Source organism: Sapajus apella, unplaced genomic scaffold, assembly GCF_009761245.1.
Source record: "Sapajus apella isolate SASKATOON/1434 unplaced genomic scaffold, GSC_monkey_1.0 scaffold7, whole genome shotgun sequence".
Lineage (NCBI taxonomy): Eukaryota > Metazoa > Chordata > Mammalia > Primates > Cebidae > Sapajus > Sapajus apella.
In genome coordinates this window covers 4,701,765-4,977,716 of record NW_022436947.1, presented here as the reverse complement: position 1 = coordinate 4,977,716, position 275,952 = coordinate 4,701,765, and the positions used below count along the sequence as shown (strand labels likewise).

The 275,952-nt window shown below is 36.0% G+C and overlaps 1 protein-coding gene, 1 long non-coding RNA gene and 1 other non-coding gene across 11 annotated transcripts; 2 read left to right on the top strand and 1 right to left on the bottom strand.

The window, feature by feature from the left end:
• Nucleotides 1-108: 108 nt before the first annotated feature.
• Nucleotides 109-211, bottom strand: LOC116550487. The gene has a single exon (XR_004268447.1). It is a non-coding gene; the product is annotated as a small nucleolar RNA U13 (small nucleolar RNA).
• A 33,447-nt stretch (nt 212-33,658) lies between these two features.
• Nucleotides 33,659-205,780, top strand: CHRM2 (cholinergic receptor muscarinic 2). Of its 9 annotated transcripts, XR_004268227.1 has the most exons (9): nt 33,957-34,049; nt 34,311-34,468; nt 50,367-50,437; nt 153,734-153,811; nt 176,557-180,063; nt 190,936-190,940; nt 193,588-193,591; nt 196,745-196,750; nt 205,771-205,780. XR_004268227.1 is itself a non-coding variant. In XM_032275897.1 (5 exons), the coding sequence occupies exon 5, from the start codon at nt 176,603-176,605 to the stop codon at nt 178,001-178,003; it is 1,401 nt and encodes a 466-aa protein (XP_032131788.1). In that variant the 5' UTR covers nt 33,957-34,049; nt 34,311-34,468; nt 50,367-50,437; nt 153,734-153,811; nt 176,557-176,602; the 3' UTR covers nt 178,004-182,164. The 9 variants fall into 9 exon arrangements, 2 of the variants coding, with proteins under 2 accessions (XP_032131788.1, XP_032131789.1); XR_004268225.1 differs by lacking the exon at nt 153,734-153,811; XR_004268226.1 differs by lacking the exons at nt 33,957-34,049; nt 153,734-153,811 and adding an exon at nt 34,147-34,232.
• LOC116550115 lies at nt 53,063-55,776 on the top strand. The gene is made up of 2 exons (XR_004268232.1): nt 53,063-53,788; nt 54,122-55,776. It is a non-coding gene; the product is annotated as an uncharacterized LOC116550115 (long non-coding RNA).
• Nucleotides 205,781-275,952: the final 70,172 nt, after the last annotated feature.

Here is a 275,952-nt window from a genome sequence, read left to right as displayed (position 1 = left end):
GCACAACAAATAGGAAGAGAGAGAAATCTACTGTGATTTGTAAAAATCTGTTTTTTTTCTTTTTTTCTTTTCTCTTTAATTTTTAAAATTTTTTTTTAATTTTTTTCACATCAAATGGGTAATATGCTAATGTCATCATAGGATTTAAGAAAGGCACATCTCACACATGAGTTAAAAAACCCAGTCATCACATGTATAAACTGCAAAGTATTCTGTAAGATTCTTATGCTACATGCAAAATCATACAATATTCAAAGATATATTCTAATAAATTAAAGTTGCATATTGTAAACCTTAGGGTAAAAATTAAATTTTTAAAGAGGTATTAATAATAACCTAGAAATGAAGATTAAATAAACTCTTATGATATAAAATTAATCCAAATGCTATCAGAAAGAAAGAAAAATAAAGCAACAAGAAACAGAGCATATAGTATGTTTAGGGGAATCAAAGGTTGGTTCAACATTTGAAAATTATTCAATGTATGTTACCGTATTAACATTAATAGAAAAAAAAGTTTGATCACCTCAACAGATGGAAGAAAAACATTTAACTTTCAACATTCATCAAGGTTAAAATGCCAGCAAAGTTGGAAGAGAACTTTCTCAACTTGTGAAACACATATGCAAAAACAAAAACAAAATAATGCAAGTAAAATTACATAAACCATGAAAGACTGAATATATTTCCCCTAAAATCAAGAACAAAGCATGAATGTTTGCTCTCACCACTTTTACTCGCTATCTTACTAAAAACTCTAGCCAATGCAATCAAAGCTGAGAAAGAAATTAAAACTTGCAGATTTGAAATGAAAAACTAAACATTCATTTGAAGATCAATGATTGTTCATGTAGAAAATCTCTAATATTCTACATTAAAACACTACTAGAATTAGTGAGTTCAAGACCATGGGATATAAGATATCAAGTATACAAAATAATCTGTTTTATTTATGTGTACTATTATTAGAAATTAAAATTGAAATAAAACATTTTTAAATATTATTAAAAAAGAAACAGTTACAAATCTAAAAAAAATTGTATGATCTATATATAGTAAGCTAGATATTACTAATTAAAAACTCAAACGAGACTTAAATAAAAGGTGAATGAAAGAAGTCAAACCAAAGTATTTGTCCATAATTCCACATTTTTTAAATTCTAGAGAGTGAAACTATTTTTTAGTGACAGAAAGCAAATCAATGGTTGCCTAGAGATAGATTAGAGAGGGCAGAAGGAAACTTTAGGAAGGAATGATAACATTATTTTGATTGTGATGGTGGTGTCCCAAGTGTATACAGATGTCAAAATTAAATAAATTGTTTACTTTGACTATATACAATATAGTTCATTATATATCAATTATCCTTCCATAACTTTATAAAACAAGAAAAGCTTTGTTTCTATACAGGTCAACTTGTAAATAAAAACTATATTGGTTGCTTCTTAGCCAGAAAATCTTATAAATGTTACATTTGTTAATGAACTTTGAAATTCAGAATTAAGAGAACAAAAATCCAGCCCAAACATTCAAATTTATATAAAAAAAATTGATCCTACTGTATGCAAAATTCAAGTTCAAATACCTATGAACGTAAGATGTAATTAAATGAAAAAAATTGATTTGAGAAAAGGTCAATCCATGGGACATTATTTTGCTGATGTAAAGATGCTATAAGAATAATTAGTCTTCTAGTTTATGCTCATAAGCTAACTTTGCCAGAAACCTAACACTCAGTTGTAGCTTGTTTAGAAATATAGAAAGGCAACTTCTCTATGGTTTTCTTTCTTTCATCGTGTAGGCCCCTCTGCCTGGAGCAATAGTGCTTAGCCCTGACTATACATCAGCACAGAAATGACACTTCTAAAAATAAAAATTTCAAATGTGCACCCACAGAGGTCCTGAACTAGTGGGACTGGCATCCAGCTCAGATATCTGGATGTTTAAAATACTCCTTTGGAGGTGATAATGCCCCATCATGGTTGATAACCATTCTTCTTGAAAGAGCAAGGATCCAAAGTCAGGTTAGCACGTGATTGTCATGCAAAGATAGCCATCCATGTTGGAATCTCCAAGGCACTCTAAAGTTTTGGCTCTACCTGAAGGGATAGGAGCTACTCATGTCTAAATGCAGAACTTGGGATATAAAAATAATAGCTAACATTTAAAGACTGGGAAGACATTTAAAGACTGGGAAATACGTATGTGTTTCAATTTTTATGTAATTATTTCATCACAATTTTTATGCTTTGATGTTGATTAAAGAGATTTTTGGAATAATAACCTAGAATGACCTCTAACTCTTTCTGACCTCCTCTCTTTCTTCACTTCTTTACCCCATTCTCCACACTCCTGTTTCTCACTCTGAGAACAGGAAGTGTGGTCACATGATCCATGAGGCTAATACAAAAGCATCAGAGTTTAGCTGCTGATATTGAATAAGTGATTTCAGCCAGGTGAATAAGAGGAGACAGTGCTCTCCTTTTGAAAGTAGTTTTATTTATTATTATGAATAAAAATATATATTCACTGGAATAAATATAGTAAATAATTATTGACTTCTTATTTCTGTATAGTTTCATTATTATACTTTCCTGAAAGTATGTATAATAAAAAAAGAAATAATCCCCCACCCTGCCGCTACAAAATGATAGTCACAGTCATCATTTTTGTAACTATATTTTTTCAGACATTTTTCCATGTAATTTTGAAAACATGTATGAAGCAGATTAAAAAAATAAAGCCAAGCCAAGTATACCTATTATTTATTTTTCTTTTTGTGTAGTAATATTTATTTTTAAATATTTTTACTTTTAATATGTTTATTTTTACTGTTTCCCTTGTTTATCCTTGGTCAATTATTATTTTTCACTTACTTTATGATTATGAGGATACTTCTATTGTATAGAGCAAGAACATTAAAAATGGCCTATTCCTGATGTTAAACATCAAGTACATTAAAAGTGGCCTATTCCTGATGTTAAACATGCCACTAATACACAATGTGTTCTCATTCGTCTGGCCACTTTTTCTCAAAATTGTATTCACAATATCCGGTAATGCTGCTGTTGTATGTGCCATTTCATTTTATTGTTAAGTAGGAGTTCATCGTTGAATCAACCACATTTTAATTCTACATTTAATATTTCGATAAATATTTCTGAAGGATGAAGAGGAAGTGGGGAAGAACAGTCTTTATTACTTATTGGGCACTTGTTTGCCAAGCATTGAGCTTGGCAGTTTATATGCATTATTCGGTTCTCCCCACAAGGAACCTATGGAAGAGAACCTATTGTTAGCCCATATTTTAAAATGAAATAACTGAGGCACAGAACACATAAAAGACTCGTTTAACATCATATTGCTAAAAGTGACTTATCCTGGATATAAACATAATACTACATTAATTCAGTGCCCCAAAGATGACAACCATAAAATATTCCCTTTTTAGTCATCTTCAGAGGTGCGTGAAATTGTTTGCTTCTACACTGACCACCACTGCAGTGATAAATGATAAAATTTCCAACCGCTAGGTTTGTAAATTCAAACCTTACATTGACGGCATTGATAATTCCAATCTGTACAGTGAAGCCACATTTTGAGCATATAATTCCTATAGTACATTATTCTTTTTCCTTTATCCTGTTTTTATTTTTTAAATGGTATTAAACAATTTCTACAAATTTAGTCTTCTTTAAAATTCCAAAGGCAGAGGACTCCACAGTTAGTTCAATACTGATATCTAAACTAGGGTTGCCAGATTTAGTAAATAAAAATAGAAGGCTGTCCAGTTAAATTTGAATTTTAGATAAACGACAAAGAATCTTTTAGGATATGTATTCCTCATGAAATAGTTGGGACGACAAATACTAAAATCCTAAAAGTATTATTTGCTTTCTATCTTAAATTCAAATTTAATTGGGTATCCTGTATTTTATCTGGCAAGCCTAATCTAAACCAAAACAACATAGTTTTAGAGACTCTCCTGCTGATGAGAGATAATCTTGTGTGTCCCAGGCAAATAAAAATGTAAGAGATTATCTCAAATGTTTCTTACTGAGTTTGTATAAAGAGAACACATGGACACAGGGAGGGGAGCACTACACACTGGGGTCAGTTGGGGGGAGATAGGGGATGGACGGTGGGGGGTGGGGAGCTGGGGAGAGATAGCAAGGGGAGAAATGCCAGATGTAGGTGATGGGGAGGAAGGCAGCAAATCACACTGCCACGTGTGTACCTATGCAACAATTTTGCATGTTCTTCATATGTACCCCAAAACCTAAAATGCAATAAAATAAATAAATGGGAAAAAAAAGAACATCTAAAATGTACAATTAAAAATGCTTGCTTCCACCCTCCAAAAATCCTTCTTATTAATCCCCCTTCCAAATACTTTGAGAAAACAGACAAACCAAACCAAACAAAAAGGCACCAATCATAGAATGCATAAGGTACCAAGTAAACAAGGGTTGTATTTCCTACAAGAAAGAGTGCCTTTATGGAAGTAAGGGCTCTATAAAATGGGACAAAGTTAGAATTAGTTAAGGAGAATCCCTCTTCTCCCACCTCTGTCACACTTGCCTTTTCTCAACATATTTGAATCTTGAAATAAATCTGGAGACAGCAGCCATGTAAAGCCGATAGAATTATTTGCAAGCAGCTATCATGAACTACCCAGAATAAGGAGTTCCTTCCTTAGGTAAGCATAAAACTAGTAAAGATATTAAGAGAAAGCAATTTGAGACTTTCTCCCCCTTCAGCTAAAAGTTAGGTAAGGACATGGAGAGTGGTTAACTCCCTTCTGATACTAAGACCGAAGCCCTGTCCTTCAGAACGATGATAATGCTCTCCTGGATGGCACAGTTATTCAAAGTTGGCATGCCACTCAATGCAGTCTATTTAAAACGTTTTTAGGAGCTTGGATTTTCCCTTCCCTATAATTTAGAAGGCAGAACAGAGAGGCAGTTTGCTCTTAAAAACAATGCAATTGTGAGCTCCTGAACCATTGTCAGACTGACTTGTTTTCCATGGAAAGTAACTCCCTTGATGTATGCCAGAGATCTGTACCCCCAGATTAATGAGAGAGGGTTCACATAATTTGTGCTTAGTTCTGGAACTTTAAAAAGAGTGAAGTGATTGTAATGGAGAGAATAAAGGAAGGGACTTTAGTGGCAGCAGGAGACTTGGGTCTGGTTTCCTTTTTTCGATCTTGCCACACACTAGGGTATGGCCTTTGGTAAATTACTTATCATCTTGGAACCACAGTGTCCTCTTCCATAAAGTACTGAGGTTTGACTAGATTATTGTAAAGATCCTTTTGAAACTAGAAGTCTATTCCATTTTACATTAGCTTTTGGGTTCCTTTGGGAGTATTATGTTTCGTTCAATTCTTCCAGCTCTGCCACTGCTTGAGCAATCATCATAAATCACAGGGCTCACTGGCTCTCTAACAACACAGAAATCTTTATGAAATAAGCCAGCCTAAGAAATATCAAGGACTGCTGCCTTCAAGGGCTTCTGGGAAGTAAGGTATGCATGTATAATTTTTAAAGGACAAAAATACAAATAAACCACCAAGGTACTGAAGAATAAGGGAAAAAAGGAAGAAAGAGGAAACATATCAGATATTTAGATAATTTTTTAAAGGGATGAGCCTGAGGAAAATATAGAGGAGCATTATATTAGGACAGGGTCAGAACAAGATGCTGTTTTCAAAGAAGGGTAAGGATGCTACAGGAAAAGAATGGAAGAGACTGTACTCACAGAAAGAAATAAGTTCAGGCATTCATTCTTCTGGTGGGCAGAAGGGCTATGTACTTTCTCTAAATATTCTTGAGAGATAAGTAAAGCATGTATAGTTACATACATAACTACAAATCTTCCTGGGAAGATTGAGAAATGGCAGCCTACTCAGAAACTCTTGACAGTGTTGGAAAGAGCTCAAGATGTTGAACACCTGAAACAAGGAAAACTTTCTGAGTTATTTTCATACTTTCCATTGATGGAAAAGAAAGAATATCCAATTTGAAAGACACTTGGGTTAGATTTTATAGATTTCTTTTTTTTATCAGACAGCTAACAGGTAGCTGCTTCCTCAAGCTGTGTAGAGGAATAGTTTTAGTCTGAGTTGCAGAGACAGCTAACACCATGATAGGAAGTCCTTCCTTGAGAGAGATGCAAACTTCGTCTGGTCATAAGAAGGATAGAGATTATGTTTTCCTCTCCTCTTTCTACCCAGTAAGTCTATTTCTTTCATATTTTTATTCTCATGAGAGTAAGAAAACATGATATGAATTTAAAATATATGTGGACACAAAATAGGAGCCTAAGAAAGTATATGATTAAGGAGTGGTGAGTAATACAGGCAGTGGAATAAAATAATGAAGAAGGTCATTGTTTTCTAAGCAGTTATGTCTTAGAGGTCAGTATAGGTGATGAATGCTCCTAATTCCATAAGCTTTTTACAGCTGACCTCCTTCCAAAGCCCACCGTGTGAACAGACAGAGTGTCCTGTCAAAAGACTCTGCACTCCTGCCTTGACAAACACCATGTCAGACTGGAGAAAGACTGTCCCAAAACCACGCCAGTCCTCTCAACCCCGTGATTCAAATGTGTCTGCGCTTATAATTATCCCTCAAATCTGTTTAACTTAACTTTCAGAATTGACAGCCAGACAGTCTCACAGAAAGCCAAGCTACCTGCTTACTAAATTCCTACTTTCTGCAAGATCTGGGTAAAAACTTTCTGAGAAAAGGAAGTGGAAAACCTTGGCCCTAATCTCTCAGTCTAGGTTTAAATAAGGGCAAACATCTACCAAAGCTAATTCATAGCGAAATATGTAAAGAACACTCAAAAAGAGAATCAAAGAAGTTTTTAAAAAAGGAAAATGTACGAACTAGAAACAGCCACGAGATAAATAAAAAAAAAATGCAACTTCTGTACACATACAAGCATACATTATAATAATTTAGTGTTTGTATCTATCATATAGTTAAAAATTGAAAACATCTAAATTGGTGAGGATAAGGCAAGATAAATCCTTTATGTACTGTTGGCTTTGAATGTCAGGCTTCATCTGATGGGCAATCACTGACAACTTCAGGATAGTAGGCTTACATTGCCTAACTGTTGCTTTAAAAACTATAATATGGAAGTGATATGAATGAAGAGGGGACTAAAAGAACAGAGGGTCTATTTGGAGGTCTTGTCAATAGATAAAGGTGAGATAAAAATAACTTTCATTGGCTATTGGCCATGAATTTAGAGAAAAAGAGAAATCTAGGACTTGGTATTAGAATAGAAAATGGATGCCTGGAATTGAATGACGTAATTTTGTTGCTGATATTTGAGTTTGGGGAGTAAAAGATGTCCAACGGAAATGTGACTATTACTCCAGAACCCTGTTGTGGAAAAAAAGGGAGTTTAAATTTAAGTTCTGGGGATTGTTTAATTGTGTCTTGGTCACTGATTTTTAGACTAGAAACACATTTGAAAATCAATATTCTTGCGTATGCATTGAAATAGGGTGATCTGCCCAACATTCACCAACACAAATACACTTCAGGAAGATGAGAATCACAAAGTATGCATGTACCATAAGGGAAGAATTAAAAGGAAGCTCCCTCTATTCTCCATGTTTACATTGTACAAGTTTGGTTCTAACAAGTAAAACAATACTGGAAGTTTAAATGTTGCTTATTTAATGAGGTAGACTCCCTTTGTTAGAAAAAAAAAAAAAACAGCTTTCTTCTTGTATATGCTTTCTAATTTACAAAATTGTTCTAAGCACATTAATCCCTTGAATCTACTCAACCTTTAAGCTAGGAATGCTGAGTATCACAATAGTGTTTCCCATGAAGGGAGTTTAACTGAGAGAGACTATACTGTGTTTACCCAAAGCCATGTGGCTGGCTGGTGGTGAGCTGAATTAAGTACCCAGGTCTCTTTCCATGTACTTACACTGATAACAATAGGCCCTGAAATGCAGTAATTACCAAAGAGTAGTCCCTCATAGATCCTCTCCTAAACATCAAGATAAAAGTAAATGTTTTCTAGAAAAAATGTATTTATTTATTGTTGTATTATAAGGCCTATAATGTAATTAGCTATGCATCAGTAGCATAGCTGTTGCATATGTCCATCTCTGCGGATTCAGATGATCAGCCAGAAGATATATTTTTCTGTCTAGTATGCCCAGCAAAGACGGAATCTAGTAGTTATGACTGCTCTCCTAGTCTGTAATAGTGGACACAAGCCTCATCATTCTCCTGTATCTTCTTTCATTTATCTACAGCTCAGTATCACTTTTTTTCCTCCAAGAAAGAGTATGACTATTCTCTATTTGGATGTATATTATGCAACAATATCTGGAAATCTCAGCCATGGCTGTATTTCCTGTTATAACTATCTCAAAAATTATACATGAAGAATTGCCACATTAGGAGCATTCTCTGTTCACATTCTAAGGTTGAATGTAGCCTATATGACAGTTGTGATTCCACTGGAGGAATCTCTGGAAATTTCTTGAATGCTTCAAGAGGACTAGTTACTTTGAAAATGGTATTGAATCTTGTGTTTGAGTACAGGCAGTGGTGAGGTGTAGGTGGAATATCCTGCAATACGTATAGTCTTAATCATTTGCATTAGTTTGGATCTTCTGAAAAGGAAACGCTGATGTAGGTTTAAATGGCCATGCTAGATTTATCAGAGGAATGAGGAGAAGGCAAGAAATCCTTTATACAGGCATGTGGATGTAACATCTTTGAAAGCTAAAAAGCAAGGAAAGAGGATTGGGTTAAAAAAAAATCTTGGCTATATCACAATTCCAAGAAAGGTTTTGCCAGGTTAGTACAGAGTCTTTTAGCCAATGCCACTAGCTGGAGTGGTCCCACATCTCACTAGCATGGGCCTATCTTGATATCCCTGCCATTCATCAGGGAAGGGGTCTTATGGGAAGCATAGACGTTGTGGAAGCAGAGGATAGCAGCCAGAGTCACCAATCAAGTGTGTGCCCCATAGAAAGAAACCTGAGAAGTGCATTTTTATGGCTACCAAAAATTGGTGTTATTCATGCTCCTGAAAATTATTGTTCTAAAAATATTTGGTGTCTTAATATCATTAGTTGTTCTCAGTCTGACAGGCCATGAGATTGAAGTGAATCAAGCACTCCCTTTTCTGTGCTTTATTGTTAACAATTAACTAGAATTATTGTGCATGTCTTGGTTAAATTTACTTTTTGTTTTGTGTGTTTGTACATGTATACATAAAGATGGATCTTTAAATAATTATAAAACATATCTTTAGTATTTAAATATTTAGTGCATATGCTCTATTAAAATTCAGACTTTGTATAAGAACATTCTACTAACAGGACATATTGACATCTCTATAGAAGCAGGACTAATTGGTGGCTCCTAGAGGGAAGACTTCCTAAGATCAATAGCATAATGATTACTATTTCCTGTAGTGTTTGTTAAGAATTTTACCAATGAATTTAAAACCAATCGATTATTTTTATTTAATTTTCTCCTTGTTTCAAAATGACAGAGAAATTTCTGAGTCATACTAAAAAGGGATGCCTGGTCACTTACAGAAGCAAATCAAGTTTTAAGTAAAGTTTGAGCAAGTGTGTATATGTGTAAATATTTAAGTGTGTCTCTGTAAATATTTATGCTTATATTAAAATAATATTTAGTCATTAGTAGCTAGGTTCGTTCTTAATAAAAGAATGCAAATGAACATGGCATAGAATGAAGAAGACCTGAATTTGATAGTTCTGTCATGTTCTAATAACAAGTACCTTTAGGTATGTCATTTTAACCTTTCATATCTTCAATTTCTTCATTTAGAAAATGGACATAATTGAGGATCCCAGATGGCTGAATAGGAACAGCTCCAGAGTGCAGTTCCCAGAAAGAACAATGCAGAGGGTGAGTGTTCACTGCATTTCCAAACGAGTTTTCACTGCCCACAGACCAGGGGATTCCCTGGCCGAAAAGCTCCATGAGTTTCCAGCATGGTTGCTTCAGCCAGTGCCACAGGTTGGCACACAGAAACTCACACAAACCTGGGTGGCCATTTTGACTGGCACCTGGAACGCCTGAGAGACAGAGCCATCCATTGAACTGAAAGGGAGGGGGCTGAGACAGGGAGCCAGGTGATATGGCTTAGCAGGCACCACCCCTACAAAACAAGCAATCTGAAAAGCTCTGGATTGAGAGTTTTGCAGCAACCACAGCTGGACCCAGGACAGTTGAGCTCGGTGAGGGGAAGGGTGTCTGCCACTACTAAGGCAGTCTGCCAATACCAAGGCAGTTGTAACTGCCTCATGGAAGTTCACACAGCAGCTGAGCAGAGCCTGCAGCAGCTCAGCAATGTCTCTGCTGGCAGACTGTGAATGGACTATCTCTAGGCGGGGCAGGGCATCCATGAAAAAACACAGCAGCACATCAGGAATTTATAAATAAAGCCCTACCTTCCTAGGACAGAGCACCTGGGAAAAGAGTCGGTTATGAATTCTGCTGCAGCAGACTTAAATGTACCTGCCCAGCAGCTCTGCACGTAACAACAGAGCTCCAAGCACAGCACTTGAGCTCCTATAAGGGAAAGACGGTCTCCTCAAGCAGCTATATGACCCCTGTATATCCAGAGACACCTCATAAAGGAGAGCTCAGGCTAATATCTGGCAGGTACCCTTCTAGAATGAACATAACAGAAGAAGAAACCTGCAGCAACCCTTACTGTTCTGCAGCCACCACAGGTGATCCCCAGGCAAGCAGGGTCTAGAGTAGACCTCCAGCAGTCCTGCAGCAGAGGGCCCTGACTGTTAGGAGGAAAACTAAGAAACAGAAAGAAATAGCTTCAACATCAACAAAAAGGATGTCCACTCAGAGACCCCATCCAAAAGTCAGCAATTCCAAAGACCACAGGTAGATAAAGGCAGGAAGATGAAGATTGGAAGAAACCAGTGCAAAAAGGATGAAAACACCTAAAACCAGAATGCCTCTCCTCCTCCAAGGTATAACAACTCCTCACCAGCTAGGGGAAAAAGCTGGATGGAGAATGAATCTAATGAATTGACAGAAACAGGCTTCAGAAGGTGAGTAATAAGAAACTTCTCAGAGCTAACAGAACACATGCTAACCTAATGCAAAGAAACTAAGAACCTTGAAAAAAGGTTAGATGAAATGCTAACTAAAATAAACAGCTTATAGAAGAATATAAATGACTTGACAGAGATGAAAAACAAAGCACAAGAACTTCACGAAGCATACACAAGTTTCATTAGCTGAATCGACCAAGCAGAAGAAAGGATATCAGAGATTGAAGATCAACTCAATGAAATAAAATGAGAAGGCAAGATGAGAGAAAAAAGAGTGAAAAGAAATGAACAAAGCCTACAAGAAATATGGGATTGTGTGAAAAGACCTAATCTACATTTGATAGGCGTATATGAATGTGATGGAGAAAATGGATCCAAGCTGGAAAACACTCTTCAGGACATTATCCAGGAGAACTTCCCCAACCTAGCAAGGCAGGCCAACATTCAAGTCCAGGAAATACAGAGAACACCACAAAGATATTCCTCAAGAAGAGCAACCCCAAGGCACATAAACATCAGATTCACCAGGGTTGAAATGAAGGGAAAAAATCCTAAGGGCAACCAGAGAGAAAGGTTGAGTTACCCACAAAAGGAAGTCCATCAGACTCACAATGGATCTCTTGGCAGAAACCCTACAAGCCAGAAGAGAGTGGAGACCTATATTCAACTTCCTTAAAGAAAAGAACTTTAAATTTAGAATTTCATATCCAGCCAAACTAAGCTTCATAAGTGAAGGAAAAATAAAATCCTTTATGGACAAGCAATTGCTGAGAGATTTCATCATCACCAGGTCTGCCTTACAAGAGCTCCTGAAAGAAGCACTAAACAAGGAAAGGAACAACCAGTACCAGCCACTCCAAAAATGTACCAAATGGTAAAGACCATCAACACAATGAAAAAAAAGCATCAACTAATGGGCAATCATCCAGCTAGCATCAAAATGGCAGGATCAAATTCACACATAATAATATTAACCCTAAATGTAAATGGGCTAAATGCCCCACTCCAAAGACACAGACTGGCAAATTGGATAAAAAGTCAAGACCCATCGGTGTGCTGTATTCAGGAAACCCATCTCACATACAAGGACACAAATAGGCTAAAAATAAAGGGATGGAGGAAGATTTATCAAGCAAATGGAGAGCAAAAAAAGCAGGAGTTGTAATCCTAGTCTCTGATAAAATGGACTTTGAACCAACAAAGATCAAAAGAGACAAAGAATGGCATTACTTAATGGTAAAAGGATCAATGGAACAAGAAGAGCTAATGATCCTAAATATATTCCCACCTGATACAGGAGCACCCAGATACATAAAGCAAGTTCTTAATGACCTACAAAGAGACTTAGACTCCCACACAATAATAGTGGGAGACTTTAACACTCCACTGTCAATATTAGACAGATCAACGAGACAGAAAATTAACAAGAAAATCCAGGACTTGAACTCAGATCTGGACCAAGCAGACCTAATAGACATTTACAGAAATCTCCACCCCAAATCCACAAAATACACATTCTTCTCAGCAACACATTGCACCTACAAAGTTGACCACATAATTGGAAGTAAATCACTCCTCACCAAATGCAAAAAATGGAAATCATAACAGTCTTTCAGACCACGTGGCAAACAAATTAGAACTCAGGATTAAGAAACTAACTCAGAACGGCACAACTTCATGGAAACTGAACAACTGGCTCCTGAATGTCAACTGGATAGACAATGAAATGAAGGCAGAAATAAAGATGTTCTTCAAAACCAACGAGAATGAGGACACAACGTACCAGAATCCCTGGGACACATTTAAAGCAGTGTCTAGAGGAAATTTGATAGCAATAAATGCCTACATGAGAAGGGAGGAAAGATCTAAAATCAACACCCTATCATCAAAATTGAAACAGCTAGAGGAGCAAGATCAAAACAACAACAACAACAACAACTCAAAAGCTAGCAGAAGACAAGAGATAACTAAGATCAGAGCAGAACTGAAGGAGATAGAGACACACACAAAAAAAAAACCCTTCAAAAAATCAATAAATCCAGGATCTGGTTTTATGAAAAGATCAACAAAATAGACAGACCACTAGCCAGATTAATAAAAAAGAGAGAAGAATCAAATAGATGCAATAAAAAACAATAAAGGGGACATCACGACTGATTCCACAGAAATACAAACTATCATCAGAGATTACTACAAACAACTCTATGCACATAAACCAGTAAACCTGGAAGAAATGAATAAATTCATTGACACTTGCAGCCTCCCAAGCCTAAACCAGAAAGAAGCTGAAATCTTGAACAAACCAATAACAAGGGCTAAAGTTGAGGCAGCAATTAATAGACTACCAACCAAAAAATGTCTGGGTCCAGACAGGTTCACAACCGAATTCTACCAGACATACAAAGAGGAGCTGGTACCATCCCTTCTGTAACTATTCCAAATAATCCAAAAAGAGGGAATCCTTTCCAAATCATTTTATGAGGCCAACATCATGTTGATACCAACACCCAGCAAAGATTCAACCAAAAAAGAAAACTCAGTCCAATATCCATGATGAACATAGATGCAAAAATCTTCAATAAAATATTGGCAAACCGATTACAACAACACATCAAAAAGCTTATCCATCACGATCAAGTAGGCTTCATCCCACGGATGCAAGGCTGCTTCAGCATACACAAGTCTATAAACATAATCCACCACATAAACAGAACCAAAGACAAAAACCACATGATTATCTCAATAGATGCAGAAAAGCACTTTGACAAAATACAACAGCCCTTTATGCTAAAAACTTTCAATAAAATAGTTATCGAAGGAACAAATCTCAAAATAATAAAAGCTATTTATGACAGACTTACAGCCAATATCATACTGAATGGGCAAAAACTGGAAGCATTCCCTTAGAAATCTGGCACTAGGCAAGGATGCCCTCTTCCACCACTCCTATTCAATATAGTATTGGAAGCTCTAGCCAGAGCAATTAGGCAAGAAAAAAAAGGGTATTCAATTAGGAAAGGAGGAAGTCAAATTGACTCTATTTGCAGATGACATGATTGTATATTTAGAAGACCCTATCATCTCAGCACAAAATCTCCTTAAACAAATAAGCAACTTCAGGAAAGTCTCAGGATACAAAAATCAACGTGCAGAAATCATAAGCATTCCTATACACTGATAACAGACTAACAGAAAGACAAATCATGAGTGAAGCCCCATTCACAATTGCTGCAAAGAGAATAGAATACCTAGGAATACAGCTAACAAAGGATGTAAAGGACCTCTTCAAGGAGAACTACAAACCACTGCTCAAGGAAATAAGAGAGGACACAAACAGATGGAGAAACATTCCATGCTCATGGTTAGGAAGAATCAATATCGTGAAAATGGCCATACTGCCCAAAGTAATTTATAGATTCAATGCTATCCCCATCAAGCTACCAATGACCTTCTTCACAGAACTGGAAAAAAACATCTTAAACTTCATGTGGAACCAAAAGAGAGCCTGCATAGCCAAAACAATCCTAAACAAAAATAACAAAGCTGGAGGCATCACGCAACCTGATTTCAAACTATACTACAAATCTAAGTAATCAAAACAGCATGGTATTGATACCAAAACAGAGATACAGACCAATGGAACAGAACAGAGGCCTCAGAGGCAATGCCACACATCTACAATCATCTGATCTTTGACAAATAGGACAAAAACAAGCAATGGGGAAAGGATTCCCTATTTAATAAATGGTGTTGGGAAAACTGGCTAACCATGTGCAGAAAGCAGAAACTGGACTCCTTCCTGACACCTTACTAAAATTAACTTAACTCCAGATGGATTAAAGACTTAAACATAAGACCTAACACCATAAAAACCCTAAAAGAAAGCCTAGGCAAAACCATTCAGGACACAGGCATAGTCAAGGACTTCATGACTAAAACACCAAAAGCATTGGCAACAAAAGCCAAAATAGACAAATGGGACCTAATTAAACTCCAGAGCTTCTATACAGTAAAAGAAACAAACATTAGAGTGAACTGGCAACCAAAAGAATGGAAAAAAAATTTTTGCAATCTACCCATCTGACAAAGGGCTAATATACAGAATCTATAAAGAACGAAAACAGATTTACAAGAAAAAAACAAAACCATCCAAAAGTGGGTGAAGTATATGAACAGACACTTTTCAAAAGAAGACATTTATGAGGCCAAAAAACATAGGAAGAAATGCTCATCATCACTGGTTATTAGAGAAATGCAAATCAAAACCACACTGAGATACCATCTCATGCCAGTTAGAATGGCAATCCTTAAAAAATCTGGAGACAACAGATGCTGGAGAGATTGTGGAGAAATAGGAACACTTTTACACTGTTGGTGGGAGTGTAAATTAGTTCAGCCATTGTGGAAGACAGTGTGGCTATTCCTCAAGGACATAGAAATACAAATTCCATTTGACCCAGCAATCCCATTGCTGGGTATATATCCAAAGGATTATAAATCGTTCTATTATAAAGACACATGCACATGTATGTTTATTGCAGCACTGTTTACGATAGCAAAGACCTGGAACCAACACAAATGCCCATCGATGATAGACTGGACAAGGAAAATGTGGCACATCTACACCATGGAATACTATGCAGCCATAAAAAACGATGAGTTTGTGTCCTTTGTAGGAATATGAATGAATCTGGAAACCATCATTCTCAGAAAACTGACACAAGAACAGAAAATCTAACACCACATGTACTCACTCATAGGCAGATGTTGAACAATGAGAACACATAGACAGGGAGGGGAGCATCACACACTAGGGTTTGTTGGGGGGGCACGGGAGGCACAGTGGGGGGATGCGGAGGTTGGGGAGGGATAACATGGGGAGAAATGCCAGATACAGGTGATGGGGGGAGGGAGGCAACAAACCACATTGCCATGTATGTACCTATGCAACAATCCTGCATGATCTGCATATGTACCCTACAACCTAAAGTACAATAAAAATAAATAAATAAAATGGAGATAATTGCTCACATATCTTCTTTACATAGTTTCCAGAAGAGCCAAATGAGCTGTGAGATCAAATTGGAGTGACTCTGGATGTCTATGTGAAAACACTACAAACTGAAAATTATGCTATGCAAGATAAATTATTCATACAGATTATTTATGGTGTGGCAGTACTCTTTCTTGAGAGCAGTTCAACAAATTCCCTGAAAGCTGTTCTTTGTTGTCTTCCAGTAAAAACATACAGAATTCATCCATGTCCATACTTTCACCTCTGGGAGAAGAGATGCCTGACTTCTTATTCAATTATTTGTTCAACAAATATTAACTAAGCATCTCTTAGACACTGGGGGATGCAACAGTGAATGAGTCTGGATCAATTAGATGAGGTTTACATTCTAAACTCCCTGTTCTCATGAAGTTAACATTCCATGTAAGTCTTAGCTCATGTCTTAGATTGTATTCCCAGGAAAATACACTCTGAGATGAATATTTGTGTACAGAAAGATTTATTAATAATCAATACATGGGAGGGAGGGAGAGAACAAGGGAAGCAAGTTTGGTCAGAGGAAAAGATTAAGCTGAGATTCAGCTGCAACGAGGGTCTCAACAAGCCCCAGAGGAAGCACTGGAGCCAGGACAGGCCTCCGCTCTGACCTGATGCTCAATGTGGGCTGCAGCTTCCATCAGCCAAGGGCTATTTCAAGTGGGGTATGTTTATAAGATGTGATCTGTGAGCAGGAATGCTCTCACAGCTCAGAGAATGAGTGTCTCACTCATGAAGGGCTATCTGTGTGGGGCATAATGGCACCTAGTATGACAAATAAACATATGCTGTGCCAGATGGTGACTGGTGCTATGGAGAACCATACTGAGCAGATACCTGAGAGAATTGAAATAGTAAAGCACACAGAGGGAGGTGGGAAGGATCCATGAAGGCTCTGAGGCAGAACATGGTTCCTTTTGAACAACAGCATGGGACCAACAAGACTTCAGTGGTATAGAGGAAAGATTTCTAAGAGGTGAGGTCAGAGAGCTGGTATGGAGGGAGGAGGATGTCATGTAGAGGCATATACTCATGAAATATTAACCAAATTCCTAGTATGGCCAAGTCCTGAAGAACAAAATGTTGGTAAGCCAGAGTGACCAGACTCCTGATCTGAAGTTTAATTCTAGTAGGGATGGGGGCATGAGGCAGCTGATAGTAAACAAAAATGTGAAAGACTGTTTTAAATGGTGGTCCACATTAAAAAGGACATTTATTTTAAAATGTGTTAGAAATGAATGAGGTAGAGAGGTATCTTTAGGTTGAATGCTCCAGAAGGTATCTTTGGAAAGGCAATATTAGAACTGATAATTGAGTCCCATAAAGATGACATCAGAGTCTATATGTAAATTAGTGAACAATTTAGAAACAATATACAATTTACATGTATTTACTTTTTTCTCCCATTTCAGTTAACAGCATGTGGCCTTTTCAAAAATTCAATCTGGGATAATGAACTTTAATTGTGCCAACCTCATTAGCTGGATACAAGATGCTACTGGACTGACAAAGAGAGCTGGACAACAAATTACTTGGGTTCACTTTTGACCAGAGTCCACGTCTATCCCAGCTCCTTAAAATTACTCCAGGAATGCAGGGCCAGTGAATGTGCACAGAACAAGATAGATGAAATGACTCTAATTGAGCCACCATTTGTCAATTTTTCATTAGTTCATTTAATTAGAACTTGGCGAATGAGACTAAAGCAATCTCCTATGTGAGTCAATTAACTTCACACAGCTCCATAGTCACTGAGCAAATTTATAATCTCAACTAACATTTCAATTATATTCACCTCAAAAAACACTTATTAATGACTGATCATGTACAAAGTACAGTGCTATGCAACAGGTTTGCTAAGATGATCAATATATGGTTTATGTCTCCAAGAACATTACAAGAGAATTAGAGGAGGTGATGTTTTAGAAAGAATAGAGCATGAGGCTGACTTTGATAAATATTATGGAAGCACAGTGGCTAATCATTGATTATTAAATATTATAGAAGCACGGTGACTAATCATTGATATTAAATCATTGATTATTATGCCTTTGATTACAAAAAAGATAAGGCAAATGAATTTAAGGCAACCCATCAGCAATAGTAAAGTAAACTTTAAAGAGCATGCCTTGAACCAACATTAACTGCAGGTATAAAATATAACATTAATTTATTTACTTTGTATTTTTTTGCATAGATACCAAGTGTTATTGGTTAGATTTTGTCTCCCCACTAAATTTACATGTTGAAGTCTGAACCCCTATTGCATCAGAGTCTGACCTTTTCTAGAGATAGGATCTTTACCAAGTTAAAATGAGGTCATTGGGATGGGACCTAATCCAATATGCCCGGCGTCCTTATGTAAAGGGCAAATTTGGAGACAGACTCTCATACAGGAAGAACACCATGTGAACATCAACACAGCTATCTATAAGCCAAAGAGAGAAACCCGGAACAGATCCTTCTCTCATAGCTCTCAGAAGGAGCTAATCCTGGCAACACCTTGATTCTGGGCTTCTGGCCTTCAGAGCTGTGAGATCACATTTTTCTGTTGTTTAAGCCACCCAGTTTGTGATTCTCTGTTCCTGCAGCTCTAGCAAACATACACAGATATGCTCCCAGCTAATATCTAAAGGCAGGAAGAACTATTAGCTAATGCAATGATTAATCCATGCTTATGTATCTATCTAGCTCACATGGAAATGAGAGATTCAAAAAGGTTAATTTTAAAAGATGACTGAAGTTTATCTTTTCATGTGCTGTCCTTTTCTTAACTAAAGATATTAATATTAAATGTCTATGAGCTTTTTTGCCCTCTTAAAGAGTGTACTTAGCATAATCAGCCTTGGGATTATCAGGATGACTCAAAGTATTTTGCCAACTTGTAATATATATGAATGATTAAAAGGCCACCAGGGCAAGAATGATTGTGTGCTCTGGCTATGGCCCCCGGGAGCTCTGCTTCCTGAGTTGTTGGGATGACTTTTTGCTATTGATATATTTTTTTCTTTTTTTGAAAAACTCTTTTCAGAACTCTAGTTGTCCATTCTCTTTATTGTCTGTATGTCTGCTTCCAACAGTTCCTTACTCCTTATAATTGGATGCAGTCTATTGGTTAAGAAATCAGATAGTAGAATCTGTGGGAGTTCTATATAAAATAAGAAAAAAAATTGGCTGTGTATAAGTGTCTGAGGAATTCCCTCACAAAACATATTTTATGGTATTTTTTTAAACATCTATTTTTAAAGCTCAGGAGATGTCTGTTTGCTTGTTTTTCTGGGTTTATAGATATGTTCTGACTGTTGCATTTGCTGGAAGTTTGTCTTCTAAGCGGGATATTGCTTTATTTCAGTACTGAAACGTAAGATCAGCTGGTCTCCTGTTCCCACAAGTATGCTAGGCATCAGGCTGCATGTGTCTAAGTGCACTGCAGATTTGGGATGGTCTTGTTCGTAGAATAAAACTCTGACTTATAATCACTCAACTTTGGGACAAATTGTTGGGAAAAGAACAGTAGCCAAATTTGAAGAGAGCCATCCTTTATTCTCTAATCAGATCATTTGAAAGATTTACTGTTGTAAATTCTCTCATGAAGAACTTTTGTCCTGTGGTACAAATTCTTTAAAAACCTTATCCTGAGACAATGGTGAGCAGAACCCTGATTTTCTGACATTTGTCTGGATCCAGCTGTAGTTCCACCCATGCACCTGCTGCCCCTTTCCTGTTTGCCCTGCTGATCTTCCTTTTGTCTCTCTGGCTTCCTGCTCCTTCTATGATCTCCCCCCTAGGATGTATCAGCCTTGCCCACAACTTCAATTACCACCTAGGAGCAAATGACTCACAAAGTTATAGATCTAGCTTAGACTTCTATTTTGAGTTCCAGCTCTGTATTTTCAGCTCTATAGCTGACACTCCTTAATTTTCGATATGTCCAACATAAAACCCCTCTGAAAACCTGGTTCTCTTCCAGTGTTCTTAGCGAATGGTATGGCCACCTCATATTGCAGGGTGTTATCCTCAAAATCTCTTCCCACAACCTGACAAATCTATACCAGATTTAATAAAATTCAGGTCATAAAATACTTTGGAAGTCACCCCTTTATTCCTGCCATTATGCCACCAAAGTTGTCATCGTCTGTCAATTGAACTTACACTATGGCCATGTGGATCTATATTTTTTTTGACTTTAAGTTCCAGCATGCAAGTGCAGAACGTACAGGTTTGAGGTATACCTGTGCCATGGTAATTTGCTGCACCTATCAACCTGTCATCTTGGTTTTAAACCCTAAATACATTAGCGATTTGCCCTAATGCTCTACCTCTTCTCACCCCACCCCGCAACAGGCACCAGTTTATGTTGTTCTCCTCCTTGTGTCCATATATTCTCATTGCTCAACTTCCACTTGTGGGTGAGAATATGCGCTGTTTGTTTTTCTGCTCCTGTGTTAGTTTGATACAGTTCCTTTTTATAACTGCATAGTATTCCATGGTATATATGTACCACATTTTCTTTATCCAGTCTACATCATGTTGATCTATTCATATTTGCTCTTGCATTCCTCCAAACCATTTTCCCATCTGTAGTCAGAACATTTTTTATTTTTAAAAATTTTTATTTATTTTTTTAAATTATACTTTAAGTCTGGAGTACATGTGCAGATCGTGCAGGCTTGTTACACATGCCTTGGTGGTTTGCTGCATCCAACACCCTGTCATCTACATTAGGTATTTCCCCTAATGTTATCTCTCCCCTATCACCCCAACCCCTGCTATTCCTCCCCTAACCCCCAACCCTTGACAGTCCCTGGTGTGTGATGTTCCCCTCCCTGTGTTCATGTATTCTCATTGTTCAACACCCACTTATGAGTGAGAACATGCTGTCAGAACATATTTTTGAAACTCATTTGATTGTAGTTATACTTTTGTATGCTCTTGTAAACTTTCCAATAGGTTTCTACCAATTTCAACAAAAAGATAGTTTTCCTAAACATGGCTAGAGAGGCTTGCATGGCCTCCCTCTTCCACACCTGTCTGACTCATTCCTTTTCATGAAAAACATCCCACAAATCTTCTTCCTTCCTCCTTCTGGATCCTTCATAGTTTTTTTCTACTTCTCATCCTCCTACTTCCACAGAACATTTGACCTGCTGTTCCCTTTTTGTGGCAAACATTTCTTTCCAGTCTTTACCCGATTAATTCCCTCTCATCTTTGAGATGTTAATTTAGGCTTCACTTCCCCAGGCAAGCCTTTTTTATAGAGGAGACTCAAATCTCCCTACTGTGTACTCAATACAATATGACTTCAATTCCATTATATTTTTATATCTGTAATTTTTCTTTGGATTTGTGTGATTATTGACTGAATATTTGTCTCTTCCACTATACAGTAACTTCTATCTATCTTTACTATTTTATCCCAAGTGTTTTGTTCAAAATCAAGGATATTGTAGTTGTTAAATGAATAAATGAAAATACAGAGGTTGCAGTGATTGAGAGACTACCTGGGCTCCTAACTATTATCCCCAGGGTTACAAAGAAAATTATGAGAATAATTTTGGTTAGGGCGTAAGGAGAGTGGCAAAAAAGTGACTGCAACTTAATGGAGTAATTTTATACGTAAGAAATAAGTTAGATCCTTAGCTGGAAGTCTTGAGTTGGCTTTATAAGAATTTTGTCATGGTTCCAACGTCTACCATGTTTTTCAAAATAAATATAAACATGAAGAAATGGAAATGAATAGACAAAAAATAGGGCCAGGAAAGCCCTGATACTTTTTGGAGCTAGGATCTATGTCCACACTTGGTTCATGGTGGCACATCACCTTCTTAGGACCTGTATGATACGTATGGACATTTTTTTAAACTATCTCTTTTCTTCTGCCTGAAATATTTTCCTCCAGGAATTTAGCATCACTCAGTTATTACCATCATTCAAATCTCTGCTACAATTTCAGATCCTGGTATCATACCTTGCTTGACTATCTTTATAAGTCAGAACAGAATACATTATTCTGTGATGGGAGAAGCAAATACCTGTGTCAGAAAACAAGGTTTTTTGTTGTTGTTTTGTTTTGTTTGTTTTTTTCACATTTCCACTACATTTTCATGGTGGTTGCAGGAATAATTCAAGGATTCAAACTACAATCTTAAATACTGCTGTTGCTGTACTGAAGGGAGAGGAGAGCTTGGGAAGCTTTCAAGCAGGTAATTAGATGCTCAACTTAGAGTCACATCAGCGCTACTCAGACCTCATAGGGAAAACTATTCACAGGGCCCTTTCTCACCACAACTGCAACCTGCAATTTTACCTTATACCTGCAAGGAGGGAGAATTATGAATATTTGGAAAAAAGCATAATATGTAACTTAGAATAGTCCTTTTCTTTTGATTTGTTTTACATTTTGTAGTAAAATTATTGTTTGACATTATTACATTGTATTGCATTATATATTTTTGATGTTATTTACCTCCTGCCTCTGTCCATAAGAGACCCATGACAGCAAGACTATGTCTTAGTCAGCCTTTATCTCTAGCATGTAGAATCACACATGGTATCTGGTTGGCACTAAATAAATATTGTTTACTAAATGAGTGAGTGAATAAATCATGGTGGCTTATTTTGGCTCATACCTGCATCTATCCAAACCTTCTAGTAGTGAGCTCAGTTTGCTTTATTCTAACCCAAGATCTTGCTGACCTCTAAAGATAGATCATAAGCAAAGCCAGGGACTGAGACCAGTACATGGGGAGACACAGAAAAGGCAATTCCAACTTGGAAAGTTCACAGAAGCTACATGTGAAATGCACCATTGGGACAAAAATCGTCTAACATTTTGGCTCCAACTGGCTTTGGCAAAGCTCAGATGAAGGGACTTGATTTTGAGGCAAGAACTACTTTAAAGTGGAGGTAACTTTATATTTTTTTTCTCAGGTTACAATCAGCATAATCACTCCCCACATCTCAACGGCCTTGGCAGAGGTTAAGTCCACAGAATAACGGACTATCTGGGCCTATTCTGATCATGAAAGAATGTGTCCTGTCCACTCTCCAAGGTACTGATTCAAACTGAAATATTGGCTGAACTGTCCCAAGTGCTGAATTTTTAGTATCGATAAACCACTTCCTCAAAACTTTTGCATTCCTTCTGCCCCTAAGTATATTGTGACCACTATACTTGACTGAGACATTTGGGCAAAATAATTGGCACAATTATATTATCACTAACATAAGGCACCCACGTGGAAATTCAGATAAACTTGTCTAGCATACAGTACCTAAATTATTTTCTATGACCATGGGAGAAACTTAATATCTTAGTTTCCTGTGGCTGTAGCAACCATAATGCTCTTTGCTTAAAAATTCACATTTATTATCTTATATTTCAGAAGCTTTGCACAGGTCTCACTGGGCCAAAATCTGTGTCAGTAGACCTCCGTTCATTCTGGAGGCTCTAAAGGAAAATCAACTTTCTTATGTTTTCCAGCTTTCAGAAGCTGCTTGCATCCTTTCACTCATCTTGGCTCCTTCAATCTGCAAAGCCAGCAATGGCCGATCAAATTATTCTCATATCACCTCACTTTGATACTGAGTCTTCTGCCTTGGTCACTCACTTTTATGGTTATTTCTGATTACATTGGGCCTACCTGAATAAGACAAGATAATCTGCCTATCTTAAGGTCAGCTGATTTGCAGACTTATGTCTATTTTCATGAAAATTCTTTTTTTTCCCATTTATAGTAACACATTTACAGTTTCTAAAGATTTAAATGTGGACATCTTGGGGAGGGGAACATTATCTGCCTACTAAACTCTGTAGATATAAACATTTCAGATTACAAGAGTTATCATAAAATTAATGAAAACCTGATGAACAACTGGTTTACATATATATGTAAAGATATATATGTTTATATATATATAAACTTATATATAATCATAATAAATCTTGTGGTATTAAATATTTTTAAATTATCTTGGAATCAGTGTAACTGCATTATCCTTTTACAGATAAATTAAGTGAGGCATGGATGGGTTAAATTACTTAGTTAAGGTCATATAATATACAATAATTGACATGAGGATACAGGGCACTCTCTACTTGACTTCACTGTTGCATTCCATTTAGGAAGATGGGCCATTTTGTAATACAATTAGAAAAATGTATCATGTGATTAACTTTTTTTTAATTGACAAAGCTTGAGGTGATAAATTTAGATTACTAGGGATATTTGAAAATATGGAATAAGTTTATTGCTTAATGTTGGCCAAATGAACATTCCTATAAGTATGTGATGCAAGGGGTACTTTGATGCTCCAGGTGATCTAATTTAAGAAGTTGATGTTTTCAGATGTGACTCAGTTCTTTGCATTGTAACAGGGCAATGCTGTGTAATGTGTACAAAGTACATTCTTTTTGTGAGAAGCTGAATTTCACCATTTGCTGATCTCACTACACAGAATTGCACACATAAATAAACAAATATTTGGGGAGTTATTTTTAAATGAGTCAAGATGATGCAATACTGAGGAAAAATATCAATATTTGTGATGATAGTATAGACTTATGAGAAGGTGAATAGAGACTTAAGATTTGCCCCTAAATAACCATTCACCTTCAAATCTATGTTGTTTGACATTGTATTTTGAGGAATTACCTGTGCTAGAGAGTAGCTTTTATTCTTCAGCGATAACTGAAAGCTAAACAAACACTCTGCATGTTTAAACACAGTCACATAGAAATGCTTTAAAAATGCTGTCCCCCTTGCACTTCTGTGCTTTGTAAAACAGGCACAGACGGTGCTATTTATATTTGTGATAAAGCATTTAGATTAATTTTTCTGGTTCACCAAAGATTCATTCTGAGAAACACTGTGGCAGGCAGGTTTTGGGTATTAGACTGACCCTTATCCTTAGCAACTAGACTGCTATACATTTCAATTCCCTCCACTCCATCACAACACCCCCAGACTATTTTGAGTAAATTCTTTTTGTCTGTGCCATCAGGTTTCTAAAGAGGCTCACAGAGAGAACTGTCACCACTTAAGGGAGAAAGCAAGAAAAAGAAAGAAATAGAAACCTTTTCAGAACTATTTTTGTTTTCAATACTTAGTTTCTTTAAAAGCTAAATGGATAGGTTTATAAGCTGCATATGAGAAGATGAGAACTTTCAGCTTAGTATGAAAGCCATACTGTAGTTTCTAGCAGTTTAGTAAAGGAGCTACAAAACAACAGTGGCTCATTTCCTTTTCCTGACAGCTCTTATCTTGGTTTCCCATGCTTCCATGAATGTACTTTGGGGTGAGCACAGGAATCTCATTCTTAGTCTTTTTTTTGAGATCATGAGTATTGGCTCCATTAGGACTTCTAATTTCACTAAGTAAGTGCATTTTTTTACCATTTCTTCCTACATTTCCTCTGTACTTTAATCTCTTTTCATATGATGTAATCATTTTTAGAATTTACTTTTATTTTGCTGTCTTTATTAGTGTTTTAATTTAACGCTTTATGCTTTGTTTCTAAGTTACTTTCAGGAAAGATAGGTCCAGATTAGAAACAAAAATAATGATCAGAAATTCTGTACAGAAGAGAGAATACAAGAAGAAAATTTACCAACTCTCACATTCCAGGAAAAGTTATCATCACTAAGCAGTCGTAATACAAAATGCTTTTAATGTTATAAGATTAGTTTTAATTATATGTAAATATTGTATTTCTGTTAACATGTATGTTAGTGTTATGGCCAAAAATAATAAGCCCAATGACAAAGACAACTCATTATTTAAGTTTGAAAAGTCTTCCAAGAGAATCATCATCATATTCACATAGTGATATACTAAGAAATGTTCCTTGTAACTGTTATAGCAAGTTGTAAGCAATTAACCACATCAAACTAGAGCTGAAGTTGAATATACTTAAAACTGACTTGGCCATCGGAGGCAGGGTCTACTATGCTTGCAGCCCTGCTGCAATGGTCACACCCCAATTTATAAGAAGTATTATTAGGCTTAAAAACAAAGGGATCACAGTGCAGATCAGAATTATTATTTTTAATGTAAGAAGGAGGAGTCTAGTTCTAAACTTACACAGAAACACTAGTATATAGAGTCGAGGTCAAGATTATTTGGTAAATCTCCAGCCAGTAGTTGGGATCCATAGGAACAGAGTAGCAATTGGGCCAAAAAGAATATTTAAAGACAAAAAGGCTTAGAATGGGTCGGGCATGGTGGCTCATGCTTGTAATCCCAGCACTTTGGGAGGCCGAGACGGGTGGATTATCTGAGGTCGGGAGTTTGAGACCAGCGTGACTAACATGGTGAAACCCCGTCTCTAAAATATATAATAATAATAAAAAGACTTAGAATGAGAAAATGGTTCTGAATTAGGTGGTCAAGAAGCAAAATCAAAGTTTCTTCTATAAATGCATAGACTTATAGGGAGTCAGCCTATCTCACCTTATTGTCAGAACACACTCATGGTCTTGCGCTCAATAAACTGGTTTTTATAGTTACAGATACCACTGCTCTTGGCTTTGGAAGCCAGAATTAAACAACTGCTGGAGTTCTGCAATTGACTTCAGGTAGGACAGGAATCTTTGTTTTAGAGTAAAATTTTCATCTTTCTTGATTGAGAGTTGTATAAGGATGGACAAAATGTACCTGGATGTGATATTTCATACCAGGAGCTGATGAGAGAATCTACTTAGAACAATATAAGCCAATATGTATCTGGTACATACATACAAGTTTCAGGCAAGAGTTAATCTTGTTGCCTCAAATGACACCAGAAAATAATATAGGTATATTCTTACCACACAGATGAAGGAATCACTTTTGTTTTGTTTCCTTTACTTTGATAGAGGATCCCATCTAAGTTTTGTCCCTAGAAGCAATTCTGTTATTTATACCTTACCGTTTGTCCATCTTATTCACCTCTCCTAGTATTTCATAGGTGACCCTACTTTAGAGATAATAGCATAGAGGCTTTCTATGCAGCACAGCCCTTCTTAGAAACTGGGTGTCTTATTTTTCTACTTTCACCTTGAAAGTTTGCATACCTGTCTGTTTCCCATTCTCTCAGTGATCACTGTGAACCAGCTCTGAGGTAGGGTGCAAAGAAACCTGAGAGAACATTCCCAGAGATAAGCCTAGTGTTATTCTGCAAGCTGAAGGTATATACTGCAGCTCAAAATGGGTTTTTATTCCTTTAAAGGCAATTCTGTGAACAGCAACTGCATCCCAGTTCTTAGTTACATTATCCCCATCCCAATGCCATTATGTAATTAGAATAAGCTGTAACAGCCATAGCCAAGAGTTTGCTTCTCGAGAAATTACAGAAATGTCCATGTGCCAGAGACACACCTTGCTAAGTAAGTTCTCAGTCAGCTTAATTGCTTCCAAAACACAAAAGCAAAAAAGAAACAATAAACAAATAAATAAAATAGCTACAGAGAAATTGGAAGATTGGAAGTACATCCTAGAACATAGCATCCTGGACAAAGAATGTGTGAGAGTGTTCTTGTTTCTCCTAGACTTCTCCATTAATAATCTTTGGAAATTAGACATAATAGTCAATAGTTTTTGGTTACTTTTTCCCCACCCTGGATACTATAAAGCATGGGCCCAAAGTTTTGCTAGTTGGTCATTAATAGATGTCTTCAGTTTTAGCAGTAATTTCCTGGTGATTGCCTTAAATATTGTACACATTGCTTCATCATCCAGAGTATTTTACCCACAAGATTTAACTTGGCATAGCTTCCAAATTCCAGGTAGAGTGTAACTCACCTATAACCCACTTCTGGAATTAGTTCCCTGATCAAGAGTCAAGGCTCTTTCCCGAATCCCCCATGGGTTATGACAGCAAAGATTTTATTGAAGGTGCCTAAGAATATTTTTTTTATGTTTGTTCTAACTGCATGTTCAGCTTCCAGAGGGCAGGAGATCTTATTGTTTTTGTAGATCTAATCCTGATATCTAAGAGAATATTGATTGATATATAAATATTTGTTGAATTAATCTTGATGCTTCAAGTCTGGGCTGTAGTAGGCTGCTGAGAAGCATAATTCTTACAGATGTACTCTGGCATTCTCAGGATGATCACCTGAAACTTACAACACAGTAGAAGGAAAGCGAAGCACAAGCAGCTTGTTTATGTGAGACTTAAGAAAGAAATTTGTCCAGCATTTGCTATCAAGTGAGAGAAGTTGTCTACTCGGTATTCTGGCATAATAAAAGGGGAGTGCCTTCTGTCTGTCACCTCTGGACCTTTCAAAGTGGATTTAGAGTGGTTGTTATTGGAGACATTCAATGATTGCCAATAATACAAGCTTATTGGGCATCCTTTCGAAACCAACTCAATTTCTACAAAAACATTTGCCAAGGAAAGCCTTGTAGAAATGGGATACATACAATAACTTTGCCCAGGGCCTTGCCTCATTCCTTTCTGCAAGGATTTATGAAATATTGCCCATGAGATTTTGTAAATGAGATCCTTAAGCCTAACACCCCATCACTTTGCTGGTTACATAATGAGAAAAGACAAAATGTCCAGGATTTTAGGCATAGTAAATCATAGAATGGTTTGGAGTATGCTTCCTTGGACACGCTGCTAGGGGAGTCTGTTTTTAAAGTGAAAAGATCTATATGAAGTGATATTACAGTATCAGACACACTCAGTTAAGTCTTACTTAGCAACATGCTCCTTTTACATCACAATTATTCCAGTCACTCTCAAGAAATAGAGGTAGATCAAATTTTATCAGGAAGTTGTCCAATGTGTGATGGCACCCCGGATTTATTTCTTTAGACTGTTAGCGTTTCCAGATTTTCCCTTTAGTTAGCTTAAGAAGCTGGTATGTTATACGATCTGAGAAATTATGTGAACTCCCATGAGTAAGTGCAGGTTTCTCTGCAGACTGAAAAGATTTTAAGTATTTCTAGATGACTCTTTCCTGCACAAAGAGTTACTGATTCAAATAATCTGAGACCTCATGCATATAGAAGAGTATCATAAGACTTTCACTTTGATTTTGCTAATCTTATCTTCATCTGAGATTCCAGCATTTAACTTTGCCTGTAAAAAGGGGAAATTTAGGCTGTTTGTTAAAATATACTCTGAGGTAGTTGTTGTTGAAACTTTTAAGTTCACCCTGTCTTAGAGGTTCATTTCTGAAGCAGCGTTCAGCTTACCTCCTGGTAGGAGGAACACACATACACTAAATGCTTCTCTAAAGAAACAAGCATCCCATGTGACCTTTTCCTTCCTTATTCTTAACACTGAATTATCACCATTGCAGCTGTTTAACATTTTGCAGGGTAGTGCACGGCACCCCCTCATCTCTGCTTTTTCTCCCTTCTTCATAGTCCTTGTTTGCAAAAGAGCTCTGTATTTTAAATATTTTCTACTCAGCAGCAGTACATGTTTTCAGGCATTGGGTAACACTATCACTGCTATGAGAGAAAAGAGTAGAAAACATCTGTGATGCCAAACTTCATGAAAAAAAAAATAGCAAGCATTGTTTTTCACAGTCACTAAACATTATCCCTCAGAATCAGTCCTATTTGTATATGAAAACTTCGATTGCAGGGTCTGAGAATGAAAAACTTAAGATTTTCTAGAATAAAAAGAGATCATCTTTTTTAGCTAAAGAATAGAAGCTTTTAAATTACTCTCTGATAAGGTCTCTAGGAAAAAGAAATACTTTTAGGAAGAATAGTGTGTCTGTTACAAAACTAAGATTTCAAAACAGTAAGGGTCAACTGCAGGACACATTTTAAGTAGTGATTGTCATCTAGTGGAGATCCACTTTTAACCCAGGATTGTTATTTTTCAAACGGAGATCAAGAAAAAGAAAGGTTCCTTTGGCATCCATCAGATAAATCAGCCCTGTTTTTCCAAAGCACCTGCTGATAAATGCTGTGCTTCCCTGGTTCAAGTCTTAAACAGTCAGTGTGAGTAGAAGATGAAGGACAAAGCAAGATCTGCCCTTGGCTCATTTTCCCAATATAGGCAAAGCCCTCATCTTCATTTTCTTGGTTCCTTGAAAATAGAAATGAAAAAAAAAAAATGTTATGACCGCCATACCTGGTGGGAAATCACTGGAGTTGAACTTGTCAGCCTCTTAATCCACTTACGATGATAGAGTGCTGATTTGTGCATCTAATTACTGAAGCCTAATTATTGCTGCAGTGAAATCAATGTGGCATGATAAATATGCTCCACATTCCCAGGAATGAGATCTGTGGTTCCCCTTCTTCTCATGTTAGTGGTGACCTTATTTGTAATCATATTGAACACAAGTTTTGTCAAAGATTCAAAGTCACCCTTTACAGGCATTGAGAGCTCTTCAATGTGCATCTAAAACTAGCATCATGAGGTGGTAGGTAATGAAGTTTGGCTTCGTAAGTAGAAATTGTTAATTTATTAGAGTTCTTTGAGGTGGAAAATAGGAATGTAGATTTTAAAAATCCCATAGATGCATTTTACAAAGTATTAAAAAGCAGTTTTGAAAATGTTCTATACTGCCCTGACACAGTGGCCCATGCCTGTAATCCCAGCACTTCAGGAGGCTGAGGTGGGACAATCACTTGAGGTCAGGAGTTCGAGACGAGCCTGGCCAACATGGTGAAATAACATCGCTATAAAAAATACAAAATTTAGCCAGGCCTAGTGGTAGGCGCCAGTAATCCCAGCTACTTGGGAGGCTGAGGTAGAAAAATAGCTTGAACCAGGGTGGAGGAGGTTGCAGTGAGCCTGAAATTGTGCCACTTCACTCCGGGCTGGGTGACAGAGTGAGACTCCATCTCACAAAAAACAAACAAACAGACAAATGAAAAATTTCCACACCAACAATTACTAATACATGCAAATGCTATATTCCTAGGGTGGGGGAGTATTTTTTTTTTTCCTCAGAAAATAAACTGGTTTAAGAGATGAAAATAAAACAGAACACACATGATCATTTCTTGTATCAAAACAGAAGCTAGAAGAAGAAAAAAATTGAGTTTCCCTGAAGTCATAGTACTGATGGATTATGTTCCTCATGCTCATTACAGGATGTTAATGAGCATTATGGTTTGCATTCTCAAGAATCACTCAATACTCTGTTTCATTAGGTCACAGGTGTGACCCAAGAACCTGTAATTTTCTATCTTGACCAACAGTAGTATATTTATAGCTAATTTGCTACATGCCACATCCTCTTTTAAGAATTTCACATGAATTAATTCTATTATTTCTTCTACCAACCCCAGCAGATAGAACTATACCCATTTTATGGTTTAAGAAGCTGAGGCAAAGAGAAGTTAAACAATTTCTCCAAAATCACAGTGAGTGGCAGAGTTACAGTATATATAAAAATGTGTTCTAAGTGATGACCTAGAAAAAGAAAATGGACATAATTGATGACTCTTTGGTAAAAATGATATTTCCATGTGCAGCTCCTCTCCAAAAGGCCCTAAGTATACTGACTTCTATTAAACATAGCACCTAGTCACTCACAGACTCTCTTTTATTGAGGTTTAAGAAAAATATTTGTTTGCTTTCATTGGTTATAAATTTTGTTGCTTATTTTGGAATGCATAGCTTCATTAGCAAAAGGGGGCTTGGTGTTCTTAATGATGTAAAGGAACAAAAGAATAACATATCACTGGGTTTTCTTGTCTATTGCTGGCCAAAGATCTATTTTTCCTCACTTTTTTGCTTTAATGGGTGTGTGTCTGTGTGTGTTCAAAAAGACTCAAGCAGCTTCATGGGTTTATGGAGCCTCAGTAGACAGAAATAATGGAGTTAAAAAAAGGAAAATGTGGCCGGGCGTGGTGACTTACACCTGTAATCCCAGCACTTTGGGAGGCCGAGGTGGGTGGATCACAAGGTCAAGAGATCGAGACCATCCTGGTCAACATGGTGAAACCCCGTTTCTACTAAAAATACAAAAATTCAGCTGGGCATGGTGGCACGTGCCTGTATTCCCCAGCTACTCAGGAGGCTGAGGCAGGAGAATTGCCTGAACCCAGGAGGCGGAGGTTGTGGTGAGCCGAGATCGCGGCATTGCACTCCAGCCTGGGTAACAGGAGCAAAACTCCGTCTCAAAAAAAAAAAAAAAAAAAGGAAAATGTGAATTCATTCTGAAAAGAGTATTTAAGAGAGGAGAGATGACAAAATCAGATATTTAATGTAATGGAGCAAATGCTGGGAGAGGCTGAGAACAAGACTTAGCAGAGCAGTTTTGATTTTCTTAAAGGTATCTTATAATCACCCAGTGATGGTGGCATGTGAGTATGGAGATTGAAGGCAGAGACACAGTATTGCAATGCTGTGCTTCAGGACGACTTCAATCAAGCAAAATCAAGTTCATGTCAGGTCCTGGTTGGTGGTAGCTATGAGTTAACAAAAAGAGCAGAAACTTTCAGTGACAACATTTCCATTTATCAATAAATTTACATTGCTATAAAAGTAATCATTTGATTGTCAACTGTTATATAGATGTTTCATATAAGTGTCTTTTCTTGTCAATAGGAAGAGAAGCTTAAATAAACACAGGGACAGTGGTTTCTGCTCTTCTGAATGCCGTTTAATACCAAGCAAAGCCCCGGACATCAAGAACTGAACGGAATTTAATTGACTATATTATATTACATCAATGTAGCTTTAACTTGCTCTTTGCCTGTCCCTGTGACCCAAAAAGTGGTGTGTCCAATTCCAGGTTAGTAAATTTAAGGTTCCCACTCTTTCTTTTTATTTGATTGAAGTTGGATGAGAGAAAATGAAGCCTATGTAATATACAACATATTAATGTTATGTTCACACACACGTATGCTTTTACAAAAGCAAGTTTTGGCCTCAGCTACACTTTAAAATCCTATCATTGTACTTTTATCAAATGAGATTAGTATCTAAAAATAATGGATGTCATTATTAGAAGAAATTTTGCATTAAAATAAAAAAATAAACGTCTAAAGGCAGGTCTGAGCACAGAAAGTTTGCACCCCACTATTTGTTTCATGGAGTTCACAAATTTTCTGAAGCACCAAATATATATATATATATTCTGTAGTCTATTGCCGATTAGATGAAGAAAACATGGTCACTGACGCATACTTAATATAAGAGGAAAAAAATTACTTCTCTTTCTAATGCATTTGTCAATGCTCCAAAGAAATAAACAATATGTGAAGAGTTCAGCACCATTCTATATTTACAAAGCATAGTGGATTTAGTCTAACATTTTCCCACCTGGAAAAACGGGGCTTAAGTATCTCCGACAATCAAAAAGCAATACTGCATTCTTCCCGATATGCCATGTCACCTTTGTAGCACTCACACACTTGCAGGGAAGGGACTCGGGGTTGGGGGTGGTTCTGATGTAGAAATTGCAGATGGAGAGCTGGGCTCTGGGGATGGAAATGGAGAGGAGCGAAAAGGAGCCTGGAGAAAAGGCTGTCATATTCGCTAGAAGAACCGCCAAATCAGAGAGCAGAGAAGATTTCATTGGAGGAGCGCCTTTAACAGCAACTAATCCTGTCATATTGAAAGAAAATTGTAAATGTTCTCTCCAGAAATTGTCCGCCCATTGCAGCTAATCGAACACACACGCACGAATACAGACACGCTCTCCTGCTGTACAAAAGGCACCCGGGCGCAAAGACCCAGGGAGCGCGCGCGGGCACACACACACACACACACACACACACACACACTCACACACTCCAGGCTGCGGGTTGGCCAGAGTCTAGAAATCGCAGATTTCACCAGGAAATCGCCGAGGTACCGGAATAGGTATCGCCCCCCAAAACTAATTCCTACTTCCCCAAGCACTTTGGTGAAGAAATGAATCCAGCCCAGCTCGCCGAGGCATCCAGGTCTCCATTCTATTTTGGTCTCCAGGCTCTTCATGAAAGCCAGGTTTGAAAGTCTTGTTTGCTTGTCCTTTGGTGGTTCGGCGTGGAGGGCGGGGGCAGCGTCAATGTAACTCCAGTCTAAACCACGAACAGGTCACAGACTAGCCAAGTGGCTGGGACGAGAGTCGGGTGCGTGACTCTGCCTGCGCGCGCGCGCCAGCTCCGCAGTTCTCGCCAGAGCCTTTGGGTCGGTTCTCTCCCGCCTCTCCCGCCCCACCCCTCCAGTGTCTCGGCACCAACTAATCTTTTCCTTTTCTTTTGCAAGATCAAGGGAGAAAGAGAACCGGCAGCTGGCCTCGGACTCTAAACCGTGCGCAGCTGGAGCCGGGGCGGATCGGCCCTGAACCGACAAAAGGGCTCCTCGCGCCTTAAAGCCTCCACCACCTCGCAGCCGGGGAGGCAACTGGAGCGAACCAGCGACAGGTAAGGGCACCGCGCTGTGCAGCTCTCCACTTGCCCACTCCAAGGGCCCTGGCACCAGGGGGTCTCTCCCTTCGTATCCCCCAAAACCGGACTCTCAAGGGTCAGGGCTTGGGGGGGAATTGGAGGGAGGTCCTACCCACGTGCAGATTGTCAGACGGAAACTTTGGATCCTGGGGCTTGGAGGACTGGGGGCAGTGATGGCGGGTCTGGAAGGAAGGGGCAAATAAGGCACAGCGCGGGATGGGGTACCCCTACCATTCCGAGGGTCACTGTGTCTAGCCGAATGTGGCGAAAGCAGCCTGGGAGCCGCGCTGTCCCGGCATCGCTCCCTCTTCCAGCCCCCAGTTCCCTCTACTGTTGCCGACCCTCCTCCCGCCACCCACTCTAGATGCGGCCATGGACAAGACAAGGAGAGCTTCGTCCCTCCCGCCCCTCACGCTACTTCCTGCTGGGGTCTGACCGCGTCTTTCAGTGCATGTGGGATGGAGGCCCGGCTCGCCCGGGCTCCAAGCTATCCCCGGCTCCGCTTTAGGAGCCACCCTCCGGCCCTGGAGAGGTTTCCCATTGCAGTCTCCGGATCATGGCCATGAAGCAGAAGCAATAAGAATGGGGGAGAGGGTCCCAAGACAAAAGAGAGGAAAGCCTTCTGGAATGCCATGCTATTTTAGCCCCGCGCAGGAGCGCGCAAATCCGCGGTGGCTGGGGAACAAGGTCCCAACTCGAAGCCCATGAGACACGGGACTGTGCCTGGGCTTCGCCACCTAACTCACAATGGGTCCTGAACCGACCCGGCAGGCCCCGGGGTCGTAGATTGGGGACCGTTGTACCCACCCAATGTCTCTTGCGGTCCGCACCTGAGGTCCCGGGCAATCACCGCTAACTTGTAGCTCTCGGACCCGGACAGGTGCGGTCCATGACTGGTGCCGGTTAGACGCGCGGAAATTCCACCTGTGCGCGCTGCCGGGCGCCCAGGGGGCCGCTCGCGGGGTAAGTGGAGACTCGTCTGGGAGAGGTGAAAATTCCCCAGAATTATTGACACACAGGAAGGCACACCCTTAGCCTCCGTCCGCCTTCAGCACCCCCCTTCCTTTCTCCATCTTTCTGCCCAACGCCGTCCTCGAGGCTGCCCTGAGATGCAGAATTGTCCCAGGGAGGGTCCACCGGCCCACTGGTCCCTGGCGATGATGCCAAGACTCTTGCATGTACAGAAATACCAGCAGGGAGGGTCGCCAGGGGCAGAGAGGAGAACAGAGAAATGGAGGTAAACGCGTAAAGCCAGCAGAGCTGTCGGCGGACATCTCACCCAGGCCGCCCTCCCGCGTCCTTAGGTCAGTTCACCGCCACAGCACGTCTGTGGCTGCGGCCACCCAGGGCTCCAAGTCTGCCAGCCCAGGAGCCGCGAGCCAAGAAGAGCGCAGCGCCTCCCACTCCTCAAGCTCCGGAATCCCCCACAGTGACTTTCTATTTCCCTTTCTTCTTTGCTTTTTTGTTTTGCTTTTCCTGCTCTTTTCTTAGCGCTGGGTGGCAATGGGTATGTGGCAGTCGTGTGATTTGCCCATCCCCTAGGACACGCAGCCAGCGACACAAGCACACAACGACCAGTCTCCACGCTCCGCCACACACTCTTCAGCGCTCCGGCGCGCAGCCCCCGCTCCACAGCCAGGAGCTCCCGCAGCCACCGCCATGGTCAGGGCCACGGCCCGCACAGGGCTCTGCGGGTCGGGTGGGGAGTCAGCCTAGATTCCAGAGACAAACCCCGGGGCCACCCGAAAGGCCTGAGGAAAACTGGAATTGGGGTTAGGCTTGAGGGGAGGGAGGCTCTGGGGAAAACCGGCCGGGCTGTGCGAAGCACCAAGGGTTCCTGTGGCTGCAGCGCTGCAGGCCTCCGGGTCCCGCCCCGCCCCGCCCCGCCCCGCCGCCGGGCGTCCCCCCAGGAACCCACCCGCGGGCAGCAGCTTTTCTCCATCCTGCCCAGGGAAGTTCGATGCCCGGGTGCTGGGACGCGCCGGCGATTCTCTTCTTTCCTGACAATTCTGGCGTCTCCGATTGAGAGGGCTCTCAAAATGAAGCTTTTAATAAACTCCAGAGTAAGGAACTCGCAATTGTGCGGCAAAGGTAGCGCATTGCACTTTGTGGGCAATCGGTAAATATGTACCACCATATGATAGGAATATATGCATTTTCATTGATAAGATAATAATAGAGACGATGATATCTTTATACAGAAGCCCAAAACAGGCGTACCTGTGCCATGGCTGGGGAGGTAGTAATAATGACACTGACGATCACAGAGGTAAAACCAGTTGACTTGGCCAAGAGGCAATTTTAAGCTGGGAACTGTATTCTGCTGCAGTTCAGAAAGTGGACTTTTGAGACTTGTCAAACGGATGGAAGAATTTTGTGCCAACAATATCCCAGCTTTGCAGGCTTGGCAGCTGAGGACTCAGAAGTAATAAATCAATGCCAGGTGAATTATTGTTATTGCTATTATCAATAAAGTGATCTAGTTGTAGCAATACAACAAATAAGCAATTTCCTATTGACTCGATTTGCTTTCCTGGGCTAGACAATAATGCCAATTAAAACTTTAAAAATGTAACCTGACCCTAAAAAGAGGTGAGAACTATAGCCAAATCTGTTTACCATTTTAAAATAAAGCTCTGTGAATGAGATGGGGTGAAAATGAGGGAAAGTCTCCAGATCCCAAATTCCCAGGGCTAAACTGCCTGACAGATGCTTCATTTTCCTATAAAACAAAGAGGCATGTTTGTTTGTTAAGGGTGCTTGAGGGTGCCTGGAGGCGAATTGGAGTGAGCAAATAGGCGGATTTGAATACTTCTGTCACAGTTTGAGTGAAAGAGAACCCAAAGAGCATGTTTTCATCTCTCAACTAACTTCAGAGACAGATTGGGAAATAGCAGGTCAAATACCAGTAAAAGTCCCTTTGGCTTAGTTCCCAGAGTCCCTCAATATTGGGAGGCCGAGACTATTGTCTTCATGTTACAAAACAAACAAAACAACATATATTGCTCTAAATTTGACCGATCCCCTTTATTGCCCAGATAATCCACATAGCCAGGCATCCAGATGTGTCTTCACTGGACAATTTTCCAATTCCAATTCCAGAGCAGCCATTCCCTAGGGCCAAGAGAAATAGGTGATTTCAGAGGTCCAAAGAAAACAGTCCCAGCCTGCTGGCAGGTAGGGAAGGCACAAAAAGTATGAATGACGCTGTCTTGAATGGAAGGTAGGCTGACTAATTAGGAGTCACAAATCTCTTGGACCCACAGCAATGAGTAAAGTTACAGCAAGTACAAAAGAGGGAGAAGAGGAGAAATTAGAATAACAGGGAAATGAAGAGGGAATTGGGAGAGAGAAAAATGAGGGCAAGAATCTGTGCATATGTCAATAATCATGCTGGGTTCAACCTCCATCACTAATGTCAGCCTTTGTTTAGGATATGCATGTGGGCAAACCCCTGCTGTTGTCTTCATCTGACCACTCAGACACCATTCTCAATCCTGTCTTAGACTTTTCTCACTTTACTCAGTAGGATAGAGACTGACAGAAACATTTTGCCACATGGTTCTCTTGAAGAATTGGTTTTCTTCATTTAAACTTATATTAGACCTGCTTGAGATTTTATGACGTGGACTGTCTGTGGCATAGTTCTCAATGGAGTCCTATGTATCAAATGCTGCCAATGTCTGCCTTGTGATTACTAACAACTGGCTTTTGTTTCCTATCACCTTTGGTTCATTGAGCAGGTGTTGAGACTTCTCTCACTTAAGATAAATGGTGTAAGTTAGTGACTGCATATTCCACAGCTCACCTGGCCTATGTGGGGGAGGTGATATGCGGGGAAAGAGATGAAAGTCACCTTTTCTTAGACAGATATTTTTGCTGAGTGTGTTCTAAGTTCCTGGCACTATTCTAAGCATTTCCCCGTATGATATTTTCTGTTTTATCAGTTGCTTTAGCCTTACTCTTTAAAATACAGCCAAGCACACCTAAGACACATATTTAATCTTTGTTGAATGAGTTAATAATCAATTTTTTCATTTTCTCATTGCAACAATCCTATGTAGTAGATATTATTTTCCTGCTGTTACAGAGGAAGAAACCAGCATTCAGAGGGGTCTAATAATGACCCAAGATAATACAGCTAGTAAGTTGCAGGCCCTGGATTCAAACACGAGCCTGTTGAATTCCACAGTCTTAGTTCTTGTATTGTGTTGACTGGCTCTTTATAAATAGTTGTGGCACTTGTTTTCCCTGTGTTTGGGGAAAACAAAACTGTGGGATTTAGAAATTCAATGATGTTCTCTCCATCTGTTAATTCAACTTTTCGTGTTGTTGTTGGATCCCCTAAACCTTTAGCAAAGAAGATGCAGTGCTGAGTAGATTCTTAGTTGGCACAACATGCTTGTTTTGTTTAGTCAGTGATTGCCTCTGGCAGAGGTAAACAAGGGCATCAAAATGTTGGCAGATCCCATTTCACCTCTCAGCTATACTAGTAAATTACAAAATAGAAGTTCTTTTGTCTGATGCAAAGTAATAAAAGTTAATTTTGGTATCATTCAGTTTAGCTCACGATAGGAAGCGGATGAAGAGACTTTTTCAAGGTGACACAGCTAACCAAGAACTGCATAAGAACACAGGTATCCCAATTCCAGTCAAATTGTCTCTTCATTTTTCCATGCTAAATGAGTTATCTTTCTGAATAAGACTGTTGGCACTTAGGATTCTGAATTTCAATGATTCCATTTAATTTTAATTAGTATTTATTATCCACATTTGCTTTGAAAGTATAGTGTTACTTTGAAAACTGCCATTAGCAAAGAAAGAGGTAGGTTCCAGTTGGTTTTCCTCTTTCCATTCTTTATATATCTTTGCCTTACTTTATTTATTTCTCTCTCTCTCTCTCTTTTTTTTTTCACATGTTCTAGCTCCTTCTTTTATACTATGACCTAAATATACAATCATCTTAACTGGTGCTGTTACCATGGTAATGTTTCATGGTAGATAAGGGTACACACTAAAAACTGTTTTCTCTGTTTCTTTCATTAGTAATGGAATTCCTTCTCTCTCTTTTTTTCTCCTCTATCTATCTACCCCCATACCCCTTCCTCTCTCTTGCTCCCTTGTATGTCCCCCCTTCTCTCTCCCGCTTCGCTCCTGCTCCCAAATCCAAGCTTTCACTGAATGATGCCCTCTGGTGTTCAATAACTGGAAGCACATTGATTTCCATAGGACAAGAACAACCTTTTTAAAACTTAGGGAGAATTTGAATTTCAATCACAAATTCAAGTGGACCTAAGCAAGAAGCACTTTGAATTAATGTGTTTTTGAGCAAAGAGATTAGTAGAATACATTTGTTGTGTGGGTATGTTAAATGTTTACTATGTAAACAGTTATGGCAAAGGGGTGGGAAGGATAGTAATACCCTTACATGTCTAACATTGTTATGAAAATGTTCTTATGCAAGACAAAGAGATACCACTGAGGTATCCCTGGGAGGATAATCTAAATAGAATATTCTGTACATTTAAGTTTTTAAGACTTCTCAATGGAAGCCTTCTATGTTTAGAATGGAAACATTTTTCTTGAAGGATATATGTGTGTGTGTGTGTGTGTGTATAAATATATATATATATATATATATATATATATAAAATGTATGCCTGTGAATGTGTGTGTGTGTGTGTGTGTGTATACATACACACATACACATGTGAGCAAGAAAGACAAAGGGGAGATATTTGTTAGGTGGGAAATAGAGAAGTTTTACTTACATGATTGTGTGAATAATAATATCAAGCTGCACATTTTTATTAATCACTAAATACATGAGAAACTAGAAGTGAGGTTGACATGCTATAAGGATATCTTCTTTCTTTCTCACTCCAAATTTCACTGCTGCCCTCTAATCAGTCTCCAGGTTAAATCTGTTCCCTGGGAGGCTTCCCCAGAATCCACACCCCTCTTTCCACCCAGGCATCTTCTCAGACCTTTCGCACCTCTCGCGTGAACTATCACCAGAGCCATATGCTTCTAAGCAGTCTCCCACTCTCCAGTCTTTCTCTAGTACAAACTACTCCTCACACTGCCAGAGTGACCTTTCTAAAATGCAAATCTGAACATGTCATTCTCCTGTTAAAAATTCTTCAGTGTTTCTCAATGTCTAGGATAAACCCTGAAATCAAACCCACATGGGAGCTTCCATAGCTGATCAGGGCTGTTTTGCCAGCCATCTTTCTCAAGGGCATTTCTTCATCCTCCTACTGCACAAGGAGATAATGCATATAAACAGCTTAGTATAATGACTGGTACAGCATACATGCTAAATAAATACCAGCCAATCTATTTCTTTCCCTTTTATTTTCTTCCTCCTTTTCTTCCTTATCATAGATTGTATTATTATTATTATAACAACAGGCAATGATAAGCATCATACTTATGCTCTAGCCATTACTCAAAGTAATAATAATACCCATGAAAAGGTATGATATAATATGATGAATTTAATAAATAGTTTGCATTCTCTATCTCATTTAACCTCTCACAGCCAGGCGCATCATCTGATACCTACCAGGTGCTCAGTACCTGCCTGTTATTTTTATGTGCCTAATCCATACGATAACAATGACATTTTTGGCCCTTATTATTTGTAGCCACATGTTTTGGAAGGTGAAGCCATGGATATTTTTATTTTAAAAACCAAATTATTTACAAAGGAGTTAACTTATGAAAATGCTAAGCAACTTGGATGGTTTTATTTGGTGTTGGTAGGAGAGTAACAGCTAGAGCTTGTTAGGGATACAGATGTGGTGAGAATAGACGCCATATTTTATAAATGATGGCAATATACACTTAAATTTACATTTTTATCTTCTCTTTAAAATGAAACCAAATGCCCTGATGTTTCCAAAGAACACAATTAAATAGAATTTTTTAAATCACTTCCTATTTATCAAAATAATTTTACCATTTTATTGCATCATAGGCAACCCCATGAATATGCATAGTACCCCCTCCATTTTATTTTAGCAAAGAAGCTGTAGGCAACTTCATAGGCTAGTTTAAATTCAAATTTCCAGCACACGGACAATGAGTAACAGCAACAATAAAAGCTGATGATCTACATTTTTCAGATTAGTGCAAATACATAACAAAAACTGTGGTAGCCAGGCAGTCTTTTGAAGCTATGTGGATTTACTGGGCTCAGAAAAGCAGAACCTCTCTTTTCTGAGGCTGAGAATGCTAAATACTCTTGAATGTTGACCTCTTGGCAGAAGTGGGCCCATTTTTTCAAAAGTTAATGTTCATAGTCACCTGCTATAGTGCTTTAAATGATGAGTCTGAATTATTTAAATAACTACTATCTTCTAAGAAGTCATTTAAAAGAGATTAATTCACAGGTTGAGTATCTGAGATACTTTACTCCCCTTGTAAAGATGTCGAGTCAGGCTGGGATTCAGGCCTAGGAATCTAGATTTTTAGCAAGCCCCTTCCTTGATACTGAGGTGGGTAATCACAGGACTACATTTTAAATAACAGACTGATGAATTAGAATGTAAAAGGCATCAAGGAGGAAAGAAAATGGGATATACAACTCAAATGTCACTGCCAATATTACCGTAGGTATTTTCCATTCATATGTGGGCCATCAAGGCCCCAACGGAGAGCTTTGTTGTAGATGGAGACTTTTTGATTTGTTAGGCAAATTCTGGTGTGAACAATGAACAACAATTCAGGAGGACAGCTATAGATTAAGAAGCATATATTTCAATGTACAGGAAATCTAGATACCTATTTGTTTGGATGGGGCACAGTCCCATCTGCATACAATATGTCCTTGGATTTAAATCAGTCTCCGCTATTTAAAAAATAAGTACTTGATTTCTTTTCTATTTCTTGTTTTATTTTTTTCCTCCTTAAATTCCTCTCATTAGCTTAATATCTTCACAGATCATATATATCTTCATGATTCCAGAGCTCCTCTCTTCCTTTCTATAAAAGATAAGCACAGAGTAATTTGATTGGTAGAGGAAAAATAATATATTTCACACCCAGTTTTATATTGTTGAACACGATGAAGATTTTGTAATACTCTGCCTTCCTCGGCACTGTTACAAAGGGTAGGGCTTCCACCATAACCAGCATGAATATAGAAAGTGATAAGAAAATTCTGCATTCTTCTATCTGGTGTTCTGTCTAGATTCTCATTACTAATATAGCTGGATCAGGCACCTGGACTTCTTCCTCTTGTTCTCTCCCAACTCTAGTGGAGAAGTTAGAGAAAGTGAGAGAATTGTCTTAAATGTTAATGCTGATACATTTCACTGTCATTGTTGCAAAACGTTGCACTCGGATGATCCCAAGTAACAGGCGGGTATAATACTTCCTCTAGGGGTAAGAAAGTTATAATGACTTTTCTTGACTTTACTGTGCATCCTTAGTCATGCTGATGATTATTCTTCTTTAATAAAGCAAATAAGTCCTTCCTCCCCTCCTCATTCATGCCAAGCCAATAAACAAGACAGAATGATGTTGGAAGACAAGCCTCTTATTTCTTATTTAATTAAATACAAAGGAGCTCTTTAGGAGGAATGTGATTGTGAGCTAAATAATTACCTGAAGCCTAATTTTTCTTCTTTTCCATAAAAGATAAGCACAGAATAATTTGATAGGTAGAGGAAAAATATATTTCACACACAGTTTTATATTGTTGAACACAAGGAAGATTTTCTAATACTCTGCCTTCCTTGGCACTATTACAAAGGGAAGCGCTTCTACCATAACCAGCATGAAAATAGAAAATGATAAGAAAATTCTATTTAATTGTGTTCTTTGGAGAGCATCAGGGCATTTGGTTTCATTTTAGGGGGGAGATAAAGAGCAGCTCCAGGGCCAAAGCATGTTTCCCAGATATGCCCACTGTTCTCTTGCTTTATCCTCAAAATTACTTTTTTTTTTTTATCAGATTTTATCAGTAGAGTGGGCAGTTATGTCTTCACATGTAAGCCTAAATAATAAAGACTTTATTTTTCTTTGTGCTGTGCTGGATGGAGGTACTGAAGTCAGAAGGAGGGGTAGATGATATAGGTTTAATTTCTGTTGTCTCTGGCAACTGGGTATCATTAAACAGTAAACAAGCAATCTCAATTTTGCTTTAGTTTAAAATAAGCCTGACTGGATATTTTGCATGACTAGTTATTTCCATATTAGGGGAAACTTCAGAATTTTGGGTAAGATACTCTTCTGTGACGATAATAATGGCAGCAAAAACCATGAAATGACAGCTGCTGTTTTTTGAGTTTTTAATCAGATTTTAGAACCTATGCCATTTCTTTACATATATTGTTTCTATACCTCATACTCACCTTATGTGGTACATTTATTCCTTTTTCTTTCTAAGTCTTGAAACCATGGCTTGTTGACACTAAATAACTTATTCTAGGTCTAAGAGTGAGTTTGTGGCTCTGGGCATTATTTCCACATCTAAGGTTAATGATCAGTTTTGAATGTGCTTTTGTTTTGTTATTCTATACCACAAGCAGTTCTTTCAGAGGATATCTCATTATATTATTTGGCATCTAATTCTGATAAGGCTAAGGAAAAAGAGAAAGAGATGAAAAAGAAATAGAAGCAAGTCTCACTTGCAGTCAGCGTTCAGAAAACGAAATCATGAGAACAGACCTCATGGTAAAGGAATCAGCCTTAGGTGAAGTTTAGAATCTGTGTCCTGGCCACTAGCTCCTGGCTTAGTATAATTTATAGGGTTTGAGTTTAAAAGTGCTTGAGCCTTCATAGTCCCCTGGGAGCTCTTTCTAGGCACAGAGGTGGAAAAAGTCTCAGCAAGGCTTCCAGGTATAAAATTTCCAAGGCATACAATATTTATTGATATTTATAAAGCATATGTATGTTGCAACATTTCTGCTGATTAGGAAAACATTAAGTATTGGTAAAATGTTATCATTTAATCTCCTTCCATTTCATACTGTTATATCTATTCCCTTCCTTTGCAAAACAATTATCATTACTTAACCTAAACTTCTGCATTGCAGGTACACAAACAAAAGGCCAAAGAGGCTAGTTGTCCTGAGGGATAAACCACCTCGGAATAATTCTATTCCTGTTTACACTTATTGTTAACACTTATTTGTGTGCCCCCACATGTTCTGAGAATCATGACTGTATATTGGTAAATGATAATATCAGCTAATTTCCTTTTCACAATTAATTGAAATTTTACATTCTTACATTTCAATATCAGTCAATATTTTTACATACTGACAGTTTTAATCAAGGATTATCTTTCACAAGGGAGCTGTAACAGAGCCCTAATTAATTAAAGTGATAATCACTCCTCTCCCTCAGAGTTTGTTAGTTACATAACACATTCTTCAGGAAATTCACATCTTTAGCATTCATCTTTAAATTTCTCTCATTTAAAAGGAGATACCCTGGCTTCTATCTCTATAAGAATTTGCTGAAAATTCACATTATTTTTATCTTACAGCATTAGGAAAGAAAGGAGGCCATGTCTATTTTCTAGAAAGTTTTCATATTCAAACCAAATAAAATGAGATGTTCCGATCTTTGAAATGTTCACTTTGAATCCTAGGGGTCTTTTTCATGGAAAAAAACAAGGCTGTCAAATGACTCCCATTTGCTATTCACCAGCTTATTATAGCTTCTTCATCACAATGCCAGTGCCCACGGTCCATTCCTGTTGGGTCTTTTTTCACTTCCATTCTTCGGCTACAATTGCTCTTGCCTCTCTGTAGTTTTTCTTTGTTCGTAAGGTTTGTTACATTTTCTGGTCCAGTTTAATTTGGTTATTTTAGGAGATATTGAATCTAGAGTACTGGCAATAATTGGCAGCCCTATTCTCTCCTCCTTTAATAGCTATTGCCCCTGTTTCTGTACTTTGGCATCTCTTGGTGTCTGAGATGTACTTTCAGAAATAATTGATGGTGACTCTCAATTCATTCAGTTTATTCCCTAAGACTTGGGAATCTAGATCATTGAAATTCCTGCACCAAATATTGGTCAGATTTGCTAAAGGTCATTCCTATTTGGCTTGCATATTTTAATTAAATTAAGGTGACTTACTCATTCCACTTGCAGCAAACATTTGACTACATTTTAAAATTATAATTTCTCCCAAACTCCCGAGTGCTCTGACTATATTTTTTTATATATGTGGGAAAAAAAAACTTGATACCAAGAGGTCAATTATCTAAAATTCCAATGAGCTTTTTTTCTGTCACTATATGTAATTATTGAAAGACCTTTTTTCTTGCTGCAATAGTTTTTTTTAATAGCCTTTATTTTTTGAATCAGTTTTAATTTCACCACAAAATTGAGCAGAAGAGTTTCCACATACTTTCTGCCCTTGTACACACCTACTTCCTTCCACTATCAACATCTCCCATCTGAGTGGGACATTTGTTTCAACTGGTGAACTACATTGACACATCAGTGTCGCCAGAGCCCATAGTTTACAATAGGGTTCCTGCTTGGTATTGAGGATTCACTGAATTTGGACAAGTATATAATAGTATGTAGATGCTACTGTACGCATGTAACATCATACAAAGTATTTCCACTGCCCTAAAAAAATCCTCTGTGCTCCTTCCATTTACTCCCCTCTTTACCTTAACTCTGGACAACCACTGGTTCTTTGATTGTCACTATAGTTGGCCTTTTCTGATTGTCATGTAGTTGGACTCATACAGTGTGCAGTCTTTTAGACTGACCTCTTTCAGTTAGTAATAACTTTCTTTCACTTAGTGTGTAAATTCAAGTCATTTAAGGTTCCTCCATGTCTTTTCATGGTTTGATAGTTCCTTTCTTTTCAGCACTGAATGATATTCCATTGCATTTATTTTTCTTTGGGGTTTTCATTAAATCAGTAAATATTTTGCCATGCTTCTTGAAGATAAATTTTAGCCAGGCAATAGATAAATATTTTTTTTCTTTTGGTCATTGTATTATTTTATTCTTCTTTTGCATTTTCTTTAATCTTACATTTCCATATTCTTGAGCTCTAGAACTTTCTAATAATGGTCACAGAATTCATGTTCTGAATATTTTAATTCTCTTTTTTTGTCTTCCATTAACCCACTATATCCCTATTTCAGTACTTAGAAACGCGTAGTTTCTTGGCGTCTTGTAGATTTTATTTAACTGTCTTTATTTTCCCATGATTATATATTTTACGGGAAGTTTTAAAAATTCAGACAACAAACACCTTTCACTTCTCTCTTTTGAAGGATTTGAGTGGTTTGTTTACCAAGTTTGGACAACCCTTCCACTTCTCTAAGTGTGTAAATTCAAGAAGAGGAGAGGAAAAATTATCCCAGGGCTGTTTACTTCCCTCTTCTCTTTCTCACAGCATCTTCCAAGTTTCAGCAGCCATGGACATGACGAAGCTAAGTTAAAAAACTGCAAACCTAGTTGAAAGACCACTTTATGCAAGACCGTATGACTCCTAAATATCATTTAAATGAAACACCATAAATCATTTTTTGTTTTTCCAATAGCAGACAGAGTATTCTTGTTCCTATCTGAGAAGCAAAGAGGTTGTATAGGAACACCTCCTCTGAGGTGTTTCCGTTGCTCTATCCTCTGCCTTTAGGAAAATTGATACTGTCTGAATATGGCCCTAGTCCTTCCAGCTATTTGGACATGGGCTTTACACATGAAAGCTAATGGTACCCACTTAGGTAACTTGACAATTAACCTCTTCATATGGACCTACTCTTTATCTTACACTAATATCTTATATTCAACACCTTTATATGATAAAATTCTTTTGATTTTCTCTGGTTTCATTTAATAAAAAAAAAAAAACTGCTCAGTAAGGACTGAGCCTGTAGTCCCTCCTTTCCTTCTCCTCCCCTTTTTTCTCCCCCTTCTCTTCCTCCCTCATCTCCCTCCGCTTCCTCACCCTCCTCCTCCTTTCTCCCCCTCCTCCTGCTCCTTCTTCTCAGCATTGAATTTGATGCCTGCCTCTATTCTTGGCACATAGCAGAGCTCAATAAATATTTATTTAATGATATTTTATGCTAGTAGTCTGCTAAGAGTTCCAAGTTTCCTACTACCCCAATCTGCTTCTTCTGTTGATTTCATAGTACCAAATTATTCTTTTCTGAAATAGCTCAAAGAAACTCTTTCTAGGTGAATTTTTTTTTTGAAAATAAAACTTCCTTTCTGATAAATGTTTCCACTTTCAAAACCAATATTTTATCTAAGCCTGAGCAAAATTTCCTCTAGGCCATGCTTATAGGTATACGTTAATATTATTTTATTTAAGCTGAATCTAATTAATCTCAAACACATAAACTTTTAAGGGAACCAAGCTTTTTTGTTTTTGCATATCGTGTATGTTAAAAGAAACTTTAGCCAACAAAACATTGCATATGATTTAAACAGACTTTTTTTCCATATTAGTGATGGATTTAATACAATTTTCTCTTTTTACTTGACCCTATATAAAAGATATATGAACAAAGATGATGATCAATGTACCTCATGAAACAAAGTAACATCCTGGATAATTTGCCATGTGATAGGCTTAGCCTTCTCAAAAGGAGAAGAACTACACTTAGGTGTCCACTTTCATCTGCTCTCTTACAGAGGACTTAACATTCCCTCCTAACAGCACTACTCAGCCTTAGTAGTTACAGTGGACCTAAGATCCTTAGCACGGAAGGTCTTCCACTTGCCTTCACCAGCTTCTAGGGAGCTTAGAAAGAGAAGGTTTTGGCATCTTTCCCCGTCTTGAGCCTCTGGTGTCTTTCAAAGGATATTACAGTTTGAGGCAGTACAAAGTAGTGGATAAGTATATTCAGTTTGGGGACAATTGTGTCATTGTCAGGTTACATTTAATATCTTCACCTTAGTGGATTTAAAGATTTAATGGAATGTCCAACATCATCTCATCAGATGCCTTTGTTTTATAGTAAGGAGACTTAATAAGGGTGAAAACAGTCATAGCTTGTTATGTGGATAACAGCAATCCGAGGTGATAGAAACAGGATTTTGAGTCTGAACATCTCGACAGCCCATTGTCAATTTCATCACCCTACAATGATTACTCCTATGGAAGGTTCCACATGATTATTTTCAATCTTAGAGTTTTATTTCTTCTAAGAAAGACATGAGGCTATAAAAACCTTTTGTTATTCTTTCTGGTTTGTGTGGGACTTTTGATTCTGTTTTTCACCTTTCTTCTTTGGTTTCCCTGATGTTTTACAAAGGGATCTTACAATTTAGTGGTAAGATTTTATTGGAAAGGCTGGATTCAAACATGAGTGATTGTCAAAATTTTAATGACAGATATAAAATGATACCAACCTGTCAGAACAAGTGTTGGCCATTGTATTGTTCTCTGGGTTCCCGCTGAGAACCTGGTTCAATGAACTACTCTAATCTTGAGAGCATCTACTTTCTTGCTTTCCAGATGTTTTGGAAATATAATCTAGGCATTTTTCCTACTGAATTATCTGTAAATGATTAGGGTTCTCATTAATCATTGCAGTATCTACTTGGGATAATGTATTTAAAAAAATAATGTTGATGCTCATAAAAATAAATCAACTTAATCTTGCAATTACATAATCGAGAATAATCGAAAACGAATTACACAATGAGCTTGTTCCCTGGAGATGTATGACAACTTCAAAAGCTGAAGAAAGTATGGTGGATGAACTCTTTTATAAAACAACATAAAATCTGCTTGTTTCTTTTGTTTCCCCCATTCATAAGGTCCTTAGGAAACTCTGTTATCACGTCTACTGCCAAATTTACAAAAATTGTCTGTGCAGTGTCTTTAGAGTAAGAAAAAAAAAGACAAATTACAAAGCTGTATTTTGATGTCATCTCTCCTAATTTTGTCAAAGTGTTTTTCTTCCAAATAGCAGATTACTTCATCCCAAAGTCTTGATAACCATAAATGTAATCAGCTTTGCCACAAATGTTGTCAAAATGAAATGCCGTTTTTTGGGGGGTTGTCTTTTTTGCTTTGTTTTATATCAGGGTAAAGTGAAAGGAGAAGCAATTGGTGGTGTGTTGAGGAAGCCGTGTTGTCTGAGACATTGAGCATTTCATGATCCAGAGAAATTCACAATTAGGTGATAGAATGTGCTCCTGGACCCCTGTCACTTACACTAGGAACATGATATCCTCCTGGGGAATGTTGGGAAGGCACTTGCAAAGCTATTTTAAGAGGCGTTTGGAACTGTGAGAGGACAGGGACGTATAGGAGAACATGCCAGAAGCCTTGTTTGTAAATACTATATTCTCTTTAGGGGCTACTCAGTGGCAAAATCAAAAAGATATTTTGCCAGGCAATAAAGCTGCTTATCTTTACTTGCTAGCAGAGAATTCCACACTCCGTGAAGATCAAAAGTTAAAATGAAAACATTTTAATGAATCACAGAAAATCAGTTTTTCTGTTTGTTTGGTTGTTGGTTTTGTGTCTTTCCTGTGTGAGCTCCTCAAGCTTATAGATGAGCCAATGCTATCAGTTGGTACCAGTAATCCATCGGAAGAGAGATGGAACTTTGTCAGATAAACTGTATTTGAAGAGGCTGAAAGCTAATTTGCCTCAATCTTTTTAGAAAATGTTTTATTCATCCTCATAGAGCCCCAAAGGAAATAGGATTTGGGTAGAGACAGCAATTCTATGACAGTTTATCATGCCTCCTTAACAGTGGACCAAAGAGAGAAATAAATAGGACCTCAAAGATTTCCTCCCTTCCTAGTCTGTGACAACCCCAAAGATTCCAAAGAGAGTTGGAGAATGGTTTGCTTGCAAAAGTGAGCAGGTCTCACATACTCCCTTCACTTCCATCTCCTAAAAATAAAATAATTTAAATTTCAGGGGAATCATCTGTGTAGCCACATAAAGAGGACATTGTTCATATTTAAAACTGAGAAGGATCCATCATTCATGTGAGTAACATTTTCATCTTATTATTCTGAACTATAAACTTAATTCTGTCCCCCTGCAGTTATTATATATAAAGAAATGATTAGTGCTTTATAAGTGACAGATATTGATGCACTAGAAATGGTTATTCATTTATTATTCAACATTTATTTCTGCAGACTTAGTTATATACACATGCTACACTAGACACCTAGGATACGAAGATGATTCATCCCAATTCTAGCCTTTACAGTCTGTCCTGAGCGATTTGATGAGGAAAACACAATGATACACAATATACAGGTGATAAACCAAAGGCACTGAGACTGGTAGAATCACAAGGAAAAATGGGACTAACCCAGCTGGGTCTTGGTTTAATAAAGCACTAGACAGTTAGTAGGGTCTTATTAGATTGACGCTGGCGGTGGGGAAGAGAAAGGACTTAGCAAAAGAGGGTAGAGAATGTACCATTACATAAGAACGGAGCATTCAGAGTCCTGTACATTATCCTTAGTAGTTATAGCCTTGGGTGGTTTTGGGAAAATGGACAGGAAGGCTGAAAGATAGACTGGGCCAAACTATGAAAGAGTCAATATGGCCGGGCGTGGTGGCTCATGCCTGTAATCCCAGCACTTTGGGAGGCCGAGGCGGGTGGTTCACGAGGTCATGAGATCAAGACCATCCTGGTCAACATGGTGAAACCCCGTCTCTACTAAAAATACAAAACATTAGCTGGGCATGGTGGTGCGTGCCTGTAATCCCAGCTACTCAGGAGGTTGAGGCAGGAGAATTGCCTGAACCCAGGAGGCGGAGGTTGCGGTGAGCCGAGATCGCGCCATTGCACTCCAGCCTGGGTAACAAGAGCGAAACTCTGCCTCAAAAGAAAAAAAAAAAAAAAAAAAAGAGTCAATATGGCATCCAAAGGTCTAGACATCCTGTTGGTTACCATGAGCAAAGTCTCTCATCCAAGGGAAACATTTTATGTAATGCATATGCCCTACACCATCCTATTTCATTTGACATTTACCTAAACAGATAATTAAAAATCTGGTTAGAATCGTTGATAGATTAGTTAGATTGGTCAAATGGCAACATCTAGCTTAAGATGTCTGCCAAAATCATAGTACCCTGACTTAAGGAAATGGGTCCATGACAACACAGAGTGATAGTTCTCTAGTTTTATGTGACTTCTTCCCATTCATAACCTCAGATGATCTGGGCTTTGGATAAACAGTAGGCTCATTTGTATGTGTACAGTAAAGGAAGTACTCAGAGCACTGAAAGAAGCCAAAAATGTATCCCATTGCTTTCTGACTCCTCTTTGAGAAGAAAACTCACAGATTCTTGCCACTAGTGTACTGCAAAATGTAATTTCTTGTAGAACTAAGGCAAAGTGTGTGAAGAACAATGCCCAGACATCACCTGGTATGGATTTAGGAAACTTGATTTTAGGTAGTAGTTCTAATTGAAAAATTCTCAGCTAGGCATGGTGACTCATATCTTTAATCCCAGCACTTTGGGAGGCCAAGGCAGGTGGATTATTTGAACCCAGGAATTCGAGACCAGTCTGGGCAACATAGGAAAACCCTTCTCTACAAAAAAATACACACACATAAAAAAATCTAGCCAGGTGTGTTGTTCACACCTGTAGTCCTAGCTACCTGGGAGGCTGAAGTGAAAGGATCATTTGAGCCCCCGGGAGGTCAAGGCTGCAGTGAGCTATGATTGCACCACTGCACACCAGTCTGGGCAACAGAGTGAGACTCTGTCTAAAAGAAAAAGAAAGAAAGAAAAGAAAAATTCTATATCCCATCATACCTCAAATATACCTAGTGGATTAGGTGTCTTAGTTGGGGTTTCAGAACATATGTCCATCACTTCATCTTTCTGTAAGATGTAGGTCAAAGCATACAAAGTAGCAAATAATGTAGTTGAACAAGTCAAAAGAGCTAATGTACAGCATGAGGACTACAGTTTTTAACAGTGTATTGTATTCAGGGTTTTTGCTAGATGAGTATTTTATAGCTGCTCTTGCCATAGGGGCAGTGAGACTGCATATCTCTGTGAGATGATGGATATTTTAATTTATTCCACTATACTAACCATTTTATTATATGTATATATCTTATGACATCATGTTGTGTATCTTAAATACACACAATAAAATGTATTTTAAAAAATACTTTGCTTTAAAAATCTTTACAATTTGCTGAGAATGATGGTTTCTAGCTTCATCCATGTCCCTGCAAAGGACATGAACTCATCTGTTTTTTATGGCTGCATAGTATTCCATGGTGTATATGTGCCACATTTTCTTTATCCAGTCTATCATTGATGGGCATTTTGGTTGGTTCCAAGCCTTTGCTATTGTAAACAGTGCCACAATGAACATACGTGTGCATGTGTCTTTGACACAAGAACAGAAAACCAAACACCGCATGTTCTCACTCATAGTGGGTGTTGAACAATGAGAACACATGAACACAGGGAGAGGAACATCACACACCAAAGCCTGTTGGGGGCTGGGCGGCTCAGGGAGGGATAGCAGGGGGTGGGGAGATTGGGGAGGTATAATATTAGGAAAAATGCCTAATGTAGGTGACGGGAGGATGGATGCAGCAAACCACCACAGCATGTGTATACCTATGTAACAACCCTGCACGATCTTCACATGTACCCCAGAACCTAAAGTATATAAAAAAAATATTTACAATTTGCAGTGGAGTAATATATCCATTGCCTTATTCACTTTTCACAAAAAAATCCCACAGGATAGTAACAACACATTGAGAAAATTTAGAATTATCAATTTCCGGTGACTTGTCTAAGGCAACACAGGTTGAATGAGAATCCACATTTCCCAACTGCCATGCTGTTGGGTTTTTCATCCTTCCTCACAGTGAGAAGGATGGAATCTCACTGTGACATTGCCAGAAATACCCTGAGTGTGTGACAAAATTTAACTGGCACCTCACCCATAATTAATTCTCTAAAGAAGTAAGTTAAGAGTGATGTGTCCAAACTTGTCTCTTGAATCAGCTCACTCTCAAGGAACAGACAATTCATTGTGAAACTCATAACTTCACTGACCATGCCTCAGAAGAATTATACCATCTCCCTCCTAAAGAAACCAAATGTCCTCCAGAAAAGGAGATAAAGAAATCTCTGCTGCAGGATCTCTGTAAAGCAGCTCCCCTTTTGGGAAACGTAGAATTTTATGTTTTTTTATTTTTTATTGTATTTTATTTTTTCCCTTTTAAACTTTTATTTTAGCTTAAGGGGTACAGGTGCAGGTTTGTTACATAGATAAACTGTGTCATAACAGTTTGTACACATTATTTTGCCACTGAGATAATAATCATAGTATAAGACAGGTTGTTTTTTTTTTGTTTGTTTGTTTTTTTAATTTGTTCACATTTATTGGAATTATTGATATATTTAAACTTATCCCTCCCATCTTTTGTTATTCTTTATCATGCTTTTTAAATTTTTTTTTATCACTACAGCCAATTGTTAGCATCTCTTTTGTTTTTTTTTTTTGTTTTTTTTTTCCCCATTTATTTATTTTATTGCATTTTAGGTTTTGGGGTACATGTGAAGAACATGCAAAATTGTTGCATAGGAACACACGTGGCAGTGTGATTTGCTGCCTTCCTCCCCATCACCTACATCTGGCATTTCTCCCCTTGCTATCTCTCCCCAGCTAGGTTGTTTTTAATCCTCACCCAACTCCTTCCCTACACCTCAAGTAGGTATTAGTGTCTGTTGTTCCCTGCTTTGTGTCCATATGTATTCAACGTTCAGCTCCCAGTTATAAGTGAGAACATGTGGTATTTGATTTTCTGTTTATGTGCTCGTTCACTTAGGATAATGAACTCGAGCTTCATCCACACATCTGCAAGACACAATCTCATTCATTTTAACACTGTCGAGTATTCCATGGTGTACATGTAGTACATTTTCATTATCCAATCCACCATTCATGGGCATTTAGGCTGATTCCATGTTTTATATGTTTTTTAAATTTTACTTGAGGATGTCTTGTGATCAAATGTGTCCCCATGTAACATTTGAAGAAACTGACGTGAAGAGGAGAAGTTCTCTCTCCTGGGAGACACTTTGATGGCTACCTTTGATTATTGAGAAAATCTCAGCTCAGGAATCTTTGGGAAGGCAGAGTTGGAGGAAAACTCTCTTTAGGATTTTCGAATCCTCAAGGTTGATTATCAGTTTTCTCCTGAGAGCCCTGAGGGTAGCTCTCTGGGCCCTCCTGACAGACTCCACTTTCCTCAGGGCTGAATTAACAATTCCCATTCTTTTTTCTTCCTTCCTCTGTCTCTGTTAGATGTGTTGCTTTTCCCTGCTTTATTTAAACAGAAGAATTTTACCTGGGAAGTGCCATGCCCATCAAGTCATAGCTTAGTCCATGGGCCCCAACATGAAACCTAAGAAAGGCCTTATTGTCTTAAAATAGACAGGAGCCAAATTCCCCTCTTCCCCATGATGTCTGCCACATGTACATGTCTCTGCCCATTGCTGCACTGAGGAAGGGAGAGATACCACACTTCTGAGCACCTGTCTGATTTAATCCTTGCTTCAGCTTATGGGAAGCAGTTGACCTGTTGTTGGAAGTTGTGGGAATTCAGTGAGAAATATTTTAGCAGATTTTCAGAAAGGAATTACATATGTGAATAGGAATAACATTTTTCAAGTCACACCAATCATTGGCACTTACCCTGTTGGACTAAAGGTGTCTGTGGTGGGGAATGAGTTTAAGAAATGAGGGATTAGCATTTTCCACTCACGTTGTGTGTTGATAAGCTCCATGCCTCACAGTTTAATTTAACATGGTTGATGATCTATTTTATGTCTTTCAGTGAGAAATCCTAAGAAGAGTTATTCTTGTTAATGAGTCAGGAACTGCACACAAAAATATTGGTGTGCTTGTTTCAATTAAAAGTAATTACTGATTCAAGAAAGAACTTTTTATCATATAGCGCAATTTGTACTGTCCCTATTTCCTCCAGAATTATTGTTCTTGAGTGTTGGTACAGTATTCAATATTGGTGGATAGGTGATCTGTGAGGGAAGGGCTGGGATTGTGAGTGGCTTGCTCAGCCTTCACCGGATTGTTGGTCCTTAATGACTGACTCTCAGAGCACTGGGGGAACCACTTCTTTGGTAAGGGTCGTTTGACTTTGAGCTCCTCTTGAGCTTAGGAAGAGAATAATCCTTTTACACTGGTTAACATTTATGGCTTTCACTTTTTTTTTGGCATCTGTTGATCCCTTTACAATCTGGTGAGGTGGGCATTATTACTGATAACCAAATGAGGAATAAAAGTATTTAAGGGTTTCCCAAACTTAACTGCAAGTATAAGACAGAACCAGGACATAAATCAACTTTTCCAACTCTAATGTGCCACACCTTTCCACAAAGGGTGATTCTCGGGACATAACCCAATCCTGAGGTGTCTTCATTTCTAATATGTGTAGTACCCATGCTTGCACTTACGTGGAAAAATTACTCAAGGATAACAAGAAATAAATTTGGAAACATTTTTTTTTTTTTTTTTGAGACGGAGTTTCACTCTTGTTACCCAGGCTGGAGTGCAATGGCGCGATCTCGGCTCACCGCAACCTCCGCCTCCTGAGTTCAGGCAATTCTCCTGCCTCAGCCTCCTGAGTAGCTGGGATTACAGGCACGTGCCACCATGCCCAGCTGATTTTTTGTAGTTTTAGTAGAGACGGGGTTTCACCATGTTGACCAGGATGGTCTCGATTTCTTGACCTCGTGATCCACCCGCCTCGGCCTCCCAAAGTGCTGGGATTACAGGCTTCAGCCACCGCGCCCGGCCTGGAAACATTTTGTAAATATATACATACTTTACATATGAGGTATACTAAAATTATAATAACTATTTGCAATGATTTATATTTAGATAGAACTTCCAGCTCTATTTATTTGGTTTGTTTAGCTATTGGAGACTGTTGCAGAAACGTTACCTTTTTCTCTATGTTGAGTATATTTTGAAATTATGTTTAAAGTTGTTAGACTTAGTTATTTCTGTTGAACTCAGAGACATTTCACAAATACAAAGCACAGACAGGAGACCTTGTCTACCTTCTCTGTTGACTAGGATTCCCCAGGAAGGAACAGATTTCTCCCTGCTATAGCACACCTTACCACATTCAGCTGTTATTATTTTCTACCAATCTCCAGCATGAACCTTACAATTAATTATCGTATATATATTTTTTCTAACCTGGGGTCCTATGTCAAGGTTATTGCCAAATTATCAAGGAAACTCCTTAAAAACTGAGATAATACACTTCTAATCTTAGGATGAGTTAAGAAACGTCTAGTAGTTTGCACTTAAATATGATTTCTGACAGCTGGACATGTATTCTGCTGAGATGGATTGGGAGGGTAACTAAAATGTAATCTAAGGCAAGGTGTGGGTACATGGAATCCAAACCATAATGCTACCATAACACTTTTTCATGTCAGTAACACCAGGCATTGCACCACTGTGTGTGTACCACTAAGAATAACTGATGAATTGATCATATTTTCTGAGGGAAAACTATCTGAACAGAGGGTGTTCTGTGACCATTGGCTACCTTTCAAATTAAGTAGTTTCCCTTTGCAGAATGTCAAAAGAATGTTTGGTGCTTAAAAGAAAATTGCCATGTTCTGCAGTAGTGAAACTTGTGACTCAGAGGCAGAAGTATGAGCAGAAACAGTCTCTCAGAAGTACTCTAGGGAGAAGCCACAAAAGACTGCCTTTATCCTGACAGCCAGAAACCACCAGTTGAGCTCCAGTGAGTACTAGAACCCTATTGTGGAGGCTTCTAGCCTGAAGAGGATTCAGTGTGGTTTGCCCAAGTGAAGGAGGCTACAATGGATGGTTCTATCCAAAGACGTTATTGCTAGTGATGAAAACTGACTTTATGAAATACATATTAAAGTCCAACTGTGTGTGTGTGTATGTATGAGCATGTATGTGCATGCGTAAGCATGGCTAGTATCTTATTATTTTTCAGTCTGATTATCTGCCACTTCTCAGAAGTCACTTCCCTGTGAATCCAGTCTGAAATAATGGCTTTGATTTAGGAACCATCTCAGCACCTTGTCTGTTTCCTTGCTAGAATTAATGCAGTAATTTATCTAACTTTCACATTATGTTTTTGGTATCTCAGGAGAAGGCAGAAACAACAGCTGTCTAATTTTAGCCCTGAGGCCTAAAATGGTATCTGTTACGTAGTAGATATTAACATTGGGTGGACCAATCAGTGTCTCAGATAAAAAGCAAGCTCAAATTTGAAAGACAAAGAAAGAGGTGCTTGCACTGGATATTTCTGATGATAATTTCTATTTAGGGAAATCCTTTTTTTTTTTTGATAAAATTATTGACAGTTGGTGAATTTTGCTTTCTTTATATCAGTAATTTTTCTTGCTTCGGTTGATACATGAATTGATAATATATTTAAGAAGATAGAAAGAACAAGATTTATTTTCTGGGCCTAAAACATTCATCTCCACAAATAATCCTCATATTTTATTTTGCCCTCCTTTCTGTGTGTTCAATTTCTTTTTCTAGCTTTATGCTTCCTCTTCTCTTGGCTTTTGGTCAAAATGTTATACATGTTTTCTCACCCTAAAATCCTAGTGTTAGTCACCAAAATCCTTCTTGATTCTTCTTAATTCTATCATCATCAAACTATCCTCAGCTTGGAGGTGACACCCCTTCATATTAATCATCATATAAAATCATAGGATCATTCTAAAAGTATTTTAGAATGATAAAAACAAAAGCGTTTGATCTCCAAATGTCCTCTGAAACCACTCTATACATAGAATGTTACAAATGAAAAATCATCATTATCATAATGGATATTTTATTCATGTCACATGAATAAAACCAATTCCAAGTTGTGTATAGAAAACCTAATCTTGGTTAGATTTGTGATCTTGGCTACACCAAGATCACACCACTGCACCTAGGCTGGAGTGCAGTGATGTGATCTTGGCTTACTGCAACCTAGCCTCCCAGGTTCAGGCAATTCTCTTGCCTCAGCCTCCTGAGTATCTGAGATTACAGGCATATGCCACCATGCCTGAATAATTTTTGTATTTTTAGTAGAGACGGGGTTTCACCATGTTGATCAGGCTGGTCTCGAACTCCTGACCTCAGGTGATCCACCCTCCTTGGCCTCCCAAAGTGCTAGGATTACAGCTGTGAGCCACCACGTCCAGCCTCTATTTTTAATGTTTTAAAAACATATGTACATTTATTTTTTAATCAGAAAAAATAATGTTCTCAATGCTTTTAAAAATATAAACAATAGGTATACTATTAAATTTGATAAGTGTCCAACACTTAGGTATGGCGATTCGTCAATCCCCAGGAATTCCCAGAAAATAGTATTTCTTCAAGAGGTTCTGATTGCATTGTTGTCAGGTAGGAATGTAAAATTAACAAACCGAGGCTATCACTGAATGGGCCTTGAGGTTGCACTGCAGCTTGCTTAAGAGGTTTTGGTCTGTTTGTTGTTTCTTTCTCCCGAGTCAGTATTCTACAACCCAGAGTACTTTGGAGTACCTATGTATCCCCTGGCATGCCGGAGTTAGAAAAATTTTCAAGGGTCAGCAAAGAAAGTGTGGCAGAATATTTTAACTGTATGAACTCAAATATTCTTTAAGTTAATAAAATATTTTATAATGATTTATAGTTACACAAAATATTTTCATAATATGAGTCTCTAATCTATGTAGAAATACAAAACTGTGTGCTTCAAATGAGTCTCATTTACAATCTGATAACATTTATATGTGTCCTATAATGTATAATTTGAGCATGTAAAATGTAATTTGAAATCCTCAGGTTTTAGCAATTCAGTTACCCAATGTTTCTTCTCAAAATGTGCTTGGGGTTATAGCATTTTCCCATCATTTCATTCTCATCTCTCCATTAGCTCAGAAGTTATATTTAATAGGTAGGATTGATAGGCAAGTTCTATGAACCTTTTTTGACATTTCTGCTCTTTTGGTCATGCTATTTCTATGACTCAGCTTACATTTCTTAGGATGATTTATCTGAAATTAAATGTATTAACTCATTAAATAAACAATTGGGACTTTACTCTTAGCTTGCTCATGCTCCTCTGTCTTCTTTGGTTGCAATGGCAAGATTTACTGCATTTAAACTTTCTTGCTACTATGCCCTCCTCACTCTACTCCTTGCTTCTAAAATGATATTCTCTTGGCCAATCACTTTGTTGTCATTATAGTTATCATCATAGAAAATATGGATCTGATTCCAGTAAGTTTAGAAATATAAAGCTCTGCTTCTAGGCATGTAAAGTTTGATGCTTCAGATCATCAGTGAGATCAATATATTTTATACATTGATCAACTCCTCTTCCAGGGGCCTTGGGATATATGTGGTATGTGCTGGATTTGGGAGATCTTTTAAACACATTTCTGTGTTCATATTCTTGAACATATTATTTATGTTAAACATGTTATGCTTCTTATAGTCAAGGGCTTCAATAGTGTTATATAGACTGGTTTTTAAATTTTATTTGCATATGATGAAAAAAGGACATGAAAGCATTTGATCAATGTGAAAAATTGTCTTTACTTTTTTTCTAAAAGAAAACAACAGTAATAGACTTGTTCAGAGAGATCATCGCATTCATCTGGGCTTCAGCCTCCTCATCTGAAAACGAGGGGGTAGGAGTAGATACCTTTGAAAATCTGTGGGATGAAATTCATTGTAGGTGTTTGGAAAGTCAGTATCTGTTTTCTATTACAAAGAAAAGCCCTGTCCCACAAATTTCTGATTTCTCAATTGACTGTAAAAGGTTAGAGTAAATATTGTTTTCCTGTATTCCAGGGGTCTAGAACAGTATTAAATGAAATCTTCCAGTGTATTTAGGGGCAACGTTGTTTTCCTCACTCTGAAGGATTTTTTCCTAGGTGTAATATAGTGGTCTTCAGCTGGATGATCATTGACTAAATTGTAAGCCCATTCGATCTGGAGAGAAATAAGCCTCCAGTGCTTTTGGATATAGTAATTCTACCTTGCATTGTGTGTGTATGTGTGTGTGTGTGTGTGTGTTTTCACATGTGCACTCATATTTGTGTATTCAGAGTGAATCTAACTAAAAATGAAACATCTTTGATGTTCTTAAAGAACATCATTAGAGTCATGCAATCTCAGATGAGGCTAAAGAATCACAAGAGGGGATAATATGATGTGTTTGCTGAATTGAAGTAATTGATCATGACTCAACTAAAGAAAGATGGGGGAAGGGTGGTGGAGATGCTGTTGCCTACATTGGCAGTGACAGATTCTTGAGAGCCTTGGGTACTACTTTAACAAAGTCCAGGTTGAGGAAATGAAACATCATTAAAGAGTTCACCAAGACAGAAATATGATTGATTTGTTTTTCTCTAAAATGACACTGCTTGAGGAATGCAAAATTCTTTGGAAAGAGGAAAGACTGAAAAGAAGAAGTCACAATAAGTAACTGAGGTACAACAAGGCGATGGCTTCCAAACAAAGTTAATGTGAAAGTAGTAAGCAAGGAGGAGATGGAGTAGATAAATATTAAAGAGCCGTATAGGTTGGTCTGGTTAAGTATGTGTGATGGTGGAAGTAGGTTGGCCAAAAAAAAAAAAAGGAGAAGGCATGGAGAGAAGTTAGATTTCCAGGGTAGGCAATTAGGCAGCTAGAAATAGTACAGGTGTCATGAGAGGGATGATTAGTTTTATTGTGAACATTTGTGTTTGAGGAAGCCAATGCATATCTAAGAGGAGAATTAGAGTAAGCTATTGGAGATGCAAGTCTTATTAGAGACATCTGCACTAAAACTATACATTTAGAAGTTATCGATATGTTAATAACATCCTGCCATTGCATATGTACATATCATATAAACAGTTTATTTTCAAGTCATACTTGTTCTCATCTCAATAGTTCTCATGCAGGATCCTTTTGGAAAGTAAAGGTTCCTAGTGACAGACAAAGGCAGATTTGCAATACATGAGCTCCTGAAAGCAGCATTAATCATTTTTCTTAATTGGAAACACTTTATCTTTTATTAATTTTCCCACTTCTTGTTTTCTGTCTTTGCTTTTTGAATACCATAAGTGTAACTCAGAGTATAATTAAGGGGTGGTGGATTGCACCATTATTCAAGCCATTTTTAGCAAGCATTAATAAAAGCCATGGGAAAAAAAGAAAAAAAAAAACCGACATGGATTTTGTGGTATTTCACAGGGAGAGCTCATGTTTGCATATCTGTATATCTTCATTTTTGCTTTTGTGTAAGACTAATCATTATTTCTTTTCACTTTTTGCTCCAATTTATGTCTCTCAATGTGATTTTTAGTAGTTTCTTTAAAAAACAAAAATGGTCAGTTGGGGGGAAATAGGGGAGGGAGGGTGGGGGGTGGGAAGCTGGGGAGAGATAGCAAGGGGAGAAATGCCAGATGTAGGTGATGGGGAGGAAGGCAGCAAATCACACTGCCACGTGTGTTCCTATGCAACAATTTTGCATGTTCTTCACATGTACCCCAAAATGTAAAATGCAATAAAATAAATAAATGGGAAAAAAAAAATGCTGACTGAAAGAATGTAAAATTCTAAATTTCATCTCTATTCCAATCAACATCTAATGCTTATGTCCATTTCTGTAGTATAATCACAAAGACGGGCTTACATTCCTCTCTAAAACACTTTGAGATTGCTCCCAATATCAGTAATGGCCACACAGTACATCCAAAGTAATCTTACTTCTACTTATTAGAAACTTTGTGTACATCCAAAGCAATCTTACTTCTAGTTATTAGAAACTTTAGCTGAAAAGTTGAAAATGAATTTAACAGAAAAACAGAGGGTTAACTTATGATTAACATTGGAAATTATAACATAGTTTTATGTATTTCTCACAGTCCATATAAATGGTTTTTGAAGTGCTTATCTGATAAGCTTATGTGATCCTTATGTACTTTTGGAATTAAAAACAAAAACATATCAGTTGTTAAACAATCTTATTGTAGGGTTAAATCTAAAAAATACTCAATCTAATCATGTGCTATGCCCGATGACAAGCACTAAATACAACTAGTAGAAGAAATTGTTTAGGCTGTAGCTGTAACCCACTTTTTGGTACATGGAATTTATCACTCGAACAATTACTGCACGTTGTTAAGTGTCTAAGAGTGTGAATTGACTATTCAATTGCATGCCTGTGTGTATGTGCATTTGCGTGTGTGTGTGTGTGTTTAATTATACAGAGATTATCCAGAGACCTTATTTGAATCTGAGAGTGAATGACACTAACAGTTCTAGCGATAAATTCACTCTCAAGGTTATAGAAAGAAGTTGCTAAACAGAAAGGACAAGCCATATCCTGGTATAGAGTTACCAGAAAGTGGAGTAAAAGATTTGCTCGATGTACACTGAATGAAGTTGATCATGAAAGTAAACAAACGATGCTATAATGGCGAAAGCAGTAAAATCAAAAGAGTGAAATAAACACTATTTTTTATTTGCTGAAGAAACCTAACACTATCAAGATAAATGAATTAGTAAGAGATTTCAAGGAGATTTAAATGTGGTTTCTACCATAAGAACATACATACAACACTGACAGAAGAATAGAATATGCTAAAGAATTAGTCTCTTAAGTTACACAGGGAGCAAATTTTAGGTGCTATAAATTGAGTTGGCTGATTTATGGTTTATGGTGACTTTGTAGTGGTAGACAAATTCAAAGCATTACAGTTATTTTTAGGAAACTTACGCCCAAAAATATTACATAATTTTAAATTTCAAAATATTGATTATATTCCCAGTAATCTCCCATACTTTACAATCTGTGTAATTTCAATACTAGGCTAGTGGGAAAGTCCTTTGCTCTAAAACAGTGAACACTTTTATTTTAGAAGTGTTCTTGTACGTATGTTGCAGCAATTTATTATTCAAAAAAGACTCTTTCTGTCTGGAAATTTCATCATTTGGCAAACTAAAAGTGATCCCACATTGGGCACCCTGAGAGATCTTCCTGTTATAGCACTGACCACAAGTGAATGCTCATCCAAGTAAAAATGTGAATAACTGGTTTTTCTCCCAAGAAGAATCTGCGTTTTTACACAGGAGGTATCAGAGAATTCTTACTAGTTTGCTTGATCTCCATCTATTAGCCAAATGATATAAACAATATGAAAATTTTTCTAAGGCATGTCACATCTTTGTACATCTGTTGGTTAAGAAGTATGATGTTTAAGTGTAATCCATGTCACGGAGAGTCAGAAAATATGTCAGTCAATCAAAATTAAGAAAGGAAGGAGGCATTGATATAAGAGACAGGAGGAATATTCCACTACTCTCTTTAGGAACAGTTTAGCAGAAATGTACAGAGAACATTAAATCCTGCATACTCCTTCCTGATGTGTTTATATGTATTATAAAATATAGAATGTAGTAATCTGTCTCTTGCTTTACAGTGTTCCTTGGACTCAATGACTTGTTTTTAAGAAAATTAGGATCTTCTTCAGAGCTAATATTTGGGAGGAAAGATAAAAAACAGGAGTTATGAGTTATGGTGACAACCATGAATGGGGTACAATTCGTACTTTTAAAAACTTGTTTTATGCAAATATCTATAGCAAGTTCCTCGGGAAAAAAAAAATCAAGACTGAAAATTATCTGATCTAGAAGAATAATCTCTAAACAAGAGTTCTTATTTTTTTATCATTGCCAATATTTTTCTTTGTAATTTTCCGGGAGGCACTGAAGACTGTTTAAATACATAAAAACAAACACAGACAGCTAGTGAGCCATGATTTTGTTTGTATGAATTAAAAGAAGAAACGTAATTCCATCAGAACAAAAGACAGGCTTATTTCTGATATTGTCATCATCATCAACAGGGAGTGATATGAGAGCGGCCCAATGTGGAGATTGAAGATACCAGTGAAATGAAACAAAGACCCTTAAACAGGTCCTAGAACTAACCTAAATGTTTTGCAGCCAAGTTAACTTATTTATTTATGTTTTAATATTATCCCACATTACTAGACTTAGCCATAGGGAAAAGTAAAGCCAGACTGATTTTGCTTTGTCAATAATTTTGAAGAGGAGGCTGCGTTGAAAACTAACAGAATGGAGCTTTAGTTTGGAGCAGTAGCATCTGATGGATTTGATCACAGGCTTACTTTAGTTTAGGTTCTCGAAGAAATAAGGCTCTCTTCTACTTGGGAAGTACAAGGAGACATCTAGGGAGGAGGGGATGTGAAAAGGGAAGAAGATGCAGGTAGTAAAAAGGTTTCCATTAAGCTGGGAACCTCAGAGCAGACTGGATCTTAAACACAGGAAGCATTCTAAGAAATGGTACCAAATTGCTAGTCTCATAATTATCTTGCCAACTGCTAAATGATCATTTTTTGAAAGAATTCTTATTTAAGGGCTGCTTCTAAGGGCTGTAAATACTTGAGGCATTTTTACTTTTCCATATGTGCCAGGTGAGCAGAGTGGCCTTCCAAGGTTTCTGAAAAAGCCCCCCAGACACAGAAAAGCAGATAGTGGCATATAGACATGAACAGGGGCACACTGGAAGACCTGAATGATATGGGTGAGGTACCAGGAATGTGAGCTACACACTTCTATTCATAACAGAATTATGAGCCCCAATCAATGCATGGATATGTATTTATTTATAAATTACATAGAGAATTTTTTGTGATGATGTATATTGTAGTACATACACAAAAAATTCTTTTAGAGAATGATATAAAAGTAATTGAGAACAAAATTTCTAATACTTTCTTCATGCAAGCAAGTAGATTGTCCTGTACAGCCCCCGAGAGTGGGCACCCACAATATGGAAACGAATGCCCTGGGAAAGGAAAAAGTTTATTTCCAAGATCCAAGCATGTAAGAATTACATGAAATTAAATATGTAGACTTGGGACCTTTGGTTCTTGGAAAAGAAGAAAGGTACAGTGAGTTCGTTGCAGTTCTAGCTGCATCAAGCTAGAAACGGATTGAGGCAGCTCAGATTCACAGGCACTTGTGGGCAGGTTTTCAGTGTCACTGTGGCTTTACCATGCAGGCAAATTTGAAAACAGACAGACTAAATATTGACTGCGAGAAAAGAAAAATGTGTTTTTATTCATCCAACACATATTTATTTAACATCTATAATGTGCTATGCCCTGAACTATAGTCATCCAAACAGACTAACAGATCTCACCCGATCCTGTAGTGCAGTGATTTGAATAGGAATGATCTTTGGATCCTAAGCAATCCAGTTTGACCATTCTCTGCTGTAATTTTTTCCCCTTTCCATTATTATTTTTTGAGAACATAGAGATGCTTTTTGACCCATTTGTTGTAAGAACCTCACTTGTTAGCTTCTTGATCAGTTGCATTTACTAAAATAATCATATTGATAATTTCATAAATGTGTAACATTTACATCTTGCAAAAAACTTTTACACTCATCTCATGCATAACTCACAAAACCTCTTAATTATTTCCCAGTACTACAGGAGAATCATGGACTCAGGGCCTAATCTCCAAAGATGCTGTTGGTGGTAAATTGTTACAGCCCTGAGATATGACTTAAATTTAGGTTTTCTGATACAGGTGTGTGCTTGTCTCTATGCTAATCCATTACACAACCAGACAGGAAGAATTTTCAATAGATTCTGATCAATTTCTCTTTCTATAATAAAATGATAAACTTATTTAAACTGGATTAGATGAGTGAAGGGTTGTTTATAACACTTCAGCCTTCCCTTAGCTTCTTCTATGGCTTCCATTAGGCTCCATCAAAGCCTACTGTCAAAACAGAATATAAACATAATTGTTAACTACTAACATTGATTCTGTGATCTTCCTTTAAAATTATCATCTGTCTATCCATCCATCCATCCATCCATCCATCCATCCACCTACCTAGCTATCCTTTTATTTTTGTAATCAGTTGCCCGTAATTAACATGATCAGAATTGCTTTCAGAACTAATAATTGTTATAAACTTCAGAAGAGTTTGGATTTAGGTGGCAAATTCATAATAAGTGAGAAAGTAAGCTATACCATCCTCTGAGAATGTGTGGAGTTTATCTTTTAATTTATCTCTTTCTAACTGAAAAGTAACACATATAGCCCCAATTAAATGCATCTAAAAATTGGAAGCAGGTGGGATAGGGTATTAAACACAATCCTTGCTGGTTCTTATGAACTCATACCGTAAGCAGACACTTGCTTTCTCGAGCAAACTACAGTGCGAATGAAACATCTTAGATTGAGAAGGGATTGAATGGAATGGGAATCATAAACAGCTGGACCATTAGAAGTTGGTTGCAGTCCCAAACCCAGGTCAGTTTTTAAACATGACTATTAGCCAGGTATCCTTTCTCCACCATGCAAGAATAGATAATAAGATGTGTAGACATTAAACTTTGAAATTCCACAGTAAGATGTAAATATTTGCTCAATCAAGCACAATTTAATATGTTTGTTATACAGCAACTGCAGGGCAAAGAATTTTGTACTTTTGGACGTTTATGATAAGGTGCACATTATTTTCAACTTTTTGCTTGTTTCCTTGTTCACTTTTTCTTTATCAAAGAAACAAAGCTTCTCAGCCTAGGAATAACCTGGAGTCTGGAAAGTATACATTATGGCCAGCAACTTTAAACAATAGGCCAGAAATGGGAAATGAATGAGAGAACTTCTGACAGAGAAGACAAAGAACAGAAACTCATATGGGCTAGTGTAGGTGTAGGTTCTTTATTCTTCAGCCAACGATGGTGAAGAGGATCTCCCTTCACTTTACGGAGGCCTTGCTGGTTTGGAAAGTTCATTGTTCGACACCATGGATCTCCAGGTGGGTCAAGTTTAGAGATGCACCAACCTGGAGGACTCCATGCTGTTGAGCTGTTCACATGCAGCGGATACTTCCAACTCCATCTTCCCAAGAACTAAATGGGTGTCTTCTATAGCGTATGTGCAAATCTCCTTCAAAAGGAAATCTTACTCTTCCTGCTTTCAAAAAAGGGAACAACTTCACACCTCTGCACCCAAATATTTGTTATTTTTGTGGAGTTCATTAGAGCTGATGTCACAATGTAATCTATTAGGATACAAATAAATATTAAAGGATTTCTCTCTTAACAAGCTGATTAGAAATGATAGAGGTATAAGTAAAATATTTGTGAATTTTAATTATGTACAGAATGAATTTTAGTAATATTCTAAATATTCTTAATATAATTATGTACAGAATGAATTTTAGTAAATATTAGTATTCTAAATATCTAGAATATTACTAAAATTCATTCTGTACATATTATATGCTATATGCTTATAATTGGATTTAGGTGGCAAATTCATATGCTAGAGTCTAGCATATAAGACTTCATTTTTTTTTACAAAATTTAAATTTATTGGATTTCTAAAGTTGGTATATCAGCTTATTATTCTTAAATAATAAGTCTTTTGTTTTGCAATATTTCTCATTTTTGTTTACATCCTAAGTGTTTTATAATGTTAAATAATAATGTGGAAACAGTTAATCTTGTGATGTTTTAATAACTCTACTAGTTTTTTAACAGTAATATGGCCTTGGGGTTTGGTTTAAGGTAGGTGTTGTACATGATATTAAAGAATTGACCTTTATCAAGTGTTTTATTTTTAATGTATTGGAATTATCATACATACATATATATATATATATTCTTATTCGGACTATGTGAAATGTCATATTGTTTTTCTGATACAAATACATTTCTAATCCAATAGCTTTAATTGTCATGATATGTTTCTCTTTTAATGTATTATTGAATTACATTTGCTACCATTTTACTAAAGCATTTTGCATCTACATTCACAAGTGAAATTGAGTTAAAAGATTTTTTAAATTTTCGAGTCATATTTGACTGAAATTTATTTAATAATCATATTGATTATGTAAAATCAGTTGGTAACTTCCCCTTTATCCTTATGCTGTTGAAAATTTTACAAAGAACAATGATCAATTCTCTAAATGCTTGAATGGCCCTTCCTGTAAAACTTCTGGTAAAAATCTCAAATCATTTTTTGCAAAAGTTTAAAAAATTAATTATAACATTTTTCTAAGTCATTTGCCTATTCACATTTTATATATTGCTACTCATTAATATTGTTAAATTATAGATGGCTATCATAATCTAAGAAAAATGCTTGTAATATTTATCAAATAATTGTGCATATGATTCTGTTAAAACAATTATTCTCCAAATTTATCTTTCTTTTCTTTTTCCCAATATTAAATGTTTTTCTCATGCCTTTTGCCAGAGTTTTGTGACTTTAATTTTTTAATTCTATTTTTGATTTTTATAGAGATTTTTGTTTCTTTTTTAAAAATAATTTCTTGAGTTGAAAGCTTAGCTGCTTCTTCTATGTTATAAAATTTTGATCCTTCTTCTTTAATATTGGGAACATTTTGTAGCTATGAATTTGTTTCTGACAACTGCTTTAGTCTGCTTTAAATGTTTAAAATATAGTCTGGTTAACATTAAGGGAGCACAGTCTTATTGCTTTTCAGTCTTTTGGCTAAGACCAGCTGAAAAAGAGCATGGGTTTAGAATCAAGGATCTTAGGTTTGAATTCTGACGGTGGCACACACGTTGTGAGAGGGACTTTTTAACTCACCACATTTCTGTATTTGTAATTTAGAATAAGTATAGTTATGTTATAGTGCTTTGTACGATTAAATGAGATAACATGTTTGTAAGTGCGTAGTACCATTATAGCAAAATCCAATGTTCAACACAAATAATAATGTTGGTTGAAAATTATAGTTTGGAATTTTCTTTTATGTATAATCATTTCAATTTTTAAAGAAGTGCTAGATGTGCGTTGCTTTTGTTGTTAATTCAAATTGTCTTACAAATTTCTAATTTTATTGCATTTTGCCAAAGAATATGGTCTTAGAATGTTTATATTTTTGGAATTTTCCCAGCTTTTCAGTTTTTCAGTTGTTTGGATAGCTGAAGATCATTTTATTTGTTGAAAAGGGCCAAGATATACATACACAATGCACTCGTGTTTTATTTGTATTTATTTCCCATATTTGTTATATTATTCATTTATTTTTGTTCTTACTTTTTAAAAGAAATCTGCCAATTTGTAGCTGTATTTGCATTTTTGCACCTATTGCGTTTGAATCAAATTCTGTTGTTTTTTTAACATGTTTTAAATTTTATACGTAACTAATTATATGTTTTTTCTCTGTTCTGTTCCACACGCTTTGCTTGTAATTCTAGTTTATCTGAAACCAATATTGCCGCTTCTTATTTCTTCCATTTTAGTTTGCCTAAAAAACATTTATCATCATTTTATTTTCAAACAATCTGTGCCATTTTATTCATATCAATCCCTTTTAAGAAGTTTGTAATTAAAATTTATTTGTTTTGATCGTCTGGTCTTTGTTTTTAAATTGGTAGTTTAAGTCTCTCACATTTTCTCTTCCCTTTTTTTCTGGTTTCATTATTTTTACTTCCCTTATGTTTCAATATTTTCTCCATAATATTTTTCAACTTTCTTTCTCAAAATATTCATTGGGAGAGTATCTCTATATGTATATTTTTAAATTTAATTGTGTCTTATGTTTACTTTGAAAAATTATATTTTATTATTTCTTATTTTTTCTGGCAATTATCAAAGCCAAGACCAAAATGTTATTTTATTTTTCAATTTAGCATTTGTTTATTTCACACTCAGTTTCAGATCTTTGGTTATATTATGTAGAGATTTAATGTCAAATTACTACTATAGAAAAAATTTTGTTATGTATAAATTTTTTTATATATGTAACAAAATTTACAATATGTATGTATGTGTATATATATACATATATACACACAAACCATATGTATGTATGTATATATACACACACATATATACACATTGTAAATTTTGTTACATATATGAAAAAAATTATACACACATATATGCACATACATACATATGGTTTTTGGGTATATATGTGTTTATATATGTACACACACATGCAGTTTGTGTTTATATGTGTGTGTATATAAATATATATATACACACGGTTTTTTTTGTATATATACACTATACATATATAATATGTGTATGTGTGATTAAATTAAAAATATTAAAATAACCAAATGTGTGTGTATGTGTGTGTGTATACACACATACATATGGTTTGTATATATGTGTATATTATACACATGTATTATGTAATATATGTGTATATATACACACACACACACACAGAGACACATTTAGGTTCTATTCCAATATTTTAAACATTTGCCTTATACTGTAGAACCATTATTTTGCTGCCTTTTGTTTCAGTGGTTTATATAAGTCTTTATATAGCAGGATATATTTCTAATTTTTTTTCTAATTCAGTTTCTTAAGCAAGTATTTAATGCTTAGTTTTGTTTTAAGGAACTTAATATTTTTTGAGCCAAAGCATATCTATGTATATATTTCTATTACCTTCACATATGAATACTTGAAGGTCAGCAGTCCCCAACCTTTTTAGCACCAGGGACCAGTTTCCTGGACAACAATTTTTCCAGAAACCGGGGTTGGAGATGAATGGTTTTGGGAAGATTCAAGGGCATTACATTTATTGTGCTCTTTATTTCTATTATTACATTGTAATCTATAATGAATTAATTATACAACTCACCATAATGTAGAGTCAGTGGGAACCCTGAGCTGTTTTCCTGCAACTAGATGGCCTGGCCCCATCTGGGTGTGATGGGAGACAGTGACAGATCAGCAGGCATTAGATTCTCATAAGGAGCACACAACCTAGATCTCTTACATGTGCAGTTCACAATAGGGTTTGTGCTTCTACGATAATCTAATGCCGAGGCTGATCTAACGGGAGGTGGAGCTCAGGCAGTAATGTGAGTGATGGGCAGTGGCTGTAAATACAGATGAAGCTTTTCTTGCTGTCACTCACCTCCTGCTCTGTGGCCTGGTTCTTAACAGGCCATAAACTAGTATTGGTCTGTGGCCTGGTGTTGGAGACCCCTGCTTTAGATGACTATAAAAATCTTGAATTCAAAACTTTCTATGCTTCAAGACTGTTAAGTGTGTCTTAGCCAGTTCATAAAAGTGATGGCAGGAACAGTTACTTGACCTTCTCTGTGACCATGTACTAGGAGAGTTTGTCTTGATGGAACCTGAGAACTCATCACTCCCCTGAGTGCATGTTTGTGAGAAATAGTCTAAGCTCTTGACTTTGTCACTCAGATTATCAAAAAGCACCAAATCAGGAATGTTCTAGTTCATTCAAGTGATGTTTTTTTTATTTCTACATTTCACATTGAATCTCCAAATTTTTCATATATAGGAATCATGAAGTTAAAAGTGCCCCACTGTGCCTCACTCTTGAGCCTAGGGCCAGCTTGTATAATATGCTTCTGTTTTGTACACTGTTTCAGCCAAACATACTTACAAAATAGGCATTACCGGGTCAAAGAATAAAAAAGAAGCTCCAACAACAATAAAAAAATACCTCATTCCTGTATTTTCCCAAGTTTTGCAAAACTTTCTTTGCAACCCAGAAATTCCATCTCCCCAGACTATGAAGATGCCAACAGAGATTCAAGAAAGGGGGAGCAGAACTCACTACTCTCTCTGATCCAGGGCAGGGGATATTCCATCTCCTGCATTGCTTTTCTCATTTCTATGACCAGTATCATTCTGCCTTTCTATAGCAATGCTTCTCCATTACCCTCTAAGGAATATTGGCTTAACTTCTTTGGAGATGTCATGAAGAATTTGCAAAGGAATAAGTTGAGTTTATGCTTGAAGTATGAATGTCAATTTATTGATGGGAAGTGGAAAAAGAGACTTCTAAGCATAAAGAATAGTAAAAATCATACACATTTCATGTTTAAGGACTTAGCATGCCTGAAACTCTGAGCCCTTTTTAGTTGCTCTCTTATTTAAACCTCAAAAGAGCTGTGTAAGATTACAGTTTTAGACCATCCTTCTATCTTGTACATCCTGCAGAACAGTTTTGCATCACCCTTCTTAAGCAAATTGAGTCTTAAGTAATTTGTTCAAGGTCAAACACCTAAGAAATGAAAAGAATCGTGACGAGGTGCTTATTTTTAAGTACTGTGTAATGCCACCTCAATACTTTAGCATTAGCATTTTTGGACAAAAGACTGAGTAAGACAGGGTATAAGTAATTGTGTTTACTCATAAACAAATTTATAGTTAGATTATATTATGCAATACCTGTGTTAATTGGATTTTAAAATAGACTGTGATGAAGATTTTATAAGCCTGTAAGGTAGAAAACTGAAGCAGCTGGGTGACGAAGGTGAGGCCACTTTTTTTATGCATTAGGTAGAGTCAAGCATTCTCACACCTACTGAATAATTTTATCTGTTCTCTTCCCTCTGACCATATGTTCACAGCCAATGACTAAGTTTTGAATGATCAGGTATTATTCCTCATTCAAAATGAACAAGCCCATTTCAATTTTCAAAGCCAAATTTCTGACAGAATTAATTTATCTGTAAATTTTACTTATTTTATTGATGAATATCCTGCAAAAGCAAAAAAATCTATTTTAACAATCTATGAGTTCCCCCACGTCAGTGAAAGGAAGAGATGAAATACGTATTAAAGCATAGACTCGTAGAGTCAAAGCTAAATCTACGTCTCTAAAATATAGGTGATATTGCCTTAATATGCACAGAATTTGAAGTGCCTAGTTAATCCCTAATATTGGCATTGAATATCAGGGAGATTTTTAAATTCTGTTGAATTATGAATTTTTTTGTTTTGTTTTCCCAAGAAGTTGACAAGTCTTTGCTGTGATTTTATGCTTTCTTTTTTGTGTGCTAATTATGTGATAACATGTTTAATATGCTGATCAGTCGGGGACATATATGAATCCCAGTGAAATTTCATCTCATTGACATGGGGATTATTCTGGGCTCAGTAATTGCTTCCAACTCTTCTTCTTATTTTATTCTCATGATGGATATTTGTGACAAATATTTGTGATAAAAAGGTGAAGACAATACATGTACTTACAATCTTGTACTCACAATCTTATTCTCTGACATATACATGGCACATACAGTTATATTTATCAAAGCATGTGCTCTTGCATTTTTTGGAGAGATGATAACAGACGATAGTATTTACTGATTACTACAGGCCAGGTCTAAGCGTTTTAAAGGGTTACTTTATTTAACCTTCATTACAACTTCATGAGTTAGGTAATAATTTTATGTTCACTTTGTAGATGAGGACTCTAAGGCAAAAAGAACTCGGATAACTGTCTCAGGTTCTCACAGTATATGAATGTTGGTCCTAGGATTTTAATGCAGAAAATTCAGCTGCATATGAGGGGTTTATAATTATGCCAAACTATATCCCAAGAAGATGTGCTGCATGCATATTTGTACATGCATACATATACACATATATGCATACATTTATAGAATAAACACATTCGTAAAACTCTCATGTTCTTCAAACATGTTTATATAGAGTCTTATATGCAAGCCTACCTAACCGTACACCTTTAGATGAACTTTCTTCTTCAATTTACACGAACATTATTTCTCATGTACTTATTTCTCATGTAACTAACACAAATTAATATAAATATGCATAAAAAAGTACGTTTGTAGCCGACCATTATTTTGTTGGAGAAGGATTGACTTTAAGATACTAAAATCATCTTGTACTAGGCCATTTGCAGAGTATAACCAACAATGGGTGAAAAAAGTGTTATTGGTTGGATAAATTTTTCCTGTGATAAAATGGCACACACACACACAAAGCTGTTTATATTTAGTAATTAAGTGAGTAGTAGCAAATGTAATTTTTAGCCAAGGTGAGGGATTGGGCTGGAGATAGGGCCAAGGAGGCAGGTAATTAGGGAAAAGAGTAAAGACATCTTATTCAGATAATTTAGGCCATTCAAGCAGACAAAAAGATGCTCGTGTTATCACTTCATCTTCAATATTTAATGCATTGCTAAGTTCCTGATATACAAAGTGTTATTACTCGATAAACTCTCAGCTGATATTAATTACCTCTTATTTGATTAGCATAGTAAACATGCAATACACATATTGATTCTTCTAGTAATATTCTATGTCTACATGACCCTAGAGTTTCCTTATTTTCAGGGAGTTTGAATGGAAGCCAAGTCATTATTGTTACAATAAGATGGGTTCTCTAACAGGATTTTGAATCGTCTTTCAGAAATTTAAGGCCCTTATATGAAAGCAGCAAATGCTTTATTGGCTCAGCTACTACACCTGTCACCTTTGTAAGATGTGAAGATTGCAGATCTCTTTTCATCACTGAGATTCACAGAAGAGAGCCTTCCATATTTATTAAGGGAGGACATAAAAAGGAAAATGACTGGCGGTGTGCACACACTTGTGCACAGCTGAACCTGCCATCATTCTTTTCACCTTTCAACAGCATGTTGTCTTTGAAAACTGAAGTCTGGTGTTTTAAAATCATTGTTGCTATTTTTCTGTTTTGTTAGTGATGACTGGTTTCTAACTCCTGACTTTATCATTCTTGGAGTTTGATGTCGTTAATTAAAATTAAGTGTGTGTGTGTGTGTGTGTGTGTGTGTGTGTGTGTGAGAGAGAGAGAGAGAGAGAGAGAGAGAGAGAGAGAGAGATTGAGAGAGAGAGAGTGACTTGGTGCCAAATGAAATCATTCAAATTAGAGCCACTCATTTGTCATTCCAAATGGTGTATTTTAAATTTCCTTGCTGCTTCATATTTTGTATGTCCCAATATACAAATTCTATTTCTAAGAAGTAGAGCTGACATTTCATGGTTTTTGTCACTTACAGAGAAAACTAGCTATTTCTGATCCCTTCCACTCAAATCGGCTTAGTTTAAGAGAAGAAATAGAACCAACAGCCTTACTGTATAATGATACTAAGTTATTCATTTGGGGAGTAATTCTTTTTTAATTCAGCAAACTAAGAGTTGGGTTTCAGCAATGATATGGATAAAAAATAATGTATCACTTCATACAAATAATACAGTAACTGAACATATATTAACATCTAGTAATATATCTAGTATAATATTACTTTAGATTGATGACACCTTTATCATAGCCGCAAAAAGAACAAGAAAAATGCAAAGATAACATTTATATAGTGTTTGCTGTGTATTAAGTACTTGGCTAAGTATCTGACAAATCTAATTACTCTGTAAATTAAATGTCATTACATTTCCCAATGTACATTTGAGGAAGCTAAGGATCAGAATATATATTTAGTAACTTGCCCAATATCATAAAACTAGTTTATGTAAGGGCTGGGATTTGAAGCCATGCTTCTCACCAGCATGCTGTGCTGACTCTAATGTATTTGGAACCTTGGGCTGTACCTTCACATACATGGTGGGTTGGAAGAAGAATCCGCTAAGAGGCAATGGCTCCTCTTGGTGACAAGAGGTCTTAGCAACTAGTCACAGCCTAGGTCATTAAAATGTCCTTTAAATGTCTCCATTTAATCAATTTTTCCTTTTTCAAACCTATTCACATATTGAATTTTCTTGTCTCTTTTATGTAGTACTTATAATTCAGGTAAATCTGAGTTTTTTATTGCTTTTCTCCTTCATACAGACTATGATATTTTTAAAATGTGGATTAGAACAAGCCCTAAAGCAGCTTATTAGATATTGTGTGCAAAGGAGAATCTGCTTTTTCCATCAATTCCCTTGAATTCTCAAGCGATCATCCATAAAATTCTTCCTTTTTTTGTTTTTTGCATATTACAACCATATTTAAAAAGTTACTTCCATGGATAATGCTTTCAAAAAATAAATTAAGAACAATGGGCTAATGGTGATTTCTCATTTTCTTTATAACAATTTTTATTACAATTTTGTGTTTGCCATGAAAAGGTGATTAAAACACAGATCTTAATTTTTCTATCTTCATATGGTCATCTTTTTATAGGAATTTTTTTTAATATCCTAAATATATTTCAAAGGTTCTAACCCCTTCTCTTTCAACAGCATTGTGGCTCTTTTTGAGCAAGATATGCTTAAATATTTACTTTTAAATGTTTGGTGTTGTCAAAGAAAAAACAATCACTGGAATTTGACTTTTTTCAGCCTGCTATAAATAGTCAAAATTTAACAAATATTTATTGAGTAGCTCTCATGAGTTATCTCAAATTATTTGCTGTGTTTCCAAGAAAATGCCCAAGAGGATGTCTCCTTGCCAATCCATGTATATCACAGCAGAAACAAAAATTTTTCTTTGAGAGAGAGAAATATTAACCCCACTTCCTGTCTTGAGAAAACTCGGACCCCATGCCCTCTTTCTGTACTTTCACTGTAGTTTCTTCATCACACTTAAAAGTACCGTCTGTCTGTCTGGTGGGAACAAATCTTCAGGACATGTAAAAGGCCTCCTCTTTCCCAGCTTATCAATGGGTAGCAGAGAGAGCCACCATTTTAACCCAGAACTTCCGGCTCATGATATCGCTTCTTAGGTAGTAAAAACCTTACCACCCGAAGTACTATTATTTTTATTAATACTATTTTTTTTTTGAGACAGAGTCTCACTCTGTCACCAGGCGCCAGGCTGGAGTGCAGTGGCGCGACCTCAGTTCACTGCAACCTCCGCCTCCTGGGTTCAGGCAATTCTCCTGCCTCAGCCTCCCAAGTAGCTGGGACTACAGGCATGCGCCACCATGCCCAGCTAATTTTTTTTGTATTTTTAGTAGAGACGGGGTTTCACCATGTTGGCCAGGATGGTCTCGATTTCTTGACCTCGTGATCCGCCCGCCTCAGCCTCCCAAAATGCTGGGATTACAGGCGTGAGCCACCGCGCCCAGCCAAGTACTATTATTTTTGATGAACAATAAGACTAGAGCCTAAGTCACCCTATAAACATTAATTATAAAAAGATAATTAAAACAGATACTTGTTTACCCTTCATAACATAAAGTTGCTAATTGATTTTAAATAAACGAATACCAACATACACGGCACGAATTTATCTAAGCCTTAGTTTCATCCTCTGAAATGTAGTGATAATGATACACATCAAACAGGGCTGTTATAACAGCTAAGTGAGATAATCTGGTGAAGAGTTGACTATGATGCTTGACAAATAACCCTCAATAAGTGTTATTATGCTAGCATAATTGTTGTTTTGTTTAGCTCATCACTATTACGTAGAAAAGACAGAAAGAAAACCTAGAATACAAGTGGAAAACTGATTTTTATATGTTATTTCATAGTAAATACATTTATAACTACTGCATTTATAATACATTAAACTCCTGACAAACGGTCTAACAATGAGTGTTAAATATCTATCCAAATGCTTTCATAATATAAAACAGATTATTCCATTAATTTACATGATAAATGCCTTTGAGTATCTTCTTTGTGGCTGGCATTATTCTGATTGAAAGATTTGGAATAAAAATAAAATAAATAATGGATTAGCCTATCTATTATTCAAGGTGGCAAAATACCAGCTTTCTATTTCCACAGGAAGGAGTTATTATTTAAAAGAATCCATTTTCAGAAGCAAAAGTTCCTTGGAAATCTAACAGAAGTAATCTGTCAGTTTCTAGAGATCTCTACAGCACATTTGTCTAGTTTTGAGGAGATATTTCTTCTCAGCTTATGTCCACAGCAAATATATCTGAACCGTATCTCTTCTCCAAGATTGTAGACATGTAACAATGTAACTTTGCCAATACCTTGACCTAACAACCAGCACTTGATAACCAAAATAACCAACGTCTAATAACTTAACTACCGTTTCTGAGTGCCTAATAACTGCTTATCACTTCAATGGCATTTGCTGTTTGAAATAATGCTGTGAAGTGGGTATTATTTTTCAAAATTATAAAGCTGAAGCCAAGAGAAATGATCAAAGGGGTAGATGAACATAGCTAGGATTCTGACTATAACCATCATTCTTCTTCCATTAGAGTTTACTTCCCCCACTTCTGGCTTATTTCTCAAAACTCATTTTCAAATGCGGGCACTGTATCTGTTGGGATGGATAGTACATTGTGCCAAGAACAGGACATTACCCATTTGGTTATTAAATATCATTTTAATGTATCAGATGAAAAATCTTGATCTTTTTTCAAAAGATTCATAAACACTACACGTGAAACCCTACTTTAACTTCTTTTCTCTCCTGCCTAATTCAATCTCTTATCTTGCATCAGGATTCCAAAAATACACATGCAATTGCTTGCCTCCGCTTCCTTTTATTTCATTTTATTATTGTTTCAATTGTTAGTCTCCTTCCTCAGTCCGAGCAATTTTTCTCAATTGATTATGCAATCACTGAAGTGGCAACCTCAAACTTCCCTAGTCTCCAGCTGATTGTAAAGGGTTCATAAAAAAGGCATCAAAAGAAAGATTATCTTTGAGAGAAAAACAATTACAATTTCATTCTTTATTGTATATGATAGCGGTTAGTAAAATAAGAACTGTCAGCCTACGTATATCAGAAAAGCAGAGCAGAGTTCTTTGGTAAGTACTACAAGGCATTCACATTGTGTGCCCACCTGGGAATGCTTCACTATTCTCAATTCTGAGTAGAATGATGCAGGAGCATCATGACCTGCACCTGGAACAGCCCATGAATGGAATCAGAATGTGTCCCTTTAAAATATACAAAGAAAATAAGGCAGTAATATATACGAGAAAAAACATGTTTTCTGATTCAAGTGCTACCTTGATGATATTTTGGATAGTTCTAAAAAGCAACACAATTTTTTGAGCCTCAACTTCCTCATTTATAAAATAGAAATATTCATCAAACCTACGTTATCTCTCATATTGAACCATTCAAGGGGAACAGAGGAGATAATCCAAATGACAGGTTTCGGTAAATTGTAAATTACATACAAATGTTTGTTACTATGATAAAATAGACTCGCTGAGTGAATGGCAAATTAACTCCTGAATACGTTTGGTTTGATAAGAAGGACATTGGTTCTTTTAGATTATTGCTGATTTCTAACAAATGAATTGTGATCCTACAGCACTAGTGAACTAGAGAGAGGCAATAATGTGCTCACCAAAGTGTCAGCCCTACCTGAAGAGTACAACGTATAGACCTTTTAGGAGTTAGCGTCATTAACAAATTACAGGCTCCTACTGTAATGCTGACATCATTCTGGTTAAGAAATGTACTTCAGGATTAAGGGGATATATTTAAGAAGACAAATGGGTAGCTATGGGAAGTCTCAGTTTGATAGTTAACAGAAAGCCAACCATTAGGAGAAATGATTTAGTGAAGTTAAATAATTTTCTTAAAGTTACAAAGTACAGTCATACATTATCAATCTTGGGTTCAACTGAATTAATCAATTCAGGCTGTGCATGTACACCATCAGATTAAGTTACTGAATAATTTACACACTGAGAAAAGTCTATTTAATTTTCAATTCCTGAGACTATAATGAATCATTGATGTGACTAATTTACCTTCCCTGAATTGACTGATAGGTTTTAAATTGAAGTGATCAGTAATGTGGGCATATTGATCCCCTTTTATGTTATATATATATTATTAAGAAATCAAGATTTTTGAAGTATTGGAACATGTTCTACTTTATAGGGATACCGAAGAATCTTATAGCCTCTCAACTAGAATTTCTTCTCTAGACTTACATATATCAACTAGTTCCAATGCCTAGTCACAATTACTAAATCAAGAGAGAAGGTTAAGTTGGTAGCAATACACAAAATTCTCAAGAACCGAGAAAGGAAGACCGACAGAAAAATGTCTACTATTATTCTTTGTGACAGAACTCTTGTCCACACTGCCAATATGCTAACCTCAGTGAGTTCAATACATAATGACTCCAAACAATAAAAAACATGGCAAGCACAAGTTATGTTTTCCAAATCAGAAAGCATTTTGAAAAGAAACATTTTTTGGTTCTTTCAGATATTCAAAATGTATATTGGAGAATCTCACTTTCTTACATAAATTAGGAGCTTATATTATCCTATTCATCTTTGTATAAATTCTATTAATTTCCAAGCCTGCCCCATTGTGGGTACTTATACATATTGCTATTGAATTCATAGAGAAAAGAATAATCTAACCCTATAGTGCCGGCCCTATTCACAGGAACCATAACTATAAAATTCCCAATATGTCAGCTGGACTATGCACTGTTTATAGAGAGAATATTGTTCTAACTTTCCTTTATACCATCATTACTATTGCCATTTTGGTTTTCATATGAGAACTCATATTATTGGAAGTGATGTAAGTGTATCATTTAAATATGATCTCATTTCTTTAGTATCTCAGTTTGGGATATAGGAGCAGAGAACAGCAGCATAACTAAAATCAAATTTTGTTTTAGAAATAAGAATAATTAAAGATAAGGATGACTACATTTAATCCTCATTTGAAATAATATACTATTCTCTACAAAGAAAAAAACATTTATTATAGAATAACAGGTCTGCCTTGGATTTTACTGGAAAGGTTATTTTATTTTTCTTACATATTTAAAGAATTTCATTTTATCTATAAGATGCCCTAATAATATGAATTCTGAGGACCACATTTCTTAATTTAATTCAAAATTTGTTTCATGCTTACTCTGTTTCTGTTCTCACAAGAGTTTTTTCTATATTCTAATTTTTCCTCTATATCCACATTCCACTTCAAAGTTTATCTCATTCTCACATCCTCCCTTTTATTTGCTTATCTCTTATCCTTGTGTTCATTTTTTAACATTTCCTCATTTTTAATATTATATATATTTATACTAATATTAATATATCTATGTTTTTATAAACAGCCACTGAAAATGCTATGTACTATGCTATATTAGGTTCTTCATATAAAAATACGGAAGCTAAATTCCAATTCCAATTTAGTACTGGGGACATTGACCATTTATTACATCATTCTCTCTTTCGCTGTCACTATGTGTGTGTGAATGAATAGATGTATACTTTCTTTTTTCTTATTTATTTATTTATTTTTTTGAGACAGAGTTTCGCTCTTGTTACCCAGGCTGGAGTGCAATGGCACGATCTCGGCTTACTGCAACTTCTGCCTCTTGAGTTCCAGCAATTCTCCTGCCTCAGCCTCCTGAGTAGCTGGGGAATACAGGGGCACGCCACCATGCTCGGCTAATTTTTTGTACGTTTAGTAGAGACGGGATTTCACCATGTTGACCAGGGTGGTTTCGATCTCTTGACCTTGTGATCCACCCACCTCAGCCTCCCAAAGTGCTGGGATTACAGGCATGAGCCACCGCGCCCGGCCTGATGTATATTTTCTTTAGTTATCAAGAAGCTCAGCCTCAGAGATCAGTGTTTTAATTCAGTTTCAGAAGAATTTTGTGTATATATTTCTTACTTATTTCTTCTTTCCTATTTTTCACTGACTCTTGCTCTCCTCACCCTTATATCAATGGTTCTAGTATATGTCTTTATTTTAAAGCTTCACCAACTTCTTTTTGCAAATAAGCATGTTATGAATTTAAAATGAAAACATGATCATTTTTACATACAACTCAGTGACATTCACTATTTTTAGCTTTTCTCACTTTTTTGTTTGCTTGTTTTGCTTGCTTTTATTTTCAGGCTGGTCCACTTACTATTAATACCTGCTTGCTTCCTCTTTCCTTACGTCCCCTTTCTCCTCTCTTTTTTCCTTAGATGTTCAAATCTTTTCTCGTTCAGCATTAGTTACCATATTCCTAATGTTCTTGTCCTTTCCTGTGGTTTCATGTGGGGAAGTGACGTGTGGATAATAAACTACATGCATCTCTCTGCCCCCTGTCGGTTCACATTAGTGTGAGAATGTATTACTGCTTGATCCATTGAAAGGAGAGGATGGTTGCTGGCTTGTCCACAGGGCCAGAATCATAAATGATTCCTGAGAGATCAGCTGGCTGTGTCTCCCAGGGTTCCACTCTGTATTACTGAACCATTAGAACTATATTGCACACATTTACTTCTTTTTGCAAGGACAGAATGAAGTAAACAAAGATGGATGCTGGACTGCTGCCAGCTTTCACCAGAGCTAATGTACAGTCTTAAGCATTTAAACCTAATGGTGAATCAATATCACCATCTCCCCAGAAAATATAGGACCAGACTAGGAAAAACTGTGATTCAGGATTAAAAAAAAAAATTCCGTCACATCGTCCCATTGAGAAAATTTCTCCCTTCGTAACTGAGTCGGCCAATAAGATGAGGTTTATTCAGGTAAAGGAGTAGGTGGAATCTAGCCTAAAAAGGCAAGTACAGTCAGATAGGATATGAATATTTTGTTTTGGTTTCCTGAGGTCTTACCCATGTGCATAATTTACCCAATGGACAATCCATCATGGAGCAGACGTGATCAACTTGAAAACTCACTGAAAGTAGATACACGGCACAAAGACCTTTGTTTTAGCAGATAACTGTGATTTCTACTGAGAAAGAGAGAAAGCTTTTAAGGAATGGGGAAAATGAATGAAGGAATTGAAAGCAGAAAGAACCACCATGTCCATGTGGAATATAATGCCTTGTCTTCCCAACCAGAGTACAAACCACTGAAACTCAGTGCTGTTCATTTTAAAGTGTTAGGTGTCTTGGAAGGGTTTGTCAAGCTAATGAATTACCTAATGAGTCTTTATGTCTCATTATTTAAAAGAGAAAGTTGAAATGCACTACTTCAGCTCATACATAAGGTCCTCTACTTATACGGATATTTGATACAATTTTGACTTAAAATTACTAGTTACTAACTAGTATTTTGTTTCATCTTTTCATAGTTAAAAAGCAGTAAAAAGTTAGGTTATTGAATTTTACCTTAAGACTACACTTAAATTCTAAGATATATAGTTCTTTATAATTTATATTCCTGTGTTCACCTATCTCACTGTTGTTACCCTCAGAATTTTATGCTCATAAAGTGATTCATAACCATTTGCTGAAAATATTTCCCTGAAGTAACAGTTTAAAAAAAAAGCTTACTTTTTATTTTATTAGGGACAGTGTCCCTGTGTTGCTCAGGTTGGTCTCAAACTCCTGGGCTCAAGTGATCCTCACCCCTTAGGCTCCTGAGTCATGGGAATACAGGTGAATGCCACCATGCCAGGCTTGAAATAACAGATTTGATACTGTCAGTAAGACTGTTGATTCTCCAGGCTGGTGTTACAGAGAAATTTCCAGCAGCCACTGATCTATCCTAATAGAGATGGGGTTTCATCTGTTCTCTCCTTGGGGAGAATCACAAACTGAGGTCCTTTGACGCCACTGCATAAGAAAGTATAAAGATGAGAAAATCCTGCTGAAAGATTTCTTAACAAGGTGGAAATTTTAGTGTACTGGATAAATAGCTGTCATTAATGGCATAATACTTTGTCCAGGCAATGAACATTTGGAAAAAAGTCTGCCTTCTCTGATGGTACTTTTTGCCCCCAAATTGATAATTGATACTATAAAAATGTATCATTCATGCAATTTTTTTTTTTTTTGAGACAGAGCCTTGCTCTGACACTCAGGCTGAAGTGCAGTGGCATGATTTCTGTTCACTGCAACCTTCGCCTCCCTGGTTCAAGTGCCTCAGCCTCGCAAGTAGCTAGGATTACAGGTGCACATGCCTGGATAATATTTGTATTTCTAGTAGAGACAAGATTTGGCCATGTTGGTCAGGCTCATCTCAAACTCCAGACCTCAAGTGATCTGCCTGCCTCAGCCTCCCAAAGTGCTGGGATTACAGGCATGAGCCACTAGGCCCAGCCCATTCATGCAAATTAAAACAACTGCAAAGTCATGCTCTCTAGCCTCAACTGACCCATGGGGGATGCTCAGGAGTCATTGACATCTATTCTCTCCCAAAGCTCATTTGCTCAAGCAGCAACTTTGGTGCCATCCTTGACTCTTTGATTTCTTTCACGCAACACATCTCCTCTATCAAAAATCCTGTCAATTTTACTGCACAGGCATTTCCCAAATCCCTTTGCTTCTGTTCTGCCACTACCTTAGTTTGGTCCAACATCATATTTTCTCTAGATTCATGTAATAACATTTTTTTTAACTAGGCTACCTCTCTGGCCTTGCTCTTCTTTACATAATAACTAGTGTTATCGCTTGGAAATGCAAATCTGTTCACTGGCTTAAAGCTTCTTGTACTTCTTAGTAAAAAAGCAAAAGCTCCTTTATATAACATTCAACATCCTCTGGGATCTTCCGCCATAGCTTACTATTCGTTTATATCTTTCCACACTCTATGTCTGCATACATTTATCTACAGTTCCCTCATCTCCCTGCCCTTTCTGAGCTCTACCTTACATCACATTCTGGCTTTCCTCTGCATCTTGGCGCCTCCCTGTAACTCTCTCAAATTGGTCTAGATAATGGCAATTTATCTTTTAATTGATGAGTTGGATGCTATTATTCTGAGAAGCATTCCTGGACTCTTTCCTGAGCAACTGGGAGCAATTAGAAAGTTTTACTGATGCTCTGATCTTATTAACAAAGGCTCTGCATGTTGCATTGTTTTTTCTTCTTTCCTTGCATTTTTATGCTGACATAGCCTGAGAGAGACCATTTTGGGTTTTATAAAAGGAAAATACACTTTACAAAGGGATGGTAGTAGGTGATTCTCTCATATGCTTGCAGAATTCTCTGAGTCTCAATGTGCTTATCCACTGAATGGGGATTATAATAGGAATGATGTAAAGGCGTGCTGTTATGATTAAATAAACTATCACACGTTAAATGTTTAGCAAATTCAAACCTTAAATCAACCTTAATTACAATGCCATTTGTTAGATTTAATAGGACAGAGCATTATTAGATCATTATCATAAAACTCATGCCAGATTTTATGGAAGATGTTTTCTTTAAGTCATTTAACCACACATCCGGCAGCCACAGGGAGAGTACTATTGCATCTTATAAAAGCCGAGGTTATAAATGATTAAAAAAATAAATACAACTGATACTTCAACAAGATAGCTTTGTTTTTCTGCTGTGGTCAGTAAAGATGTGAAGTTCCCAAGCCAGATTTTGTGTTCTGGTGACCACAATAATCATGTCATGAACTATGTACATTCCTCACATCGTCTCAGGAATGTGCTACTTGCTCTGTCTACACAAACTGATCAGAAGATTCAAGTATGCTGGTTAGCCAAGAAACTGATGAGTTGTTTTAATCCACTCTTTTTTTTTTTTTTTTTTACCGTAATTCAGCCAATGCTAGGCACAAAGAGATGGGTAGTTTCTTAGAAAGAATTGGTCACTTGACTCAAAGAGACTTACTGCATTAAAGAACTCCCAAAGCTACGGAGTAGAATCCATACACTAACATCTCCATGTGCATGTGCATATACTATGTATCCTAATGGTATTTTCATTAGTGTTACAAGTGGATTTTTTATGTTTTTATTTTAAAAAGACTTTCATAATTTGAAAAACAAAAATGATGTCTTACGCCTGTAATCCCAGCAAATTGGGAGGCCTAGGTAGGAGGATTGTTTGGAGTCAATAGTTCAAATCCAGCCTGGGCAACCAGGTAAGAGCCCTCTCTCTGCAAATATATATATATATTTTAATTAGCTAGGTGTGGTGGTATGTGCCCATAGTCCTATCTACTCCAGGAGGCTTAGGTTCCAGGACCATTTGAGTTCAGGAGTTTGAGACTGCAGTGACTTATGATCATGCCACTGTTCTTTAGCCTGGGTGAGAGAGTGAGACTCTTTCTCTAAAAATAACGATAAATAAATAAATAATATTTTTAAATGAGATAAATTGCACTTTTACATTCTCATCTCCTGGGAATAAGTATGTTAAAAATAACTTCCTGTCTGTTCAAATGCATATGTTTCCTAAGAAACAGCATGTGTGTGCAAGTGTTGTATGTACACATATTATTTCTAATATTTCTATTAAACCCCTCCCTACTGGTACTTTGCCCAAAGGTTGTAGCTTTATAGTCACTTTCATATGTTGTGATCAATACATGTAAAATCACAGATTTGTCAATGGAAGTGATTCAAAGTTACATGGGCAGTCTCTCCATACAACATGAAACAGTTACACAGGCAGTCTCCCCATAAAACACAGGGGTCCCCTCTGCTGCCAGTGGTCATTGACACTGCTTAACACCACCAGCACAGTTTCACCCTTGCAGACACTCTGCTCCAGGCAGCCTTAATTGTTGTGAAGCTCCTTCTTATGGTGAGCCACCTTCTGTTTTTCCTAACTTCCATCCAATTTTCATGGTGCTATCTTCTGGGCATAACACAGAATATTTTTTTTAAAAAGGATAAATATTTCACTTATTCTTTAAACTCAGCTCTTATGCTCATATCTACTCTGCCATAGTCTTATAATCATTTGTTGACTCATCCATTCAGAAAGCACTTACCAAATTTTTACTGAATGCAAGGTATTGTGTGGTGCTATGGAAGATAAAATAATATAAGCTATGATCCTTCCCTTTAATTAGCTAATATGGAGTAATCTGTTAATGTCTCACTTAAAATGTGACATAATAACTGGAAATAACCCTCCAGATGTGCTCTGAGCAGTGCTGACTGTAAAATGACTGCTACTTCTCATGAACTAAACTCCCCATTTCTATTAATGAAGGCTATGTTTATGTTAGCCTTATCATAGCTGTACCAGATATCCAGTTGCTGCCCAAGTCAAAATTTATATCTTTTTTTACCTCATCTAGTTAAACTAGGTACTGTTCAAATTTATGTCTAGTCATTTGGGTGTTAGCCCCATGTTACTCTGAGAAATTTGGGGCTCAGTCAAGTTGTATAACATAAACTCAATACTACAGAACAATTAAGTGGTAAGTAAAAGGAGATCTAGCTTCGCAAAGGGTATGTTAATTGATTCTTTTATTTTGTCCAAAAACAAAGAACAATGTAAAACTATAACCAGCTTTACATTTTTTTCTGAATGGGAAGTCTACAATAGAAAATAGGGGTGTTTTGAGATAGCTATTCATGACCCTCCGACATCAGGTAAGTAAGACAGGTTCCCACCCCATTGACTGGGTAATGCGAAACTAATCATTGGCACCTCCTGTCTCTGCAGAAATATTCAGGGCTTTTTAGCTAAAACAGCTCTTGACTAACTTTCAAGTCTCCTTATCTTTGGCTCATTGCATCTCTTTTTGCCCTGCTGATTTCACGCCTGACACTTAATATTTCCTGGCATTGACTTCAAGCTTTTACTGAGCACTTGCCAGATGTAAATACACCTTCTATTTGCCTCCTGGGAGAAAAGTGCCTACAATTATTAGATCCTGGTTTCAGGCTTTAATCTGGTTTCCCTAACCCCTACTTAAAATCTAGCTAGCCAGGCATGGTGGCTCACATATGTAGACCTAGCACTTTGGGAGGCCAATGTGGGCAGATTGAGTCCAGGAGTTTGAGACCAGCCTGGCCAACATGGTGAAACACCATGGCTACGAAAAATACAAAAAATTAGCCAGGAATGGTGGTGCATGCCTATAGTCCCAGCTATGTGGGGGCTGAGGCAGGAGATTGCTTGAAACTGAGAGGTCGAGGCTGTGAGCCCTGATCATACCACTGCACTCCAGCCTGTGCATAAGACAGAGTAAGACCCTGTCTCAAATAAAATAAATCAATAAAAATTAAAAATAAATAAAAATTTAAAATTTAAACATAAAATAAATCTAACTCAGGTTAATTTAGTTGACACATATTTTTGAGCACCTGCAATTGTCAGGCAGGAATAGACTGTTGGCTATAGTCAGGTAAAATCATAAACATTTTGGTGTCACTGTCTGGGTTGGATAACTGACCAATCTCTGTCCCAGGGTGGAAATCCATGCATTCTATTCCATCAGGTAAATCTATGTTTATAACTGCTCTCAGATCTTGGACTTTGCACATTTAACTCTTTCTAACTAGATATTCAAGTAAATAAGTTAAATAAAGAGGAAGAAACATTGCAAAGAAGGTGGTAGGAATGAATTATAGGGAAGAAATTAGATACTTGTGGAAGAGAATTGAGACCCAGGAGTCTGTTGTATCTGCCTCAATTTCTCTGCCTGCTACATACTCTGCTGTGAGCATCCAGGAAACGGTAGTCATTGTGCTTGCAATGCCTCCTGACGGTGCTCCTGCTGCAGCTGTCAGATGTATAGAGACATAATTGATGAAATTCTATTTATACCCAAAGATAAACTTAGAAAACCAAGCCATGCTGCCGAAACTAGCATATTCAGTGGATCCCCTTGTTGCAGTCTCTACCATCCAAGTGACAACATCTACAGTACACATTTTCTATTTGCCTTAATGTCACCGACTGCTTCACACCTTGGAATATGCTAATAGTGTAACAGTTAGGATGTCAGCTTTTGATATAAGATGACCTGGGTTTACATTTTTACTCTTTCCAGGAATATGATCCTGAGTAAATTTATCAACTACTTCATAAGCTATATTATGCAAAGCTCTTAAAACAGCACCTACATACATAGTAAGCACTCAATAAGTACTTGTTATTTTTATGCTCATTATTATTAGTTTATCTGTAGTTCAGAGGAATGAGCGGTGCACCAGAAGGCCCTTGGGCCCAGAAATCTAAATACCTGGATTACAGTCTCTGGTGTGATAGGAGCAAACCAAGTGACTATGTGACCTTAGATAAATTGTTGAGCTTCTCTCAACCTCACTTCTTGTGTGTAAGTAAAATGGTGTGTGTGTGTGTGTGTGTGTGTGTGTGTGTATGTTACAAGGTTTTAAATGCTAACATTCGTTTTGACACCAAAAGTAATCATCATCGCTATTAGTTGACCAGACCCTAGATATTGCAACTAAAAAAAAAAAAAGAGAGAGAGAATTAGTATTAAGTAAATTATACTCTTAAAGATATTTCAAGGAAGCATTAAGGTCTGTGGGGCATATTTATTCTAGGATAGACAAATTATAAAATGAATAACCTTATAACATGGCACTTACGGCCAACGTTTTCAAAATAATGGTTTTACTCAAATGACAAGTTGTTTGAGATCAGTGTGGAAACAGGATCAATAGAATTTTATTTCTTAGAAAAATCAGGTATACCTTCATTATTTTAATCACCAGGGAAAAAATTTAAATATACGTATTGAAGGGAATTATAAAATTCTGTGCAGAAAATGTCACCATGTCATATGGATATTTAATTACTCCTAGGAAGCAGACCCATGATATGGGCCCTGAAAACAGAATTATGAAATTTGGGATTTTTTTTATATGCTATAATGTCTGTGATAAACAAGTTCTTATTAATCTGAATCAAGATTTGTCTTTACTTTTCATATATCATCTCTTTTCCCAGAAACAGAATTGTTTCTTGTTCTAGGCATTACTGGAGAGAACTTTGCACAGAGTGGATTGGGAAAGGGAAAAGTAAATGTATAAGAACATGAAAATATGAGCAAGAAAAAGAAGCAGAGGAAGGAGGGAGGGGTGTTGGTGGAGAAACTTAAGAGCAAGAACGAGAAGGAAGGAAAAGTTGCTGTAAATCACTCTAACGGTTAACCTGGTATAAAATCCAAAAATTCTGGCCGGGTGCGGTGGCTCAAGCCTGTAATCCCAGCACTTTGGGAGGCCGAGGTGGGTGGATCACGAGGTCAAGAGATCGAGACCATCCTGGTCAACATGGTGAAACCCCGTCTCTACTAAAAATACAAAAACATTAGCTGGGCATGGTGGCACGTGCCTGTAATCCCAGCTACTGAGGAGGTTGAGGCAGGAGAATTGCCCGAAGCCAGGAGGCGGCAGAGGTTGCGGTGAGCCGAGATCGCGCCATTGCACTCCAGCCTGGGTAACAAGAGTGAGACTCCGTCTCAAAAAAAAAAAAAAAAATCCAAAAATTCCGCCTGTTTGACTGCACAATTTACTTAACTTCTCTGAGACTCATGATTCCCCTAAGTGGGTTGAGATAATAAAAATTTCTTATTGGTTTTAAAGCACATCCAATATGTAAAATATCTAGCATAGAGACTGGAAAGTCATAGATGTTCAATAATTCATAGTGATTATTTTCTGAATGTTAAGGGTGGAGGTTTGCATGTTGTATACTATGTTGATCCTGGAACATGGTCACAAGCTTCATGATTCTTCAAAACATCAGAGGAAACAATGTTTTTAATACTCATCTACTTTACTTGTATTCATTGTAAATAATGAAACTGATTGAGTTAGCAGTGTGACTATTCCGGCTGCTACGTCTTTCTAAATGAGATTATTTAGTAAATATTCTTCAGAGAAGAATTCGCTCATGATTTCAAGACTGTAGTGCAAAGAAGCTGCAGCTAAACCATTCCTGGCAGTGCTGCATACTGGAAAGAGCCCATGATTTGGAATCAAATACCTCATTTGAATACCAATGGAACCACTTACTGGCTTCCGTTTCAGGGGTAAAGTAGTAGGTTGGTACAAAAGTAATTGTGGTTTTGGCCACTATTTAACCTCTGAGAATAAGATTATGTAACTTGACATGGAAATGGCAACAAAAATAGCAGCTATCTCGCAGGATTGCTGTGAGGATGAAATAAGAGGCTATATATGATGCATTTGATGAGGGTGCAAAGCGCTGTAAATGTTGATGTTGATTATTGCTGCTGATCCAGGATCACAGGAAAAGGGGCTTCCATTCCTCTCCTCTTAGATTCTATTGTGTGCAGGCAATATGGGATCAGGTGAAGGATTCTCCAGGATCAATAGACAGATTTCTAGAATTTTTGGTCATTTTTTTTTTATCCTATTGGCTTATCTTCTGGAAGCACCTTCAAATTTACTAACTGAATTAGCCAAACATCTTAACTTTGGATCAAATTCAAGCCCTTGGAACTTTCTCCTTGCTCCTAAAAGCACAATATTTTTTTAACAAACAGAGCAAATAAGTGTATGTCTTGCTCCCTTACATTTCGAGGACCCAGCTATTTATCTGAGAAATATATATGTTCTGACTCTTGACCCACCCAAATTTTCACTGCCAATTCAGGAGAGCTGAAGGAGATAAAAATACACACAGCTGCCTCCTACTTCTACCAGGTTCCAGGGATACCTCCTTAGGGAGGTTCAGGGCCTAGGAAAAAGGGAGAGTTCTCCTTTTTACCACTCCTTCTTTTACCGCTCCCTTTATTTTCTCCCTCCTTGCTGCTCTGAGACTTATCACCACATAAGAGCTGTCAATCAGATGTCAGCATAGAGTAGAAGGACCCAGTGGATGGGAGTCAATAACCTGGTGGTTAAATGAATAAGGAAACCTTGAATCATACAGAAAAAAAAAATACAAAAAACTTGAACAATTGTGGAACTGAGGAACACAGCAAATTAGAGGAGGAGTGGAATATTTGGCATTTTGCTTTCAAATAATAGAGAAACATGTACCTATTTATCCAAGTGGAATAAAGGTTACTAGTTAGAGAGAGGTAATGAAACTCCAAGTTAACAAAGAGAAAAATATAATAATTAAAATCTTGACTCAATCACTGCACATAGGAAACAGTTAAAGAAGAAACCACACTAAATAATAAATGATAAATCAAATCAAATGATTAATATCAAGTCTGTTAGTCATTACGCTAAGTATGAATGTGTTGATTCACTTAATGCAATCTAACAATCTCTGCTAATTAATAAAACATAAAGAAGAAAGAAGGAGCTCAATAAATGCAAGTATGAAAAGCAATCAAAACAAAGAAAGAGGCTGAGCATGGTGGCTCATGCCTGTAATGCCAGTACTTTGGGAGGGCGGATCACCTGAGGTCAGGAGTTAGAGACCAGCCTGGCCAATATGGTGAAACTCCACCTCTACTAAAAATACAAAAAAACAAAAACAAAAACAAAAAAAAAAAAACAAAATAAAACTGAGCAGGGTGTCATGGCACATGCCTGTAATACCAGCTACTCAGGAGGCTGAGGCAGAAGAATAGCTGGAACCCAAGAAGCGGAAGTTGCAGTGAGCTGAGATTGTGCCACTTCACTCTAGCCTGGGTGACAGAGCAAGACTCCATCTCAAAAACGAACAAATAACAACAACAAACAAAAAAACAAAAACCAAAGAAAGAAAGCTTTGTAATAAAGAATGAGCACCCACAACAGTGATAACCTAGCTGAATTTAAACTTCGTGAAAATTAATTCTGTTCATATAACATAGATTGAAAGGATTACAGCCCTAGACTATCTGGTCTATAGATTTCCTAAACTATATGTTTTATATTTGTATTGATTCATTTATCATTTTATTGAACAAATATATAGTGACTTCCACCATCCAGTGACAAAGCTGCATATTATCAGAGATATTTGTGAGTGACTTTGACTCTCAAATCACTGTGTCTTTCATCTTTTTCTATTGCACTTGCTGACAGGTGGAGTCACAATTATTAATTTAAGTTGATGTAATTTTTTACATGGCATTCCTGTTGTATATTCTTTTTTGTAGCAGTCATACATCAAAATCTTATGTTAAGTATATATATTAACCTGAAATACATTTTGAATGGGAAGGGGTGTCATTAATTCAGTAATTAAAATTCCATATTGTTTGCTAGTTGTTTTCATTTTGTTACCTGTGCCATTAGGGTTGTAATTTCCTTTCGAGATTTGAAAAGAGAAAAGTTGCTATTGTGCTTTGCTGAATTGCCATTTGGGTATGCCAATAATAAAGGTTTGAGAAAAGATCTTACATGTCTTAACTTCATCTGGGATCTAGGAGAAAATGCAGATGCTCAGGTCCCAGACTTTCTGAATCATAATCTTCAGTGTAATAAATCTTCAGCTGATTTGTTTGCATAATCATTAAATTAAAATCTAAGTTTAAAATTAAATTAAAATTTGAGAAACCTTTCTCTAGGACATTTTTATTTTGGCTGATATATTAATTCTGCAGCTAAAATCATCAGTGCTTACACAATTGAAAAAAAAAATGGACAGGAAGGTCCTTACCTCACATTACTTCCTTGCTTTATCTGTAATAATCTTGGGGTTTAAGAGGGTGTCAGTCACAGGAACAGGAAATATTCTGTCCTAAGTTTTCTGGTACAATTGTCTCCTTATTACTAGGATTATTTTGATTCATTCTAGTTTTCAATGGCTTAGATATGTGCATAATGTTTATAAACATCTTCAGAACCTTTTTGGAAGTGAGTGAAAATAAGAAATAGAAACATGTTCAATATGTGCCTTTTTTTGATAAGATAATTTAGGTATGTTGGGGAAATAACACTCTAGTGTTCTATTTGGTTAAACTACTTTGATCACAAAGACAGAGAGAGATTTTTGTTCCAGCAAACGCACAGCAGGAACAGCTGAAGCCCAGGGAGAGATAATGCCCTAAGTATAGCAGTTAAGTGATAAAGATTTTGATTCCTAAAGTGGCGAGCCCCAAGTCTCAAAGTGACAGAAGCAGCTTAAGGCAGCACATAGAATGAGAAGAGCCTCCTGGAGCTATGGAGATACCTTTGGGTACTCAGGAAGCCAGGCAATGCACATTCCAAAGGACAGATAATTATGATTGGTGACAGTTGTCTGTAGATCACACAAAATACCATAATATACTGAAACAGTTATCAGCACCTCCCCCATCATGAAATCCAAAGATCCTTTCAAAATAGTTAGCTGTTACTCTATGATGTTGTCCACTCCTGGAAACTCCTGTATATTATTCTCCTTTGGCTTTGCTGACCTGCCATACACTGTCCAGACTTGCCTCCAGGATCTGTTCCTTTGAAGACTACATTTCTCTTCTTAACGCCTTAAATGTATTCCTTCAATTTTTACTTCTAGGCTGAAAAACACACTGAATCCAAATATTCAGTTTCCCAAACAAGAACATCCAGAATACATCTAAACTTCACTAGATTGATGAGAGATAAACAAATGTAAATGCTTTGTGCAACACAAGCAACTTGCAGTTATGTTCTGTGTAGTCGTGGGTTTTAATTAAGGTTGCCTTAGAAACCAGCACAGAGAACAAGGGGGGCCAAACCCCTGAGATTTGTGGAAGACTCTCTCTGTACCTATTTTACTTACTAGTGATCTGTGTAGGTTGTATTTGGTGGGATAATGATAACAATAAAAACAAAAATAATAATCTGACTCAAAATTTACGTTGTGGATGTTACAGAAATAAAAAGGACTATACTGTTTGTCAACCAGTTTACATAAATAAAATGGACAAAATCTTAGAAACACACAAACTAATGAAACTAACTAAGGAGGAGACAAAATGGAAATACAAATAGGAAAGGGAGTGAATTGGTAATTTAAAAATTTCCCTCATAAAGCTTGAAAGAGGATCAAAATGGCCTCACAGGTGAATTCTACTAAATGCTTAAAAAAAGAATTTATACCAGTTCTGTACCAAATCTTTGACAAAACAGAAGTGGAGAGTACCCTACCCAACCCTTTCTAGGCAGACAGAATAAAACCTGACATTTATGGTTAAGTGATTTTGAAAAAGATGTCAGCATAATTCACTGGGGAAAGAATAATCTTCTCAGCAAATGTGCCACAAGAGCTGGATAGTCACATGCAAAATAATAAATTCATACAACTACCTTACACTGTACATTAAAACAAACTACAGTGGATCATAAATATAAATATGAGAGTTAAAATTTTATTTAAAATGGGGAAAACAGGGTAGTTCATTTTCTGACATTGAGTTAGTCTACGATTTATTGGATATGGCATTTAAAAAGATTTTTAGGGTGGATGCAGAGCCACCCATAATCCCAGGACTTTGGGAAGCTGAGACGAGTGGATCACTTGAGTTCAGGAGTTTGAGACCAGCCTGGCCAACATGGCAAAACCCCATCTCTACTAAAAATAGCAAAATTAGCTGGGTGTGGTGGTATGTGCCTATAGTCTCAGCTACTCGGGAGGCTGAGGCAGGAGAATCACTTGAACTAAGAGGCAGAGGCTGTAGTGAGCCCAGATTGCAACACTGCACTCTAGCCTGGGCAACAGGGTAAGACCCTGTCTCAAAAATAAATAAATACATGCATTAAAAAAATTTAAAAATAGATAAATTGATCTCCTACAAAATTCAAAACATTTTTACTTCAAAATAAATTGAAAAGTCACTGAATGGACAAAAATATTTGCAAGTCATGTATCTGTTAAGGAAACTGTATCTACACTATATAAACAACTCTTACAATTTACCAAAGGAAAGTAATCCAATTAAAAAATGGGCAAATGATCTGAACAGACATTTCTCCAAAGAAGATATACAAATGGTCATTAAACATTTAATTCTAAGCAACAATGATGATCAGTATCATTTGCCCTTAGGGAAATGTAAATGAAAATCACAGAAAGATATTATTTCATACACACCAGGAGAGCTATAATAGAAAAGATAATATCAAGTGTTGTCAAGGATGTGGGGAAAATTGAACCATTATACATTGTTGATAAGAATGAATAAAGTTGCAGCCACTTTGGTAAACATTTTGGCATTTCTTCAAAAATTTAAATATAGAGTCACCAATATGACTCAACAATTCCCCTTCTAGTAAAATGAAAATATACATCTATAAAAAAGTTTGTACATGAATGTTTATAGTAATATTGTCTATAATAGTCAAAAAGTAGAAATAACCCAGAGTTTTATTAACTGATGGATAAACAAAATATGATATTTTCAAAAATGGAATATTATTCACCAATAAAAAGGAATACAGTGCTAATATATGAGATAATTCTTGACAACAGTATGCTGGATGAAAGAAGCCAGTCACAAAGGATAATACACTATATCATTCTATTTACATTGAATTCCAGAATAGGCAAATCTACAGAGATAGAAAGTAGGGTAGTGGATGATTAGGGCTTATGAATTTGAGAAAATTGCAAGTAACTGCTAATGAGTATGAAATTTTTGTTCTGTTTTGTTTGTGTTTGTTTTTGTTTTTTCAGAGGATGGTAAAAATGCTCTGACATCGATTATAGAGACAATTGTTTGACTTTGTGACTATACTAAGAAATCAATGAGTTGTCGATACCTAAGCAAGTGAATAGGATTGTTTGTGATAGTTTATGAATAGAATGATCTTAATTTTTAAAAATCGCCAATAAGTCAGGAAACCAAAGCCCTAAGCAATTTATCCTATGTCTTTTTATATTTCTCTGTCAGTACCAATATTTTTCTAGTCACCAAATCTTAAATTTGGAGTCCTTTTAGATTCCTCCCTCTCTTTTTCTTCCTTCTCTTGAACACTGTGGTAAGTCCGTCTCTTCCTGGATAGTACCTAACATCTATTTTCTATTTTTTATTCTTAAGTCCACAGAAATACTTCATGCCATGCCGTTAACACTTATTACTCTGATAACTAAAGTTATTTTCTAGCCAGTCACTGTAGTCTTTCTTTAATTAGCCCTGTACTCCAAATAACTCTTCCAACATCTAATTGTCTTTCAAACCTCTGTAGCTCTTCCTTATTGGAATAAAGTCCAAATTCACATATTTTCCTTTTAAAAATTCCTCTTGGACATTTTGACAGCTATTTTAATTGATATTCCTTTCTGGCCAAATAGGTCTAAATATTTCCTACTCAAAAAGTCTAATTCTACCATTTTCCCAAAACCCCCCCAAAAGATATTGGAGGGATAGGGTTTGGAAAGGAATAAGTAAAACTGTCATTATTGATAAATAATGCAATTTTTAACATGGAAAATCAAATATAATCTCCAGACAAAAATGTTAAAAATAATAGAAGAGTTCTGTAGTCTGGCTAAGCAAAAGAGTAATATGCAAAAAGAAAATTACCATTCTGTGCCCTACAAATAACCAAAAAATATAATTGCAGAAAGGGCATTATTTGTTATCTTATCAAAGATTGTCAATAAACTATAAATAAATAGTAATTATATAGGACATAAATAGTAGCAATTATAAAACTGGAAGATGCATTAATGAAGACCTAATAAAGGGAAATTAGATTTTATTCAAGGCTAAGGAAACAGTATTTTAAAGTTATCAATTGTCCCTTAGTTGTACTTTAAATTTAGTGCAATTCTGATTAAAATAAAACAAAGTCTAAAATTTAAATGTAAGAATAAAGGGCCAGGAAATTTTCAGGTTTTTGCACTACCATGTATTAAGACTCATCATGAAGTTACATTAATCAATGCACTTTACTCTTGTACTGGGGTAAACACATTGGTGAAAAGAATAAAACAGAAGCCTCAGAAACAGACCTGTACGTATACAGAAAGTTATTTTCTTATATAAAGCATGCAGCATCAATTACGAAAGAACTCAGGTAAGACAGGGGTCAGATAAGGTACCAGAATTTGGGTGAGCACATAGCACCCTGAGACAAAAAAGTAGATTAGATGCCCATTTGAAATCAAGTTGGATTTCATTAAATAGTAGGTACGACTAGACAACTGAAAATCTAATGATGAAGTTTAAACAAGAATAAAGAGGAAACATTCAACAGCAGGAACTGAGATTTATAAATTGTCTTGAACTCAAAATTGTCCTCTCTGGGAGCAGCTGTTTCCACTGGGAGCTGTTTCGAAACATGCTGTTTGATTAAGTGGCCCCACTCTGCAATTCTCTCTCATTTGTACTGAGTTAAATTACGCTGGAGGCAGGGAGACTTCTTTAAATTCATAACATCTATTGTTATTTTTGTTTAAAAGGATCGTTACTTCATTAGGATTGGTACAGGTATTCAGAAGTGTTCCTATCCTCTGAGAATATGAGAGACTTGTCTAGATTAGAACAGGGAACAACTCATTTCCTTTTCACCTAAACCTTAGTCCTCTGGAAACCTTTTCTTTCCTGAGAAAACACAAAGGACTTAAACCGAAGTCAGAGCCTCCACCATTAACTCTCAGTGATACTTACATTAAATATACTCTACAGTTGCTCTCATTGTCACTGCCTTACCAATGATACAACCCTTCCTCTACCTTTGGGAAGGTGATGTTTAATTTAAATGTGTATTGCAACCTCACAGTGATTATCTCATTTGGAAGTCTTGACAAAATTTATTTTTAAGATTCAAGTTTATGTTTAGGGAGGGTGGGAGCTTTCCATCATCACTCTAGCACAAAATATAAAATACTTGTCCAAAATACCAACATACATGCAATAATGTAGTTTTCCAACGCCATATTCTCTACTAACATCAAGCCAGTGGTTAACTACTAACATTAGTGGTCTGGGTAAAGCCTTTGCTTCTGATATACTTTAGATTAAAATATATGCATACTCAAAGCAAGACATACGGAGCAAAAGGAATGTTTAAAATGCCCCTTGACTGCTGAATTTCCCATACTCAAGAACAATGGGTAAAATCTATAACAGTCACAACATATTGCACTGTAGCTGGATAGAATAGATGACTAAGAGACACCTAATTGGTCTGTTAAATAACTGACATAAAAACTGTCTTAAAATGAATGACATAATTCGAAGTATAAATCCATCACCATCAGATTACAAATCTGTCATAGATAAATTATTTAAGACCTAACTCCATGTGTGAGTCTGTGACTGAGTTTTGTGTATGTTTAGAAATAAAGAACTAAGTAATAGAAATAAATGAACTTAAGTACAAGTATCATTTTCTTAGTTTTGCTCCTCCCAATTTTCTACAATTACCTTGTGCTACTTTGTAATCAGAAACAAAATCAATTGTAATTTTCAAATATCTTCAACATTTTAATAGGTTCTAATAATACATTTAGAATTTTCTTCCATATCACCCTTTTATGTTTCTGCTTGTTTTCTTTATAAGTTGAAAAGACTGTAAATTAAGGCGTCTGGATATAGCTGGAGACTTTGTGTTACTGTTCTCCTGTAATCTGCTCTATTTCAGACATACCAAGGTCATCCTAGCCTTCCAGTCTTAAGATCAAACCATTTTTATCAAGCTAGTCAACATGAATAGAGATTCTTATAAGCAAAGTGATTTAAACCAGGGGTATGTTTTACTTCATTACACTCTGAATACTAATGTATCTGAGTGTCTCTAGGCCCAAAAGACAGAGACTTTGACTGAAATGAAAATAGGTAGCTTTGAATATTTTTTTCTAATTTACTCAGGTATCTACAGAAAGAATGACATAGCTTTCAATAGCCACACAAATGAAGTTATCCTCCCTGGTGACTTAAATACACAGGTTCAGGACAGTTAGAATAACTTCCACAGTTAGAGAGAATTTGGGCTGAGACAAAAATTCCTTTTTTCTCCCTCTAATTCTTACATTTAAACAAGAAGTAAATGTAAGAATTAATTTCAGAATTTAATGATTCTAATATGCAAGTTATTTTTTCTCAATAATTTTTTGAATATTAATTATTTTTCTCAGATCTATATTGGATGCAGATTCAGTATATGATAGCACATTCAACGTTTGATTGCCCTTTTTATTTAATAAACTAAAAATAAGAGATTAAGCAATGACGGTGATCATATTAGAATCCAGCTCCCAGGGTGGAGTCAGGGCAATTTGAATAGACATTTGTGTCATTGTAAAAAACCAACTGCTTGTCACCTCCACTGGTGTTAAACACAACATCTGGCTTAGTATAATTAGGTTTTCAAGTAAGTTGATGAGAAAATAAGCCTTATGCACTTATCTAACTGCAAAAATATAAAAAATTTTCTTGTGATTGACATAAAAATATGAGATAGATTTGAAAAAATAGAGAATCAAGTCTTGAGATTTGCACACTTTGACACTGAACGTGATCAAAACAAATCACTTAGAAAAGGGAAGTAGAACTCAAGTTTTCCTTCACCACCGAACACACAGTCCATGATGACATTTTTTGCATGAAGTTAGTGGGAGACTATCTCCTGTGGTTGGTCCTAATTGAGGGTTTGTATCAGAAAAAAAAAGAGTAATGGAGCCCGATGACTTACTGATAGCCAGCGGAACCACATTGACACAGACAGGACTCTGAGAGTACTGTAACTGAATCACTGGACTTAACGGTGTGTGAGAGAGGGCAGGCATTTCTGGAGTTGGGAATTAGTCAGCTAGGTGGGATGGAGTTACATGACATGGTACTTGTCTCCTCTTCTTGCCAGGATCTGAATACTATCTCTGCTAACTATTCTAGAAGAGTCCATTGCATAGCAGGTTATTTTTCATTCAGGGTAGCTGTGTTATTGAATCTTTAGCTAATGGCTTCAGAAACTTTTAAGAGTGCTTGTGCAGCTGTTGAACATTTATATAATGCCAACTCTAACAGGCAGGATAACTAGAGACTGCTTTAGTGTGGGAAAACTTTGCTAGTCTCCTTTCACTACTTCATTCGGAGTTATCTGCTAATTTCACTGGGCAATGCAGACATCAACCTACTTGTCCCCAAGAGGAAGCAGGAGCAGAATGAAATCTGCCACAGATGCTCCTTCCAAGAACAATCACTTCTTTTCCCTCTAAGAGAAGTAGTTTTGTTTTATTTTAGAAATAATTACTATTTTATGTCTCTTTTCCTAGGCTGGCACAGGTGTGGGGCTATTTACCTTGAAATTTCATTCAGGTCTTTACTGGTTTTAGCAACAGTAATATGTACTTGAGATAAACATACTTGAGCTCAAGTTCCAGTTCTGGTGTCCCCTGTCACATTCTATGGATTTAGAAAATTAACCTCTTAGGCTTCAGTGTTCTTTTTTCTGTGAAGTAAGGATAATAGTATTTTCTCTGCCCAACCAATGGGTTGCTGCAAAGAGTAAAAAAATTTTAAAAATACACAAAAGGACTTTTTATGTGTTAGCATTCTATGCAATGTTATTACACTTTCCTGTTTAAAATAACATTCTGGGTTGGAATATCAAGTTAATAATTTTAGATGTTCTTTAATTCAGCTATAACAAAAAATAACTAAAATAAGTATAGCAGGAATTACTCTGTTTCTCAAGTGAAGACGCTGAGCTTTATGAGAATTAAGTGAATTAAGGAAAGGTCACATAACTAATAGAGTGGGAAGAATAAAGCACAAATTTTAGTATACAAAAATGGACATGTGATGAAGCTTCACAGGAGAAAGTAGGCTTGTAGTGAAAATTAAATATTGTGAAATGCAAGAGGAATTATTTAAATGAATTCACTGGCAGTTAAACAATTATATCCAGTGAATATTGATTATGTAACAATTTTAGTTTAGGAACAGCTTACCAGTTATGATTTTATTCTGCACTGGGTTCTTTAGCTTTGTAATACATTTCCTTATGGTTCTGATGAAATCCTGATAAAAAGCAATATACTTGTGGATAAGCAGAGCTGAACAGGATAGTTTTAAAATTTAGAATCATAAATGTAAGCAACATCAGTAGGTTTAAATGGGGAGCAAAAACTGGTATTTAAATTAATAAGTATGTTATCTGTTAAGTTTCAAACAATAAACTCAACAAGAAAAGAATAAAGCAGTTTGTATGAAAGAATTAGTGCATGCAGCAGCAAAACTGATATGTCAGTGGTATAATTCAGATGCTATGAAGCCATGGACACAATCTTTGACAGCTGCCTGTACTTGAAGCAGTACAGTACACTCTCGTTGGCAGATCAGAGAGGAAGCCTTCTGTAGTGGTTAAAAACATAGACTCTGGAATTTGCTTGCCTGTTAAATACTGGCTTTGTGATTGTCTCCTAGTTGTGTGACTTTGGAAAGTTACTCAATCATCTTGTTCCTTAGGTCTTCAACTGTAGAATGGAGTTAACAGTAGTACATAACTTACTGAGTTATTATGAGACTTAAGAGCATAGCCAGATGGTCAAAAGGAGCCTAGCCCAAAGTCAGTTTCCAGTACAATTGTCACTATTAATTCTGAATCACAAACTAAGGAAAGCACTTTCATCCTGAAATATTAGCAGACAAGGTAAGTAGGATGCATAATAATAAGAATATATTGCTATTTATTGTACATTGATTAAGCTACAAACCATGAACTATAGCATTTATATTTAATCCTTTCAAAACTTCTGGAGGTTAGGTAGTACAATTTTTCCTTTTTCCTATGAAGAAACTGTGAATTAGATAGGTTATATAACACAACCAATTAAGTATAGGTGTTTTCTTGGCTTTGAAATACCTTTACCCATTAAGTAATGCTTATTTAAGGATTATCTGTCACAACTGAGGACGTTTATCTTGGAAGAACAGTGACCAAGTAAAAGCATACTGTCTCCTGACATTTGAAGGACTGTCAAGTACAACAGGGATTTGACCTTGCCCAGCTAATAATATAGTCCTACGTAAAGATTCTAGAACAGGGCCCTAGTTCGTCCCCTTATCTGCTAAGGCCTGGGTTTACTGCATTAATCTCTTATCTAAACTTCATACCACTAAGCTTTTCTTAGTACAATTCATCCTGTATCTAGTTATGAGATTAATTTTCCAAAAATACTACCGTTGTTATATCAGCCTCTAGCTTAAAACTCTTCAATGCTTCCTCCATGGTATGCAGGACAAAGTCCAGATACCTTAACTTGGCATGCAAAATATTTCATGATCTGGTTGCAACCTAAATCCAGAATCATTACTTTTAGAAACAAAAGGTACCTCAGACATAATATGGTCCTATCCCATCATTATCAAGTGAGAAAATAAAGTTCCAAAACGTGACATGATTTTTCAAGACCTACAGCTAGTTAAGAGAAGAATATGGGTGAATAACTAGATCTCTATACTATTATTACAAACAAGACATTCAAATCAACAATAACTGAAGTGAAGCAAACTGTGTTGTCCTGCACAGTATGCTGTTCTTCCTACGTGGATTTCTTTCATGCAGTCCAGGAAGAGGTTTGTCTTTTCCCAACCTGTTAGTGTGTGTGTTTAACTGCAGGCAATGTCTAGTGTCAGTGTCACTGAGCTTGTTGTGCTTGTTGCTTTTGTTTTATTATTTATCATTGTTAACTTTGAGAATTGTAAGGGAGAAGAGGTATCCTTCTAGTCGTGGATGTTTCTGCTTAATTGACAGAATATTTTCATGGTTCATAGGTTGGAAGGACAGTGGTGTCGTCTGGAGTCAGACAGTTCAGTTTCAACACCTTGGCTCTGTCCACTTCTAGCTATATGACCTGGGGCTAGGAAGTACACCTCTCTGAGTCTCTGTTTCCTAGGCTTCAATAGGAACTTTCTATCTTTTAGATGCTTGTGAGATTTTATGAAAATAATGAACTGAAAAAACCTGCTCAGCTTTTAGAGTTACAGCCATACCTCAAGAGGAAGTGGGGTACAAGGAGTCCAGCGATTTTTGTAGCAGTCTTACTGTGGAACACCCAGTGTAGGCCTTTGCACATTAACAGAGTAGGATAAAGACATGAAAAATGCAATATTTGAATTCTGTTATTTTTCTTTCATTGAGAATCACTGTCATTTCTCTGAAGGTCCCCTTTGCAGCAGCTTTGAAGCTCTAAGGAAAGTCCCCAGTCAAGCAAACCACAGAAAGTGTTTTCTTAACTTCTTTATGTACTGGAGAAAGCAAAATTTTGTATGCTGGCAGCTTCCAGAAGCTCACCCTCCTCCTTCCCTTAGGAAGTGCTTCTGGCCACCTGTTCCCAAGGACCAGTGTTCATTCTATTACCAAAACCCAGTAACAAGCAGGGCACCCCGGCAGGACTCAATTTTTAGAGTGCCTATTTTGAAAGATAAAACACATTTTTGTTAGGAGGCCCAGAGTGCTGTTCTCTCATTCTTTCAGAGCTCGCATCCTTCCTCTGTGATGTCTGGCATTTGTAGTGCTTCTCTTGTCCCTTTACCCTTTCATTTAACCCATCGCTCCTTGACAGAGGCTCACCTTCACTGTCGGGGAAGAATAACCCCAGGGCAGGCCCGCTCTCTCATCATCATCTGCGGGGAAGAGGAATGCAGAGAAATAATTTAGTTTTCCCAAATCTCTTTATCCTCTTTGATTTTTCCCATGCTTTGCTGGTTTCTAGACACTCACTGGGGTGGCCGCAGACAATGCACAAGAGAAATTTTTAAAAATTATTTCTTTTCTTCTCTCTTTTTTTCCCTTCAAAATGCGTCTTTGCCCTTCATATTATGTTCTAACCTCTTACTGTCAGAGTCTTCATTCTGTGCTAGGAATTGCGTACGGAGTCACATTTCCATTTTAATCATAGCTGCCGAGGGTTGGAAGGCAACTTAGAGGTCAACAAGCCCAACTCACACTGGGGCTCCGTCTTCAGCTCAAATAACAGTCAGCCATTTAGCCTTTCTTTGGATACCTTCAGTGTCAGGAAGTTCCCTGTTTGGCAGAGCAGCCCATCTCATTATGGGAGCACAACCATCATCAGAATTCTTGCTCATTTTTAGCTGTCATCTGCCTCCTGGTGACATCCAATCATTACTGAGGTTGCCTCAGTAATGTCTCTGTAGCTGTACTGAATAAATCTATATTATCTCTTCTCATGCATTCTTTTTGTTCTGTGCCTTTAACTATTTCCAATGTTGTATGGCTTCCTGCTTTGTCTTTAAGCTCTGGTGGAAGCAACTTAGCTTACAACTGTTGTTTTCCTCAAAACATTGAAAACAAACAGAATAATAGGAGCATAACTTTCTGTCACTGGAATAGCATTTTTGTTTCTTTTGCTAGTGCAGCCTAAGACCCTTTGCATTATAATATGAGTTATACAATTATGTTAATTTATGCATCTATGATACATAGTGTTCCTATTATGCTTGCAACTGTCACCAAGCTAATATTTCATTGATGAAAAGTCTGTTCCAAAATCAGTGATTCTGTAACTTGATGTAATATTCTGGGAACAGTTTAGGAAAAGAGTAAAAGAGCTTCTTCCGAAGACCAGAAAATGGGAACGGGAACTCACAAGTTTTTCAAGGTAGGATCTTGTTTCAAATTGATAGAGTATCAATGATTATCTCATAAAAATTCAACAGGAGAATAGAACAGAGATTAAAATGGTCCATAGCTCAATTATGGAGAACACAATAGCTCACTTATGGAGAACACAAAGAATCTCAAAATCAATACCTCAAAAGAAAGGAATGTCCATATTTATAAATATAAGCAAAACACTGGCTAATAGACTTATTCTTTCAGAGAGCTTAATACATATAGATACCTCTTGCCCATGTATACAACAGGATATATCTGGACACATTAAGACACTAATGCAGAAACAAATTGAAAGATTGTTCTCAACTCTGTGGTAGATAGGATCCTCCACTATGTGAATGTAAACTTATTGACCACAGCTGCACTAATAGGACCAAAATGACCTTTTGAGTTGGCTTTCTTTTTTTTTTTCTTTTTTTAAATTTCAATAGGTTTTTGGAGAATAGGTCATTTGGGGAACATGTTTGGTTACATGAGTAAGTTCTTTAGTGGTGATTTCTGAGATTTTGGTGCAACTATCACCCAAGCAGGGTACACTGTACCCAATGTGTAGGCTTTCATCCGTCACCCCTTCCCACCCTTCCCCCAATCCCCAAAGTCCATTGTATTCTTATGCCTTTGAATCCTCATAGTTTAACTCCCACTTATTAGTGAGAACATACAAAGTTTTTTTTTTTTTTTTTTTTCCTATTCTTGAGTTACATCTCTTAGAATAATGGCCTCCAATTCTATCAGGTTGCTGCAAATGCCATTATTTTGTTCCTTTTGATGGCAGAGTCATATTCCATTTTATATTTCTCATAGTTTCTTTATCCACTGGTTGATTGATGGGCATTTGGGCTGGTTCCATATTTTTGCAATTGCAAATTGTGCTGCTATAATCATTTCATGTGCAAGCATCTTTTTGATATAGCGATTTTTTTCCCTGTGGGTTGATACCCAGAAGTGAGATTACTGGATCAAATAGTAGATCTACTTTTAGTTCTTTAAGGAATCTCTACATTGTTTTGTATAGAGGTTGTATTATTAGGTTGGTGCAAAAGCAATTGTGGTTTTTGCCATCACTTTTAATGGCAAAAATCACAATTGCTTTTATATCATCCTGATAGTTTACATTCCAACCAGCAGTGTAAAAGTTTTCTTTTCATCACATCCATACCAACATCTATATATACATAATTTTTTTTTTACTATGGCCATTCTTCTAGGAGTAAGGTGGTATCGCATTATGATTTTGATTTGCATTTCTCTGATAATTAGCATTTCTTCATATGTTTGTTGGCTATTTGTATATCTTGTCCTTAGCCCATTTTTTGATGGGATTGTTTATTTCTTGATGACTTGAGTTATTTATAGATTCTGGATATTAGTCATTCTTCGGATGCATAGATTTCAAAGATTCCCCCACCCCTGTGGTTTGTCTGTTTACTCTGCTGATTATTTCTATTGTTTTGCAGAAGCTTTTTAGTTTAATTAAGTCCTATCTATTTATCTTTGTTTTTGTTACATTTGCTTTTGGGTTCTTGGTCATGAAGTCTTTACCTAAGCCAAAGTCTAGAAGGGCTTTTCCAATGTTATCTTCTATAATTTTTATGATTTCCTATCTTAGATTTAAGTCTTTGATCCATCTTGAGCTGAGTTTTGTGTAAGGTGAGAGATGAGGATCCAGTTTCATTCTTCCACATGTGACTTGCCATTTATCCCAGCACCATTTATTGAATAGGGTGTCCTTTTCCCAGTTTATGTTTTTGTTGCTTTATTGAAGATCAGTTGACTGTAAATATTTGCCTTTAATTCTGAGTTCTCTATTCTGTCCCATTGGCTTGTTTTTATACCAGTCCCATGCTGTTTTTGTAACTATAACCTTGTAGTATAGTTTAAAGTTGGATAATGTAATGTCTCCAGATTTGTTCTTTTGCTTAGTCTTGCTTTGGCTATGCTAGCTCTTCTTTCATTCAGTCATAAATAGCATGAAAAATCTTCCTGGAGACATTTTCACCTCAATTTTTAAGTCATATTTCTTTATTTGTACTAATATTAACATATTACATTTCAGCAATTATTTATTGGGCACTTACTGTGTGCCTGGACAAACACTAAGCACTTCTATCTTAATTTCAGTTAATCTACACAACTTGATAAGGTAGACACTCTTGTTCTTTGTTAGTGAAGAGGCAAATTCTATACAATATCTTTGTGTTATATAGATTGAAAGATAGCAGTATGTTGAAATGGAAAGAGAACCAGACTAGGAACTGCCTGGAAGAGATTCTTGACCCATCTTTGCTCCTAGCTAAATATCACATCATGCAAATCATTCAACTCTTCTTAGATTTAATTGCTGCAGCTGGCAAAAGGGAATAACAATCTATCTCAGAATTAGCCTATAAATTAAGTTATATAATGTATGTAAAAATATTCTGAAAATTAAAAGTATTGTATGAGGCCAAAGATTTGAATATATTATCAGAAATTCTAACTTGAAGATGTTTGCTGTTGGAAACAGTATCAAAATAGGTTATATGAGCTGGTAAAATTATATTAAATTATGTGTGAATTAATTTTCAAAGCATTTATTGAATATCTACTAATTAGGCACTCTGCCAAATAGTATGAGATACAAGGATACATGAAACATGACAGGGCTTTTCCCTCAACATTTTTACAATCTAAAAAGATTTTGCTGCTGCTATTGCTATATTTCAGAAAACGTAATTTTATTTCCAGCATATGTTCATTTATGTCTCAATAAACTATAATCCTTTTCTTAGATTTCTGGTGATTGAAAGTTCAGTGGGAAAAATTCAGATTTTTGTTTTTGTGGGTTTTTTGATTCTGTTTTTAATACATTTCTAATGCAAAATGTGTATTTTAGCTTAGTACCTGTATTTTCTGTGCTTATTTATATTCAAACTTCCTACGAGTAGAATAATGCTACTCATTTGTAAATACATTTGTAAGTCATTTGAATCTATGAGGCATCATAATTTAAACATATTCACACAGTGGCCTGTGTCCAAATTAAAGACAGAGAGGTTTGGAAATACTTATGATGGAAGCATTTTCCTCCAAGAAAGAAGAAAAGGATCTGAAAGGCCAGGCATCTTGACTCTGCAGGGTCCTTCTGGGTTACTGTCAGCTTCTAGGTCTTCAGTTACAGACCTGGAGAATGGCAATCAAAAGAATTATTGCAGTTACTTTGCTAGGTAGGTGGAACACCAAGGGGAGCAAAAGGTTGAATCATTAGATTCATTCTATCAAAATATCTGCCCAAATAAAATCCTCCATTTTATGTTAGCCAAATAGTTTTCGCGTCTCGTCTTCAATGACAGCATCAACCAAACCTTCGCTGTCTCAGTAGATTAAGGAAAGATTTGGCAGGTCGTATGTCCAAGGCCAGCAAGTAGTTTGGAACACTGTGAGAGCTGCCATGGTTTTTTGTTTGTTTGTTTTTCTTTTTTCTTTTTCTTTTACATGGGAAGATGGCAGAGGAAGGAAAAAAAATTAAAAGACAGATATTTGATCTAGAAAAAAATATGTGTTCCTTTTAAAATTTTTCTCATTTTCTTAATATCTAGGAATGGAGGCTACTGGGATAGAAACAATGTTACAAATAAAATGTTAAATTGAAGAAAAACAATACAGTAGTGGATAATCGAGGTAGTTAGGTTTTTCTCCTTTGATGACAAAGGTTAATGTAAACATGTAGTAAAGTAATTATTCTGGGTTTTTATCAGTCTAACAGCACAATCTTTCCTTGGAAAGCTTATTAGAGCTCTTTCAACATTGTAGGTTTGGCCATCTGCCCAGGAGGCCTTTTATGCTGTGTACCAATTAACCTGATAGAAATTTTTCCTATCTGGGATTTTGGCTAGGAAACCTGCTTCTTTAAAGAGAATGATTACTCCTATTATTATTATTATTATTGTTTATAATTTAAACATCAAGAAACAGCAATTAATGACCTTGAGAAGGCTAGTGTTGATGGCACCTTGTGGTGGTATTCAGTGCAGCTAAAAGAGGCTGGCTTCCATAGAGTCAGGAGAAAATCTGGGGTACAATTTGAGAGAAGTCAATAGGTGGCAAGGATGGGTAACTAGGCCTTTCTCTCTTAATGGCCTCAGTTCCTAATCACGTAGGAGGCAAGAGACAACATCAAGAATTAGGGAAATTTGAGAAACAGTGAAGGTTTGAAATGACTATTAAGGGAATTTGGATGGAGAGATAACTTCTGGTGGGGCCGGGATCTTCTCTTCATCATGGTTCCGTTCCTCATGGCTGGGGATTTTTCTGCCGCACTAGGCAATAGTTAACTCTGCTGCTGGAGTGTCTAGAATGGTTCTGTTCACAGGACAGATTCTAGACAACAGCAAAGAGCCAGTGGCCCGAATCTATTAATGCATAAGGTAACGGACTATGGAGTAAAGGTCATCTAGCTAGACATGAAAATGAGAAAATAAGGTTATGAGAAGCATTATTAACTGGAAGACAAATAAAGGACCTAGTATGGGTTTTTTTCTACAATGGTTGATATATTGGAAGAAAGAAAGGTAGTGAGCTGGAAAACTAAATTGGAGTCATGGAGTAGAATATTAAAGTTTAAGATTTAAAAGATAGAATAATTCTAATTTACAAGTAGGCCAAACTTGTGCCAATAGGAGGGGATCACTGAAAATGAGTGGAAGTGAGGGTAAATGAAGTTGAAGAGGTCAAGAAAATCTTAGTTTAGGATACTTCATGGGTCAGCTGAGTGGACATTTAAGTCAACCAAGCACTTAGTGGAATCAGAAGTGTGGAAGATTATCATGAGTCCAGAGTCAAATGTTGTAAAAGTGACTGGGTGACCACGCATTTGGCTATGTGGCAGCGGAGGCAGGATTAAATAGTCAAGAATGCCAAGTTGTTTTTCTTTGGTTAAGAGGAAATAGCTTGAACATTAAAAACAAAGTGAGACCTTTCTTCCAATACTGCTCCTCTGATGCACAGGGAGTGAGGGAATAAGCAGTCTCCCATTGATCATCTGAGAGGGCAGCATCCTTGGGAAAGGGAAGTAGCATCAAGTCAGTTCACGGTGGATCCACAGACGTTTCATAACAGAAGGGAAGGGAATGCAGCTATGGAAAGCAATCAAGGTGGAATGAAAGGGGCATGATTGAAGGACATCAAGAACAAACTGTAAGATGTTATTACCTGTCCAGAGCAGCAATCCAAAGATGTGTCTGTGCTAATCCCACAATGACGCTAGGCAGTGTCCTTGGATAGATGGCCCTTTTTCTTGGTGGCTCATTACAAAGAAGCCTGTAATATAGAAGGAAAAGGAATCAGAAACTAATATTTAATACACTGTAGATAAATTATTTAATCTTCATTAATAACTCCAGAATGTAGAGATAATTAGCTTCATTTTTTTAAAAGATGAAGACGTGGAAACTCAGAGAGGCAAAATATTTCTTCCATCATTATTAATGCCAGCAAATGCTTAATATAAATCTCCAGCTGGGCACCATGGCGCATACCTGTAATATCAGTGCTTTGGGAAGCCGAGGTGAAAGGATCACTTGAGGCAAGGAGTTCAAGACCAGACTGGCAACATAACAAGACCCAGTCACTACAAAAAAAAAAAAAAAAAAATAGTCAAGCATTGTGTTTGCACTTGTAGTTCTAGCTACTTTCGAGGCTAAGGTGGGAGGATTGCTGGAGCCAAGGAGTTCAAGGATGAAATAAGTTACGATCGTGCCACTGCACTCTAGCCTGGGTGACAGAACAAGATCCTGTTTTTAAAAAAACAAAATCCAAACCGAGGTTTGTCTGTCTGAATATCCTTTCTTTATATCAATTGAAAAGAATTCCCTTCTAGCTCTGGATGTATATTTTCTCTATATGATTCAAATAATTTCTATTTCTTTTCTCACAAAAGTAGCCATAACATCAACTTTTTAAAACACTATTTTCCTACACTTGATCTTAGCCAAAAGGATTGGGAAAAAATTTTTGCAGTTTACCCATCTGACAAAGGGCTGATATCCAGAATTTACAAAGAACTAAAACAGATTTACAAGAAAAAAACTAACAAGCCCATTCAAAAGTGGGCAAAGGATATGAACAGACACTTTACAAAAGAAGACATACATCATGCCAACAATCATATGAAAAAATGCTCATCATCACTGGTCATCAGAGAAATGCAAATCAAAACAACATTGAGATACCATCTCACGCCAGTTAGAATGGCGATCATTAAAAAATCTGGAGACAACAGATGCTGGAGAAGATGTGGAGAAATAGGAACACTTTTACACTGTTGGTGGGAGTGTAAATTAGTTCAACCATTGTGGAAGACAGTGTGGCAATTCCTCAAGGACCTAGAAATAGAAATTCCATTTGACCCAGTAATCCCATTACTGGGTATATATCCAAAGGATTACAAATCGTTCTACTATAAGGACACGTGCACACGAATGTTCATTGCAGCACTGTTTACAATAGCAAAGACCTGGAACCAACCCAAATGACCATTGACGATAGACTGGATAGGGAAATGTGGCACATATACACCATGGAATATCATGCAGCCATCAAAAACGATGAGTTTGTGTCCTTTGTAGGGACCTGGATGAACCTGGAAACCATCATTCTCGGCAAACTGACAGAAGAGCAGAAGATCAAACACCGCAGGTTCTCACTCATAGGCAGGTGTTGAACAATGAGAACACATGGACACGGAGGGGAGCACTACACACTGGGGCCAGTTGGGGGGAAATAGGGGAGGGACGGTGGGGGGTGGGAAGTTGGGGAGAGATAGCAAGGGGAGAAATGCCAGATGTAGGTGATGGGGAGGAAGGCTGCAAATCACACTGCCACGTGTGTTCCTATGCAACAATGTTGCATGTTCTTCACATGTACCCCAAAACCTAAAATGCAATAAAATAAATAAATGGGAAAAAAAATAAAACACTATTTGACTTTTAAAATGATCAAGTGAGATGTTTGTAAAAAGATTCTGAAATGAAAATATGAAATTCCACATGAATACAATAACCCCTTCATTCATGAGTACTCTTTCTGTACCCTTAAATTTGTAAAGATATAGGTAAATACATTTATTTATTTGATTCAAACATCATGATTTTTCTATAGCATAAACCTGTGCTCTAAGGAATTTGTAGGTACAGAATTAGAATTATTCACATTCATGAGATGAGACCAAACTGTTTTCCATAGGGGACAATTTCTCCAGCAATGTAGAAGGGATCATCCTTATTCACATTCTTTTCATCACCCAGTATTATAATATTTTGTTGTTATTGCCTCTCTAGTGGGAGTTCAGTGATATCTCATAGTGGTCTTCACTTGCATTTTTCTGATTAATAATCTGATTACTAAGTAGACAAAACATCTATTTTTTTTAATGATCATAAAAGGTTTCTCTCCTGTTCATGTTTTTTTTTTTTTTTTTTTTGCTAATTTTTCTATTGGGGTGATTTTTTTTTTATGAAGATCATCTCACTTTGTAAATGTAGAATTTACATCAAGAAGTGGAAGTACCCTCACTCCTCATCAGGACAAGTGTGGGTTCTGGGAATCAAAAGGTCCCTGTAGGACAATAGAGATGCAAATCACAAGGCAGGTGAAGCCCCCTCCAAGATGCTCCTGTCCCTGTGGGAGTGAACAGGGTAGTTGAGGCTCTTGCCTCAACAGGCTTCCATGGAACCTGCCACGATAACCACCTTCACTTCAAAGGAGTGGAAGTTACTTGCCAGGAAATGGATGGTGCCCGAGCCTTTTCCACATCTGTGAAGGAATCCAGCATTCTATGGAAGGTCCCCGATCTCAAAACCATCCACTGTAGGAATTGAAAATTGCAACACAAATTCCAGTGAACAATGTAAAGGAATAAATAAAGCTGAATTTCAGTCCTCAACTAAAAACAACAACAGAAAAAGAAAAAGAAAAAAAAAAGTGAAGAAGTTGCAAAAGTCACACAGTAAATTGGTGGGAGAGCCTGAACCAGGATTGAACAAGTCCAGAGCTTTTACAGAACAGCATGACCCCCCAACCTTTTTCTTTTTTCTTTTTTCTTTTTTTTTGAGAGACAGAATCTCGCTCTGTGTCTCAGGCTGCAGTATAGTGGCAAAAACATGGCTCACTGCAGCCTTGGTTCAAGTGACCCTCCTGCCTCAGCCTCTGGAGTATCTAGGACTACAGGCACACACCACCATGTCTGGCTAATTTAAAAAATTGTTTTCATAGTGCCTTTGTTGCCCAGGCTGATCTTACACTCTTGGCCTCAAGTGATCCTCCCGCCTCAGTTCTTAAAAGCACTGGGATTACATATGTGAGCCAGCCCGGCATGGCCTCCATTCCATGAGACTCCTCATTCTCAAACAGAGGGGGCCCCTCCGTGAAGCTATTTGCATAAGATCATGTGGAATATCCAGCTAGAATGGCTCTTGTTACTTCAGCTTCATTCTTCTAATAGAAATGAGGCAAAAGGTGCGCAGCACATCGATGACAAGGAAACCCTGTCAATTTTGATGATACACAGAATTTGTTGTAAAGCAACCACCAGTATAGCACTCCCAGTCTGGAGAAAGGTGAGGGTGAATGTAGATTTAATGTGAAAGCTTATGTAAGATATAAAATAGGCACTAGAGAAATGATGCTGCAGAAGAAAATAATAAAATATGACTTGCTACAGAGGCTGGCTTAGCTGACCAGCTGTAGGTTCTATAACTGCAGCTTACTTCCCCTTTGTTTCACAGTATTTATGACGCACTTGACAGAACTGCATTCTTCCCTCTCTGATTGCTTAGGAGAAAAGAGGGAGTGAGAGACTGCCATATGAGAAGAGGACAGGGGGGATGATTTGCTATCCTTTCCTAATGATATCCTGAAAGAATAACTTGGGATCTGCGATAGAAGAACCTTACACAAATCAATATTTCAGTGAATGTATTCATTCTTTCATTGACTCCTTCCCACCCTCCACAATCATTATAGAAAGCCCTATATCACTTTCCTTGTATGCTATGGTGAATTGACTAGTGAGAAAAGATCTATTTTTCTACTGAAATGGCAACCTTTGATCTACATGCATTCTTTGTCTTTCCTCCTGCTATAGGTTTTCCAGATGCTGCCACCCATATTTTCTTCCTGCTCTTTTCTTTCTCTTCTTCCTTCAGTTGTTTTCAGATTGAGGAGAAAATAGCATCTTTGGAGCATCTCTTATATGCGTGCAGGTTTAGGCTACTTCTCTGTCATACGCACAGGATCTGTCACTCAAGACCCTTAAATGCTAAACCGAAACTCCAGTTTTAGGGTGGGTGAAAGCAGAACACAGCTTATTGGTCCCATTTGGACGAGATTCGAGGACTTGTGAGGTTGTGGAGAGAGAAAAGAGCAGCCAACCTATGAGTGAAACTTTGAAGATATCCACGATACTTTTCCAACATTTGGAACAGGACAAATAATTACTTGTTTCTAATATGATGATATAAAATATATTTATAACTCTGCTATATTCTGTCACTACGGAGTGCAAAACATTCTGTTAAAAGCAGTATTTTAATTTCCCTCTTCCTCATTTCTTCTCCTTCCTTCTTCTACTATTATTTTCCTAGTTACTTTATTGATTTATAAACTTAATTAAAGCAGTATGGAAGATCTTATAATCCAGGCCTGTCATTTCATAAAAGAGAAATTGAGAACCAGTGGCATTGTTCAAACTGCTTATGTTCTTCAATCATGAAATTCTAGTTGTCTGACTTCTACACTGTTCTCTACCCATGATGATCGAGTTTCTACTCTAGGAAACTGCCTCCCACACACCTTTTTTAAAACTCTTTTTTATTTTTTAGAGACAGATTTTTGCTCTTGTAGCCCAGGCTGCAGTGCAATGGCGTGATCTCGGCTCACCACAACCTCCACCTCCCAGGTTCAAGTGATTCTCCTGCCTCAGCCTCCCGAGTTTCTGAGATTACAGGCATGTGCCACTACACCTGGCTAATTTTGTGTTTTTTGTAGACACAGGGTTTCTACATGTTCATCAGGCTAGTCTCAAACTCCTGATCTCAGGTGATCTGCCCACCTCGACTTCCCAAAGTGCTGGGATTACAGGTGTGAGCCACCAGGCCTGGACTAAAACTTTTTTAAGTTCAGGGCTACAAATGCAGAGTTTTTGCATAGATAAACTTGTGTCATAGGGGTTCTTTGTACAGATTATTTCATCACCCAGGTATTAAGCCTAGTACCCATCAGTTATTTTTCCTGATCCTCTTCTTCCTCTGACCCAGAACCCCCCAATAGGCCCCAGTGTATGTTGTTCCCTCTATGTGTTCGTGTGTTCTCATCATTTAGCTCCCACTTGTGAGAACATATGGTATTTGGTTTTCTGTGTGTGTGTTAGTTTGCTAAGGATAATGGCCTCCAGTTTCATGTTGGATTCATGTTCCTGCAAAGGACATAATCTTGTTCCTTTTTTATGGCTGCATAGTATTCTATGGTTTATATATACCCTGTTTTCTTTATTCAGTCTATCATTATGGGCATTTAGGTTGAGTCCATGTCTTTACTATTGTGAATAGTCCCATAATGAGCATACATGTGCATGTGTCTTTATAATAGAACTGTTTGTATTCCTTTGGGTATACACCTAGTAAGGTATCCTTGGGTTGAATCGTATTTCTGTCTTTGGGTCTTTGAAGAATCGCCACACTGTCAGACATCTTTTTACAGACTTGTAGACTGATTCCGTTTTTGTTTTGCTTTGTATTGCTTCACTTCATTAAAACTAAGATATAGTCTGACTGTTTAGAGACTGAGCGTCTAAGTGCCCCACTACTCCTGTGTTAGCTGTGAATGTTAATATCACTGAATTTCTGGTAGTGACAAATGGATCCTTCAGAGACCTCAATAGAGTTCTGATCCTCTATAAATTATCAAAATGCTGTTAAATCCATAGATAGATTTTCTGTTCTGTGTTTTCTATGATTTTCTAAAATCACAAATATCTTAGTTATATGAGTGCTTTAATTTATTTTGTGTATCCTTAGAAACCCATAGTTAGTAACATTTCACATTCATAAGACATTAAGTTATGCCACACACCCAATTATTCATTCAACAAACATTCACTAAATGCCTGGCACATGCATTCTACCGACAGGCAGTGAAAATGAAAAGGATGGATATGACTTTTTCCTCAGAAAGCTCATAGACAGTGGCTGAAACAGACATGCAAACCCAAAATTTCTTATGCAGAGCAGGCATCCTATGCCTTAAAATTTAAAGAAAAATATATATATATATATATGCAGCAGACAAAGTAAAACAGGAGAAGGCAATGCAGCATCAGAAAGGCAGTATCTGTTGGCACCTAGTGGTACCCCACTTGTCCTCAGAGGAGGTCCATCAACACTGAGCATGGAGGCAAGAAGACTAATCCAAGTAGCACGACACTACTCCTGACAGGCACATGCATTGGGACATTTTCCTATCCATCCTCTCACCATCATGGTGAGGGGAGAGCTTGGGCCAGAGCTGGACTGGTGGACTATGAATCTAGATAGACAAATGACTTTTTTTTATTCTGAGAAGAGCCTCCAGGGCTCAGATGCTTATATCAGTCAAGAATTTTTTGTTCCTTCTTTGAGGTAACAGACAGTGAGTTGACACCTCGGTGAGCTATCAAAAGGGAAGAGAAAATGACCCAAGGCCGTCTAGATTCTTTTCTCCTCTTCTTTCTACACATACATAAATATCATATACATATGCATATACCTACACATATACATTTTTATCTGTGTGTATTTTTCCCTTCCACAATGCCATTATTAAAAAAAAGTTGGTGGTCTGCTGTCTGAGCAAATAAACTAGGTACATACGTGTGTTTAGCTTTGTGTGAAATTTCAAACTCTCACCATTCTCTTTTACATGTTATTCTCATCTCATTTTTAGAGTCAAAGAATATTATTTCACGATTCTGTTGATTTCTTCCTCCATATTCCCTTTCTCTAAGATCTCACTAAACTGTAGATTATCTTCCAAACCTAATAGCGTGGCTTATTTTATTTCTGTTGAGACACGCTTGCATGTCTCCTCTTCATATTCAATGAATTCTCTACCTGAACTCCCTTTCTGTTTATTTCTCCCCCGTGAACCTCGAGTTCATGAAACTATAAACAATGTAGAAAGATCAGAATACAGAAAAATATAAAAGATTTTGAAAAGGTAGGTGCACTGGATGTGTTTTATTCTCCACTCTTTCACCATGAAGCTGACTGATCTTGACTACATCCACGGATTCTTCCATTCTGTAGCTGTCGGTTGGGTTCAACCAATGGGAAGCATCAGAAAATGATAGAGACAAGAGGAGAGGTGGCTTAAGGTATTGATGACCTCACTACTCCTTCTGGGAGATCGCTGCAGATTGTTACCTTCCTCTGCTAACGACCACAGCTCTTGGCAGATATCCCTCATCACAGACCTATATTCCTGGTTCCAGGAATCCTCTCTTCTTCTCACTTCAGGTCTAATGGTATTAATACCCCTACTAGTACTATACTCTAAGTTCCGCACTTTCCTTTCTTGGTTTCTTAAGGACATTCTCATAGAGCTATGTTGTAGATGGTAGGATACATGAGCCTGAGGCTTAGAATAGAAGTTCTAGAATAAAAGTATAGATTGGTTAGTTAAAGTGTGCAGAACAAAAAAAGAAAAAAGAGACTAAAGAGAGAAGCCTAGGGGGTATTAATAGGATATTCCAAGGAATCTTTCTCTTGCTTTCTTTGCCATATTATCCTCTTCTCTTCCCCTTATGAATATCCTTCATTCAGGAATACATAATGATTACATAATAGTCATGGAAAAGGGGACTGATTAATTGATGTAAATTTCTTTTTGTAAGTTTTTGTATATAACAAAAAGTTATGGCATATTTGAATTTGTATAATAGCAAGATTTATTATAAATTCTTTAAATTGTGCTGCTATGTATGTGCTCTGTAGAAAGGAATGCAGACAGAAACACTTCAGCTAGACTCCCTTTTCACTAATAACATTTTTCAATGGCTGCTTCAGTTGTTTTTCTCCCCTTGATGAGTCATTAATTTAAACGGATTTATCTTGATCTCTATAGTAATTTTCATTTAGTTGGATGTTAATATTTTCACAGATAGAGGAACTCCAGAATAAACCATTTTTCATAGTCTTCCTTATTGCTCTTGGAAGTTCCAATTTTTTCCATTTAGCCATAAAAGAGTTTTAAAAGCCTGTGTTTTCTTTTACATTGGGCAACTCCTTTCAAGTAAAATGTTCACCTTTCATCCTTATTTCTCATGATTCTGAAATTTATCCTGACTGCTTCCTTTACTAGCCAAGATATTTTATAGCCCTTTCATATTAGTGCATTAATTAACTCAGTTCTTATGAAGTATGCTGCTGATCTGAATAATAATAATATGAGTGAAAATGGCACCTTTAGCAACTATTGTTTTGGGGTTTCAACTTTGTGTTTTTTTGTTTTGTTTTGTTTTGTTTTTTAATTTATATATATTTTTTATTGCACTTTAGGTTCTAGGGTACATATGGAGAACATGCAGGATTGTTGCATAGGTATATACATGGCAATGTGGTTTGCTGCCTCCATCCCACCGCCTATGTGTGGCATTTCTCCCCATATTATCCCTCCCCAACTCTCTACCCCATGCTGTCCATCCTCTAGTCCCCCCAGCAGACCCCAGTGTGTAATGCTCTCCTCCCTGTGTCCATGTGTTCTCACTGTTCAACACCCACCTATAAGTGAGAACATGCGGTGTTTGATTTTCAGTTCTTGTGTCAGTTTGCTGAGAATGATGGTTTACTCCCTTGGAATACTCCTATCCTCGGGTTTTCACATTCTACCTGGCTTTTCGTTATTTCCAAATGGTAAAGTGTCAATTCTAGTGGTAGAATAGGATGGGATATACTCAACTTTATGCGCTGTCACCATATTATTCATCAAATTCCAGCCACGAGTTGGATGAGCTCTGTATCCATGGCCATGACAAAACATGGTTCAGCTTGACCATTCATTTCAACAGGAATGTCCTGGGCTTTGTCTCTCTTTGCTGAAGGAGGCACCCTTTGCCTTTCCAAGCAGTCGGAGTATACTAGGTAGCATGGTCGTTGGTCTGGGCAGTTGGTTTTGCAGAATTTTGGAATAACTATCTTCACACATTGAGGTATGGGGAATTCTCTATGCCCTTTCGTACTAATTTTTGAAAAATATTATCATTAAATGAAGTTGATAAAAAGTAATAAAGATCTGTTCTCTTGATACCTGAATTTCAGCTTGGCACTTTAAACATACATTATTAAGGTGAAGTGTTATAAATCACCATATGCTCATTAACTACTTGTCTGCACATATGATGAGTGTTTTTTAATTCCTTTTTTATATATTTTATTCTACTTGAATAAATGGTGGTAATGTTTTCACTGATATTTAATGAGTAACTTCCCTTTTCCTTATACCGCTCCCGGAGTTAGAAGTAATTCAGAAGGAAAAATACTAGATTCCAGTCCATCCTGACATATATTTTTAATGGGGAAAAGAGAGATACTATAATTGTATCATGTTACAACATAGAGAATAAAATTTTAAAATAATTTTGAACAAAACAAAGAAGGTGATCTCATAGAAGGATCAAGTTATTTCAAGACTCTGGAATGGCATGGATTATAAAATATGGACTTTATGAGAGAACAAGAAAGAATTATTAGTCAGCGGTCTTTTTGTTTTGATTCCTCCTCGGATTTTATACATTCTTTTTAATGTACTATTTATTTTCTGTTTGAACTGTTTTCTAGATGAGCCTTAATATAAATGTACTGTTTAAGGGGAAATGCCAACTCTTAGTTATCTAGAAAAAATGCTTTGCTCTGACCTAAGATTAATGGGTATAGATAGCAACAGGAAGCCCAGATTGAAAATAGACCTGGTTTCTGAATCCTCCATTAGTGAACATCAATATGTAAAACAGATATAAATGGTGCATCAGTTGCAAAAGATGACGGGAAGCCTTCACCCATATTTCCACTCTTCCTCTACCCAGAGGACTTGAAAATTACTGGCATACTTTTTTACTGTTAGAGCATCCTAATGTTATTCTTCATTAGTAAATAAATAAATGGTGGGCCGGACGTGGTGGCTCACGCCTGTCATCCCAGCACTTTGGGAGGCTGAGGCGGGCGGATCACGAGGTCAAGAGATCGAGACCATCTTGGTCAACATGATCAAATCCCGTCTCTACTAAAAATACAAAAAATCAGCTGGGCATGGTGGCGCATGCCTGTAATCCTAGCTACTCAGGAGGCTGAGGCAGGAGAATTGCATGAACCCGGGAGGCGGAGGTTGCAGTGAGCCGAGATCGCGCCATTGCACTCCAGCCTGGGTAACAAGAGTGAAACTCCATCTCAAAAATCAATAAATAAATAAATAAATAAATAAATGGTGAGTGCTGACACATTAGCCTCAACTCAAATCCCTTTGTCTGCAGCTATAGAGTCAGTTGCCAAGAAGATTGCTTAGTGTCAACTAAAGCAACACATTGATGCAAACAGGGAACAGGGAGAGGGAGTGAGATCATATGAAAATTCTTTTTTTTCCCTCTCTCTCTTATTATTATACCCACTTTACCAAAGTGTAAAGCAGTAGAGTGAGGACCTCTCTTCCCACTGACTCCCTAGCAAACACACTTGAAGCCTATATGTGAGATTAGCCTTGGGATTCACTGTTCAAGAAAGCAGGGGAGACTCCCCCTACTCCAGGCCCCTCAGAGATGCCTGATAGAAGAAGTAGGGGTTTGGGCCTGTGGACTGACAATTCTCTTGGATGACTCTACAGACCAAGTGTCAAAACCCCACTTCACTTTGTGCTGGAGAGGCAGCACAGTCAGCAACTCACCTGGGGGAGGTCAACGATTTGAATGGCAATTTTTGTGCTTTCTTCAGTATATGTTTTGGGGGCAGCCCACTCCTGTCAACACAACAGCTGTCACAATGGTATGCATGAGTGTTTGTGTGTTTCTGTGTTTTCTAGAATAGCTCCATTAATGAAGGAACTAGGAACCAACTAAGTAACTATTTATTGGCAAAGTATTCAGTGTGTTCTGATTTTCAAGTTGTTGACTTATTGGTTTGAAGCTTATGCAAATAAGCTGGAAATATTAAACAAGCTGACAAACACATAAACCCATTACAGATCATGACAGTGTATTTATTTGCTGTGCAATGACATCCATAAGATTATTAAAATATGGGCTTATTCTTTTTAACTATTTCTTGGTGATATCCGAGAAATGAGTTGGGATCTCTGACAAATAGAGTACTCATGGGATGACATGTATCTGAGAAAGCCATGAGGTACATACCAGCACTGTGCTTCTCTATAGTGTCAACATATCTAGTGTCTATTCACCTCTCAGTTTAAAAGTTGTTATTTTTCTTGAACATGTTAAATGTTCTGTAGAGTTCTGTTAACAACTTTAAATATGACATTTCAGTAACTGCTGCATAGAAAATCTTCATATCTAGAATAAAAGATAAAGATTTTTATTGAAGCCATATCTCTAATTAGTCAAAACATCTTATTAATTCAAAAGTTTTTTAATCAATTCACTAAGAAATTCAAACTGAAATTTTTTATAAATTAAGCTAGGAGTTTAAAAACTAAATATTTACCATTTGATTATCTGATTTTGAAAAATAATGACTCATTGTTGCCACTTTTATGGAGTCTATTCCATTTGGAAACATAGTTTGAAACTGATTACACAGGTGCCATTTTTCAAGTTTTTATTTTTCTAATGAGAATTTGGCAAATTATTACCAGCATATTTGCATGCTAATGGAAAAGAGCCAGTTGAGAGGGAAGAGAACAGCTGGTGGAATAGATAAGAGGGCAACATCTTAGAGTTGGTAAAAGAAGAAGGAATACAGTGAACAAGAACAGAGATTGTCTGTAGCTTAGACACCATGACTTCATCCACGTTAGCAGCGGGGAAGGCAGTGTTTGGGCTCTGGTGCTTGCAGCTTTTTGAATGCCACAATGGGAGGCTGTGGACATTTTCTTTTATTCACTTGTATTTTCTATTGTATTTCTTACATCTACTGTAAAATGAAGAAGCCGTGTCATCCTTTTTTTTTTTTTTCTTTTTTTGAGACAGAGTTTCACTCTGTTGTCCAGGCTGGAGTGCAGTGGGGCAATTATGGCTCACTGCCACCTCTGCCTCCTGGGCCTAAAGCCACCCTCTCACCTCAGCCCTGCCGGAAAACTGGGACTAGAGGTGTGTGCCACCATGCCCAGCTAATTTTTGTATATTTTGTAGAGGTGGAGTTTCTCCATGTTTCCCAGGCTAGTCTTGAACCCCTAAGCTAAAGCCATCCACCCTCCTTAGCCTCCCACAGTGCTGGGATTACAGATGTGAGCCCCCATGCCTGGCCAGCATCATCTGTTGAGGGTGAGAATGGATAAGGAAGTGCTAGAGATTGGAAGATACTTCAAATTATACAACACAGTTTTTAAAAGGAGGTAGGAAGTAAATGGGTCACCAGCTCTGTCCACAACACAATGGATTACCTCTTCAGTTGACAGTAATATTACTATTCTGAGTTTTATTTTTATTTATTTTTATTTTTTAATTTTTTTTGAGATGGAATCTCACTCTGTCGCCAGGCTGCAGTGCAGTGGCGCGATCTCGGCTCACTGAAGCCCTACCTCACGGGTTCAAGTGATTCTCCTGCTTCAACCTCTCGAGAAGCTGGGGTTACAGGCAGGCACGGACCACCACGTCCAGCTAATTTTTCTATTTTTAGTAGAGATGGGGTTTCACCATATTGTCCAGGATGGTGATCTACCTACCTTGGCCTCCCAAAGTGCTGGGATTACAGGTGTGAGCCACTGCATGGCCTATCCTGAAGTTTTAAAATTTTGAGCATATGCCCTTCAGTATGGTCTCTCTGACACCCACCAGTGGGTCTCTTTCTTAGCTTTGAGAGATGTCTGAAAAGATGGCTGAGAGGCTATTTTTTATGTTTATGCTCTGGAAACTCTGAACCTCTTCTGAGATAGGCACCAATGTTATGTGAACAATGGTGACCCAACTCATCTTCACCTTTCTCTTAAATCCTTCCTCTCCCTAGCTTCTATCCCCTAATAGTGCTCTCTATCTACATCCTTCAGTTAAAAATAGTTTGAAAATTTTCCCACCAATAAATCTATATACTTAGAAATGAATGTGCCGGGCGCGGTGGCTCACACCTGTAATCCCAGCACTTTGGGAGGCCGAGGCGGGTGGATCACGAGGTCGAGACCGTCCTGGTCAACATGGTGAAACCCCGTCTCTACTAAAAATACAAAACATTAGCTGGGCATGGTGGTACGTGCCTGTAATCCCAGCTACCCAGGAGGTTGAGGCAGGAGAATTGCCTGAACCCAGGAGGCGGAGGTTGCGGTGACCCGAGATCGCGCCATTGCACTCTAGCCTGGGTAACAAGAGTGAAACTCCGTTTCAAAAAAAAAAAAAAAAAAAGAATGTGCATCTTCTCCTACAGTAATTTTTACATTAAAATGTACCTCGGAGTAGGAATTTTAAAGGAAGTTTTGTCCTTCTGACCAAGATAAGCAAAGTGATTTGGGTGGAGGACTAACAAGAAATGCGTTTAACAGTGAGAATACATGGACACAGGGAGGGGAGTATCACATACTGGGGTCTGTTGGGAGAGGCAGCAGGGGGTGGGGAGGTTGAGGGGGTCCAGCCTGGGTGACAGAGCGAGATTCCATCTCAAAAAAAAAAAGCCATATGCATTCAGTAGAAACCATACTTCGAGGACCCTTACATCCATTCTGTTTTTTACTGTCAGTACAGTATCTAATAAATTTTTTTACTATCAGTACAGTATTTAATAAACTATATGAGTTATTCAGCACTTTCTTATCAAGCATTTCTTGTTTTAGTTGATTTTGCCACCATAAGCTAATAATGTAAATGTGCTGAGCAAGTTTAAGGTAGGCTAGGCAGCTAGGCTAAGCTATGATGTTTGGTATGTTGACTGAATGCATTTTCGATTTACAATGTTTTCAACTTACAATAAGTTTATCAGGAAGTAACACAATCATAAGTTTAGCAGCCTCTGTACTATAATGTAAAATGTTATCCTGAGACACTTTTTAAATGATGCATATTCAACTAATTTTCTCCTACTAAAATATGTTTACTTTTAGTGAAAGCAAAAAGTTACTGTTCAATTAATAAATACAAAATTTGAAATATGTTTTTCATTCTTTAAAATGTAGACTTTGGGGGTATATTTTAATCTAAAAATAAGGACAACTGTTAGTATATGTATTTATTTATATATGACTTATATAGGTTTACTGGTAGGTAAGTTCTCAGGCTTTTTTAAAAAAAACTGAAGATGTGTCTAGATACACTTTATTAGAGAAAAGAGGTACAATAGAGGAAGGTGAGAGAAAGGCAGAAGGAAAGGAATATGAAGAGAAGGAAGAAGACAAGAATGCAGAGGAGAAGAGCTGGTCATGGAAATGTGGAGAAGAGAGCAGAGGAGAGGGAGACTTCGGGGGAGAGGAGACTGGATCCTAGGAAGACAGGATGGCTTGGATTGCTTTTGTTCAGATGACATCAGTGCAGTTTCCAGAGGAAGTTCAGAAACCTTTTCTAGAATCTGTACAGGGAAAAGGAATGACTGGAGGGCCTCAGACAGACTATACTGACGGGTATATGGCCACATTTTCATAACTCTGCATTGCAATCTTGGCTCACTGCAACCTCCGCCTCCCAGGTTCAAGCAATTCTCATGCCTCAGCCTCCTGAGTAGCTGCAACTACAGGCGCCTGCTTCCATGCCCAGCTAATTTTTGTATTTTTTGTAGAGACGGGGTTTCGCCACGTTGGCCAGGCCGGTCTCGAACTACTGGCTTCAAGTGATCCACCTCCCTCAGTCTCCCAATGTGCTGGGATTACAGGTGTGAGCCACCGCATCCAGCTGCAACTGGTAATTTCTGAGGACAGAAAGGATAGTAGAGGGTGAGTGGTGGTGTTGGCAGGGAAGAATTAAGTAGGCTCTAAATAAGGGCATGAAGTTTTTTCCTGTTAGCTGAGGACATTTGTTAAGCTTTTCATATTCGAAACGTGAAACTGTCCACTTAATGGAAAGTTAGCAGAGAAATGTAATTTTTTGAAAGAGTAATTTCATTGACATAGCATCAGTTTGAAAAACATAAACCAGTACAAACTGGAAAGATAAGTTTCACCTGCCAGAGCATGACATTGTACTGGGAATAAACAGCAGAATCCTTGTTAAATGAGCCAGAAAAGGTCTAATATGCAAAGTACTCTCTGTACTACTGAAAAACCACCTCAGCGTGACTCAGAGTTCACTCACAGAAAAATAATTAAGGCCCTGAAAGTCAGCAAGTATTTATTTATCCACCATAGTAGGAATTATGGTGGATACAGTCCTGCTTTCAAAGAACTTATTCACTTGCAGGTAAATTAATGATAGAAATTGCAATAAAGGTTTGATACACTTCGGATTAAGCATTTACATTAGTTTTTACAAGGAAAGAATGTGAATCAAATTTAATAGTACTGTATTTGTGATGTTCATGGAAGAGCGAGAGGAGAACTGAGAGAAGAAAAAAAGAGAGAGAAAATTACTTTTGAAACAAAACATTGTCCCAGAGTTCAAGAGAAACAAAACAAAAAGGAAACAGAAGGTAAGATAGCAGGGAGCAGACACTAGAAAAGAAAAAGAAATAGAAGATAAGACCATGGTGCCTGAATGCTTGTCCAATCCTTTTCTATTTTCTATTAATTAATACATTTGTTTTAAAAGTATTTATCTCATAAGCACAAGACATGCTGCTGAGCAATGGAGATACAAAGTTAAAGAAGACATGATTTCTGCCCTTGAGGAACTTACAATTCAGGAAAATTAAAGCAGTAAAGCAGTGATTGCACTGCAGTGAGTCAAGGATGCTTTGCCAGAAAAGATGTTCATAGGAGTTCAGGAAGATGGTAATTTACTGATGAGATCTAAGGGCTCCTAGGTTTCGGATGCTTTGTTTTTAAGGATGAAAATGAAGGAAGAATATGCTGAAATTGATGTTGGAAATTTATTATTCTCTATTCAAGGCACACTTCCCCACAGTTTCGTCGAGTACGTTTTGGTTCATCTGCTCCCATCTAGAGGCATGGGTTAGCCAACCAGGGTTCTCAGCCCTGGGTTCACATTAGAATCACTTTTTTAAAAAAATGATGCCCAGGTCCCACTGTGGAGCAATTAAATTGAAATCACTTAAGTGAAACATGGGAAAAGACATTAATTAAAACAATTTCTCTAGACAATTCTAATATGCTTCCAGTGTTGGCATTCACTGAAAACTGCTCCAGCAAAGGTTTCTCAAAGGCTTCTGGGTTGGTTACAAATGTTACAACAGAGACACCCGTTTCTTTTGGTGGTGCTGATGTCCTCTCTTTATACTTCTCATTTGCATACTGCACTGTTCAGTTGCGTTCATGTGACATTTAGTCACTGATGACATCAATTGTATTTATTTGTAGAACACTCTTGATTTGAAACTTTGTCTATTTGCTGCTGGTCCATATAAACTCACCAAAAAGGTTCCAAACAAATAATTCTTTCCCAGGTGTGTCCAGTGAAAGAAAAGTCAATTCTGACAGAAGAACATTTTCATTAGAATACAATTTTCAAAAAAAAATTATGTTAGTTATTTGCACTAAGAAGTGGTTAAATATATGTTTTTAAAAGAAAATTAAGAACTTTTGTATACAATACATCCATATATGATTGCTACTTAGGGGAACACTCTATTTCAGCTTGTTCTCATGCAGATAACTTTTACCCTCCTACAGATTTTGTAGGCAATTAAAAATACAGCTTACATCTTAAAATTCTATGACCTCTGGAAGCCTTTTGAGTGCTGCCTGGAACTTTTGTCTTTGGTCCTCAGTTGGCCTTGGCAGTATAAGAGCTGGGAGCAAAACAGTTCTCAATTGCTGCCTGTAAAATATCAGAAAATATTACAAGACAAGTCAGCATTGCCAAATTCTTTCTTCTTTCTTTGTCCAGTCTCCCAAAGGAAATATTGGATTCCTTCCTTCTTTTTCTTTTGCAGACAGGAAAACTGAAGTTGCAAAATTAAAGATAGAATTTCCCTGCCTATGTAGTCTGTCCATCAGAGTATTCAGTCCATGAAAGTCTGTAACAGAGGCAGCAAAGTACCCACTGTCTCTTCTCTCTGTGACATCTGTTCAGTTTTCTTACCTATTCCTTGTGACCAGTCCAACAGCTACATCTAATGAAATAATTACTAGCAGTTTATTTAAAGTGTCCAAAACTAACAACTCTCTACTTGCCTTAAAATTTATAAAGCTTCTTTCCCTTCCTTTCTGAATCTTTTTAGCATAATTTGAACAAAGGACCTTCTAGGTATTGTAAAGTCTTACAAATATTGGAAATCTTGTTGAGAACTTATGACTGACATAAAGGCATGAGCATTATACTTTGCTCAAATAAAACAGGTATAAATAGTAAAATTTCTATATCAAAAGTTATAAAAAAAAGTGTAGATATCTGTGAACTAATACAGACATGTATATTGTGGTGAGGTTTAAAATTATAATAAAATAATTGACAGAGAATGTGGTGTTTATGGTAACTTATACAGCCTTTCTGTCAAAATGCTTTCTTAATTCAGGTATACAAGCTGATGCAGAAACAACATATATTAATGGTGAGGGAATTAAAACATCTATATGTTGGTTAGAAGTCCATTTTCTTTTTCTACATAAAGACAATCTAAAATCTGAAAGAAATGTCTTATTTTACTGTGACTTCCATAGTTCAGTAGCTAAGAAACTACTGAATAGAATTGCTACTATGGATTTATTTCTCATTGACGAGAGCAAATTAATTGGTGAAATTAAAGCAGAAAGAAATTGTCAGAGAGAATGACTAACCTATTTTATTTTGCATATTAACTATTACATTTTGCAGAAGGAATTTCAAAACAGAAAAGGCACACATAAAATTTCAGGTCCAGATACTCTAAAAGAGAAAATAACTCAAAATAAATTGAATGATCCAGAAATAAATGGCACTGTAATTAAAATCAATCTTGATGAAGAAGAAAAAGAAGCTCCAACAGACACAAAAATTAATCTGAAAAGAGCTTCATCTGAGTTGATATCAGTTTAGTCCTCTAAAATCAGCCTCCCAGTGGTTAGCAACAAAAGCCATAATTATGATGTGTTCATGTATTAAAGGGATACACTTAAAAATCAGGATGGGAAGCACATAGACAAAAATAACGCAAAAGAATGGAATGCTGGATTAATTAGAATACTATTTGGAAGAGAATATACCTAAATGAGCCATGATGTGTTGACCAAAAAAAAAAAAAAAAAAAAAAAAAAAAAAAAAAAAAAAAAAAAAAAGCCAAGAGTGTGGTAGAAATAACCTTAAGCCTTTATTTGAAGAAAGAGCACAAAGGAAACCTAGATCTCTTCCCTTATGAATATGCTATAATATTAACCAAGTACCAAAGGGAAACAGAACTCAGATATTGTTGTTTTGCTTCTACATTTTTCTATGAAGAAGAATACTGTAAACTAGAAAAGGCAGAGTAATAATTGATGCCAAAAAAGGGGAAGTTAGTATAAAAGAGTCTTGATGATTTCAATCACTGGCTCCTAAATGTTTATCTTCTGCAATTTTTTTTTTAACAAATAGTTTATAAAACTTTTTAATTTAAAAGAATGTCTTTTATTCTGATATTGTTTTCTTCATTTGTTTGTATAGGCTTCACTTTTTTTTTTTGTTTGCTTTGCTTTTAATAAAATTGTGGTGATGGCAGATGTAAATTAATTGTAATATCTTTACATGGTGAACTTAAAAGTCAACAATGTCATGTTAGTTTTTAGGTTTTGTTGGTTCACAAAATCCAAATCCTGAGGGTCACTAAGATTTTCTTTTTCAATTTTTAAGATTTCTTTAAATAAGGAGTAGGGGAACATGAAACAAAATAGAAATGGTACATGAAGTCACAAAGTATTTTGCCTGTCTTTGTCGGCCTCTTGTCCTCTCAGTTTCTCCCAGAAAGGCAACTACTGTAAATAATTCCTTAAAATATTCTGTACAAATTCTGAAATTTACTTTAAAAATATCTGTGTTTTTAATACAAATGGTAATATACAATGAGTCTATAACCTGCTTTTTTTTTCATAGTCCTATATATATATCCCAGGACATGAGGATCATTATTTTAACTTTCTTTTGAGTTAAAATTAAATCTAGATATTAACATCAAGTATTGATGTGCCTATGGAATCAGTGTCAAAAATTCTTGAGAAATTCTGTAGGATAAAAATGGTGTTATAACACAGGAAAGATTAAAACATTGACACTATATTTATAAAGCAGGAAAAGAATGCTTTAAAACTTATATGCTGGTGAGCTTGGTATCATTCACAAGCAAACTCTGTTTACACTGATCATTTAGGGACATACTGAAAAATAGGATGTGATGATCTAGGAACAATCATGATTCATAAGAATAAATCAGTACAAACCTCATCATGCTCTCTGAACTGACATAATAGAAGAATGTCATGGATCTTGTACATTTTGATTGTAAGTGCCACCTGACAATGTGTTTCAGAATCCCTGCCTGGACAATGCTGTGGAAGGCAAGGAGGATAAAGGGCAACTCAAACCTGATTGAACAGTTATATCCAGAGATTAATTCGTTACTTCTTGGAGGAACTTCAAAGGCTGCCATATCCAATTAGAGTGCCAGGGCTTGTCTATTAGCATTTTATCAATACATTGATGATAAAGTGGGTGTGATTTGCAAATGTGTGAATAATCTAAATAGGGGAGAGAAAATGAATGTTACCATATTTGAGTCAGAATTCAAAAAGATCTTAACATTATGGAACAATAAACAAATTAAAACAAAATTTAATTTTAAAGAGGTCCAAAATATTGACTACTTAAGTAGAGGAAAGTAGATCTGACTTAATATAGTTTAAGTGTATACTGTTTTCTCCTAAGGAAAAAGTTTATAAAGTTTTCTCAAAGAAAAGTTGAGTATTTTGTAAGTTGATTGCAAATACACTCTTCTTAATACACATTAGGCCTTTCCAACTTGAGGACTGTGACTTTATTTAGATCTAGAAATGTTTTCATTATTTTTCTTGTATTATTTCCTTCCTTATATTATTTCTGTTCTTTCTGTAATTACCATTAGACTTTTGGCTCTAAACCTCTACCTTTCTGTTACTTCGCACCTTTGCATTTTTGTGTCCATGCTATGAGTTCACAGCTCTACTGGAACTACCATTAGGATCTGAGTAGCCTTCTGTAATATTCTTTTACTTATAATATGATTCCATGTATTTCTATCTTTTCAGAATTTCTGTACAATTCTGGAAGTACTAACAGCTTTCTAGTTCTGTTGTTGACTTTTTTTTTAACCCATTCACACTTCACACACAAAACCACACAATTAGGTCGAATCATGGGCATTTGAGAATAAGAAAGTTGACATTGTGTTCACTGCTTTATCTTTTAAAACTTAAATTTTAATTGGAAAACAATGATTGTATATATCTATGGCATATAAAATGTGCTGTTTTATATATGTATACATGATGAAGTGCTTAGCATGTTCACCGTCTCACACGCTTATTTTTTCTGCAATAGAGCTCCAAATCTAATTCTTCCTAACTGGAAATTTGTACCCTCTGACCAATCTCTCTCTGTTCCCCATCCCACTGCCACAGCCTCTCAAATGGCTAACAAGTATATGAAAAAAATGTTCAACATTGCTAATCAGCAGGGAGGTGCAAATTATAACCCCAATGAGATATCACCTGACACATGCTACCTGCTAAAATGCCTGTTATAAAATTAAAAAGATGACAAGTATTGATGAGGATGTAGAAGGAAGGGAACCCTAGAATGCTGTTGGTGGGAATGTAAATAAATACAGTCACTCTAGAAAACAGTATGGAGGTTCCTCAAAAAACTAACAATGCAATTACAATATGATCCAGCAATCCCACTCCTGGGTATATATACAAAGGAACTGAAATCAGTATGTTGAAGAGATATCTGCACTCCAATGTTCATTTTAGTATTATTCACAATACCCAAGATATGGTAACAACCAAAATGTCTATCGGCAGATGAATGGATAAATAAAATGTGATATAAATCATATGTATATTATTTATTATGTATGTATATTTTATTACTATAAATATATCATATATATACAGGCACACAATAAATCACTATTTAGCCTTAAAAAAGAAATACATCTTGTCATTTGCTACAGTATAGATGAACATGGAGGACATTATGCTAAGTGAAATAAGCCAGGCACAGAAACACAAACACTGCGTTATCTTGACCCAATATCCATTAACATAAGTCAATTAACACCAAATGTATTATATAATTATGATATAATTATATATAATTTCTTTCAATTATAAGCATTGAAAGAAATAGTGTGCTCAGGGAAAGAGCAGTAATAGTTTCATTCATCAAAGCCTGTGTGAATACTATATTCAGTTCTATGCATAATATAGAAACTAAACCACATGAGGAATCCTTTAAGGAAGTAGAGATACTTTGCTTGGAAAGAGGCAAGAATAGTCATCTCCAATTACTTGAGGGATGTATGTAGAAGTTAAACAAATATTAAATAGCTGCAGAACACATACCTAGGATTCATGTTTTTGAAAAGATAACGTGGTGAAATGCATATTGGAATAAAAAATAACTTGTTAATAATTAGACATTTACAAGCTACAATGAGTTACTCTCGTAGTTGGGAGTTTCCAAATAATAGAAATGTTTAGAGGACAAGTGGTGACATCATGAATATCTTCAAGAATAAAATGTTTGTTCACATAATAGTACCCAGTAAATTCCCAACCCCAAGTTTTCTGTTTCTTTGGGTTTCATATATTCTATCTGGCATTAGATTAAATTTCACTCTTTTTAAAATTTGGATTCTCCTGATTCCTGATTATCTGCCTGATTTGACCCACTACTTTCCCTTGAACTCTGATTTTATGTCTCCAAAGTCTTGGCTGCTTATTCAAATTTCACCTGTACGTTGCTTATCCTTGGATCCTGAAAGCATCCCAGGATTTTCCACGTAATTCCAAAACTTCATCTCCAAATCTCTTTCCAAGTCCTGTGTTGTTTTGCCTGGGCCTTGTACTCATGTTTGTCCTCTGATCAATGCTTGGTTTCAAGAAGTGTTTCATTATCACACCTCCTTATTCTAAGGGCCTTCTAACTGGGCTCTGCCACCTTTTCAACCTCCTTCTGTTTTAGGCCTCCTCAATTTTCATGGGTTAACATATACCCTCTTAGCATATTAGTTTGTCAAAAATGCTGCTTTCGTTATTGCTTATCATTTTAACATCATTGTTTCAAAACCAGTATTTCTTACTCACTATGGAATGAAGTGCAGATTAGTCAGCTGGGACTGCCTTAACAAAATGCTATAGACTGGATGGTTTCAACAACATGTATTTATTTTCTCATAGTCTGATAGCCGGGACGTCCAAGACCATGGTTTAGGCCAATTCAGTCACTGGTGAAGGCTCTCTTCCTGGCTTGTAGAAGGCTGGCTTCTCACTGTATCCTTGCATGGAAGAGTTCTTTGGTGTCTCTCCTTATAAGGGCACTAATCCCATCATGAGGCTTTCACCCTCCTGATCTCATCTAACCTTAATTACCTTCCAAATGTACCACCTCAAATATCATCTCTTAGGTGTTAAGGCTTCAACATAAAAATTTGGGAGGCAGATATAAACATTCAGTCCATAAGAAAATGTGACTGTATGGTCTAGTTCCACCTGTATCTCTAGCTTTATCTTTTCATCTCTGTCTCTTTTTGTCTCTCTTTTTCTTTTATCTCCCTTACATAATCCTTCTTCAATGAAACCTGTTTATCCACACTTTATTCATGACAGTCTTTTTGCTTTCATGACTCCCTTCCAAGATATACCTGTCCAATTTATTCAAATACTATCCATCTTTACCTTATTACTTTTCTTCTATTATTCTTTTAAACTGCTGTAATCTCATATTTTACTTCACTTTTCACAGGAGTGCATGAAGGAGTGGTGGCTGTGTTAATTCTTTTACAACTACATCGTAATTTTTCTGAGTATAGAGACCATGTCTTGGACTTCTTGATACTGAGCACATAGGTCTATAAAAGGTAATTGCTTTTTTGATTCACCTTCAGTTCATTCATGCAACATTTAATAAACAACTACTTTGTGCTAGCAGGTTAAATACAGTTCTTCAGTAAAAAAATTTGTTTTACAAAATGATTTACTCTTCCTAAAACTTTTATGTCAATATCTTAGATAAAAAAGAAAAAAAAGGTCATTTCCCTTTTCACCTTTCTTCTTTTTTTTTGAGATGGAGTTTCACTCTTGTTGCCCAGGCTGGAGTGCAATGGTGTGATCTCAGCTCACCACAACCTCCACCTCCCAGGTACAAGCGATTCTCCTGCCTTAGCCTCTCAAGTAGCTGAGATTACAGGCATGCACCACCATGCCCTACTAATTTTTATATTTTTAGTAGAGATGAGGTTTCTCCATGTTGGTCAGGCAGTTCTCAAACTCCTGACCTCAGGTAATTCGCCCACTCGGCCTCCCAAAGTGCTGGGATTACAGGCATGAGCTACCACGCCTGGGTTCACCTTTCTTTTTGTAACTTTATACAGTTAAACTCTGTCTCACTCACCTGGCTCACTAGTGACTCAGAGATTTTGCTTGGGCCCCAAGCCTAAGATCACCATTTTTCCTTCAGTTCCATTGAGAAACAGTGAGATGGGGTGAATCAATGTCCTTTTTAACTTTTCCAAATTTCAAAACATCTGAAGAAAATAATTGACAAATTATTTTCTTGAACAAAATAAATCAATTACTCCTCTTCTCCATCCTCTTAATCCATTGTCTGGCAATAATAAACTCTAAGTAAATAGCTTAAACATTGAATGAAATCATTTTCAAGCTAATGGCTGAAATCTGCCAGCATAGAAACTTGAAAATATTACAATTAGAACCAGAATTCAGATCTCAGAGATCACCTAGATTAATTTGTTCATTTCCTAGATGATGGAATTAAAGCATATAGAAGCTAAAATAATTGTCCTCACGTAACACACAGAGAGCAGTCATCCTGGACTAGAGCTCAGCTTCACTGTACCCCATTTCTGCTGTCTTTTAACTCCACCCTGCAATTTAGATCACACTAGTTCAGTGAGTTCAAAGATTTGCTGGCCTGTAATCCTAGCACTTTGGGAGGCCAAGGCAGGCGGATCACCTGAAGTCAGGAGTTCGAGACCAGCGTGACCAACATGGAGAAACCTCATCTCTACTAAAAATACAAAAAAAAAAAAAAAATAGCTGGGCATGGTGGCAGGTGCCTGTAATCTCAGCTACTTGGGGAACTGAGGTGGGACAATGGCTTGAGCTGAGGAGCTGGAGGTTGCAGTGAGCTGATATCATGCCACGGGGCTCCAGCCTAGGTGACAGAGTGAGACTCCGTCTTTAAAAAAAAAAAAAAAAAACACTTCCTGGAGGAGTTTAGTGAAAATGTAATGGGAAAATATAGTTATAAAAACACCCAGGAAGAAAAGTATATTATTGAAAAGATGATAGATTTATAGATTTACTTTTAAAAAAAATAATAAAAGAACATGGTAATCTGATATTTCTTTCAAGAGTTTGGTAAAAATCTGCATGAGAACTAAAAGAGAAATTAAAAAGTATCTTGTGTTCCTTCCAGGTTACAGAATCTTTTCATTTTTATTCTTTCACCTTCACTACTCTCATCTGTATTTTTCATGTTAATCTCTAAAAGGAGTAGGCAGCACTAAAATCTCTGAGCTCTCTGTGGTTGAACTGAAATAACCATTTGAAAACTACTGCTTTGTTTACCTGATTCCAAAAAGGGCAAAATGGTTTCACTGTCTGACTGTCTTGTTACTGACTGATCTGATATTTGGACATTACGCATACCGAGCCTTGGAGGAATAGAAAAGCAGCTGTTTGGGGGAATGTCGGCATGCCTTTTTTTTTTTTTTTCCTGGCTTTTCTCCTAAAGTTCAGTAAAGGCCATTTTCAGAATCACATAAATCTACCAACTGATGAAACAAAACCAAAGGATTTATTTTCTTTATGTGAAAGTAAAATCCTTATTTATTTCTTAAAAGTCTCTTTGACCTTCTACCATGGGGGAAGTTTCTGGTATCTCCATTCATTTTAAGGCTGTTTCATCTGTTCTTCCTTGAATCTCTGTCTTGTTTTGTCCAACCTAGAGGATAGCAGCATATATTACTTTATATATCTTGTTTCCAGAAACAATCGCCTGTGGTGCTTCCATTATTTATTCTCTCCTTCTGTCAGTGACACCACGGTCTGCTGCTTGCCAAGAACTCTACTTTTCAGGCCAGTGATTCCATTCCCTCTAGCATTTTCTCGGATTTAATTTCTTATGAAAGAAAAAAGAATATGGTTGATAGTTCTGTCAAATGAGAACTCAGGTTTGAATGAATTAGGCTGTATTTTGGAATATGCTTGTGACCAATGTCTGGATTGTTGATGAAGGGAGTAGTGGTGGTCATGGCCGTGGTAGGTAATGATGGTGATGGCGGCAAGGATGATGGTAGGTAATGATGGTGATGGCGGTAGGTAATGATGGTGATGATGAGAGAGATGATGGTAGGAACTCTTGTAGGTAATGATGGTGATGCTGGTGAGAATGGTGATGAAGTTCATGGCGGTGGGGACGGCAGGAGTGCCTAGTTGTTTGTCAGAATGCATTTTCTTTTAAAGAGCCAAATGGTTCTTGGGATGATTTTATCCCACTGCAGAATAATAGAGAAAAATGTAATGATTATTTAATAGTCTAAAGTAACAGCAAGTAATTTACAGCCAGAATTATACTATTTGATTCTTAAGAATGGATAATAGTGAAATTGCCTTTCTCGACAATAAAACATTTTGTAATATTGTCATTTTGCCTTGACTGCGGTCTCATATTTTTTATTTCTTGCATGTGAGAAACAATCATAAATAAAAGAAATAAAATTAGAGAGTATCTTATGATTCATGTCACCTGAATTAATCAGTCTATTTATCAGAAAGTACTTATGAAGCTTCTCCCAAGTACTCAATACTGATTGGGCACAGACAGGGTTACCATGGCCTTTGTTTCTAGGTTGATACAGTTTAAATGGGAAGATCTGATAGTCATTTATTTTATAAATATTTACTAAATGCCTTCTCTGTGCTAGATGCTGTGCTAAGTAGGCAGAGCAGACACAGTGCTTGTCCCAAATGCTAATTGAGCACATAGAGCTGCAAACTTAATTGCACAGAAGAAATTTGTTACAATGGAAATACATAAAATGTTTGGAAATTGGAGAAAATAACATCTAAGCTTCAGGGTGTTCAGGGGATGCTTTACTTGAGAAGAGAGCATTTTAGCAAAGACTTGGAGGGAAGATTTACATAGTGAGACTCTCCAAATAGAAGAAACAGAATACATGAAAACACAGAGGCTCGAGTACATATACCATATTACAATAGCTGCAGCTAATTCAGTGCTGCTATAGCATATTATTTAAGGAATAATGCAGTGTGGGAGAATACAGTACTGATTTGAGACAAGACTTGGCAACTGGGCAGATGCCATTGCATGAAAGTTCCTGTAGGCCATTCTACATGGGGATTTTATCCTCTCTTCAGTAATTTTCAAGAGAAGAATTATATATTTAAATTTGTGAATTAGAAACATCACCGAGAGGTCAGAGTAGAAGATAACTACTTTATGACTAAATCCAGGGAGACCTGTTGGGTGGCCTTTGAAGGTAAGAATGAATGAGAACTCATAGCTAATATAGTGATGATAGTAATGCAATGGTGGTGACTAATATACACAATATAAAAGAAATTTTATGTTATGGGATTTTAAAAGTTTAAAAATTTTAAGAAAATTTAAGAAGGATTTCTAGGCTACTGGCTTACCACATGGAATGGAACAGTGCAAGACAGTATATAATTAGTTGCTAAGTAATGCAATTTCGATAATAAGCAATTTAAAGCTCATAGGAGTGGGCAATAATTGAAGATAACTCTTTGCAGAAAGCATCAGCCTGTACGCTGGGATATCAGAGAAGCAGTATACATCAGTCTATAAGAAAAAGCAATTTTCCTAAGTGTCTTAGAATTCACTTTCTTGTTTCCTATTTGTGTTCTGGAGTCAATTGACACACAGGGAAGGTATTTCCTCCCCTCACCAACTCTGAAAAAATGGGGTAAAAGTGTTTAAACACGGTCCATAGCCTTTTTCAAATAAAGTTTTATTTCTAATTGGAGAAATACATACATTTTCTATCACAGGCCCCAGTAGAGAAGGACAGGGAAAATGAAAAAGAAGAAAGGAAACAAATTAATTGGTAATTATTTTCACAGAAAATGGGGAAGAATTCAGAGAATAAGATTTTACTTTTTAGACTGGAAGTACTAATCTGCAATGGAGTCAATAAAAAAACAAAAGCCAACAATCAAATCATCACATTATTATTCTTAAGCATTCAAACATCATTTTTTTTACTGCTTTCAAACAAGGTTTATAATATCAAGGGACAGATATTTGCCACTTTATTAAAGAGTGCTATAATATTTCCATTTATTTTATCTCTTCCTATTGCCTTTACTTTTGCAAGTTGGTGCAGTGTTTTGAACAAAGCCAGTAAGATTAACGCCCATTTTAAAAGAGCCAACTGAGGTAAACCAAACAAGAAAATAGAGTAGGGCAATTTATCACCTTCTCCATTCATATTGTGACTACATCAGAATAATTGCAATACTTTCAAGGGTAGTGGAGTTTATGTTCATATTTTCAAGGAGAATATGATCAGATATGTCTTTGTGAAATATATGCCAATGTCTGTGGGTGACAAAATGCTAAGTTCAGATGAGGTATCATGATTACAGAGACAGGAGAAGGATGCTTCCAATGAAATTAAATTGTAACTAGATCTTAAAGAATGGCTAGAAATTGGCTAGTTAAAAAAAAGAAATGATATATTATAAAAAATGAGCCATGTATACAAACCCTCAAGGTTGAGCTAAGGGCCAAGCATGGGGTATATTTAGGGGATCTCCAGGGTGGATTTTAAACTCAATATTAAAGAATTCTGGCATATGAAGTGTTGCCAGAGATAGAAGACTTCCAAATCAGAAATTTAGACATGAAAAGATCTTAGGAAATGTTTGAATAGGAGATAGAGTTAGTGGCATTACTAATTTATGGTAATAAAATATTAACATTATTAATACTAATGAAATTAATATTAGCTAAAATTTGGTATCGTTGTAAGTGCTAGACACTTAATAACTAATTCAGCCCTGACAATATGATGTAGGTAATACTATTATTATCCCAATTTTCCAGATTTGTAAACCGAGAGATAAAGTGGCTAAGATACTCGTACAAATAGCAGAAGTAGAACATGATAGAGCAGGCTTCCAAACTGGGCACAGCCTAGGTTCTTAAATTCTGCATCGAGTTTGTTATTTGTAGGACAAAATAGAATAAAGCAATTTATCACCTTCTCCTCCCATACTGTGGCTACATCAGGATGATTCCAGTACTCTCAAAGATAGTGATGTTCTTGTTCGTATTAACAAACTTTGTTCCAAACACTGCACCAACTTGCAAAAGTGAAGGCAATAGGAAGAGATTTGAGTTTTGTTTCTGGAAATGTTGAAGTCTATGTAAATGATGTAGTTGCTTTTCCATGAAAACACATAACATTCCTATTGTACTGTGTGTACTACTATAGGCTTTTAGAAGAAAGAAAATATAAGTGGCTTGGCACCACTGTGAAAGAAAGAACATCTGTTTGGTTTAGAATCCAAGAGAAGCTCTCCACATGGCTTCCCTCTAAAGCAGATTCATAAGCAACTTGTGGATGAATTATCCCAAGAGCTCCCTTACCCACATGATTAAAATTTTAATGTCCCCTACAACTGATTCTGTCATTTTAATGGTTTCATGATATCTATTCTCTGTGGGATAGATTTCTAATGGTACAGGAAGCTGTGGTTTCCTCTGATTTCCCCTAACTTCTCTCCTTAGGATTATATGTCCCTTCCTGATCAGCAAAACCCATCTTAGGATATGCTCCTTTTCTCTGTCAACCATTTACAGGGTCTATTATATAATAGACACTAGGCTTATAATGGGAATAAGGCACAGATAATTTCTTCAAGTAAAAAAGAAGTGAATGATTTGCAAGTGCTGGTAGAAAGCTAGTACACAGTTTTAGAAAAGGTCAGAGGAGGGACACTCAAAGCAGTCTTGAGGTATCAGAAAAGGTTTCTCATGGAAATTACTTTTAAACTGGACTTGAATGGTCTTCTCTAACATAAGGATGAGGCAAGGCCAAGGGTGGTTGGCCAATGGTAGGCTATCATTTCAGGGAGAATAAATGGCATGCACAAATGCAAAGAGGCAAAAGAATCATTGGTTTAATTTGTTCTGCTTGTTAATTTTTGTTCTTGTTGCTTTTGGGGACTTAGCCATAAATTCTGTACCAAGGCCAATGTCCAGAATGGTATTTCCTAGGTTTTCTTCCAGAATTTGTATAGTTTGAGGTCTTATATTTAAATCTTTAATTCATCTTGAGTTAATTTTCATATAAGGTGAAAGGTAGGAGTCAGCTTTCATTCTTCTGCACATGGCTAGTCGGTTATGGTATTTCAGTGCCATTTACTTAATAGGGAACCCCTTCTCCATTGCTGATTTTTGTTGAAACTTAATTTAAGAGCAATATACACTGGGGACTACTAGAGGAAGCATGCAGGGAGGGGAACACCAGCTGAAAATCTACCCGTTGGGCACTCTAGGATCACTACCTGGGTGATGGGATTATCCATAGCCCAAACCTTAGAGCCACACGATATACCCATGTAATAAATCTCCCTTAAAATTAAAGTTATAATTATTTTTAAAAAGAATTATTGGAATGTTTAAGAAAATTTGATTATTTCCATTCACATGCCTAACCAATTACTTGATCATTTAGCATGACATTCACAAACTGTGTTCTATGGTGTGTTTTTTCTAACAGATGGTAATACATATCCTTTGAGAGGAAATGTTCTCTGCTCAAATAATTTTGAGAAACACTGAAAAGACTGAATTTCAAATAGTTGCTTTATTAGAGCATCTTTTTAAAATTATACTTTAAGTTCTGGGACACATGCAGAACGTGCAGGTTTGTAACATAGGTATACATGTGCCATGGTAGATTGCTGCACCCATCAACCCATCATCTACATTAGGTATTTCTCCTAATGCTATCCCTCCCCTTGACCCCCACCCCCCTGACAGTCCCCAGTGTGTGATGTTCACCTCCTTATGCCCATGTGTTCTTATTGTTCAACTCCCATATATGAGTGAGAACATGTGGTGTTTAGGTTTCTGTTTATTTGTTAGTTTGCTGAGAATGATGGTTTCCAGCTTCATCCATGTCTCTGCAAAGGACATGAACACATCCTTTTTGATGGCTTCCTAGTATTCCATGGTGTATATGTGCCACATTTCTTTATCCAATCTGACATTGATGGGCATTTGGGTTGGTTTCAAATCTTTGCTATTGTGAATAGTGCTGCAATAAACATACATGTGCATGTATCTTTGTAGTTGAATGATTTAGTATAATCCTTTGGGTATATGCTCAATAATAGGATTCCTGGGTCAAATGGTATTTCTGTTTCTAGATCCTTGAGGAATCGCCACACTGTCTTCCACAGCGGTTGAACTAATTTACACTCCCACCAATAGTGTAAAAGCATTCCTATTTTGCCACAGCCTCTCCAGCATCTATTTTTCCAGACTTTTTAATGATTGCTATTCTAACTGGCCTAAGATGGCATCTCATTGTAGTTTTGATTTGCATTTCCCTAATGACCAGTGATGATGAACTTTTTTTCATATGTAACTTGTTGACTACATAAATGTCTTTTTTTTTTTTTTTTTTAAGACGGAGTTTCGCTCTTGTTACCCAGGCTGGAGTGCAATGGCGCGATCTCGGCTCACCGCAACCTCCGCCTCCCGGGTTCAGGCAATTCTCCTGCCCCAGCCTCCTGAGTCGCTGGGACTACAGGCACACGCCACCATGCCCAGCTAATGTTTTGTATTTTTAGTAGAGACGGGGTTTCACCATGTTGAACAGGATGGTCTCGATCTCTTGACCTCGTGATCCACCTGCCTCGGCCTCCCACAGTGCTGGGATTACAGGCTTGAGCCACCGCGCCCGGCCTTGTCTTTTTTTTTTTATGAAAAGTATCTGTTCATATCCTTTGCCCAATTTCTAATAGTGATGTTTTTTGTTTGTTTGTTTGTAAATTTGCTTAAGTTCCTTGTAGATTCTGGATATTAGCCCTTGTTGGATCGATTGATTGCAAAAAATTTCTCCCATTCTGTAGGTTGCCTGCTCACTCTGATAATAGTTTCATTTGCTGTGCAGAAGCTCTTTAGTTTAATTAGATCTCATTTGTCCATTTTGGTTTTGTTGTCATTGGTTTTGGTGTTTTAGCCATGAAGTCTTTTCCCATGCCTGTGTCCTGAATGGTATCTTCTAGGTTTTTTATGGTTTTAGGTCTTACACTTAAATCCTTAATCCATCTTGAGTTAATTTTTGTATGAGGTGTAAGAAAGGAGCCCAGTATCAGTTTTATGCATACGGCTAGTCAGTTTTCCTATCACCATTTATTAAATATGGAATTCTTTCCTCATTGCTTGTTTTTGTCAGGTTTGTGAAAGAGCAGATAGTTGTAGATGTGTGGCTTCATTTCTGAGGTCTCTGCTCTATTCCATTGGTCTATATATCTGTTTTGGTACCACTACTATACTGTGTTGGTTACTGTAACCTTGTAGTATAGTTTGAAGTCAGGTAGCATGATGCCTCTAGCTTTATTCTTTTTGCTTAGAATTGTCTTTGGCTATACTGGCCTTTTTTTTGGTTCCATATGAAATTTAATGTAGTTTTTTCTAATTCTCTGAAGAAACTTAAAGGCAGTTTGATGAGAATAGCATTGAATCTATAAAGTACTTTGGACAGTATGGTCATTTTCATATCTCCTATCCATGAGTGTGGAATGTTTTTCCATTTTTTTGTGTCCTCTCTTATTTCCTTGAGCAGTGGTTTGTAGTTCTCCTGAAGAGGTCCTTCACATCCCTTGTAAGTTGTATTCCTAGGCACTTTTTTTCACTTTGTATCAATTGTGAAAGGGAGTTTGCTTACGATTTGTCTCTCTGTTTGTCTATTATTGGTGTGTAGGAATGTTTGTGATTTTTGCATATTGCTTTTGTATCCTGAGACTTTGCTGAAGTGCCTTATTAGCTTAAGGAGTTTTTAGGCTGAGAAGATGGGGTTTTCTAAATATACCTGTGTCATCTACAAACAGAGAAAATTTGACTTCCTCTCTTCCTATTTGAATAGGCTTTATTTCTTTCTCTTGCAAGATTACAATGGCCAGAACTTCCAATACTATGTTAAATAGGAGTGGTGAGAGAGGGCATCCTCGTCTTGTGCCAGTTTTCAAAGGTAATGCTTCCAGCTCTTGCCCATTCAGCATGATATTGGTGGTGGGTTTGTCAAAAATAGCTCTTATTATTTTGAGATAGGTTCAATCAATACATAGTTTATTGGAAGTTTTTAGCATGAAGGGATGTTGAATTTTATTGAAGGAATTTCCTACATCTATTGAGAAAATCATGTGGCTTTTGTCATTGGTTCTGTTTATGTAATGGATTATGTTTATTGTTTTCATATGTAGAACCAGGCTTGCATCACAGGGATGAAGCTAACTTGATTGTGGTGGATAAGATTTTTGAAGTGCTGCTGGATATAGTTTGCCAGTATTTGATTGAGGATTTTCACATCAATGTTCATCGGGGATAATGGCCTAAAATTTTGTTGTTGTTGTTGTGTGTCTGCCAGGTTTTGATATCAGGATGAAACTAGCCTCCTAAAATGAGTTAGGGAGGAATCCCTCTTCTTCTATTGTTTAGAATAGTTTCAGAAGGAAAGGCACCAACTCCTCTTTATATCTGTGGTAGAATTCAGCTGCGAAACTGTCTGGTCCTGGACTTTTTTTGGTTGGTAGGCTATTAATTACTGCCTCAATTTCAAAACTTGTTATTGATCTATTCAGGGATTTGACTTCTTCCTGGTTTTGTCTTGGGCGAGTGTATGTGTTCTGTAATTTATTCATTTCTCCTAGATTTTCTAATTTATTTACATAGAGGTGTTTATAGTATTCTCCCACAGTAATTTGTATTTCTGTGGGATCAGTGGTGATCTCCCCATTATCACTTTTTATTGTTGCTATTTGATTCTTCACTCTCTCTCTCTTTTTCTTTTCTTTTTGTTGTTTTTTTGTTGTTGTTGTTGTTTATAGTCTGACTAGCAGTCTATCTATTTTGTTAATCTTTTCAAAACACCAACTCCTGAATTCATTGATTTTTTGAAGGTTTTTTTGTGTCTCTATCTCTTTCAGTTCTGCTCTGACCTTAATTATTTCTTGTTTTCTGTTAGCTTTTGAATTGTTGGCTCTTGCTTCTCTAATTTTTTTAATTGTGATGTTAGGGTGTCAACTTTAGATCTTTCCCACTTTCTCCTATGCGCATTCAGTGCTATAAATTTCCCTCTAAACACTGCTTTAGCTGTGTCCCAGAGATACTGGTATGTTGTGTCTTTGTTCTCAGTGGTTTCATATAACTTATTTATTTCTACCTTAATTTCATTTTTTACCCAGTAGTTATTCAGGAGCAGGTTGTTTAGCTTCCATGTAGTTGTAAAGTTTTGGTTGAGTTTCTTTATCCTGAGTTCTAATTTGATTGCACTTTGGTCTGAAAGTGTGTTTGTTATGATTTCCATTCTTTTGTATTCCCTGAGAAGTGTTTTTACTTCCAAGTATGTGGTCAATTTTAGAATAAGTGCTATGTGGTGCTGAGCAGAATGTAAATTCTGTTGATTTGGAGTGGAGAGTTCTGTAGATGTCCATTAGGCTCACTTGGCCACAGCTGAGTTCAAGTCCTGAATATCCTTGTTAATTTTCTGTCTCATTGATCTATCTAATATTGACAGTGGGGTGTTAAAGTCTCCCATGTTATTGTGTGGGAGTGTAAGTCTCTTTGCAGATCGCCAAGAACTTGCTTTAGGAATCTAAGTGCTCCTGTATTGGGTGCATATATATTTAGTATAGTTAGCTCTTCTTGTTGCAGTGATCCCTTTACCATTATGTAACACCCTTGTCTTTTTTTACCTTTGTTGGTTTATAACCTGTTTTATCAGAGACTAGGATTGCAACCCCTCCTTTTTTTTTTTTTTTTTTTTTTGCTTTCCATTTGCTTGATAAATATTCCTTTTATTTTGAGCCTATGTGTGTCTTTGAACATGAGATGGGTCTTCTGAATACAGCACACTGATGGGTCTTGACTCTTTATCCAATTTGCCATCTGTGCCTTTTAATTGGGGCATTTAGCCCATTTACCTTTAGAGCATGTAAATTCATTTATGTGTGAATTTGATCCGATCATTATGATGCTAACTGGTTATTTTGCCCATTAGTTGGTGTAGTTTCTTCATAGTGTCAATGATCTTTATATTTTGGTTTGTTTTTGCAGTGGCTGGTACCAGCTTTTCCTTTCCATATTTAGTGCTTCCTTCAGGAGCTCTCAAGGCAGGCCTCATGGTGACAAAATCCCTCTGCATTTGCTTGCCTGTAAAGGATTTTATTTCTCCTTCACTTATGAAACTTAGTTTGGCTGGATATGAATTTCTGGGTTGAAAATTCTTTAAGAATGTTGAATACTGGCCCCCACTCTCTTCTGGCTTGTAGGTTTTCTGCAGAGAAAACATTATTCTGATGGGCTTCCCTTTATGGGTAACCCAACATTTCTCTCTGGCTGCCCTTAACATTTTTTCCTTCACTTCAACTTTGGTGAATCTGACGATTATGTGTCTTGAGGTTGCTTTTCTCGAGGAGTATCTTTGTGGTGTTCTCTGTATTTTCTGAATTTAAATGTTAGCCTGACTGATAGGCTAGGGAAGTTCTCCTGGATAATATCCTGAGGTATGCTTTCCAACTTGTGTCCATTCTCCCCATCACTTTCAGGTATACCAATCAAATGTAAGTTTGGTCTTTTCACGTCATCCCATATTTCTTGGATACTTTGTTTATTCTTTTTCATTCTTTTCTTTTCTAATCTTGTCTTTATGCTTTATTTTATTTAGTTGATCTTCAATCTCTGATATCCTTTCTTCTGCTTGATTGATTTGGCAATTGATACTTGTTTATGCTTCATGAAGTTCTTGTGCTGTATTTTTCAGCTCCATCAGGTCATTTATGTTCTTCTCTAAAGTGGTTATTCTAGTTAGCAATTTCTCTAACTTTTATCAAGCTTCTTAGCTTCCTTGAATTGGGTTAGAATATGGTCCTTTAGCTCAGAGGAGTTTATTACCCACCTTCTGAAGACTACTTCTGTCAGTTTGTCAAACTCATTCTCTATCCAGCTTTATTCCCTTGCTGGCAAGGAGTTGTGATCCTTTGGAGGAGAAGAGAAAACGCCCCTCCCTCCACCAAGCTGGAGCATCCCAGGTTGACTTCAGACTATTGTGCTGCAGTGAGAATTTCAAGCCAGTGGATCTTAGCTTGTTGGGCTCCATGGGGGTGGGATCCGATTAGGAAGACCTCTTGGCTCCCTGGCTTCAGCCCTTTTTCCAGGATAGCGAATGATTCTGTCTCACTGGTGTTCCAAGCAGCAGTGGGGTTTGAAAAAAAAACTGCAGCTAGCTCAGTGTTTGCCCAAACAGCTGCCCAGTTTTGTGCTTGAAACCCAGAGTCCTTGTGGTGTAGGCACCCGAGGGAATCTCCTAGTCTGTGGGTTGTGAACATGGTGGGAAAAATGTAGTATCTGGGCCGGATAGCACTGTCCCTCACAGCATGGTCCCTTATGGCTTCCCTTGGCTAGAGGAGGGAGTTCCCCAAACCCTTGTGTTTCCTGGGTAAGGTGATGCCCCTCCCTGCTTCTGCTTGCCCTCCATGGGCTGCACCCATTTTCTAACCAGTCCCAATGAGATGAACCGGGTACCTTGGTTGGAAATGCAGAAATCACCCACCTTCTGCATTGGTCTCGCTGGGAGCCACAGACCAGAACTGTTTCTATTCAGCCATCTTGCCCAGGAATCCTAAAGCATCTTTAATACATCAATGTGCATCATGGCATAACAAATGAAAAAATGAGAGTGAGAGTTTTTCCAGAACTATATGTCAGTAGAATGGTTTATTCTATAGAAAGTTTGTTTAACAATTTGTGAAACTTGTTAGTGTTCTATAGAATAAACTTTATTATTGCTGTTCTAGTATGATGGTAAGGTTTTGGAAGCCCTAATGCCAGTGTTGCAACACAGAGCACCAAGGTGAAATCTACAGATGTGAGCACATATGCATTCTGGACATATTATTTTTGACCAGCTACTAGGATTTTAAAGATTAATAGAGTTAAGTTTAAAGACTAATTCTAATATCTGAAATATCCTGAGTCATGGTATTGAGGAAAGCAACAGAGTTTGTATCAGTCTAAGACAGGATTGCATTTCAATCTTCTAGGATCGTTTATAAGAAAGGACCTAGATTAGCGTCTTTGAATCAATTCCAGCATAGCCTAAATCTATGTGTCTTTTATTTAGGACATGATGTTACTTGAGCATTTCCTTGAGTTCCCTAGGTAGTATTCCATTACAGAAGACCAATATTAAGGCATATTTTCTGGGTTTTATGGAGTTCACTCACTGGTAAGACCTCTGAATAAACAGAATTTATAATTACATTGGTATTTTCCATGTTCATTTGACAAACATCAGATTCCACATTGAGGTGATTTTTCAGCCAGTGGGTGAGGCAAACAAAGTCTTCTAATATCTTTTACATTATTTAAAAGGTTAAAAACAGAGGAGAGGGGACCTTAAGGGTAATGACAGCTCTTCCTTGTCATTATATAAATAAATGAATTTTCAATAGCTACATCAAGTGACCCATCCTATCATCATCCTTCTATCATCCTAGAAATATATGAGAACCCAATCAGCTGATTTATGACTCATTTGGACAGTGATGGAAATGGAGAGGATCGTTCTTTTCAGCAGGCCCTTAACCCACCCCATAACTATCTTTAAAGTTGAACCTATGACTGAGGAAGCACCAAAGCATTTCCCTATTTTGGCAGTTTATTTTTTAAAATAAGTATTAATCATCTTACTCCTTTTCCTTCTTTAGATAAGGCATTTTTTTCTCAAAGATAAAATTGTCTATATTAGTACTTTCCTACAACATAATTAATTCTGCAAAAAAAAATCCAAGTAATATGCTTATAGGCTCAATCTCATTAACAATAGATTCTGAGCTATCAGCTCTCATTTTAATATAAGAGCAAAGGAAAGTAGAGTGTATAAACTGATTCTGCAAGGTCTTGATCGCAGTTAGTTAAATTTGTTGTAGACTACTCAATAGCTTTCCAAACATAGGCCTGCTTCTTTCTCACATATTGCATTCATCCATTAAGATATATTTGGGCAATTAGCATCAGCCATTTTTGTTCTTCCATAATTCAACTGATCATAATCTTGACAATATGTATCTTGTTAAAAATTTGGTCTCTCACGAGGAGCTAAGAAATGTCAAATAATGGTTTGTTCAACCCTGAGGGAAGCTCCATTCTTAAGCAGCACATGCGTAATATATAAGTTATCCAGGCTTCCTTATCTACAGGTACCCTTTTCAGTTCCAGATTGAACAGAGGTTTTATATTTGCTCAAACTCATTCTGATTGTGTGTGAAATACATCCTTCTTATATTGGACTCAATTTATTTATTAGTACATGCATTCTTTCAGTCACTTATTAGCTTCATTTTCTACCTGTTATCTGATGCAAAACATCTCACCTTTTTGTACCAGGTAAAACAGAAACAAACAGGCAAAGCTTGAACAAACCAAACAAAAACTGATTTTGTCTACCACTTGAGAAAATGCAGCTCTAATGTCCTTAACAGTTTATAACTGCCTCCAGGTATCCTTTCTTTTTTATTTCTCTTTCATTTTCTACTCCTCCTTTCTCTATGTTTGCTTTCCTTAAAGTTCAGGTTCACAGTTCCCTTTCCTCTGTGGCCCTGCTGCAGCGTAGTAGCAGAGGGACTGTGTTGAAATAGCAGCAGCCCACCGTCAAAACTTCTTTCTTTTGCTGTAGACAACCATTTAGAGGCACTCTCTCGCTTCAGACACATCCCCAGCCCTAAGTCACTGGGCTTCCTTCTCCACTTGTAGGGGACTGCCCTTGGTGCTCATCCACTGTGTCCTACATTTGCACTTTCTGATCTAAACTCTCACCATTTAGATCAAAGGTCAAAAGACAGATTGAGAAAAAATTTCTATCAAAGCTATGCCCAGTCTCCCTACTAGTCATTTGACTTACTTAGCATCATTTATCGTACACTTAATGTTTACTTAACATGGTCCTCACAGTTGCAGATACAAACCCTCAAAGCCGCTCAAGTGAGTTCATCTGCCACTATGCTTCACACTGACCACAGCTTTGCCAATGGACCAGGGTAAGGCAAACGACAAATGAGTAAACTATACACAGGCAAGGATGCATCCATCGGAGCTATCAGGGACTAGTTCCAAAAGATGAGCCTTTTAAATGTGCATCCCTCCTTATTCAGTCATATTGCCCTATCTAGGGCCAATTACATATTCTCTTAAACACATTCAGACTTCAATCAAGTCCTTCTGTCTTCAGAGATTGTGTATAACAGCCTTTATTGATTCCCAGCAGTTCCAAATTTTCTATTCTACTATGTATTTTCATAAGCACATAGGGCAAATAGGGTGCAGATTAGTATAATATTTATATTTCCTTTTTCTAAAATGAGAAGGAACATAATACATGTAAAAATACTTATAAAAATAAATTCACAGATATCTCACCCATAAAAAGTAGAAATATATATGTATATACATATGTACACACACCAATGTATCATTTTCCAGAAAAGGTTTTTTAATAGACTCGTATATCCAGAATAATTCAGATATAGATAGTAATTAGTCACAGTGGTTCCTCATTAAAAAGGAAAGAAAAAAAAGGGAAGACAAAAAGAAAGAGAAAGAGGGTCAGGAAAGAGAAGAGAAAAGAAGGAGTGGAAAGAGGAGGCAAGGGAAGGAGAGGGAAGGGGAAAAACTTGCAGGACAGAAAATATAATGTCATCTGTAGAAAATGAAATTCGAGTGAGTAATTACTGATTTGTGTACTAATGGAAAACATTATTGAGTGCTCATTATCTGCTGGCCTATATGTTATGTGCCCTACATGTATTATCTCATTTAATACTTATAACAATTTTATATATTTTTTTCATCATAGAGAGAAGGTGACTGAGGCTTAGAAAGATTAAGTAAATTGTCCAAGGTTAGGCAACTCTGCGTTGGGATCAAATGGCAGCATCAGCTTCAACCTGTACTCTTTTATTTCTTCTCTCATTGCTGTTAACAAATAGAATGGACAAATAATAATTTAGTAGATAATAAGTTCAACTGTCTCCTGCAGCCAATGCTTGCCTAAGAAAATCAGCAAAAGTGAGATAATAAAGTCACCAAGTGCATCTAGATGGCAACTTGATTATCTTGTTTTTAGTCCCTACTGTAGGATGTTGCCATTTTTGTGGGTCAAAATGGTTGAATATTGGCAATTTTATATAATTCATTCTAATAAATATGCCTATATGTATAAATATATTTTATATACTTATAAATCTATGTGTTCATAATAATCAATGCTCATTTAGTATATATTGAATTTAAGAAAATATTTTTAATACTTTTATGATTTTACAGTCTCTCCACCAAACCTATGAGGTTGATGCCATTATTTTCCTTATTTTATAAAAGAGTAAATTAAAGTATGAAAGGTTTTATAACTAGTAAAAGTCACATCAAAAGTGATTGAACCAGGATCTGTTCCTCATTAGTCTGATTTTAATACTGATTCTCTTGACTACAATAATACACTGATTCATGTTTGATATATGTATTTGTATATGTTTGGGAAAAATTCATGCTAAGATAAATACTTTTGTTTTTATACTTTTAACTTTTTGCATTTTTTCCTTCATATATCTTCTTTCATTTAATAGATCTTTCTTATTTTTATTTAATATTTAAAGGGATGAAGGTTAAAATAGTTAAGTAACTAACTCAAGGTCACGTACTGATTAATGACTGGAGCAGGACTCAAATTTAGGTCAGCAGTTTTTCAGGTTTCTTTCTATCTTACTATGATGAATGATAAACCCAAATTTATGGAAATTCAGATGTGTAATTATGAAGCAGTTTATTTAAAGAGAATAAAATCTATCTTGTCTTGTAAGCTAATTGCTACAGATGTGCATCAGTGATAGCCACTGTAGACTCATTAGCCTTTTGTAGGAAGTTCAAGTCCCTCTGCTTTTTGAAGTTCCCACTAGTGATAGGAATATTTATGTCATTATTGACTTTTCCCTCTCCCTCATTCCCCAAATTCAATTATACATTTTAAAATCTAGCATGTCTTCTCCATCCCTATCATTTATTTCTGCCCTACGTCCTTTCTTTGCCATGGATCATTGCTGTAACTTAGGTACTAATCTTTCTGCTCCTGGTTTTGTCCCTTAAAACCATCCCCTTTACAACTATTTCAGAAATTAACTTAAAATACAAATTTATTCATAGTACTTCCTTTTTCAGAACCCTCAGCAGATCCTCATCCACTATAGCATGAAGCCTGAGTTTCTTAAATAGAGCACATACATTTGCAACAATTGAACTTCTTTCTGACTCTCAGCCACCTCTCTTCACCTCTCTCAGTCTCAATTTTGCGTTTCCAGCACCATTGAACTTACATGCACTGCAGTTTCTGGCCTCATTACATTTGCTCAGATTATTCTCTACTGCATCATCAGGATCATATTTATTTTTCCAGGCTTACTTTTTAAAGCAGTTTTAGGTTCATAGCAAAATTACAGAGATTTGTCATATACCTCCTACTCTCACACATACACAGCCTCTGCCATTTTCAATATCCCCCATCAGAATGGTTCATTTGTTACAATGAATATAACACATCATTATCACCCAAAGCCCATAGTTTATATTGGAGTTCACTCTTGGTGTTGTACTTTCTATGAACTTAAACAAATGTATAGACATGTGCCCATCATTACATTATATTATGTTATTTTCACTGCCATAAAAGTCCTCAATGCTCTACCTATTCAGAATTCCACCCCTGGCAATTCCTGCCAACCATTGACCTTTTTACTGTCTTCACAGTTTTGCCTTTTCCAGGATATCATATAGTTGGATTCATACAGTATGCAGTCTTTTCATATAGCTGTCTTTCACTTAACAATATTTATTTAAGGTTTCTTCGTGTCTTTTCATGGCTCGATAACTTATTTGCTTTTAGCACTATGTAATACTCCATTGGCTGTATATACCAGAGTTTATTTATTCATTCACCTACTGAATGACATCTTTGTTGCTTCCACATCATGGAAATTATGAATAAAGCTGCTATAAATGTCTATATGCAGGTTTTTGTATGGACATGTTTTTAACTTCTTTGGGTAAATATCAAGAAGCATATAATTGTTTGCTGGACCTTATGGTAAGAGTATGTTGAGTTTTATAAGAAACCACTGAATTATCTTCCAAAGTGGCTGTGCTGTTTTTCAATTCCACCAGCAGTAGATGACTGTTCCTCTTGCCCCACATCCTTTCCAGGATTTGGTGTTGTCAGTGATCCAGACTATGGCCATTCTAATAAATGAGTGGTAGTTATCTCATTGTTTTGATTTGCATTGCCCTGATGGCATATGATATAAAGCATCTTTCCATATGCTAATTACTAGCTGTATATAGTTTTGGTGACTTATCCATTAGGATCTTTGGCCCATTTTAATTGAGTTTACTTATTATCGATTTTAGGAGTTTTTGTACATTTTGGATAATTGTCCTTTTTCAGATGTATCTTTCAGTCTGTGGTTTGTCTTTCATTCTCTCAGTCTGTGGCATCTTTTCTCATTATCTTAACATTGTCTTTCACAGGGAAGTTTATAATATTGATGAAATTCAGTTTATCAATTATTTATTTCATGGATTGCCTTTGGTGTTGTGTTTTAAAAAGTCATCGTCATACCCAAAGTCATCTAAGTTTTTCTCATATGTTACCTTCTAGGAGTTTTATAGCTTTGCATATTGCAATTAGGTCTATGATCCACTTTGAGTTAATTTTTGTGAAAGGAGTAAGGTTTATGCCTAGAGTCATTATTTTTTTGGATGTAGATGTCCAGATATTTCAGCATAATTTGTTGAAAGACTTTCTTTGCTCCATTGCATTTCCTATATTCCTTTGTCAAAGATGAATTGACTATATTCACTTGGGTCTATTTCTGAGCTCTCTATTATGTTCAAATATATTTGTCTATTCTTTTGTCAGTATCACACTGTCTTGATTACTATGCCTTTACACATATTTGATTTTTATAATATATTGTTGAGATAGGTACCATGTCATTCCATTTGAGAAGATTGTCAGGCTTGGGTTAACTTAGCTACCATCTGGAGGTGAGAGGGAGGTGCACTTTTTCATATTTACACAGATTTACAATCTTCTCTTGATTTTCTTTTTCTCTGATGAAAATTTTTCCTCTTTGATGTCTGTCTGATAAAATGATACGCATAATTAATTTTCAATGATTCTTATGACTAAACTTAGCAAATATACTCTGTGTCATGGAGGCAAACCATGGCAGCTGATTACCATTTTCTAAGGAGAGTCAGGGTTATAATACTTACTATTATCACACTTAGTTTAAGCTGCAGGCCTTTACTCAGACCACATTTGTCCGAGTCATTTTTCTTTTAGTATATGTGATTCTATTCTCAGGACTAAGTGAGATGCCAGTCTTCCATGTTCCTGGAGCAGTAAATCTTTGTCCTGACAGGTGCATGTACTTCAGATGCTGATGTCTAACTGAGTCACAATAGACTCTTCTCTCAAGAATTCCAGTTTAGCCTCTGTCCTTATAAAGACTAATGTGCTCCATTTTTCTGTTTATGGACGTGTAATTATTTTTACTGTTTCCCACAAATGTTTTGTTTCTCTTTTCTACTAGGTTGTTAGCAACATGAGTACAGGGTCTGGATCTTGCCCATTCAAGAGTCTATTCCCAACATTCAATGCCTGGCATATAGTAAGTGCTCAATAATTTTTAATGAATAAATTAATGCATTTTATAGACAAAACATTAAGTTGCTCTGAAGTCACAATAATCCTTTGGAAAGGTAAATACGTCAAATAAAATTAAATATCCGTTGCTCTTATGAGATTATATTAATCTAGGTTTTCACATTAGGATATCTCTATTAGCTTCCACTTAGACCAACCCACAAACCAGTGACAAACTATTCATTAAGAACTACTTGTTATTCCAAATCAAGTTGATTCAACTTGTCAGGAAAAAGGTTGTATGCCCTACCATAAGCACATCATTTAATATGGCAAAATTTGCCGAGTTTTTTGAATTTTCAAAATCTCTGAACATAACAATGTATTTTTTTCTAGAAGCAATATTTTAGTATTTGCAAATTCAGTGTTCATGCTGATTTTATAGAACACAACTATCATCAATAACAAGGATTGAGTGACTCTTTTTTTCTCTTTCTTTCTAAAGAGATTTGTTTTAAAAAATTGAATCATGAAACTATGAGAACCAGCAATTCTGAAATCTTTAGGGCAGACCAGCAGGCTAGAAACTCACTGTAGCAATGTTGAGGTAGAATTTCTTCTTCAACAAACCTGAGTTTTACTCTCAAGGTTTCAATTGATGGTTGAGGCCCTGCATTGTTAAGAGCAATCTCATTTACTTAAATTCAACTGATTGGACATGTTAACTATATATACAAAATACTTTCACAGCAACAGCTAGATTTGTGTTTGATTAAATAACTAGGAACCATGGCATGATCAAATTGACCATAAAATTAGCCATCACAGTCATATGGTCATGGTAGATATTGATGAGCTTATAGTAAGCCTGGTTCATTGAGTGGTATTTTTATTCATAGAAATGAGTTATGGCTGTGTCTTCACACACACACACATACAGCAAGAGAGAGAGAGAGGAAGAGAGCACAGCTGTAACATGCTCTTGCTTCAGCAAGTGAGACATTTGCATGATCAGGAGCAAAAGCTTAGCCATGAGACTCCTTTGATTTCAAGTCTGAGCACCATCTCTTACATGCTGGCACTGCATAACTCACTCACCTCATGTGCCTTAGTTTTCTTATCTATAAAAGCCAGGATAAAAATAGTACCACCTTTGACATTGGGCCAGTTCTTTTTAGATAATCAAAAATAGTTAGTTTTTCTCAGTATTACATTTCCAGGGTCAGTGGAGAGAGATGTAATGCAGTGCATGTTCACACACTCTTGAAAATCAAGCCACAGACCCTAGATAGGAATATAGGGTAGTGCCAGAGATCACCATTGATGGAAAAGCAACCAACTCAAGCCCAGTAGCTTTCTGCCTGTCACTAAAATAAGCCCAAGCTAGGAAGAACATGAGAATTGGAGGTAGGTGCATAGTTTTGATCCTATCTCTTAAATAAGAAAAGTTTTTACATACATTAGACTCAGAACCCACCCAAAGCTCTATGATTAAAGAAATCTAATGGCAAAGTGGAAAAATATAAAGGGGAAAAATACAGATCCTAACTGCTTTCCATACCTGATAATTTTTGTTTCACAAGAAAAAAAGCACTCACAAATTCAGCCTGCATAGAGGTCATAGCCATCAACTTAAAAGTCTTTAAAAAATCCAACCAATTACCTCATACATACAATGAAAATTAAATAGCATAATAAATAAACTGATGTGACCATGTTTCCACTGTTTTGTTTAAAGGTTGTTTGCTTGTGCATGATGTTTGCAATGCCACATAAATGCGGAATACTAATTGTGAAATGTGAAATCAAGACCCTACTGCTCCAAATGCTCTCTCTAGCTCTCTGATTGTACCTGCTCTCATGTTCCAACCCCTTTCCTGACCTCCACATCACAGACTGACAGACCTTGGGGAAAATGAAGGGACATTTTAAAGCAAAAATAAATCTGTCATTTTTATAGTCAAAAGTGTCAGAGCTCAAACATCAATGGTGTTTCAGAAGAGTCAGTAATGTATTTTGTATCCATGCTTACTGCAGATGTCTTCACAGTTTAGTGGGTATTCCATATGAAAGTTATTTTTGAGTTGCTCTTGCACTGAAATATAATCATCAATATTATGTCTTTGCCTTAAAGAATAAACTCGCTAGGCCACACTACATAAGCCACATAAATTTCTTATTTGATAGAGAGGTACTTATTGGTTATATAAATTCACTTTCTATAGTGCTTTCTGCTCTTTTTCTTTTCTTTCCTTTCCTTTTCTTTTCTTTCTTTTCTTTTCTTTCTTTTCTTTTCTTTTCTTTTCTTTTTTCTTTTCTTTTCTTTCTTTTCTTTTCTTTTCTTTTCCTTTCTTTTCTTTCTTTTCTTTTCTTTTCAACGAAATCTCACTCTGTCCCCAGGCTGGAGTGCAGTGGTGTGATCTCAGCTCACTGCAATCTCTGCCTCCCCAGTTCAAGCGATTGTCCTGCCTCAGCCTCCCAAGTAGCTAGGACTACAGGCATGCACCACCACACTCAGCTAATTGTTGTGTTTTCAGCAGAGGCAGGGTTTTGCTATGTAGGCCAGGATGGTCTCGGTCTCCTGACCTCATAACCCAGCCGTCTCAGCCTCCCAAAGCGGATTCTCCCTCCCTTTTTCAATAAAGAAAGACGTTTAGCACTATTGTCTTTACTCAAATCATTGTCATAACAAATAGGTTATTTTTCAAGTTATATATAATAAAATAAAATATGTTAAATTTTTTAATTTAAAAATATCCTAAGTTATTTGATAAATACTGACTTTAGAGTGGGACTAGATCCTATATGATATCAGCTTAATTTAATCGGGAAGAGAGGATAAGCAGATTTATATATTGTATTCGTTGTTTTGGAAAACTCTCTGTTCTTATCTATAACTTGGTTGCAATAGCCACCATGTTATTACAACCATCTTTATTCAGAGGTGAGAAGGTTGTGGAATACAATTAACTTTAATAAATATATAAGCATAATTTCTCATTAACATATCAATTATTTATACAGAGAAAGTGGCCAAATGTAAAACAATGACTTTTATATATTAATATATCCTGTACACAGTCTGTAGAGGCAGTCAAGTACAAGAGTAATAATTTTATTTTATTAACATATTCCCTATAGTCTACGTGAATTGTCTACGTACATATACATCACAATTAGAAATAGAGAGGCAAAAAGATTCCATTCACTGTGCAACTAAAAATAAGTAAGGTCAGTCTTAGCAAGATATACACAAATATACATACACAAACACAGGTCTATAAAAATTTTATGTTCAATATTTGTATATTGAAAAATTATAAGATATCAGAAAGGGACAAGAGAAAAAACTTGAATAAGTAGAAAATATTTCTTGATATGAATACTCAACATTATAACAATGCTAATTAATTTATAACAGACCAATAACAATTCCCAAATTAATTTATAACAGACCAATAACAATTCCACAAAGGGCTGGGTGTGGTGGCTCATGCTGATAATTTCAGCACTTTAGGAAGCCAAGATGAAAGAATCACTTGAGCCCAGGAGCTCAGGACCAGCCTGAACAATAGGGAGACCCCGTCTCTACAAAAATTAAAAAACATTAGCCAGGTGTGGTAGTGAACACCTGTGGTCCCATCTACTCTGGAGGCTGAAGTGGGAGGACTGCATGGTCCTGGAAGGCAGAGGTTACCGTAAGCCAAGATTGTACCACTACACACTCCAGCCCGTGCAACAGAGCAAGACCCTGTTTCAAAAATTAAAAAAAAAAAAAAAAAAATTCATAAGGATAAAGGGATTCACAGACTATTCTAAAGTCATATAAACATAGTATGAAAATATAAAGATAATTAAAAATAAAACTAATAAGTTTTACTTATAATTAGAGCTTTTAAATATATTATAAAATTTACAGTAAAAATATTGCTACTGGTGTAAGAATAGACAGATAAAACAATGGAGCAGAAAGGAAAGCCCAGAAATAGAATTCAGTATGTGGAGTTATTTAATAAATGGCAGAACCAGCTTTCAAATTTGTGGAGAAAATGTAAACTGCCTGATAATTGTTTCTGGAGTGATTTTTAAACTACTTTTTAAAATTGATATTAGATCTTTTTATACCTTTTACTAAATATAGTTCATATAAATTATAGTTTAAATATAAAATATATAAATTAGCTAAAGGAAATTATCATTAAATATTAACTTATTTGGGATGGAAAAAGTCTTTTTAAATGATATAAAAATATATGTCAATAGATATAACACATGTAAAAACATCTATAAAAAGACAAAGTATAAATTTAAATAACATCAATGGTTAAACACATGAACAATATAAAACACAAATCAATAAAATAATAGCTAAAACTTCAAACAGAATATATTATTTATCTGATTCACAAAGGTTTTTAATAATTATTCTTACTTTTGTTTCTAGCTTAGGAAAATAATATTATTATGAATTACAATTGGCATTTTGCTATCCAAAATAGCAAAATGTGTATAACTTTGGCTAATGATCTAATTTATAAAAATTTACCCTAAGACGGCAATCAGAGAGCTATTTAAAAAAATCATGTACAAGGAAGTTTGCTACACTATTATTTGCTAGAGTAAAAAATTGGAAATAAGTGTCACCAATAGAGAATTATTTAATGATAGTATGCCATATAACTAAATATCATATACCCATAAAAATGATACATTAGAATATTTTTCAATGTCATAGAAAAATATCTGTGATTATATTTGTTTGAAAATGTTATTACCCAATACTAACACCAAAGGTCACAGAGTCTGAGCATACAGGACAAAGCTGTCCACAAACTTGTTTTGCTAGCTTCTCAGTATTTTATGACTTTGAGCCAAGATTTAAACATTGAAAGAGTAAGCATAAAAATCCAGATTTTCAGTGCTTCTTTATAATTCTGAATATGTGACAACTCTGTGTCCACATTCTCACTCAGCTGTATCTCAACAGTGGAGTAGTTGACAGCTTCTCTGATTCTTCCCCCTCTAAGGCCTACCAGCTGTACAGTGTGCATGTTAACTTATGCCAGCTTCCTTCCTTTGCTCTTCAATCCCCAGCCTGGCCCCAGTAAAAAAAATGCATAGATACATATGATGTAATCTAAAACTTTTAAATAGTACATGTGTATGTGTATGAGTGTATTGCATGTTCATGTATGTGTGTAGGAAGATAAACAATATTTCAAAAGCAGTAAAAGTTCGCAGGTGCTTCCAACCATGCTATAAGGTCTTTGACAATGGAAAACGTATTGATACTGTTCACTGTTTTAGTCCCTGAAGTTAGCTATAAGAAACTTATTTGTTGAATAGTCAAGTAAATTGGATGGTGTTTGTGAGTCAAGCATAAATGATCCAGAATATTTCTTTGGTTTACTTCTCTAAATGTTGTAATTTGAAAATCAGAAAAAGAAATAACTTTTTATTTTTTAATGTCCAAAGACAGATGAAGGTTTCAAAACAGAGCAAATACATATGACAGGTCAATACCATGTGTTTTTTTTTTTTTTAAATAAAAAAGAAAGATACAGCGTCTTTGAGATTTAATGCACCTGTCATTGGCACTGAATTTTGTGCTCTGTAACACAAAACATAACACTGTACATTAACGAATTTATTCTTATCTGATCTGTGGAATTTTGTTTAGATTTCAGGCTGCCAATGGAAATTGTCAGAATACTCTTCCTTACCCTGGGCAAATAGTTGTAGCATATCATAAAGCACACCCTCTCCAGAAGACTTTCCTTAATTTCTCTCCCTTCTTGTAGGGCTACATAGGCAGTGATTACAGTGATGCCGTAAAATAAGCATGTAAGTCATTGGATCACTATTTCTAGTTTGTCCACTAAATAAGTCCAGGATGAAATCACTGGCACAGAGGTGTCAGTTAATTGAGGAATCAGACAGCTGGAGAGAACAGACTGGGTGAGAAGACACCCTTATCCCAAGGACAAACCTTTGCTATGTCACTGAAGAGAACACACAAATGAACTTGCCAAGTAAATTGCTTTCCTTCTGTAATATATGATCTCTTGCTCCAGTGCTACAGCCAGGTTTTAATGAGTTAGTAGGTAAATATGGAGCTAGATTGAGAGAATTAGTTCATGCTTGTACATTTCAATATTGAGAGTGAAATGAAGATACAGATAGCAATTTGAATCTAATTTTCAAGCTTGCATGGATGAAAGGTCATAGAAGGAAGCTGAGATGTACCAGGATATTAAAGGGGGGAGGATTGAAGATAGTGACAAAGAAAACCACAGCTGACACAAAGCTGAGACCTCTCCCATAAGGCCAGCAAGGCCAAACCAGCATAAATTCAAGAGAGATTGAGCTGTTTTCTTTTTGTAGATAACGCAGCATGCAGTATTTGGGAAAATGCAGATCTAAGAAAGAAGTGAGTGACATCATTTCTGACCTCTCAGTCATCATCATATGGATCCTAAGAGAATTCAAGTAAAATTAGAATCTTAGGACTCTTTTAGAGCTAAAGGAGATGTTGGAGTCAAATGTTCTCATTAACAAAGAGGACAAAAATCAAACTCAGAGAAGTGAAATAGCATCTCTGGAATGACAAGGCACATATTTCAATATCACAGACCCCTGCCCTTGCCATGAGTTTAGATCAACAATGCTGTTTAAAAACAAACAGATCAATCTCAGAAGGGCAGAGGTGGTTTGGATGAACAATGTGTCTACTGTTAATCTGCTTGAATTCCTGAAAAAGGCCTCATCTTGCATAATTAAATACTTTATTTTTGAGATGAAATGGATTCTAAATAAGAATCTCTCTTAGATAACACCCCAAAGTCTTAAATTAAAAAAGAAACATGTGCACATAGTGACTCAGGAGGAGAAAACAATAAGAGTAGCTACCAGTTAATCATGCCAAAAAGCTAGTTTGCAAGAAAGTAAAGGCAGTATCAAATTTTAAAATTATAGAAAACCCCTCATTTAAATGCATTGATAATTTGGGATTGGGGCTTATTTCACATAGTAGGTTTATTTAATTTAATCATGAAATCTGCCATGAACACTACTGATAATTCATGTCCTTCTTTCCCCACCGTGTATATTTGCTGTTCACTACATAGCCTAAAAATGGAAATCACTTAAATTGTCATTAACAATGCTTTTTATTATTGTTCATTGTCCTTCAACAGTGTACCTGTAGGGGAGGGGGAGGGAGAGCAACAGGATAAATAGCTAATGCACCTGGGGCTTAATACCTAGGTGATGGGTTGATAGGTGCAGCAAACCACCATGGCACACATTTACTTATGTAACAAGCTTGCGCATCCTCTACATGTATCCTGGAACTTAAAATAAAATAAAATAATTTAAAAAGTACTAATAGTTAAACAGAAGTCACACATGACACATTCTTGCTCTGGATATCCATAATCTGTTGCAGTTTGTTCTACATACAGGATAAGTACACAGAACGGATATTTCTGTTCCCAATTGCTTCCCAATGCTACACAAATACTGCCACAATCTGCAACCAAGGATCAATTTCTGGAAATGCTAGTGAACAGGAAACAACTATTAGCAAATTATTACAAACTTATAGAGTCCAGTAATAAATGGTGATGAATATAAGGGGATGTGACTTCGTGAAAATCGTTATTATACGGAATAAGTAGAGCAAAGCTATACAAGTCACCTCAGCTTAAGAAATTCATGCATAGGTATTCTAAATAACAGAATGTGCTAAAACAACATCTCAAACAGACTTATCGCACAGTTGACAATTTTACAAACTGTAGAAGTAATTATTTTTCTATTACTTCCAACCTAGCCAGAGCCAACTATTGCTCTTAAACCTTTAGACCCTCACTCATCGGTATTTTCTTTTGTTCAGCTTGTCTTTTATAATTCACTCTTTTTTTTAGACAGAGTCTCATTCTGTCACCGAGGCTGGAATGCAGTGGTACAACCTCGGCTCACTGCAACCTCTGTCTCGAATTCAAACAATTCTCCTGCCTCAGCCTCCTGAGTAGCTGGGATTACAGGCACCTACCACCACGCTCAGCTAATTTTTGTATTTTTAGCAGAGACAGAGTTTCACCATGTTGGCCAGGCTGGTCTCAAACTCCTGACCTCAGGTGATCCACCTGCCTCGGCCACCCAAAGTGCTGGGATTACAGGTTTGAACCATGGTGCTATCTTATAATTCGTTCTTATTAAGAAAAAAACAAAGCAACTAAACTAAATATTTTAAGAGGCTTTCTTAAACTACTTTTCCTTTAAATCACTTCTTTTTTCTACTTTGCTTTACCCTCAGATTACAAAATAGGGGTCTCTGTCTACATTTTTGTTTTTTATCCATCCCAACCCAAGCACTACAATGCATGTAACCAAAACTCCCTGTCATGGTTTCTTATCCTCTGGCTTTTATATCCTTGTGTACTTTATTGAAAGTGATTCATAACTTTCTGATTCGCTTTACCCCAGCACGTGAAAATATTATTTGAGTTCTATAACTCCATTGAGCCTTTAAAGTAACCATTTAAGGGTTTGTTTTGTTTGAGAAGGAATGTGTGGTTCATGCTAAGAGTAAATGTGCCAGCTATAGGGTAAGGGTCGAGCACTTGGCTATAAAACTTGGGGTCGTATCTAAACAGAAATTAAACTTTACCCAAGAGGCTTCCTATCTTTATTATAAAGCACAGCTTGGAAATTTGAGGATGTACTGGGCATTGTGCCAAGCCGAATGAAAACTCTCCCTACCCTACGTCTTCATCCCTGCCCCCTACAATGTCTGCTTTTGGTCTTTCTGTCTTCTAGCTACTTCCTCCTTCCCCCTCAGACAGGGCTGTTCCCACTGTGACTTACTAGTTTAGCACTTGTTTAAAGAGGTCAGCTTTGTGCACAGTCATCTGTTATTTTAATAACAATAAAAAAAAAAAACCATTGAGCAAAATGGGTAAAGCTGTCACCTTCGAGCTTTACAGTGGGCTTTGAAAGCAACCAAACAAGGGAAGAGCCAGAGACAGGCTGTTCACAAGTTACATTCCTAAATGCAGGCACAGAGCTGAGGATGCTTTTTCATGAAGAACAGGGACTAAGAGGCGGCCTATGAATGAGAATGAGTGTGTCCTTGGGACACTTGAGCTAAGTATTCCCTTCCCAACAGCCAAGTATGAGCCAGACTAAAATCTACATGGGGGTTGTACAGGCCTTTCATCTAGGGTTGGGATGAGCTTTAGCCCATGGGACACTGGAGAGGGTCTTCTCAGCAGGTTGTGTTGGGCCATCTCATCCCCAAAAGACTAGCAATACAATAGGTTTATATCCCTTGTCTAACCTGGTTATGACCCCTGAATTCTAGGATGACAAGGCTGTGTTTTATCTGTGGCAAAATATTTCCAGATAAATGTTTTATAGTAGTCACCATATCATAAACAAAGTTAAGTCTTTTATCCTAGCCAGTCCCAGCAAAAGAGTAACATGACACGAGAGACTGGGAAACTGTCCTGTGGGGTTCTTCAGACAACCTATGCCATCTCCTACATCCTGCATTCGCTGAAGATAGAATGGATGGAGGAGAGAATGAATATATATGTAAAGGAGAAGAGCTTTGCTAAAAGGAATGAAGTTGTCAAGATAAACAAGATTAAGAAAGAAAAAAAATATGAGACAAGCCCACCAGGAAGATTGGCTTTTGGAAGAAAGAATGCTTTCTTTGTTGTTTGTCACTAGGTGTTTTATTTCAATTAGCAAGAGAGTTTAAATGAAATTTTTTAAAAATAGTTATTTATCCAAAAATAGCATTTAGAGTCATATGGTAAAAGCAAGTTACAAATTAACTTTATGTATATTCATAGATCATACTCTAAGCACTCACAATTTGACATAATGAAATTTTGTTATTTTTATATTTTTCAACAATACGTCTCTCTCTTAGTTTCATGATTTGTTCTAAATTTGTGGAGGACCAGAAATTTTTCTTTAGTCCCTCAAAAATATGACATTTTTCTCCAAAATAAACTGCTTTGAGCAAAAACATAAGTTTAGAATTACTAAATAATCTTTCATACATCCACAGCAAGAATTATAAATAAAGGTTCACTTGTCTGTGACCTTTTGACTAATGGTTTAGGAAGAGGGTTAGTTACTGAGTTTTAAATTGACATTTCTTGAAGTTTAGATCGAAGATACCATCTCAGCAGAAGAATTAGGATACCATAGAACAATAGTGAGATTTCTGAAATCCTTAAAATAAGTGAAAGTAAATAATAAACGTGACATAGGATAGACTCATATAATATAAAAGTTATCTCAGATTACTTTCTTATTTTCTTGGAAGAAATAGAGACTACATGCTTCGTTTCTTTTTGCTCCTTTGTAAATGCTCTACTTGCTGATTAGAACCAACTGTTAAATTATAATAACTTAGTGTCTACTAACAGTCACTATTATCATGGTGTATTACGCTAAGGGCTGTTATATTATGTACATTTTAAAAAATATTGTGAATGGTAGATTTTATTTTCTACATCTTTTCCATCTTCTAGATGTGGAAAGGGGGTCAACAAATTTAAGCTCACACAACGGGAAAACAGCAGAGATAGGCTTTAGGTTTAACTCCAAGGTCTTCTCTACTGCATTCACAGACGCATCATAGTTAACTGGGTGTGAAGTTATGGAAGGGACAGTTGCATCCACCATAAAGCATGAAGCCAGCATTTCTGCCAGCATATCTCTTAGAAAGATATGCAGCCTGGTGGGGCTTGCTGCTTTCTCCCTCAAAAGCAGGAATCTGAGAATCAGATGCCATTCTTCAAGCTTCCATAATTGCTTACAGGAGCCTTGTTTTGTGAATTGCAAGTTCTCCTTGTACAGCATGTTGTCACATTCCACTGATACTTCATGACTTCATGAGAAATTTTCCTTAGACTATAACCTTTACAAGAACAGAGACATTCTTTCTTTCTTTTCTTCTTATATGTTATTACCCCTTCCTCCTCAACTGCATACTTGGTGCATGCATATCCATGCATGCATGCACGCACATTCACACACACACACACACACACACACAAACACACACACATACACACATGTTAGGCGAAGAAATCCAGGCCCAGGCCCAAATATCTCAGCTTCCTATTTCCTTCCATCCTCTGGTGTTCTGAAGTTAGTAACTACTCACAGAATCCTACATGTTCTGTTAGAGGTCCAGATGTGTATCCTCCTATCCCAATAGACAACGCATGCAGAATCTACTTTGCTGACAGTAGTATGATTGTTGATATGGTTTGGCTGTGTCACCACCCAAATCTCATTTTGAATTGTAGTTCCCATAATCCCCACATGTTGTGGGAGGTAACTGAACCATGAGGTGATTACCCTCCTGCTGTTCTTGTGATAGCCAGTGAGTTCTCTCCAGAGATCTGATGATCTGATAAGGGGCTTTTCCCCTTTGCTCAGTACTTCTCTCCCCTGCCACCTTTGCTTCCCCTTCTGCCATACTTGTAAGTTTCTTGAAGCCTTTCCAGCCATGTGGAACTGTGAGTCAATTAAACCCCATTCCTTTATAAATTACCCAGTCTTAGGTATTTCTTCACAGCAGAATGAGAATGGACTAATACAATTGTGCTTCAAAGAAAAACCAGCCTGTCTAGCAGATTTATGAACAGGTCCCAATCCATTTGCTGTCTACTGGAAGATCTTCCATTCTCAGGCATTATTTAGGAACAGAAATTGTGTTTAAACACCTCTGTATGTGAACTACTCACAATTTAACTACTTTTTGTCTTTTGACAGGGTAGAGATAGGGGCAGAAAAAAATGTACTGGAAACATTTCCAATCCAAGAAGGTTTATTTCCAGAAGGGAAATGCCAAGTTTTTTGTTGTTGTTGTTGTTGTTTTATCATAGCTTTCACACTGGGCATAGTCCACGTGGAACCTACTCCCTGATAGAGGTAAAGATTAGGGTTTGGTAATGATATCTCAGTCTGCATGGGAGAGAGGTATTTGGAGAGTCTGGAGGTAAAGAGGAGTCAAGTGTTTAAGTATTTATACAGGCTCAAACTAAGGGTGTTAGAAGGGGGAAGGGGCTGAGGTCTAAGGAGGAGAGGGTGGGCACCGCATATGTTGACTTATCTTACATAGATTCAATTATGTTGCGATTCCCCTGAGGGCACCATCAAAAAGTGGTTTCATTTCAAGCAGTGAGGAGAGTTTACTGCCCTGATTTACCACATAAACCTCTTCATTCTCTCTGACCAACTGGCTTTATTTTAATTCTAAATTAGTGCTTTAGATACAAAAATCTTTGCTGAGTTGATGCAGCTTTTTATGTTTCCTCATCTCAATTGCCATTAGATCATTTAGTGAAGACTTTAATCTTCTCCCTGCTCTCATTTTTTCAAGTTTTCATGGGATAACACTGCGGTCATTTGGCTCAGTTCTAGAAATAGTCTGCAATCAAACTCTGGAGAAACAATCATTTTGTCTTTCGGTTGGAAACAATAAAAATAGTTGCTTCGCATTACTCTCTACACTTCATTACTATTTTATTTTTACAGCTTCATTGAATCTGTTATGAATCTTAATTATATGAGGCCTGTGTCATTTCTGTCATTGAAAAGTTAGAAGAACCAAGATTTAGCTATATGGGAGTGAATTAGTTTATCTGTACCCTATACCTACATTCTAGGATGGCTACTAGAAGAGTGATGGTGTCTATTAAGCTTATACTTATCAGTGTGTATGTTTTAAACGGTGATGACCAATAATAGCATGCCTGTAAAACACAATCCACTTGCTTTACTTTTCAAATAAATATGCATTTTAATGAAAAGACTTTCTCTTTCTCTCCATAAGCAATGTAGCCTTAAGTAGAGACATGCTTAAAATAAGTATATATTCCTAAGTATAGCTAAGTGTCCTTTTCTCTGCTTAACTGCTATAAGATATGCTATCTGAATATTTGTTTTATATTTACTTAGAAAAAGAAATTCACTTCTATGTGCACCTCCTAATATTTTCACAACCTCTAATCTCGGTTATCCTTATCCCAACTATCCTGGTCTATTCTTCAGAGGAAAAGTAGGAACTTCCTCTTTAACTTCTTTCTTCTCCTAAAGGGACTTTCATTTCTCTCTTTAAAGTTGTCCTTGACCTATTATCCAAAGCTCCACATTGCCATGTGCTCTGTCTCAGCTTCCAATGGGCACATGCACCATTGAAAAGGATCTCTAAAGGGATGTTTTGTTTGGAGCTGCTCAGCTTCTCTAGAACAACAGCTTTTATTCTAGAATTTTCTATCATAGTCCTAAAAAGCCTCGATTCTCTGCAAATTTGTTTCACATTTTTAATTCAAAGCAATGAATTAACTAATTTAGAGTTATTAAACCAGCAGGCTGCCAACTTTAGGAAAAAAACAAAACAAAATTTTAAAAGCCGACTAAACACATTTCCAGTTTCTCAAGACGGTAGGAAAGATGCATTGATTCAAATACAGCTGCCTAATCATAGACAGTCTGTAGCTCTCCAAGAATTGCTTCCATTTGCCTTTCCGTCTTCTTCCTTGTGGGAGGAAAACAACCTTTAGGCAGAGGGCTTTCTCCACTTTTGCTGCTGTTTGCTTTAGAGCACATTGTTTAGTCAGCACTATTTACTAGATTACATTCATCATCAATATTTGAGTTCTGTCAAATCTCTGGTGCAGAAAAAGGTGGAGGCTTAAGTGCTCTCTCAAATGAAATTTCATTTTTAAAAGTCAAAGTGTTTGGTATTTTTAGGTTTCATTCTGTTTATAATTGTCCAGACCTCTTCCTTTTTTGGTAGGAGGTGTATATTGTGTGAATGAATTAACAAAAAGGTGTCATGGACGTAGTAGCAAGGACAAAGTTCCCAGTTAAGTCACTTTCACACCCTTTCCCCTTAGTCATGGCATTGTTTTTGGCTAAATGGTGTTTAGGATGTGTTTTGAAGAGGAGAAAGATAGCTTGGCTGACATGGAGTGGAAGTTTGTCCCAGCATCACTAATAATAGTATTATGTCTGACAGGCAGCCAAAACAGCAAGCATGTTTACACTGTAATAAGGCCTTGCATAATCCTGATCTTTTTTGCATTGGAAAAAGTCATGATTTCTCTTCTATTTCTGATGTGAGGATCAGTTTGCCTTATCAGCTACTTTCATTTTGTTCTATAATTTACTTTTACATTTTTGTTTTTGTTTTTCACAAAAGTACAACTCACATCTAGCAATGCACACAAACCTTAAGGGTAAAGCTTGATAAATGCAGTATGTGCTTGGCATGGCTTTTTTCCCCAAATATTGTACATCATGCATATCTGTTAAAATCTGCCATCCTGTGCTTTAATTTCCTAAAGAAGAAAAACTTATACATCCCTCTGGAATACTTTCAACACATCTTTTCAGATAATATATAAAAACTCAGTGTTGGGGAATGCATAGTTGTCTTATTCTGTATGTTTTTGAACCTACAGGTTGTCAGATTCAATGTACTGAAGCAAATAGCCACCATGATTATGTCGTACTTTCTTTAGAAGAAGCTATAATGCAGAATCTTGAGAATAGTAAAGAATCAATCAAACAAACAAAAACAAAAATGTCAGATACAAGCCAATGGTAAGGAAAAGGAGAACAAGAGAAAGGGAAAGAGAGAGAGAGAGATTTAGTAAAGGTTAATAAATACAGGGAGTCTTCTGTATTTATTTCACCACATCTGACCAGCCTTGCTCCATGGTTTCTCAGCCTTGTTGCTTAGCATGATATTGGACTCTAGTTGTTTTAGAAAATTGGAAATTTCATCGGCAGTTTGTATCTCCTTTAGATTGCAACTTCCTTGTTGACATGAATGTGTTCTGTCTTGTTGGTCACCCATTCCTACTTCATTTCTATCCCCCACAGCCCTTGATGACATCTGTGGATCTCCTCAGAAGAGTAATTCAGTAAGATATTTTGAAATAAAGAAAGCAAACGAGCCACAATTTCTTAGCAGGGCCCCCACTACTCCTTGTGGCCACCACCTCCACCACAACTGCTGTTGTAGTGAGATTCAGGAGCTCATAAAAAAGCTCTAAATATGAACAATGACTCATAATGTGTTGCATGGCTCAAAGGAAAACCAGATTAAAAGAAAAAACAAAAAGTGGAAATTTACTTCATTTTTGTGTGATGTTGTCAAAGCACTCAGACTGTGAAATGTCAATATTGCTAGCTAGGAAGGCTGGACTGTCTCCTGAGCCCCAGCCCAGGACTCTTTTCTATCTGTAAGTAAAAATTAAGGACATTCAAGATTTGTAAGGGTCATTATAATATAAACAAACTATGTTATCATCAGCTGCATCAATATCAAAACTGTGTACAATCAAACCTTTTTTTAGAGTAAGGGGACTTTGCTCCCCAAGACATCCTTAAATAAGTCTCTCCTCGATTCTCTTTTTCTTCTTTTTCTCTCCAGCATAATTAATGGAAGGAGTGATTGATTATTGATAACATAATCTCAAAGCCTATTTAACACATTCACCAATGCAGTTTATAAATTAGTGGAATTACCTGAATGTTTAAAAGAGGATATGGATTATATACATGAATGGTCATCTATCCTATGTCAGAGAAAAGATTATAGCTAGAATGTCATTCATTGGATTATTATACAACATATTTATTTGTAAAAATATTATATAAAAATTAAAAATAAATCAACTTAATTTGTTTTCTCATCAATGATAACCACATCTCATTCTTAACATGGGGAAGAGATAATACTTGTCTCCTTTACTATCATCTCCTGGCTCTCAGCAGGTGAACACTTGCTTCCAATGATAGTCTGATATTTCCCTGAATTGCTGCCATATTGCATGATCATTATATTTTTATGTTTTCTATAATAATAATTGGTACTGAAAGCTATATATCTAAACATAATATTGTTGAAGTAAACCTATAATTCTCTAAACACATACTATGGTATTTAGCCCTCATATACAAAATATGAAGGCTAACAAGGACCTTATCACTATTCTATCAGTTTTGGTATTTGAGCCGACACTGATAAGGCTCATTATCTTATCAGTGTTACTTGCTAAGCGAATATGCTGCTTTTAAGATCTTAATGGTTGAAAAATGGGCAAGAAATGCCCAAAGAACTCTGCCATTTCTTGATAATGTGTTGAAATAGCAGCAGAATTAAAAAATCTATAGGGAGCATATATGCTAAGATTATATTTTTAAAACAAAAATTAAAGAAATAGAAGCAACTGTAAATTCAACCTTATGTGAATTCCTCTTGATTTCCAAACTTCCTTCTTGTTCCGAAAATTTTTTATAAAATTACGTAACTTCTCTGTCAGTGGATTTCACCTGTTATCAACCATGAATTCATTTTTTTCTTGACTTTTTTATTTCTTCTGGAACACTTTTTTTTCTTTTTTTTAAATGGGACAGGTTTTATGCCACTGTGTACTATAGTGGAAATAACATGGTCCCAGGAGTCAGTCCTAAATTGGAATCACAGCACTTTCTGGATCTGATATCATTGTCATCTGTACAACTGGAAAAGATAATAGTCATTCTTTTCAGGGCTATTGTGAGAATTAAATAAAATAACATGCAAAAATCCCAGCACTCAGGTACTTATATGTTGATAATTCATTATTAGCTTATTACATTAGAAATTCACATACAAAAACTTTCATCATATATCAGGTATCCTGCCTGACTTCAGCAGTGTATGAAGAAAATTTCATTTTTTTAATGTAATGATTTACTTGTATCGAAATGTGTATCAGAGTTTATTTTTTAATTATATTCTCTCTGTGACAATTCAGAAAAATCTGCCATTGTCAATATTTAGAACGTTTTTGTCCATTGATTTGAATACTTATATGGGAAGCTATTTATTAATTCACATGGTAGTATGTTTTTATGATTAATTTTAAGACAATTTTTTGAATCTTAAATGTCACATATTTTTATGTGCAGAACCATACTTACTAACTCCCTAGCTTATTGTGAACGTCTTTTGCCCAAAGCTCCAGTATTGTCCTGGACATAATGATTCTCACTCTGTTGTCTAAACCAAGGTCCCAACTCGATGTGGGGATGTAGGTATTAGTCATGTCAGGTCAGAAGGAGAAATGTGTGAGTGAGCAGTAGCAGCTACATGAGACTGTTCATCTGCCAAAGACTAAGTATTCATAGTAGAGTTTGGAGTTCGGTGCCCTTGGTTTGAACCTTAAGTAGCTTAAGTATTTGATATTTAATTCAACATTTATAAAAGGAGTATAATAAACATACTAATCACTTCAGGAGTTGTTTTGGAGAGTAATTATGCTCAAGACATGTTAATTATCATTATCAGTAGTAGTATTGATAATTTAATGTTACTGATAATTTAATATCATTGATAATAACAATTTAGTATTATCTCTACCCCGTGCCCCACACCTTCCCACTCTTAAGATACCTGATACATACACATACACATAATTTTCTGTTCACTCTTAAGAAAGGTGATAATTTTATACTCATCTGGCAAATTTTAACATTAGCAGCATTTGTTTAATATTTAATACTAACAATCATAGTTCAGAGACATTATCTCACTTTCCTCCTTACCACAACTCTGAAAGAAAAAGAGGGTTATTATTCCTGTTTGAGAAAAAAGAAAATTGAGGTTCATTAAATTTAAATGACATGATCAGAGTCACACAGCTAATAATTAAGAGTAAAGATTAGCACCCACACCTTTTCAAGGAAGATGTTAAACTGTGGTCTGTCTTCCCCGTATGGGAAGTCAAGTGTAAAGAAACTGAGGGCAGAAACATTGTCTTATAAGTTTCCATAGTACTTCCAGGACTTAGTTACAAACTAGACTGTAAAATACCAAATTGGCTAATGCTGTACACTTGCTGTCTTAAGATGCTGAGTTCTTGAAGGTCAGCTTCATTGTGTAGTTTCTTGTGATTATGTTATTTCATCAATGATGTAACTGTTATTGCTTTAACACCATGCTATAATACCAGACTAGAACTGAAAACTTTTACAGAAACTTAAAGAGTAGAATTGGAATTCAATTTACAGGAGGAAACTGCTTTCTTTAGAGGAAGAGGAACGATTCTACATGGCCTGTGCATCATGGTGAGAGAAATGACAGCCTTCAACTGTTTGTAGTTGCTTCTAAGAGAAATGTTTTCCAATTTTATATACAGCATTAGTATAATCAAGAAATATAACTATAAAAATTCAGGGAATATAATAGCAACTAAATTTGTTAATATTACATAAATTTATTGTGTTCTACCTGAGCAAGAATTTTAGTTTATCGAAAACCAAATATCTTAAACTAGCAACCTCTGAGTGTAGTTCATCATTGTCCTGCTGCCTAACAATTCCACACATTACTGGATATAGTATAATTTTTTAATGGGGAAGGGAAACAGAGCAAGTGTGTATAACTGCAAGGTAAGGATGTTGATTTTATTTGTAGATTATTTTCTCATTAGCTTTGTGATTGTGATTGAGAAAAACCTGCTTTAACCACTTGTGAAATCTGTTTTCTTTATCACATAAAGGGGATGATAGAAACTGTTCCATATATTTTATACAGTTGTTAATGTTAAGTGAGATAATGTATATTTGTAGTATGATATTCAGCTTCTCTAATACCAAATCTATATTAGTTAGGAATCTCCAGAGAGACAGAACCAATAGGATATGTGTGTGTGTGTGTATATATATATATATATATATATATATATATATATATATATGAGAGGGGATTTATTAGGAGAATTGACTCATGTGTTTATGATGGCAGAGAAATCCCATGACAGACCATCTAGAAGACTGAGACCCCAGGAAGCATGGCTTAGGCTAAGTCCAAAGGCCTCAGAACTAGGGAGAAGGATGGTGTAACTGTCAGTTTGAGGTCGAAAGTCTCGGCACCTTGGGGATGCTGGTGTAAGTCCTGGAGTTCAGCCTGGTCTGGCTGGAATGCTGATGTCCAACACAGCAGAAGAAAAGTCTATCAGAGTTTCAGAGAGTGATCAAGCCACCTTCTGAATTTATTCTCACTGAGCTTTTGCAAATTGGATGGTGCTCTCCAACACTGAGGGCAAATTCCTCCTCTTGTTCACTCACTCAAACACAAATTTCTTCTGGAAACACCCTCACAGACACAAGTATTGATAAAATATTAATTTAGATATTTTAGGTATTCCATAATTCAGCCAAGTTGACACCTAAAATTAAGCTCACAAGTCCACCCCTTGTCAACCTAGTGCTCATATACATCTCCTTAAACTACATGTTATTTCCAAATAAAGACAATAACAAGGTGATGTGATGGTTCCATCTAATGTGATGGAGGCAACATGATGCAACTATCCTGCATAGAAGTGAAATGCTAATCCTTCTTCCAGAATTTAGCTTTCGAGATTTCAACATTCAGGATTTTAATCTTTCAGGGTTAGAGTTTGGGGGATTTTGGACTTTAGCAATTTAGATCCTCAGGAATTTTGATCTTTTGAAAATTCAATATTCAGTATTTTGGCATTTGAGATTATGTCTTTGAGGATTATTGTTGACATCTATATTTGAGAGCCCTAACACTGTATTTTCTTTTAGTTAATTTCCTTAAACTGACAAAGTAATATATGCCCACGGTAAATAAGAAGGAAGAGGAGAAAGGAAGATAATAAACAAACAAAATGAATGAATACATAAATAAATAATAAGATGCAGGTAGAGTGAGAGTCATATAGTTCTGTTAACGTAGAGTTATGTAATAATAATGCTTATTACTATTAGCACCAAATATGGACAAATCACTTAGTTACTCTTATGATTTTTTAATCTATAAAATAAAGAGCCAAACAAGTTGTTTTCAAATCCCTACTTTTAAAAATAAGTATTATTCATTATTCTCCAGAGGAAATTATCAAAAATCTTTTAAAAACTAGAATATAAGTCCTATGCTATATCAAAACTATGAGTAAGTAATTTAAATGCGGAGGCAATAAATAGATTTTTGGTATTTTTCAAACTAAGTGGATTTATATTAACATTTAATGAAACAGGTACACATATAGCTCAGCTCCAAAATGCCCATGAATTGATCTAATAAACAGAGAAAATGCTGCTTATAAGCAAATCACAATTCTCATCTTATAGTTACATGAGCTATTAAGAAATCATTAAAATAAGAACTGGAATAGTAAATGTTTTATTCAAATAAATTACCATGAATACACAATTGTATGATTAATTGCAAAAAAGGAGTCAAAGAGAAATGCAATTGAAATGATTCAACTGATCTAAGTTGCATTCCATTGACATCATTTCCCTGATTAAACTCTTCAATATTTCCCAATAAGCTGCAGACATATAGTACATACATATGTAATATTACATACAATCACCTTTTTGATTAAATATAATTATATTCTATAATAATCTATGTCTCACTATGACTAAGCCATCTTCTACTATATAACTTTCCCCAGCAATGCCAGGACACAAATATCTACCTGTTTTAATAGCTACATAATATTTCATTGTAAGAATATTCCATAATATATTCAACCAATCCCTTGTTGATGAATAGTTTTAATATTTCTATGGATTTGTTTGCTATAACAACATTTCTGAGTAAACATACTTGAGTAGACCTCTTTGCACATTTTTATGACTATATCTGAAAGACACATTCCTATATGTGGCATTCCTGAGACAAGTGTTTCTTAATAAATTTTTATAGATATAGATTTAAAGCTGTATAGATATAGATAAATTGCCCTTCATAGTGATTATCCCACTAGCCCTGCCAAAAGTATTCAACACTACCATTAATACGACTGATGGAAAAAATGTTTTTCATTGTTTGGATTAGCACCTTTAAACTGTTGAGGTTGAGTATCATTTTATATGTTTAAAGGTCATTAGTGTTTAATTTTTCTTTGATTTAACTACTACAACAATGTTTTAGATTATTCATCTTTCATCTTTCTTTTTTTCCCAAAACTGTATTATATTAAAGACATTGGATAATTTTTTATTATTCACTTTACAAATATTGTTTCTCAATTGTTATTTTGACTGTTTTGTTCTATGCAAACGTTTTAAAGAAATACGCAATTGTTACATATATTTTCCTTTCAGCTTCTGAATTTCAGGTCTAATTTTATTAAGGCCAAATCTCATTGTTCATGTTTTGTCCAAGAAAATACTGGAAAACAATTGGCTTTCCAAAGCAGGATAAATTATTCATTTAAATATTACTTGTGTTATGTAGTTGCTTACCAAATTATTTTCTACATGGATTTTAAGTGCAAACCATTGCCCTACCCATTTTTTATAGCATTACTTTGTAATTAATAGCATCCAAATTAATCAATATTCCCAAATTTTAATTTCTCGGTAATGCTTATTTTGACAACTCACAGCAATTTTTTTCAAGAAGAGGTGAAACTTGAGCTAGTTTCCCCTTCAGATGCTGTTTCTCCAGAAATGTTTTATATCTCTCTGATGAATTCTTAACTTTCTTTTCTAAATCCCCAATATACATTTTCCTTTATGAAAGATCACTCAATTGTCACCAGACTTCAATGATATTATCTCAAAAATGACCATTATGTGTTTCCTGACACACCACAGGATAGGGAAACATGAAGTGCACTCAGGATTAATAATTGCTTCTTCATCAATCCATGTCTGCCACCAGGCAGAGACCTTGTTTTAATCATCACTGAATGTCCACAATACCTAATTAAGAGAAGCTGCTCAACAGATATATGAGCACAAAGTGAAAGAAGGAATGATTGAACACACTGGGATTTCATCTTTCTGAGCCTTAGTTCCTTCTACAAAACAGAAAGACTGGCAGAAAGAATAGTAAGATAGTAGATTTAATAGTGGTTTGAAAAATAAAAGATTCAGAAAAGTGGTACTTTCTCCCATAATTTTGTCTTCTTATTGATGTATTAATTTGTATGTCTATTCCAGAAATCTCTTTATGCTTTGGAAAGTCCTATGCATAATTTTGGCTTATTGAATTCAATATGCATTTAATAAGCAAATATTCTTTTGTAAGATATGGAATATTGGAAATGAGGACTATGTAATACTGATTACAAGTATGAAATAAAATAGAGGCCAGAGGAAAATAATTCTCCAAACTAGAGAGAGTATTTTAGCTAATAAAATATTATTATATTATCTTTATTTTTACCATTCTCAGTATTATTGTGAAAAAGGCTTAGAGCTTCCATGAGGAAAGGCACTCTTAACTATAAAAGTCACACGTTCAATTTGATACATTCTGTGATTTCTTCCATAATTTTGTCCTTTCACTTATTTATTAATTTTTATGTCTATTCCAGAAATCTCTTGATGTTTTAGAAAATGTTGTTTGTAATTTTGGTTTATTTAATTCAATTTATCAGTATTATACTAAGTTTCATTCAATCTATGAGACAGGTAGATAGGTAGGTAGATAGATACTCATATCTAGATAAGGACATATTCAAAACATTATTGGACTTCAAATTCATTGCCAGCTGGAAAGGTCCATTTGAATCCTCCATTTAAAGGTCTTGCTTTTTATATGGGGAATTGAGGCAGGTAGACACAGTACTCATGCAGGGGAAGGGAGATTTGGGAGAAAATTATGTAGTTTAAAAGGCAACAATAGTATGTATTTTAAAGCAATGTTTATATTATGTTTGTTAATTTTATTCTATTTCCTTGCAGGTTTAAATGTTTATTTGCTACTTGGCTACTGATTACAGAACACAAAATGAATAACTCAACAAACTCCTCTAACAATAGCCTGGCTCTTAGCAGTCCTTATAAGACATTTGAAGTGGTGTTTATTGTCCTGGTGGCTGGATCCCTCAGTTTGGTGACCATTATCGGGAACATACTAGTCATGGTTTCCATTAAAGTTAACCGCCACCTCCAGACCGTCAACAATTACTTTTTGTTCAGCTTGGCCTGTGCTGACCTTATCATAGGTGTTTTCTCCATGAACTTGTACACCCTCTACACTGTGATTGGCTACTGGCCTTTGGGACCTGTGGTGTGTGACCTTTGGCTAGCCCTGGACTATGTGGTCAGCAATGCGTCAGTTATGAATCTGCTCATCATCAGCTTTGACAGGTACTTCTGTGTCACAAAACCTCTGACCTACCCAGTCAAGCGGACCACAAAAATGGCAGGTATGATGATTGCAGCTGCCTGGGTCCTCTCTTTCATCCTCTGGGCTCCGGCCATTCTCTTCTGGCAGTTCATTGTAGGAGTGAGAACTGTGGAGGATGGGGAGTGCTACATTCAGTTTTTTTCCAATGCTGCTGTCACCTTTGGCACGGCCATTGCAGCCTTCTATTTGCCAGTGATCATCATGACTGTGCTATATTGGCACATATCCCGAGCCAGCAAGAGCAGGATAAAGAAGGACAAGAAGGAACCTGTGGCCAACCAAGACCCTGTTTCTCCAAGTCTGGTACAAGGAAGGATAGTGAAGCCAAACAATAACAACATGCCCAGCCGTGACGATGGCCTGGAGCATAACAAAATCCAGAATGGCAAAGCCCCCAGAGATGCTGTGACGGAAAACTGTGTTCAGGGAGAGGAGAAAGAGAGCTCCAATGACTCCACCTCAGTCAGTGCTGTTGCCTCTAATATGAGAGATGATGAGATAACCCAGGATGAAAACACAGTTTCCACTTCCCTGGGCCATTCCAAAGATGAAAACTCTAAGCAAACCTTTATCAAAATTGGCACCAAGACCCAAAAAAGTGACTCATGTACCCCAACTAATACCACCGTGGAGGTAGTGGGGTCTTCAGGTCAGAACGGAGATGAAAAGCAGAACATTGTAGCCCGCAAGATTGTGAAGATGACTAAGCAGCCTGCAAAAAAGAAGCCTCCTCCTTCCCGGGAAAAGAAAGTCACCAGGACAATCTTGGCTATTCTGTTGGCTTTCATCATCACTTGGGCCCCGTACAATGTCATGGTGCTCATCAACACCTTTTGTGCACCTTGCATCCCCAACACTGTGTGGACAATCGGTTACTGGCTTTGTTATATCAATAGCACTATCAACCCTGCCTGCTATGCACTTTGTAATGCCACCTTCAAGAAGACCTTTAAACACCTTCTCATGTGTCACTATAAGAACATAGGCGCTACAAGGTAAAACATCTTTGAAAAAGAAAGAAGGTGGGCAAGGGGAGCTCGAGAAGAATAAAAGGGATAAAAGAGCTCCTAGTTTTAAAATCTCTGCCATTGCACTTTATAGTCTGATTACAAAACGTGCAATTCAGGAGCCCAGCAGTGACATACTTATCATGCCTAGGCTCCAGTTTGCAAAAATTGCACCTTATAAACTGTCAGTATTAGGAGCAATGAGACAATGAAGGAAACATGTTGGGGTTGTGGATTTAAGGAACAATCTACTCTTTCTCATACTCTCTTGAAGAAGGGCTTCTGAATCTACAATTTTATCCGTCTCTGCACAAGAGGAATAACCTTGTTCCTTTTTTGTTTCTTTTGTTGTTGTTGTTCTCATGTGTCCTTAAGAGAAGGAAATGCCACAGTTAAGTGGTAGACATGGAGACTTAACCACAAAGAAATAGGCACTATACAATAGGGAGGTAAAGAAAGAAAATCAAAGAAGGATGCAGAAATCGTCTCCAGAGTGTTAAGCCTATTTTATTCTTTTGCTATGGTTCTATTTAGAGGATTGCAACGTAATAAATGCTTATTTTTTGCCTTTCTTTTTCCCACCATGAGAAGAAAGCAAACAAACAAAAACCCAAACTAGGTCACACCGTTTTTCTTCTTGTTATGCCATTATTTTGTACATCCCTGTTCTATATTGTTTACAGGCAAAACCTACAGGACTTTCACTATGTCCAGCCAGAAACAGCCATGAAAATGGACATTTCACCCCTCCTCACTGTGTCCTTTGCATTCATTGGGGGTATCAAGGCCTATAAGGATTTAGTACACTTAGGATCCTATATGCAAAATGTTTAAACCAATCTGATTTTCTCCTAAATAGCCTTTTATTTCAACAGAATGTCCTACCTGAAGCATAAACATGTTTAAGAAACCAAAGTCGTAAAATTGATGTTTCATCAAATTAAAGAATGGTCAATCTAGTTGGAAAAAGTTTATTAAAATCAGATGAATTTTAAGATTAAAAATTAGATGTTTAGGACATTCTATTTCACGCTGAATCTGCCTGACCTGTGTATGAAATGTTAACTTATAGAAAATCAACTCCTGACTTTGTCAGCAGAAAGGGATGCTGTTTTATTTCTTTGAAATCCTAAACAGGATTGATATACTCACTTAGCACCAATGATTTCTGGGTCAGTCCCTAGAGAATAGGACCTTCTATCCAATGCCTGCTAAAGGATGATATTCAAATTATAATCAAATGAGGTTGTCTGCGATTATCCATGACCCAGTAAAAGGGGGAAAAAAGATATTTTAAATACTATTACTGAAACAATTACATATTCCATATTCCTCAAATTGTCAATTCTCCGTAACATTTTTTGGCTTCAAAATTCTCTCATCAATAGAATCATAGTAATCTTTGTGACAGAAATGTAGTGGCTAACTAAATAGAGGCCAAACGAACTCACAGAATCTGACAGAAGGATTGTAGGCGGCTGTTGCCATGCCACGTCTCACCATCTAATTCCAGACCATAACAATCATGTCAGTAACTATTATCTAAGTGGTGGCATTATATAGAATCTTGCCATATAGAACTTTTTATTGGGTAGTCTAAATAAATACAGGATTAGGATTATACTGATTCACATATAACTAGTTATTTTTATCCTTTATATTTTTCTTACATGATTTGCTGTAGTTTTCCAATGAGATTTACTAAAAATGTCTCACTCAATAGGAATCAAATTATAAATGTATTTTCAAATTTCATATTTTGGATTTTAGATTTATGATATCTTGTCCAGTAGTATGAATGTTAGTTACATGATAAATTTGACAATATTAGACCTATCGCTTATAAGAGTTATTTTGAATGATTAGCCTCTTTGATGCCACCTCAACAATTTGGAGAGTTAAGGGGGAAAAAAAGCACGAAGAAAAAAATGACAAAAAAGTTGTAAGTTAGTAAGAAGCAAATTGACAGCCATATTTATATTTGATTATCCTTCGTAAAAATATTTTCCTGTTTAAATAACTTCAGTCAGCCCCCAAAGTAATCTTCCATCTGTTTATATAGATTCCGTTACCTACAGTTACTTCAACATGAACTTCTAGATTTAAATTCATATTTATGTTCACATTCTTTCTTCAAATGAATGAATCAATTGAGTGGAAATAACATCAAGACAATGGGCTCCTCGACTTCCTGAAAACCAGAGAATTGACTAGCCAAATATTTCCCCTTCTAATTTATTGTATTATTATGATGTAAATTCGGCTTCAGTTGGGAAGAACCCTTTGACGTCAAGGATTCAGGATTTTGGGTTTTATTTGTTTGCTCTAGCAACACAATTCACCATGAGTCAAGCTGTCTTTGTCTCCACTACCATTGTATCCCCCCTTTTCTTCTCTCTGTTCTTGATCCTTGCCACAGCCACGGCAACCTTATTGAAAGAGAAACTGTCAAGTTAAAGAAAGAAACTGAAGATAGACTGACACCATGGAAACTGTCAAACAGATCAGAAAAATGAAGGAATAAGGAAAATGATAGATGATTGGAGAAATATGGAGATTATATTCAAGGATTTTTATTAACCACTGCTGGATTTTTCTGTTTCAGTGGCTCTCAGAGACAATTCCCCTCCCTCTGACAGGGGACACTTAGCAATGCGTAGAGACATTTTTGGTTGCCACAGCTGAGAGGAAGGCTAATGGTATCTAGTGCATAGAGGCTGGGAATGCTGCTAAATACCCTATAATGCACAGGACATTTTCCCCTACCCCCTTTAAACGAATATTATTTGGCTCGAAATGTCACTATTGCCAAGGTTGAGAAATTCTTGTCTACTTTAAGGGATTTCTAAAGCTTGCCTCTTATTAATGGGAAAATAATCCTGCATTATTTTTAGAATATCAGTGCAAATTGCTCACCTGAAAAGGTAATACTCACCAATCATGTATGAGAAACACTTTTCTCTCAAGTCTGGTGTGTCAGTCACAGATTGGGAACTCAGGCCACAGCTATATATCAAAACTCACCAGATTATGCATATAACCCACCTTTTTCCCAGCATCTTAATGTTCAATTATGATTGCCATAAATCCAGTCAATTGAGGTTGCAGTAGTTGGCCATCAAAATATTTGTAGTTGATATGGTCAGTTTCTATTGGAGCTACAATTTTTCTTTTCAAATAATATTAAGAGCCTGTCTCAGAAACAATATCATTTATCTTTTGCATTTACTGGAAAGATGAATATCTGTAAGGTCTTTATTTCTTCTCTCCTCATAGCAATAATGCAGATATTCCAGAGTGATCTTATAAGAGGAGATTAATATGGAAAATGTCTGTTCATTTCTTGGAAAAAAAGAAATGACTTCCTTTTTACCAGTTCATCATAATTTAACGCCAGCTCCCAAGTATTAGACACGGTAATCAATATGAGAAGCCACAAGGGAAAAACTTCCTGGTTTCAAATGTACAGGCTGGAGGGTCAACATACTCCTGTTCTTTGTTCATCCATTGCTTTTTTAATCCTGAAGATCTGACTGGGAGAGATGGGAATTCAAAATGACGGCAACAATTACTCAGCAATGCAGTCTGTTTTTATTTTCTCCTACTTAGTTCATTGATAGTTTCCTCCCTCACCCCAGTTTGATAATATCCCTTTCAACAACCATAGCACCGGTGTTGCAAATAGATTAGGAAAGCACCCAAAGCTGGATGAAATTGTGCAAAGTGTATTCTCAGCATGTATATTCAATACCATGCCTCTTAAAAATGCTTCTCTTAAAGGGTGCACGCTGTAGCATGAAATGTGTGCATATTTAATGTATCTTCCTGGAATATGCTATGAGCTAAATATATATATATATATATTCTATAAATAAATAATAAAAATGTACAATAGAAATACATATTTCTGTATGCAAATAAATATATTATACACAAACTCTTAATATGCAATATGGTATATGTTGCTTCTGAGTAACAAAAGTTGATTTTTATATGCCCAATTTTCAAAGAAAATAGTATTTGCATTTGAAGGAAGGGATTTAAGAATAACCAGAATCTCATATTAAGATTAAACTGTTTTATGATCTTTAAGAGAAGGGCCCTGATTTTAAATATCTATTACAGGAATAAATTAATAATTTTTCTGGTATCACTCCATGTGACAACAATGCTTTATTCGCCTGTGCCCCTGACGGGCCTTTTCTGACTAGAATCTTCCCAGCTGGTACTGTTCCAACAGCTGTGTTGATCTCATGTCTGATTACTTGATGAGGTTGCAACCAACCCTTTCTCATACAGTTTCACTCTCTTCCAAATTAACTGATTTTAGTGGAATAAAAAATAATCATACTGGGAGAAGAGGATGACCTTCAGAATGTTTTTTATTCTGGCAAACAAGGTAAAATTTATATAAGCACCATATTTTATAAACCACTGTTTCAATTTGGGTCCAATACAACATTTCACACATGAAATTCCAAAAATGTTTAATGAAGTAATGTATAATATTAGGCGTTTCTGCATGAAATTTTAAAGTGGATAGTTTTTTTCTAAGTGGCCTATATTTTCTCAATAGCAACCCTCTTCCTTTCCTTGTTTTCGTCTCGGCTACCCATGTTTCCCAGAACATTTGCATTGATTCACTAGCACGAATCTATAGTTAGCTAATACAGTTTTGATATTAGTTGACACTGGACATGCAATTCCAGGACATGTTTACATTTTAATATAAAAGTGTAAATACTGAACATTTAAAGGATTACTATTATACCTTTTAGATACCAACTCATGCAGTGGTAATATTTTTAATTAATTCATTTTTTTTCAAATTTTAAGGCATAATTCTGTATCTATTTGCTTTCTAAATTTTACCTGTGACACACTTCACCCTGTAAATTGATGTCTTTGTCTATATCAGAGTCATTTCTAGAAAAAGAAAAAATATTTGAGTGTTATATCAATTCCTATTAGTTTTATATTGTTCCAGTGAAGTGTTCTCACTTCATTTTTGAGAATTTAAATTGAATTCTATATCGATGAGTTTCAGATGCTATTCCTGACTAGATGATTGCAAATACCGAAACAGCAAAAACATCTTGCCATGATTAAGGAAGAATTTTCTACCTCATAACATGTTTCCAATATTTTCTCTCTCGGGACGCTTTTAGTGCCATGCTCTTAACACCAGGGATTAAAAATAACCATATTGATAAATTTACTTGAAGAACCATTAGCATATTGTTTTACTTTGTTTTCTGTTGATATAACAATATTTGAGACTAGGCAATGTATAAGGAAAAGAAGTTTTATTTGGCTCACAGTTCTGGAGGCTGGAAAGTTCAACACAGGGCTGTTGTACCTGGTGAGGGCCTCATGCTGCACTCTAGCATGGTGAATGGAATTACATGCTGGAAGCCTGTGCAAATGGCAAAATACAAGGGACAATCTCACTTTATAACAACCTACTTTTGTGGCAACTAACCCGGACCTGCAAAGAATGCATGCTCTCTAGAAAAAGGACATTAATCTCTTCAGAAGGGGGGACCCCTCATGACACAAATATCTCTTAAAGTTCCCACCACCTCTCAAAACTGTTGCACTTGGAACCAAGCCTCAACATGAGTTTTGGTGGGTTTAAACCATACTCAAGCCATGGCACATATCACAGTTTAAAGACAAATACAATAGTTGCTCGACTTCTATCTATGATATCTCCACTAAGAATATATTTTAAAGCATATATTTTTCTATGATCACCTACATCATGTATTTTTCCATAGACTGTGCATTTAAACACATTCTTTTTCTTTTCATGAGTATTAAGAATGAATCATTCTGCTCTAATGTTGTTTAGAACTACTGGCAAGTAAAAAATAATTGCATTTAAGAAGTAATCCATGAACATTTCTCTCCTTAATACACACACACAAAGAAACACACAAAGCATACATACTCAGGTACCTAAACACACATGCCCATGCAAATATACACACATGCATATATACAAACACACACAGTCTCATCCTGTCTATCTTGACAGTGCCTAGAGGCATAACATTTCTACTACTTCCAGAAGCATTTGGAATATTACTAGAGTAGGCATTGAATGCTAGAGTTCAGCTGAGCGGTGTTGAAGAAAAAATTCTGCTTGCTCCTCTTTGCTCTATGATCAGTTCACTGCAAAGTTCTCTAAACCCGTTAGAACCATATGAATGGGTTTTAGTTCTCTGACTGCCACCAACAGCCTTCCAGTTGTCTGCAGGCCATCTCTTCATTGCATATCAGTGATTACATGGAGTCATGGTTACAAAACATATTTAGATCAGAGAAATATGTTATAACACGTACGAAACATATCTGCAAATTAGTATCTTCACAATGGGTATCCTCAAGCACTATGCTACTGTATGCGATGGTACTTTAAATGTCAGCATAACTATTTAGAGTGCTGAGGAGAGGAAAACCTGATGCTTTCTCTGCACATTTCTTTCAAAAATCCCTCTCAGACTTTTTTTTTTTTTTTTTTAGCATATAGCTGTTTGTGCTTATGGAACGTTTAGAAATTTAGAAATGAAGCTTACTGTGAATCTGCAACAGATGACCAAATGGTCAAGGTGTCATGTGTCTTGAGTTAATAAACAAGAAAGCCATGTATGCATCTTCCATCTTGCAGGAAAAGTAGGATTACCAATCTGATTGTTTTTTATTTTCTTGGTCTCTCACTTCTAAATATTGTTAATAAAGAAGTAAATGAAAGTAATTTAAATATCAAAAACTAAGTGGTTGAATAATATAATTTCTTTTTTTGTCAGTCCTACTAAATAACTTAACCTGCATAGAAAATATAACCTGAACGAGTTTGTATTTAAGCAGAAAAAAATCCATGAGAAATAAAATTAAGAATGAAACAGGAATGATAAAATATGAAGTACTAGTGAGAAAAGAAAATAAATTATCCTTCAATTCTCTCAGATGAATAACAAATGCTAACAGAATTTCTTTTATTAAATCTTTATTATTATTTATTATTTTGGAAAAATAAAAAATATTTTTTTATTTTTTCTTATGTCCATTTTTTATTATGTTTTTTTCTTATGTCTACTTACTTCATCTCTTTTTAGTATCTTTTTATCTTTTAAAATGTTGTTTTAAAGGTAATTTTTATAAATGTTTTGAGAGGCAAACACAAAAATTGCTATTTTTCTGAAGCTTACTTTTAATTTGTGTTGTAGTTGACATTGCTACTTCAGAAAGCATAACCAATTTTTTTTTTAAATACTGTCATGCATATTTTAACAACAGGGATGCATTCTGAGAACTGCTTCATTAGGCAATTTTGATGTTGTGTGAGCATCCTAGCATATACATACACAAATCTATATGGTATAGCCTACGTATTAGTCAGGGTTCCCTTAGAGGGACAGAACTAATTACATATATATATATATATAAAAGGGAGTTTATTAAGTCTTAACTTACACGATTACAACTTCCCACAATAGGCTATCTGCAAGCTGAGGAGCAAGGAGAGCCAGTCCAAGTCCCAAAACTAAAGAACTTGGAGTCTGATGTCTGAGGGCAGGAAACATCCAGCAGGGGAGAAAGATGTAGGCTGGGTGGCTAGGCCCATCTCTCTTTTTCACATTTTTCTGCCTACTTTATATTCACTGGCAGCTAATTAGATTGTACTCACCAGATTAAGGGTGGATCTGCCTTCCGAGGGTCGCCGACTCAAGTGCTAATCTCTTTTGGCGACACCCTCACAGACAAACCCAGGAATAATACTTTGAATTCTTCAATTCAATCAAGTTGACAAGCAGTATTAACCATCACAGCCTACTACACACCCAGGCTATATGGTATAGCCTATTGTATACTGTAGTCTGGACTACAAGCCAGTAAAGCCAGTAACTGTACTGAATGCTGTAGGCACTTGTAAAACAATGGTATTTGTGTATCTAGATACACAAATACTATTGTGCTATACAAAAAGTACAGTACAATTACTGTATTATAATCTTATGGAATGGTGTCCACTAGTCATAGGTGGACATCATCTTAGATGCAGTGTGTCCTTGAACAAACATTGTTAAGTGGCACATGGTCGTGCAAGAAAACTGCTGATAATGACCATGCGCTAAATATCAAAACAAAAAAACAGCAAAAATATGGGCAAAGGGCAAAAATATACAATGAAAAAGCAATTCTATGTATTTAATGACTGGCATTTGTAATTATTTCTGAACAATATGCACCAATTATCTCTTTGGTCTCACAGGCTCTAACAGTTTGTTCACAGGGTGGTGGACACTGTCCCATGGTCACCCTGTGAAGTAATCAAGACTTTTCGGTTTTAAGACAGATCTGGGCATGCACAGTGAGCAGCTGAGAATGAGTCATGATTAATGATTGGTCGTAAATCAAGAAATTAAAGCCTATCGAGCCCACTGTTGGGTACATAATATATGAGGAACTCTACACTATCACAAACTTGAGAGAAAGGAATGAAAATAAAATTATTAAAAGTTTCAGACATGATGAAATTGGGAGCTAAAGTTTATGTTTTGTGTACACATATCTACTTGGAAGCAAATTTAACAAACAGTATCTTGGTCATGTACAGGTGAAATGCTTTATGTAAATGACAAATTAGGATTATAAGGTTACATTAGCTATAATCATTTCTAAAAATTTGAATGACAAAGGAATCTGTCATCTTTCTTGTTTCCACTACTTTGCTTTTTTATGAGTAAGACATGTAGCATTCATTTGAGAGAAATACATGCATAGTATAGAATCCTAGTCTTTAAAAAATTCTGTAATAAAAGACAGCTATTTAAATGTATGTGAATTCCAAATCGCACAGGTTACTTAAGATTGAAAATGTGCATACTAACGAAATTGAAGAATGTTAGTATTCTTTTAAAAATATGCATTTTATATGCTACAAATGGTATAAAGATAATTTTTGACAGGATCTTTAAAGTTAATCCAAATTTATATATAAATTGGATTGGATATATATATACACACACACACACACACACACACACACACATAGTTTTACTATCAAGTTCATGTATTTTTATAAGTGTGTTTAATTATATATATGTTACACATTTTATTTATAAAAGAGAAAGAACATGTTTAAAGAAATAGTACTAGGAATTTAATGGAAAATGACTTGCAAATTCAGGGAATGAGGTACGTACCAATGGAAAACATTCAACATACCAAAGGAGTATTGGCTCGAGTGTTGATGATGCATATATACAAAGACATTCCAACTTCCAAATTCAGTGCTGAGGAAACAGTGGTGGCAAGTCTCAGAAAGAGTTGAAGAATAATATTTACATGCCGTGTCCTTAGATGTGCTTTTGCCAAACTATATCTCTAAATAAAGCCTTCCACCAGTCAGAAAATACAACAAATACAACAATAAAATATTTTGTGCTTAAAAAAAAAAAAACACAATGATTCATCATGACCAGGCATAGTGGGTCATGCCTGTAATCCCACCACTTAGGGAGGCAGAGGCAAGAAGATAGTTTGAACCCAAGAGATCGAGACCTGCCTGAGCAACATGGTGATACCTTGTTCTCCACAAAAAAAGGGGGAAAAATACAAAAAAAACCACTGTAACTCCCCTTATCAAATGGTTCATCATGTTCAGAATATATCTGTGAGTATCTCGGAAATCAGACTCTGGGTACTTCTGACTACTCTTTAAGAAAGACTGTCAATGAGTATAAGTTTCTCACTTGATTAAGTACTAATTTCAATATGAATTAGTGGGAGCTCTGGCTCTACCCTTAAAGACTCTTCTTTTTTATTCTCTTTGAGATGGAGTCTCACTCCATTGCCTAGGCTTGAGTGCAGCGGTGTGATCTCGGCTCACTGCAACCTCTGCCTCCTGGGTTCAAGTAATTCTGCCTCAGCCTCCCAAGTAGCTGGTATTACAGAAGTGTTCCGCCACACCCTGCTAATTTTTGTGTATTTTTAGTAGAGATAAGGTTTCACCATATTGGCCAGGCTAGTTTTGAACTCCTGACCTCGTGATCCACCCAACTCTGCCTCCCTAAGTGCTGGGATTACAGGTGTGAGCCACTGCACCTGGCCCAAGACTTTTCATTTTGCTTTCTCTATCTACTAGTTGGAAATTGCTTGGGAGTACTCTACCATCTGCTCTACATTTCTGGCATTCCTAAAGTGTTGGATAGATGGGCTCTAGTTTGCCCAGGTTTTTAGACCAATATTTAGTGGACTAGATGTGTCAGGAAGCATTCCTGTTTTTGTGTACTTTACACAAATAATTGATTTTAAGACAGATACCCAATATGGTTTTTCTCTCTCCAAAGAAGAAGCAAGTCAACACCCACAAAAAATCTCCTATCAAATGTTCTCAAGTGTACACAGGTCAAGAAATACCATGGTGACTTGGCTTGGAGCTGACTATGTTCTTGTCAATGAGGTGGTAGCAATTCCAGCCCTAGGAAGAATTCATTCAGAAGTATTTGTGTGCCCAAGTTTATGTTAAACTTAGATTCTTTGAGTCTTGAGGTTGGTTACAGCCTTATTTATCACTTATCCCCATTTTCAAAAGCAGATGCTCTCTATAGACTCCATGATGGTCATATTTTGCTTCAACCTCCTTGGAAATCAGCAGTTCAACTTCCTTGTTGCTTCACGTTGGTGTCTGTCTCATTTCATTATCCTCTCCTAAGGTGATCTCATCTACAACCTCAGCTTTTATTATTATCTTAAATGTGACAGAACATAAATCTTACCTCCATCCCAGGCTTCTCCGTGGAACACCAGCACCATCTAGACTATTGTCTACCCACCTCAGCACCTCTCATGGATTTCTCACACTTTCTCAACCTCAACATGTTCAAGGCTTACCTTCCTGATTTCACCCACAAAACTGACCCCATTCTGCTGTTTTCTAACCTATCTTCTACTCAGTTGCACAAAATAGAAACCAAAGCATTACCTTTGACCTTCACCTCTAATGATACTTCCAGTCCTCCCAATTTTACGTCATAAATATCAAATACGTCAAATCTGTCAACTGCTCCCATTTCCACTAATACCTCTACACAGTGCAGGTGGCCTGATTTTGCCACATCACCTCTGACCCCATCCCATATGTTTTCTATACTGAGACCAGAACAGTCTTCTCAGAAGGCAAATCTGCTTCAAATCTATGAGTGATTCCTTCCTTGGCCAATGTCCAGAATTCTTTATCTGGCCTAGGGGCCCTTCATGACTGAGTCCCTCCTTACTCCCCATCCTCACCTCTCACCATGCTCCCATGTGATTGCATAGCACCTGCCACATTGCCACAGCCACACCTGTCTTCATCATGCCCCCACCCTGCCAAAGAATCTTTGCACATGCACTTAATCATACTTTGCCTAGTAAGCTCTCCTCACCCTTCAATACCTGACTAACTCCTAAGTATCCTTTGCATCTCAGATCCAGGATGAGACTTTCTGGGACACCTTCCTGACCTTTCTGACTACATCAACTCCCCACTATAGCTCCCATAGCAATTTTCATAGCTGAAATTTTATTTGTGCATGATAGATTATTTGAATAAGTTTTTGTCTCTACCTATAGAATATGTGCTTTGAAAGTACGAAGACTGAGGCAGCCAGATCACCTGAGGTCAGGAGTTTGAGACCAGCCTGGTCAACATGGCGAAACCTCGTCTCTAATAAAAATATAAAAATTAGCCATGTGTGGTGGCGCATGCCTGTAACCCCAGCTACTCGGGAAGCTGAGGCAGGAGAATTGCTCGAACTAGGGAGTCGGAGATTACAGTGAGCTGAGACCGTGTCACTGCACTCCAGCCTGGTGACAGAGCAAGACTCTGTCTCAAAATAAATAAGTAAATAAAAATAAAAACAAAAATAAAGTACAAAGACCAGGTCTACATTTGTTAACCTAAGACAGTGCCTTATACATGGTCACTCTTCTCTCATTCTCTAACATTTTTTTCTTTACTTTCTAGATATTTAAATTTGAGGAAGTTATTTAACTTCTTCATGTGTAAAGAGAGTCCATATTTATATATACATAGTATTGCTATAAATTATATATATTTATACAATCACTAATTTCAGGATTAAAAGTAATTAGAGTTTGAAAAGCTCCTAACAGAGTGCCTGACAAAGAGGCATACTCAAGGTTGTATAACACTTACTGTCGTGGAAAACTGTAATAGAGACTAAAGATTCCCGAGCTTTTAGCCTTCACTCTGCAGAGTCCTAAGTGTCCTGTAAACCCAGCTGGTGCTTTTCTGAAATGAATGAGACTTCCGGAAACCTGAGACCATTTCCTCAGTACAGAAAATGAACTATGAAATACTCCAGATAGAATACAATTATTCTTTTCTTTTGAGACATTGCTCAAATCATTTTAATGTTTTGCTTAAATAGTCTCGCATATTACAGTAATAAGGTTATTGATATCTTACACTGTTCTAGCTCATTTTACATTCCAGGCATTTTCTGAGATCTGGTGTTAATCATATGAGAAGTTTTTGTGCTCATTTTAGAGATGAGGAACTGGAAGCTCTCAGAGATCAAGTAATTGCCCAAGGTCACAGATGCATGTGGAACAGCCAAGACTCAAATCTAAAAGTGGTTAATTATGCAGGAAGCACCTGAGAAGAAGCTTGACCTGGTTTCCTGGATCTAAACCTCTGGGAAATATGTATACATCTATATATGAATAATATATATATATGTAATATATATGTACATACAATGTATATTATATATTTACTTATATAATACTATATATGTACAGTATTCCTATATGAACACCTCATTAATATTTTTTTATTATTTCTATTCATGTTTTTATTGTTAGTAAAACCACGGTACATTTACAATAAGTGACAATATTATTGTACAGTTAAAGTATCATACAATATTACCGTATTATTTTATTGCTAATTTCTTTGTACATCCAGCTCAAGCAGCTAGTTGAAATATTTTCCAAGGGCTTTTTTTTATTTGCAGCCCCCAGGGGCTTTTCAGGTTGACCCCAGTGACGCCACCTGAAATACCTGGGACTTTGGTGAACAAATAATTTCCATGGTGCAGCCAGACAGCTGAAGAAGCTGCAGCCAGACTGGCTGTGCTTGATGCTCCCCCAGTGTCTGGTCCATACATATGACAGGTGTCTGAGAGAGCTTGGCACCTGCAGAATTCAAGGGAAAGGCCGGGATGGGGACACAACAAAAAGGGTTTCTTCTCCCAGCCCTTCTTTTTCACCAGTACCGTGTCCTTTATCCCCTAGGGCTGCAGTCCCTGGTGAGAAGTGTTTGCCCAGCTCTCAGTCCTCCATTAAAGGAAACTTCCACTTTGGAGACTTGACCAGGGAGCTCTGCTTCTTGGACACACAAAGGCAACTTAAGTTTAGGCTGGAGGTTCCCCCCTCTTTAAACCCTCCTGAGCTTCTTACAGTTAGAGAGCTTTTTGAAATTTCTATTAGATGGTCAGATACTCTGACATTAGTCTTTAAATAGAACCATTCCTATTAATCTCAATCAAAACCGTAGAAACCATTGTTGGTGGAACAAAATGCCCCTCCGTAAAGTGCCTACCAATGTATACATTGAAGTTCACACATTTTACCCAAGCTAATCCTTACACCTACCCTATAAGGTGAACACTATTATCACCTTTTTCAAATAAAGGATATCTGATTTGGAAGTTAAATGAGATGGCCTCTATCACTTTTATTTCCTGCACATAAGAAAACAAATCGTTCTTTTGTATTTTTTTAAATTTTAATTTTAGAGACAGTGTCTCACTATGTTGCCCATGCTGGCTTCAAACTCTGGAGCTCAAGTGATCCTCCTGCCTCAGCCTCCCAAGTAGCTGTGACTGTAGGCACATGCCACTAGGCCTGGCTTGTTCTCTCATATTTAAAAGCACACACTCAGGCAGTAGAAAATTAAGGTACTAACAATACAGTTCATATGTGCTTACAGTAGAGGTTATCGTATCTTCTAATCCTTATGAGTTGGAGCCTATAAGGCAAGCCTTATAGGAGTTAATCTCAGAAACAAATGCTACTTGGGGTCATGCCAGTGCAGACTAGTTGGCTACATTTTCCCCATGGGGTTGGTTGGGGCCAACCATGAGATCCAATGGTTTTATTTTTTTATTTACTTCAAAATAGCATGCCCACTCAAATGACTACTATACTCTCTTTTCAAAATAATTTATGAATCATCAAGATCTGATATGTTAGATAGAATCCAACTTGCTAAAATTAAATTCTTTCCTTCTATTTTGTGTATGTGGTGGAGGAAGGAGGGTGAGAAAATCAAAGTCATCTTTAGAAATATTTTAGGAGAAATTCTGATGAAGCTGCTTGAGGATTTCAAATTAAATTATTGAATATGAAAGCTGATATTTCCTATAGAAAAGTAGTGTTTTCAATTTTCCTTATTCACTCTCAAGAGCTCTAATTATATTTCTTACATGAACTGTCTCAAGAGTCAACAATTTTTTGATTCAAAGGAAAATCAAACTGCAAGAAAAAGTCAGATTGAAGAGACAGACTAGAGCTAAGGATTGTAGCAAATTATAGACTTCCCATTAATAAATGACATAGAGCTAGAACAGATAGTTGAAGGGAGCAATAGAAAGAGATCTGTTCAGGTGAGGGGTTGGCTTAGTGTAGGAAGCACAGTAAAATACTTTATCATCAGTCATTAGGCAGAGTCTTTACATCTGGACTCCAACATTATGCAGCAAGGCATGCTGAGCATCTTTCTGCAGCCCCTCCTGCTCCACTGTGTTCTCCATCCTACTCCGTGGATTTTGGGAAGCTGCCCGGTATGCATTGCATTAATATGCTCCTTCACCATAACTAAAATTTTTCCTCTAATTTTTAGTTGGGGTCACTCACCACAATTTGGCTGTCCCCTTCTACAAGAGGCCAACAAAGTGACCTGCAATCTGGGTCCAGTAACTTCTCCCTCCCTTGGCCTTTCAGGCTGAAGGGTGATAACAGCACTTCCCTGTTACTAGCCCCAGCATCTTGCACTGTTTTCTTTTGTATGAATTTCCTAAACACCATCCTCACCTCTGTACGTTTATTTAGCAATGCCTTTATTAAACTTTCCTCAAAGCACTGATTCTGAATGGCTTGTTACCTACTGTGTCCTTAGGTAATAAACTAGTATTGTTTGTGAAAACAGAAAGCACAAGATTCTTTAATTTCCACGAAATGTTTAAAAGATAATTTAGGACTCCAATTCTGAAGTGATGGATTCAAAAGCCAGAATATCAAGATGAGCACAAGGACTAAGAATTCAGAGGACAATAGAAAATTAGACATCTATTTTAGAGCTGCAATTTAATTTGATGGTTTAACCAAACCGACCAGGAGCCAATTAGTACAAATTCTTCCATTTGTTCATAAAATTGTTTATTCAGAAAACATTTATGGAGTGAAAATGATTTATCTGGCTCTATTCTACGGGTTTGAGATCCAGAACTGCACAGGGAAGATGCAAAAAGAGCCATCACTTAGTCCGCGTGACTGAAGCCGAGTGGAGGTACATAAAGATGATTTTAAACAAAGTGTCACAGTGTTTATTTGGAAGACTGTTTTGAAATATTTACTCATTATTATAATCTAAACTCAAATAAGATTAACATATCTTCCCAAAACAGTAAATAACATATTCACCCTACATAAATAATAAATATCAATGAACAAAATGAAAACAAAACATAAATCAACACTCCAATTTTCTAAGACATTTACTATTGTTCTAAAATTGAGCTCTTTTGATTGGAAAATTAAACATAACAATAAAAATCATTAGAATCACTAAGAAATCCAGAGTTTGAGAGTTTGAAGTTGTTGCATTATATAAGCAACAGAACTAGCTCCTGTACTAGGCAGGGGCATATTTATTCTCTTTATCTGAAGGCAAGTAAGATCATCTCACTCTTCTGGAATATTTGGAAATGTTTCGCAAGTTTGGCGAAGACTGTTATGTTATTTAGATGCCAGTTATCTGTGAGATAAACTTAAGTATTCTGATATTTTGAATTTCCCTACTTCTTGCTTCTTGAGTTTTTGGCCTCTTCATCAACAAAAGTGTGAATTATAATGTTTCTTTATAAATCAAATATAACAATGTGTTGTATTTTGTATGTTATTTCATTTGTTCAGAAATGCTCAAAGTTTAGAGGCTAAAAACACATTAAAATGTCCGCTTACATCAAGAAAGATAAAGTTCTTTACAGACACTGCCAGTTACAGAATATCTAATGAATTGAGTGACTATCATTATTTGCCTCTCTTTGTAATATCATATATCTGAGAAAAGCACTTCAAAAACTTACGCCTTTTTTAATGTAAAATCTAAATGTATAGAAACTCTGGAAGATAACCCTGGAAGTACCATTCTGCACATAGGTCATGGCAAAGATTTCATGAAGAAGACCCCAGAGCAATTGCAACAACAATTCACAAATGTGATCTAATGAAACTAAAGAGATTCTGAACAGCAAAATAAACTATTAACAGAGTAAACAGACAACGAACAGCATGGGAGAAAATATTTGCAAAACATGCATTTGACAAAAGTCTAATATCCGGAATCTATAAGGAACTTAAACACAGTAACAAGCAAAAAACAGCCTCATTAAAAAGTGGGCAAAAGACATGAAAAGATAGTTTTCAAAGAAGACATACATGCATCCAGCAAGCATATGAAAAATGCTCAACATCACTCATCACTAGAAACATGTAAATCAAAACCACAAAGAAATACCATTTCATACCAGTCAGAATGGCTATTAAAAAGTAAAAAAGTACAGGCTCACAGGGTTGCAGAGAAAAAGGAATGTTTATACACTGCTCGTGGAATGTAAACTTGTTCAGCCACGGTGGACAGCAGTATGGAGATTTCTCAAAGAATTAGTGAGAAATTCCAGCTACTGGAAGATGAGGTGGGAGGATTGCTTGAGCCCAGGAGGTGGAGGTTGCAGGATCTTCCCACTGCACTGCAGCCTAGGCAACAGAGCAACACAGACACCCTGCCTCAAACAAACAAACAAACAAACAAAAAAACAACTTAAATAGAACTACCATTCAACCCAGCAATCCCTACTGGGTAAGTACTCAGAAGAAAGTAAATTGTTCTACCAAAAAGGCACATGTACTTGTATGTTCATTGCAGCACTGTTCACAATAGTACAGACATGGAATCAACTTAGATGCCCATCAGTGGTGGACTGGATAAAGAAAATGAGGTAGCGCATATATACAATGCAACACTATGTGGTCATAAAAAAGAATGAAATCATATTCTTTGCAACAACATAAGCGAACTAATGCAGGAACAGAAAATCAAATACTGAATGTTCTCACTTACAAGTGGGAGACAAACATTGAGGAAACATGGACACAAAAAAAGGAAAAATAGGCACTAGGACTTGAGGGTAGAGGGTGGAGGAAAGTGAGGATCAAAAAACTACCTTTCAGGTATTATGCTTATTACCTGGGTGATGAAATATCTGTACACCAAATCCCCGTAACACATAATTTACCTGTATGGCAAACCTGCACATGTACTTCTGAACCTAAAATAAAAATGAAAAACAAAAAAGAAAGTTACTCTTTGGGAAAGGGTCAGACACAAATGCTAGATCACATAAAAAGGAGAATTGCTTTTTAAAGAGATGAGTTACTAAAAAAAAATTAAGGCCTTTATATTGAAAGCAGAAATCACAAAGAAAAAGATTTTTTTTTGTTTTTAAAAGCTTTAAAAAAAATTGTTATAAAATATCCTTTAACAAAGATAAAGCCAAACTAGAAATTATTTGCAATGTACGTAACAAATAATATTAAGGTCCTTAAAATATAGATTTTGCAGATAGCAAAGAGATAAACCACATAAAAGATTGATAAAATATATGAAAAATTGGCCCTCCAAAACTAGACATGTAAAGATTATTAAATATAGAAAAGTTTATATTCTTATTATCAATAAAAATGCTACTTAAGGCAATAAAGATATTCCATTTAATATGGTAAATTATTGTATTTTTTAAAAGGATAATTTCTAATTTCACTAAAAGTATGAGTTATTTCCAGACTGTTGATGAACTTGTGAGAACACATGGACACAGGAAGGGGAACATCACACACCAAAGCCTGTTGGGGGCTGGGGGACTCAGGGAGGCATAGCAGGGGGTGGGGAGAATGGGGAAGGATAACATTAGAAGAAATACCTAATATAGATGACGGGGGGATGGACGCAGGAAACCACCATGGCACATGTATACCTATGAAACAAACCTGCACGTTCAGCACATGTACCCCAGAATTTAAAGTATAATAAAAAAAAGAAAAGTTTATATTCTTATTATTAATAAAAATGCAATTTAAGGCAATATATTCCATTTAATGTGGAAAATTATTGCATTTTTTAAAACTACAATTTCTAATTTCACTATAGGTATGAGTTATTTCCGGACTGCTGACGAACTTGTTAGTATTGTTTGTCTTCATGAGAAATTTGAAAATTTGTAATAAAACTGTAAAAGTGAAAATTTCTCTCTCTAAAAAAAGAAACCAATGAAACAAATAGCTGGTTGTAGGAAAACACCAATAAAATGATCAAACCTTTAGGAAGATGAACAAAGAAAAATAAAAAAGATACTAATTACTAATAACAGAAATTAAGCAGCATGTATCATTATACACCCTGAAAATAGCCCAAAGGGTTATTAGAGAATACCACAAAAAAATTCTACATATATAAATTGGACAACTTTGATAAAATGAGTCACCTCTTTGAAAACACAAATAACCACAACACATCCAATGTGAAGTAAATAATTCTAATAGCTCCATAACAATTATGAAAATTGAATTTAAAAATAATAGTCAGCCCCTCAAAAAATCTTCAGGCCAGATGTTTTCACTGGAAAGTTCTACTAAACATTTAAAAAAGAAGGAAAACTGCCTTTTCACCAAATGGTGCAGGAGCAATTAGACATCTGCAACAAAAATGTGACTTCAGCTTAGGCCTCATACCTTATACAAAATATAGTTCAAATGCATTCTAAAGTTAAAAGTATGAATTTGCAAAACTTTTAGGGCAGAAAAACACCGGAAAAAATACTTAATTTCTAAGGCTAGAAAAACTGTCCTTAGATTTGACATAGAAAGTATGAGCCATAATAAGAAAAATTGATAAATGTGATTTCATAAAAATTCAAAACCATTGCTCTCTGCAAGACTGTGGACAAGGTTAAAAGACAAGCTATATAGAAGGTGAGAATATATTTGCCAGAATCTTTGAAGAACTTTCAAACCTCCACAGTAAAAAGAGCAGGCAATCTAATTAGAAAATGGCCATAAATCATGAACAGACATTTCACAAAAGAAGATATACTGATGTCAAATAAGTATTAGCCATCAGGCAAACACAAATGAAAACCACAGTGAAATATCACAAGATGCTAATGACAATGGCTAATAGATACATAAACAACACCAAATGCTGACCAGGATGTGGAAAAATTAGATCACTCATACATTATTAACGGGAATGCAAAACAGTATAGCCACTCTGGAAAACAGGTTGCCAGTGCCTTAAAATCAACCATGTATTTACTAACCAACCCAGTGATTTATACTATTGAGTTTATCCCAGGGAAATGAAGACCTATGTTCACACAAAATCTCATCCATGAATGTTTATACTTGTTTTGTTTGTAATAGCCCCAAACTGGAAACAACCCAGATGTTCTTTAACAAAACTCTGGTGTGTCATGTCATGGCGTACTATTTAGCGGTAAAAATAATAAACTACTGAAACAGACAACAGCTTGGATGATTCCCTGGGAAACTATAATGAATGAAAAGAATCAATCCCAAAAGGTTACATTATACATAACATTGTTAAAACTATAGAAATGGAGACAAGATTAGTGCTTCCAGGGATTAAGAAGGAGGTGAGAGAGGGAAAGAAATGACTGCAGCTAAAGGGAGACAACATGAGGGATCCCTGTGGACCTGTAAATGTTTCACTGTCACTGTATTGATGTCAATAGTGTGGTTGTTATGTTGCCCAATAGTTTTATAAGATTCCATCATTGAGGGAAACTGGGTAAAAGATACATGGGGGTCTCTGTATTATCTCCTAAAACAGAATGATAATCAAAAATCGCTTCAAATTAAAAGGTTAATTTAATACATATGATATTAGACACACAGAGATACACATATACATACAAATATATCTATAACTCCACAAATATATGCATATAAAACTCCAGTTTTCTCTCAGTAAGAGGGGATTCAGCAGTAAGTATCTAGATGTTTCCTCCATAGTCCATCATTCTGACCATTTTGTTACCAAAAAGCCATTTAACTTTCCTTTCCTGCCTTAAAATCTGCCAACTTCCAGGACAACCATTTCTTCAATGCAACCAGCTCATTGTCAAAGATCTCAGTATGACAGATAGTCCTTCCTTCTTTGGCGACCTTTGAAATAAAAAGTAAATTACCTGCATCTACACTAATTTATTTGCCCTCTCTGCCACATGCACCATATGTGCAATGGTGAACAGGGACAGGATAACCACAATAAACTTTCCCAGGAAAAATGGAGGAGAATGAGATGCCCACAGTATCACTGGTCCAGAGCAATGCTGAAGTCCTCTTGGGAGCATAAAGTTTTTTGTTCTGGAAGAGAGAGAATTTCCTAAATTTTACTCTAAGGGAAAATCCCTACCTTCCAGTCACCCAAAATTGTTACAAGGCCTTGATATCGCTCCAAGAGGAACTTGAAAATTTAGTTTTCAGTGTTTCTAGGAATAGGATTCAGATTGATGAGTAACTGGCCATCCCCTTTCACACCTGCTCTACCTAATACCAAGGCTTATTATCAAATCAGAGTGGTTATTAAAAGTAAAACTGTGTTTATCTTGCATATCAGGACAAACATTTGTATATGTACATGGAGAGACACATATAATAAATGTCATTACTATGTTGTTTGTAAACTGTAAAAAATGTTAAAAACCTACATATCTAATAAGAAGAAAGGCCTAATTCACTATGTAAGTAAACAATAATATGAAAATATTTTAAAGAAATGAACTTAATAAATACAGGAGAGAAAGCAAGTTGTAGAATTATGTGCACAAAATAAACCATATTTATAAATATAAGTTTGCAGTCGGGACAGATAAATGATATTTTACAGTTTCATTTATGTGTATATAAATGCATGGGAAACATTTTAGAAAGTTATAGAACAAATTAAAAACAGTCTTTTTCCAATGACTGGAAAATTAGAAGTGGGAGTGGTTGCCACAGGAGGCTAACATTTCTGCTAATGTTTTAATTTTTAGGCCAAGAGAAAAATATTACCTGTGAGTATTAAACAAATGAAACAAATATTAACAACAATAACAATTGGAGTGGAGATGCATTAACATGTTAATAATGAACACTGGGTGGTTGAATTGTAGCTGCATTTTATTTTATTTGCTCCGAATGGTATTTCTCTTGTGTTTCTCAGAAACACATTGATATGGTCTGGCTTCGTGTGCCACCCAAATTTCATCTTGATTTATAATTCCCAAGTGTGGAAGGAGGGACCTGGTGGGAGGTGACTGGATCATGGGGGTGGTTTCCCTCATGTTGTTCTTGTGATAGCGAGGGAGTTCTCATGAGATCTAACAGTGCAAAAGTGGCAGTTTCCCCGATCTGTCTCTTTTTCCTACCGCCTTGTGAAGAAGGTACTTACTTTTCCTTCACCTTTGACCAAAACTGTATTTCCTGAGGCCTCACCAGTCATGCAGAACTATGATTAAATTAAACCTCTTTTCTTTATAGATTACCCAGTCTCAAGCAGTTCTTTACAGCACTGTGAAAACGGACTCACACACACATTTTCATATTTAAAACTTTAAATCATACAAAACATTTTAATGAAAAGAAATCATGGTGCTGCATAAAAGAGGATACTATCCCATCAAAATCTAGATGCTGTTCCTTGACCTGGAAAGATGTTCACACTGTCTGGTTAAATAAGGAGCAGAATAGAATATTATTTTAGTTGTAGAGTATTATTTATCTCCATAAATATTTGATGAACACAAGTTACACATGAAGGACTGAATGAATAAGTGAATGAATAAGTTGATGACTAGAAAACTTTTATTGAAAGTGATGACTGAAACCGTCATTCTCAAGAAAAAATATTAGGTGGTACTTTGAAATTATTGATAACCATTATATGAGTTGAATGTCTCAGTGTTACTTGATTTGGGTTATAAATGTAAATATCTAGTCGTTATCAGAATCAGTGATAATGTCAGAGGCCTGTTAAACCAGAGCAACTCCATCTTAAACAGGATCCGGGTAAAATGAAGCTGAAACCTACTAGGCTGCCCTCCCAGAGGGTTAAGTCATTCTAAGTCACAGGATGAGATATCAGCACAAAATGCAGGTCATAAAGGCCTTGCAGACAAAACAGGTTGCAGTAAAGGAGCTGGCTGAAACCCACCAAAACCAAAATGGCGATGAGAGTGACCTCTGGTTGTCCTCACTGCTACAGTCCCACCAGTGCCATGACAGTTTACAAATGCCATGTCAATGCCAGGAAGTTACCCTATATGGTCTAAAAAGGGGAGACATAAATAATCCACTCCTTGTTTAGCATATCATCAAGAAATAACCATAAAAATGGAGTAGCCGCTTTGTTTATTCCTTTACTTTCTTAACAAACTTGCTTTCATTTTGCACTGAATTCTTTCTTGCACAAGATCCAAAAACCTTCTCTTGAGGTTGGGATTGGGACCCCTTTTCTGTGACAATAACAATTTATCTATGCAGCACATAGTGGGACTCCTTAAACTCAGAATAAAACCTGCCACATAGCAAATGTTCAATAAACGTGTTTTTAATAGTGTCTTACCCTGTTTGGGCTGATAAAACAAACTACCACAGACTGGATGGCTTATGTACAACAGAAGTTTGTTTCTCACAGTTCTGGAGGCTGGAAAATCCCAGACCAAAGGACCAGCAGATTCTGTGTCTTTTGAGGGTCTGCTTCCTGCTTCACAGACTATCATTTTCCTGCTCCCTCTTCATGTGGCAGAAGAGGTGGAGAGGGAGCTCTTTGGGGGTCTTTTCTTAGAAGGTCACTAATTCCAGTCATGAGGAGTACATCCTCATGATCTAAACACCTACCAAAGGCTCACCACCTAATGCCATCACATTGGAGATTGGAATTTTAACATAGGAATTTTGCAGGGCACAAACAGCCAGTCTATAGCAGACAGTTGTAAAATACATGTTAAAAATTAAACCAGTGTATTTTTTTTCCCATTTATTTATTTTATTGCATTTTAGGTTTGGGGGTACATGTGAAGAATAGGCAAGATTGTTGCATAGGTACACACGTGGCAGTGTGATTTGCTGCTTTCCTCCCCATCACCTACATCTGGCATCTCTCCCCTTGCTCTCTCTCCCCAGCTCCCCACCCCCCACCGTCCTTCCCCTATTTTCCCCCAACTGACCCCCGTGTGTAATGCTCCCCTCCCTGTGTCCATGTGTTCTCATTGTTCAACACCCGCCTATGAGTGAGAACATGCGGTGTTTGATCTTCTGCTCTTCTGTCAGTTTGCTGAGAATGATGGTTTCCAGGTTCATCCATGTCCCTACAAAGGACACAAACTCATCGTTTTTGATAGCTGCATAATATTCCATGGTGTATATGTGCCACATTTTCCCTGTCCAGTCTATCATCGATGGGCATTTGGGTTGGTTCCAGGTCTTTGCTATTGTAAACAGTGCTGCAATGAACATTCGTGTGCACGTGTCCTTAGAGTAGAATGATTTATTTTAAAAAATGGCTCTGAGGTAGGGAACCAGGCGATCAGGCTCGGCTGGTCCCACCCTCACAAAAGAACAGCAATCGGAAAGTCTCTGGATTGAGAGTTTCACAGCAAGCACAGCTGAACCCGGGACAGTCCTGCTCTGTGGGGGAGGGGCGTCTGTCATTACCGAGGCAGTGTATTTTTTAAAAAATACCTTGACATCAAGCTCTTAGGTCAAGTCATAAAATCAATAGTATAAACCAAGTTACTTTTATTTTTACAAAAATACATAGATTTGTGGAGTACATGTACAGTTTTTTTTACATGCATATATTGCGTTATGAAGTCTGGACTTTAGAGTAACCTTCACTTGAATATTTAAATTATACCCAATAGGTAACTTCTCATCCCTCACTCTGCTACCACTCCCATCTTTTGGAGTCTCTAATGTCTATTATTCCGCTCTGTATGTCCATGTGTACACACTGTTAAGCTCCCTATTATGAAGGAGAACATATGGTATTTGACTTTCTTTTTCTGACTTATTTCACTTAATTAATGGCTTTCAGTTCCAATCATGTTGCTGCAGAAGACATGATTTCATTCTTTTTTCGGGGTATTTTTTGAGCTGTGAGGATTCCTAATCCCTGTTGAAAAAAATAACGAGTAAATTCTAAACTGTAAATTACAGAGACAGTGAAGCCATCTTTGTTTTTTAAAAAAAATCCATTAAGGCGACTTAGATTTGTTTTGGGTTAGGGGGTGTTGGAGAAAAGGATTCAGCTCTGCCCCCACTTCCAACCCCTCCTCCAACACCCATTTCTCTCTTCCCTCTTCCTCTTCTCTCTCTCTCAATCACAATTGCTCTAACTTGTTTTCACTCTCTCCTTTTCTCTCCCTTTCTCTCTCTCTCTTTTCAGTTCTTGACGTTCAGAGGCATCATGAAGGCAATTAGAAATCAAGTATAAATTTATTCTCACATTAGTACTCTTCCATCATTCTGAATTAGCATGCATAGTAGCTAATATGTTATGAAAGTCACTTACCAATAACAATGCAATCTATGAATACTAATCTGAAGGGATACCAGCCATAAAGAAAAGACTGCCACTCTGATTGGGTAAGGCTAATAAGACAGCCTTGGGCAAAATAAGTGACAGATTCTCATTTTCTAGCATATTTCTCCCATGCTGCTTTGACTCTTCCTTTCTTTATATTCCATTCAATGTAGAAAAATCAACATTTATTTATGAAGACAATTCTATATTCAATTCTGATATTTCTGACACTTCCCATGTCTGTCCTATAATTGAGATATATGAATAATTAGTCTATTACTAGAACAATCACATTTGGCTTTCTCCCCCTTGAAAATTAACTAATGGCTCTGTTGGGGACTTACGATAAGGTTTACTTCCTGCCTCTTTTTATTTTTTCATCCCTCTTTGGAATCTCAGTTCCTATGTGTCTCAATAGATTGAGTACAGTAGGTCTCAAGCCTAGCTACATAATATAATCACCTGGGACAATCTTAAAATAGTAATCGTGTCTTGGCTTACCTAAGATCAATAAAACCTGAGCCCCTAGCCTGTGGCTCTAGCCTCCGTATTTTATTAAGCATCCTACAAGCTTGATGCACAGTGAGAATCGAGAACCACTGGCTCTGGTTACAGGTTCAGCCCTTGTAGACCCATGTATATTTGTGATCTTTTTAAGGACCATAAATATCAGTCTTGTCCTTGGAATATGTGTCTTCTAACACATGGGGAGAATAGGACTAAAAGTTACTTGATGAAGTAAGTGTTCCCCACTTTATAGGGAAAGCGCTTATTCTAATGCAGGGATCAAAAGTATAAACTTTGTGTAAAGATCCTATCTTAATTTTTTAACTTTTTACTTTGAAATAATTTTAGATTAAAAGAAAATTTTAAAGATAATGCGGAGAGTTCCCATATGCCCTTCCACCAGCTTTCCCTAATGTTAGCATTTTATTTAACTATGATACATTTGTCAAAACTGAAATCTTAACATTGTTACAATACTACTAACTAAACTACAGACTTAATTTAGACATCTCCAGTTTTTCTACTAGTGTTCTTTTTCTGTACCAGGATCGAATCCAAGATAACACACCACATTTAGTCATCATGTCTCCTTCGTCTCTTTTAGTCTGTGAAAATTTCTGTCTTGTTTTTCATGACTTTGACACTTTTGAATATTAGTCATAAAGAAGGTTTTTTTGCAGAATAGTCCTCAATTTGGGTTCGCTTGATGTTTCCTTGTGACTAGACAAGTGTCTTAGTCCATTTGGGCTGACATTGCAAAATATCATAAGCTGGGTGCTTATAAACCCTATACATTTTTTTCTTGCAGTGCTGGAGGCTGACAAGTCCAAGATCAAGACACCATCAGATCCAGTGTCTGGTGAGGGTCCCTTTTCTGGTGTACAGCTGGTGTCTTTTACAAAGTTCTTGCATGGTGGAAGGGCTTAAGCAGATCTCAGGGGGCTCTTTTAAAAAGGAGTTAATCCCATCCATGACGGCTCTACTCCCAAAGACCACCTCCTAAAACCATCACCTCAGGGGTTAGGGTTTGAACATATGGATTTGAAGGGGACACAGAGATTCAGACCACAGTAACTAGGGTTCTGAGTTTTGGAGAATGGTACCACAGAGGTGAGGTGTCCTTTCATTGCATAAAATCAGAGGGTGTATGATATCAACATGACAGATCACAGATGATGTTAACCTTGACCACTTGATTAAGGTTGTATCTGGCAGGTTTCTCTGCTACAAAGTTACTATTTTTCCCCCTTTTCATATTCTGTTCCTTATAAGTGAATCACTCAGTCCAGTCCATACTCAAGAGGAGGAAAATTAACATTTGGAATTCTTCCCTAAAAACGATTTGCTCTTTCTCCACCATTTATTTATTTACTCAATTATTTATTCACATCAGTTGGCACTCATGGATATTCATTTTATTCATTGTGATATAATCCAATACTATCATTATTTTATTGAAAAAATTATTTTAGCTTTGACAATGGGAAGCTCTTTGAAATTGGTTACTGTGTCAATTTGACTTGTCCCATCCTTTGTTTTGCTGTTTGTTTTATTTTGTTTGAGTGTGTTTTTAACTTTTGAGACTACAAGTAGCTCCAGGTTCATCTTGTACTTACAACATCCCAGCCCTAGAATCAGCCATTTCTCCAGAGATCCCTGAGTTTCATTCTATTATTGGAGAACGGTAAAGAGAAGCCAAGATCTGGACATTGTGCATGTTCATTACTACTAGGGTGTCGTTACAGTAAACTTTCAAAAATTATTTTCTTTTATACTCAGCATTCATATCCAAATCATGCTTCTTAAAGAACTATAGAAACCCTCAGAATCTAAATATTAAGGTAAAATAAGATCCACTGAAATTGGGTGATATAGATTTTGTTTCTTGAACTGGTATTAGGTCCTTGGGCATTTTTAAGATTCAGACTTTCTTTTTCCAGATATTTCTATTATGATTTAATAAAGACATTGTGACCACTGTGGTTTTCTTAAATCCAAGATCCTTTTCGGACACATAATTCATTTACAATCTTTGCTTGAAAATGATACTTAACCATATAATCCCAGAAATATATTCTATATATGAGTGCTTTCTTTAGGTCTTTAGTCGTTTTTAAACTTGAAGGCCATGGTCAAATATCTGGAGCAGCTAAGAGCTGACAGTTCAGCTGAGTTATCCCAATGCTGACATTTACTCTCCAAAGCACCGCATTTTGATTTGTTTTTGTTTTGTTTTGTTTTGTTGTTTTAAAATCATTTATTTCTCTTCTAGTTTCAAAAACCTAAAGCTATTCAACAAATTGTAGCTGTTTCTAGTTAAGGCTTTCAGAAGAGCTTTGGTGGGTTTGAATATGAGCTGCTTTAATTATAGTAGTATTTGGAGCTGTCACTTAAACAATGAGTAGGATTCAATGTAAGAATTCAATCCTGACCATTATATTACAACATAGTAATAGCAGGTACTTTCTGGAAAAGGAAAATTAAAGCCTTGTGAATGAAGCAGCATGGTCCAGTGTAATTGTGCTGTAAGGGAATTTCATTAAATTTCTGTAGCAATTCAAAGATAAGAATCACACAAAGTGGGGGTGAATAGCCTTCTCCAGATGACATCATTTGGAAAAACAGGTTAAGTAGAAATGTGAAGTAAAAATCTCTTAGGAGGGTAACATATCCAAAAATAAAATACAATTTTTCTTGTGTGATAAACAGCATCTGCCATGAACAGCTTATAAGTTAATCAGGGATCTTTGGTTTTGGCTATTTCAGTTGTTTAGAGAAAACCAAATTACTACAACATGATGTGAAATGATCTATTAAAATCACTTACACAGGTCTTTGAAATGGAAGATGGGGATGTGTAAAGTCTGCCTGGAAAACTCACAAAAGACTGTAAGCTACAAACCTGAATTTTAAAGAGTGAATGAACAATTCAAAAGAACAAAACAAATTGGAGAGAATATAAATGCTTACTTATTTCCCAAAGGGAAATAACTCTATTCTTGGGTATAAACTCTGAAAGTGATAAAACACTTTGTTTTCAGAAGTTCTTTTTTGGTTTTGTTTTGTTTTTCATTGGGAGGCCCAGACAGGCAGATTACTTGAGGCCAGTAGTTCAAGACCAGCCTGGCCAAATGGTAAAACCCTGTCTCTACCAAAAATACAAAAATCAGCAGGGTGTGGTGGCACGTGCCTATAATTCTATCTGCTTGGGAGGCTGAGGGATGAGAATAACTTGAACCTGGAGGCAGAAGTTGCAGTGACTTGAGATCATGCCACTGCACTGCACTCCAGGCTGGGTGACAGAGCAAGACACTGTCTCAAAAAGAAAAACTTTTTCCAGTTTTAATTCACTTTGGGTCTGGCAAGTTGATATACCTATTCCATGAACAGTAAACATGAGCACTTTCTAATTTTTTACATATATATATACATATATGTGTGTGTGTGTGTGTGTGTGTGTGTGTATATATATATATATAGTATTATACTTTAGGTTCTGGGGAACATGTGCAGATCATGCAGGATTGTTGCATAGGTACATGCATGGCAATGTGGTTTGCTGCCTCCATCCCTGTCACCTATATCTGGCAATTTCTCCCCATGTTATCCTTCCCCAACCTCCCTACCCCCTGCTGTCCCTCCTCTAGTACCCCCCTTAACAGACCCCACTGTGTGATGCTCCCCTCCCTGTGTCCATGTGTTCTCATTGTTCAACACCCGCCTATGAATGAAAACATGTGGTGTTTGATTTTCTGCTCTTGTGCCAGTTTACTAAGAATGATGGTTTCCAGGTTCATCCATGTCCCTACAAAGAATACAAACTCATCATTTTTTATGGCTGCATAGTATTCCATGGTGTAGATGTGCCACATTTTCCTTGTCCAGTCTATCATCGATGGGCATTCAGGGTGGTTCCAGGTCTTTGCTATTGTAAACAGTGCCACAATGAACATACTTGTGCATGTGTCTTTATAACAGAACAATTTACAATCCGTTGGATATATACCCAGTAATGGGGTTGCTGGGTCAAATGGAATTTCTATTTCTAGGTCCTTGAGGAATCGCCACACTGTCTTCCACATGGTTGAACTAATCTACACTCCCACCCACAGTGTAAAAATGTTCCTATTTCTCCACATCCTCTCCAGCATCTGTTATCTCCAGATTTTTTAATGATTGCCATTCTAACTGGCATGACATGGTATCTCAATGTGGTTTTGATTTGCATTTCTCTAATGACCAGTGATGATGAGCATTTTTTCATGTTTTTTGGCCTCATATATGTCTTCTTTTGAAAAGTGTTCATATTCTTCACCCACTTTTGAATGGGTTTGTTTGTTTTTTCTTGTAAATCTGTTTTAGTTCTTTGTAGATTCTGGATGTTAGCCTTTTGTCAGATGAGTAGATTGCAAAAATTTTTTCCTATTCTGTCGGTTGTCAGTTCACTCTAATGATTGTTTCTTTTGCTGTACAGAAGCTCTGGAGTTTAATCAGGTCCCATTTGTCTATTTTGGCTTTTGTTGCCAATGTTTTTGGTGTTTTAGTCATGAAGTTCTTGCCTATGCCTATGTTCTAAATGGTTTTGCCTAGGTTTTCTTCTAGGGTTTTTATGGTGTTAGGTCTTATGTTTAAGTCTTTAATCCATCTGGAGTTAACTTTAGTGTAAGTTGTCAGGAAGGGGTCCCGTTTCTGCTTTCTGCATATGGCTAGCCCTTTGCTTACAAGGCTTTGTCTATGGTTTAAAGTCTTTACTATGGCACAACAACCAGGAAGAGTTTACACACACACACATATCCCTTTATGAAAACGATTCATCTTCTCATGCTGAGTTGATAATGATTATGCATAATCTTTTAGCCTGGATAAGAATGACCTCATTAAACACAGAAGGAGGAGTGGAAAGGAGGGAGAAAAGAAGAATAAACAAGAGAAAGAGAAGAGGAAGAAGACACCTCTAACCTCTTACACTATTATCAGAAAGAAAACTTTCTAGTGCTTTCTTTTTCTGAGTATCTCCTTCACATTGCAGTGAAGAGAAGAGCTTTATCTTACAAAAACCTGATAAGTAAAAACACAAAACAATCAAGATAAAACAAAGGAGTTTGTTATTTTTCCCAAGGATTCTCCGAGCCTCCCTTATTGAGTTGAATTTCCTGGTGCTCTTAGAATAGAATTTGATGTTCCAAACTAATCGACAGTAACCTTTTCAAGATCGTTTTAATTTAAAATATGCTTTACTTGGATCTTAAACCATTTTAGTCCTTTTGTTCTCATTATGTGATCCTCTGTCTTTTTGTGGACCCTTTTATGATAGTGAATTAATTACAATGACTGCATTGGTTAATCAGCATTGCTGTTATTTTTTTTATTCTGAGCTGTGAAAGACAGAAGAAATGGAAAGCCATGTTGCATATTCAAGATTACCCAAGACCAATGGGAATACCAAGACTTTCATACACATTAACACTAAAGAAAAAAAAATGGAGCTTCTAAGTTATAACAGGAAAAACAAAGAAGAAAGAGTAAACTTTATTCTGGTAGAGAGACTCACAAAACACTTCTTGAAGGTGAAGGCTATAATCCAATAGTGCTGAGGACAGTCATTATCCTTTTTTTTTTTTTTAAATGAATTGAAAATGAAATCCATAATGATACCTTGAAGTCACAGAGCCTCCCAGAAGATACTGAAGGAAAATTACAGCAAAATCCACAATTATGCAAGTTAGGAGAAAGCACTAGAAGCCACACTTTAGAACTGCACTATTTAAGAAGGTGGGTTTCCAAATACTGAAAAGTTTGAAAAGAAGGGGACTTCTGAACTGTGACCATGTTACACCAAATCAGTGTTTTCCCTGAGATCCACAGAGCTGTCTCCCAGTAGGTAGAGTTATAGGAATCTCTTTGTCAAAAGATCCTTTAGATGAGGCTGTCGAATCATTACTCATGGTAAAGCAGATGCTGTCAGGGGATGAGGGAACCTGGCAAACACTTGATTCTAATCAGTTCAACACCACTTTGACTGGTTTTCAATATTGTAATTCAGAGCAAGATTTCTTTTAAAAATAATGGTGTTGCTGCTCATAAATAACTGTGAGCATCAGTGAACATGATGATTTTAATTCCATTTCATTCTAGATGCTATTTTCATATTTTAAAACTAGAATTGCTAGAATCCATTTTGATAAGAAGTTTTTCAAACTGTCTTTTCAAAGTCATTTACTTTACTAGTGCACTTAGCATTTTACGCTTCTATCACTTTTAGTTCTGTTTATCCAGATATATGTTTTAACAGAAAGTGTCTATGACCTATAAAACAGCAGAATTTTAGACAAATATTTTGACAGCAAAACATTTATCTCCTAAATGAATGTTCATCTGCTCATATTTTTCACCAATAAGTTGTTTTCTTTTGAAGATTCTCAAATATTCCTTAAATAGTTCCTGTCATTATCAATGATGCATGTAAGGACCTCAGTCATTAAGTGCCTGAGAGCAAAAATCTTTGGCTCAAGCATTTGATGCTGGTTTTCCACATGATTTGACTAAAACGGCACAAACTTTGCAAACTTGTCTTTGGCAAAAATATACTATAATTAGTAACTGTTTTTTTATTATATTTCCATACATTTTATCTTACTAGGACAGAGCATGATCTTAGAACCACATTTTCTAAAGTATGCTCTGTTTAACCTTGGAGCCTTAACATATATCCATGGGTTTGTATGTGAAAATCATGACTATGGCATACTATTTGGGAAAAAGTTTAAAAGTGATACAATTTTGTTTATTGATGGCTTCTCAGAATGTGTTAGCATGCAGTGTGAGCCCCAAGAGAAAAACTAAGTAAATTGCTTAGGGATTTTAAGGGTTATCTCCTAGATTTAATATTCTACAAAGACTTTAGAGAATCACTTGCCTAGATATTTCCTCCATTTTAAAAGTGTTACTATATTAAATGCACATGAATACTCTACAGGTAGTGTTGATGGGATATATTCAGAAAATTTTTTTGGTTGATTTACTGAAAAATAGAATTATTTTTCAATATTGATAAGCTCTAATTGTCTAAATAGCTCATATTGTTTTAGTTTGGCCATTTAAGAAGTAAACCCTTTTATATGCAATATCTATTTATCCTCACTAATTCTTCAATTGAGTATCTTTCAAAAGACAATCGATTTTTACCTTCCTAAAACTGTGAAACTATGAATCTGCCTAGAAGTTTTAGGATGATTAGCAAATTGTCTCTGATTATCTATTTTAGGCTTTAGAGTCCACAGTCTTTAACACTGCAATCTCTCTGTTATCTGAGTCTAAGAAAAATAATTCCCAGCTGTGCTCACCATTTGAGTATAACATGACTGTTATAATCCTCAGCCTAAAGCCCAGGAAGACACTTACTGACTTATGTGTCAATAAATAAAGATTAGAGGAATGGCAGGATAGAGTGGTAAGAACAGCATCCTCATTCAAGAGCCCATGCTCAGTGTTTCATTGACTCATTTTTTAACATGAATTGATGATCACAGCGAGTCCAATGCTGGGGTAAAGCCAGAAACATGGAATAGAAAGATTGAGCAAAGCAAGCAAAAACCTCACAAAATTACTTAAAGCAATCAGAGAGAACTAGGGAACAAAGGAGAACTCAAAAAAGCACAATTAATTACTTCCTTCCAAGTAATTAAAAAAGATATTGCTTCCTGTGCTAGAAGAAATATGTGTCTTTGAATCTGATTTTTTCCTTCCAAATGGAGCAAATGACACACTTGACCCTGATCCCCTCTCAGTCTGTGAGTGAAGAGGAGTAGGGCCCTGCTCAGCTCACCTTAAATCTTCTCTGCCAGAGCTAGCTGCCTGCAAGTGTTATCTGCTGTTTCTGCACAGGAGATTTTCTCACCATATCTCCATTTGAAAGATTTTTCTTTTACTGTTTTTTAAAAAATATGTATTTATATTTTAATTGATAAATACTAATTGTGTATATTTAGAAGATACAATGCAATGTCTTGACCTATGTATATATTGTAGAAAAATGGAAACTAATTAAAATATACGTCACCTCACCAACTTATTTTTTTATTGTGAGAATGTTAAAAATTTATTCTTTTAGCAATTTTGAAAAATATAATACCATATGATCCAGCAATCCCATTTCTGGGTATATAGCCAAAGGAATCAGTCTGTCAAAGAGATGTCGGCACTCCCATGTGTATTTCAGTGTTATGTACAATACCTAAAACGTGGAAGCAACCTAAGTGTTCATCAGCAGATGAATGGGTAAAGGAATTGTGGTATATAGTATATATGCAGTGAAATACTGTACAGGTCAAAAATAAGGAGATCCCATCCTTGGCAACAACATGGATACAACTGGAAGACATCATGTTAAGTGAAATTAGCAGGCACAAAGAGACAAACACTGTGTGATCTTATATACGTGGAACCTAAAAAAGTCAATCTCATAGAAACAGAGAGTGGAAAGATGATTATTAGAGCCTGGGGAGGAAGGAAGGGATGGGGAAAGGGAAGATGTTGATGAAAAGGTATGGTCTCAGTTAGATGGGAGGAGTAAGTTTCAGTAATCTATAGCACTTCATGGTGACCACAGTTAATAATAACATATTGTATGTTCCATTTGGCCTTTAATTCTGTTGCATTATGATCTCAGATTGGTGGGTAAGTCGGCCTCTGGTGTTCTGTGTTAGAAAGGAAAGTGCACTTGCCCACACATATACCATGTCCCCAACTTCACTCCATCATTAATATACATGATATGTGGGCTACCATTTACTTGTTTTTTCATTTTAATTTCTGTTTGCTCAGAACCCAGGTGAAAAGAACATTGCTGCTTAATATTTTCCTTAGAAGAAATTCCTAAACTCATAAGAGAGAACAAATGCCATTTAGAAGGAAAAAAGAATAATTGTATATGGAGGAGAGAGAAGAAGTCTGAAAACCCAAAATACAATTACACCATTACAAAGAATAAACAAATAGATAAATAATTGGAAGCTAAAAATTTGAAAATGTATTAGGAATTGGAATAAAATGGCTGAGAGTTTACATAAAATATAGATGATTGTGTCTGTGAGGTTTTATAATTCTCATAAGAGAAACAAATTCTGACTGCTTAAAGCAGTTAATTAATTTATTATAGAGATGCAAGATGATTCATAGAATTTCTGGGAGGTCTGGAATACAAGAGTTAGGGCTATTGGGCCAGCCAATGTTACCAAGGACCTTTCTAGACCTGGTTGGGTGAGGATAACTTAAATGACTCAAAACATTCATAAAAATATTTGACAAAACTCAACAATTGTCACAGTAATAACTCTCAGCAAACTTGGGCTAGAAGAAAACTTCCTCAAAGTGATGAAGGATATGTAGAAAATTTCTTGGTCCAGATCGTAGTTAAGATGAAAGACTAAGTGCTTCTCCACCTAAGATGTTCATTAAGGCAAGTAGGTCTGCTATCATCACTTCAATCAACACTGTGTTGGAGGTGCCAGTGCATTAAAGAAAGGGAGAAAGAAAAGGCAAAGTTTGAAAAGGAAGAAGTAAAAGTGTCTTTCTTCACAGACAACATGATGTTTATGTAGAAAATCCTGAATCAGATATATGAGTCACAAGTCACAAAATCAATATTTAAAAAGTTAATTGTATTTCTATATACTATAGAAAACTGAAAATGGGCATTTTTTAAAAATATCATATGTAGAGATATTTAATGAGATTTTTAAATCTGTTAATATGATAAATTACATCGATTGATATTGAAATGTTAAGCTGACCTACAATTTCTTGAATGTACTCCAGTTGAACATAATGTGTTATATTTTTTATGTTAGAAATTTATTTACTGAATTAAAAAAATTGTTGCATCTATTATGATCATAGAGGGTATTCCTCTATAGCTATTTTTGTGGTATCTTTGTTTAGTTTGTGATATGACTTGGCTTAATATTTTCCTTAGAAAAATTAATCTTGAATTATAGCTCCCATAATACCCATGTGTTGTGGGAGGTACCTGGTGGGAGATAATTGAACCATGAAGGGGGACGGTTTCCATATTGTTCTTGGGAAAGTTAATAGGTCTCATGAGATCTGATGGTTTTATAAAAGTGCAGTTCCCATGCACGTGCTCTCTTGCCTGCCGCCATGTAAGATATAACTTTACTCCTTATTTGCCTTCAGTCACGATTGCAAGGCCCCCCCAACCATTTGGGACTGTGAATCAATTAAACCTCTTTCCTTTATAAATTATCCAGCCTTGGATATGTCTTTATTAGCAGCATGAGAACAGACTAATACAGTTTGGATATCACAGTAAGTGCCTCATAAAATTATTTGGGAACACAGGTTGATTGTCTCTTATTTAAATGCTTGGGACCAGCATTGGGACCAGAAGTATTTCAGTTTTCAGATTTGTTCAGATATTGGCCTATTTTCATATACATAATGATATATCTATCTCAAAGATGGGACTCAAGCTTAATCACAAAATTTATGGTTGTTTTATGAATATCTTATACACATAGACTAAAAGGTAATTTTATACAGTATTTTAAATAATTATTATTTTAAGTATTTAAAGTATTTTTTTCCATAAAACAAAATTTTGGCTGTGATCTGTAATATGTGGTTTCACTTGTGTCATGTTGGTGCTCCAAAGTTTTGAATTTTGCAGACTTTTGAATTTCTGATTTTTGGATTAGGGATACTCAAGATGTACTCAATATTGTTGAATTGCCAATTAATCTTATAGATTTAATGCAAGCCAAATTAAAATCCTAGTAGGCATTCTTTTTAGAAATTGTCAAACTGACTCTAGATTTAATATATACAGGCAAATGACCAGAATGACAAAGCAACGCTAAACAAGTAAAACATAATTGGAGTAAGGTAGACATTTGAATTTATGGGAAGGAATAGAGAATCCAGAAGCTGGCACCCATGTCTGTCCAACAGATTTTTGAACAAATTTATTGTGTCATATTTTATATGTCATAACATTTACTCATTTTAAGTGTACAACTCCATGATTTTAGTTACTTTACTAAATGATGCAACCACCACCACAAATCAGTTTTAGAACATTTTCATTTCCCATTCCACCAGAGAGACAGAAAAAAAAGATAGGTTGTTTTCACTTACAGTTAATTCTTGTTCCCACTCCCAGTACACAGTCAACCATGAATTTACTTTCTTTCTTTCTTACTTCTTTTTTGTGAGTTGGAGTCTCACTCTGTTACCTAAGCTGAAGTGCAATGGCAGGATCTCAGCTCACTGCAGCCTTCACTTCCTGGGCTCAAGCAATTTTCCTGCCTCAGCCTCCTGTAGTTGGGATTACAGTCATGCAACATAACACCGGCTAATTTTTTTCTATTTTTAAAATTTTTTTAATTTTTAGTAGAAACAGGGTTTCACCACATTAGCCAAGCTGCTCTCAAACTCCTGACCTCAAGTGATCGGCCCACTGTGGTGTCCCAAAGCTCTGGGATTACAGGTGTGAGCCACTACTCCTGGCCTACTTTCTGTCTTTATTAATTTACCTTTTCTGGACATTTCCTATAAAAATACTAATATAACATGCAGTCTCTTCTGTCTAACTTCTTTCACTTAGCATAATTTTTTCATGGTTCATCTGTGAAGGAGAAGGTATCAATAATTCTTTCTCTTTAATTGCCATATAATATTATTTTATTGTATGGAATACCCATGTTATCTATCCATTCACAAGTTGATGAACATTTGTTTCCAAATTCTGTTATAAACATTATTACTATATGCATATAATATTCAGAATGTACAGCCTTACATGCAAGCCTTTTGTGGACATAGGGGTTTATTTATCCTAGGAAAGTACCTAGAATTGAATTGTCAGGACTTATGGTAGTTTTGTGTTTAATTTTTTAAGAAACTACCAAAACATTTTCCAAAGTACTGCACCATTTTACATTATTATCATTAATGTGTGAGGGTTTTCATTTTGTCTACATCCTCACCTACATTTATTGTTCTCTTACATTAAGTATAAGAATTCTATTTTATATAAAACAATATCTTATTACATATCTATGTTTTATAAATATTTTATCTGTGGCTTGTCTTTTCATTCTCTTAATGGTTTCTTCTAAAGTACAAAAGTTTTGAATGTTGATGAGGTAAAATAGTAACAATTTTCTATTTAATGGACCATGCTTTGACTTCATATATAAGAAATCTTTGTCGAATTCAAGGTCTCAAAGGTTTTTCTTGTTTTATTCTAAAAGTTTTATTGTTTTCATTCTTACATGTAAGTCTATGATTCATTTTGAGTTCATCTCTGTGTATGGTACAAGTTGAAGTGCGTATTTAGGTTTGTGGATATACTGTGTTTCCAGAACAATTTACTTAACAAAATATCTATTGAATTGCCTTGGGACGTTTGTAGAAAGTCAATTTGCTACAAATATAAGGATTTGTGTCTGGACTTTTAATATTGTTATGTTGATTCATATGAGTATCCTTATGCCGGTAGCACTCTGTCTCAATAACTGTACCTTTAAATAAATTTTGAAATCAAGAAATGAAAGTCTTGAAATTTTGTTCTTCCTTTTCACATGTTTTTCTAGCTATTTTGTGTGTTGCTTTCCCATGTACATGTTAGGACTTCTTTGTCAGTTTTTGCAATAACAACAACAACAAGTCTGCTAAAATTTAGATAGGGATTGCATTGAATATAGAGGCCCATTTAGCAAACATTGCCATGTAAAAAGTATTGAGTGTTTTAATCTATGTGATGAAATGTTTCCATGTATTCAGATCTTTTTTAGGTATAATACTTCAAGAGGCTTAAATAAAGCCTTAGCATATAGAATTTAATTAGGTGTCAGAAGAGTAATGCAATATGATCCAGTAAGGTTTATTTAAGGTTTATTCAAGCATTGTAAAAATAATTCATCATCAGAGAACATTCACCATAATCTTTTATATCAATACACTTGAGTGGAAAAATAAATATGATTACATTAATCAATGCTTTAAAAGCATTTAATAAATTTCACTATTCATTCTGATGAATAATTAATGAAAGAAAATTACTTAAATATTATAAAGTTTATTTATCTGACACCTAAAGTAAATAATATTGTCATGCTTTTAAAAATACTATTTGATGCACACTTCAAGTAAGATTAGTGACTACACAGGGATCCTTACTGGCATCATCATTCAATATTATTTTGGCTGCTTTTGCAAATAAAATGTATTAAAGTAAGAAAATTCACAAGTAAGAATAAATATCAAAAAGGATTTCTGAGTGAGAAGATTGCTTCTGATGGATGAGATTAAAATTCTAGGCATTTCAAAAGCTCTGATACAAAACCTATTAGAATTAAATGATCTGGTAAGGAGCCCAGTAGCAACACAAATGGAGAAAATTAACATTTTTGTATTACAAAATAGCACTTAAAATGGACAGAACAATACCACCTTTATTTATTTTCAGAAAAAAATCTGCGTATTATGTAGAAATAAAGGGCATATGCATGATGAAGAACCAAATTAAGAAAAGAATAAGCCAAACATGAATACAAAACATAAACTAAAATTTGAGTAAATGCCAATGCATAATTTGTTATTAGATAGAAATATTAAAATTTTAAAATGTTAATTTTATTTAAATGTATTTAATGTAATCTCAATTAGAATACTAATCAGTTAATATGTTCCTAGTTTTTATTTTTCCAAAAGGGCTGAGAACATCCAATGAAACAATAAAAAGCAGTAAGGAGATTTGCTTCACTGCTTGCTAGAAAAATAAATAAACAAAATATTAGTGGAACAGAATAGCAGATCTATAATTACATCTTGATGTATATGAAAAGTTAATATATGTTAAATATAGTAGTTCAGCAGGGAAAGCACTGATGTTATATAAATTGAGCTAAGACAATAACTAACCATTTTTAAAAATTAAATGGACCACTCTTTTATGCATATTTAAAGAAATAAAGGCATTAACAAATTTAATTTAAAAATTAAAAATTAATCTTTTAGGGATTTTGCAAAAACCAACAGTAGTGTCAATGTGTTGAGAGAACTTCTTAAACATAAACGAGTCTAGAAATCCAGATCATAAAAGAAACGGAACATATTGACATAGGTAAAAATGAATGAATTTTAATTTTCCCTTTAGCAAAACAATGCAAAAAGCAAAGTTCATAGACAAAGATAAATCTAAACACAAATTTGTAATGGAGATAGCAAATTGCTAATTTCTAAAGTATCTTAAAAGTTTTTAAATATTTTCAAGAAAAAAGCAATAGAGAAAATTACAAGATTATGAATAAATTTCTCAATAGAGAAAATTATAAGATTATGAAAAGATAATTTACAGAAGAGACAGAGGAAATGGCCAATATTATGCAAAGCCATTCAAATCCATAGCAGTCAGGAAAATAAAAATGTAAGTAAAGACTTTTGGTAGTTTGACAAAGTTGTATAATTCCTTTCTGCAAATAAAAAGCATAAACCAAACAAAATCATTAAAAACAACTATGAAAGGATACTGGAAATGGTTAACTACAGACAACTCTAGGAGAAGTGTTTACTCATTTTTAAAAATTAACAAACTTCTGTGTATCTGGTAAAAATTGGATTTTGTGACTTCCTTGCATAGGGTATTCCCTTCAGCCTGCCTTCAGCTGAAGCTGTCAGACAGTTTATGGCAGATATCACTGAAGCTAATAATTCAAGGGTGACACTGGGAAGCTGGGATAACAGACACTACACATTTCTGGCCGACTGCTAAACTACATGTACTTGCAGTAGATACCATGGAGCCAGAAAAAGAAACTAAGAGTCTAGAGAATCTCACAAACTTTTCATGTATTTGAATCTATTCCTTATTCAGACAGCAGAAGATGGAAATCTTACTGGCTTTAGGTGTCTGAATTACAAAGTCACAGGGAACAAGGGAAAAAAAGACAGATTTCATTCACACACTGAGCAGTGGACAGATTTTACAGACTGAATTGCTAGCTCGTTATCACAACACAAAAAGTAACCCTCAGAAAACAAAACTATACCTAGAGCCAGTACAATACATTATATATATTAACTTGTTTTCAACCAAAGTTTACTAGACATCCAAAGACAGAGAATTGTGGCTCATATGGGAGAAAACAGTCAAATAATTTAGAAAAAAATACTAATAATGAAAGAACACTCAGGGATATCTTCACAAATAAATTAACATTATAAAAGAGAAATAAATAGAAATCCTTTCTAAAGTATAATAACCAAAATGAAAATTGTGCTTAAAGACTCAATAGCAGATTCATGTTGTTACAAGAAGGACTAAGTGAATTCAGGGATAAATCAATGGAGATAATTCAGTCCTAATAGGAGAGAGGAAAATTTTGAGAAAAAAAGAACAGAACCTCAGAGATTTGTGAATCAATATTAAGTGTTTCAATATATGTAGTTGGTATCCCAAAAGGAAACAAGGAAAGATAGAAAAATTAGAAGTGATAGCGCAAAACTTTCCAAATATGTTGAAAAACATTAATTTACAGACTAAAAATTCACAACAAACTACAAGGGAGATAAACACAAAGAAAAACATTCTGCAAATACAAGAGGAAAAATGATTAGCAAAGAATAAAGAGAAAATTTTGGAAGCAACAAGAGGGAGCAGTAACCAATCACCACCAATGACAGAATGACATGTTTAATAGATTTAATGGAGACCAGAAAGCACTGAAATAAAACAGTCAAAATCCTGAGAGAAGGAAATGCCTGTTAACTCAGAATTCTTTATCTAGTAAAAGTACCCTTCAAAAATAAAGGCCAAATAAAGACATTTCTACACAAACAAACAGTATGAGATGCAACTGATAGCAAACCTGTATTCTACGCCTTGTATTCTATAAAAAATGTTAAAGGAAGACTAAGGGGCAATGATGGGAAATGGTAACTCAGATCCAAATGAAGAAATGAAGAGCATGGGAGCTGGTGACTGCGGGTAAGTATAAAAAAGATTAAGTGAATTTTATCTTAATTTATTTAAAGATGTGCCTTGCAAAAAGTTAATGTATTTAAAAGACCTGCATTTATACAGCAAAAGCATTAACATGTATTATTGGGTTAATAATGTCTTTAGCTGCTAATATATGACAAAGCAGGGAAATGGAGCTCTGTTGCTATAAATTTTCTATACTTTAACAAAAGTAAATCAGAATAAAATGAAGTAAATGTTAAAAAGTTAAAGAAATATAATCACAAAAGCAACCCTTAAAATCACACAAAGATATATAGCTAAAACATCAATAAAAAATTTAAATATATGTATTTGTTTAACACAAAGCAAGGCAATAAAGGAACAAGGAAGAAGCAACAAGAAATATGTCAAATCAAACACAAATAGTAAAATGACAGGCCAAAATAACATAGAGCCATCATACTACAACTAATATTAATGCAAAGGGTCTAAGCATTCTAATGAAAAGAGAGATTATTCAATTGAATAAAAAAGGCAAAATCAACCACATGCTGTCTATATGAGATGTACTTAAAATCAAAGACAATATAGGCTGAAAACAAAATAATTGAAAAAATATACCACAGTAACCATAAGCGTAAGAGACCTGGAATGGCTATATTAATATATAGAAAAGTAGACTTCAACAAAATTCATATTACTAGGGACAAATAAGACTATTATTCCATAACAATACAAGAGTCAATATAGGAGGATCATATAACAATTACAAATCTTGTATATTTAACAAATACTTGAAAAAACTAACATAATTGAAAAAATAAAAATGTAAATGAAGAAATATCACTGGAGATTGTAATATGTCTCTTCCCCTAGCAATCATATCCAGTAGACAGAAAAGCAATAAAGTCATAGATGACTTGAACAGCAACAATCAAATTGTTCTGACATCTATCAAACACTCAAAAACAAGAAAATAAATTTATTTTCAAGTGCACACAGAATATTCAAATAGACAACATGCTATGCTAGAATAAAATGTCCCAATAAATTAAAACGGATTAAACTTATAAGGAATATGTTCTGAAAATCAACAGAATTCAATTAGAAATCAATAACAAAGCCAGGCATGGTGGCTGATGACTGGAATCCCAGCACCTGGGGGGCTAAGGAGGAGTAGATTACTTGAAGTCAGGAGTTTGAGACCAGTATGGCCAACGTCGTGAAACACTGCCTCTAGTAACAATACAAAAATTAGCCAGGCATGGTAGCGTGCACTGTAGTCCTAGCTACTCGGGAGGCTGAAGCAGGACAATTGCTTGAACCTGGGAGGTGAAAGTTGCAGTGAGCCAAGATGGTGCCACTGTACTCCAGCCTGGGTGATGGAGTGAGACTGTCTCAAACAAACAACCAACAACAACAAAAAATAACAAAAGAGGTCTGGAAAATCTACAAATAGTTTTTTTTTTTTTTTTTGAACATGCACATTTTCTAAATAGCCCAGAGATCAAAGAAGAAATCACAATAGAAATTAGAAAATATTTGGAAATGAATGAAAATGAAAATATGGCATATCAAAATTTATGAAATGCAACTAAAGCACTGTTTGTAAGGACATTTAGAATAATAAATACTTGTACTAGAAGACAATAAAGAAAAAAACCTAAAGATCTAAGTGTCTACCTTAAGAAGCTATAAAAAATTAAACCTGAAAATAATAAAGTAGAAGAAAAATAAATATTATAAAGGAAATTAATGCAAGAGAAAATGAATAAATAGTAGTGAAAAACAATAAAATGTAAAGCTACACGTAAAAGATGATATACTATGTGACTCAATTTTTATGAAATTCTAGAACAGGTGAAACTAAATGGACAACATTTAGAGAATGGTTACCCAATGCAAGGGATTAACTGAAAAGGAACAAGAGAACTTTGGGGAGCTGATGGAAGCAGGGCCAGGTCCATGGGTGTTTTGGCATGTGCGGTCACACAGGTCCTCAGTACTCTGCATTGTATTTAATGCTCTCTGTCACTATTTTTCATTTCTATTTTAAATTGACACATTATAATTGTACATATTTATGTTGTACAATTTGATGTTTCCACACATGTAGACATTGTATAAGAATCAAATCTGGGTAGTTACCATTGAAATTCCTAACAATATTTGAACAAAGAGACCCACATTCATTCTGCACTATGCCTTGCATATTAGATAGTCAGTCCCAGACTTCATTTCTGTGGTGATTTGATGGCCATTTTAACTTACCAAAGTCCTCAAACTGTACTCAAATGAGTGATTTTGTTGTTTAACTTACATATAAATAAAAGTCTAAAATATAAAAATAAATATAAGAAGCAACATCATTCCTTTCCACTCACCATTCCAACAAAACGCATACATGAAATGCTTTAATACGCATTGGCACGATATATGATATGTAATTTTTTTCATTAATAAAAGAAATACTCTGCCCATCTAGAAGGCTGGTATGGTTAGGCTTTTTGTCCCCACCCAAATCTTATCTTGAATTGTAATCCCCAGGTGTTGAGTGAGAGACCTGGTGGAAAGGGATTGGATGATGAGGGCAGTTTTCCTCATGCTGTTTTCATGATAGTGAGTGAATTATAAGCATCTGGCATTTCCCCCGCTTTCACTTCTCTATCTGGCAACCATGTGAAGAGGGTCCTTGCTTCCACTTTCCCCATGATTGTTAACTTTCCTGAGCCCCATCCCCCTCCGGGCCATGCAGAACCGTGAGTCAATTAAACTTTTGTTTATAAATTACCCAGTCTGGGTGGTATCTTTATAGCAGAGAAGGGACTAATAAATTAGACCAACTGAAAACTTCAAAGAAAATTAACAACACACAGGTATTTGGGCCCAGAAATTGTTTCATTTCTGTGAATCTATTTCACAAAAACGGTAATAATTTTTAAATGCATCTATTTAAGAATGATTATAGTAGTATTGTTCATAGTACTAGATACAATGTAAATATTCAACAGAAGAATAGTTGGATATAATTTGGTATAGTATGTATAAAACATATGGCAATTAAAGTGAATTATTCTAACATAACTTGCTTTGGAGTGATTTATATAAGATTTTTAAGGGTGAAAAGCAAGATACATAATGTAGTATGTGATGTCTGTCTATTTTGGCTAAATGAGTCTTCACACAATAACAAAAAAACCTGTATATGTATAGATATATCTGTATAGAATTAAATGAGAGATAACCATGAGTGAATTCACATACACAGTTTCAAAGTAGATTAGATTTAGTATCATAAGTATATAATGATACTCTGAGTATAAGCCCTTTACTAATGTGCTCAGGTTATATTTACAGCATTCTTCAATGCATAGAAAATCTACTTTGAACATTAGAAGAATTTCAAATATATGTTGAAAGAAACATTAATCTTTGAGTAATACATTAATAATTACCTTTCAATTAGAATTGTTGATTAACTAAAATCCTCCAGACCAGTTTATAAAGACTAATTTTACCTTCTGCCTTATTTTAATAATAAATATTTTTCTATCCTTGGACACAGCAAGGATAGTAATACATCAGAGTTACAATTCAGTGATCAGAGATCATTGTCTTTAGATATTTACATGGAGGAATTAAAAGAAGATCATATAACAAAGTGGTCAGATAATTTATCATTCAAACCAGGACATTTTTGAGAATGAAAGTAGTTGGATAAGGCAAGAGAAGGGAGTAAGGTGTATGGTTAACCAAATAGAATATTGGGAATATTGATATAAACTAGGTTTGTTCCACATAAACGAAGACCATGGACCCCTGAGCTATAGCCTGCATAGGACAAGCTGCAAGGAAAAGCTCATCTGAAAATTTGATTGAGTTGGAGTCTCAAAGATCTGCAGAGAATACTTCTCCAGCAAGTACAGCTAGTGGTTTCCACGCTGCTCCAAATCTGAAAGAAATTAGATACAGTCTATAAAGACCACCAGCTAGGAGTCGAGTGATTAAAAACTCTTGATTCCTATAATTGAGTGAAATCCAAGTATAAGAAGAGATGCTCCAGATTATTTTCACTAAGCAAAGAGATATAAGCTTTATCTCTTCTGAGTTTATACATATAGTATTTTACATGGAAGATACTAAGAGAACTAGGACTCTATACTTGATTAGAAAGTAGTTTGCAGAGATCTACAAATTTAACAATTTCCTTCCCAAATTCCAATGACATTATTTACAGAAATAGAAAAAATCTTAAAACTCATTTGAAACTATGAAAAACACTGAGCAGCAAAAGCAATCTTGGGCAAAAAGAACAAAACTGGAGGCATCGCACTACCTGATTTCAAAGACTGCTACAAGGCTATCCTAATCAAAGCAGCATGATGCTCACAGAAAAATATACACATAGACTAATGGGACTGAATAGAGAACCCAGAAATAAACCTATGCATTTATGGTCAATTATTATTCAACAAAGATGCCAAGATTATACAGTAGGGAAAGGACTGTTTTTGAAATAAATTATTTTTCAAAACTGAAAATCCACATGTAGAAGAATGAAATTATATCCTCATTTCATACCATAGGCAAAAATCAACACTCAAAAAAAACTAAAGATTCAGACATAAGATCTGAAACTACTATATAACTATTAGAAGAATACATACGGGAAAAGTTCTACGACATTGGTCTGGCCAATGATTTTTTATATGACCCTGAAAACATAGATAACAAACACATAAATAGACAAATAGGATTGAATACAGCTAAAAAAAACTTCTGCACAGCACAAGAAAAAATCACTAGAGTGAAGAAACAACCTAGAGAATAAGAATATATATGTGCAAACCATACAACTGACAAGGAGTTAGTAACCAAAATATATAAGGAACTCAAAAAAACTCAATGGCAAAGAAAAAAATTTGGTCAAAAAATGGGCAAAGGACTTGAATAGACATTTCTGAAAACAAGCCATATAAGTAGCCAACAGGTATATAAAAAGGTTTTCAATATTATAGTTATGAAGGAAATGCAAATGAAAGCCACAATGAGATATTACATCACACATGTGAGGATTGTTACTATCAAAAAGTCAAAAGACAACAAATATTGGAGGTGATATAGAAAAAAGGGAACACTTATAGATTGTTGTGAGAATGTAAACTTATGTAACCATACGGAAAACAGTATGGAGTGTTCTCTAAAAGTTAAAATAGAATTATCATATGATCCAGCAACTTCGCTTATGGGTATGTATCCTAAATAAATGAAATAATTCTATTATAAAGACACATGCACATGTATGTTTATTGCAGCACTATTCACAATAACAAAGACAAGAAATCAGCCTAAATGCTCACCAATGATAGACTGGATAAAGAAAACGTGGAACATATACACCATGGAATACTATGCAACCATGAAAAAGAATGAGCTCACGTCCTTTGCAGGGACATGAATGGAGCTGGAGGCCATTATCCTTAGCAAACTAATGCAGAAACAAACAAATAAAAAATACATGTTCTCACTTACAATTGGGAGCTAAATCATGAGAACACATGGACATGACACACACTGGGGCTTTCAGGAGGGTGGAGGGTGAGAGGAGGGAGAGGATCAGGAAAAATAATAAATGAATATAAAGCTTAATACCTGGGTAATGAAATAATCTGAACAACAAACCCCCATGATACAGTTTATGCATAAAACATGTACTTGTACTCCTGAACTTAAAATAAAATTTAAAAAAATGAAATCAGTGTTGATGAGACAGCTGCACTCCAATGTTCATTGCAGCTTATTCACAGTAGCCAAGACATCATAAGAACCTAAGTATTTATCAGAAGTTGAATGGATAAAGAAAATGTGGCATATATGCAAGGAAATACTCTTCAACCTTAAAAAGATGGAAATCCTATAATTTGTGACAATATAGATGTTACATAAAATGAGCCAGGCACAGAGACAAATACCACATGATCTCATGTATATGTAGATTCTAAAATAGTCAAACTCATAGAAACAGAGAGTAGAATAGTGGTTACCAGAGGGTAGAGGGCTGGGGAGATGTTGGTCAAAGCATACAAAATTAAGTTAGGAAGAATAAGATCAAGAGATCTACTGTACACAATCGTGACTATAGTTAATAAAAATATATGTATATCATATACTTGAAATCTGCTAAGAAAGTGAATTTTAAATGTTCTTACTACAGAAACATAAGTATGTGAGGTAATACATATGTCAATTGGCTTTATTCAGCCATTCTACTATGTATACATATATTCAATCATTACATTGTACACCATAAATATATACAATTTTCATTTGTCAATAATTTTTTGAAGTGAATAAAAGGAAGTTAAAAAAAAGAAAGGGATTGACAGGGAGTGCACTTTTAGCAGTGATTCTGTAAGCAAAGCAACATTGGGATCATAATTGCAGAAAGCAGCTAAGGGAGAGAAGCAGGTAGAAGCAATAGATTTAAGTCTGCCAGAGTTCCAGAGTGCAGGAAATTGGTAGCCTGGAATGGGAACCACAGCAGGAGAATGGAAACTAAAAGCAACCTAGAAAAAAAAAATCTGGTGCAAGAACAGGTCAGCTGCTTGTTAAGAAACTTCAGTGGTAAATGCAGAGCATTAACAGGAAAAATCGGAAATTGATGCTAAGCTACAAAGTCTGTGAATTAGCATTTTCCTCCTGAATCCAAAATCAGGCTATCTAAAGGTGCAGATACAGAGGGATAGATGGACTTAAATTTGAAGGGCAGTAGAAGAGAAAGCAAGGAAATTTGTGACACTGGTCTATTGATCTATGTTTCCCGGTTATCTGAAAGATCAATTTACTAGCACCCTTTCCTCTTGGAGAGTTGCAATTCATCAGGTAATGTATCATTCTCCAATTTTGATTTAGACTTGAAATAATAAAATGTGAAAGTGAATTCTTGGAAGTGTGTGCCCTATCTGTCTACTTCTGCTCAGCTTGCTGGAAAAAGAAGAGGAAAGAGGACAAACGAACATGACTTTCGTGGCGTCCTGGGACTGGCTTCTTTGTGGAAGACAAGCAGAGAGCAGAACTGGGTGCCGTCAATTTCTCTGAAAGCTTTTATATAAGGATCTTATGATTCTTTTCCTTCTTTCAAGTGTGTTACTGAATTCATTATGGATGGATATTTATTCAAAATCAAATTTAGCTGTGCCTGATGGACTTAAGCTGACACTGCTTTGATCTCATCTACCTAGAAGCCATGGTTTGGAAGCTCTGGTTTGCATAGGAAAAATAAAAAAATCTTATTGCCGGCTAAGGAAAAACAGTAAGTGTCTCTTTTTATTAAGATTAGGCATTAGATTATGATCATGAAGGGAGATTGCAAAATCCATTCTTTGAACAATTATGAAAAATGTTTGGTTCTCTGTTACAGTCATATCATATAGTATTCAGCAGAGACTTGCCATTGAAGAAAAGCAGGCTAATAGTTAAAACTGGGAACATTATTTGAAGCCATATGAATTCCACTTCATATTCTTAGTATTGTTTTAAATTCTGCTATTCTCTTCAGATAAAGAAAGCAGACAAAATGTAGAGGTTGTGCACTTATTTTTTTGGTGCAGCTTCTACATGTTTTTCATTTTCCAGAACTAACATTTGTTACTATAAAAATTTAGCAATAGAGATAAACAAGAAAATAAAATTTCACCTGAAGTTTTATCCAAGCAGCTTTTAGAAATACAACTTGGAGTTATGATGCATATTTCTGTGCCTATATAAGTTAACATTGTATGTTAACTTCACATAACTCCATATAATGAGGTTTGGCTGTGTCCCCACACAAATCTCACCTTGAAGTAATTGCCATGTGTCAGGGGCAAGGCAAAGTGGAGATAATTGAATCATGGGGGTAGATTCCCCCATACTGTTCTTGTGGTGGTAGTGGATAAGCCTCACGAGATCTGATGGTTTTATAAGTGGGAGTTGCCCTGCACAAGCCTGCTTGCCTGCCAACAGGTAAGACGTGCCTTTGCTCTTCTTTCACCTTCTGCCATGATTATGAGGCCTCCCCAGCCATGTGGACCTGTGAGTCCCATTAAACTTCTTTCTTTTGTAAATTACCCAGTCTTGGGTATGTTTTTATTGGCAGCGTGAGAACAGACTAATAAAATTATAAAACTGGGATTATTGAATATTGGTTTTTAAAAAGAAAAATATGTATTGCGTTTCTTAGCAACGTATCTTCAATGTTTTCTTTATCCATCTATTGTCCTGGGAAAGTTGGTTACATACAATGAGCTATAGACATATATACCCTTGCTTATCTCTGAAATTCTACTAAGAGTGAAGGGATTTTTTAAAAAAGTAGCAGTCAGAAATCTATAAGAACTAAAATAGCTGAGAAAAAGACAAATACAGCAAACTTTTGGAAGATGAAAGCAGATGAATGAGTGGAAACTGATTTAGCAGATACAAGAAAGCTGAATCCTAGGTGGCAGTGAGTGGGGAATCCCTAATAGCCACAGGATTGACAGTGCCAGGTACCTCTGAGTAGAACTGAGAGTGGAATGAAAGGCAGAGGCTCACATCAAAGTCTTTACACCCTCTTGATCTTTTTCCTCCATTACTTAACTACTTAACCGTCTCTTTCTTACTTGAAGTTGATGCTTAGAAGTGGATAAATTAGAGGGCCTCTGGACTAGGGGCTGGAGGAATAGATGCAGTTGGGGGAGTGTGCTTAAGTGAAAATGGAGAACTAAGTGTAGATTTATAAAATGAATGTTGAATTCCAAATTTCTGACTTCTTTCCTACTAGCACCCATGCACTCAGTCTTAAACCCTCCAGATAACAACCAAGGTTACTTTGCCATCTGAGGAAATCCTGTAAACATGAAACACACACACATACACACAAAAGTCATAAAAAAAAGAGAGAACTTAAAAGAAACAGATTCTTAAGGAAAATAGCCTCTTTCCTCAACTTTTATTTTGAAAAGTGTCAATCTTACAGAAAAGATGAATGCGTAGTGCAGAGAACATTTTACCTACCACATTTGTGTCTTCTCTCTCTCTTTCTCAAATGCTGAATCATGAAACATCACTCCTATATTTCAGCATTAACTTTCTAAGAATAAGAGATGTTTCTATATTTTTCTATATAATTGTTATTTTTACATCTAATAAAATTAATAATTCTACAATATCATTTCCCTTCTATATTTAATTGTCCCACAAATAATTTTTATTCAGGCTTCATTTTTATTATATGATATAATCAGATTTTATGAATTGCATTTTGTTTCTCTGTCTCTTTAGACACTTTAACATGGAGCAGTCCTTCTGTTTTTTGTTTTCATGACATTTGTATTTTGAGGATTCCAGGCAAGTTTTCTTGTAGATATAACATCCTACATTCTGGATTTGACTTACTATTTTATGGTGATGTCATTTAACTTATTGCCATATTTCTCAACATAGATCTACTCAATAGATGACGTTATTTTTATTCTTAATATATCACATTAAAAGGACACATACGTTTAGATTGGCCCACCCTTAAGAATAATTAATGATGCTCAATTTGGTCACTTGGGTAAGGTGATAAGCATGAGATCTAAGAAGGGAAACATTAATAAAAGAAGCTATTATTAGCAACATCAAAGAGATAAGAGAAGATTTTGTAACTGTGAAGCAAAGAGAAAATTTTATAAATATTAAGGATTCTTGAAAAATACTAAATAACTCTTGAATGAAATACATAATAGTAGATAATAACTCTTGAATGTAAATGCATCAGAGCAGTAGAAAGTTTGAAAAATAAAGTAAGGTGATCACCCAGAAAGCAGAAGGAGAAAACAATTGTGTAGGAAAACAAGAGCGAAAACATAAGCACGTTAAATAAAGGGTCCAAAAGATCTAACACATTACTAAAAGAGCTTCCAAACTCAGTAGAAAAAATAATGGAGGAGATAAAATTATTCAAAGTAATTCAAGGAAATTCCCCTGGGTCAAAAACTGTATTTCTAGATGAAAAGGACCTAGCATAATACACATTGATTGTCCTCTATATTTGCTCCATTAACCTGTCCTCTCTTACATCATGTGATTTTATTTATTCTGCCAACATAAAAATGAGGCAGTCTACAAACTTTTTAGGGTGTATAAGAAATCTCTACACTGCTGAATTGTTATTCATATGGCACAACCCAGAAAGATGTTCACAGACATGTCCTCCCATATTCCTGTATGTGGCAGTCAGTAACAGGATGAAACCTGTCAACTATTAAATGAAAACAAATAATGATGCAATGAGGAATTCACTGTATAGAAAGGCTAATATGAATAACGTTGGACTAGACAGACTAAATAGGTCTATGACTTTAAGTATGTAACTAAAGGCCATGAGCACCAAAATCTGATGTGCTGAACCCCACACAGCCCCAGATGCTCCGGGGCTTATCCCTGTGGTAAGTACTCCCTGATAGACAAGTACTAGGAGGAAGAACAGCTAATCCCAAGGCTCCCTCAGGCCGGGTAGGAAACTTTCTAAACCACTGTCCTATCCCGACAACACAGCACATCTAAATAAGGAGGAAGGAGGAAAGGGAGAAGAAAAAGAGAGAATGCAAAAATATTAAAGATTAGGTATAAGAATGGAGAGCCACATGAAATACAGAAGAAATTTAAAAAGTGTAAAAGAATACTATATGCAAACTTTTTGGCAAACAAGTTGTAAGTTAAAGAAAATGAATAATTTCTTAGCAAAATATATTTTTTTCTAAATCTGACTCAAAATGAAGCAAGAGGCTGTGCTTGGTGGCTCACACCGGTAATCCCAGCACTCTGGGAGGCCAAGGCACGTGATCACTTGAGGTCAGGAGTTTGAGACTAACCTGGCCAGCATGCAAAACCCCATCTCTACTAAAATTACAAAAATTAGCCAGGAGTGGTGGCAGGCATCTGTAATCCCAGCTACTCAGGAGGCTGAGGCAGGAGAATTGCTTGAACCCGGGAAGCAAAGGTTGCAGTGAACTGAGATCACGCCACTGCACTCCAGCCCGAGTGACAAGAGTGAAACTCTTGTCTCAAAAAATATATACAAAATAAAAAATAAATACAAATAAAAAATTAGCTGGGTGTGGTTGTGTGGCCTGTAATTCCACCTACTGGGGAGGCTGAGGCAGGAGAATTGCTTGAACCCAGGAATCATTGCAGTGAGCTGAGATCATACCATTTCACTCCAGCCTGGGCAGCAGAGTGAGAGTACATCTAAAAAAAAAAGCAAGAAAACAAAAAGATGTTAATACCACAGAAGGTTTATGAGACATAGATATCTAACAAGGAAGCATCACAAACAAAGGGCTCCACATCTAAGCTGTTGGCAGCTATTGGTAATCAGGTAATTCTAATAAAATAGACCATAGAAAAAGATGACAATCTTTATTAATTTATTTTATGAGGGCAGCATATTTTCAATTAAAACTTGATAAGGATGGTATAAAGTGTTTTTCAGAAAAATCTTATTTTCAAATATATATGCATATAATCTACTTATGATATTAGCAGAAAGAATTCAGCACAAATCAAAACTATGATAAGCCAAAAACAACCAAGAATGCCTTGAGGAATCATAGTGAATTTCAAAAATTAAAAAAAAATATGAAAAAAATGATTATATCCGTAGAAGTTAAGGAATTTTATAGACTTAACAGTCTTTCTTAATAAAACTTTGCATAAAAATTGAATTTTCAGGAAAGCCAATCATTGTTTTACATATTTTGAAGCTATACTGTTAGATGAATATGTGAATATTCATTTTTAATGAATACAATTATTTTCTGATTGCTTTGTGAACTAATACAGAACATCTTTTTTGTTCCTTATTTGCTGAATTAAATATTTTGTCAGAGATCAATATTGCTACTTCAGATTTCTTCTTATTTATATTTCCTTGATATATCTGTTCTCTTCCTTCTGTTATCAACTGTGTATGTGTGTATGTATGTGTGAATGTGTCACATAGAAATTTTTTTGTTTGTTTTCATCAGTTCTGAGATTCTCAGGCTGTTGAGTGAATCCATTTGCAATTATACATTTCCTACTATTAGAGTAGGTCTTATTTCTTACTTCATTCAGTTGATTTTATTTTCTTATTCTTATTCTCCACTGGATAGAAAATATTTTCTTCCACCACTTTCATATAGCACAATCTTTATGTCTGCTATGGACTGAATTTTACCACCCCTCTCCAAATTTAGATGTGAAGCCCTAACTCTGTATTTGGATAATAGAGTCTTTAGGACCATAATTGGACTATGTGACTGTATTTGGAGATAGGGTCTTTAGGGCGTAATTAAGGTTAAATGAAGTCATAAGAGAGGGTCCTTAATTGACAGGATTGGTGGCTTATAAGGAGAGGAAGATCTCTCTCTCTTGCTGTCTCTGTCTCTCTCCTCACTCATGCCCTACAAACACACCACACACTGGGGAAATGCCATGTGAGACACAGAGAGAAGTCAATAGTCTGCAACCAGAAAGAGAACTCTCACCAGAGCTCGGCCATGTTGGCACCTTCATCTCAGACCTTCAGCCCCCAGAACTGTGAGAACATAAATTTCTGTTGCTCAAGCCACCCACTCTGTGGTATTTTGTTATATTGACTTGAGCTGACTAATACAATGTCTTCCTCCTACTTCCTATACTCTCCCACTTCCTATCACTGAGGAAAAAGTGTTGTATTTCAGCTGAAATAAAAGGACAGAAAGATAAGTTCTGGAAGCATTTCCCAAGAATCTCTTACTCTTCTGGCACTGTTGCCATTACTGAGCCCCCTGCCAGGTTGGTTACTTTCTAGTCCGGTGATCCTGAAGTGGTGTCTGCTATTTTTCTTCTTTTTATGACCCCAAACTTATATGTCTTACCTAACATCAATATTACTATGCCAAGCTCACTCTGGAGTAGACTTGTGTCTCTGGCAAGCTAGGAGTCAGCATATCATGGGATTCTCTTTGCCCTAAGCTGGGAGCCAGCTTGAGAAATGAGCTGAAAAAGACTTGAGGTCACAGGACTCATGCAGTCAACTGAGGTTCCAAGACATCACATATTCCTGGGTTTCTGACAACTCAAAATGAAAAAGGTTTCCAATATTAGTGTGGAGAGTACAAAAGCCTATCTCGGTGTTGAGGCAAAATATTCATCTTACACACCTCCCTGCCTCTCCTCCTTTCTATTCCGGAATTTAGAAAACGGTAATATCTAGCTCATAAACAGCAACAGCCACCAAAATGATAACCCCTCATTTGTCCCAGGACCTACGGGTTTCAACGAACTCCTCAGTTCAGTCTGGGCCCCTCGGGAAATGCCAGACAATACATACAGACCTCATTATCCCAACTTAAAAAGAGAGGAGGACAAATCCATGGATTGTTATGCTTACTCCCATCTGGTACAGGAAGCATTAGGTAAAAGAAGCGCATGAATGTGAAGGGGTGGAACATGTATTTTCTTCAAAGTCCTCTCCACTTACCTAGTCATTTTTGAATATTTATTAAATGGTAGTATTTGGTCTCAAACACACTAGGGAGTTAAACTACACACATGCAAAATGGCCTGTGAGTCATTGATTACTATTTCTACAGAAAACTTCAGTTTTTATCTGTTTACAAATCAACTAAGCATGAGGTTAAAACCACTTTTGCCTTTAGCAGGTTTTGTGGGCCAAAAATAGTTTTTTATATAGTGATTATTGGGCCACCATCATACAACTTTAGCTGTCTATGACAATGAACGATTAGATGTGAACAAGTGAGATGAAATACAAAAGATTTTTAAAGCATTTTTGTTTGTTTTTTTCTTCTTCTGTTTGTTTTCTTGATGAAAATTAAGAAATTATAAGTCATTATTGTGAATTTTTGCAAATGTTCTATTTGCAGCAGATCTGAACAAGAAACTTTAAAAAAAAATTAGAAGTGTTCTATTTACTTTCAAGGCTAAGGGCAACATAATTCCACTGTGTCATTTGTATGTTCCTAACAAAGAAAGAATTCTTGAGAGATAAAATGTTGCTGGTGGCTCATAGCTTATAAATGTTAGAGGGTTTTATGTCTGAGTCATTAAAACAAAGTTTACTTTACTCATTTTTAAAAATTCAGTATTTACTTCATACTAGATAGGATTCTGCAGTTAAGGAACTCAGCAAATGATCACAAATGACTCCTCAATTTCTCTTTATTAGACATCAGATGATAGGTACTGTGTACATATCCTTGTGCTACCTTTATATCATCTACACGTAGCTAAGAAGAATGGAAAGAGTCAAAGAGGAAGAGAGAGTTGCAATGGCACCAAGAAAGCTTTCATTCTTTTCCTTCTTGCCAGGGATTACAAGGTCACAAACCTGGAGCAGGATCTTAACTGGAAGTATGAAGCAAGGGATTATTGAAAGTATGTGACATTTGTGCCTTGGACATTTCTATAAACTTCTTTGAAGCCCCTTGGGGAACCAATCCATTTTGGAAATGAGACTAGGAGTTTCTTCTTTCTTTTTCTAGAATCTTTGTTTCTGGGAGGCTAAGAAAGACCAAGGCAAAGATCCTGGAGTCAGAGTTCAAGCTGCTTACCAGTTCTAGACTCAAGGCAATAGGGCATATTAACCTTTCCAATCATCATCTATATTTCCCAGAACAGGTGAACCGAATAATATTGGAGAGTGTGACATATCTTATAAGTTCCTCTCAGGAAATCAATACTGGAATACAAGGTATTCACCCCCTAACAGGCCTGCTAAGTACTCAGGAATAAATGAGATGTGCAAGGCCCAGGAGTCTGGACTCTCACCAATAAGAATAAGCTTCTTCTCGTCCTAAAACGATGGAATGCAAAGAGACGATAGGGTAGGGTCCTTATAACAACTCTGAGGGTGGCAGTTGAATTCAAAAGGACGTTTCACCAAATTGCACATTTCTGAGAAAGAGGGCAGAAGTAGAGAACTATTGTTCAGTCAATTATCCATAGTACGCTAGGCCGTGCTGGCAAATACAGGAATTGCATTTTATTACACAATTATTAGAAACAGCACTTTTGCCTTTTTAAATGATTATAGATTCAGAAAAGAATAGAGCTGATCTGCCTTCCCTTTCACTCACCAAGGACAGATGGGGAAAAATGAAGTTACTTTGAAGGAATACCTTGTAGTCCATTAGATTTAAAAAAATAAAGAATCCCCATTGCATATGGAATTTTGACCTTTCTTGGATAAAATTTGCTTCAGTTAGACAATGAAATGAACTTTTGGTATGAATGAGCTGATACCCTACATTATTTAGTATTTGTCTGTGTTTACCTGAGCCCTAAGCTAAAGTAACAATCAACTCTGTAACTGACCTTCCCTAAGTAACATCTTCTTCTAAGCAATAAAATAAACTGATTATTTATTTTAAATATTTGTTAAGTTTAATTTCCTTGTAGTTCAGGATCAGCATTTTTATAAAGTCAGGAAGCTCTAGCTCTAATACCCATATTATGATTTTATAGGTGTTCTGTTTGTATTTGCTAAGCAGTCTGAACATTTCATTCAGAATACGTTTTAGTTGTATCTCAACAGGATCTTGGATTCAACTTAAAATAAAGGTAGTTTGGGGCTCAAATTAAAAGTTATTACTTTTTACACTTATTTTCTTATAAGGCAATAGACATAAAATTAATTGTATGATACTGTTAGACCCAAAGCTTTGGATCTAGTAGTATTTTAAAACAAACTAAAAGATCAAAAAGAAGTTCATAAGAACTCTGCAATTGAAGAGCTAAAAAAAAAAAAAATCTACCCAAATGTCTCAGCAATTTCTGGATTTCTTCAAGTTAATTTTTCTCAAAAAGTAAATCTATTTCAAAGTTGAGAGGTTCTGGAGGAAATGATCATTCACTCTAATGGAAATTTACTATCTTTCTGATACTTTGGAATTCTTCTTAGAGAGAGGGAGAGAGTGTGTGTGTGTGAGAGAGAGAAAGGCATCTTATCCAGCTAGAAGGAAGGTGATAGCTTCCTGGAATGATCAGAATATCAAAAATCAATGCCTAGATTCAAATCAAGGAACTTGGACTCAAGCCAAGCCAAGTAGGACTACAAATTCAATCAATCAACCAATGGAAAGGATTAGAGTAAAGAAGACACTCAGAGTTCAATGAAAGGCACCTCATGTGTGTGCACATGGCGGTTACCCGAGGAGACTTCTCTTTCTGAAGGGGAGTGTACTGCTTCCTGGTTCTGGTGGTGAGAGAGTCCTGGTCAAAGAACAGGTTCTGTTCCAGTGAAAGAGAATCAAATAGACAAACTAGCACAGGATACCCATTATAAAAGGAAATTATTTCCCCTATTTGATGGTACAGCCAAGTCTGTTTCTCTCATGTCTACCAATGGGCATCAGGCAATTCTGCTATCTTTGCCAACAAACATTTCTTTACATCCTGAATCTAAAAGCAAGTGTTTTGATCCTCTTCCTTGCACCTTTATTTATAATCTCCATGAACGGTCTCACTAAATTGAATCGTACCCACCATCTGAATCCTTTAGATAATCATATCATAAGACTGGCTTTCATCTGTCCAATTATGCCTTGTTATTTATGTTATCTGAAACTTCAGGCACAATACCTGAAAATCCACTTTTAAAGAGCCTAACCATACACAAAGCTTCATTCAGATCTAGTAGTGTTTTAAAACAAACATAAAGGAAGTTCATGATATACCAACTATGTAATTGAAGAGTTAGGAAAAAACAGTTCTACCTAAATGTCTGACTTGTTGGTAGCCTAACCCTACACAAAACAGACCAGATGAAACCAAGAAGTGCCCTTCAAGGTATTGTTAAATATAGTTACACTCTATAAGACTGTGCATTCCTGGATCAAAATACAATTTTCTTCCCTGACTTGTGTATGTTTCTTTTTGACTTAGTCTTCTCCAAGGCTGATCAATCAAATATTTTGTATGCTGTTGACATCTGTTTACTTCCCAAAGAATCAGCTTTAAAAGTGAAGGTGTTTATACAAAGTGGATGACAATTAATTCATAAGTTTATACTGTCAAACCTGTTTTAATGCTAATATCCCATCCCATTCCTGGTTTTATGCTTGATAAGTTTACTTGACAATTTACAATTAATAAAATTACTCATTGCCACTTTTATCAAAGCACACGTCTTCCTGTAAAAAGATTTCAAAAAGAAGAAAAAGCTACTAGTAAAAGCAGAAATAATAGGATTTGGGGTATGGATACATCAATATTAATATCAATATTATAGATATCTGCATTAATTGAATTAGACCAGGAAAACTCTCTTCTATATGAACACTCACAATAAGCATCTATCTAATCCTATATATATTTGGGGTGTACATATATGTGGAGAGAGTGAGGGGCCATTGTGGTGGAAGAGGTCAGACAGCATTGGGGAAGTTTTCATTGTTTACAAATTTTCATTTGGGATACATTTTCATTGTTATTACATGTATTAACTTCGCATTTCCATTGTTGTTATTGCTGCTCATCTTATTTTACTCTAATCCTTCTATTTCGTCTCACTAAAAGAGCAAGCAGCTGAAGGGGCTTTCAACATTCACTGCCCTCAAGGCATCTCAACCAGGGAAACTAGAATTACCCCTCTAGGAGTCCAAGAAGAGAGATATGAGTAGAACACCAATAGTACTCCGAGAAAGACTGAGGGACTTCTAACGCAAAAGGTATATTTGCCTGGATTCTCAGAATATAGCACAAGAGATTGAAGGCAGTAGAGCAACCCTGCATCTAACAAGAACCCTAAGATGTAGAGTAAAAATGGGTGGTGTTAGGACAGTTCCTCAGATTACCCCACAACTGGTATGATGCTGAGAGTGCAAGCAAGAGTCTGTATATATTCCTGAGACCCACTCAGAACCATGAAATCAGAATCACTGGAAATGTATGTTTCTTAACAAAGTACAATGAAAGATTCTTATAATCCATCTAAACTGAAAAAGGAAACCAGACAGATTTGGGTGACTTCTGTTTTCTTATTTCTATTTCCCTGAAATCATCAAGGGAACTAACAGATGTAGATCAAGAGGTATTACTTACAACCCCAACAAACTCCTTTTATTAAAGGAGCCCACTCTACATGCAGACAACATGAGAGAAGCAAAAGAGAGAGCCTTGAGATCACAGTCCATAGGACATGTCCAGTGCTTGCGCTAAGACGCAATTGTCTCCCTTTCAAATAAGGAAATGGAAGGGTCTTTTCCCTTCCCCAAACCAAAGAAAAGAGATTTCAAAAATATCACTCGTCAAGACTACAAGTCCAAGACTTCAAGACTCATTTGCCAATTAGTAAGAAGGCCGGGAACATTCTGCCAGTGTTGAGATCTCTGAGGAAGAAATGGTGCAATAGGTCTAGCCTGATAGAGACCTCCCACTGGACATGAGAGAACTGTGCAGTGCTCCATGCAATATTCAGCCTGGAATGAATGCTTCATAGGACCATGAAATCAGAATCACTGGACATGTGTGTTTCTTAACAAAGTACTATGAGAGACAGGGTGCTTTGCTTGCTAAGACCATGAAGTGGCACTCAGTGTCAGGCAGAGGGATGGCAACTATGAGAAATTGTGCAAGTGGCATCACTTCTCCTCCACTCTTGCCAATCACAACTCTCAATACCAGTGGAGTTACACATTGCTACAGGAAGATAATTGGGGTCCCAAGCCAGAACAAACCTCCTCAAACCCTGCAACCTTCCTTTTCCCCTCCCAAGGATTGAAGGAGACGGAAAGAGCATCCTGCCCACTCCAAGTCTCTCAAGCCGAGGCCTACCTGGAACTTAGTGGGAGAGAGGATGACATTTAAGTGGGAATGTGAAAGGTGCTTTAAATTGAATTTATATTAATTGAAACTGGCAGGAAGAGCTACCAGTGGGTTGTTAAGGATAGAAAACAGTATTTGTTAAAATAAGTTTTTAAAAAATGAGGAAAAATATAAAGATACGTCTTCATATTAGTATCCCTGCTCAATATCCTGGTTATGCACATAATACAGTCAGGCATGACTATTCCTAACATGTATAAGGTACCAGTTCCAGATTCTCCAATTACATAGAAATACTTAGGCCTGTAGCCCCAGATACTCAGGAGGCTAAGGCTGGAGAATCACTTGAGCCCAGGATGTTGAGGCTAAAATGAGCTGTGATCCTGCCACTGCACTCCAGCATAGGTGACAAAACAACACTCTTGTCTTAAAAAGAAAATAATGAGAACACATGGACACAGGGAGGGGAGCACTACACACTGGGGTCTGTTGGGGGGAAATGGAGGAGGGACAGTGGGGGGTGGGGAGTTGGGGAGAGATAGCATGGGGAGAAATGTCAGATATAGGTGAAGGGGAGGAAGGCAGCAAATCACACTTCCATGTGTGTACCTATGCAACAATCTTGCATGTTCTTCACATGTACCCCAAAACCTAAAATGCAATAAAAAAAATAAAATAAAAAATAAAATATAAAAAATAAATAAAAAAAAGAAAAATTAGGTTACCCACACAGATGATCCAAAATAAGACTCATTTATAAGAAAGTTTGGATTACGTATCTGTAGCACAAAAATCAAGAATTTTGGAGGAAGTTGGTTTACATGTAATTCTGATTTTTTGTTTTGAAACAGGGTCTTTCTGTCCTGCCCAGGCTAGAGTGCAGTGGCAAGATTATGGCTCACTGAAGCCTCAACTTCCCAGGCTCCAGAAATCATCTCACTTTAGCCTCCAGAACAACTGAGACTAATGGTGTGTGCCACCATGCCCAAAAATGGTTTTCTTTTCCTTTTTTTTTTTTTTTGTTTAGACAGGGTCTCACTCTGTGGCCCAGACCAGAGTACAGTGGTGCAATCTCAGCTCACTGCAACCTCAGCCTCCCAGGCTTAAGTGATTCTCCTGAGTAGTTGGGATTATAGGCATAAGCCACCACACCTAGCCATGTTTTTCTTTTCTTTTTTACATTTTTTGTAGAGATGGGTGGGGGGTCTCTCTATGTTGACCAGGCTGTTCTCAAACTTCTGGGCTTAAGTGATCCCCCCACCTAGGTATCCCAAAGTGCTAGGACAATCAGAATTTGTGAATCCTGATAAATTTTATTAGATTTAGCATATCTTACCATTAAGTATGTGTTTAAAAACTATTAGGGGCTAAAATCACGTTAAATGGAAAAATTTAGATGCTTAGAGAGTTTATGTAACTCTAACCCTTACAAAAGCAAATAATGTTGATGTAGCCCTTAAAAAGCAATGCAATCTTAGGCCAGGCCGATAAAAGTACTTTGTAATTTCAACTCAGGAAGTCATAGTCCCAACTGCAGCCCAAACTAAGTGATCCCTTCCTGGGTAATCACATTTTAGGGCAAACATGAACAGGTTGATTCTATTCAGAGGGGAGTGGCCAGACTAGTGAAGATTCTGAAGGCAATGCTACATGTTGAGCAGATGAGGAAAACGCATGGGTTTAACTTAGGATCACAATAGGACAATCATAAAAGCTCTTCCATTTATTTGAAGGGTTGTCACGTAGTAGAAAGGAAGTGCCTGTCCTTTAACGTTCCAAAAAGCAAGGACACAGAAAAAGAAGTTGGTAAGGATGCCTGTAGGGTTGAACAAGCGTTCTTCCCCATAGTGATGGTGGCTGTGGGCGTGTCCTAGGTTTCTCACGGCTGGGGTTTCCCAGCAAAGGCTTGCTGACCATCTGTCAGAGATGCAGCAGAAAGATGTCCTGCACCAGGTGGAGAATCCAGTAAATGGTCCCCAGGCTTCCCTCCAGCTCTAAAAGCCTACGTTTCTAATTGGACCACATACACATGGCTTCCCTTCATCTTTCTCTTTCACCAATATGAAAATAATTATTTTAGAACAATAAAAAGGTAAAACTTTTTCTACATTTTTCTATATTAAAATTTTTTTCTATATTAAAACAAAAAGGAAAACGAAAACCGACCATGATTCTCAAGGTGATCTGATCTATGATGGTATTTATTGTTCATGTGGTTGTGCTCCTTCACAGATATTATTTCTCCCTTTTTCTTTCCTTTTCTTCATTCTTTGCTTGCCAGTCAAATGTATAAAAATTTTTGATGGAGGAGGAAGAGGAGCAGAAGACTGATCTAGAAATTTTCAAGCTTCTATAATTACATACATAGAAATCACATTTTGGTACACCACAAAATAGTGCCATTACTTTTCTTTGTATGTAAGTATTTGCATCAAAATTAGTACAATAGCATGTTTTGATTATTGGTGAGTTTATATTTATTTGTATTCATGTGCCTCCATTGCTAGGGACACATCTAGACCACTTCCAAAGTCTGGAATCTGGAGTTTCTCAATGCAACCTGTTTGGTTAAATAAATTGCAAATCAGCTTTGTAAAACATATGTCATTTTCTTATTAGTATGTAAAAGTCTACAGATGCCTCAAAACATTTCATTCATGCCTAAATTGGCAGGAATTTTTTTCTTCTTTTTGGCAAATATCCTTCTTACTGGGGTTCATGCAGAACTAATGCCAAACTTACTCAGTGTGGTTAGCTTGTGTTTGTGCAACAAGCTTATCATCCACAATGAACACATGGCTTTTAGGCACAGAAATTAATCAGTGCTGGAGAGACACAGTGCTGGCATGGATTCCAGGCTGTCTGCTTGCATAAGCCTGCACTTGGGATCTATTATACAAAGCAGGATCCAGGATTACAGAGCACAGAATCCCAGTCACAGTTCTTTGCCAGCCTCAAACTTTGCAGAAAATGTCTAACTGTTTTGGGGGGAAAGGGTGAGAAATATGGGTGGATAGTTAAAATTGGGTTAGTAATATGCCTTTTATAGAGGACTCATAGGAGATTCAAATAGAATATTATATGTGAAAACACTTTAATAATGCATGCCTTTCCTTATTTAAAGAAAGAGCTTGAAGTAGTTTATGGTGACACATAAATATGGCAAGATACCATAAATTTGAAATAGACGAAGAAGAAAAAAAGCCCAGAGACATTTAAGGTAGCCAAGAATGAGGCTAATGTAAGTCCTGTGTCTTTGCTCTTGCTTTTCAGCAAAATCAGATTTGATAATTTTATCAGTCAATATATGAAGATTTCAAATAAGTTCCATAGTGCCAATGTCCATATGATTAAATTGCTAAAGAGAAGCACAGGTAGTCCCTAGATTATGGTAGTAGGAAGTTTATTTTGTGAGTCTTTCAAAATAGAACACTGCCTGTTATAGTGAACAACATACCTTTCTCAACAACTTAGTAACATTTTCAGAGAGCCCAACTATGCCATATTGTGATACATTCAAAACCATCCTGGAAGATTCAATAATCCACACAAGGTTCACAGCTCTCTACTGATTTGTCTTCATCCAGAATAGAAAGCACAAGCAATAATGAATTGGTTGCTGTTAAAACATTTTATAAATTGCAGAGCAGGATGTAAATGCAAAGTATAATAATTTTCATTATCATCACGGCTTTGAAAGCCCTGTGGTGAACTTGACACTTAAGGCAATCCCCAATAGGAAACCTAAAATACTAACAACAAAGAAGACTATAAGGAATCTTATCTTCCTTTTGTTTCTATTTTGCCGGTTAAAAATTTTCCTTCCAAATAGATATGACTGTTTAGGAGAGCAATCAGTGATTGCCCAATTGGTGCAAAAGTAATTGTGGATTTGCCTTTACTTTTAATGGCAAAAGCCGCAATTATTTTTGTACCAACTGAATACAAACATCTTCTAAGGTAATGACTCACAGAACTTACTGGATTTTCTGCTTATCATAGACAGGCAGATTCTTAGAGTAGGGAGAGATGATTTATTCATGCAACAAAAACAAAATATGAAAAATCTAAAATATCAAATACTTTAAAGTGTCATCTACATATTTTAATGTGGGCATATGTAATATTTTAGAAAGTACCAGTAATTCAAACCAAAGACAGATACTACATGTAATGACATAAAAACAGACCTCTAGTATCAAAGTCTTTTGTTACAATTTTCTACTGAAAATGGTCTTTGTTACATTGAGGTTAACCCAAAATATGTATCTCTAACTCCAATATCTTCCTTCTCTGAAGATATTATCTATTTTACGCTCCCATTTATGAGGGGCAGAACGGAAGAGTTTTGTTTTGACACTTTTAGTTTATTAATAGTGTAGTTTTAAATTTAAAATAACCTCCTTAAAACAATAAATAAAATGACTTTCTTGATTCCTGAATAAACAATAAATGTTTCTTAATTATTAATTGAGTATTCTTCAGTCTCTACTATAAACCACAATTTCCTGTCATCACAGAAAACAATAATATTAAAAATAGTAAAAACCATTTTGGACAGTTTACTCAGCAAGACACCATGCTAAGTTCTTTATATGCATTACCTCATATTATCATCTTGGCAGCCCTATGGAACTAGCTGGGGTCATTTCCATTTCACAGATAAAAAATGAATGCCCAGAGATGTTAAATAACTTTCCCAAGGCTACAAAGCTAGTTAGCCGCAAAGCTAACAGTACAGGTATATTGTGATTCAAGAGTCCAAGTTTTTAACTACAACAATATAGAGGCTTATAGCTTCCTGGTATAAATCCAGGAATAAATAGAGAGGCACAATGCATAAAGTGGTAGGACAGGAAGAAAGAGAGGGGTAACAGTATTTTGAGGTAGGACAGAAATTTCAGTATTCTTAGATTATAAAAAGACTTTGTGAAGCAAATTTCAGCCAAGTCCCAAAGAATACACGAGACTTACTCTTGTGAAACAGAAGTGAGGAAAGAGGAAAGGGTATCCCAGATAGAGCAAACAGCATATTTCTGCCATGCCTATAAACTAGATCTAAATTCAGCATAAAATACAGTAGAGATAGTGGTAATGTGAAAAACAGAAGTTAAACATTTCACTGTCTGTAAAGAAATGTAATGCATCGTCAACATAATCATTGAAAACAAAACATAAGTCCATTAGTGAGAAAAATAAGAGGATATTTGATTATACTGAGATCTGGAGGCATAAATTATATTTAATTATTATTCTTCTAGGGTGTTTATTACACATTGCTCTATTCTCCAGAGAGCTTAAAGGGCCTTCAAGGACTTTCTCACCTCCACCAGCTTATCCCCCAGTTTTATTTAGTAGTCTTATCCACTGACACTTGAAATATTGTTCTAATTAAAGCGTTGGCTCTTTCGGGGTGCTGTGAAATTTCCCCTGGAAACATGCCCTCTTGTCTTTCTCATCATGAAATCAGGAAAAAGGTTGAGGAATTCCTCAAGTTTTGGGTCTTTTTAAAGCCTCCAGCAATTCCTACCATAATCTTTCCTATGAATGATTGTCAGATCTGGGGTTAGAAATCACGATGCTAGACCTAAAGGTTAGCTTTTTCAGCATTTTTATGCTTTTCAAAATTTCCATAAGACAATAAATGCTGAAGGATCAGCAAGCTAAACAGCTTGGACACCCACTGCTGCCACACAGGCGTGTGAAATGCCTCCATCTGACTCAGAATTAGAGATGTAAAATTGTCATCCAGCTCTGGAGTTGGAACTTGGCATTAAAAGTATTTATAACGTGTGTGAGTAGAAACTGTGGGCTTGGAAAATCACTGCTGGAAAACTGGAATTCTTAAAAGAAATTCCAACAAGCTAAAAGAGTTCTGGGCAGAATATGTAAATATGGAGGAAATAGTCCATCTGCTGGGATATCTTGCAATTATCTAAATATAGTAATAGCTATATTAGTCAAGAGTAAATAATACCTTGTATGCTTATTTACACAGAGATATAATTCTGTTTTTATCTCATGCTATTTTATACTGTTGAAATGCAATTCTTTTCCTCTTATCAGTCGCCTCCCTTTTATATTGACATATGCCACAAATTAATTTATTCATTTAAGAAATATTTGTGACTACCATGAAGCAGGAAAGCTGCTCAAAAGTGTGAGTACAATTTTGAAAACCGTGAAGACCTTAGAGTGGGACAGATATTGGTATATTCAAGAACACTGAAAGGAATCCCATGTCATTGTTTCTTCTTGAGTATGGGAAATATTGTCATGATATAAGACCAGTGAAGAGCAGAGCCAGATCTTAGCAGCTGAATTTCTGTGTGACTATCCTTACCTTTGAGACATGTAACTCAAAAGACAAAATATAACCTGTTAATTAAGATAAAAATATTTAAAGATTTTTTTAAGCTAAAAGTAAGAAGTTCTACCAAAATCCTGGTTGTTTTACAGATACTTTTCCACTTAATACATTTCAGATTTTGATTCACATTTAGAATTAATTAATATAATTTTGAAAATAAATACTGTCAGCTTTGCAATGCATACATAGAGAGCTGGCTATTCCTGTCATGGTGAGTTGGATCAAATGTCACTAGAATGTTCAATTCAAAGTTTGAAGAACAATATATGGTGTCTAATTAATTTTTTTTCCTTGGCAGTCAAATTTCTATTTGGCCAAATAAGGTAATTTCAAATAAAACAACAAATGACGACTTCTATCATTTCATAAAATGAAGGATAATTTTCAATTCAATATTTGAAAAACAATGTGTGGTGTCTAATTTATTTTTCTTCCTTGGCAGTCAAATTTTTATTTGGCCAAATAAGGTGATTTCGAATAAAATAACCAATTACCACTTCTATCATTTCATAAAATGAAGGATAAATTTACAACAAAATTGGGAATGATATTTGTGTTAGACCATTCTCATGCTGCTATAAAGAACTACCTGAGACTGGGTGAATTATAAAGGAAAGAGTTTTAACTGACTCACAATTCTACAGGGCTGGGGAGGTCTCAGGAAAATAACAATCATGGCACAAGGGGAAAGCAAATATGTCCTTCTTCACATGATGGCAGGAAGGAAAACAATGACAGCTGAGCCAAAGGGGAAGCCCCCTAGAAAATCATAAGATCTTGTGAGAATTTACTCACCACTATGAGACTAGCATGGAGTAAGCGACCCCCATGATTCAATTATTTCCCACTGGGTCCCTTTCACCATATGTGGGGATTATGGGAACTACATTTCAAGATGAGATTTGGGTGGAAACACAGACAAACCATATCAGTATTATTTCAGAATTTTTAAATTATTGAACTTAAATTTATGTTTAAAATTATAAACTTAGCTTTATAAAAAAAATAATTAAATATCCTTATTGTTTCAATTTCCCTTGAAACCCCTGATGTCTTCTCCATTGACCAACAGACCAGTATTTAGTAGCCATTAACATATATGACAAACCATAAGAATTCTGACATGGATTTGATGAGTTACATATCCTAAATTCTGACAGGTAACTCTCAGTACCAAGAGGTCACATAAAACTCTAACAATGACTCAAGGGGTCAGTTCCTGAAGTGAACCTGTCCTCACATGCTCTGGGAACTGAGAGAGGCCTGCTTCACTGGCATAGTGGTGGAGCTGTAAGGAGCCTGCAGGAGAATACAGATTGGGAAGTTAATCTGGAAAAATACCACCTACAATGAATATACTTTAAGAACACTGGAACCAAAACTAGGTGCTTGCTGTGAAATGCATGGAATGTTGCAGGTGGCAGGAATCCTAACAGATGCTGAGGCTAGTGCAGGGCAGTAGTTCATAAGTGGTCCAGAGCAAAGAGTCCTGATGGGTTTACACAAATGACTCTGAATTTCCGTGGTTTTCTCTATTTCTGAGTTTAATCTCTGCTACCACACATATCATGACTAACATTTTAATTAACTGTTTTGCTGCCTGTCTTCGTGAAGGGAAGTATTCATACTAGATGAGGATATCTTCCGGGTCAAGGAAAAAGCTGACAAAAGTTAGGACTCATAACTTTTATGAGGTTGCCCTAAATGAGAATATATGCTGCATTTCTAAAATTTCTCAGATTTCTTATACTTAAATCTCCCTGTGTCTGCAGAGAAATTAAAGCTTTGAACATCAATGTAGTCAGTATGTATTCAGTGGCTCTTTTCTCTGAAGACCAAAGAATTTCTTTGGCCAATTTTCTTTCCTTTTTCTCTTGAAAATATATTGTTTGGTTATCTTACCTTGATTCTATAAATGCCTTATTTTTTCCCTCATTTTTCTTTACTTTGTCTTTTTATTTCATTTTGTTGAAGAGTTCTACATCTAAAATATATAAATATTCAATTGAATTATAAAACTCTGCCATTAGATTTTTATTTGTCTAAAGTCTCTAAAACAAATTCTTTTGTGGGCTATTATGGTTCCTATTAGCCATATGTGGTTACTTAGGATTGAAATGTGAGTAGGTCAAATTGAGATATCAATCTGTATCAATGTGTATCTCAATCTCAAATTGAGATACACATCAATTTTGAAGATTTAATATAAAGACTTGATTTCAATATACTGTTTTTTGTATTAATGAATTTTGTTTTTATTGTGTCTCTCTGAATGTCTATGGTAGTTTTGTACTGGTAACTAACCTAAGTTAGATTATGTTTCCTGGAATTTGCATCCCTCTATTGTTCTTGGCCAGAGTGCATCAGTGTACAGCATCAAGCTCAACTGTAGCTCATACATGTTGCCATTCATCTCCTGTCGTTATAATATTATGTAATATTCATTTCAAAGGATTAATATAACCAAGTGTGGTGGCTTACATCTGTAATCCCAGCAGTTTGGGAGGTTGAGGTGGGCAGATCACTTAAAGTCAGGAATTCAAGACCAGCCTGGGCAACATGGTGAAACCTCATCTCTACTAAAAATGCAAAAATTAGCCAGCTATGGTGGCACATGCCTGTAATCCCAGCTGCTTGGGACGTTGAGGCATTGCTTGAACTTGGGAGGGGGAGACTGAAGTGAGCCAAGATCACACCACTGCACTCCAGCCCGGGTAACAGAGTGAGATTTTGCTTCAAAATAATAATAAATAATAAAAGGATCAATATAAAGGAGGGTGAGGGAGAAATTACCCATGGTGACCACAGACACTAAAAGTAGGAGGTTTATAGAATAAGGACCATACAAAGATGGATTTATGAGATGAAGGGATAAAACCTAAGAGGAAATTGGTACCATGTGAAATAAAACATCCTGAATAGTGACAATTGCATAATACACGTATTTGGGATTCAAAACGAAAGACTTCCCAAATTAACCTAACTTGGGGAAAATACAGATTTCATAGTTAAATCAGGGGTTAAAAACCAAAATGTTACTTGGATTTAAAAAAAAATACTTTTCTTTATTTGGAAATTTTCTTGAATCCTACCATATTTCTGTAGTTAGCATGCTTTACAGCTTTGTAAGATAATCATTACATACCTTCCTTTATCGAAACAGGTTTCTTCAAATATCTTACTATGCTGCACTCATGACATTCACCTGAGAGCCCAACTTTCAGCTGACAATTCTGTCCTACATTTCATTAAATAATTAAAATTTAGTAGAAAACAAAGGTCTCTCATCTTCCAACCACTCAAGATAGATACAAATGTATTTTCACCCATCTTCTGCATATGTCAGGTAAACTTTCAAGCCTTTCTGAAGAATTCATGAAGAAAGAAAATTGCTTCCTTTTGACCCTCAAGATACCCTACCACAGCTGGCTTCCTTCCTAGCTACAAATTTATAAGAACAAAATTTACTCTTCCAAACTTTCTCCCCCTTGTTTCTACTTTCTCTTTTTAGTCTGTTTTTGTCTTTGTTTATTGACAGCAGCTGAATCTTCTTCCTGAATGTAGATAAATTATTAACATGTTATAACTAACTTGATATTTCTGAATTGCCTTTTGATAATTTATTTCTAGAGTTTTTATTGATTCATTATTGGACAGAGTTCTACAATTGTAGCCAATAAAATTGTGTACCCTAAAGTCTAAACTGTACTCTTTGGGAGAATCAACTTATCTTGGTTGCTCTGCTAAGTCTCATTTGTAGTAGGAATTCAATACTTCAGCTCTAACATGCTAAATAGATATTTTTATTTATGTTTGTTTCTGGTTATAATGCTGATTTGTGCACAGTTGTTCTTACATAAGGCCAAAGTGAGGTAATCTGTCCTTTGATTTTATAGTTCGACCATCTAGAAATTTCTAGCAGACAACAGGGGTTTGGTTTCTGTCAGGTGACAGATGTTAGGAATTTGGGTTTGTAAAAATGTAGTCTCTGTCTATGTTAATTTGATGTTTCTGATACTTTGAAAATTTGGAAATTTGGGAGTGATCACTTATTAGTATTTTGTCCTTCCATTCATAAATAGAATCTGTGTTTGTTTTTGTTTTTGTCATGTTTGCACCAATGTGGATTCCTCTAATTTTAAAGATCAGAGCCCCCCCTTATCCCTCTTTAAACACAAGCTTTTTTAAAAAAAAAGTTTTCTCATTACAGCCATAATAATTTTTAATATGTACAAAAATAAAATTTCAAGATCAAAGATGATATTCATTTTCGATGGCTCTTTTTAGGAACATTTGATTATGGTTATAAATCAAAAGTGTTACATCTAAGTGGAGACTTAGAGTAGAAATAAAAAAATTGTTTTTCATTTACCTTTCCTGGATTAGAGCACAGAAGTCTAAAATACAGAATAATTCCATATTAAAGTTTCTTGAGATGTTTTACTAAAGCTATATGAAGAAAACAGAAATGCATATCATCAAAATTAAATTAATTTTTTAAATTAGGAATTTTAATAGACATAATGTTTTGAAACTTAACAGCTTTATTAAGGTAGAATAGACATATAATAAGCTACATGTATTTAAGTTGATATTTTGGCATAGGTATACATCCCTGAAACTATTACCACAATTAAGATACTGAATATATCCATCATCTGCACAAAGTTTCCTTATGCCACTTTATAATTACACTCTCCCTCCAAAGCAGATAACCTTTGATCTGCTTTCTGTCATTGTATATTAAGTGGCATTTGCTAAACTGTATATAAAAACGTAATTATGTGTTGATCTTTGTATAGCTTCTTGCACTTTACCATATCATCTTTTGTTTGTATTATGTTATAGTATATACCAATAGTTCATTTTTATTTCTGAGTAATATTACACCATTATGGACATAGGACAGTTTGTTTATCCATTCACATGTTGATGGGCATTTGCATTATTTCTAGTATTGGCTGATACAGGTAAAGCCACTGAGAACATTCATGTGCAAATCTTTTTCTCTTGGTAAATATCTAGGAAGGGAATTGTTGGATCATATGGTAGGTGTATGTTTAACTTTTTTAGAAACTGACAAATCATTCTGCAAAATGGTTGTATCATTTTATATTCCCACAAGAAGTCTGCGTTCACTACTTCCTTGCCAACACTGGGTATGGTCAGTTTTTAATTTCAGACATTTTTAGTTATAAGATAGTCACTTAGTTTTTTAAAATATACCTTCTATTTTCTTTCTGAGACTATCTTTTTTCTTCATCTGTCCCAAATATGTTCATAGTTGCTTGTTGAAATATTATTGTGACAGTGCTTTAAAATTCCCATTAGACAAATCTAACATCTATCATTTCAGTGTTGGTATCTGTTGATTATCTTTTCTCATTCAGTTAGAGATTGTCCTGATTCTTGGAATGACAAACAATTTCTATTAATACCATCAGTTTGGGTAGGATGTTGTAAGACTCTGGGTTTATTAAATGTTCTGTTTCAGGATACCTCCTCTAACATTGCTTCTATGGTTGAAGAAAGGGGTCACAACCTCATTACTTCCAGGTAGGGATGGAAGTCCAGTTCTCTCCTCAGCAACAAGAAGCCTCTCCCCTCTAGGTGCCCACATAGGCTGGCATGTAAGGGAGAGAGGCTCCTTGTTACTGCTGCATGGGTGTAGGAGTTCAGGCTTGACTCTAGACTTCCGCTGACACCAATCTGCCTAGGAGGGTTGCCTTATTGCTATTCCCACCTGGCCTCCATTAAACTATGGAGGTGTTCTTATTAAAGTTGAGAAGTAGTAGTGAAAGTCTTGATGCTCTGCTAGGTCTCCTCTGATAACACTCTTACAGGGAAGAGGAAAGACTCCTCATTATCCCCAGATAGGGTGAGAGTCCAGCCTCCTCATACGGTCTCTGCTGACTCCTCTTGGGGGATGTAGCTTGTTACTGCTGAGTGGGGCATAAGTATTTGCTAACCACTAGGCCTCCTCTGACACCCATTGATAAGGAGAATGAGATGCCTTTTACTGCTGGGTACAGGTGGAAGTTCAGGCTCCCCACCACATGGTCTTTACAAATAAAGTAGAGAGATAGGGAAACTGCTTTCGTTCCTATCAGTCAGGTTTACTGGAGGTAAAAAGAAAACCTAAGAAACTCACACTGTCATTCCACAGGTTCCAAGGTCTTTATCTGGTTTGTCTATTTCTGGAGTACTATGCTTGTTTTATACAAGTTTGTCTATGGTTTTAGCTATACATAATGGGAGGAATAAGGAAAATTTTGCCTACTCCATCTTCCTGAAAGCGGAAGTCTATTTTTGAGTGCTGAAGTGTTTTTCTACACCTTAAATACAAGTCCATTATCAACTGTATGATTGCAAATATTTTCTTCCAGTCTGTGAATGTACATTTTATTCTCTTAACAGTGTCATTTGAAGAGTAGCAGTGTTTATATTGTATGGAGTTCACTGAATTTGTTCTTTTACATGGTGTGCTTTGGAAGTTATGTCTAACGAAGTATTTTCTGATCCAAATAAGGTGGTTTTCTTTCCTATACTTTATTTACAAGTTTTATTGTTTTATACTTTACATTTAGGTCCATGATCCAATGTCAGTTAATTTTTGTACATAGTAAGTTGTATAAATAGGAGTTATTTTTAATAACATGAGTATTCAATCATTCTAGCAACATTTGTTGAAACAAATATTCTTTTTTACTGAATTATCTTGACACTTTTGTGCTTTCATATATTTCTTGGCTCTTTATTTTTTTTTTCCATTTTTCTGTTTGCACCAATAACACATGGCCTTGTTGCCCAAAGCTTACATCTTGAAATCACATGTTCTAATTTTTCAATTTTTAAAAATATTCTAGATCTTTTACATTTCCATGTAATTTCAGAATGTTTGTTAATGTCTACAAAAAGCCTGCTAATTTTTTGGCTGGTATTTGTATTGAATCTATAGATCAATGTGGAGATAATTTATATGTTAATAATAATTGAATCTTCTGACTCATGAACATAGTATTTTGTAAGATCTTCCCTAATATCTTTCAGCAGCATGTTGTAGTGCCCTGTGCACAGGTCTTTCATATCTTTTGTTTGATTAACTCTTATTTTGTATTTTTGCTGTTATTTTGAAAGTTATTTTATATTCAATTTCTATATTTTTTGACATCTGTATAAATGCTATTGATTTTAGTGTATTAAATTTATAACCTGTATCCTTGCTAAACTTGCTTATTAGTTGTAGCAGATTTTTTTTGTATATTCCATCAGAGTTCTCTGTAAACAATAATGTAAAAAAAAGCCATAGTGGCTAATTAGGCCCAGCCAAGGAGGGCATCTCCCACTGAGAGACCAGAACATCCAGAAGACTGGCACTCTAAGCAGATCTTCAGAAGGACGAGTGGACAGAGGGAAGGATAAAGTGGAAGGAAGCTGGGAACCCTACACCAGGACTCATTCCTGGAAAATAGCAGTTCCTGAGGAAGTGATGAGTTAACTAAGCAAGGGGTGATCAAGTCTCACTATGGACCTCCAGAATCCTAGCTGCAGGAGACCCCATAACACAATGGACATATGAGCTGACAAGAAGAGCTGCCTGGACAAATGGAAGCGACAGGACTCCACCCTGTGTGGAGCACAGAGTTTGGTGCAGGAACAGCTGCAGTGGAACACAGCCAGGGACACCCATCCCACAAGGCTTGCCATGCTTCTCTAAGTGGTTTTAGCTTTTATTGACTGTCAGACCTGGACAAATCCAAGCTGTCTTGCCTGTATTCTAGGACCAGTCTGATTTGAGCTCCCCCATCTTCCAGTCTCTTCCAGAGTCGCTGCCTGGCCACACTGACTTGCAGCACAGCCTCTAATGCCAGACTGGAGTGTTTCCTGGCAGCCAATGCCATAGCTTTTTTGCCAGCATACTCCACCTTACTGTCAGAGAGCTTTAATAGATGGGTTCCCACTGATGCACACCTGCCTACAGCCTACCCCCACCACTCTAGTGGTGCCCACTTCCCAACAGCCTCCCCATACCACTTTGCTTGTGTGCATAGATCTCACTGCCCTGTCATCACCGATACACATGCATGACACCACCATGCTGCCAACCCACTGCCACCAGCACATGCACATGTGTGGATGTCACCACCCCACCCTCATTGGTATGTGTGCACTCCACTGCCCTGCCACCACCAGCAAGAGTGCAGATCCACCATGTTGCCATCCTGCCTCCGAGCACACACATGAAGGCCCATTGCCACTGCCCTGACCAAAGTGCTTTGCCCTGACATGATCAACACTCCTCACTGGAGTTTTGTTGCTAGGGGACCAGGAACACCTCTACCCCTATAGCACAGCAGGTGCTTAACCTTAAAGGGCCAGAGAACAAAGTCATGGGTATGGTTCCAGCCATCCAGTGTTACAACATGCAGCTCAGGAGTGCTAAGCTGAGTCTTGGCCCCATGAAATTATTCATAAATAAAGCCAGGTGACAGAACACCACAGTCAAACCCTCAAGAGGATCAAATAATATAAAAGCAAAATGCTCCATCCAAAGGACAACAATATCAAACAGTAAAGAAACATCAGCCCACAAAGATGAGAAAGAATCAGTGCAAGAACTCCGGCAACTCAAAAAACCAGAGTGTCTCCTTACCTCCAAATGACCACACAAGCTCACTGGCAATGATTGTTAACCAGACTTAAATGACTGAAATGACAGACAAGGAATTCCGAATAACTTCAGAGCTCAAAGACTGGTTCTTTGGATCAACTCAGACAAAATTAAAGAAAAAAGAATGAGCAAAACCTCCAAGAAATATGGGATTATGTAAAGAGATCAAACCTATGACTCATTGGTGTCTGTGAAACAGAAGGAGAGAGAACAAGCAACAGAGAAAACAGATTAGAAGATACTGTCTATGAAAATTACCTCAACCTCAATAGAGAGGTCAACATTCAAATTCAGGAAATTCAGAGAACCCCTGTGAGATACCATACAAGATGACCATCTGCAAGATAACATATTTATCAGATTCTCCAAAGTCAATGTAAAAGAAAAAAATATTAAAGGTGGCTAAAGAGAGGGGAAAGTCACCTACAAAGGGACTCCATCAGGCTAACAGCAGAAACCCTGCAAGTCACAAGATATTGGCAGTGTATATTAAGCATTCTTAAAGGAAAAAAAAAATCCCAACGAAGAACTTCATATCCAGCCAAACTATGCTTCATAAGTGAAGGTGGAATAAAATTCTTTGCAGATAAGCAGATGCTAAAGGAATTTGTTACCACAAGACCTGCCTTAGAGAGATTCTTAAGGGAGTGTTAAACATGGAAATGAAAGACTGCTAGCAGCCACCACAAAAATACACTTGAGCACATAGGCCACTGACACTATAAAGCTGTTACACAATCAAGTCTTTATAACAACCAGCTAACAACACAATAACAAGATCAAATCTACACATATCAATATTAACCTTGAACATAAATGAGCTAAGTGCCCTCACTTAAAAGTCACAGAGTGGCAAGTTGGTAAAGAAGCAAAATCCAACTGTTTGCTGTGTTGAAGAGACCCATATCACATGCAATGACACCCATAGGCTCAAAGTAAAAAAAGGGAGAAATAGCTACCAAGCAAATGGAAAATAAAAAGAGTAAGGCTTGCTAGTCTAATTTCAGTCAAAATAGACTTTAAACCAGCAACAATCAAAAAAAGGAAGACATGATAATGAGTTCAATTCAACAAGAGGATATAACTATTATAAACATATATACACTCAACAGTGGAGCACTCAGTTTCATAAACAAGTTTGTAAAGACCTAGAAAGAAACTTAGATAGGCTGGGCATGGTGGCTCATGCACTTTGTGTAATCCCAGCACTTTAGGAGGCTGAGGTGGGTGGATGTTGCAGTCAGGAGTTCGAATCCAGCCTGACCAACATGGTGAAACCCTGTCTCTACTAAAGATGCAAAAACTTAGCCAGGCATTATGGCATGCACCTGTAATCCCAGCACTTGAGAGGCTGAGGCAGGATCCTCGCTTGAACACGGGAGGCAGAGAATGCAGTGAGCTGAGATCATACCATTGCACTCCAGCCTGGGTGACAGGGCAAGATTCCGTCTCAAAAACAAAAAAAAAAGAGAGACTTAGATAACCACTGAATAATAATGAACTTTGTCACCCCTTTGCTGTATTAGGCAGGTCATTGAAGCAGAAAACTAACAAAGATATTAGAGAGCTAAACTTGAAACTTTACCAAATGAACCTAACAGACATCTACAGAACACTCCACCCAAAAAAAATAGGATATACATTCTTCTCATCTGTAGATGGAACATACTCTAAAATTGACCACATGCTTGGCCATAAAACAATTCTCCACAAATTTTTAAAAAATCCAAATCATACCAACCACATTTTAGGACCACAGTGCAATGAAAATAGAAATCAATACTAAGATCTCTCAAAACCATACAGTCATATGGAAATTAAATAGGCTGCCTGTGAATGAATTTTGGGTAAACAATGAAATTAAGGCAGAAATCAAGAAATTTATGGAAAATAATGAAAACAAAAATACAACATACCAGAATCTCTGAGACACAGCCAAAGCAGTGTTAAGGGGAGATTTTATAACACTACACACACATCAAAAAGTTACAAAGATCTCTAATTCACAACCTAAGATCACATCTCCAAAAACTAGAAAAACAAGAGCAAACCAAGCACAAAGTGGGCAGAAAAAGGAATAATGAAAATCAGAGTTTAACTGAAAGAAATAGAGATGCAAAAAGCAGTAAAAAAGATCAATGAGACAAAAATTGATTCATTAAAAGAATAAATAAGATTGATACACTGCTAGATAAATTAATAAAGAAAAAAGAGAGAAGATTCAGATAATTACAATTGGAAATGACAAAGGGAACATTATTACTGACCTCACAGAAATAAAATAAACCTCAGAGATTATTAAAGAAGCCTCTATGTGTATAAACTAGAAAACATAGAATAATGAATAAATTCTTGGAAAACACAACGTCCCAAAATTGAACTAGGAAGAAATGGAAACCCAGAACAGACCAATGGCAAGTTCTGAAATTGAATCAGTAATACAATTCTATTAGCCAGAAAAACTCCTGCATCAGATGGATTCACAGCTGTATAAATTAGTGCTGGTACCACTCCTGCTACTCCAAAAAAATGAGGAGGAAAGATTCTTCCCTAACTCACTTGATGAGGCCAGCATCATCCTGATAACAAAACCTGACAAAGGCACAACAACAAAAAATCTTCAGGCTAACATCCTTGAAGAACACAGATACAGAAATCCTTGACAAAATATTAGCAAACCAAATCCAGCAGCGCATCAAAAAGCTAATCCACCATGATCAAGTAGGCTTTATTCCTGGGATGCAAAGTGGGTTCACCATGTGCAAATCAATAAATTCAATTTATCACACAAACAGAACTAAAATAAAAAACCTCATGATCATCTAAAGGTTGAAAAGGCTTTTAATAAAATTCAACATCCTGTTAGGTTAAAAACCCTCAACAAACTATGCATTGAAGAACCATGCCTCAAAATCATAAGAGCCATCTATGATAAAACCACAGCCAACATCATTCTGAGTAAGCTAAATCTGGAAGCATTCTCCTTGAGAAGCTGAATAAGACAAGAATGCCCATTCTCACCACTCTTATTCAACATAGTACTGGAAGTTGTAGCCAGAGTAATCAGGCAAGAGAAAGAAATGAAATGCATCCAAATCTTAAGAAAAAGAAATAAAACTATCTCTCTTTACTGATGATATGATTTGAGATCTAGAAAACCCCATAGTCTCTTCCCAAAGGCCCCTATCTCTGATAAACAACTTCAGCAATGTTTCAGGATACAAAATGAAAGTACAAAAATTAGTAGAATTTCTGTACACCAACAGCATCCAAGCTGAGAGCCAAATCAAGAATGCAATCACATTCACAATAGCCACACAAAAACAAAATACCTAGGAATACAGTTAACCAGGTTTGTGAAAGATCTTTATAATGAGAAAGAAACAAAACAAATGTAACAGAAAAATCCATGGTGGGAAGACTCAATGATGTTAAAATGGCCACAATGTCCAAAGCAATTTAAAGATACAACACTATTTCTATCTAACTGCCAATGGAATTCTTCACAGAATTAGAAAAAAAGGTATTCTAAAAGTTATATGAAACCAAAAAGGAGCCCAAATAGTCAAAGCCATCCTAAGCAAAAAAGAACAAAGATGGAATCATCACATTACCTGACTTCAAACTATATATACTACAAGGCTCCAGTAACAAAAACAGCATTGTAATGGTAAGAAAACAGGCAGATATACCAATGGAAGAGTTTAGAGAACCCAGAAATAAGGCTACACACTTATGATCTTCTGATCTTCAACAACATTGATAAAAAATGGAACGGGAAAAGGACTCTCTACACAATAAATAGTGGAATAAATTTCACTTTCTGCTTTCTGTTTCTATTTCACCTAGCATAATGGCCTCCAGTTCCATCCATGTCACTGTAAAAGACATAATTTCATCTTTTTTATGGCTGAGTGGTATTCCATGGTGCATATATGTATAATACCACATTTTCTTTATCCAATCATCTGTTGATGGACACTTAGGCTGTTTCTATGACTTTACCATTGTGAAAAGTGTTGTAGTGAGTAGGTGCTTTAAATATAGTAATTTATTTTCCTTTAGGTGATAACCCATTGGTGGGATTGGTGGGTCAAATGGTAGTTCTATTTTAAATTCTTTGAGAAATGTCTGTACTGTTTTCCACACAGGTTGTACTCATTTATCTACCTACCAATAGTGTATAAAAGTTTCCTTTTCTCCATACCCTTACCAACGTCGGAACTGCCTTTTTTGTTGTGACTAACGGTTTTAGCGGTTTTTTTTTTAATTGTTTGATTGCTTTGCCTTTAAATTATGCTTCTTAGACAATATTTTGCATAACTGTGAGTTCTCACTGTATGACTCACAGGAACGTGCTATGTTATTATAATTGACTTGCATTATTTTCAGGTTGAAGATCCCTATGTTTAAATTCATAAAACTATGTCTAAAAGAAAACAAGAGGAACACCCAATATGTTAGATGAAAAAGCACTGTGTCATTTACTGGTTGTGTGGTTTCTCTGAAAAGTTATTCAATTCTCTGACCTTGAGTTTATTATCTGTAAGTTGTGGATAACAATACTTAATTCACAGAGAAATGGAAATTAAAATAATATTTAATAGGTGCTCAATCAATATTAATTTGCTTTCCTTCATTTCTAAATTGCAGAGACTTTAAAAAATTTTAAGATTTGAGGGAGAACTGAAAATTTAAATTTAGTTTGGAAATATCTAAATTGGTGGTTTAAACACTATATTCAGTCAGCAGGCTCATTTTATCTTTCCAATCATTCTGCTGAAGAAGTTCTTAATGAGCATGTTTTAGATATCACAAAAGTAAAACTGATTAAGACAATAAGCTCTTAATCTAATGCAGCTCAACAAATATGGTTTGCATGCCCATTAAGTCTAAGATGCTGGACTAAGTATTGAAGAGGCTACACATCTGAATAAGCCCTAGTCTCTGCCCTCTAACACAGCAAGAATGAATCACTGACAAGGGCAAGAATAGAAAAGAAACATATTACAGAGTAGTGGCTGACTGTTGTAATTGCATGCAAGGACACTAAAGAAATGGATAGAGAGAGTAGCATAAAGAAAAGGGAAATATGGCAAGATGCTGGGAACCTTGCATGGGATTTTAAAGGTTTCCATGGAAACGGTTAGACTTGAATGCCTGGGTGCATAAGGCAGTCTTACCAGGTGCCTGTTATTGGTTTGGAGGAGGGAAAAATTACATTTCCATGACAGTTACAGATTAGCTGAGCAAGTAGCTTTCCAAAGTGATGTACTTGCAAAAAACAGATAAGCACTGTCCAGAGTGAAAATGTTTGTATTCTCTAGAGCCAGCTGGGTAATTAGATCTCCGTTTAGAAAGGACCAGATTGCAGTTTGTACTTTCTGACCATTTTACCCAAGATAGCAGGATCTTCTACACAGAAGCAATTTTCTGGGTGGGGAGGAGTCTGGTGGAGGAATTCTCATAGTACATAAGTAGACAGTAGAAAGGAAATTGAAAATAGGAGAGAAATTGCCCCAAAGAGAATCATGCAGACACTTTAGAGGTTACTAAATATAAGACAAGGAATAAAAGTAAGTGTAAACCTAGGAAATTATGAAATATGTATAATGGCATTGAGACATTGAGACAATTGACAGTGTAGTGAAGGAACACCTTCTGTTGGGATTTGGGATTTAACAAAGCGAAACCCAGCCATCTATCACCAATCAAGAGGTGAAAAAGAGAGAAAAGAAAATTAGACAATGTCGCAGAAGAAATCTATCTAGTTATGGTCTGAGTTTAGCAAAACATACAGTTTAATAGCATACATTTTCAAGGACATAGAAGATAAAAAGGTATGCTATTTCCAAGAAAGATATATATAGTTTCAAACTATATATATATATATATACACACACACACAAACATATATGCAACAGAAGTGTTATATATACACGTATTACAGAAATTATATGTGTATATATATCATAAATAGTACCTACATATGTACACATATATTACAGAAATGGTGTGTGTGTGTGTCTGTGTGTACATGCACACACCATTTCTGGTAGGTAGAGATATACTATTTTTCAATGATTGAGTAGGTAATTGTTTATTGAGTCCTAATATTATAGATAATAGTGGCAAAGGAGAACACAAGTTCAAGATGCAACATTAAAAAATCAGAGGTATGTTAAAATACTACAGCATAAATTAAGGATTATTTCTTAAATCCTGGGTCATGTTGAATAAAGGCTCCAGAAGAAGAGGTTAATTGAAGAAATCTTTTGAGAGGAGATGAGTTTCAAGTCAGATTTCAGAGCTCTATGGTTGGCCGTGTGTTGGTAATTGTGAAGGCAGAGACCATGTAAATATATGGAAATAATGTGTGCAACAAAAAATAAAGTCATAAACTTTGAAGTAATTTTTATGATAAGTACATGTTGTATATGAGGACAAAATGCAAGTCAGCAACAGCAAGTGTTTGGTACTGTCCGGTTACAACTTATTTGCAATTTCTAGAAAAAAGGAAGCTCAACTATATCCTGCTTTAATAGTTTTAAAGTTATTTTAAAATCAAATATATTGATGCTCAAAATATTTATTCTTGCTCCATTAAGCTAGTCTCCATCTCCATAAACAGCCCGAGGTAACCACAAACCCGCTTTCTGTCACTGTAAATGAGTTTTTTATTTTCAATTATTTCATATTCATAGAAATAATTTGAACTGTTTTGTGCCTAGCTTTTACAACAGAGCGTAATGTTTTGAAATTCAGCCATGTGATTGTTGTAGTAATGTGTTCCATTTTCTTGGTTCAAATACCATCCATTGTTGAATAATATTACATAACTTACCTATTACAGGAATTTGGGTTTGTTTTTTTCCCACATTGGAGTTACTATTATTAAAGCTGCTATGAATGTTTGTGTACAAGTTGTGGTGACACATGATGTGTTTCACTGGGAAAAAATGTTTAGGTGTAAGATTTTGTGGTTGTATGAAAAGAATAGGCTCAACTTTATAAGAAACTCCCAAACTTTTTCCATAATGGCTATACCATTTTGCATTCCCACCAACAACCATTGAAAGTTTCAGGAACACGAGTTCCTCACTAACTCTTGACCTTGTCAGTCTTTTCAATGATAGCCATTTTACTGTGTCATTTTACTTTGTTGCAATTTTAACTTGTATTTATCTAAGGACTAGAGATGTTAAACATATTTTGCCTGTTGGCTATCCTCTTTAGTGAAGTATCTGTGCATATCTTTGTTCAATATTTTTTTCATTTGTGTGTTTATTCTCCTTACTGAGAAGTAAAATTCTTTATGTATTCTGGATACAAGTCAGATTTACATATTATGGATATTTTCTTTCAGTCTGTGGTTTGCCTTTTCAAATTTTTAACAATGCTTTTGGAAGTTCATGGCTTTTAATTTTGGATTTGAACATATTTGATGAGTTTAATTAAATTAAACCAAAAAAATTAATTTGATTAACCAAATTAAACCCCCAAAATTTAATTTAATTAATTAAATTTGAAATTTTTAAATTATCTTTTAAAGTACTTGGATAATTGGAGTATAGCCAAAGGAAAGTAATTTATCACAAAACAATTTGTATTTCATGATGTAAAATTAGGATGAACTACATAGAAAAACATAATGAAGAAGTCAGAAATTTGAAGTTATATGCCGAGTCACTGAATTATCTGGTTAAAAATGTTGAGTGATACAGGGGTGTGTATTAGTGAACCAAATTTTATAAATGATATTTCTGTCAGTAATACTATTTTTCTAAAATAGCAAACAATCTTGTAAATTTTTTCTATTTACATGGAGTTAGCTTCTGCTAACAGCAAGTTTTCTTTTTTCTTTTTTTTTACCTATTTAAATGCCTAACAGTTTAATATTTCTAAGCCCTTCCAAATAGCAGTAGCACCTAAAATATTGTGACAACCATGATTACTCCAACAAAATATCCTTTAAGAACTGATGTTATTCCCATTAAAAACTGCTGATTTATCAGAAGTCCACATACTAGCTTCATGTAAATAACTTTCAACTACACCAGTTACTGGTGAGAATGTATAATGATTCAAAGCATGGATGTTAATTTCATATTTATCTATCTTCCCACTTAAAGAGTTTCAGAAGAAAGTAATTTAGATACTTCAGGACACCAATATCTTGTGAAATTTTTAACACTGAATTTAAAAGGCACTTTTAAAGATCCTCAATATTATGGATTAAGAAACAAAGCAAAATTATTATTTTGATACTATACAACAGGATGATGGGTACACAACTTTTATTCCTCAGTGTGCACATGTTTTTAAGTTACATCATGTATACTGGGAAATGCCTATATTATAAGCAATTGCAGATATTGTCTGTCAAGAGAGCAGAAAGGATAGAGGAGCCATATGTTGATAAGAATTTGTGAAAATGAACTGTAAATGACAACAACAAAAAGTGTTCCCTGGAGATTTCTGATTATTTCTGCCTTAAATCTTCAATCCTAGACTTTGACCTTCTGGTACTGAAAATTCACACTTCGGTTTTGCTAAGTTCTACACTATTAGGTTAATTCTTTAAAGGAAATCCCAGTGCTGGACAACACCATTCTGACACAAAATATTATTCTTGCTATTTCACAACTTCCCAGATTGGGGGTCACACATTTTTATAAGCTAAAAAAAGTAGACAGACATAAAAAATACTTCCATATATCTAGAGATATAAGATTAGTTTGTATACAGAACCCTTCTAATTTCTGATGGTATCTTAAACATTTTAATGTCACTATTATTTTTTATACATCTTTTTAATTTCATTCTCTCCTATCCTACTGCTTTTATGTGTAGATATTTCCTCATTCCATCTATTGATCAGGTCACTTATGTCTAGTAATCATTGCTTATCCATAAGTATTCATATTTTAATAGTTTTAAAGGTAGATCACTTTTTAAATTTCTGTACCTATGTATGCGTGTGTGTTAGCCTGTGATATTTATAAACATATTCAAGCCATATGTGGGATTTAAAATGAGTGTCTGTCCATCTGTCTGCAAGTCTGAGTTTAACAATAACAATACATTTATATGTACTATGAAATAACTCTCTTTTCTCCATCGTATTTGACTATCAATGCATGTAAAACATGTATATATATGTATATACACACATATGGATATGAATGTTTATGGCTAGAAATGGTTCTTTCTTACTCTGTATATGTGTGCATGTATGTGTAAAATATACACATATACATGTTTATTTATTTGTGGTTTTTAAAGCTTCTCATTACATTATTTGTACACCTGTGTAAGTAATATACAGTTGCACATAAAAAGTAAAAATACTTTATGTTTTGTGACATTTATAACATTTAGCTGTTTACATCATAGTTTGTCATGCATTTTTTCCTGTGTATCCATGGCCAGTTGATTATGTCTGGATTTATTTGGTCTTTACTTACACCTATAGTTCCCCTTCTCATATCCATTTTATATCCATATTTCAAAATGTATACTTTGCACTGTTGCTTTTTCCTGATTGATGAATAAATAACTTTTGAAATTGCTGTATGTATTCAAGAAGTAAAGGTATGAGCACTATAGACCTTATGTTGGTGACAAAGTTTTTCTAAACCATCCAAAAGAGGGACTTCCTGAGAGCTACAAATACCTCTAAAAGGGACTCCAGTTCTCAAGCCATTGCAAGACATAAGCAAATATTTTAATAAAATATACCTAAAAATATATGAAATCCTAAAATGAATTCCAGTTTTCTCCTGTTTTCCCCACATGCTCAAATATTCTGCCTCTTGAGGGAGCTTATAGGAGCTTCTAGTATTTATAGCCTTATTTTCAAATAAGCCACATTACTATGTCTGATTTTCCATTTATCTCCTGTAATAGAAAATGAGAACTTATTTCTTTTATATCAACAACTAAACACACACGCACAGTGACTCTATTTCAAAAAATATGTTTTTATCAAAATACTCACTTATAGTTATTCCATATTAATAATCATGCAAATGTTTTCCATAGTTAAGCCAGGCAGTTTATTACTTCTTTCGTCTTTTTATTGTATGGATTTCTATTCCCCTATTTATGCAGCATTTGTGTACCTATTTCTAATACAACCTCAAAGTCAGACAGAAGTGTAAACCTCAATGTGTCTAAAACATACTAGATAATTCATCAGTTTCCTTTTTCACCTTATAAAATAAACATTACTTTCTCATTTATGTCATCATTTATATTTTATTGTATTTATTTGTTTTATGATTCTACCTACACACACACACACACACACACACACACACACACTTGCTCTCTCACACAGGATAAGAAAACTCTGAAGAATATGTTTCAAGCTCCTCTAAAGCAGGGACTGGTTTGGAGTTGTCTGAACATGTTTTAGACTTACACGGTTAAAAATCGCTGAATAGAAATAAGTATGTCACCTTCTGAAAATCCCAATAAAAGAATAGTAGACGGACTTTTTTTTTTTTTAAGTGTTAACGCACAGGATAAAGGGAACGAAAGAAGAGGTAAACAATAGAGGAGACTGCAACACAATTTTGAGAGCAGGAAAGAAGATGAATAATGAAAAAAACACTTTTCAGAAAAGAAACAGCATTGCTTTTGGGGAGTTGGATGGCTGAAAGAATAGTCAGGAGAGTTGGCCAAGACCTTACTGTTTTAAGGCTTGTAGGAGTTTAATTTTATGTGTGTGTGTGCGTATGTGTGTGTATAATATATTTGTAATTATTTTTTAATCATGAATATACAAACAGATCTACAGAATTAGGTCAAATATAGTAAATATAGTCCTTGTTCCGTATCTATTGTTAATGGTCCATTCATAGACCCCTTGATTTTATTTGGATTTTTAAATATTTTACTTATTAATTGTAAATATCTATAAACACATAGCCCAAACTAAAAACTAAAGTGTTATTAATATCATATCTATCTACCTATTTACTCCTCCCATAACACATATCATATCATCCTCATCCTAAATCTTGAACTTATTATGTTTTGGACTTTTTTAAGCATCATAATTTACATATATATCTTGTTTTATTGCTAGTCTTGGAATTTTACATAAACAACATCATATTACATGTTCTTAATGCTAGGTTTTATTCACTTAGCATTATAGGACTACAATTTCTGTGTTGTTATATGTAGTTAGAGTTCATTCATTTCAAATGCTGTATAATATTCCATTGGGTAACTATATGAATTTATATTCATTTATCTCAATTAACACTTCTTTTACCAGAGTTTTCTTATTATAAACATGGAAATTATGAATTCTTATACACATATCCTGGAACATATATGCTAAAATTCTCTTGGGCAACACAGAGGATCACAGGATATGCAAAGGTTCAACTTCAAAAGGTAGTGTAAACTAGTCAGTCAAAGTGAGTCATAACAGTTGACACTTACCATAATGTCTAAGAAGATTTCATTCATTCATATCCTTTTTAATTCATGAGATTTTCAGACATCTTGATTTTTGACAACAAATGGTTATAAAATATTATTTTATTCAGATTGTGATTTGTATTTAGTAATAGATTACTGGATTTCCAGTAGATTACTGGATTTCCAGAGGTAATAAACTTCTCAGTTTATTGAATATACAAGTTTTTCTTCGTATATTTATGCATGGCCATTGTCAATATTTCTAGTGTTACTATTTTCTTCTCTTTATTCTGAATATCTCTTATTGTTATTATCAGTAATGATAACGATACTAATTTTGTATCAACTTTATATATGACAATAGCTTTTCTTAACTTATAGCTTAGATTTACACCTTTCTTTAAGATGACTTTTTATAAAGATAATCCCTTCATTTTAATACAGTCTAAGTTAACAATTTTGTTTCACTTAAAGCTAATACTTCTTATATTTTATGTAATACAGTTTTCTATTCTTCATGTATTTTCTTCTAGATGTGTTATGGTTTTGATATTAAATGTTTTTGTCTTTTTGAGGCTGATGTTTCAGCATGCCATAGTGCAGTATCTGATTTCACTTTTTTCCGTGTGAATAGACACCACACCCATTAACTAAGCCTACATTTATCCTTTGGTTGGCAATATATCTCCGAAATATACCTCATTTCCAATTGTGATTGGGTCTGACATTCCTTTTTCAGTTATATTCATCAACAATCCTATCCATAGCCTAATACTTCAATCTCTTGCTCCCTATTGTTTTATGTCTTTATATCTGTTTTCCCTCTTCACATTCTTCAGATTATCTTAACTACTGAGGTTCCCTGTGCACCATAAACATTTTACAATAAAATGGTCAATTTTCACAAAATGTCTTTGATGGGATTTTCACTGAAGGTGTATTTAATCTATAGATCACTTTGAGGGAGCTACGGTCACTACAATACTAAGTTTTATTATTCATTAACATATAATATCACTCCTTCCATTTAAGTATCTTTAGTGCTCTTCCATCAAGTTTTATAATATTAGTGCACACATCTTAAACATCGCTTGGTAGATTTCTTCTTAGTTTATGGTTTTTATTGTTGTTATAAATGGTAGTATGTTTTTTATTTGTTGTTATGCTTTCTAATTGTTGCTGGTGACTACATATGAATTGATATTTGTGTGTGTTTATCTCACATCTAGCAATCTTGGTTAAATTCTATGGACTCATCTCTAGGTACTTTTAAATTTTTATTAAAATATTATATATGCAAATAACACTTTTATTTCTTCCTTTCTTCTTATGCCCTTAGTTTATTTTATATTTTATAAAATAATATTAATTTATTCATATTTATCTTAGATAAATATTTTGGATAAATATCTCACTCCAAATTCTAAGACTTTTAATACAGGATAAAATAGAAGTACTAAAAGTGGGAATCCCTGTCTTACTTCTATATCTAAAGAAAATCATTTGTGTTTCCCATTTATAATTGTGCATTTTGTAGAATTTTTTGTTTTCTTGTATCAGATTAAGTTAGTTTCCTTCTATTTCTTGTTTATTGAGAGTTTTACTGTGAATGGGTCTTGAGTTTTATCACTTATTTATTGTGTCTATTGAGATGGGGCAATGGTTTTTTCAAGTGATATATTAATTCAGTGAATTAAATTTATATATTTTCTTATATCAAAACATCACTGCATTCCTGAGATTCATCTAATTTGTTTATAGTGCATTTTTGGTAAATACTGAGTTTCCTTTGCTAATATTTTGTTTAGGATTCCAGAAATCAGGAGAAAAATTTGCTACAATATTTATTTTATTTGATTCTATCTAGTTTGAAGTTATAGCATTCAGGATGTATTATGTTGAGCCACAGTAAAAACTCTTCCAAAATTAAAGTGGCTAAAGCATTGCTGTTTTACTTACTGCTCATACAACAAACCCTTCTCACATCAGTCACACTGGAACTCAAGATAGCGGAACTTCCACCATCTGGGACTTTGCCAGTCACCAGGGAGAGAGGAACATAACAAAATAGGTACTTGCTGCTAAAGACTTTTTTCTCGAAGTCACACAAATTATATCTACTCATAATTCATTAACCAAGGACAAGTCTAACGGCCATGGCTATCATCAAAGACAGAAGAATTCCAATCCTCTCATATTTGCAGAAAGGGGAGAACTAAAAGATCCGTAAACAGTTCTAATAATTACCACTGTCTATATTTCTGGTAAGAAAACATTCAGCTCTCTATCTTTCCCATACATAAAATATGTTCTCTGCCTCCACTAAGCAATCCAAATGTCTTTCCAGTCATGGCCTCAATTTTACAACCCAGGATATCTAAAGAATGAGGACAGACTTGTACAATACCTTAATATTAATTCTTGATGTGAATATTCTTGATTTTAAGACCTATGGACTCTTAAAAAATCCAAAATACAATAAGAAAATCATAACAGACAACTGTAATAAATATTCTAGACAAAGAATGGGAGCCACATAACACACACTGGTCCCACATAACAAGAGACTTATGTATAGAAATCCTGAAATGCCTCTGAAAAGGCATTTTGAGGATTTCCCCCATAAGTTGGTAGGATACAATTTTTGAATCGTCCCTGATTCTCCTCTTTGGGAATCACTGACTTGTCGAATTTTCTCTTGGATCCACAAGCTATTTCTTCTGGATTCTTCTCTTTTTACATAAGCCTCCTTGGCTATATCTGAATCGGACATCAGCAAGATGTTCTTCTTGGAACCTGAGCAATTCCCTCAGCTCACTTCTTGCCTGTAGATAGTTGGGAGCCCCAGGATCTTTTTAAATCTCAGTCATGGTCTATTTTAGTTTTGAATGTTGATTCTTTTGACAGCATAATTCTCTCAAACATATTTTTGGCTTCTCTATTTTATTGCAGTTGGCTGTATGAGCAATGACCACACCCGTTTCTTTTGAGTCACAATTCTCACTTTGAATATTTTTTGCTTTTTCCTCCCCTTGCCTCTCTCTCTTTCTCAACTTAACTATAGGCCTAGAGCGTATATGAATGCCTCATACTGCCTGCTAAGAAGTTTCTGTAGTTGTCCGTTTTACCAAGTATTTAGCCATTGCATAACAAGGACTCCTACCCTTTTAGTCTGTAATAAATTGTCCTTACTACCTACCATTTGACCCTTTAAGTTGATATCACATATTGAAGATTGTTTCATAGCACTCCCTGTATCAGGCTACTAGGAGCTCCGTCCGTCAGCACGAGCCAGATATTGCCATGGTAGCAAACAGTCCCCAAATGTTGGTGATTTAAAAATACAAAGTTTTATGTGTTACTTATAATTTTGGATTGATGGTGGCTCTTCTCCAGCTCATCCTCAGAGAAACAGGTTAATGGAAACTTCTCTAATCAATTTGGCAAGATAAAAAGAACACTGTAAACCACATGCTGGCTCTTAATGGCTTCCACTCTCAACTAACTGACCAAAGCAAATCACATAATAATACCGAACTTTCATCAAGATGAGAAAGTCCAATCATGCCACATGCCTGGAAGAAGGAAAACAAAGAATATGAGAAATTATGATGATTCTTACTAGATGAACAAAATAAAAAGTTTTTGTTCTTTTTCCTATTGAAGAAGCATGGGGAAAAGAATTGGATGCAATTGTTGGCTAAGATTGTTTCAGTTCTGATGGTGCTAGAAGACTCAGGATATTATAAGCATTCTGTCTTCCTGGCAGATGGTGTCCTATGATAGGGACGGAAGCCCAAGGCATTAGGTCTGATGCCACTAAAGATTCTTGACATCATACTAAATAATTTTATTCTGATTCATGCTCACCAAATTACTTTCTAATAAGTTGTCTTTATATGTAGCCTGCTCAAAAGAAAAAAAAAATGCACCAACTAGGGGGATATAAACATTCTATCTCTTTATAGCCATAATTTCCAGTGAAATTTAGTAACTCAGCATTCAACTTTTGTATTTTGTGTGAAATTTGCTTTCATGAGTCAGCATCACCAAATATGACCAACTCTGCTACACTGACACAATCAAACTCAGAAATGTGACAATTTCCAAGGTAAATGACTGCTAGAAAATCTACAGGCAGGGGATCAACTTGACATTTTACCCTTTCCTGGGAACCACATGAAACAGTTTTTCTGAAAAACAAAAACAAACAAACAACACCAATGAAATCTTGTATTTCTTCTTTTCTTCAAAAGATGTAGAGTGAAAAAGGAATCATGGAAGAATGGAGCTTCATATTGTGTTTGGATCAGAATCAGGTAGCAGCACCTGCTCGCGGGAGAAAAGCTGGGCACCAGATCAGAGACTGCAGCTTTTAACAAAAAAGGAAGCCAGAAGACAGATACTAGCATAAACCACAATGCAGAGTTGCTGAGGACAGTGAAAATCAGACTTGGCTGTTGGAAGAAGCCAAGCTAGGACACAGAACAGGTCTCGGCTGATTTCAACTAGTGTAGAACACATTCAATTGTCCCTGTCTTGTTAGGCTTTTTGCTGATTTTTATACACAACAACCTCAATCTCATGGATTTTGAATTGATTATAATGTCTGTCAGGAGTTCATTCTCACCAAATCCTTCAGCTTAATTACAAAGCTGAGCAGGAGGTGGGGATTTGGGGGTCCAGGGTGAGAAAATTCTGACAGTGCCAGCAAGTCGCTGTGCCATTTAAGTACCATAAAAGTGACATTCTATGCTTAATAAACATTTATTGAATGAATGCTATAGGAATAAATGCTAAGTCATTTATTCCTTTATTAAAAGAGCAGGCCAGTTCTTGATTCCACACTGGCAGAAGAAGCAGAGAACAAATGCTAAACCTGCAGACATAATATCTTTATAAAAAGTAGGCTAATAACTGTGACAAAATGTAGGACAATAAGTGAGAGTCAGGACTTTTTGAGGTTTCCAATCTCGGTCAGTCAATGACAAATCGGTGCTATATAACCATGCAAAATACCTATTATATGAAAGGCTTCACTGTGAGCCAGGAGGAATTCTTTCTAGCCTGGGGCAGGACTTACATCTGCAGCAACATGAATGAAAGAACGTTCAAAGGCAATCAAGGAAGAGCAAAGACGCCCATGTCTTTCTGTTCTCCACCATTGAATTACTATATCTACTCTCCATCAAGAGCAGTTTCCATTTAGAGATGAGTGAAAACTAGAAATAGATTATTATAGGCCTGCCACACTCCAAGTAAAAAGAAAAAAAGAAATATATCCCCCAAATGAAGTATATTTCTAGTCATCTGAAAAGTGCCACTTGTTTTTTGTAAATTGAAAAAATTTATTTGAAATAATGAAATTTTAGAAAAAAAGTTAAAAATTAAGAAATGAAAAAAAAAACATTGCCTAAGGGAGAAAAGGACTCAAGTCACTCATGCAGGCTCTCAAATAAGAGATGCAAAAAGGAGATAAACATTTAGTTTCCAAAGCTTGGGGAGTTGGGAAATAAAAGAGATAATCTGTACTTGTTACAGAAATGGAATCACATTAGGAGGAAAGAAAAAGAGACATTACTGAAGCCATAATCAAGAATATATAGAAAACAGCATGAAGAAAATAATGGGAAAATAAAAAGTAAAAGGGATGAATTAAAAAGCAGGAACATAAGGGAGTACAAAAAGAAGGGACAACAGGAAATATATCCAGTGTCCCTGAAGATAACAGAACTAGTAAAAAGGAAAAAAAAGTATAATTAATGATTTAATTTCTGGAAATAAAATAAAACTTACTCTACCAATGAAAGATCCCAGGAGGTGCCAGGAAAACTTTAATAGAGAAAGACCCTTAAGAAGTTATAGACTGTAAATAATATTTTATTCCTAAAAGATGGAAAAATATTAATAGATTTTCTGGCAAAATGTCCAGTAATTTCTAAACAGAGAACATTCAGGGCAACACATGCCTCTCAACATCAAAACACTGGATCCAAGTGTTTGATCTCCATCCAGCTATCACCAAAGTAGAAAAGCATTAAGCAGACATTCTAAAAAATACAGGGACTAAACAAATTCAATGTTTTGGTTTGTTTTCTGTTGATAATGACAGAGTAACTCAAACTGGGTAATGTGTAAAGAAAAAGAATTTATTTCTTACAGTGATGGAAGCTGAGAAGTCCAAGATTGAGGGACCTCATCTAGTGAAAGCCTTCTTATGGGTGGAGACCCTGCAGAGTCTTGAGGCTGTGCAGAGCATTGCATCGAGAGAGGGCTTAGTGTGCTAGCTCAGGTCTCCCATCCTCTCCTTATAAGCCCCAGTTCCCCTCCCACAACCCATCATTATTCCATTAACCCATTAACTTATTAATCCATGCGTGTATTAGTCTATCCATGAGAGTAGTCTTCATGATTCAATCACCTCTTCAAATCCCATCTTTAAATACTGCCACATTGCAGATTAAATCGCCAACACAAGAAATTTGTGGGACACATTCAAGTCATAGAACGCAACATACGTATGTATGTATACAGAAAGCAAAGAAACAAAAATGCCCTCAAGAATAATTTAAGAATAAATTCCATATAGAAACAAAGGTAAGAAGTAATGTTGGTGAACACTGAATGCATTTAAATGTAAAATCAAGGCTATCATTGCAGAGAAATTTGTTACAGTAACAAAAAACAAATATTATAAATTATGATACTATAGAAATATATAGCAAAAAGCAATCCTGTCACTTTGAATATGTCAATGGATTAACAACAAATGATTTTTTAAAAGCATATGAATAATGTTTTAAGAAGTATATGTACACACATTTGGTGTTATCCAACGGATTATCTCCTATCTTTTCTATATTTAGATGACAAACATTAATTAGGTGATTGTATTCAGTTGTATGAATTCAAATACAATTTGCATACTAAATGATGAACCAGTCAACCTGTAATTCAAATGCTGGGCTTCTTCCTGAGCTCCAGACCCCGTAATTCAGATTTTCTATTAGTGATTTCTCCTGAATATGCAGAATCAAATGATACTATGTGCTCCAAAACGTATTTCTCCTCGTTTTTTTCTTCCTCTTAAGATACCATATGCAATTTCTTACCAATTACCAATTAGCAAGACAGACATCTGAAATCTCTAATCTGCTTTAAGTTATATAAAGATGTATTTTAGATATTATGATTTTAAGATCTATAACTTTCATCTGTTTGTTTCATAGTTTTAATTTCATTGCTGAGTTTTCCATTTTTTATTCATTAAGATCATTTTCACTTTTAAATTTTCTTATTTGCATAATTATGGATACATACTAGTTGTATTATTTATGGGATACATGTCATAGTTTGATAAAAGCATACAACGTGTAATGATCAAGTCAGGGTAATTGGGGTATGCATCCACCCAAGCATTTATTATTTCTTTGTGTTAGGAACATACTAATTCTGCTCTGTTAGTTATTTTGAAATATAAAATATATTTTTGTTAAGATCTTTTTAAATTTTAAGTCCTCATAACCTTTATAATAGTTGCATTCAAATCTTTGTCTCCTATTCTATTATCTGTGTTGTCTCATCTTTGATTACTACCAACTATATTTTCTTTGTAATGTAGGTTATATTTTTTCTTCTGTTTCTTTAAATATTTAGTAATTTTTTATTGGCTACTGTACACTATGGATAATACATTGTAGAAACTCTGGATTTGAGTTTGTTTGCTTTCTTTGAAAAATGTTGACTTTTGTTTTCGTTTTATAGCCAGTTAACTTAACTAAACTCAGACCCCTCGGTGTGGTTGCTCTACAGGAGGCAGTGGCTGAAATATCTATTCAGTTCTTCAGATTTCTAGCTGTTGCTGTTTACTATTGGTGTTCTCCCCCATGCATGCACCAAAAAAATAAAATAAAATAAAATAAAAAAGGGTGGTATATTTACTCAGATTTAATGTGGTTCTCTCCTTTTCTAGATTTTCCTTCTAATTTTCCAGTGGCTCTGGAAGCCACAAACTATGCCTCCCAAATCTTCAAGCCAGTAAGGCTATGGTTTGCTCTTTGAGTTCTAGTTACCTCTTCCTAAGGCAGTTGGAAATGCTCTCAGACAAAAAGTCATTTACCTGTGAATATCACCTGATGTAGTACATTTTTTTTCATGGTTGACTCCTCTCTTATTCCTGCCTGCTTTTATGCTATGCTTGCCTATTAATAGTTAGATAAAATATTTTGTCAAGAATTTATACTTGTTTCCTGCAGGTGTATTAGTATGATTCAAGCACTTCTTCATTACTGGAAATATAATACCTAATTTATATTTTGAAACTAAATATCATGTTACTATCAAGCTAAAATGATTAAATGATTTATCATTGCATTGGTTCTTAACATATGATCCCTAAGAAAGATATGTGAAGAAATGTTAAATTAAAACAAACAAAAAAGTCTTGAACTAAGTTATTTAAAAAATGTCCTTTGACACAAAATTAAACAGCTGTTTTAATACAATTATTTTCCATACACTTATTCCTTTGACACGAAAATTATTTTATAAACTCAAACATGTGCCATAAAATAGCAATCATTTTTGACCTTGGTAACTTGATATTTTACCTTTTGGGATTATTATTATGTGGAAATCTTTTGTAGAGTTAATAGCCTATAGAATAATATTTTTTTAAATGTTTTCTATTTCCATCCCCTAAGAGAACCATATTGTAATATTTTATATACTTAATAAATACGCATATTCCAAAGTTAAATATGTATTTCATACATTTATTGGTGATGCTATTTTTTGTATAGTTTATGTACATTTTTGTATGTCAAAATGAACACATGCTAAAATTGCATTTAACTCATTAATCATTTAATGAGGAAATTAAGAGGATGACAAATGTGGTTCAAGGAAACATAATAAACAGAATATATATTATACCCATTCAGGGAAAGCAAAAACAAATAATGCTGAAATAAGATTACTCAACTAAATCCCAAACTAGTACATCTTACAGACACAAAATGTAAAATCTTTAGATTTATCTTCCTTTTGGGGAAAAATTATTGCCATGTAATTAGCTTCCTACAAATCAACATCTAACTCTAAAGAGTTGTAATTTGTTTGCTGCTAATCAGTGGTAAGTCCAACAAAAGCATATGTCCCTAGAGCAAGTAGATTCTTAGCATGTTTATTTGCATAGCATGACAATGAAGGTCATGCTGTCATCTTTTTGCCTTATTTCTAAGTTTACAATAATTTTTCTTAACAGTCCTTCCTAGTGATTAAAAAGCAATCTGTAAGTGGTGTTTAATTTATATAAAAGGCATTAGGATATAAATGTTTGAAATCATTTATTTTTTTCTTTCAACATTATCTTTCTTTTGTGTTAAATGAATAGATAGATGATAGACAGATCTTATTTTATACTTCTGCGTGGTATCACATGGTATGCTTTCACCAGGTACAGAGCTATAATCATGGAGCAAGGAAGAGTTTGATGTGACTGAAAAAGAAGTTCAAGGGAGAGAAATCCAGAAGACAAGGCTGATAAAGTCAAGCAGGGACATTTTGTAAAGGTCATATGTATAATGAAAGGTAATATTGTTGTTAAGGTTATACTACGTTACTGGACAAAGAACAGGAAGTGCAGAAAACTAATCTCAAGGAAATAATTAAATGACATAAGGATACATAATGTTACTCACAATGTTTTATCCAACAGTGAAAAGTTGAAAATGAATCTATGCTAAAATAGGCAGATGATCATGTAACTGAGAGTAGCATATCAACTACCTGCTATGTTATTCATCAAAAATCACATTACAGAGAGTTGCAACAGTATGCAACAGTATGGGAAATAAAACAATATGTAGCCTTAAAATATAATGATCAATTGTAATAATATATTTTAAAAAGCTTAAAAACATTATATTCTCAGAGTTTTACTTACATAAAAATGTGTAAATGGACTTGACATTACATGTAATAATCAAATGAAGTGCTGATAAGCTGAAAAATATTTAATTTTCTTTTTATCTTATGTTATGTAATACTGCGAATATATATGCTTAAGAATTTAACCCAAATAATCTTCAGTTACCTAGGAAATAGAAGATAATAATAAAATTTTAATGTGCAACTTATTATTTAAAATGTATCATGCTTTAACTGGGCATTTAAATGCAAGTTTTTGTTTTGCAAAAGTTGAAGTTGGGCTCCTAATAGCTATAATCTTTAGACATGAGTAAACAATAACTTTGATTAAAGACAGAGTGAGCATGGTTAATTTGGACCCTGGGATGTATAACAGCAGCTAATTGCCATAGTAGGGCATTTCTATAATCAGAAGGATTTTCCAGGTTTGGCTTCTCCTTTACATATTTACATTGACTCAAAACTAAAATATGAAGAGTAAAAGGCCCATCACATTGCTTACACAAGCTCACAGGTGGCTTAGTTCCAATCTGCTGATTATGTCAATTATGGCTCCAACAAATCTATTTTAGCCAACTCATAATCAACCAGTGAAATACTAAAAATCTGTACACGGCCTGAACCTGGAAACCATCATTCTCAGCAAACTGACAGAAGAGCAGAAGATCAAACACCGCATATTCTCACTCATAGGCGGGTGTTGAACAATGAGAACACATGGACACAGGGAGGGGAGCACTACACACCGGGGTCAGTTGAGGGGAAATGGGGGAGGGACGGTGGGGGGTGGGGAGCTGGGGAGAGATAGCAGGGGGAGAAATGCCAGATGTAGGTGATGGGGAGGAAGGCAGCAAATCACACTGCCACGTGTGTACCTATGCAACAATTTTGCATGTTCTTCACATGTACCCCAAAACCTAAAATGCAATAAAATAAATAAATGGGGATAAAAAATCTGTACACTGTTTATTGGCATAATTAATATAGATAAATAGTTATTTTCAATCACACTGAATACAAAGTGCAACTTATCTTAGAGTTATAGAAAACAAATATACAGGCTATTTGACAGTCAATCATCAAGTTTATCCCTTCCACCCACCCTGCCTTAAGTTTAGAGCCAGATAAACTAAGTGCCCTCTCCATGAAGAGCTTTTCAAAAGATTGGTATCTCAGAAATCAAGTATGTCAGTTTCTTATTTTGTACTATCTCCACCTTGGAAATATCTTGATGCTTTTTCTCATCACTTATCCAAGGAATTATCTTCCAGATT

Coding starts and splice junctions, on each gene's coding strand:
- CHRM2 (XM_032275897.1), top strand. CDS start 176,603: ATGAATAACTCAACAAACTCCTCTAACAATAGCCTGGCTCTTAGCAGT.